Raw genomic sequence first — 288,358 nt, forward strand, 5'->3', positions numbered from 1 at the left:
GCCTGACATACAAAGTCATGTCAAAGCCCGACTTAATGGACATGCTCCACCTCAAAAATCCAAGTCCCTTAGAGATACACGCTCCAGGGACTTAAACCTCAGCACAGGAATAAAAAGGACATGTTGGAGGGACAAATTCATTTCCCAGAGGCTCCCCTCACTCTGGAATAGAATCCCAATTCATATTAGACATAGCCCCTCGCTGACCCTCTTCAAGCCAAATCTGGACACATGGATGGGAAATCGCAAATTCACCCCTGGGATCTCTTCTGTGTCCCTGCTAGACAGAGGCACAGTAGCCTAAACGTACATGGGCTATCTTGTGTGACCTACTATTCACTGGCACAGTGTAGTACTCTGACAGGGCTGCAAAAGCCAAATACACTCTTGCTAGGCTTGTACATACCCTAGGGCAGATAGCCTACTATCGACCTCTGAACCTATGCTTCTGCTCAGGATGCACAATATTTACTGCTGATACTGTTTGCAGGTCTTTATCGTCTTTGCTTTCCCAGTTTCTATGAACAACTTAGGTATCTGTGGAACATGTTTGATCATGACAGGGTTCCACTGTATTATATAAGTATCTGTTGTCATGTAATTGTGTGCTCAGGGTGGATTACTGGATAGTGAGAGGTTCCTGGGTTAACACATGCAACTGCCAGATGTGTGGCCCACTGCTGTAGTCAGACATGGCCTAAGTGTGTGAGCATGCCCAGTTCAGGCTTTCCATGTTTTGTTGCCTGACATATATCTCATTTATCCAAGTGTGTGAGCATGCCCAGTGTGACCTTTCAGTATGTTGCAATCTGAAGTCCACTACATTTGTGGATGTGTGTGAACATGACCGATATTAACATTTATACTGTGTGTGTTGGAAGTCAAGTTCTGTTCTTACTGCAGAACTCACTTTTGTGTCATAACTCAACAGGGATTATGCTGTGCCTGCAGGGTTTCCATGAGATACTTTGCATAGACTTATCAACATTCCTTCATACTGGCTGAACAGTGCAATGCTGTCATGGTTTAGTGGTTCAGTACTTTAACTATGGTGCACAGTATTCTTGGTTCAAGGCCCATCACTGCTTTATATTTCCATACTGAGCAGACCAGACTGCTTAAGGGGCAGTTAAGCAAATATGAGCATGTTGGCTTTTATTCTGCTATGCCCTACTTAGACCAGGCTTGCCCAACATTGCTGTATATTCACCAACTTTGCTGGACATTGTCCAGTATTACTCGACACTGACCACAGTTGTACTAGTTGGCGTGTGTATTCTGTTTGCATATACTACATGGTGGTAAATGCTGTTTAGCACTACCTTAAATTGCTTGACACATGGCAATCATGTCTCAGGTGGTGCTGCAGGGCTGCCTATGTCGGATGCACATACTACACTCCCTGTACATGTTTGAAGCAAGTAGTGTCAACTTAGGCATCCCTTTTACTATATGTGCGGGTCAGAGAGAGGTATCATTTTCAGGGTTCCTACTGAGCCAGTGTATGTGCTATGCGTTGCCTCTTTGCCAAGGCCAAAGTATACTGGGCACACCTCCTTCTGCCTACTGGGGCAGGCTCAGGTTGTTCATCCTCTGAGTCACGCTCTGCCTGTGATGACCTTGGCAATGGTGGGGGGCTGTTTGGGCCAGGCCTATGCTGCTCCTGCTGCAGCTGTTTTTGCAGGATCATATTATGTAGCATAGCACATACCATGACAATTTGGGTACATGTAGTTGGAGTGTACTGCAAGGCTCCACCAGATGTGTCCAGGCACCGGAACCGTGACTTGAGCAGCCCAAACACACGCTCAATTACATTTTGTGTTTGTGCATGTGCCTCATTATGGCATTCCTGTTCAGCTGTGTGTGCATTTCTGATGGGTGTCATCAGCCACGGCTCCAATGCATAGCCAGCATCCCCCACTAGGTGACCATGTGGGATGTCCCCATTGGCAAATGTCTGGTACAGCTGCGTCAGATGCCAGATATGGGAATCATGGTAGCTTCCAGGGCAGCCAGCACACACATTCAGTATTATGCCCTGGGCATCACACATGACCTGGCAGTTGATGGAGGGGAAGCCTTTGCCATTGAAGTAGACTCTACCCCGCTCACCGGCTGGTGCTTTGATGCATATGTGCGTGCAGTCTATTGCACCCACTACCTCAGGGTATTCCACTATTTGCTGGAAGAGATGCATATTGCTGGCCAATACCTCACGGGAATTGGGGAAATATACATGATCAGCGACATGTGCTGAAATGGCATCCAGAAACTGGTGTAGTACCCTGGATGCTGATGCCTGTGATATCCCCATCATATCACCAGTTGGTCTCTGGAAGGTACCTGTTGCTAGTATTCGTAGGCCAACACATACCTTGGTTTCCACTGGAATGGGTTCCCCTCTGTTGGTTCTGTGTGTGAGGCATGGCTTGCACAGCTCAACAATTTGCTGCATGAGGTCTCTGTCCACTCTATAGCGCTCCACTATCTCCAGCTCATGTAGCCCCTGGTAGGTTACCCTGGGCCTGTACACTCTTCTACGTATCCTCACTGGGGGTTGGTTGGCAGCATTCCCATTGTCACCACCCTCAGCATGTTACATATGTCGATTTATGACAGCAATGGCAGCCCCTAACATTTCTTTGTCTCAGTTAAGCCTTTTCAGTATTCACTTCTCTTAGCTTACTGCAGTGCTGCAGTGTCTCTGAGCAATACATGGTGAAAAGTTGTTTGCAGAGTTTTAAGTGCTGGGCTGGGCTGGGCTTGTTTACTGCCTGTGTAATTGCCTAATTCTGATTATTTCCACCTGCTAGCTCTGCTGACTCTCCTTGGTTAACTTCCTACTGTTTGTTGTGCTTCCTTTTCCCTTTCCATTTCCTCAGGGGGCAGCGCCGTGCACACTAGCGCAGACGCGCGTACACGTGCTAACATGCCCGCACACAGGCTTAGACGGACTTACACTAGCTAATTCCTGCCTAAACGCATGCACATGAGTGCAGAGGTGCTTACAAGACTTTAAACTGCCTTATACATGTTTACTCCGGCTTAAACGCGTGCACTGATGCTTCCATGCGCACACACTGTCTTACTTGGGTTTACAGGAGCGCACACACACACGTACACATTGCAAGCATTTTTCAAGAAACTTTGGTGATACCCACAGTGTGCACCTTCTATTTCTTGACTTTAGCTAAGATACCTGATGACACACCTCTTCCAGTGATGAGCAACTGACAGCTACCACATGACACTCTGTTACAATGAGATTATCTTCTTTCATACATGCCCCCTCCTGATGCCACCTATATCCTACTCTGTTACTCCCCTTATCCTAGTCTTACACTCCACTGACTATGCTCATTTGCTATGTAGACTTGGGATTCACAATCCTTACCCTCATTTGCATAGGATTGCCTACTAATGCTTGGTTACATCTCTTAGACTGGGTTCCCCCCTTAGCAACCCCTACTCGGTAGCCATGTTGTCTTCAGCCTGCAATTGCCTTGCATTGTACAATACAAATCCCCATAAAATCCACATTTGTGGGTTTTAATTTTTATTTTTCTGTTTTTTTGAGTGCAGCCCGTTTGCGCAATGCTGCGCAACGCTTAAACATGGAAAATCGGGGAAAAAAAATTAAATTACTTTTTTTTCATTTTGCATCGGGTAACATTGCCAATGGCCATATATTTGTCCATTGGCATGCTTCCTCTACTGGATGCAACCTTTATTTGGAGCTGTCACAGCTCTGTTTTGCTATTTGCAGAATGGTACTCAGTTGTCAACTGAGTACATTTCTGCAGATAACACTACTCTTACTAGGACAGGTTTGGGTTTCCTGGATCGCAAATCTACCTCATTTGCATGCCTTTCAGCTGCAATTGAGGTAATTTGCATGTCCTGGCCCTGTCCGTGTAAGAGCCATTTTAGGAGCTCTCTTACACGCCTCTACAGGCTGTTCCTGGATCGCTCGTCAGACATGATGGCTGCATGGAGTCTTACTCTACTCTTAGACTCCATGCAAGCCATCGTGAATCCGGCCCTAAGTCATTCATTTGCCAGCTATTTTGCTGGAAATAAGGGCAACACCCAATGTCAAATCAATAATCTCACCTTTTGAGTTAATGTCAGGAAGAAAAATGCCATTGCATTTTCCTTTTGACCCATTTTTAGGAACACAACCTTCTTATTTCACTGTACTGGATCACCAGGCTTAGTTGCAGACATTACAGAAATCCATCAACAACACGAGTCGATTCCATGCAAACAGGATGTAGAAGATGCTCGGAGACCCATCTGACATTGTATCATTAAAACAGGGTCAACAGGCCTTGCTGAAGCGATTTGTGTTTGGGGGCTATTTTGCCTCAAACTGGGAAGGACCGTACACTATAGTCAAACATGTAGGGCCGCTGGTATATCAAATCAAGAGAAGTGATAAGAATCACAGAGACAGGAAATTTACAATTGTGCATATTGAGCAATTAAAGCTTGTTAAAAATACACATGTAAATTCCAGAAAATTATACTGCATTTTGTACTTTGTAGGTTGTGACAAAGAATACATTGCCAACTGTGGATTTGTGAATATTTTGACAGCAAGTTTTTATTTGAAATGCATACTTTTCGACAGCAGTCATCCAGCCTTACACAGGAGATGTGGAGGGGGAGGTTGGAAGGCCTAATTGTACAAGGTGCACAGCAAAGGATGTTGGAACTTTAGGGAGGCCTTTCCAATACCTCAGCAGTGACCTGGGACGATGGAGTATAGGGCTCACTCTGGTGTTATTGTGCATTTTGCAAGGTCTGGAATGCTCCATTCATCCATTATGACAACTGGATTACAAGCAGAATTATGACTGAAGATGGCAAATGATTGTGAAACAGTTTAGGTGCCAACAAATGAAACCTTTACAGCTTACTGTTTCTAATATTCCTTTAAATATAGTAAAGTATTAATGGTATAGACATAATAATACATTGTTTGCATGAGATGTTATTAATGTTACAGACTTTTTAATAGGCAAACAGCTTGCAAGTCAAATGTATGTTGATTTGACTCAAACATCTAAAGAGAAATTTTTGTTAGGACTGACACACGTACATAAGGTAGATGCAGGTATATATTCATGTAGAGTAGTGACATCACAATATCCAGTTTTACAAGATAAGTTTCAAGTTCAGGTTTTATTTACAGAGCGTCACCTGGTAAAAAGAGAAGTGCTAAAATGGAACAAACTACCAGTAAGTTTCAGAAACCACAGAATTAACAATGACTTTCATAATACTGTGCGGGTTTTAAATACATCACACATATACCAGAACTTGGACTTACAGACACTAAAAGTTATGGATCTAGGTGATGGAGTAATCACTGGAGCAGCTATTTCAAAATTGCATAAATTAGCCAAGTTAGTGAAGCTTAATAGTACTTTTAAAAGAATAAAAGACATCACTTTAAAAATTACCATGACCAGATAAAGGTAAATCTATTAAGACACATTTGCATATTATAAGTGAGGTAATGACCAAGACGAAAAATATTGGTAACATCTCAAGGACAGATTAAATTGCAAACCAATCCCAGGTCTAAGTAAAACAGTTTTAAAATACTTTCTAGTACAAAAAATTTAGTAAAAGGTGATTTAAAGGCCATATATTCAAACCAGATTACAGTAGTTAGTAATACAAATATAATACATTTGTAAGGTAGCTACAAAAGAAGGCCCCTGTAAACTTTCATCAGGGACCTCAGAGGAAGCTGTTAGACTGAAGGCTTTCACTTTAAAATATTGGTTGTGACTCAAACATCTAAAGGCAGTAATCAATGAGAGTAAGGTAGAATAAAAGGTAGAATACGCCTAAAAATAGAGTGTTAGACTTGTGTTTCATTTATGCATACATTTTAGGAAAAGACAGTTCAGCAGAAGAGAAAGATAATCTTAATGGCTAAGCATGAGATGTGCAGAAATATTAGTTCTCAAGAGAATGCTACAGAATGTTCTTTTCTCAAGAGAAAGTATATGTACTTGCAAGATAATGAGACAGGCCATGCTGGGTACCTGCAATACAGAAAAACATGACAACGCCTGAGAACCAAAGTTAGGAGGAATGGATACGGTTTCCAGAGGAAAAAATAATGGACTGAAGTAATATAATATGTATGTTCAGGACAGGAAAGTCAGTTGAAGTCTGATACAAGACTTATTCAGATGTAGTTCTTATACTACTTCCGTGCTTTCGGTTATTTGATATATTATGCTGCTATATACCATTTAATTATGCTGATGTGACATTTATCCATCCATTCATCCACAACCTCTTTTCCCATTTTTGCACATAGGTTCAGGATGTCACTTCAACAGTAACAATCATCTAGAACTATTATGTTACTTACTACAATAAACTATTATTCTTAAGCAATCAGTGGCAGCAAAACTTGATTTCTTGCAATATGTCAAGCCTTTTATTTCAATTCTATCATATATCATTGCACAAAATAAATAAAGCATTTAAAAGACATGTATGCCATGACATACATAGTCTGTTCATTATCTGCGTTCTTTAATTTAACAGTGTAAATTTTACTGCACTGATGTTGCAGTGACCTCACAACAGCAACAGTCTGACTGGTGTTATGCACTAATGATCACTTCTTTTGTCACAGAAATAATCACATGACAGTAATCAATGAGAATGAATAAAAACTGCAATATCAGCCCTTAGTGTGCAGATATGTTCCTTGACTTCATTTCAGGTATCACTAAGTTGATGGCTATGCTGTTTTTTACTTTCAGTATTGACTGCTTTAGTTATTTTTTAATACCTTAGCTGTTCTTTCTTTCATAACTGTGAGCAACACATCATATCTTAATTTATGGTATTTGGCAGTTTTGGCAGTTTTGGCCATTGTCAACTTTCTCCAATCTCTGCCTAGCCAGCAATATATGTGAAAAGTTGCCATTTGGAACATTAATATCTACCCTATCTACAAAATTACCCCGGCTATCACTTCTGTGTCACTGTTAGACAGAGGCACAGTATACTAACCTCAAAAAAAGGCATAGCAAAATTAATTTAAAATGGGTGGCAAAAGCCAAACACACTCTGGCTAGGCTTATAAATGCCCTAGGGCAGATAGCCTAGTATGAACCTATGAACCCTGTTGTAAAATAAATAAATACTATTTAGTAGTTTGGGCACCAGCTATACAACATATTGTCTAATGTACAGACTATAATGTATTGTATATTGTTAATATGTATCCAAGTGACAGCCTCAACTCAGTCAGAAGCAGACATCTTCTGTTCCTAATAATTGGTCTACATGCATAATGCAAGACAGATATGTGTATATGCAGCATGCAGACTAAGGAGTCCTGTGATGTGCACAAGTACCTGTGACACCTAACACTACCCATGTTGCTACTGTGCATAAATAGTTATCCCACAAAGTGAGCGATATCAAGTGATGGTAATCCCAGCTGGGTTCACAGGCCTTATGTTATGCTATATGAGTGTCCCCCAGGGGGCACCCCTTGTAAACCCTATCACAAGTAGTGAGATATATGTAGTATGGGACTATCATGACAGTAATGCAGACGATGTGCTTTACATTTTCATTACTGCTAAAACAAACGTATTGTTTTGAGGGATCATCCATGTAGGAAGAAGCATTTACTGTTAACCTGATAAGTTCCTAAGTAGTTACTGAACATGTAGTCCAGGAAACCCTTGAAGTGCCTAGCCTAGTTTTCCAGTTGCCCTAAAACACTCTCTGATTAAGTGACTTGCTCGCAGTCATACAGTAGGCAAACAAAGGCTGTGAGAATTAAATCTTGGACTGTAGAAAACAGCTCATGAACAGCTCATAATCTTAATCCTCTGCACTTAGTATTGGACATACTGTATATATGTATACCATTTTCTACTGTCTTAATATTGCCAAATTCCTGTAGTACTGAAAAGGACTAACACAATGATGCATAAACAAATACATGTCTCTGTTATGCTACATTGATTGACATCTTTGAATCAATACTGGAACCTAGAAATGTAAAGCTGTAAAATATAGTGTACAAACCATGACAAATGCAAACTAAATCATTTTGGCTTACAGGTGCTGCTGAATTCAACCCCCACATGTCATTTCTTAGTAGTGACATAGAAACTATGCCTTGGTGTCTTATGAAACTTGAAACTGTTAAATGCAGACACCTAAGGACACAAGACCTTGTTAACAGGACTATTCAGATTCAGCATTCGTATGCAGTTTCACTTCCATAGATGAAGGCTGAAGTGAAGGAATACTTGACTACCGCATATATACATACATATATGTATGCGTGTGTGTGTGTGTGTGTGTGTGTGTGTGTGTGTGTGTGTGTGTGTGTGTGTGTGTGTGTGTGTGTGTGTGTGTGTGTGTGTGTGTGTTTGTATCCTACAACAACTTATAAAAACTAAACTGATAAGAAAAAAAAATGTGCTATACAAATGATACTAAAAGTAAAACAAATCACTCATCAATTATGAAAAAACACACAAAATTACCTGAAACACTAAATAAATAAGAGACTAGCTCCACCTCCACACAGGTTTCTTCAAGGTCACTACAATGTGGAGGAAAGAATAATCTCCCCGATACACAAACTACCCTAATTTAAATACCACAGTCTAGAACTGAAGTCACATCATTAACATGCAGTATTATTGAACACCAATTACATTTGGGCATTTACAGCTCAGTTATCTATTCAATACATCATGGAAGTCAGTTGCAACTAAAGTCTACCCATTCCAGTGAACCCTCAGATATTGGACAAGTGGAGGGCGAGACAATTGATCAGTGAAGTGTGGTTACTGTGGCTTCGGTACTTGTTGACTCTAGCTCACAATGAATCTTCCTTTTGGATGATAAGTAAATAAATACCATCACAGCATGATTACACACAGTACAACTCATATGATGTGCCATGACATTGTAGATCAATGCCCTGTTTACCTACTCCCATGTATGAGGCAGACAGACAATGCTGAGCGATGCTGTCTGAATATCACTTCAGTTTTTCACAAATGGTCTCATGTTACTTTTTAATCACAGAAATAAAATTCCACATTTTATGTGTTGTTTATAGGCAAAAGGCTGATGTGGCCCTTTTTTCCTTTTAAATTAATTACTTATACTTTTTAACAAAAGTAAGAAAGAACATTTTGAAATTGGTAACAACACCCTTACCATATTGATTGCCAAACTGTACTCCTAGTGCAGACAGCTCTTAGTAAGTTCTAAAATTTGTTTCTTGGATATTCAAAACCCAATTTCTTGTCAGGTTCATCTTCCAGAAGATGAAATATCTGTTGAAAAATAATCAGACAGATTCAATAAACCCCTACACAGTCCGTTTACACCATGTGTGCATCGCTGTTTGATGCGCACACAGTAGCGGACTGTTCTGGATTTAATAAGCAGCTCTACACAGTGTGTGGAGCTGTGCAAAGCTGTGCAAACAAGGTAAACATCATGGCATGCAAATTACGGCATAAGCAGCTGAATTTTATGCTAATCAACCTCTCCAAGATGGAGAAGCTATTCAACAACCTATAAAGCAACCTTGTAGACTCAGTGCTGGTTTTCCCTGTAAATTCCAAAACCTATTGGAATACAGCCACAGAAAGGAGTCTACATTGAAACAATGTTAGGGGCTGCTGTCGCTTTAATTCATGTGTATGTGCAACAGACTGAAGTCTATGCTGCTGCTGCCACAGCCAAGAAGGAGAAGAGTTTTTAGACCCCATTTAACTTATCACAACTACTTGACATGAAAATTGTAAAGTGCTACAGGATGGATAGAGACACAATAGAGGAACTCTGCAATCTCTGTCGTCCTCAACTCAGAGCCAGGACAAACCAAGGGGAGCCCATCCCAGTAGAGACAAAGGTATGCATAGCACTTAGAATTTTAGCTACAGGTACCTTTCATAGACCAAAAGGGGACATGCTGGAGGTGTCACAGGCATCAGCATTAAGGATCCTCCATCAGTTCCTGAATGTTATGTTACAACATGCCAGTGATCACATATATTTTCCCCTACACCTGAGGAAAGGGCCACAAATATGTTGGGGTTCTACACTGTAGCATATTACCCTAAAGTACTGGGTGCCATAGATTGCACACATAGAATTTAAGGCACCACCCAGGAAAAAGGGAAGGCTCTACATAAATAGAAAAAGCTTCCACTTTATTAACTGCCAGCTCATGTGTAATGCCAAAGGAATTATCTTGAATGTGTGTGCTGACAACCCAAGCAGTTGCCACAACTCACATAACTGCCACACCACCCAACTGCATCAGATGTTCACTAGGAGGGATATCCCACAGGGTCATTTACTGGGGGATGCAGGTTATGCACTTGAACCATGGCTGATGGCACCCATCAGAAATCCACATGCACCTGCTGATGAATGCCATAATGAGGCACATGATCAAATGAGAAATATCATAGACCGTGTGTTTGGGGCTGCTGAACTCATGGTTCTAGTGTCTAGAGACATCTGGGGGAGCCCTGCAGTGCAATCCATGTACATGTACTGAAATATTTATAGTATGTTCCATGCTACACAACATTATCCTGAGAAAACAGCTTCAGCAGAAATAGTAAGGGGAAGGAGCACACATCCCACCACCATTGGCAAGGTCACCATAGCCACACACAGGTGAGGAGTCAGATCCAGAACCAGCAGCTGCTGTGGGTGTATGCAGATGTAGGCATGCTCAATATGCCCTCACATTGGCTAACAGACAACACATAGCACACTCACTCACCACCTAAAGGCCGAAAACCTTCCTCCTACACACATACATATAGTAACATTGATGCCAGTTAACTCTCACAACCTTTACCTCCCCATGTATTGGCTGTGTACTGTTTGCATCAGACAGAGTCAGCCATGAACTAAAACTGTTGCAACCGGTGGATTTACAAGGTAAGTGTTGAACCTGGAATGTATTGTATAATAATATGAATGACTACCATATCCTTGCATGGTGTTACTTGGTAGTGTAAGCAAGTAAAATGTGGGTGATTCGTACAGAAATTACCTTACCATGTAACAGCATAGACTTATTTGACTTATATTTGTCCATTATTAAGTAGTAGGCCTCAGGCATCAAAGTCTCACACAGCCATACCTCTCAAAAGTAGTGATGGTCACTACATGCCCTCAATTTAACACCATACACATGTAATGGAAAATCACTAAAGAGAGAAGTCAGAAAGCAATGATACACATTTGTTTCAGACTCCACAATCCTCACAAGATCATTAACAATAATGATGGAAAAAAGTTTGATGTTATCAACTGTCTAACTTTCTAAGACCAATATAAGTCAAAGGTACAATTACCAATTCAACTACACATGCAGATATGCTAAGCACTAAGTCAGCTATGCACCCTGACCATCAGACAAAAAGCTTATTTATCCCTGAATCCAAAATACAGAAAACAGGGATATTGCACAGTTATCATCACTTGCACAGGGTGTTGTGGGGTGGAGGCAGGAAGGTTGGAGGGTGTGTGTGAGTAAGAAAGAGAAGCAGACAGACATTTGAATAAAGTAACAAATAGCTAGAGTGAGAAAATGAGTTTTAAGCTTCACAGCTGAACTGTGTAACTGTTGTGTGTGTGTCTGTATGGGTCCTCCAGGTGAAGCTGGTGTGTGAGTGTCTGCATGAACACAGCCAAGCTCTATGCTAGCTCTACATCTTGGTAGGTTGGACAGGTGTGAGCCATGCATGGCAGAGGTGACAATTCATTGCTCTAATACCCGACCATGAGAACTGGCTCTGCCAGGAGTTGTACTGACACATCCATGACCATGGTCAGATGCATTGTTGCTACCTGAACGTGACTGATGTCTGTTGGACAAGTTCCTCTCACAAGGATGCTCAGGGCCATGACCACATGGCCTACCATGTCTGGGTGTGGACAGCTCAACCATTGATGCAGCAGTGGAAGTACTGCCACTATGAGAACATGATCAGGCATGGCCACATTGGCTAACAGCAGATGATGTGGCTGATCTACACCCATGATGATGCTGTCTCCCTCCCAGCAAATGTTTTATCACAGACATCGTCCATTCCAATGTGTCATTCATCTGATCCATTGGACTGGCAACATGGTGAAGGCAGTTGCATTTACAAACCTAAGCATTTTTCTGGAGGACCTATGGGACCATTCCTGTGTCTCCACGATGGCCCTAAACATTCATTGAGTGACACAGGAAGAGACACCTTGATCAGGTAGAGGAAGGACAGCGGGCCTCCTCCATGCACCCTTAACAACTCTTCCATGTGGCACCTTGCCCACATTTTGGCTCCAGCCAGAGTCAACAAGCACTGAAGCCACAGTAACCACACTTCCCTGATCAATTGTCTTACCTTCCACCTGTCCAGTATCTGAAGGTTCACTGGAATGGGTAGGTGTAAGCCTACTGGCTGTGTCTAATGGAATTTCAGGTGATAGCTGTATGTCAACTTCAGTGTCAGATTCAACCTCTCCACCCCCCCCCCCAGTTTGGCCACCATCATCATTAGTCTGCTGATACTCTGACATCAAGTGGTAGAAGTCCCACACTTCTACTGTCAGGATCACCTGTGATAATAAGGAACAAACACAGGAAAAAAAAATAATACCTACACTACTATAGTCCAATATACGCTAACAGACTAACAGTGGTGCCACTATTACAGACAGTGTAGCAATACACAACAGTCTTGAAATCAACATCACACACTAAAATATTTCTTTGAACTGCTTATCAGTACTGACATAAAAATGTTTGGCTTACCATGTGCAGATGATGGTATGCTCCCTATGGCAGATGGTCCTGGAAGAAGTTAAGCAGAAGGTAATGACAACATCATCACAATTAACAGTAACATGGGGTAAAATGTTTTGCCCTTTATATGTCCATTAACTATATTTTCAACAAGATCTTAGATAACAAGCCCAACCTAAGCCCTATGTGTAATCAATCAGAATGTGTTGTTAATTGTAGCAATCTTCAACCTCCCCAACCAATTTATGTTAAACAAAACTAACATATCAATGTAAATATTTTACTATACAACAGTATTTAATAATTGAGATACAAAAGCCTACCTGGAAGTTCCTCCTGGGGCATACTTGCTGTCCCTGAAATGGTAGCACCAATGTCAAGGACATGTTGTTCTGTACTTTCCTGGGAGCTGTCTGGATCCCTGACAGTGGACAGGAACTTTTCATTTGCTGTTAGTAGTGGCTATGTAGCAGGCCCCCCTTGGTAACCATCCAATCACAGGCCACTGTAGCTGCAGTCCTCCATGCAGCTGAGATAATGTCAGTGGTCCTGTGGCACACCTGATCATATGTCCTGCTGTGGCTACTTACTACATTCACATCTGCAAATATCTGCTGCCAAATTTGTATTCTGTCTGCCATATTTCCACATCCTCACTCAAGCAGAAAAGCACCATGTCGCCTAGGGGCTTCCACAATGACAAGATTCTCAAGGTCACTGAAGGGTGGTTTTTGGGGGTTGAGATGCCTGGGTGCCATAGTCCTAGGTGCCCTAAAAGACAACAGAAGGATAATACACACAAGTATTGCATACCTACAAAATAACTGTTCCCAGATAAAACAGTAAAGGTAGCATTTCAGTATTACCCACTGGAGAAACATAAAAGTCTAGAGATTTGAAATATGAACAACAGGATGGGTACAAAAAAAGGGCATTAGCAATAGCAACATATCCTTGTCTGTGCCATAACAGAAATGCAGCTTTGCTCCCCCACCCCCCAAAAGAACAGGCAAATGACACATTTTGCTAACAAACCAAATGCTAAAAGTGCTATCAAATGAAATGTCCCTGAAACATGTCTACAGGTTTAACACAGACCATTCCATTTTAAGGTATTGCCAATCATGTATACCTGTGAAATGCCATGGCAAACATGCCCATGCCATCAGTACATTTCAAACTAATGCATACAGATAAAAATGTAGCATTTGCTAATATATATATATATATATATATATATATATATATATATATATATATATATATATATAAACAGATTTTTCTTAACAACATTTCAGCATATACAATATATACCTGAAAAATGCAAGCATACCTTCTCAAGTTCAGTAATCTTCTGTGTAGATATATCCCAAAGTAATAGCCTCTTTCTGTGTTCTCCACATAAACAAGTCTCCTTTAGGTTCCCTAGCTACACAGGTTCCTTTTTATGGTGCAGATTCAGGGCTGTCAGCACAGTGAAGATAAAATTCAGGTGTGAACTGCTAAAACCCAAATACTTGGCTCCATGTATCTGATCTAAACATAGTGCCAGCACTCACTCAGTGTTTGTTTTTAATAGATTGTGACTGTGAATGATTACTGGTAGGGAGAAGAAAAACATGGCAGCAGTGCAGACTGCCCTACATCCAGTGAGTGTGTCAGGATAGATTTACAAAGTGTTAGTGTAAGATTATACTCAACAGGGTTTTAAGGATGAAAGTAACTTGGCTACAAATATAAAAAAAAACTTGAAAAGACACAAAATCACTTGAAAACTAAAAAACTGCTCCAAACCAAGACCAAAAGACACGGACACCAAAGGTTAGCACTTTAATTCACTTTAATATGCTGTGACCTTCATCAGAAAAGCACTCTAACCACCCTAAAACAGCATTTAAATACTTAATTAGCAGTCACATGACTAAATAATCCGAGTTAGAATGCAAAGAATCCTTATGACAAATTTACTTGGGTGCATATGTTGCACCAGGTCTAAATGACACCATTAGCATAAAATGTTTTTTTGCAAACTAAGCTATAAAGTTTTTTAAAACTTCATTTTATGACATCTATTAGAATGTACAAAAAACTTTTTAATTACGTTTTTTACTTCTACTATTTCCACTATATGGATTTTTGTATGGATTTTTTTACATTTATAAAAATGAGCTTTATTTTTAAACTATGATTATTCAGTCAAGTGACTGCTAATTAAGTATTTAAATGCTGTTTTAGGGTGGTTAGAGTGTTTTTCTGATGAAGTTCACAGCATATTAAAGTGAATGAAAGCGCTAACCTTTGGTGTCCGTGTCTTTTGGTCTTGGTTTGGAGCAGTTTTTTAGTTTGCTACAAATATGCAACATAAATAAGGAATAAGATAAAGCTTGCTTAAATGCAGAAACAGAGTTTAGTAATATGTGATTAGCATCCATACTAAATGACTGTGGCTTAAAAATAAGGAACTTGCTTATGAATGTATTACACACACATCAAGAAAGCTGTCTTCTTACAGACATGACAAGAATGTAATTTTCTTTCTTTAAAGAACTGACAACAGGACATGTTTTTCTAAGAAAGTTTAAAAATATGCTTTTCTAATCCACAAGACGTTTCCTTGAAGACAGTTTACTTATCAGCATTTGCACAAGAACAGATGTGTCAGCATTTGCGTCATCAAGGCAGCATCTTTTCAAAACCAAGAGGGAGTGCTTAACTAAAAAATATATCTAAATTCTGTATTAAATCCAGTTATGTCAGCAGTATTGGTAGGGACACATTTGTCCTGAGGTAAATGTTATATCTCTCACATCATCTGTACTATATGAGAAGTAAAGTAGAGCATTTTCTGAAGCTGTTACAGAAGTACGTGTGGTTTATTATAAAAGTTATTGGTTATTGCTCTTAAAGATAGGTGCTGCAAAGTATATTCTCCCATCAGTGTATATTGTGCAAGTTTCTGTATGCAACAGACTGTGAATGCAACTATAACCAGACTTTGATTTCAGCAGAATCCAGCCAGCAAGACTGAGTGTCTTAAGAAGACTTCAAATCCATCACAGTAAGCATCAGAGTAACAGCACAGTGCTTTGACACCGTAAAACTAATTTTTCGAAGCCTACCTGCATTCAAACACAGAGAGAAGAGTAAGCCCTGCAGAGGGTTACTTCAGTCAAATTGCAGTAACTAACATTTGTACGTATGTCTGAATCTTAAACAGAAATACTCCAGTTTATGCAGCTTGCAGCAGTAAAGTTTTTTCAGACGTCTAAATCCAGTGAGACTAGTTCAGGAAAGTCGCAGTGCCATAAATTCTCCAAGAAAAGGTGGATATTTACGTTCACAGCAGTCCGCTGCCTGTTGTGCTTCACCATCTTCTCGAGTGACTCTGAAAAATTTCCAGCCATCTGCAACAACAGCCTGATCACCTGTTTTCTTGCTACATGGCAAGACTTTTTTCTGTGTCACATTTTTCGTATGGATGCTATAAGACAGTTTGGATGTTATTAGACAGTTTGGATGTTATTAGACAGTATGAATATTTTCAGACATAATTCAAGCAAATGTAAACCAAGCTTTAGTAATTTGCAATGTTGGTATACACAGCACATTAGGAGATGTAAATGGTTGGGAGGGTGGCCTAATGGTTAAGGTGTTTACCTTATAAACACAAGGTGCAGGGTTTGAGTCTCAAAAGGTATAATTGGCTAGGCTTAAACTGGCTTGCAAGGGCAGTTAGCTTAGTACTAACCTATGAGTGCTATGTAAAACCTTATTAGGTCAGTCTGATAGTAAGACATTATGCAAATGTATTACAATATTTGACTGGTATCAAAGAAAACCATGTGGGGTATGACAAATGTTTACTATGTCAATCAACAAAAACTGCATTTTGTGTATTATGCCATAAAAACGTATTGCATGATATTGCTAAAACAATAGACTGTGAAGACAAATCTGTTCATGATAAAGAATTAACTAAGATTAAAGTGTTTTCATTATATTCAGATGTTGAACAGTTATGTCCTGTCACCACATGTGAGTCAAATCAGTTACTGACAGGACCTCTAGTATATTTTGTTACAAAAGAATGTAATAAACTTCTAAGAGACAGACACAATGAGTTCAGGAAGTTTAGACAAGTTATACAAACATTTTTTTTCAAAAGTGCATTGGAGTTTTAAATTCAGCAGAACAGCTCACTAAAGAATGTCAGAAAGACCACACAACATTACAGGAAACTCTTAAACAGCAGTTGCAAGATGAAGAAAATAGATTCGCTGAACTGACAAGGACTGACTTCCTACATACATTGGAAAAGAGCAGGAAACTACAGCTGATCTGTACAAAAGAGATATATTTTATAATATGTTTGTGTTTTGAAAATGGTTAAGCATACATGGTAGGATGATAAAATACAAATCATTCTCAAATGTTTAAAACTTCCATTCAATTAAGGCAAGATATTAATTAATACTATAGTAAAGTAGAGCATATGACTGCCATTCTCATAGCAAAGTCAAAAGGTAAACAAAACAGTTCTAGTGTATAAAAATTAAATAAAAATAGTTAATAAGAGTAAAGATTTAAAGTCACATCACTGACATACTTGTATAAATATTTAAAGTCACAACACTGACATGCATATATTTTCTTTTCATACAATGCACAAGAATAACAGGCAGACAACAGCAAATATAAATAATGTAAATATAAACATGTGTTAGTTAAGGTAATATATTTTTATTTTTTAATTTTTTTTATAATTGTATAGTAACACCATACCAAACAGTTAAAGTTCTGAATTTTAAAAAGAAATAAAATCACAGATGGAATTATTCAAACAGTCTTTGTAAAATGAATGGCAGAGCAGTTAAATAAATAAAAAAAATACTGAAATCAAAAGTTTAAAAATATGTAAGCTAATTGTAAAATAATGTTTAGTTTGCATAGTTATGCAAATCACAATTATAATACTAACCCCGGATTCACAAATCCTCTGTGTAAGACTAAATAAGTCTTACTCGGAGGCTGCAGTTGAACGGTATGACATCAGCGTGCCATGAATATTCATGAGGGCATGCTGACTCAACTGCAAGTCTAACACGGACTGTGCAGGAAAGCAGGGGGCGTGTCCAACTTCTGAGCAGTCTAAAGGTTCACTCCCCTGCAAGTGTCCGAAATGCCAAATGTCAACACACAAGAGCAAGTCCGCTCAAATGTCCATGTACACAACACCACACTCCCTGACATTGTAAACCCCCAGCACAGTTCTGAAAAGTAAAACATTTAATTTTTTTTTTTCTAATTCCCGATATAGCTGTCCGCATTTGCGCGTGTGTGCGCGGGTGTGCCCATTGCTAAGCTGCAGTTAGCAATCCCAACATGGAAGAGCATAAGAAGGAATGTTTATGTAAATTATGCCAAATAGCAATAACGCAATGGTAGAGCGTTCGCACAAAGAGGAGGCATTCACGGTTCGAGTCCCACCACTCCTCTTCCTATTTATGTTCTAAATTAGTATATGAAATAATTCCTGACATATATGATTAAAATTTTACTAAAAAGCATTGAAATGGCCTATGTATCAGTGAACAAAATATATATTTATAAAGGATCCTGACATATAATTGCCCGCAGTTAAGCAGCGCTTTACCCAGCTCAATAGAGTTGCCCATAGCTAAATAGCGATTTACCCAGTGCAGTATAGTTGCCCATAGTTAAGCAGCACTTTACACAGAGCAATAGAGTTGCCCATAGCTAAATCACGCTTTACCCAGTGCAATCGGTTTGCGCAGAGGTGCGCACCATGCCAACCAGCGCACCGTTGGGCAAAGTGGAGCAACGTTGAGCAAAGTTGCTTAAACACAGCCACACCCCCCTAGCCTGTCTGGACAGTAGTAAAATAAAATGCAATGACAAGGCTTGAACCCAGGATTCTGTGCACCATAATCAAAGTACTGAACCACTAAGCTATGACAGCTTAGGGTAAACAGCCACTGTTAACATACATATACTTATAAATGGGAGAATAACCATTACTTAGCAGGTCTGCAGTCAGCCGAGAATTTTCAAAAATGGTCAATCACAAAAAAGTGCGAGAAATGCAGCATATTTAAGCCCCATAGGCGAGAATACTCACCATAACTGATTGTAGCTCCCATCTGCAGTTAGAACGGCTGGTGCTGGAGAGGGTACACGCTTCCGAGCACAAAGTTGGGGTATCAAGGAGTTGAAATACATGGTTTGGCTCCTTGTCCATCATCATGAGTCAAGACACCTGCAGGGCCAGTTCCAAGGGATGGAGTACAAGGTAGAGGCTTGGAACCAGTTAGCTCATGACCTCACCAGTGTCACAGGCATTCCTCGGACTGGTGAGCAGGTCCATCACCACCATGCAGACCTGAAGAGATGGAAGCAGGATCTACTGAACCAATGGATACAGGTGGCCCGTGGGATGCAAGATGCCCCACAACTGAGTAGGTAGCCATGGAATGCAGTATGTAAGAAATGATAATTGATTCTGTATAATGGATAGGTATGTCTCAATATCCCTTCATTTACTTCACAGCTGTAGGTGTCTGTGCTGTGAATCAGCAAGCCTATGCATATAGGCTGCTAAGGCTGCACCACCAGGCAGGTTAGTGATTATTCTGCATGTATTGTTATATAAAATAGGTGAGAGAGCCTGAAAGAAAGTGTTGTAGTCCAATAATACAGTCATAAAATGCCCTGAATAAGTCCGCTGCATGTACTGTTATATAAAATAAGTCAGAGAGCCAGAAAAAGAGTGTAGTAACCCATTAAGAAAGGTAACATATGTCCAGAATAATATCTCTGCAGGTACTGTCATATAAAAAAAGTGAGTGAGCCTGAAAAAGAGTGCTCTAACCTATTAATAAAGGTATAATATGTCTGTATTATCAAATAAAGGAGAGAGCCTGTGGAAAAGTGTGTAATGTAATTAATAAAGGTATAAAACCTGGAGTGTGTCTGTGTCACTTACTTTAAGATGTTGTTGTACCATTGCATTATACAAATAGTACTGTTTTAATAAGTGCTGGCAACCCACAGTTGGGCAGTCCCATCTAAAGTGGGTGATGGAAGTGCTAGTAGCTGTGAAGCATATATACAGTCCTCAACAGTCAGTTACTGGCTGGCATGCATAAGTAAATCTTGCACACAAGTAGCTTGTTAATTTGCTCCCCAGAAATGTGAGTGTGCTACACGAAATGCAATGTTCTGTACAAATTGAACTGAAAATGTCATGTGAACACATCCAGATATGTAGATAAAGAAATATAAATAAAATCAATAAATATGTAGCAGTAACATCTGCATCTTGGACAGCTAGTATGTCAGATATAGGTCAGGTATATAATGAACTAGCCAAACCCATTACACAACCTACGACATGTTGGCAAGTGTAATAATACATGTAGGGTATATACACCAGCAGTCACTAGGAATGTAGTGTAGACTAAAAGTACTTATAAGATGTTAATTGAGGTTTCTTTCTACAGCCTACTGTATGTGCATAAACCATGCAATTCCACACCTCAATGGGTATGTGTAATCTCAAACATTTGTTGGGATATATGTCCTATTGTTCTATAAATATCTGCATTCACTTTGATGCATGTGCCCTGTTCAAACACCACAATCATGGTGGCCTGTTGCTACTAATCATCCCTGCATGCTGTTGGAATGTCCACTATCATTCAATATATGCATGTGTTATGCCTGCTGTTCAACTGTTGGAACCTTGGTGTGGTATTACTGCATGCTGTTACAACTAATTTGGAATGTTGTTGTTTATGTTGTAATTAAACACGCCTAATCACAGAACGTATGGGAAGGCCGGTCCCAGTGGACCCATCTGTCCCTCCTCAGCTGGTGAGTGCACCTGGCACCAGCAGGTCTGGTACCCAGCCCGGGCTCCCCTCCTCCATTGGTCCTGTGCCACCTTCGGGTGGAAGCACTGCAGGGGATGGGGCTCACCCCCCCCCGTGCAAGGATGGGCAGAGAAGGGCCACCTGTCACCCTTCGAAGGGTCCAGGTTGTGGTGCATAGGGAGATCCAGTGTTCAGGCACTGATCCCCTACGCCAGCTCGAGGCGAGAGTGGCACATCTCATGGGTGAGCCTGTCTGTCCTATGCAGCCCCCAGCACAGCCACCCCTCATGGCTGTGAAGGTGCAGTGGCAACTGCCCATGGGTGGGGATCTCAGTTCCACTGTTACCATCTGTGGGCTCTTGGGCTTGTGATTTCCAAACATCCGTCCCCGTCAATTGTGTTCACTCACTCCATGTGTCATACACTGCCCCTGTATGCACCTTGTTTGTCTTGTCTGTTTACCTCCCCAACCAACCTCTCCAAACATACCTACTTCCTCTACCTCACTTTCCACTCTCACCTGAAAAAAAGGGGGGGGCAATCTGTACCCACAAAAAAATTATGCCCCATACATAGCTTCACAGTTCACACACATGTCTGCTGGACATGTAAACTGATAATTATAATTGGCAGTACAACATACTTTGTTGTCCTCACCCCTCTCCCAGGGGTGGAAGGTTTCAAATTTCACTCCAAATTTATTGCATATGCACAGCTGTTGCTGGTAAAGAAATGGGCAGCTATGGAACTTCCCTACACCCGTCCTGCACATCCCAAGCTTGTTTTCCTACTGTCTTTCCCTCTTTGTGCCCCCTTTTTCACCACTTTCCTATCTCCCCATTTTCTTTTCTTTCAAAGAAATTAGCATGAGGGTTAGCGGGAGTAAGCACTTTTAAGCAGTAGTAAGCAGGTTTAAGTGAGTGTGCGCATGTGTGCGCTTAGCTAAGTATTGCTAAGCATCACGCAAACCCACGCAAACCCGCTTACAACTGCTTAAAAGTGTCTTAGTCACTCTATGTCAGGGCCCTTGTTCTGCTCAGCAGCAAAATAAAACACCTCTGTCAGTCTTGAACCCCAGAACCTGGACACACTAGACTGCATGAAGTACCACTAAGCCACAGCAGATATACAATAACTTGGTGCTGAAATAAATATATCATGCATTACAATGAGGGAATGTAAAGGGAAAATAGGAATGCCATAACACAAATCTTGTTCTGTGGGTCTTTACCAGCAGTTGTTGTGGAATTGCATGACATGACTGTGAAAAGAGAACCAGCCACTCTAGCAGGGAATAATGTTACTAGCACCTTACAAATCCCACACAGTATCAGACCAGGATAAACACTGGCATAGTTGAATAGGGCAGAGGCCAGACTTTCCAACTGTGACTGCTTTACAGGGATGTCCCTGATTCATAAACAAATGTTAGCTGTGCCCCTCTGAATCACTCTGAAAAGTACTAACATTAGGCACAAAAGTGGGGGATCACACTTAATGAATAATGTCAATAAGTGAGTAGACACTGCTTGCACATCAGAAAAGGTGTAGTAATACATATGCTCCAATTCCCAAGAAAGTCTCAACTGAAATATGTCTGTAATATATTACAGGTGTATCTCACTTATATGTACCTTTCCTTGAGGCTGTTCAAATATATACCTGAGAGTATCTGAGGCCTGGCAGAGGCAGAAACACACCGGCATATCAGCATTTCTGCTGTTACACACTCTGCAAATAGCTTTGGAAGGAGTTTCACAAGCATGCCCTTATGTAGGAGTACAACACAGAAATATCACAGGATGTAGCCATGTACTGCTAGCAAACAACTGTGACAATGCCATTGTTCCAGTGCTGAAAGGACTGGTGTGGTACACAGACAAAGAATAATAGGCTAACCTCTGGCTACCATCTGGATATGTCCACAGGTGGGAGCTACGCAGACTACTTGCCTTGACAGACTAACAGATACACAGCAACCCTGTATGTTCAGCAAGGTAAACATCACACGATAATAAATAATATTATTTGCAGTTCTGCACCCCTACCCAAAAGTACGACATACTTGTGTATTCAGGCAAAACCAAGGGTGTAGGTAGGCATAGTCATTACTGAAATATGTCCAGTTGTCTTGACCAGCCTGTGCTAATGTCAACACAAACAAACCACAAGCTGTTCAGAAGTGAGTAACTTAAAAATTACAGTATAGCAGTTCACAAACAGTGCATGTGCCAGAGGAATACATTGCAATAACTACTTTTGTATGGCAATTAATTGTCTAATTCGAAAAAAAAGTACATACTCCCATGTATCTTGTGTTAGCATTTGGAGGGGTGAGTAAAAGTCTACACTGAGAAGTGAGTACTGGAAGCAGCAACATTCAGGTTTGAGTACAACATGCATATCACTGGCTACAACCCTAGCTTCAGATATGAGACATATATCAACCTTCTGACTGACACAATGGTGTCCAGAGCAAACAAGCATGGGCCCCACCTTGGAAAGCTGAAAGGGCTACACCTACCTAACCTAGCATTTTATAGCAGTGGGCTGCAATCACAGTGAGTACTGCAATTACCACACAGCAGGCTGCATGCAATTACTAAATGGTGGGCACCAATTGGTGCAGAGGCTGTCACATGCACATGTGCAGATACCTAGAAAAGCACACATGCAATAATATCATATCATTGCAGGAACAGAGAGATAAAGAGTGAGAGCGAGAGAGAGACAGAGACAGAGACACAGACAGAGACATAGACACAGACAAAAGAGACAGAAACAGAAACAGACATAGAACCCCCCTCCCAAAAAAAAAAAGTAACAACAGACTGAGCATAGAGATACAAAGGTAAGGTATGTAACTCATATGTATTTGCCGGCATGTAGTAGATGTTCTTGAAGAGTACTCTACACACTGTGAATCCTCCATATGTGGCAGCAGTACGTATCTATGTATCTGCACATGTGCATAGGGCAAGGGACATACTGCAACTGTTAGTGAAGGGTGGACATATATATGTTGTTGAAGGTTGTTATGTGCATATATCTATGTAGGTTGTAGTGTGTGGCATAGAAAACAGCATGCAGTGCTGGTATATGTCATGTGGTGGTTAAATGCTGTGGGACTGATCTGTCAGATCTGCTGTGTTACAGCCAGTGAAGCCTGCTAAAGCTACATGGGCTGAGGACACCAAAATGCATTCTGCACAACACTGTGCAATATTATTACATAACTGTATATCTCACAACTGTTGCATAATTGATATCCCCACCATGAAAGGTGGACTGTACATGTGCCTATATGTACATCTATATGTACAGCAATGGATGTTTAGATGTATGTGTGTGTATATATATATATATATATATATATATATATATATATATATATATATATATATATATATATATATATATATATATATATATATATATATATATATATATATATATGTATATATATATATATATATAGAGAGAGAGAGAGAGAGAGAGACACGGTGTCATATGTACCGCAACAGGTGTGTGGTGAGCAATGCATGGACTGAAGACCAGTGTCAATACTGCAGTACCATCCCTCCTTTCCAAAACACTGTACCCATTAACTACCACATAGGTGGAAATCTACCTAACACTGAAGGTGTGATAAGGGAACATGGGACACAGGTGGACAGTAGCCTCCCCTTTGATAATCACAGTGCCACACTAGTCTTGTTCATAGGTTCATAGGTTCATAGGTTTATACTAGGCTATCTGCCCTAAGGCATTTATAAGCCTAGCCCAAATTTTTGTGGCTTACGCCACCCCTTATATGAAAAAATACTGTGCCCATTAGTTTGTTGTGCCTCTGTCCAGCAGTGACACAGAGATGATTCCCGGGATAAACCTACGATCTCCCATCCACAGGTCAAGATTTCTCTTGAACAGAGCCAGCGAGGTGCTCCGCCTCACATGGATCGGGATTTTATTCCACAGCATAGGGAGTCTCTGAGTGATAAATCTATCCCTCCAGCACGTCCTATTTATATCCGTGCTAAGGTTTAAGTCACTTGCTCTAGTGGTTTTGGTGGATTTGGATTTTTTGAGGTGGAGCATGTCCATTAATTCCAGGTTGGACATGGCCTTGTATGTCAGGCACATGTCACCTCTGAGCAGACAGTATGCAACTGAATAGAGCTGGAGTTTCTTCAATCTGGCAGCATATGACAGATTTTGGAGTCCCTTTATCCTTTTGGTGAGGAACTTTTGGGGTCTCTCCAATTGCTGCAGATGTCGGGTGAGATACATCCCAAATGGGGCATTGTACTCGATCATTGGTCTGATAAGTGAAGAGTACAGGGAACAATGACCTCACTAGATCTGGATGTGAACCCTTCATGATCAGGTGGGCAATGTAGAAGGTCTTTCTAACCACTTTAGCAATGTGAGTGTCAAAAGAAAGGCCACTGTCAACCTGGGTCCCCAGGTCCCTGATAACCTCTTCTGTGCTTAGTGGATTGCCACCTATATGGTAGCTTGGGGTTACCTTGTTTTTCCCGAAGGGTATGACTATACATTTTTTGGCGTTTAACTTCAGGCCATGGCTCTGGCACCAGCTATCTGTTTCCATGAGTCCCTTCTGAAGGATATCCGTGTCCGATGCACTTTCCACTATGGCGCCCAGTTTGCAGTCGTCTGCAAACTTTGTCAGCCAAAGTCTTCCCATGTTGGCCTGTACTTCTGAGAAGTAGATGCCGAACAATAGGGGGCCAAGGACCGAGCCCTGTGGGATACCGCTTGTGACTGGCTTGGAGTCTGACATAGCGCCAGCAACTCTAACCCTGTGGGTTCTGTCCTTAAACCAGTTTGCAACCCATCTTGTGACATATGGGTTTACATTTAAGCTGGTAAGTTTTTCTACAATACCCAAGTGGGGTATCCATCTATGTGGTACGTGTCATCACAAAAGGTGTGTCATCTAGGGAAATATAGGTCAGTGTTCCTCTCTACTCATCCCAATGCCCCGTGTGGTATGTACCTCACATGACAACTACAGCAAGTGGAAAGGCCACAGACATACCTCACAAAGAGTAATACTGGCCTCAAATAGATGCCTATGCAGACTGACTCACAAAACCACAGCTAGACTCTGTTGCATACCACCCACACAGAGGTGACCTCTGCCAGACATGCAGAGCTATGTCACACCCATAGCTGTTTGACAACCACCATGTCAACATATCACAATCCCTCCCGGCTACATGCTCTAAGGCCTTAAACCTCGTCAGCTCACTAAACAGCACATCCTGGAGGGATAGGTTCCTATCTCAGAGATATGCCATACTCTGGAATAAACCACCTAGCAATAGCAAACAAGGCTCCTCATTAGCAGTTGTCATAAATATCCCTGATGATTGTTTGGGAGATAGGTAATACACCCTGGGAGTCACCTCTGTGGTTCTGGTTGACAGGGGCAAGTGAAATCAAATTACATGTGTGTCAAAGGCCAGGGTAGCATATGTCTAGGCTGCTCTAGGCCCTAGGGCCAATAGCGTATTACCTACCTATGACATGATGCACACACACATGTACTCAATGCAATACCTGCTATGTGAGGTTGAATGATTGTAACGCTGAATGTGTGCAAGGTCTGTAAAGGTGTGATAGCTTAGTGTGAATTTGTTTCCGACATGGTAGTTTGTGTCCTAGCTGTGAGGCCAGCAAAAGATGTGTATGTTATTGCTAGGCAGACATAGTAGTATGGCATACGTTGTGACGTAGTTCCTTGTTGACGACTGTGGTGTCCCATTGTAGCCTAAAGCAATATATGTATGCTTAGTGAGTGGTACTGCTGGTGAATCCAACTCCCATATGAACTGTAGTACTACCTGAAGCTGTAGTCCTAAACAGCACAGTATGGTGTATGTTCACATTGCTTGGAAACACTGTCTTGTGTGTTTCCTGTAGTCTGCACAGATTACATACCTCAGGCATAAGGTTTTGTAAGTAGTGGCACACAGTACTGTATGGTACACAGGTAAAGCTCATCTGGGTTGGCATACATTGGTGTATTGTATGTTTGTCTGATGTGTGTGTAATTATGCCTGTACCATGCCCGCAATCATATGTGTGTTACAGGGTATACGTGTGTATCTAGCAACATATATACTCTGTTACAGCAGTATGCCACCTATATTAACAACTGTGCACATATGTTAGACAGGGGTATGGCATCAACGACTAGGGTGGTTTACTGGTACTACTGTAACTGTACTTTACATTCATTACAATGGATGACATCTTTCTTCGTGCATTAGCGTGATATATACCCCTGTGGCAAGGTTGTGCATTGTGTCACAAACAGTGTGTCGGGTACTGGTGTATAGTGGTTTGATATATAGAGTGTGCCAGGCACTGTCAGTCAGTAGTGGCCTGAGCACCAATATGTGGTATTGAATGTGTGTATCCTCTGACAGACAAACGGATGCTATATATGGCAGTTAAGTGATATCTGTAGTTAAGGGTGTAAAGTGTACCACAGGACATATTGTTCATTTCTCTTTCAGGCTGATGGCCCACCAATGTAATCCCTGTTACACAGCAGCTGAGGAACAGGAAATCCACCACAGCCTGGTGCAGCACTACTCCCTGCTGTTTTCCAGAAGCAGCCAGCACCAGCATGAGCGGACTGTACTGTGGCCAAATCTTGTTTGTCGGGTAAATGACATAGGCATGCATAACTGGACATATGAGCAGGTATGCCATTACTGCAGTGATTTAATTAGACATGTCCGGCAGCGTGCGTCTGATATCCATAGACAACAGCTTGCCACAGGTAGTGGGGTGGCCATTCATTCCCCCCCTCACCAGAGTGGAGGAGCTGCTCCTAAGCGTGGTGGCTCCTGCCCAACATCAGCAACTGCCACAGACATGTGTCGTCATGGAGGCAGGAGACACACAGCATGCTGACATGGAGCGAGCAGGTAACATGCCCTATCTGTAGACTACTGTTACCTGTATTAAACCAAAACCAAACCCAGAAGCAGGTGTTGGTAAAACAAAACAAGAACAGCCAAACCAACACCGGGTAGAGACAAATGCCAATAAATATCCGAAAAAGTACAAAAGTACAAGTAAAAACTCAGATTTATTGTATCCATACAATAAATCTGAGTTTTTACTTGTACTTTTGTACTTTTTTGGATATTTATTGGCATTTGTCTCTACCCGGTGTTGATTTGGCTGTTCTTACTGTTACCTGTATTGTTAGATTATGCAGATGTGAGATGTGTACTGTGTGTTTAGCAGTTGTGCTGCCTAGTGTTGTGCAATACTGATATTTGGAATATTATCTGTACACCTGTGACTGTCGACTGTTGTTCTACTGTAGTTTAGCAAACCCAGAGTAGCAATGCCAAAGTTGTGGCCACTGAGGAACTGTCTCATATTCCTGTAGGTCCCTCTGGTGTGACAGCAGGGCAGACGATCTATGCTGATGAGTGTGTTATAACTTCAATATTGGTAATGAAATGTGCATGTCATAGGTGAGGTGTAGGCCATGTACATGTAACACACCTACGTATAATGCATGCTGTGCATGTTTGCTGTAAGACGTTGCATATCTCAGTAATGTCAGTAGCTGCCTCAATCAAATGCAATACACAGAGCATCAGACACACCTGTGGCAACACCATACTGCACATTGGATAGGCATAGTTGATACAGCTGTACACAACATAACATGTTTGTCATACGCAGTACACCTCAACATGCTACACATGGCATAACCACACACCCGCTGTAAGGTCAAACTTCAGTATCCCACATGTCATCCACATAGCACACATGATATACCTGAGGGGTAGAGGCCTATCATGGGGCTGTGCAACACTCTTCAACACATAACACAGTCATGTTAGGCAATGCTCCCTATTGGGCACCTCACACACCCATGTACAAAGTGGCTGTGTAATTGTGAACGTAGCCATGGCACTGCAGTTCAGGTACAGCATGCTAGGCAGTGGTCTGTCACACATTAGTAGCCTTGAGTGACCACATGATGCATGATGATGATGGCTCATGGTACTACACCCCATCCAGTTACAGTGACCACAGTACTACACATAGCAGTCATTACTTTGCACCTCAATGTTGTGTGTGTGTGCAAACATATACACCTATACACAATATGCATAGCACTCGCCATCTGCACAAAGTGACACATATATGTCCTGGAATGTTATTGGGTGTATAGGTCACATGACACACATTGGGTATGTGTGTTGTTTAATGTTGCAGTCATGTAACATGCCATGTCATGGCTGGCACTGACATATCTGCAATATGTCCCACACTCACCATAACCACTGTACAATGGCCATGTCGAGCATTGGTATTCCATCATGTATACATGCACCACTCATCCCGTGTTTGTACATAGCATGCATGTGCTACACCTGTGCCCACTATTATCTTCTACAGACACATACACTGTAATCAGACATGGAAATCTATGTGACACACAGATAATACATGCAGCCATAGTATGTATACCTGTGAGTGATGGCGCACAGGACATTGCAGAGCTGATATTACTTGCACAGCAATGTTGTGTTCTTGTACACATTGTGTTCCAGGGTGTAGCCAATCGCTGAACAACTACACACATGCATCAAAGCCATGTATACTGTTATTAACTAGGGCTGTCTACACTCGCACTGCATGGTCTTGAGCAACACATATTCTGCATGCTGACATGTGTGAGGTGACTGTTTGCCTTGTGATACTGTCACCCACCTTCAACCACTATTGAGTATGTGTTGGATTGCTGGTGTGTGTGTGTATCTGCTGTAGTGAGGAGTGTATATGTGTGCATGTGTGCATGTGTGCATGTGACCATGTGTGCATGTGTTCATGTGTGATAACATCATGTACAGATTGTAAAGTGTGTTTCCTGTCTTCCTCTCACAGGTGCTGAGGTTGGGTTGGCCGAATGCAGCAGGGAACCTGAAGTCATTGCTACAAATAGTGGAGATGATGATACATGTTTGACAGTCTGTCATTGGTCTGCCAATCGACAGTGCACAGCTTTCCACCCCATCTATGCACATACTCATACTGCCAATACATCCCTCATCACCAATGGCCTTAGCCGAGGGACAGCATACAGTTGGCATTGACCAGGATAGTGTGGTATCCATGGCACATGCATCCCCTCACAGCAGCCATACCCAGATTCCTGGAACAGTACCACATAGGCGGATGTCCAGGGGTTCTCGTGGGAGCACCGCTGGTCATAATGCCCCTGGCAGATGTGCCCCCACAGGTCTTACAACCTCAAGCATGTTCCAGGCTGTAATGCAGGCACAGGCACATATGGAATGGTACACCAGACAGGGACTAAGGGCGCAGAGGGCCCATTACATTGCTATCTATGACAGTATCTGTGACCTTGCCAGTGCCATCCATAATTACACCGAGGTCATTGATAGACGTTGGGGGGAGACATTAGATGCCCTCCACAATGTGTTTTCCATGAGCCAGGACCATGCAGGATGGTTGAGATGTCGACGTGGACGTATGCTAGCAACATCAATGGCTGGCAGTCATTGCGGATGACCCACAGATCACAGTCACTCCTGTAGTGGCACTACCAGCCCCAGCAATGCTGGGGCTCGCCTGTCGATTGACCATCCTAGTAGACCACATGCACGTGGCTCTGGCCAGTCCCAGCAGGAACATGGGTCCAGTCGACATACCTCTGCCTCTGATAATAGTACTCAGTCAGGCTTGGTACCCAATACTGTTCGTAGCACCCCTGCCAGGCACATGTACCGTGTCCGTGTCCAGAGACAATGATCTGTACAGCCTGGCAGGTACAGTCTGTGGCTGTCCCACAACCTCCCGTATATGGCAGCCACATGGTGGAGCTGTGTGCATGCAGACACACACACACATAAACTAAACACGTAGGGCTCACACATACACACACACATTACATCAACATTGGCCCATGCTTTACTGTTGTCCCTCACACACACACACACACACACACACACACATACATGTCGATTGGATGGGTCAATGTCGGGCTCTGGCAAACCAACATCACACCCTGTGCATATGATGAAACCTGTGCCACCTTCTGTCATCTGTAACATTGATGCAGGAAGAGGCTAACATGATGCTGATGCACAGGGTGACATTATAGCAGTGTAGCAATGTTAGCATGTTGTCAACAGGAAAGTGTAATGATATCCTTGTAGATATATCTGAGCAGGCATGATGCATCAAAGCTATGATTGTCAATGTAGTATTGTTTACACCAGCATTAAGTCTGAGTATGTATTGTCCACCCATGTGCCACTTGGCTGAAGTGTATAGTGTTGCCAGCTTGTGTTAGTGAGTGGACAGTAAGTGTGTTATGTGTGCAGTACAGATTAGCAGGTGTACATCTGTGAACATGGTGGGGGTGCACTGTCTGCATGTATGTGCATAGTGGACACATGGGATGTGTGACATACCTTGTATTACACAGTGTTAACATCTCATAGTATCTCTCGGTGGCCAGTATGCATTTTACTACAGATATGTTCTAGCATTGATATACATGTGTGTATGACATGGTTTGACACTATGCTGTGGGTGATACTGTTACTGTCTGTCAATGTTCTGCATTCTGGTAGTTTACACAACCTCAACAGCCTGACTATAACCAATCATTAGATGATGTCCTGACAACTGACACACAGATGTAGGGAACTCAGTAACAGTTGGATCCTTCCAGTACTATACTATAACAGTAACCAGTGGTATTGACCGCCACCCATTCCTGGGACCACACCTGTTTGGCATATAGTCCTCTTAGGTACATGCAAATACACTAGGGATATGTCCATCCACATCTGGAAATGCATGCATTGGTCTACAATGCATTCTCTGGATGGGCCACATATCCTACACAAGGGTAACATACAGACAGATACCTGTTGTCCAACACATGCTGTATAGCTCTAAGCCAACTATAGCATAGTCATCCACATTTACTATACATACTATCCTGACAGTACCACATAGGTGGTAGCCCCCAACATGTATGTCGGGTACCAATGTGTACATACAGCCAAGTGTTATGTCATCTGTCCTTTGGTATCCACATATCCAAAGGTATTGTGAAGTCCCTCGGTGTATCACATAAGAAATTAGGGGCCTGTATGCATATCCACAAGGCTGTTGTACACCTATAATGACTGTCCATTATTGCCAGACTTTGCTGTGTATGAACATGTCTGACATATACCCCAGGCATGTACCCTCACTCACACTAGTCTATAGAAACTGTCATGGGTGTGTGTGACACAGATAACCTTGGCCACAGATTACTACAGTGGCTGGCCTTGTCACATACATACATATGTGACCTACAATCTGAGAAGCAGTGGCACAATCTGTCAAAGGTAACAAATGTATTCATGTAGTATGCAGGCTTCACACCTATGTACTAATTGAGGTCACATGTACATATATTTATTTGCCACACAGATACCTGATGTGTGCAATGCACATACTGTTTTAATCCTGATATGTCATACCTTAGTAAAAGCAAAACCCACACCACATTGACCAACAGTATCACCCACACACACACTCAACAATTGTAGCATTCAAACCCTACCTAGTTATGTTTTGACATTAGAGACATACACATTAACATGACATGCTATATGCTTTACTGGGGTTTTCATTTCCACTGCTATACTTGTAGGATGCTGACCTCATCAAACTTTCCAAAGAGGAATGTACCTCTTTTAATGTGTTTTCCCAGTCTCCAAAAAGGCCACTCCTCTCAAAGAAAATTACACACATCCCCAGCAATTGCAGGATTCAAACCCCTACCTCACTATGTTATGATACTAGAGAGATATGCATTAATACGATGTGCTATATGCTTTACTGGGAGTTTTTATTTCCACTGCTGTATTTGTGGGGTGCTGACATCATCATCATCAGACTTTCCAAAGAGGAATGTACCTCTTTTAATGTGTTTTCCCAGTCTCCAAAAAGGCCACTCCTCTCAAAGGAAATCGCACACATACACACACCCCCGAACTCAGCAATTGCAGGATTCAAACCCCTACCTAGCTATGTTATGCTACTAGAGAGAAACACATTAACACAACCCGCTATATTCTTTACTAAGAGCTTGTATTTCCACTGCTGTATTTGTGGGGTGCTGACATCATCAGACTTTCCAAAGAGGAATGTACCTCTTTTAATGTGTTTTCCCAGTCTCCAAAAAGGCCACTTCTCTCAAAGGAAATTACACACATGCACACAGTCAGCAATTGCAGGATTCAAACTCCAACTTAACTATGTTATGATATTACAGAGATACGCATTAACACAACACACTATATGCTTTATTGGGTGGCTTCTTTTCTCCTGCTATATTTGTAGGATGCTGACATCATCAGACTGGACATGGTAATGTGTGTACACTTTGTTTTATGCAATCCCAGGAATGAACCATGTGGGTCAGCAGATGTTAACAGCTTGAACAGGACCCCACAATTCTTAGTTTGTGTGATCTATCTGCGGACAAATTGCCATTCCTTCATATGACAATACATATTTATGCACAGATTGTTGGTTTCTGGATACGACATGTGTCTGCGATGTTAATAAAGGGCTACTCAAAGTCTATGTGGGACATGTGTAGCTCCGTTCAGTGATGTATGTCCTGGGTGGCTGCCTTGCAAACAGTCTAGCAAGTTTGGGAACCATGATCTGCCCATGAACATACCACAGTTGGTAAGGTTGTGTGTTTGTCGGCTTCCAATAGCTCTGTTTATGACTTCAATCATGATGGACTCCATGGCCTTGCAAATCAGACTTCATAGGCTTATTGGACTATGCATCCCATGGACTGTTGTGCACAAACACTTGTGGGGAGTGCCATATGTTGCTGTAACACATTCAATGGTTTCAGATCCTGTAGAGAGGGTGAGGGTCAACAGACTGTTCAGGTGCAGGGTCTGTTTGTTCTGTAGTTCACTCATGATACATATAGAGAAACAATGTAATCCAATTGATGCCATGCTTTGGGGGGAGCTGTTTGCCCATTCTACATGTGATATCTCCTGGTATGATGATAGGGCCTTTTGTCAGTGAGTGGTGGGTATGTATATATGGGCCTGTCTGACAGGATGTCGGCATTATCAGTCAGGTACAGTTGGCCCTAACTCAGGACATATATGAGTGTACATTGCTATTTATGACATAGCTGAAGGAGGTGTCATGGTTCAGTCTGGACTGCTTTGCCGATAATCTTTCCAAAACACCGACAAACCTGAGCACTAAACACCTGTTATACTCTTTTACACACTTAACACTCAACTGATCCTTTGTGATCAGTCAACAGAGTATGTCATTATAATATCCTGGCATGTCCAAAGGTCGGTTTCCTGTGTACTCTCCAGTCCAGCTGGTGAATATTGGAATTTTTACACAATGTTACAACTGCCTTATGTACACAGACAACCCTCTCCTCCTCCCAACAAACTCAGATATATGTGGGAGATGCAACTATATAGACATACAGGAGGCTGAGATCTCTCGACCCATGACTGGCACAGTCTATCAGGTGGTGAAGGTAACCACACACACCACAAATCCAGTCTCACTTAGACCTATAGCGATGGCAATCAAACTACATTACCACACAAAAACATACTTAAAGGCTCTAAATAAACTCTGCCTAAGCAGCAGATGCCTCCAAAGCAGACACACAAACAAATACTACCCCACAACAATACCCACATATCACATAGTTCACAAAGTCAGTGTGCCACACAGCCACTGCCCTTAGGACTAAACAACACACCTAATACACTTGTAATAGATGACACTTATTGTCAGACACACTGACATCCCACTCACCAGGCTGAACAAGGAGATGGTCACTTTGAGCTGTCTGTCAGGTGCCAGGTCCGCCACATAACACATGCACTCGGGTCACTCCAAAGCAAGTACAGAAATGGCTCCATCATTGTCCATGCTGGTGCGAATAACATCAGACGTTTCTCCCTGGACTACATGACAACAGACATAGAGGAGCTCTCTGATCATGTAGCCCAGGCCAGTATGACCCTGACCTTGTGTAGCATCTTACCTTCACCAAGAATGATGTCACAGTATACAGACAAACTGATCACTTTTAACAGTTGGCTAACATATTGGTGTCATTCAGAGGGGATCCAGTGTCTGTCAGCCTGGGATGACATGCTCGACATGCCATGTAGCTTCACTATGGACAGCTTGCACCTGTCACCCATGGACTTTCGAATACTGGCTAAGGCTCTTGCCACCCCCATAGTGCCTTTTTTAAATGAGGCTCAAAAGACAAACCCACCTCCATATATGTTACAAGGTAAAAGAAACTAAGGGTAATGCTGCTCAACATCAGATGTCTTACCCTCAAAATGCACGCACTCAGGACTCTCCTCAGTATGGAGAATGTTGATATCTGTGCAGTAACAGACACCTGGTTCAGGCTCCCGAAAGCACACCAGCACTACCGGGTTATACTTCATACCATGCTTTTTGGCCATAAGACTCAGACCAGCCAACAAAAATAGGGGGAGTATCCATATACATCACAGATACACACACCTCCAAGTTAGTAGCACTGCACAAAGCATCGGAGACAATACATGTGCAACTAACAGTGGGCAAAACTGCCTTTCAGTCATTGGCCTGCTACAGACCACCCTCTCAAACTCAGGAACCCCACTCGACTTTCCTGGGAACACTGGAGAATATGAAGGTCTCCCCAAACACCATTATATTGGGTGACTTCAAATACCCAAACATTGACTGGGAATACTACTCAAGCTCCAACACCCTCACCCAACAGTTGCTAGTATTTCTAAACTCAAATGCTATGGCACAACTGGTCAACACACCCATAAGAGGGGAAAACATATTGGACCTGATCATCACCAACATGGGGACTCTGTGTTCCACACCAGAGGTATACCCCTCATTGGTAAGGTCAGACCATACATTTATCTCACTGGACATCCATATCCCATCCCCCACCCCCATCCTAGGTAATCTCGGTGAAGAACTTCTCCAAAGCAAACGTCACACTTCTCCAAACCAAGGTGGTATCCTTCAAAGACCCTGGGACAGTGGTAAATATGGCTCAGACCGCTGAATCCTTTACAAACGCATTCTATGGACACCTAGTGGAATGCATGGATCGTGCTATCCCAAATAACAAGACTCACTCCACCAAAGGCAGGGGACCTGTCTGGTGGACCCTGGTCATTAATAAGCTTTACAACGAAAGGAGGATGCTACTACATGATAGAGCACAATCCCAAAAAGGGACGGCATCTCTGATCAGTACTAGCAAAAAGATACGATCACTCATGAATTCATCTAAGGCCCACTTCTAATGGAAAATTGCACCAGACACTAAGGACAATCACAAGGCCTTCTTTAGTTATGTCAGGAACCTGGATGGAAACTCACAGATATGCTGTGAGTTACTGCATACTGACTAAACATACCCTGTACCCACAGACATTGCCAACATCCTGGCAAACAGGTTCAGTGCAAATGTCTCCCCCCATCCCCCCCTAAAGAGCAACCATCCATCCCAACTGAGTGTAGCCTCCCTGACATCACAAATGAACAGGTGAGTGCTGCCCTCTCCAAAGCAGACAACACAGCATCAATGGGACCAGTCGGTGTCCCAGCCTGTGTCTTACATGAGCTTCATGACGAATGTAACCCTCACATTAAGTCACTGTTCAATATCAGAGTTACTACAGGATATGTACCCAAGGAATGGCATACAGCAACAGTGGTCCCGCTCCACAGAGGTGGTGCCACAATGGACCCTGGACAATATTGCCCTATAAGCCTAACTAGCCTGTTCTGCAAAGCTATGGAGCGTATTGTCATGGAACTCATACACATAGACATCGGGAACCTACAGACACTGGATCATATACATTTTGGCTTTGTTGTGGGCAGATCTTGCCTCTTGAACCTGTTTGACTTCTTTAAACAGTTACCAGGTCCATAGACATAGGGAAGGTTGTCCACACAGCCTACCTGGACCTCGCAAAACTCTTCAACACAATACCCCACTCTGCCATTATACATAGGCTCACCAGCTTCGATATCGACACATATGTCACAAGATGGATTGCTAACTGGATCAGGGATATCACCCACATGGTCAGTATTGCAGGCCATGTCTGACTATACACCAGTTACACATGGTGTCCCACAAGGCTCAGTCCTGGGACCTCTCTTGTTCAGTATATATTTCTCTGATGTACAGGCTAACACATGAGGAATATGGCTGACAATGTTCGCAGCTGACTGCAAACTAGGTGCCATAATCAACTCTCCAGCTGGCACAAGCATCCTCAAACAGGGTCTCACAGAGATGGATGACTGGTGCCAGAGCCATGGCCTGCAGCTAAATGCCATTAGATGCATAGTCATCCCCTTTGGGAATAACAATGTGCCCACACATTTACCACATAGGTGGTAATCCATTATGTACGGTAGGAGTTGTTAGGGATTTGGGGACACGAGTTGTTAGTACTCTTGCCTTTGACAATCATGTTGCCAAAGTGGTTAGACAGACCTTCTATATAGCCCACCTTATCCCATAAGGTTTCACATCTAGATCACATGAGGTCATTGTGCCCCTATACTCATCAAGACCATGCTTGGATACAATGCCCCATTTGGGATGTAGCTTACCCAACACCTGCAGCAACTGTAATGGCCACAAAACTACCTCAACAAATAGATCTAGGGACTCACACAGATGCCCTGTGCAGTTTGTCTAAAGTAACTTCAGCTCTACTCAGTCGCTTACCGCCTACTCGGGTGCGATCTGTGCTTGTTGTTTAAAGCCATGTCCAACCCAGAATTAATGGACATTCTCCACCTCAGGATATCCAAATCCCTTAGAGCTACATGCTCCAGGGATGTAAACCTCAGCACAGATGTTAATAGGACATGCTGGAGGGACAGATTCTTATCCCAGAGGCTCCACTCACTCCGGGATGAAATCCCAGTCCCGCATAGGCAGAGCCCCCTCTGACCACCTACAGGAGACATCTTGACAAGTGGATGGGTGATCATATATTTACCCCTGGGATATCTTCTGGGTCCCTGCTAGACAGAGGCACAATAGACTACATGTAAATGGGATATCTTGTGTGACCTACTATTCACAGGCACAGTGTACTAATCTAACAGGGTTGCGAAAGCCAAACACACTCTGGCTAGGCTTATACATACCCTAGGGCAGATAGCCTAGTATCAACCTCTGAACCTATGATAATGTTCGGGATGCACATTGTTTATTGATGATACTGATTGCAGGTTTTTTTATCTTCTTTGCTTTCCCACTTTCTATGAACAACCTAAGTATCTGCAGAACATATTTGATTATGACAGGGTTCCACTATATTATAGATGTGTCTGTTGTCATATAACTGTGTGCACAGGGTGGATTGCTGAATAGTGAGAGGTTCCTATGTTAACACATGCAACTGCCGGATATGTGTAGCTCACGGCTGTACTCAGACATGCCTAAGTGTGTGAGCATGCCCAGTTCAGCCTTTCAGTGTTTTGTTGCCTGACATTTGTCTCATTTATTCAAGTGTGTGAGCATGCCCACTGTGACCTTTCAGTATGTTGCTGAGGTCCAAGACATTTGTTGATGTGTGTGAACATGACCAATATTAACATTTATACTATATGTGTGCTGAAAATCAGGTTCTATTCTTACTGCAGGCTCACCTTTGTGTCACAACTCGACAGGGATTATGCTGTGCCTGCAGGGTTTCTATGAGATACTTTGCATAGACTTATCAGCATTTCTTCATACAAACTTACCACTGAAGTAGTGTCTTGGTTTAGTGGTTCAGTACTATGACTATAGTACACAGTATCCTGGGTTTGAAACCTGTCACAGCTTTATATTTTTATACTGAGCAGACCAGACTGCTTAAGGGCCAGTAGAGCAAATATGAGCATGTTGGCTTTTGTTCAGCTATGCCCAACTTAGACCAAGCTTGTCCAACATTGCTCAACATTAACCAACATTGCTGAACGTTGCACAATATTGCTCAACATTGACCACAGTTGTGCTACTTAGTGTGTGCAACTTTGTTTACATATACTGAATGGTGGTAAAAGCTGTTTAGCACTGCTTTATATTGCTTAACACATGGCAATCATGCCTCAGGTGGTGCTGCAGGGCTGCCTATGTCGGATGCACATACTACACTCCCTATACATGTTTGAAAACAGGTAGTGTCAAGTTAGGCATCCCTTTTACTATATGTGCATGTCAGAGAGAGGTATAATTTCCAGGGTTCCTACTGAGCCAGTGTATGTGCTATGCATTGACTCTTTGCCAAGGCCAAAGCATACTGGGCACGCCTCCTTCTGCCTACTGGGGCAGGCTCAGGTTGTTCCTCCTCTGAGTCATGCTCTGCCTGTGATGTCCTTGGCAATGGTGGGAGGCTGCTTGGCCCGGGCCTATGCTGGTCCTGCTGCAGCTGTTTTTGCAGGATCATATTATGTAGTATAGCACATACCATGACAATTTGGGTACATGTAGTTGGTGAGTACTGCAAGGCTCCTCCAGATGTGTCCAGGCACTGGAACCGTGACTTGAGCAGCCCAAACACTCGCACACGCACAAACACGAAATGTAATCGTGCCTCATTGTGGCTTTCCTGTTCAGGTGTGTGTGCGTTTCTGAAGGGTGTCATCAGCCACGGCTCCAGTGCATAGCCAGCATCCCCCACTAGGTGACCATGAGGGATGTCCCCATTGGCAAATATCTGGTACAGCTGTGTCAGATGCCAGATATGGGAATCATGGTAGCTTCTAGGGCAGCCAGCACACACATTCAGTATTATGCCCTGGGCATCACACGCGACCTGGCAGTTGATGGAGGGGAAGTCCTTGTGGTTAAAGTAGACCCTACCCCGCTCACTGGCTGGTACTTTGATGCGTATGTGCATACAGTCTATTGCACCCACTACCTCAGGGTATTCTGCTATTTGCTGGAAGAGATGCATATTGCTGGCCAATACCTCACAGGAATTGGGGAAATATACATGATCACCAACATGTGCTGACATGGCATCCAGGAACTGGTGCAGTACCCTGGATGCTGATGCCTGTGATATCCCCATTATATCACCAGGTGGTCTCTGGAAGGTATCTGTTGCTAATATTCTTAGGCCAACACATACCTTGGTTTCCACTGGGATGGGTTCCCCTCTGTTGGTTCTGTGTGTGAAGCATGGCCTGCACAGCTCAACAATTTGCTGCATGAGGTCTCTATCCACTCTATAGCGCTCCACTATCTCCAGCTCATGTGGCCCCTGATAGGTTACCCTGGGCCTGTACACTCTTCTCCGTCTCCTCACTGTGGGTTGTCCAGCAGCATTCGCATTGTCACCACCCTCAGCTTGTTGCATATGTCACCTTATAACAGCAATGGCAGCCCCTAACATTTCTTTGTCTCAGTAAAGCTTTTTCAGTTTTCACTTCTATTGGCTTACTGCAGTGTTGCAGTGTCTCTGAGAGAAACATACTGGAATGTTGCTTGCAGACTTTTAAGTGCTGGGCTGGGCTAGTGTACTGCCTGTGTAATTGCCTGATTCTGATTGTTTTCACCTGCTAGCTCTGCTAGTACTCCCTGGTTAACTTCCTACTATTTGTTGTGCTTCCTTTTCCCTTTCTCTTTCCTCAGGGGGGCAGTGCCATTCACACAAGCGCAAAGATACTCACACCAGCTCACACACACACACACACATGCTTACACGGACTAAAACTTGCTTATTCTTGCTAAAACGCACACCAGAGCATACGCACTTACACAACTTTAAACAACCTTAGACATGCTTACTCCGGCTTAAACGCGCTCACACAGGCAAACATGCACACACACAGTCTTACTCGGATATACAGGTGCGCACCCGCACGCAAACACGTTGCAAGCACTTCTACAAGAAACTTTAGTGTTATCCACGGCATACACCTTCACTTTCTTGCCTTTAGCTAGGGTACCTGTTGACACACCTCTTCCAGTGATGAGTAACTGACAGCAAACACATGCCACTCTGCTCCAATGAGCTTCACTTCTTTCATACATACCCCCCTCGTGATGTCACCTATCTTCTACTCTGATACTCCCCTTATCCTACTCCTACACTCCACTGACTGTGCTCATTTGCTATGTAAACTTGGGATTCACTATCCTTACCCTCATTTGCATAGGATTGCCTACTAATGCTTGGTTACATCTCTTAGACTGAGCTTCCCCCCTTAGCAACCTCTACTCAGAAGCCATGTTGTCTTGGCCTGCCATTCCCTTGCATTGTAAATTAGGAATTGCAATATAATCCACATTTGTGGATTTTAATTATTGGTTTTCTGTTTTTTAGAACGCAGCGCGTTTGCGTGGCACTGCGCTACACTTAAACACCGGCGATCAGGATAAAAAAAAAATACTTTTATTTTTATTTTGCATCAGTGAACATTGCCAATGGCCGTATAGTTGGCCATTGGCATGCTTCCTCAACTGGATGCAACCTTTATTTGGTGCTGTCACGGCTCTGTTTTGCTATTTGCAGAACGGTACTCAGTTGTCAACTGAATACATTTCTGCAGATAACACTACTCTTACTCAGACAGGTTCGGGTTTCCTGGATCACAAATTTACCTCATTTGCATAGCTTTTGCCTGCGATTGAGGTAATTTGCATATCCAAGCCCTGTCCGTGTAAGACTCATTTTAGGAGCTCTCTTGCATGCCCCTGCAAGCTGTTCCTGGATTGCTCGGCAGACATGTTGGCTGCATGGAGTCTTACTCTACTCTTAGACTCCATGCAAGCATTCGTGAATCCGGCCCTAAGTGTTTCATAACAGATGATTAAAGGAATAAAAGCTAAAAGGGTTAACTGAAATATGAGCTCAGACCTTCCTAGACTGGATAAATAGTTGCAGGAAATGTTGAGCAGATAAGATAAGAAACAAGACTGATTGCCAGACAAGTGGCTTGAGTTTTTCTAAACATATTGTTATTAAAACATAATTGTTAAAATGTTCACATGCAACATTATTTGGTAAACATAATAAAATATCACAATTGTGCATAAATGTTAAAAGTAAAAAACCTCAGTTACATCAAGTATAGCCAACAGATGGGTTATAGTATACATACAGTTCAAATAAAGTATACAGGAGGGTACAAATAACTGCTACTAGTAGAAGTAGACAGCAAAGGCAACAGAAAAGAAAACAACCAAAAATGATCAAATCAGACAAAGGTCTATAGTTTAATAACCTAATAAAGCAAATGTATAACAAAAGTGTTGGGCTGACATACATTATAAAGCAAATAAACAATATTGCAGTACTACAGGGGGAGGGGTACTTTCTCAGTTTTACACTGACTTTGTGAGCAGTATTGCAAAAGGGTATAAAATAAAGCTACAGGAAGAAATATCTCATTCCTTTTTGACAATACTCTTTCAGGGGGGAGGGAAAAAGAGGTATTAGTGCATTAGAAATATTGGTAAACAGATTAAACATGACAGGATAAGATATTTTACAAGTTGCTAATAGCTATCATTCTAGTTATTATTGTATTGTTTACTGTAAAGCTATACAAGAGGTAACTTAAAATTGCTTTATTAAAGCTATACAAGAGAGAGCAATGTAAAAACTGAGCAAGAATGGTCAATATTTTTAATATGTTTTTGGCAAGACAATGTTGGTATGCAAAAAGCATAAATGTTTCTAATTCCTGGGTATGTGGTTGCCTCTGGTGGCAATTTCACTACATACTTCTAAAAAAACATAAGAATTTTCCAAGATTTTGCTTGATGTTAATGTTACTAAATTTGTAGATTGGACTATGTACAAATACAAAATAATTCAGTACAAATAAAATTAATGTCTAGTAACAAATATGTGTGAAAAAAACATGTTTAAAAACAAATTGGGTCCAGGATAGCTGCTAGATTGAAATAGCAACCAGTCTGTGTAAATACATACTGTACAGGATACACTGTAATAAGTTCAAAAGTAATTTGTCAAGTTGTAATATTATCAGTGAATTTAAGTTGGAATCGTATTGGTTACCCCAGTTAAAGGAACATTAAATATTGTATTCATACATCTAATGGACTAATATGTACATGACATTCTTTAGTATATACATCATGTTTTTTTTTTAAATCCTCAAGTATTAAATATACTGAAATAATTGCATTCAAATATTTATTATCTAAGCCCAGTTCAGTACTTTATGTTCAGTTCACTGTCAACCAAGATGTTAATGGGCAGTTCAGATGACCACAATGTTATGGTTAAAATGACATTGAAACTGTATATTTTCAGCAATGTATAAATGCTTGGAGTAGCACATAGTTTTGTCTCTTATAGATATTAGTCTATCTCTAATCTTTTGATATAATATAATCAATAAAAGTAAATAGTTAATTCAACAGGTGCAAAGAATTAATAAAAGAGTACTAAGTCATAAATTAAATTCTGTGATTGCAAAAGAATAAATTAATCAAGTTAAAAAATAAAACTAAAGCAGACACAGTCCATAACTGATAAAATATTTTTACAGAATGGTATATAAAAGAAAAAGTTGTTAAATACATTCAGTTTTAGTAGTAATACTTGATATCATTGTATTAACTATGTACAATTGTATTTTGACTTGTGTATCAAAAGAAGACTAAAGGTTTTGTTTCTTGATGTGTTTTGTATATAATGTGATCAAAAATACATATCAGTATAAAGTGTTTTGAGTATGTTTTAAAATAAAAAGAAGGAAGTGTAAGATTATGCTCAACAGGGTTTTAAGGTTGAAAGTAACTTTGCTACAAATATGCAACATAACTAAGGAATAGGATAAAGCTTGCTTAAATGCAGAAACAGAGTTTAGTAATATGTGATTAGCATCCATACTAAATGACTGTGGCTTAAAAAAATAAGGAACTTGCTTATGAGTGTATTACACACACATCAAGAAAGCTGACTTCTTACAGACGTGACAAGAATGTAATTTGCTTTCTTTAAAAAACTGACAACAGGACATGTTTTTCTAAGAAAGTTTAAAAATATGCTTTTCTAATCCACAAGGTGTTTCCTTGAAGGCAGTTTACTTATCAGCATTTGCACAAGAACAGATGTGTCAGCCTTTGCGTCATCAAGGCAGTATCTTTCCAAAACCAAGAGGGAGTGCTTAACTAAAAAAATATATAAATTCTGTAATAAATCCAGTTATGTTAGGGGTATTGGTAGAGACATATTTGTCCTGAGGTAAATGTTATATCTCTCACATCATCTGTACTATATGAGAAGTAAAATAGAACATTTTCTGAAGCTGTAACAGAAGTATGTGTAGTTTATTATAAAAGTTATTGGTTACTGCTATTAAAGATAGGTGCTGTAAAGTATATTCTCCCATCAGTGTATATTCTACAAGTTTCTGTATGCAACAGACTGTGAATGCAACTATAACCAGACTTTGAGTTCAGCAGAATCCAGCCAGCAAGACTGAGTGTCTTAAGAAAACTTCCAATCCATCACAGTAAGCATCAGAGTAACAGCACAGTGCTTTGGCACCTTAAAAATAAGTTTTCAGTTAGAAGCAATTTTGTCAAGATTGAAAATGTAAGTCTACACAATTCACAGGTTCTGTTCATTAACATCCACCCCCCCCCTTCATTTGTTGGCAACTACATATTCTATTCTATTCTATTCTACCAAACCAGACTAGAGGTCTACCCAGGAAGCAAACAGAACACCTGCAGGACACCTGCAAACAGGACGTCTGTTAAAGGGCAAAGGTAAAAAATAATACATTGTTGCAATCCATCATGCAACTTCGCTTAGTGGCATTGCACAATGGTTAGCAAGGTTCCCCAATGCATGCAGCCATTGAACACCTGCAGGCAGGACTCAGACAGACAATAATTGAAAACAGATACATTCAATTAATTCTTTTGGGAACCATGCAAACACACTAAGTAGGGTTTCATGGTAGTTAACAATGGCAACTTAAAAATGAGTAAGAAATTCTGGAAATGTCATGTAACTAGTCCTATGGCAGCAGGTGTGAGTGTAGGGCTGCTGTAAAGATGTTCATGGGTTGCATTACAGGTTTGCAACATATTTGTACTGCTGTGACAGTGTAGTTAATAGCAAGGAAATGAAAACGAGACAAGCGTTATTTCAACATTCTTGTGGCAACATGTGTAAGTGTAGGACTGCCATACACGTTTCTGAGTACCAATACTGGATATTCCAGACATTTTACTGTTGCTCCACTTCCTATTATATTCACCCTCACATATAACACTTTAGATAGTGGAGATGATATGATTTATATGTACAGTATGAGAGATAATACACCCTTATTGCATTTTCAGATGTATGACTGATGACATGCTGTCAACTATAGATATGTAAGTATAATTCTGCTATCTGAACTTGCATGTCCTTCACAATTACGTAAGACACATACACAACTATATATATATATATATATATATATATATATATATATATATATATATATAAAACCTTGTCAGGTCACACACATACATGTGTAACATCTCAGACTGTCAGTTATATTTTGAATGATTCCTTACTATGTCTGAGCAGCACTTTTTTCTGTGGCAAAAATGAAAAATTAATGCTGTAGAAGAAAATGTTTTGTTCCTTATGCCTAAATTTTTATCCCACACTTTAAAGATCAATTTTATCAGTGCATAAAGCCAAAAACAAATGTTTCAGGTCATGACATTTATTACCCCAGTGCATCTCTGTAAACTTATCTCACCTAAGAGTTACCTTCCAATTTTCAATATATATTTTCAAGCTACAGCAGCAGACACCCCTCAAACTAAGGTCAAGTGTCAGATTAACCTTCCTATTTCAAGTAGTTATGTCATCTCTGCTTGGCACTACTGCTCTCCACTTAAAACATCATGCAAATGTGGTTGGCATTGTTGCTTGGTTTTGCTCAGTACCAGTAAATGTGATAACTGGAATTGCAGAAAAGCACCATTTTCCATTGCTCTAGGTCAGGTTTTAGACATGGCTGCAGTTAGTGGGAAGCTGCCATGTTTAGGATGCAGAGGTGAGGTGCCCTGGAATCCAAGATATTTATGGAACACCTGGTAAAGCACCACAGCAAAGGCTTCTGCAGGGGGACTATTCTGGCTCCCAGTACAAGTATGAGGCATAGAGTAGGTTAGCTCAGGCTGTATCCAGTGCTAGTGGCATCCTGCGCACTGGAGAACACTGTAGGTATGATTTTAATTACCTATGTAGGTGCAAAAGGGATACCCGTAACTGCTGGTTGAATGAATTTGAGACTGCAGACATCCCACAGCTATGTAAGCACCCTAATAAGAGAGAATTTGTAATGCTTAGAAAGCTAAATATAGGCAGGACTGGTATGCATAACGCTCTTCTGTTCTTTTCTGTTCTTTCCCCATCTTAATCCCAACATAGAGTTCAACAGATGGGCTCATGCAGCTCAGTTGGAGAGACTGAGGGGAAGCATGTGGTATGTATGCAGCACAAGAAAAATCTTATTGTAGCTTTAAAAGTTAAAGATAAATTTAGTTTTTTTATACAGCTGTAGCAAATTGAGCATGCATATCCTAACTGTAGTAGCAAGTATGCATGCATTAGACTGTAGCACAAACCGATGTTAGGAGTCAAATATAAGACTGTAGACAGACGTTTTGGGTTCAAATACCACAAGTAAGAAATATACAGTATTGGATTTCTTTAATAATATTTACATTAAATTAAATTCTATACAAGTGGCATAAATGCTCTGCTGTTAACTGTAATCTGTATAACTGGAATACACATATGTGCAATATATGCACATTTCAAAGATTACTTTCAACAATCTATAGTTATAGTGTGTATTTGTTAGGATGTGTAGTTAAATGTAATACTTCAGATAAAATAGTTTTATACTAGTGTTAATCCATTGTATGTCACATATGATGACACTAATGTTTCTCTCTTTTTTTTTCCTCTCACCCCAACCCTTATCTCTCTTTTTTATTTTATATTATGTGCCATCAAAATGTCTCTATGTCATCCATCTTCACCATATCACTAAATGCTACACAGCACAGCAAAGTAGGCCAGCCTCCGTGGATCAGCCTGCCCCTACTCCATAGGCTCCAGCAGCAAAGCCCAGCACATCTGGGAGTCAACCTAGCAGCATTGCCCCTGCTGCCCCTGCACTACTTGGGCCCTCTAATAGTACTGCCTCAGCAGCTGGTGCTGTGATACCCTCCAGGAGCAGTGGTGGAGATGGTGATTTCATCACCCTCCGGGAGATGCCAGAGTTGGTGCATAAGATCATGCACTGAATCATTAGTGTAGGCCTACAATAGATGGAGAGACTGCTTTCCCTCATGGTCCATAGGAAGGGAAGACATCAAGCACTCCAGCTACCAGTGGAGTAAGTGGACAGTGATGACAGTCAAGTGGGTGAGTACTGAATTCTCACTATGTCCATGTTTAATAGGCATGAGCCTGTGTTGTCCCCTCCCAAACATTAATCTTGGTGTCCCCTAACCTTTTGTGTCCCTTGCCATCCCTGTTTCTTGTCTTGTTTGCTTGCATTTGCTTCCTCACTTACCCAGAACTACCTATGTCCCTTACCCAGCATTTCTCTTACTGAATTAAAAAAAAGTGGACACCTGTCCCACAAAAAAAAAAAAAATATATATATATATATATATATATATATATATATATATATATATATCATCTCTGGAGGTGACAGTCTAAATTCAACTAATGTTTGCCACATATTATCAGTTTTTACTGTTGAAGAAATGGATAACTTTGGTTCTTACCTCCCTCCGTCCTGCACATTCTTGTATTGCTTTCCCTTTGTAATTCTCCCTGCTTGCTCCCCATTTCACCACTTTCCTATCTACCCCATTTTAGCACCCATAATCTGGTCAGAAGCTAGAACCACACACAACACATATAAGTAGCAGAAAAAGCAATGGATCCCTTCACTTTTTGGCCTCTAGATTTGCACGGAGTGTGGCATTGAGCACCTCTGTGCAATGCCACTTAACCCCACTACACATATGCTGACAGTAAAGAATGCTGTCATTGTATTATCACTGTTTATTTAAAAGTATTAGATATACCTGGTTTGAAACCAGCATCATTTGGTCTTAAAAAGAAATGTGTCAATGCATTTACACCTGCTGCCACAGAGTCAGCTAAGCAGCGGGTGTGTTTCATACACTCAGTACTAACTCTCAGACTTTTAGCAATGTGGCTCATGTTTGCACACGTGTGCAAACAGGGAAAATAATGGAAATGTGTATCTTGCATGTGCAAATACTTTGCCAAACATTGCTCAAAATCCACTGCTCCCTGTTGCATTATGGAAAGCTAAATTTAGCATGTATTAGTGCTGTTTACTGTTTGTTTTACTTTTTATGCCATGAAATTACATGTGGAAACTGACAATATGTCACATATTTACAATGCAGTCATGTGTTGCCTCCTACTGTGTACTCCAACCCTGATTTCTCCAGGACTTTTTCACAAATATATCAACTAGACTACATAAATTAATATTAAATGTTGTGTGATATGCAATGCATGTTAAACTGGTAACATGCAGAACTAGAACTATCTTCACAGCTGAACATGCCTACACATCCATTAACTGACTCTAGGAACTATTGGTTCAACATGCCTAACCAGCTTTACTTGCAAGGTTATAGAAAGATTTATCATGGACCATATCCACAGGGGCAAACCTGACCTTCAACACTCTTGACCCAACCCATACTGGTTTTGTCAAGGGTAGATCTTGCTTATTAAACCTAGTGTACTTCTTTGACAATGCCCCCAAAGCCCTGAATGAGGATAAACAGGACATACTGCCAGTCTTGATTTAGCCAAGGCCCTTGACATAATCCCCCATTCAGGTATCATAGAGAAACTCTTCTCTCTGGGGATTAACCCAAACATTACTAGATGGGTAGCCAACTGGCTCACTGACAGAATACACACTGTCAAAGTTAGAGAGTCCACCTCCACTAGTAGACCAGTTATCAGTGGGGTAGCACAAGGATCTGTGCTGGGACTTCTACTGTTTGAAAAATATTTCTCTGAAGTCCATTTGAAGATAGATGGCCTGTGGTTTACCAAGTTGGCAGATGACTGTTAACTGGGGCACAATCATATTGAGTCCCCCAATGATGTTAATATATTACAAAAAGGCCTAATGCAGACAAATGCTTGGTACTAAACTCACAGACTGAAACTTAATGCAAGAAAATGCCTCATTGTCCCCTTTGACAAAAAAGTAGTCCTGTTAATTATGTTATACACAGCACCCCTCTAAGCTCAAACTTAGTGGTGCGAGACTTGGGAACACAGTTTGATAGCAATGTAAACTTTAATCACTATGTGTCCATAGTGGTAAGATTCATTCTACATTGTCCACCTTATAACTAAGGGCATCACATCCAAGATCAGGGAGGTCATAGCTCCACTGTACTCGACCCTTATCAGACCATTAATTGAGTATAATGCTCTCTTCTCCATGTACCTCACCAGACACCTGCAGCAACTAGAGAGACCATAGAGGCTTCTGACCAAGAGAATTCAGGATCTCTAAAACATGACATACATGGAAAGACTGAAAGCCCTGTCACTGTACTCAGTATCATACAGGCTACTGAGTGGCGACCTGGGCTTGGCCTGCAGAGCAGTCTCAGACCAGGCCCTAATGTAAATGCTGGACATCTGCAAATTAAATTGGACAAGAATAACTTGCTCCAGGGATTTCAACCTACCCTGTTACATAAACAGAACATGGTAGAGAGACAGGCATATCTCCCAGCAATTGCTGCTCCTCTGTATTAGCTCCCACTTAATGTGAATCAGTGCTCCTCAATAACCCTATTTAAGTGCAAATTTGACAACTGGATGGGTGAATATCAATTCACCCCAAGGGTGGCACCTATGTCCCTCATCAACATGGCCAGTCAGTGCTGATTACAAAATCACTCTACTAATAACAAACATCTAACTATGCTCAATAAGAGTACTTGGCCTATAAAGCTATGGACCTATGCAGGCCTCCCATCATCTTCTCTCCTACATCCAGTGCTGATCTCATGCACTATAAGTTGTCCTGCAGCCTTGGGAAAATCAGCTGTGTGTGTGTGTGTGTGTGTGTGTGCATGTGTGCGTGTGTGCGTGTGTGCGTGTGTGCGTGTGTGTGTGTGTGTGTGTGTGTGTGTGTGTGTGTGTGTGTGTGTGTGTGTGTGTGTGTGCGTGTGTGTGTCTAGCCAGAAGAGCAGAAGTGTGTATCCTACAGTTACCACTGCAATCCCATGGATTGACAGTATTTTGATACTCGTGCATGCCTACACATCCATTTCATGCAGGCCTCCCAATATCTCAACATCTTTTCTCCTCCATCCAGTGCTGATGTCACACACTATAAGTTGTCCTGCAGCCTTGCAAAAGTCAGATGCATGGCACTTGTGTAAATTACTGAGTTCCAAAGTGTGCAGTTAGGTAGTGGGTCCATTTTCACTGCAGTCAACTGTGTGTGTGTGTGTGTGTGTGTGTGTGTGTGTGTGTGTGTGTGTGTGTGTGTGTGTGTGTGTGTGTGTGTGTGTGTGTGTGTGTGCGTGTGTGTCTAGCCAGAATATCAGAAGCATGTATCCTATAGTTACTACTCCAATCCCATGAATTGACAGTACCTTGATATTTGCATATGCATACACATCCATTTCATGCAGGCCTCCTAACATCTTCTCTCCAACATGCACTGCTGATGTCATCCACTAGAAATTTTTCTGCAGCCTTGTAAAAGTCAAACTTGTGCCATGGCATTTGAGTACATTACTGACCTCTGTAGTCTGTGTACTTAGGTAGGGGTTCGGGTCTTACAATGGTCTTCTGGAGTGTGTGTGTGTGTGTGTGTGTGTGTGTGTGTGTGTGTGTGTGTGTGTGTGTGTGTGTGTGTGTGTGTGTGTGTGTGCACTTACTTGACATTATAGAGAGCCTTTTACACCAGCATGTGTGAAACTGTTAATGCAATATTCTCCTCACCAGACACTGCTGATGTCATCAGCTATCAAGTGCTGTCTGAGACACTGCAAGTCAGACTTGAGCTATCACACTTGTCTTAAATGCAGTTCTGTAGTCTGTGTATTTAGATAGGTAGGGGTTCTAGTCTCATGTCAGTTAACTGGGATGTGTGTGTGTGTGTGTGTGTGTGTGTGTGTGTGTGTGTGTGTGTGTGTGTGTGTGTGTGTGTGTGTGTGTGTGTGTGTGTGTGTGTGTGTGTGTGTGTGTCTACCTGCTTGCCATTACAAAGAGCCTTTTACACCAACATGTGGGGCACTGCTATTACCATATTCTCTTCACCAGACACTGCTGATGTTATCAGCTATACCTGATTTGTGGATGTGCTCTATTTCCACCATGGCAGGGCCAGAAACTTATCTGGATTACAGGCAGAAGTCATTTCATCCTATATGATACAGATTACAGTGACATGGTTTCAGTCTATCCACATACATCATGACATGGTTTGTAGGCCCTGTGTTTTCTTGGTTTGAAATCCCTATGGTCTCTCCAGCTGCTGCGTGTGTCTGGTAAGATATATGCAAAAGAGAGCATTATACTTTTTTAAATTTCTGCAAGTTTTGGGGGTTTCTAATACCATGACAGGAATGGACCCCATTGCTAAGTCAAAGTATGATTAAAGTTCATGAAATTAGTATTGTTTCAATCTTTGATATCAGGCAGTAGTGCTCTACACAACACCCACAATGTGTCCAGTAATGACTCCTTCTGCAGTTCATATGGAGTTACATGTATTGGTAACATATCTAAATATGATTATAAATTATTTTTTATTTATAAAACTCATTGCTCCTACTACTATTGGGACTGTCTGGGTATCTTTCTTCAACATTGCTCTTGTTTCTGCCTGCAGATCCTGATATTTTATGACTTTGTGTTTGCATGCAAGACACTGTAGCCACTGGGTGTGGCAATTTCAAAATCAATGCTACTCTTGTCTTCTTTTCTTGGACCACTATATCCAGTTTTCTAGCATCTGTCTTTTGAACTGTTTGTAATGGATGATCCCATGTGATATAGACAACTTCATTTTCTGTGATGCTTTGTGGCTCATGTTTCCAGTGTTTTTCAACCACTTCAGTACCATAATGTTTGCACAATTCCCAGTGCAACAGTCTTGCCACATTATTATGCCTTTCAGTATAGAGTCCTTCTGCCATTAGTATGTCGCAACCAGCAACGAGGTGTGCAACTGCTTTCAATTCGGTTTTACAAAACCTACATTTGTCTGTTTCTCCACATGTTCAATGGACTTTATAAAGCAACATGTATGCAGCTCACTATCTTGGACCACCAATATTAACCTTTCATCTCTTGGTTTGAATTCACCTCTCCTTAACCATTCCTGTGTTTGCTCCTGATCAACACGAGGTTCTTCCAGAAGTTTTCCATACTTGCAAGTATATTTATGATTTTTCCACATTTCTTGCCTTCTCATCTGATCCTTCATCTCATATTTTTTGTTTTGTTTTTTGGCACATTCAGTTGCTGCCTCATTTTTATCTACTTTTGGTTTGATTTCCATTCCTGCTTGATGCCGATAAGCTTTGGCTAGATTAAGCAGAGAAGTCATCTTAGATTTATTCTCCTCATGTTTCAAAACTTTCACTACATTTGGGTCTTGTGAGGTCAGCAGATATTTGTGGAGTCCCACAATTGCATATCTGTACATATAATCAATTTCAAAGAGGCCCATCCCTCCTTCGGAATGGGGAATATATAATCTTGGTATGCACTGATTTTTATAAATCATTTGGTGAGCATGAAGCATCCTTCTTGTTTTCCTATCTAATCTTTCCAACACATTTTGGGGCCAGTCAATCACTCCAAAACTGTAAGTTAGGACAGGAAGAGCAAACTGGTTTATAGCTTGGATTTTGTACCTAGATGTCAGTGCTGTTTTCAGGATTAATTTAAGTCTTCTGAAGTATTCCTTACTAAGTTTTATTCGCAATTGTTCATGTTTTATTATTGATCCTTCATCAATTCCCAAATATTTATATACTCCTTCTTGCTCAAGTTCTTTTATATCACATTCTTGTCTTAAACTGATATTTTCCCGGTGTTGCAGTTTTCCTGCTTTAAAGGTTGCTTTTGCACATTTACCAAGACCATATGGCATTCTTATATTGTCTGAAAAGTTTTGACAACTTGCAGTTGGGGTTTCAGTTCCTCGTCTGATGAGCTATACAGTTTTAAATCACCGACAAAGAGAAGGTGAGAAGTCTTTACACTTTGTTGTTTTCTCGGAGCCAGATTATAGCCATGGACTAAGCTGTTGAGTAAACAGTTTAATGGATTAAGGGCAAGGCAGAATAGTAACAGTGACAGAGAGTCACCCTGGAATATCCCCCTTTGAATTTTTATCCCTGGGATAACAATTTGTCCTTTATCCTGACTTAATCACAAAGTGGTTTGACACTGGGCCAGATTCATGAAGGCTTGCACGGAGTCTAAGAGTAGAGTAAGACTCCATGCAGCCAACATATCCACCGAGTGATAAACGAACAGCCAGTAGGGGCATGCCACAGAGCTCTCAAAACTAGTCCTACACCGACAGGGCTTGGATATGCAAATTACCTCAATTGCAGGCAAAAGCTATGCAAATGAGGTAAATTTGCAATCCAGGAAACCAGAACCTGTCTGAGTAGGAGTAGTGTTATTTGCAGAAATGTACTCAGTTGACAACTGAGTACGGTTCTGCAAATAGCAAAACGGAGGCGTGACAGCTCCAAAAAAGGATGCATTTACAGGAGGAAGCATGCCAATGGCCAAAAATACGGCCATTGGCAATGTGAAGTGATGCAAAATAAAAATAAAATAACTTTTTTTTTTTATCCTGATCTCTGGGATTTAAGCGTAGAGCAGCACCGCGCAAATGCGCTGCACCCTAAAAGCCAGATAAATCAATAATTAAGATCCACAAATGTAGATTTTATTGCTGATATGAATTTACAATGCACGTGAATGGCAGGCTGAAGACAACATGGCCACCGAGTAGAGGTTGCTAAGGGGGTAGCTCAGTCTAAAAGATGTAACCAACCAAGCATTAGTAGGCAATCCTATGCAAATGAGGATTAGGATAGTGAATCGCAAGTTTACATAGCAAATGAGCACAGTCAGTGGAGTGTAGGAGTAGGATAAGGGGAGTAACAGAGTAGAAGATAGGTGACATCACGAGGGGGGTATGTATGAAAGAAGTGAAGCTCACTGGAGCAGAGTGGCATGTGTCAGCTGACATTTACATATCATTGAAAGAGGTGTGTCAACAGGTAGGCTAGGTAAAGTAAAGAAATTGAAGGTGTATGCCGTGGATAACACCAACATTTCTTGCTGAGTGTGCATGCGCGTGTGTGCGCACTAGTAAACCCGAGTAAGACAGTGTGCACGCGTGTTAACGTGTGTGTGCGCGTGTAAGCCGGAGTAAGCATATGTAAGGCTGTGTAAACAGTTGTAAGCATATTTGCACTGGTTTGAGTGTGTTTTAACAAGAATAAGCAAGTTTTAGTCCATGTAAGCATGTGTGCATGCATATTAGCTGCTGTGCACGTGTTTGCGCTTGTGTGGGTGAAGCTCCCCCCGAGGAAACAGAAAGGAAAAAGGAAGCACACCAAATAGTAGGAAGTTACCAGAAGTACTAGCAGAGCTAGTAGGTGAAAACAATCAGAATCAGGCAATTACACAGGCAGTACACTAACCCAGCCCAGCCCAGCACTTAAAACTCTGCAAACAACAGTCCATTATGTTTCTCTCAAGAGACACTGTAACATTGCAGTAAGCTAATAGAAGTGAAAACTGAAAAAGCTTTACTGAGACAAAAAAATGTTAGGGGCTGCCATTGCTGTTATAAGACAACATATGCAACATGCTGAGGGTGGTGATAATGCAAATGCTGCTGGATAACCTACAGTGAGGAGACGGAGAAGAGTGTACAGGCCCAGGGTAACCTACCAGGGGCTACATGAGCTGGAGATAGTGGAGCGCTACAGAGTGGACAGAGCCCTCTTCCAGCAAATTGTTGAGCTGTGCAGGCCCTCCTCACACACAGAACCAACAGAGGGGAACCCATCCCAGTGGAAACCAAGGTATGTGCTGGCCTAAGAATATTAGCAACAGGTACCTTCCAGAGACCAACTGGTGATATGATGGGGATATCACAGGCATCAGCATCCAGAGTACTGCACCAGTTCCTGGATGCCATGTCAGCACATGTCGGTGATCATGTATATTTCCCAATTCCTGTGAGATATTGGCCAGCAATATGTGTCTTTTCCAGCAAATAACGGAATACCCTGAGGTAGTTAGTGGGTGCAATAGACTGCACGCACATATGCATCAAAGCACCAGTCGGTGAGTGGGGTAGGATCTACTTCAACAGCAAGGGCTTCCCCTCCAACTGTCAGGTCATGTGTGATGCCCAGGGCATAATACTGAATGTGTGTGCTGGCTGCCCTGGAAGCTACCATGATTCCCATATCTGGCATCTGATGCAGCTGTACCAGACATTTCCCAATGGGGACATCCCACATGGTCACCTAGTGGGGGATGCTTTATGCACTGGAGCTGTGGCTGATGACACCCATCAGAAACACACACACACCTGAACAGGAACGCCATAATGAGGCACACGCATAAACATGAAATGTAATCGAGCGTGTGTTTGGGCTGCTCAAGTCATGGTTCCGGTGCCTGGACACATCTGGTTGAGCCTTGCAGTACTCACCAACTACATGTACCCAAATTGTCATGGTATGTGCTATGCTACATAATATGATCCTGTGAAAACAGCTGCAGCAGGACCAGCACAGGCCTGGGCCAAACAGCCCCCCACCATTGCCAAGGCCATCACAGGCAAAGCGTGACTCGGAGGAGGAACTACCTGAGCCTGCCCCAATAGGCAGAAGGAGGCGTGCCCAGTATGCTTTGGCCTTGGAAAAGAGGCAACGCATAGCACATACACTGGCTCAGTAGGAACTCTGGAAATTATACCTGTCTCTGACTCGCACATATAGTAAAATGGATGCCTAAGTTGACACTACCGGCTTTCAAACATATATAGGGAGTGCAGTATGTGCATCCGACATAGCCAGCCCTGCAGCACCACCTGAGGCATGATTGCCATGTGTTAAGCAATATATAAAGCAGTGCTAAACAGCATTTACCACCATGTAGTATATGTAAAGAAAATCGCACACACCAACTAACACAACTGTGGTCAATGTTGAGTAATATTGGCCAATGTCCAGCAATGTTGGTTAATATTGAGCAATGTTGGACAAGCTGGGTCTAAGTATATGAAGGTCTCTCCAAACACCATTATACTGAGTTTCTTCAACTACCAAACATTGACTGGGAGCATTACTCAAGCCCCAACACCCTAGCCCAAAAGTTCCTAGAATTTATAAACTCAAATGCTATGGAACAACTAGTCACCCCCCCCCCCGCAAGAGGGGATAACATACTGGACCTGGTCATCACCAACATGGGGAGTCTATGCTCCATACCAGAGGTATTCCCCTCATTGGTAAGATTGGACCATAAATAAATCTCACTGGATATCCACATCCTGATCCCACCCACAGCCCAGAAAGCCACAGTGAAAAACTTCTCAAAAGCTAACTTCACACTTCTCAAACCCGAAGTGGATTCCTTCAAGGCCACCGGGCCAGTGGAAACTATGGCTCAAACTGCCAAATCCTTTATAAACGCATTCTATGGACACCGTCAGGAATGCATGGATCATGCTATCCCAAACAAAACCAAGACCCAATCTTCCAAAGGCAGACATCCTGCCTGGTGGACTCCAGCCATAAATACGCTGTACAACAGAAGGAGGAAGCTACTACATGATAGAGAAAAATCCCTAAAAGGGAAGGCATCTCTGATCAATAGTAGCAAAAAACTACGATCCCACATAAAATCATCCAAGGCCAGCTTCGAGAGAAAAATTGCACAGGGCACGAAAGATAATCACAAGGCTTTCATTAGTTATGTTAGGAACCTGGGTGGCAACTCCCAGATATGCTCAGAGTTGGTCCAAAATGACAAAAATACACTGAACCCACAGACATTGCCAACATCCTGGCAGACAGGTTCAGTGCAAACTTCCCCCCCCCTTCCGCCCCTAAAGATCATATATCTATCCCAGCAGAGTGCTGCCTCCCTGACATCTCAGATGCTCAGGTGAGAGCCGCCCTCTCCAAAGCAAAAAACACAGCATCAATGGGACCAGACAGTGTCCTGGGCTGCATCCTACATGAACTCCAAGAAGAGCTAAACCCCCACATAAAGCTGCTGTTCAATCTCAGCCTTACTACAGGATATGTACCCAAAGAATGGCGTACAGCAACAGTGGTTCCACTCCACAAAGGTGGTGCCTCTACAGACCCTGGAAACTATCGCCCCATAAGTCTGACTAGCCTAGTCTGCAAAGCTATGGAGAGGATCATCATGAAACTCATAAACAAAGACATTGGGGACATACAGACACTGGATCTTACCCAATTCAGCTTTGTTAAGGGCAGATCCTGCCTCTTAAACCTGGTTGATTTCTTTGAAACAGTCACCAAGGCCATTGATGAGGGGAAGGTAGTCCACACAGCCTACCTGGACCTCGCAAAAGCCTTCGATACAATACCCCACTCGGGCATTATAGATAAGCTCACCAGCTTAAATATAAACCCCTATGTCACTAGATGGGTTGCAAACTGGCTCAAGGACAGAACTCACATAGTCAGAATTGCTGGAGCCATGTCAGACTCTAAACCAGTTACAAGTGCATCCCACAAGGCTCAGTCCTGGGACATCTCCTGTTCGGTATATATTTTTCAGAGGTTCAGGCTAACACGGGAGGACTGTGGCTGACCAAGTTCGCAGATGACTGCAAACTGGGCGCCATAATTGACTCTCCAGCTAACACAAGCATCCTCTAAAAGGGTCTCTTAGAGATGGATAACTGGTGCCAGAGCCATGGCCTAAACCTAAACGCTAAAAAGTGTATAGTCATACCCTTTGGCAAAAACAAAGTGCCCACAAATTTCCACATAGGTGGGAATCCTTTAAGTATGGAAGAAGTAATTAGGGACCTGGGGACCCAAGTAGACAGTAATCTCTCCTTTGACAACCACATTGCCAAAGTGGTTAGAAAGACCTTCTATATAGCCCACCTTATCATGAAAGGATTCACATCTAGATCGAGGGAGGTCATTGTGCCCCTTTATTCATCCCTCATCAGGCCCATAATTGAATACAATGCCCCATTTGGGATGTACCTTACCCGACACCTGCAGCAACTAGAAAGACCCCAAAAATACCTCACAAAGAGGATCATGGGACTCAAACAGATGCCATATGATGCTCGGTTAAAGAAACTCCAGCTCTACTCAGTTGCATACCGCCTAATTAGAGGCGATCTATGCCTGACGTATAAAGCCATGTCCAACCCGGAATTAATGAGCATGCTCCACCTCAGAAAATCCAAATCCCTTAGAGCTACGTGCTCGAGGGACTTGAACCTCAGCACAGAAATAAATAGGACATGCTGGAGGGACAGCTTCATAACCCAGAGGCTCCCTTCACTCTGGAATAGAATCCCAGTCCATGTTAGGCAGATCCCCTCACTGACTCTCTTCAAGAGGAATTTTGACAAGTGGATGGGAGATCATAGGTTTACCCTGGGGATTACTTCGGTGTCACTACTAGACAGAGGCACAGTAAACTAACCTTAAAAAGGGCACAGTAAAATCAGTTCAGAGGGTGGTGAAAGCCAAACACACTCTGGCTAGGCTTGTAAATGCCTTAGGGCAGATAGCCTAGTATGAACCTATGAACCTAAGTAGGGCATAGCTGAACAAAAGCCAAGATGCTTATATATCCTCTACTGGCCCTTAAGCAGTCTGGTCTGCTCAGTATGAAAATATAAAGCATTGATGGGCCTCAAACCCAGGACACCGTGCACTATAGTCATAGCACTGAACCACTAAACCATGACAGCATTGCAGTGATCAGCTTGTATGAAGAAATGTTGATAAGTCTATGCAAAGTATTCCATGGAAACCCTGCAGGCACAGCATAATCCCTGTCAAGTTATGACACAAAGGTGAGTCCCGCAGTAAGAATAGAACCTGACTTTCAACACACACAGTAGAAATGTTAATACTGGACGTGTACACATACATCAAAAAATGTAGTGGACCTCAGACAGCAACATACTGAAAGGTCACACTGAGCATGCTCACACACTTAGGCCATATCGGAGTACAGCAGTGGGCCACACATATCAGGCAGTTGCATGTGTTAACCCAGGATCCTCTCACTATCCAGCAATCTGCCCTGTGCACACAGTTATATGATAACAGACACATATATAATATAGTGGACCCCTGTCATAATCAAATATGTTCTGCAGATACTAAGTTGTTCATAGAAAGTGGGAAAGCAAAGACGATAAAACCTGCAAACAGTATCAGCAATAAACATTGTACATCCTGAACATTATCATAGGTTCAGAGGTTGATACTAGGCTATCTGCCCTTGGGCATGTACAAGCCTAGCCAGAGTGTGTTTGGCTTTCGCAACCCTGTCAAAGTAGAACACTGTGCCTGTGAATAGTAAGTCACTCAAGATAGCACATTTACGTTTAGTGTATTGTGCCTCTGTCTAGCAGGGACCCAGAAGATATCCCATGGGTAAACATATGATCACCCATCCACTTGTTAAGATGTCTCCTGTAGGTGGTTAGTGGGTGGCTCTGCCTATGCGAAACCGGGATTACAATCCGGAGTGAGTGGAGCCTCTGGGATAAGAATCTGTCCCTCCAGCATGTCCTATTAACATCTGCGCTGAGGTATATGTCCCTGGAGTGTGTATCTCCAAGGGAGTCAGATATCCTAAGGTGGAGCATGTCCATTAAATCTGGGTTGGATATTTCCTTAAACTACAGGTACACAACACATCCGAGTAGGTGGTAAGCGACTGAGTAGAGCTTGAGTTACTGTATCTGAACTGTGCAGGGCATCTGTGTGAGCCCCTACATCTGCTTGTTGAGGAACATTTGTGGCCATTACAGTTGCTGCAGGTGTCGGGTAAGGTACATCCCAAAGGTGGCATTGTAACCAAGCATGGCCGTGATGAGTATAGGGGCACAATAACCACACTTGATCAACATGTGAAACTATATGGGATAAGGAGGGCTATATAAAAGTTCTGTCTAACCACTTTGGCAACGTGATTGTCAAAGGCAAGAGTACGAACAAGTCATGTCCCCAAACCCCTAACAACTACTACCGTATGTAATGGATTACTACCTATGTGGTAATGTGTGGGCATGTTGTTATTCCCAAAGGGGATGACTATGCAACTAATGGCATTTAGCTGTAGGCCATGGCTCAGGCACCAGTCATTCTATCTCTGTGAGACTCTGTTTGAGTATGCATGCGCCAGCTGGAGAGTTGATTATGGCACCCAGTTTGCAGTCATCTGCGAACATGGTCAGCCATATTCCTCCTGTGTTAGCCTGTACATCACACAAATATATACTGACCAAGAGAGGTCCCAGGACTGAGCCTTGTGAGATGCCATGTGTAACTGGTGTATAGTCAGACATGACACCTACAATACTGAGCATGTGGGTTCTATCCCTGATCCAGGTAGCAATCTATCGTGTGAGATATGTGTTGATATCAATGCCAGTGAGCCTATGCATAATGGCTGAGTGGGGTATTGTGTTGAAGGGTTGTGCAAGGTCCAGGCAGGCTGTGTGGACAACCGTCCCTACACCGATGGACCTGGTAACTGTTTAAAGAATACAAACAGGTCCAAGAGGCAAGATCTGCCCACAACAATGCTGAAATGTGTAGGACCCAGTATATGTAGGTTCCCGATGTCTATGTGCATGAGTCCCATTACAATACGCTCCATAGCATTGCAGAACAGGCTAGTTAGCCTTATAGGCCGATATTGTCTGTGGTCCATTGTGGCAGCAACTCTGTGGAGCGGGACCACTATCGCTGTATGCCATTCCATGGGTACATATCCTGCAGTAACTCTGATATTGAACAGTGACGTAATGTGAGGGTTACGTCTGTCATGAAGCCCATGTAAGACGCAGGCCGGGACACCGTCTGGTCCCATTGATGCTGTGTTGTCCACTGTGGGGAGGGCAGTACTTACCTGTTTATTTGTGATGTCAGGGAGGTTACACTCTGTTGGGATGGACAGTAGCTCCTTAGGGGGGTGGGGGAGAGACATCTGCACTGAACCTGTTTGCCAGGATGTTGGCAATGTCTGTAGGTTCAGGGTATGTTTAGTCAATATGCAGTAACTCACAGCATATCAGTGAGTGTCCACCCAGGTACCTGAATTAACTGAAGAAGGCCTTGTGAGTGTCCTACATGTCTGGTGCAATTGTCTGTTAGAACAGGGCCTGACATAAATACATGAGTGATTGCTAGTACAGATCACAGATGCCTTCCCTGTCTGGGATTGTGCTCTATCATGTAGTAGCGCCCTCCTTCCATTGTATAGCTTATTAATGGCCAGGGCTACCAGACAGGTCTCCTGCCATTGGAGGAGTGAGTCCAGTTGTTATTTGGGATAGCATGATCCATGCAGTCCACTAGGTGTCCATAGAATGTGTATGTAAAGGATTCAGCAGTCTGAGCCATACTTACCACTGTCCCAGGGTCTCTGAAGGATACCAACTTGGTTTGAAGAAGTGTGACGTTTGCTTTTGAGAAGTTCACCAAGATTACCCAGGATGGGTGTGGGGATGGGATATAGATGTCCAGTGAGATAAATGTATGTTCTGACCTTACCAATGAGGGGTATATCTCAGGTGTGGAACATAGAGTCCCCATGTTGGTGATGATCAGGTCCAATATGTTTTCCCCTCTTGTGGGTGTGGTGACCAGTTGTGCCATAGCATTTGAGTTTAGAAATACTAGCAACTGTTGGGTGAGGGTGTTGGACCTTGAGTAGTATTCCCAGTCAATGTGTGGGTATTTGAAGTCACCCAATATAATGGTGTTTGGGGAGGCATTCATATTGTCCAGTGTTCCCAGGAAAGTCGAGTGTGGTTCCTGAGTTTGGGAGGGTGGTCTGTAGCAGGCAACAAACCAAAAGGCAGATTTGCACAATGTTAGGTGCATATGTATGGTCTGTGATGCTTTGTGCAGTGCTACCAACCCGGGGGTATGTGTATCTGTGATGCATATGGATACTCCCCTATTTGTGTTGGCCATTCCGAGTTATGTGGTTTGAAAGCATGGTACAAAATACAACCTGGTAGTGCTGGTGTGCATGTGGGAGCCTGAACCAGGTGTCTGTTAGTGCATAGATATCACTATTGTCCATACTGAGGAGATTCTTTAGTGAGCGCAATTTGAGGGTAACACATCTGGTGTTGAGCAGCATTACCCTCAGTGTCATGTACTTTGCAATGTATATGGAGGTGGGTTTGTCTTTTGAGCCCCGCTTAAAAAAGGCAGTATGGTGATAGCAAGTGCCTTAGCCAGTATTCGAAAGTCCAAGGGTGACAGGTGCAAGCTGTCCATAGTGAAGGTACATGGCATGTCGAGCATGTCACCCCAGGCTGACAGACACTGTATCCCCTGTGAATGACACCAATATGTTAGCCAACTGTTAAACGTGATCAGTTTGTTGGTATACTGTGACATCATACTTGGTGAGTGTAAGATGCTAGACAAGGTCAGGGTCATACTGGCCTGGGATACATGATCAGAGAGTTCCTCTATGTATCATGTCATGTGGTCCAGGGAGGAACGTCTGAGGTTGTACGCACCAGCATGGACAATGATGGATCCAGTCCTGTACTTGTTTTGGAGTGACCTGAGTGCATGTGTTATGTTGCGGATCCTGGCACCCGACAGACAGCTCAAAGTGACTATTCCCTTGTTTGGCCTGGTGAGTGGGATGTCAGTGTGTCTGACAATTAGTGTCACCTATTACAAGTGTATTAGGTGTGTTGTTTAGCCCAAAGGGAAGTGACTGTGTGGCACACTGACATTGTGAACTATGTGATATGTGGGTATTGTAGTGGGGTAGCAGTTGTTTGCGTGTCTGCTTTGGAGGTCTCTGCTGCTTAGGCAGAGTTCATGTAGATCCTCAGAGTATGTTTATGTGTGATAATGTCATTTGGTTGCTGTCGCTATAGGTTTATGTGAGACTGATATGTAGTGTGTGTGGGTACCTTCACCACCTGATAGACTATGTCAGTCATGGGTCGAGAGAGCTCAGCCTCCTGTATGTCGATATTGTTGCATCTCAAACATATATCTGAGTTTGTTGGGAGGAGGAGAGGGTTGTCTGTGTACATGAGGCAGATGTGACATTGTGTCAAAACCACAATATTCACTAGCTGGACTGGAGAGTACACACGAAACCGACCCCTGGACATGCCAGGATATTATGATGACATACTCCATAGCCTGATCACAAAGGATCAGTAGGGTGTTAAGTGTGTAAAAGAGTATAACAGGGATTAGTGCTCAGGTTTTTTGGTGTTTTGTAAAGAGTAGCTGAGAAGCAGTTCAGACTGAATCATGACACCTCCTGCAGCTATATCATAAATAGCAATGTACACTCATAAATGTCCTGAGTCTGGGCCAACTGTACCAGACTGACAATGCAGACATCCTGTCAGACAGGCCCATATATACATACCCACCTCCCACTGACGATAGTCCCTGTCATCATACCAGGAGATATCACATGTAGAATGGCTGAACAGCTCCCCCCAAAGCCAAAAGCATGGCAGCAATTGGATTACATTGTTTCCCAATATGTGTCATGCATGAACTACAGAACAAACAGACCCTGAACCTGAACAGTCTGTTGAGCCTCACCCTCTCCACAGGATCTGGAACCGTTGAATGTGTTACAGCAACATATGGCATTCCCCACAAGTGTTGGTGCACAACACACAATGGGAAGTATAGTCCAGTAAGCCTATGAAGTCTGATCTGCAAGGCCATGGAGTCCATCATGGTTGAAGTCATAAACAGAGCTACTGGAAGCTGACAAACACACAACCCTACCAACTGTGATATGTTCATGTGCAGATCATGGTTCCCAAACATGCTAGACTGTTTGCAATGTAGCCACCCAGGACATACATCACTGAACAGAGCTACACATGTCCCACATAGACTTTGAATAGCCCTTTATCTACATCCCAGACATGTCATATCCACAAAACCAACAATCTGTGCATAAATATGTGTTGACATATGAAGGAATGTCAATGTGTCCACAGATAAATCACACAAGGTAAGAATTATGGGGTCCTGTTCAAGCTGTTGTCACCTGACGACCCACATGGCTCATTCCTGGGATTGCATAAAACAAAGTGTACACACATTACCATGTCCAGTCTGATGATGTCAGTATCCTACAAATATAGCAGGAGAAAAGGAATCACTCAATAAAGCATATGGTGTGCTGTGTTAATGCATGTTTCTCTTGTATCATAACATAGTTAGGTAGGGGTTTGAATCCTGCAAACGCTGACTGTGTGTAATTGCCTTTGAGAAGAGTGCCCTTTTTGGAGACTGGGAAAACACATTAAAAGAGGTACAGTCCTCTTTGGAAAGTCTGATGATGTCAGCATCCTACAAATATAGCAGGAGAAGTGCAACCACCCAGTAAAGCGTATAGCATGCCGTGTTAATGTGTATCTCTCTAGTATCATAACATAGTTAGATAGGAGTTCGAATGCTGCCAACGCTGACAGTGTGTGTTTGAGTATGTGTATGATTTCCTGTGAGAAGAGTTCCCTTTTTGGAGACTGGGAAAACACATTAAAAGAGGTACCTTCCTCGTTGGAAAGTCTGATGATGATAGCATCCTACAAATATAGCAGGAGAACAAAACCCACCCAATAAAGCATATAGTGCGCCATGTTAATGCGCATCTCTCTAGTATCATAAGATAGTTGGGTAGGGATTTGAATCCTGCAAACGCTGACAGTGTGTGTTTGGGTGTGTGTGATTTCCTATGAGAGGAATGCCCTTTTTGGAGACTGGGAAAACACATTAAAAGAGGTACATTCCTCTTTGGAAAGTCTGATGATGACAGCATCCTACAAATATAGCAGGAGAACAAAAGCCACGTAATAAAACATATAGCGCGCCGTGTTAATGCGTATGTCTCTAGTATCATCAGGTAGTTAAGGAGGGGTTTGAATCCTGCAAACGCTGACAGTGTGGGGGGATGTGTGTGATTTCCTTTGAGAGGCGTTCCCTTTTTGGAGACTGGGAAAACACATTAAAAGAGATACATTCTTCTTTGGAAAGTCTGATGATGACAGCATCCTACAAATATAGCAGGAGAAAAGAAACTACCTAGCAAAGCATATAGCGCACTGTGTTAGTGTGTATTGCTTTGGTATCATAACCTAGTTAGATAGGGGTTTGAATCCTGCAATTGCTGCGTGTGTGTGACACAGTTGGTCAATGCAGTGTGGGTTTTGCTTTTACTATGGTATGACATATCATGATTAAAACAGTATATGCATTGCACACATCAGGTATCTGCGTGGCAAATAAATATGTGTACATGTGACCTCAATCAGTACATAGGTGTGAAGCCTGCATACTACATGAATGCATTTGTTTCTTCTGACAGACTGTGCCGCTGCTTCTCAGATCATAGGTCACATATGCATGTATGTGACAAGCCCGGTCACTGTAGTGATCTGTGGCCAACATCATCTGTGCCACACACACCCATAGGTTCATAGGTTCATAGGTTCATACTAGGCTATCTGCCCTAGGGCATTTATAAGCCTAGCCAGAGTGTGTTTGGCTTTCGCCACCCATTTTAAATTAATTTTGCTATGCCTTTTTTTGAGGTTAGTATACTGTGCCTCTGTCTAACAGTAACACAGAAGTGATAGCCAGGGTAAACCTATGATCTCCCATCCACTCATCAAGATTCCTCTTGAAGAGAGTCAATGTGGGACTCTGCCTAACCCGGACTGGGATTTTATTCCAGAGTGAAGGGAGCCTCTGGGTTATGAATCTGTCCCTCCAGCATGTCCTATTTATTTCAGTGCTGAGGTTCAAGTCTCTCGAGCATGTAGCTCGATGGGATTTGGATTTTCTGAGGTGCAGCATGTCCATTAATTCTGGGTTGGACATGGCTTTATACGTCAGGCACAGATCGCCTCTGAGCAGGCGGTATGCCACTGAGTAGAGCTGGAATTTCTTTAACCGGGCAGCATATGGCATTTGTTTGAGCCCTTTGATCCTCTTGGTGAGGTACTTTTGGGGTCTTTCCAGTTGCTGCAGGTGTCTGATAAGGTACATCCCAAAAGGGGCATTGTACTCAATTATGGGCCTGATGAGGGATGAGTAAAGAGGCACGATGACCTCCCCTGATCTAGATGTGAATCCTTTCATGATTAGGTGGGCTATATAAAATGTTTTTCTAACCACTTTGGCCACGTGGTTGTCAAATGAAATATTGCTATCAACTTGGGTCCCCAGGTCCCTAATGACTTCTTCTGTACTTAATGGATTACCACCTATGTGGTAATTTGTGGGCACTGTTTTTGCCAAAGGGATGACTATACACTTTTGGTTTAGCTTGAGGCCATGGCTCTGGCACCAGTTGTCTGTTTCTATGAGGCCCTTTTGGAGGATGCTTGTGTCTGGAGAGTTGATTATGGCGCCCAGTTTGCAGTCATCTGCGAACTTGGTCAGCCACAGTCCTTCCGTGTTGGCCTGTACCACTGAGAAATATATACCGAACAAGAGAGGTCCCAGGACTGAGCCTTGTGGGATGCCACTTGTAACTGGTTTAGAGTCTGACATGGCTCCAGCAATTCTAACCATGTGGGTTCTGTCCTTGAGCCAGTTTGCAACCCATCTAGTGACATAGGGTTTATATTTAAGCTGGTGAGCTTATCTATAATGCCGAGTGGTATTGTATCAAAGGATTTTGCGAGGTCCAGGTAGGCTGTGTGGACCACCTTCCCTCGTTAATGGCCTTGGTGACTGTTTCAAAGAAATCAACCAGGTTTAAGAGGCAGGATCTGCCCTTAACAAAGCCAAACTGGGTAGGATCCAGTGTCTGTAGGTCCCCAATATCTTTATTTATGAGGTCCATGATGATCCTTTCCATAGCTTTGCAGACCAAGCTAGTCAGGCTTATGGGGCGATAGTTTCCAGGATCCGTTGAGGCACCACCTTTGTGGAGAGGGACCACTGTTGCTGTACGCCACTCTTTGGGTACATATCCTGTAGTAAGGCTAAGATTGAACAGTAGTTTTATGTTTGGGTTTAGCTCTTCTTGGAGTCCATGTAGGATGCAGCCCGGGACACCATCTGGTCCCATTGATGCTGTGTTTTTTGCATTGGAGAGGGCGGCTCTTACCTGAGCATCTGAGATGTCAGGGGGGCAGCACTCTGTTGGGATAGATATTTGCCCTTTTGGTGGGGAGGGGGGAGAAGTTTGCACTGAACCTGTCAGCTAGGATGTTGGCAATGTCTGTGGGCTCGGTGGATTTTTTGTCATTTTGGACTAATTCTGAGCATATCTGGGAATTCCCACCCAGGTTCCTAACATAACTAAAGAAAGCCTTGTGATTATCCTTAGTGTCCTGTGCAATTTGTTTCTCGAAGCTGGCCTTAGACGATTTTATGAGTGCCTGTAGTTTTTTGCTAATACTGATCAGAGATGCCTTCCCTTTTTGGGATCTTGCTCTATCATGTAGTAGCTTCCTTCTTCTATTGTATAGTTTGTTTATGGCTGGGGTCCACCAGACAGGACGTCTGCCTTTGGAGGATTGGGTCTTGGTTTTATTTGGGATTGCATCATCCATGCATTCCTGAAGGTGTTCATAGAATGCGTTTATAAAGGATTCTGCAGTCTGGGCCATATTTTCCACAGGCCCGGGGGCTTTGAAGGATTTCGCCTCAGTTTTGAGGTGTGTGAAATTTGCTTTAGAGAAGTTTTTCACTGTGGTTTTCTGGGCAGGGGGTGGGTTCGGGATGTGAATATCCAGTGAGATTAGTTTATGGTCTGATCTTACCAGTGAGGGATACACTTCTGGTCTGGAGCATAGTGTCCCCATGTTGGTGATGATCAGGTCCAGTATGTTTTCCCCTCTTGTGGGAGTGGTAACAAGTTGTTCCATAGCATTTGAGTTTATAAATTCTTGGAACCTTTGGGCTAGGGTGTTGGAGCTAGAGTAATGCTCCCAGTCTATGTTTGGGTAGTTGAAGTCGCCCATTATAATGGTGTTTGGAGAGACCTTCATATTTTCCAGTATTCTCAGGAAGGCCGAGTGGGGTTCTTGTGTTTGGGAGGGTGGTCTGTAGCAGGCTATAAACTGGAAGGCAGTTTTACCCACAGTTAGTTGCACATGGATAGTCTCTGATGCTTCGTGCTGTGCCACCAACCTGGAGGTGTGGGTATCTTTTACAAATATTGATACTCCCCCTCCTTTTGTGGTTCCATCCAAGTTTTGGGGCCGAAAAGCATGGTATGAGGTATAACCTGGTAGTGCTGGGGTGCTCTCGGGATCCTTGAACCAGGTTTCTGTTACTGCACAGATATCGATGTTCTCCATGCTAAGGAGAGTTTCGAGTGCGTGCATCTTGAGGTTTAGACTTCTGGAATTGAGTAGCATTACTCTTAGTTTCTTATCCCTTGTGATACCTATGGAGGTGGGTTTGTCTTTTGAGCCTTGCCTAAAAAGGCACTATGGGGTAGCAAGAGCCTTTGCCAATATCCAAAAGCCCAGGGTGACAGGTGCAAGCCGCCTCCCTAAGCATCGTGGCTTGTCGAGCATGTCATCCCAGGCTGACAGGCATTGATCCCCTTTGAATGACACCAACACTTAAGCCAATTGTTGAAATTGATCATCTTGTCTTCATATTGTGGCATCATTCTTGGTGAGGGTAAGATGCTACTCAAGGTCAGGGTCATACCGGCCTGGGCTACATGCTCAGAGAGCTCCTCTATGTCTCTTTTAATGTAGTCCAGGAGGTATGCCTCAGGTCATTCACACCAGCATGGACAATGACTGAGTCATATTTGTACTTGCCTTGGAGTGACCTGAGTGCTTGTGTTATGTGGCAGATCCTAGTGCCCGACAGGCAGCTCACCATGACCTTCTCCTTGTTCAGCCTGGTGAGCGGGACATCAGTGTGCCTGACGATAGAGTCACCTATTACAAGTGTATCAGGTGTGTTGTTTAGCCTTAAAGGCTGTGACTGTTCAGCACACTGGCTTTGTGAGCTATGTGTTGCACGTGTTTTGTTTTGGGGTAGCGGTTGCTTGGGTGTCTGCTTTGGAGGTCTCTGCTGCTTAGGCAGATTTTTATTTAGAGCCTCCGAGTATGTTTTTGTGTGTTTATGTGTTTGGTTTGTTGTCGTGGTAGGTCTATGTGAGACTAGAATTGTAGTGAGTGTGGTTTCCTTCTCCTCCTGACTGGTTACACCAGTACTGAGTTGAGAGAGCTTAGCCTCCATTTTGGCTATATGGTTGCATCTCTCACATGTGTTGGAATTTGTTGGGAGGAGGAGAGGGTTGTCTGTATACATGAGGCAGTTGTAACATTGCCTCAAGATTCCCAGATTCACCAGCTGGACCGGAGAGGAGATTGACAACTGACCTTTGGACATGCTAGAATAGTATTGGGAATTCCTTTATAATTGAAAAAAGGGCCAATGGGAACAAGGTACTCAAGGGAGTTTGTGAGGGTGTAGTGCTTTTAATTTTTTAGAGCTGACTTATATAATTGCTTTAGTGAGCAAGTGCCAGGTAACTTAAATGCAATGTGTTACAGGTAACTTAAATGCAAAAACGACAAACAGTAACTTTCTTTCAAGTGAAACAAGGAAATAAGTACAGTAAGCAATGCAGATATCACTAGGGATCTACAGAAGTGCTAAAGGCGTTTAGGTGGAATTAGCGTTTCAGGGAAATGAACAAGCAACAAGCATACAAGCAAAGCTAGATTCAGCAGGCCTGGATCTAGTTTATGCTACAGCAAACAAGGTGTACCAATTTCAGTAAAAAACAGTTAGAATATGCAGGCACTATAAGCCTTTAACCAGAAATTCCCTGCTCAGAAGGGCAGAGTCCAGCCTCTCCTCCCACAAGAGTGCAGACCACAATCCTTCTTAACGTAAAATAACTGGCCTGAAGCCCAAGTGCTTAAACCAGAACTAATACACTTTTAGAATAACAGACACTGAGCTCTCAATCAGCAGTTCCCAACTTAGAAGGATGTAAGCTACTTGTCCTGCCACCACAGTGCAGGCCACAAACCTTCCTAATGTAAAACAACTGGTCTGAAGCCCAAGTGCTTAATCCAAAAGACTTAGAAATTATAGCTACACTTTAATCAAGTTACTACCAGCAGTAATAAATACAACTGAATACTTTAAAGAATGCCTGGATTAGTGCTCAAGTTATACAAACAAAGCTAGATTCAGCAGGCCTGGATCTAGTCTATGCTACAGCAAACAAGGTGTACCAATTTCAGTAAGAAGCAGTTCAAATATGCAGGCACTATAAGCCTTTAACCAGAAATTCCCAGCTCAGAAGGACAGAGTCCAGCCTCTCCTCCCACAAGAGTGCAGAACACAAACCCTCTTAATGTAAAATAACTGGCCTCAAGCCCAAGTGCTTAAACCAGAATTAATACACTTTTAGAATAACAGACACTGAGCCCTCAATCAGCAGTTCCCAACTTAGAAGGATGTAAGCTACCTGTTCTGCCACTACAGTGCAGACCACAAACCTTCTTAATGTAAAACTGGTCTGAAGCCCAGGTGCTTAAACCAAAAGGCTTAGAATGAGTTACACCAAGCAGTAATAAATACAATTGAGTACTTTTAAGATGACGCAAAAGCAAAATAAAGTAGGAAAAAACACAAATACAGTAAAAGCAGATAATTTTTTCTTTTTTTTTTTTTTTTTGTGGAAAGAGAGAAAGGAAAGAGAGAAAGGAGTAGCAGAAACTAAGCTTATTGGCCTTCTCAAATGTTCTCCCTGTACTGGGTAGAATGAGGTAATGACACTAGACTGGGAGGAGGGTCCCAGATCAAATTTACACTAGGGGCGGGCATCTGCAAAGCCACCAACTATAAAAACACTATACCAACAGAGAGGGAGGGTGGGAAACAAACTGCAGAAATGCAGTTACCTGTTGTCCAATACATGCTGTATAGCAGTAAGCCGACTATGGCCGACCATGACAGTTACTATAGAGTACTGTGAGTGAGGGTAGCTGCCTGGGGTATATGTCAGACATGTTCATACACAACGATGACTGGCAATAATGGACAGTCATTATAGGTGTACAACAGCCATGTGGATATGCATTCAGGCCCCTAATGTCTTATGTGATGCACCGAGGGACTCCACAATACCTATGGATATGTGGCTACCAAGGGACAGATGACATAACACGTGGCTGTATGTACACATTGGTACCCAACATACATGTTGAGGGCTACCACCTATGTGGTACTGTCGGGATAGTATGTATAGTAAATGTGGATGACTATGCCATAGTCGGCTTACTGCTATACAGCATGTATTGGACAACAGGTATCTGTCTGCATGATACCCTTGTGTAGGATATGCGTCCCATCCAGGGAGTGCATTGTAGGCCAATGCATGCATTTCCAGATATGGATGGACATATCCCTAGTGTGTTTGCATGTACCTAAGAGGGCTATATGTCAAACAGGTGTGGTCCCAGGAACGGGTGGCGGTCAATACCACTGGTTACTGTTTAGTATATAGTACCGGAAGGATCCTACTGTTACTGAGTTCCCTACAACTGTGTGTCATCTGTCAGGACATCATCTAATGATTGGTTATAGTCATGCTGTTGAGGTTGTGTATACTACCAGACTGCAAATCATTGACAGATATTAACAGTATTATCCACAGCATAGTGTCAACCCATGTCATACACACATATATACCCATGTTAGTACATATCTGTAGTAGAATGCATACTGGCCATCGAAAGATACTATGAGATGTTAACAATGTGTACAACAGGGTATGTCACACATCCCATGTGTCCACTATGCATGTACATGCAGACAGTGCGCACCCAGCATGTTCACAGATGTACATCTGATAATCTGTAATGCACACATCACACACGTACTGTCCACTCACTAACACATGCTGGCAACACTCTATACTTCAGCCAAGTGGCACATGGGCGGACAATACATACTCAGACCTAACACTGGTGTAAACAATGCTACATTGACAATCAGAGCTGTGATGCATAATGCCTGCTCAGATATACCTACAAGGATATCATTACACTTTCCTGTTGACAACTTGCTAATATTGCTACACTGCTGTAATGTCACCCTGTGCATCAGAACCATGTTAGCCTGTTTCTCCATCAATGTTACAGATGACAGGAGGTGGCACAGGTGTCATCATATGCACAGGGTGTGTTGTTGGTTTGCCAGAGCCCGACATTGACCCATCCAATTGACATGTGTGTGTGTGTGTGTGTGTGTGTGTGTGTGTGTGTGTGTGTGTGTGTGTGTGTGTGTGTGTGTGTGTGTGTGTGAGGGACAACAGTACAGCATGGGCCAATGTTGGTGTATGTGTGAGCCCTAGTTGTTTGGTTAATGTGTGTGTGTCTGCATGCACACAGCTCCACCATGTGACTGCCATATACGGGAGGTTGTGGGACAGCCACAGACTGTACCTGCTAGGCTGTACAGATCACTGTCTCTGGGCATGGACATGGTACCTGTGCCTGGCAGGGGTGCTACGGGCAGTATCGGGTACCAACCCTGATTGGGTACTATCATCAGAGGCAGAGGTATGATGACTGGACCCATGTCCCTGCTGGGACTGGCCAGAGCCATGTGCACGTGGTCTACTAGGATGGTCAATGGACAGGCCAGCCCTAGCATTGCTGGGGCTGGTACTGCCACTACGTGAGTGGCTGTGATCTGTGTACCATCTGCAATGACTGCCAGCTGTTGCTGCTGCTGGCATGCATCCGCGTCGACGTCTCAACCATCGCGCATGGTCCTGGCTCATGGAAAACACATTGTGGAGGGCATCTAATGTCTCCCCCCAATGTCTATCAATGACCTCTGTGTAATTCCGGATGGCACTGGCAAGGTCATGGATACAGTCATTGATAGCAGTGTAATGGGCCCTTTGCGCCCCCTTAGTCCCTGTCTGATGTATCGTTCCATATGTGCCTGTGCCTGCATTACAGCCTGGAACATAATGGAGGTTGTAATACCTCTGGGGGCACGTCTGCCAGGGGCAATATGACCAGTGGTGCTCCCCCAAGAACCCCTGGATATCCACCTATGTGGTACCGTTCCAAGAATCCGGCTATGGTTGCTGTGAGGGGATGCAAGTGCCATGGGTACCACACTCTCCTGGTCAATGCCAACTGTATGCTGTCCCTCGGCTAAGGCCATTGGTGAGGAGGGATGTATTGGCAGTATGAATGTGCGCATAGATGGGGTTGAACGCTGTGTACTGTCGATTGGTGGACCAATGACAGACCCTGTCAAACCTTCCTGTGCCAGAATACATGTCTCACCATCTCCACTATTAGTGGTAGTGACTTCAGGATCCCTGCTGCTTTCAGCCACCCCAAACTCAGCATCTGTGAGAGGAAGACAGGAAACACACTTTACAATCTGTACATGATGTTAGCACACATGCACACATGCACACATGAACACATGCACACATGAACACATGCACACATGCACACATGAACATATGTACACATGCACACATGCACACAAATACACTCCTCACTACAGCACATACACCCACACACACCAGCAATCCAACACATACTTAATAGTGGGTGAAGGTGGGTGACAGTATCACAAGGTAAACAGTCACCTCACACGTGTCAGCATGCAGAATATGTGCTGCACAAGACAATGCAGTGCAAGTGTAGACAGCCCTATTTAATGACATTATACATGGTTTTGATGCATGTGTGTAGTTGTTCAGTGATTGGCTACACCCTGGAACACAATGTGTACATGGACACAACATTGCTGTGCATGTATTATCAGCTCTGCAATGTCCTGTGCACCATCACTCACATGTATACATACCATGGCTGCATGTGTTATCTGTGTGACACATAGATTGTCATGTGTGATTACAGTGTCTGTGTCCATAGCAGATAATAGTGGGCACAGGTGTAGCACATGCATGCTATGTACACACACGGGATGAGTGGTGCATGTAGACGTGAAGGAATCCCAATGCTCAACATGGCCTATGTACAGTGGTTATAGTGAGTGTGGGACATATTTCAGATATGTCGGTGCCAGCCATGACATGGCATGCTACATGACTGCAACATTAAACACCACACATACCCAATGTGTGTCATGTGACCTATACACCCAATAGCATTCCAGGACATATATGTGACACTTTGTACAGATGGCGACTGCTGTGCATATTGTGTATACTGGCATAAGTAAGCACACACACAACATGCTATGCATATTGTGTATAGGTGCATATGTTTCCACACACACAACATTGAGGTGCAAAGCAATGACTGCTATGTGTAGTACTGTGGTCACTGTAACTGGATGGGTTGTAGTACCATGTGCCATCATCATCATGCATCTTGTGGTCACTCACGGCTACTAATGTGTGACAGACCACTGCCTAGCATGCTGTACCTGAACTGCAGTGTCGTGGCTACATTCAGAATTACACAGCCACTTTGTACATGGGTGTGTGAGGTGCCCAATAGGGAGCATTGCCTAACATGACTTTGTTATGTGTTGAAGAGTGTTGCACAGCCCCATGATAGGCCTCTATCCCTGAGGTACATCATGTGTGTGGATGACATGTGGGATACTGAAGTGTGACCTTACAGCGGGTGTGTGGTAACGCCATATGTAGCATGTTTTTGTATACTGTGCATGATAAACATGTTATGTTGTGTACAGCTGTAGCAACTATGCCTATCCAATGTGCAGTACAGTTTTGCCACAACTGTGTCTGATGCTCAGTGTATTGCATGTCATTGAGGCAACTACTGACATTACTGAGCTGTGCAATGTCTTACAGCAAACATGCATGGCATGCATTATGTGTAGGTGTGTTACGTGTACATGGCCTACACCTCACCTATGACATGCACATTTCATTACCAACATTGCAGTTATACCACACTCACCAGCATGGATCGTCTACCCTGCTGTCACACCAGAGGGACCTACGAGAATATGAGAGAGTTCATCAGTGGCCACAACTGTGGCATTGCTACAGTGGGTATGCTAAACTACAGTAGAACAACAGTCAACATTCACAGCTGTAGAGATAATATTCCAAATATCAGTATTGCACAATACTAGGCAGCACAACTGCTAAACACACAGTACACATCTCACGTAGACATAATCTAACAATACAGTTAACTGCTCACTCCATGTGAACATGCTGGGTGGCTCCAGCCTCCATGACAACACATGTCAGAGGTTGTTGCTGCTGTTGTCCAGGAGCCACCATGCTTAGGAGCAGCTCCTCCACTCTGGTGAGGGGGGGGGTGACTGGCCAACCCACCACCTGTGGCAAGCTGTTGTCTTTGGATATCAGACACATGCCACCGGACATGTCTAATTAAATCACTGCAGTGATAGCGTACCTGCTCATATGTCTGGTTATGCATGCCTATGTAATTAACCCGACGAACAAGATCCTGCCACAGTGCAGTCCGCTCCTACTGGTGATGGCTGCTTCGGGAAAACAGCATTGTGCACTGCTGAACCAGGCTTTGCAAAATCTCATCTTCCTCTGCTGCTGTGTACGACGGGTTGCATTGGTGGGCCATCTGGCTGAAAAAGATATGAACAATATGTGTGAGCGAGTCCTGTGGTACACTTTAAACCTTTAACCAAAGATATCACTTTACTGACATATATACCATCCATTTGTCTGTCAGAGGTTACACACATTCAATACCACTTATTGGTTCTCAGGCCACAACTGACTAACAGTGCCTGGCACAGTCTATATATCACACCACTATACAACAGTACCCGGCACACTGTTTGTGACACAATGCACAACCTCGACACAGGGGTATATATCACGCCAATGCATGAACAGAGATGTCATCCATTGCAATGAATTTAAAGTACAGTTACAGTAGTACCAGTTAACCACCCTATCATTGATGCCATACCCCTGCCTAACATATGTGTACAGTTGTTACTATAGGTGGCATACTGCTGTAACAGAGTATATATGTTGCTGGATACACACGTATACTCTGTAACACACATATGAATGCAGCCATGGCACAGGCATAATTACACACACATCAGACAAACATACAATGCAACACTGTATGCCAACACAGATGAGCATTACCTGTGTACCATACAGTACTGTGTGCCACTACTTACAAACCCTTATGCCTGAGTTTTGTCCTCTGTTCAGACTACAGGAAACACACAAGACAGTGTTTCCAAGCAATGTGAACACACACCATACTGTGCTGTTTAGGCCTACAGCTTCAGGTAGTACTACAGTTCATATGGGAGTTGGATTCACCAGCAGTACCACTCACTAAGCATACATGTATTGCTTTAGCCTACAATGAGACACCACAGTCATCAACAAGGAACTACGTCAAATCGTATGCCATACTACTGTGTCTGCCTAGCTGTGACACCATCTTTTGCTGGTGTCACAGCTAGGATAGACACTACCATGTCAGATACAACTTCACACTAACCTATCACACCTTTACAGACTTTGCACACATTCAGCGTTACACTTATTCAACCTCACATAGCAGGTATTGCATTGAGTACATGTGTGAGTGCATAGTGTCATAGGTAGGTAATATGCTATTGGCCTAGGGCCTACAACAGCCTAATCATATGCTACCCTGGCCTTTGACACACATGTACTTTGATTTCACTTGCCCCTGCCAACCAGAACCACAGAGGGGATTCCTGGGGTGTATTACCAATCTCCCAAACAAACATCAGGGGTATTTATGACAACTGCTAATGAGGAGCCTTGTTTGCTATTGCTAGGTGGTCTATTCCAGTGTATAGCATATCTCTGAGATAGGAACCTATCCCTCCAGCATGTGCTGTTTAGTGAGCTGATGAGGTTTAGGGCCCTAGAGCGTGTATCCCAGAGGGATTGTGATACGTTGCCATGGTGGTTGTCACCCAGCTATGGGTGTGACATACCTCTATATGTCCGGCAGAAGTCACCTCTGAGTGGCCGGTATGCAATACAGTCTAGATGTGGTTTTGTGAGTCAGTCTGCATAGGGCATCTGTTTGCGGCCAGTGTTACCCTTTGTGAGGTATGTCTGTGGCCTTTCCACCTGCTGCAGTTGTCAAGTGAGGTACATACCACACAGGGCATTGTGATGAGTAGAGGGGAACACTGACCTATAGTTCCCTAGATGACACACCTGTTGTCATGACACATTCCACACAGACAGATTACAGGTCTAGTGTGGCACTGTCTTTATCAAAGAGGTGGCTACTGTATACCTGTGTCCCATGTTCCCTTATCACACCTTCGGTGTTGGGTAGATCTCTACCTATGTGGTAGTTAATGCGTACAATGTTTTGGAAAGGAGGAATGGCACTGCAGTATCAACACCTATCTACAGTCCATGTCTTGGTCACCACACACCTGTTGCAGTACATATGGCCCCATGTCTCTCTCTCTCTCTATATGTACATACATGTACACATCCAGTGCTGTACACATAGATGTACATATAGGCACATGTACAGTCCACCTTTCATGGTGGAGATATCACTTATGCGACAGTTGTGGGATGTGCAGTTATGTGATTATATTGCATGGTGTTGTACAGAATGCATGTGGGTGTCCTCGGCCCATGTAGCTTTAGCAGGCCTCACTGGCTGTAACACAGCAGATCTGACAAATCAGTCCCACAGCGTTTAACCAGCACATGACATATATCAGCACTGCATGCTGTTTTCTATGCCACACACTATGACCTACATAGATATATGCACATAACAACCTTCAACAACAGATATCTGTCCACCCTTCACTAACAGTTGCAGTATGTCCCTTGCCCTATGCACATGTGCAGATACAGATAGATACATACTGCTGCCACACATGGATGATTTGCAGTGTGTAGAGTACTCTTCAGAAACATCGACTACATGCCAACACATACATATGAGTTACATACCTTACCTTTGTATTTCCCTGCTCCGTCTGTTACAGTTTTGTAGGTTTTTTTTTTTTTGGTTGTTTGTTTTGGGTGTTCTCCCTCTGTTTCTGTCTCTGTTTCTCTCTCTGTTGTCTGTGTCTCTGTCTGTGTGTCTCTCTCACTCTCTATCTTCCTGTACCTGCAATGATATTATTGCATGTGTGGACAGCAGGTGCAGCCTGCTTTTCTAGGTATCTGCACTTGTGCATGTGACAGCCTCTGCACCAATTGCTGCCCACCATTCAGTAATTGCATGCAGCCTGCTGTGTGGTGATTGCATTACTCACTGTGATTTCAGCCCACTGCTATAAAATGCTAGGTTAGGTAGGCGTAGCCCTTTCAGCTTTCCAAGGTGGGGCCCATGCTTGTTTGCTCTGGACACCGTTGTGTCAGTTAGAACGCTGGTATATGTCTCTTATCTGAAGCTAGGGTTGTAGCCAGTGATATGCATGTTGTACTCAAACCTGAATGTTGCTGCTTCCAGTACACACTTCTCAGTGTAGACATGTTCTCACCCCTCCAAATGCTAACACAGGATACATGAACGTATGTACTTTCTTTCTGAATTAGACATTTAACTGCCATACAAATGTGGTAAGTGCACTGTATTTCTGTGGCACATGCAGTGTTTGTGAACTGCTATACTGTAATTATTACATTACTCACTTCTGAACAGTTTGTGGTTTGTTTGTGTTGACATTAGCATAGGCTGCTAAACACAACTGGACATATTTCAGTACTGAGTATGCCTACCTACACCCTGGTTTTTGCCTGGATACACAGGTGTGTTGTACCTTTGGGTAGGGGTGCAGAACTGCAAAGGGCATTTTTTATTATCATGTGAGGTTTATCTTGCTGAACATACAGGGTTGCTGTGTACCTGTTAGTCTATCAAGGCAAGTAGTCTGTCTGCATAGCTACCACCTGTGGACATATCCACATGGTAGCTAAAGATTAGCCTATTATACTTTGTCTGTGCACCACACCAGTCTTTTCAGCACTGGCACATTGGCATTGTCACAGTTGGTTGCTAGCAGTACATGGTTACATGCTGTGATATTTCTGTGTTGTACTCCTACATAAGGGCATGCTTGTGGAACTCCTTCCAAAGCTATTTGCAGAGTGTGTAACAGCAGTAATGCTGATATTCCTGTGTGTTTCTGCCTCTGCCAGGCCTCAGATACTCTCAGGTATATATTTGAACGGCGTCAGTGAAAGGTACATATACGTGAGATACACCTGCAATATATTACAGACATATTGCAGTTGAGACTTTCTTGGGAATCAGAGCATATGTATACCTACACCTTTTCTGACGTGCAGTGTCTACTCTCACCTGTTGACATTATTCATTACGTGTGATTCCACACTTGTCTGCCTAAAGTTAGTACTTTCCAGAGTGATTAAGTGGGGCACAGCTAACATTTGTTTACAAATCAGGGACATCCCTGTAAAGCAGTCACAGTTGGGGTGTCTGGCTTCACCCCTATTCAACTATGCCAATATTTATCCTGGCCTGATACTGTGCGGTGTTTGTAAGGTGCTACTGTAACATTATTCCCTGCTTGGATGGCTGGTTCTCTTTTCACAGTCATGTCATGCAATTCCACAACAACTGCTGGTAAAGACCCACAGAACAGGATTTGTGTTATACCATTCCTAATTTCCATTTACATTCCCTGATTGTAATGCATGATATATTTATTTCAGCACCAAGTGATTTGTATATCTGCTGTGGCATAGTGGTAATTTATGCAGTCTATTGTGTCAATGGTCTGGGGTTCAAGACTGGTAGAGGTCTTTTCTTTTGCTGCTGAGCAGAACAAGGGCCCTTCCATAGAGTGACTAAGGCACTTTTAAGCAGTTGTAAGCAGGTTTGCATGGGTTTGTGCAACACTTAGTGACGCTTAGCTAAGCACACACATGCGCACATTCACTTAAACCCACTTCCTACTGCTTAAAAGTGCTTACTCCTGCTAACCCCACGCTTTCTTTTAAAGAAAAGAAAATGGGGAGATAGGAAAGTGGTGAAAAAGGGGGCACAAAGAGGGACAGACAGTAGGTAAACAAGCTTGGGATGTGCAGGATGGGTGTAGGGAAGGTCCATAGCTGCCCATTTCTTTACCAGCAACAGCTGTGCATATGCAATAAATTTGGAGTGAAATCTGAAACCATCCACCCCTGGGAGAGGGGTGAGGACAACAAAGTATGTTGTACTCCCAATTATAATTATCAGTTTACATGTCCAATGGACAGGTGTGCGAAATGGGCAGCTATGTATGGGGTGTAATTTTTTTGTGGGTACAGATTGCCCTTTTTATTTATTTATTTATTTTTTTCAGGTGAGAGTGGAAAGTGAGGTAGAGGAAGTAGGTATGCTCGGGGAGGTAGGCTGGGGAGGTAAAAAGACAAGACAGACAAGATGCATACAGGGCGGTGTATGACACATGGGGTGGGTGAACACAATTGACGGGGTCGGATGTTTGGAAATTACAAGTCCCTGAGCCCACAGATGGTAACAGTGGAACTGAGATCCCTACCCATGGGCAGTCACCACTGCACCTTCACAGCCCCAAGGGTGGCTGTGCTGAGGGCTGCGTAGGACGGGCAGGCTCACCCGTGAGATGCGCCACTCTCACCTCGAGCTGGCATAGGGGATCAGCGACTGAACGCTGGATCTCCCTACGCACCACAGCCCGGACCCTTTGAAGAGTGACAGGTGGCCCTTCTCCACCCACGCTTGCATGGGGGGATGAGCCCCATTCCCCTGCAGCACTTCCACCTGAAGGTGGCACAGGAGCAATGGAAGAGGGGAGCTCAGGCTGGGCACTGGACATTCTGGTGCCAGGTGCACTCGCCAACTGAGGAGGGACAGGTGGGTCCGCTGGGACCGGCCTTCCCATACGTTCTGTGATTAGGTGTGTTTAATTACAACATAAACAACAGCATTCCAGATTAGTTGTAACAGCATGCAGTAATATTCCCATTAAGCCAACACACCAAGGTTCCAACAGTTGAACAGCAAGCATAACACATGCATATATTGAACGACAGTGAATATATGCATGTGTTATGCTTCCTGTTCAACAGTTGAACAGCAAGCATAACGCATGCATATATTGAACGACAGTGGCTATTCCAACACCATGCAGGGATGTTTGGTAGCAACAGGCCACCATGATTGTGGTGTTTGAACAGGGCACATGCATCAACGTGAATGCAAGTATTTATAGAACAATAGGACAATGTCCCAACAAATATTTAAGATTACACATACCCATTGAGGTGTGAAATTGCATGGTTTATGCACATACAGTAGGGTGTAGAAAAAAAAACTCGATTAACATCTTATAATTACTTTTAGTCTACACTACATTCCTAGTGACTGCAAGTGTATATCCCCTACATGTATTATTACCCTTGCCACCATGCATTAGGTTGTGTAATGGGTTTGGCTAGTTCAATATATGCCTGACCTATACCTGACATACTAACTGTCCAAGATGCAGATGTTACTGTTACATATTCCCTGATTGCATTTATATTTCTTTATCTACATATCTGGATGTTTTCACATGACATTTTCACTTCTATTTGTACAGAACCCTACATTTCTTGACACACACTCACATTTCTGGGGAACAAATTAACATGCTGCTCGTGTGCCAGATTTACTTATGCATGCCAGCCAGTAACTGACTGTTGAAGAATGTATATATGCTTCACAGCTACTAGCACTTCCATCACCCACTTTATATGGGACTGCACAGCTCTGGGTTGCCAGCACTTTGTAAAACAATACTATTTGTATAATGCAAGGGTACAACAACATTTCAAACTAAGTGACACAGACACACTCCGGGTTTTAGACCTTTATTAATGACATTACACACTTTTCCACAGGCTCACTCCTTTATTTGTTATAACAGTGCATATGGAAGATATATTCATGACATATTATACCTTTATTAATAGGTTAGAACACTCTTTTTCAGGCTCACTCACTTATTTTATATGACAGTACCTGCAGAGATATTATTCCGGACATATGTTACCTTTCTTAATGGGTTACTACACTCTTTTTCTGGCTCTCTGACTTCTTTATCTGACAGTACATGCAGAAGACTTATTCAGGCCATTTTATGGCTGTATTATTGGACTGCAACACTTTATTTCATGCTCTCTCCCCTATTTTATATAACAATACATGCAGAATAATCACTAACATGCCTGGTGGCACAGCCTTAGCAGCCTATCTGCATAGGCTTGCTGATTTGCAGCATGGTCACCTGCAGCTGTAAAGTAAATAAAGGGATATTGAGACATAACTATCCGTTATATAGAATCAGTTATCAATTCTTACATACTGCATTCCATGGCTACCTACTCAGTTGTGGGGCATCCTGCATCCCACGGGCCTTCTGTATCCATTGGTTCAGGCGGTCCTGTTTCCGTCTCTTCAAGTCTGCATGGTGGTGACGGACCTGCTCACCAGTCCGAGGAATGCCTGTGACACTGGTGAGGTCATGAGCTAACCGGTCCCAAGTCTCTGCCTTGTACTCCACCCCTTGAAACTGGCCCTGCAGGAGTCTTGACTCATAATGGTGGACAAGGAGCCAAACCATGTATTTCGACTCCTCGATGCCCCCAACGTTGCACTTGGAAGCATGTACCCTGTCCAGCATCAGCCATTCTAACTGCAGATGTGAGCTACAATCATTTATGGTGAGTATTCCTATGGGACTTAAATATGCCGCATTTCCCACACTTTTTTGTAATTGGCCATTTTTGAAAATTCTCAGCTGACTGCAGACCTGCTTAGTAATGGTTAATCTACCATTACTAAGTATATGTATGTTAACAGTGGCAGTTTCTCCTAAGTTGTCATGGCTTAGTGGTTCTATACTTTGATTATGATGCACGGAGTCCTGGGTTCAAACCTTGTCATTCATTTTATTTTCATACTGTTCAGACAGGCTAGGGGGTGTAGCTGTGTTTAAGCAACTTTGTTCTACATTGCTCCACGGTGCCCTGGTTGGCATGGTGCACACGTCAGCGCAAACACATTGCACTGTTTAAAGCATTATTTCGCTATGGGCACCTCTATTGCGCTGGATAAAGTGCTCTTACACTTTGGGCAACTCTATTGCACTGGGTAAAGTGCTCTTACACTTTGGGCAACTCTATTGCACTGGGTAAAGTGTTCTTAAACTTTGGGCACCTCTATTGCACTGGGTAAAGCGCTATTAAACTATGGGAAACTCTATTGCGCTGGGTAAAGTGCTGCTTAACTACAAGCAATTATATATCAGGATGCTTTAAAAATATATATTTTGTTCACTGATACATTGGCCATTTCACTGCTTTTTACTAATATTTTAATCATATTTGTCAGGTATTATTCCATATACTGATTTAAAACATAAATAAGAAGGGGAGTGGTGAGATTCAAATCGTGAATGCCTCTTCTTTGTTCAAATGCTCTACCATTATGCTATTGCTAGTTGGTGTGATTGGCATAAACATTCTTTCTTATGCTCTTCCATGTCGGAATTGCCAACTACAGCTAAGCAATGAGCACACCCGTGCACACACATGCAAATACGGGCATCTATTTCGGGAATTTAAAACAAATAAAATTAATGTTTTACTTTTTATAATCGTGATGGGGGGGTTACAAGGTAGGGAGTATGGTGTTGGGTGCAAGGACATTTGAGCGGACTCGCTCTTGTGTAATTTCATTTTACTTTTCCAAACCTTGCAGGGGCATGGATATTTAGACTGCTCAGCAGTCAGACATGCCCCCTGCTTTCCTACATGGTCCGTGTAAGACTTACGGTTGAGTCAGCATGCCCTCATGAATATTCATGGCACACTGACGTCATACCGTTCAACTGCAGCCTCCGAGTAAGACTTATTAAGTCTTACATGGAGGATTCACGAATCAAGGGGACTGTTTCATGGTCACTGTAATGTAGTTGATCATTGTGGGGTGTATCTCGTACATTTTTAAACACACTTTTATCCATGAATGAGAGATACTATCAAATGATTTTTTGTAGTCAATCCATGCCATACTTAGATTCTTCCCCTTTTTACAGTTCTCCACTACGACTTTATTTAACAACAAATGATCCTTTGTTCCATATGACTTTCTTTTAAAACCCTTTTGTTCTACTGACATATTTGAGTTTTCTTTTAAATGGCTATAAACTCTGTGGGCATCAATTCCCATATATAGTTTATACATTGTTGGAAGGCAAGTTATTGGTCTATAATTTTTAAGCTAGCTTGCAGGTTCACTCTTAAGTAAGAGCATTGTTTTTCCTGTTGTTAGCCAGGTTGGTGTATGTTCTGGGTGCGCATATAAATAATTCTTACTCATGGCTAAATCTTCGTGCAAAGATGCTAATACTTTTAACCAGAAGTTAGGTACTGCATCTGGGCCTGGGGTTTTCCAATTGGAGGCTTTTCTTTACTTTGTTTTAATCTCTCTAGCTGTTACTTCATCCCATTTAATAGGCTGCACCTTTAAACTTCTTATTATTTCTTTTACTTCTTCTATCCATTTTGCATCTTTGTTATGTTCCACAGGATCTTCATAGAGACTTCTCCAAAATGTAACTATTTTTTCTTTTTTGGCGGTCTTTCAATTCCTTTTACCTTATTTCCCAGTTCTCTATAAAATCTTTTTGAGTCATCAATAAATTGCTTATTTTGCACATTTCTGTTATATTTACCTTAAGTTTTTTCCGCCTGTGCTGAAATTTTTAGTTTATTTGCGATAGTGCATGATAGATCCTGATCTGTTCTAATATTGTGCATTGCTTTTATCACATCTATCTTTCTTAGTATTTTTGTTGATCTGTTCCCTCTTCTATAGTCTTCTAACAGTGATGCTTCTTGTCTTAATTGCTTTATAATTTTCTCTATTCGATATTTTATAGGTTCATTGGTTGGTACTAGGCAATCGGCCCTAGGGCCTATGCAAGCCTAGCCATAACAATTCCCTGGATATTTCTTCCCCACAATATTTACTTCTCCAGGCCCCTGTCTAGCAGGGCGACTGACATGATCCCCGGGGTGAATTTCCTATCTCCCATCCAATCATCAAGGTTCCTTTTGAAGAGGGCCAAAGAGGCGCTCTGCTTGATATGTATGGGCAGTCTATTCCAGAGTATGGGGAGTCTCTGGGTCAGGAACCTATCCCTCCAGCATGTTTTGTTCATTGTGATGACAAGGTTTAGATCCCTGGCGCATGTGGCTCTGAGAGACTGGGATTTCTTTAAGTGGAGCATGTCCAACAGCTCAGGGTTTGACATGGCCTTGTATGTTAAACAGAGATCGCCTCTGAGTAGACGATATGCCACAGAGTATAGCTGGAGTTTTTTTAGACGGTCAGTATATGGCATCTGCTTTAGGCCTGTGATTCTTTTCGTGAGGTATTTCTGTGGCCTTTCAAGCTGTTGCAGATGTCTTGTGAGGTACATACCAAACGGGGCATTATACTCTATAATGGGTCTAATGAGGGATGAGTACAGTGGGACAATGACCTCCTTTTTTTCTGGATGAAAAGCCCTTAGTGATGAGGTGTGCCACATAGAAGGATTTCCATCATGGTATTCGATTTTTCCCCTTCCTTTCCCTCACTACCCTGTGTTCTTATGGTAGAACTTTATCAGTTATTAATTTAGCTGCACATAATATATCCTGTTTACTTCTGTTATATTGCATGGATCTCTATGCACAGTCCTAATTACTGTGTTCATTTGTTTTATCAGACTTCTGATTTTTTGGGTTTTATTAACCTTCTGCAGTCTATTTCTTTCATTGATCTTGATATATCTGTCTATGTCTATTAAATTAAGCAATTCTTCTCTTCGCTCATTTCCTTCCAAACTGAGGGCATATCCCTTGTTTTACGATTTCTGTGGGCATTCTATAGAAGGTTCTATAGCATCTTCCTGTGGCACATTCTCTTTAATTTCATCCAGTTTCATCCGTTGCCCTGTCATACAAGAAATTGCTGGCCTATCACTCCTTAACATTGACTGCATCAGAGTTTTCACAGTTTCTTGCTCCTTCCCTTGCTGTCCAGCTTCAAGTGAACATTTATAATGGTTATCTGTGGAAGGCTCCAAATTATCTTCATATGGCACCTGACCAATTGCTTTCTGTTCCACTGGTTTCCCCTTAATTTGGATATCCATTACTGCATCCTTTTGTGCTGCTTTCTGAATTAGATTTTCTACACTAAATCCTTCACTTCACGGATTACTCCATAACCTCAGTTTTTATTTCTTTAACTTCTCCATTACTGATCTCCTTTACTACTTTATCTCTTTGTCTTCTTATTTTTTGTATTGTAAAGTTTTCCATGTCTGGATTCCTTTGTCTGTATTTCTCTTCAAATATCTTTGGTGCTGCTCTTTTTGTATTGGTTAGTTTTGCTTTCTCCTTTGCATAAATATTACACCATATTAAATCTCTTTTTTCTTTCCAATGTCCATATTTCTTCTTCAGATGTTTCCTGATGTTCCTGTTTCTCCCTGCTTTGGGTACTCACTCCATCCTGTTATGATGTAACCTGTATTAGACCTTCTACATCAAATCCTTCACTTTGCAGGCACTCCATAACTTCAAATTCTGTTCTTTTAACTTCTAGTTTACTGATCTTTTGTACGTTCCATCTTTGTGATATTTTTTTTTTATTGTGAAATTTTGCAAATCTGGATGCCTTTGCCTATATTTCTCTTCAAATATCTTTGGGACTACTTTCTTTACAATGATTAATTTGGCTTTCTCATTTGCATAAATATTGCACCATATCAAATCTCCCTTTCTTTCCTATGTCCATATTTCTTTTTTATACTTTTCAAATATCTCTTGGTTTTGTTGTTTATATTTTTGCACTTCCTCAGATGATTCTTTGTCCAAACCATATCAAGGTTTCTTGATCTATATACTGTTTTTCACAAATCTGTTGTATTAATGAACACAAATTATCATTTGAAGCTTCTGACAATTTTTCTTGTGAAAGTATTTTTCTTTCCTCTAATTTCTCTCTTTAGACATTTTGTATATCTTGTGTCTGGGAAATTCTGGGATTTTTACATAGTAGTGACAATACATAATGTCTTTCTTATCCTGAATATTCCACTTTATTGTCTTAAGGGCTCTTCTTTGTCTTATCAGTTTTTGTGATTTTTGTGGCCTACTACTTCCTTCTACAACAGGGGGGCCATCCTCCCCCCTGGGCCTGGCCTGACCCCATTGTAGTCCTGTTTTTGTGTTTTGAGGATTCTAACCTGTCATCTTTTCTAGTCCTGGCACCAGTGCACCTACCAGGATTGAGCACTTTTTTATCCTGGGTCTTGTGCACCCAGCTATCTTTTTTTTTTGTGTTTGACTTGCTTCTAGCCATGATATATGCTATATAAATATTCTATATATCAGTGTTGCCTTGGTGAGGGTTTGTGAAAATGGGGTCCACCTCATGAAGATACTCATCAAGACTTGAGGATGAATTCAATTTCAGCACTACTACTCTCCTTTGCTTGCTGACTTTTCATGTCTCCATTCAGAGCCCTCTATACTATACTCAATATCAGTGTTCTGGTCAGGTTCGAGTACAGTGCTGTAATAAAATCCTCAGATCTGAATATGATGGTGTGACTTATGATGTGCACAACATAGGCTTTCGATACCAGTGTGGATACTTGATGATCGAAGTTCAGATTGCTATGTACGTGTATTCCCAGTGCTTGCATCACTGGGTTTCTGCATAGCGGGAGTGTTGTCAATGCTGTAATTAGCAAGGAATTCCACTTTGCAGAAGGACAAAATAAAGACACATTTTTGCATTTATTTGTACACCATGTTGCTTTGTCTCCAATCATTTGTCTGTGTTAGTCCCACCTGTAGTATATCATCATAGGTAGACTCAGTGATTGCATCCAATATGCCAGAATCAGCAAACATAATAAGCCAAAGGCAGTGTACTTTAGCCTGGTCTCTTAATCCAAACAGTAAAGGGCCAAGCACAGATCCCTGGGGTATGCCAGTGGTACAGGTTGATTCACCAACTTTCACAGTATGTGTTCTGTCAGTGATCCAACTGGTTACCCATCTAGTGATGTAAGGTTTAATCCCCAGCTGGGAGTGTTTCTCAATGATACCTGCATGGGAGATTGTGTCCAATCCCTAGGCCAGATCAGGATAGGCAGTATGCACTATCTTACCTTCATCCAGGCCTATCAAACAGAATCAATGGGCTGTGACAACATCACAAATCACCTATCACATGACACATCACAGAAACCTTCCTGACATGGTTGAATACACACTTCAACACACCCTCCACACAGACTATGTTCCCATAGAAGGATGTACATCAACATGCATCCATCTGAGTTGGGGGAGGACAGAACCCAATGCATGCATGTAAAGACACATCCTGACTCTCCTCATCTGTGAGGTAGACCAACATGTCATCATGGAACTTTTTTAAATGGACACTAGTAATATACTGGCTGTATGCAACAGACCTGTGTGCGTTGTTAATGCTATATCATGTTTGTTACAACTGTTAGATGTTCTCAAAGAGGCTATCAAGGTCATGCATGATGACAACACTATCATCCTTTTGAACTTGACAAGCCCAAGGCTTTTGACACAAATACACACTGAACTCAACACTGGCAAATGTGGCCATAAACACCTATATCACCAAGTGGGGAGACCACTGGATCACATACATGGCATCTAAATATGTTGAAATGTTTGAAGTGAACTATCTCTTGGGTCTAGTGATCAGGTCTGCAAATCAGGGCTGTCTGCTAGACCCTTTCCTGTCCATTATTTAAATGAAAGACATCACACATGACATACCCATGCTGTGTCCAAACAGCTGACTGAAGGACTACGGATTGTGGGCAATCATTGACTCCAACTGTGATATTAGTATAATACAGATAGTATCAACACACACCAAAGATTGCTGCCACAGCCATGACAACACCTGCAATGACAAGAAACATGGGGGGAGGATTATTATGTCAGTGTAATGTAGACATCACACCCTATAATCAGATGAATAGGTATGTGACCTGTGTCCTGGGGTAGATGGTAAGTGGATCGTCCACCAGCATGTGGTAATAGTGCAGACTACTCCCTTCTATGTAACACAACTACTGAGTATGTTACACCAGATGCATGTGTGCTACCTGTTTCGGTGATGCACACAGTACATACATAGCTATGTGATAACATTACTGGCATGGGTAACATACATGACAGTATGGATTGTGCCACATATATCTGCCATGCACACCAGTCAACTAGCCTGTATTAATCATAATGTCACATACAGGTATAGCAGTGCCCCTCATAACCACCTCCAACAGATATTACAGGGCCAGGCAGTGAGCATAATCACTCTCATAGAGTGCGGGTATGTCATAATAGTTGTACAAGTGTGTTTGTGCAGAATAATCTCTGATCATATTCTTTGTCCATGATTCTGCTTCCTCCTTTTACTGTTGTCCATGAGCCTTTACCTGTACCCACCTTGCTGGAGACCTCTGCTGAGAGTACATTAATATTCAGGCATGTCAGTTTGCACAGCTTCATAATATCCACCCTACCCCAATTGTATGTAACATCCCTGATAGATGTGCTCTGCATTGTTCATGTAAGGATGCTTATCTCACACAGACATCTTATTCTTTGTTATGTCACCTTGTGAGACAGTCACATAATGCACATTTTCCCTGTGCAGTCCGTACTGTACCATATTGACATGTGACTGGTGTTGTTGTTACAACTGCTATACATTTTCCCTGTGTTCATTTCTACAATTTGTCTGTGTCCCTATTCAATTCACACACTTTCTCTGAGTATTTATTTTACATGGCAGTCCATGTACCATTACAGATCATTTACACAACTTCAGTACAGAATGCCAGGAATGGGATATCACAATAATCTGCACTGTATACACCATCCTGTACTGTGTTTGGACCATATACATACGTATCATGTCTCTCCACTGTCCAGATTTTCACAGAATTTCTGGATTTTTGCCTTATATATTTTTTGGTGTGTTCCTAATAGAACCTGTGGTTTTCTGCCATATCACTGGGATGATCTCAGTACTGGTGTCACACAAAAATTACATACATTTGAGTTTCAGATTTCAAATCCTTCAGAAAATGTATATTCACACAAACCCCTTATTATTCTAGCACATTTATAAGTTTAAAAGAGCAAATATGTAAAATCTGTCCCTATTTCTGAGTCATTGTCCCCCATTATGTTGTGATTTGTCCAGATTTCTTGCACAAAGAGATTGAGAGCTATGAGAAATATTATATGTTCAGCTCTGGTGATCATTGTGCCATTCCACACAAACTCACTAACATACTGCCCTTTGAGTTAAACAGGTTTTCTGTACATGTTGTGTTACACAGTTTCCTGACTGGCAACACTGTTGCCAGCCACAAAACCATGCTTATTTATGTTTAGATTCAGTGTGCTGCATGAATATGCAATTAGCGCTACTGCTAACCATGCATCACCAAGCACATATGTTGCGAAGCCTACACAGAGTTTACTGAATCCTAGGGTATGCGTTTACATTCTTTGGGAAAATGTCATAAGATGGTCCCTAGGATTCATGAAGCTTGGCGCAAGTCCGGCATAAGGCTTGCACCGGCCGTGCGGCGTATATATGGAGTAGTCATGCCATATGCATATTAATGAAGGCGCGCAGCCACCACAGCCACGTGCATAGGAAACGTGCGTGAGTGCAAGGGGCATATCGAAGTTGCGCAGGGAGGCGTGTCAATGTCGGCTGTCGAGGAGCAACCTAAACTGCTGAATATTATATTCCGCCAGCAATAGTAATCATACCTATCAGTGTCCGTGGAGACTGAAACGTATGCAAAGCAGAGTCCCTGCTATCAGAAAATGAAGAATCAACCACAAATGCATGGTAGGGAATAACGGGTCCCTACCCATGAACAAATGACATGAAAACCATGTGCCTGTAGTCCAACGTAGTGTTGATAGCTATACCATGTGGAAGTGAAACGTATCATATGTTAGCGCGCCACCAGTAGGTACGTCCAGTCCAACAGAGAGGGTCACCAGTCGACCCATAATGTGAGGGAGGGAACATAGCTGTGCAGGTGTGTCCATAACAAAATACATGAGGAGAAATGTAGATATATGTAGTGACCGTATGTCTGAATCATATCCCACAAGCCATGTAATATTCACATACAAAAGGTATGTCCGTATTTCACATACCAGATGTGATAGGAAATAGCATACGCATGTAAACGAAACAGAAGGAGCATATAAACAGCCATAACAATACGGACACATGTAGGCCAAAAGGAACAGTATGATCCATACCGTCGACCAAGATTACCACCTGTCCCACTTTGCGAGTGAAAGTCCCTCTGTGGGCAGATGTATCCTGGCACAAACATGTAAAACTGGCAAATGCCCAGAAAATATAGGACATAATTCTTCCGTAGACGTCATGCAATAGTTGCATTAAACATATTTCACTGGACGTATATTATATAAATGTCATAACAAACAGAATAAGATACGGAAATGCTACAAGAATAAGCTTAGATATAGGCAAGAATTGTAAGTTCTATCTGCCGAACTGACCATGGGTATGTGTCAGCCTGTAAAATATGCTGTGTTCACCACAACTGTCACAGTAGGGTTGCCACCTTTACAAATGGCCAAAGTGGGACATGTTTGGTACAGACATCAGATTGTACAGGCCGACACATACCCACAGCCAGTACAAAGGACAGAACATAACTGTTTTGCCTACAGAAAAGCGTATTCTTGTAGCATTTTAGTTGATTATTCTGTTTCTCATAACAGTCAGGTATTTCAGATACAGAATTAACTGTTTATGCAACTATCACATAAAATATAAGAGATAAGTTTGTCCTAAAATCTCAGGACATTTGCCATGTTTACAATTACATGTCAGGACACAACTGCCCAAAGAGGGACTGTCCCTCGCAAAGTAGGACAGGTGGTAACCCTATGTCACACTGTGGCCAATTGAAAAGGTGGAAACACAACCGTCGAGTGTGGGGAGGCATTGTCCACAACAGTCGGACATGTGTAAGGAATAGCTTGGACATAAGAAAAGGTGCCATCCTACCAATGAGTAGAACAGGCTGGCAAAATCTGGAAGGCAGCTGTATAATCTGAACGTGTATGTGACACAGTCAAACGGGTAGTACCCGGATACACCAACCAAGTAATGAAAGTGAAGTAAGGGTGTGTACCTATGTGCGTGAGGTATAGCATGTGGAAAGCAAACATGGCAGGGTAGTCCACACAACCATAAAGGTACCCAACACATGTAGGGTAGTCAATGTGTAACCCTGGCTGTGTCATGGGCCAACAACCAAAGTAGTGCTCTATGGGGTGTGAGGAATTCGCGTGTGAGGGGTGGGTGTTTAATGGTAAATTCCTCAAAGGCGATACTTGTGTCATATGCAGAAAAGGTGAACCGGAGGTGTATGAGGGGGCAGTGGGTGAAGTGGAAAGAAACACAACCTCATGTAGAAACAGCTGCAAGACAAGCAGACAGGCCATAGTGTAGAACACAATCCCACAAACATATGAATATGGAAATGTGCGAGACAAATGTATAGATATGGCGCCATCACATACCCACAGATGGGTCCTGATGGAACTGGCCATAACAAATGTAACACACCTGGATGCATAATAGCCTACCCAGCATACCCTCCACAACACACAACCTGCCACCATACCAGAACGTCCACTAAATCCAGCCGTACTTGGTCCACTGGTTTGTTGCAGAAACAGCTACAAACAGTGACCCTTACGCATATGTAGTTGGTATTGTCACCCTAGGCAGTGTCAGGATTGCAAACCATGTATCCCCTGCAGGTAAAACCCCCTGCACATTTTCGTGAAGCCACAAAAATCTTCGGTATCTAACTTGTTTTGGTCTTGTCCAATTTTTGGGATATCCCTCATGCAATGACCAACTTGTGTAAATAGTAGAATGGGTATGACGACATGATGTCCAATCCAGTAGATATCTGGATACAAGTCAGAACGTGCAGTGGAGGTCCATGACACTGTCCAGCCCTAAGTGGGCATGCATAACCTACCACCCAGGATAAAATACCTTCCCGTGGCCTTGCGTGTCCAGACACGAATAGGAGGGAGAATATAATGCACACATTTGCAAAGTGGAAAATGGCATGAGGGTGAGGAAGACACTGACGTAAACAGGTCAACCCTGATCAAGTGTGAGGGACACTGAATGTGTGCAGCCGTGACTGACCATACCTGTCAACCTGTGTGAGCAAGATATCTGAACAGAGCCGTGAATATAAGTGAGACAAAGGTCCAAAAACAGGGACAATCTGTAAAGATAGCTCTTAGAAACATAGAATTTGATAGAATAACAGTTTTCACATTGGCATTAATGTCTGGAGTATGAAGTCTGAAACCCAACTGTCTGTCAGCACATTCCGACTGCAGTCTTTAATGCTGAGCTACTGCTGTGCCAGAACACAACAGCGTATTACAAAGGTCCGTGTCATACCACTCAACTCTCCGGATATTCACAGAATGACTAGGGTCAACACCTGTCCCACTTTGCGAGTAACAGTCCCTCTGTAGGCAGTTGTGTCCTGTGAAAACAATCAAGACATAGCAAATGTCCTGAGAGTTTAGGACAATGTTATTTCCTAATTTACTTTAATAGTCGCATAAAACAGTTATTTTAGATATGAATCCTCAAGATGTTATGTGAAGTAGCATAAGCAATTCAAATGTTACTAGAATAAGCTATTATATGTACAAAAAAGGTTAAAGTTCTGTACTATGCACGGCTGTAGGTATGTTTTGTCCTGGAAAATCTGACATCTCTACAGAACATGTCCCACTTTGGACAGTCGAAAAGGTGGCAACCCTAAGAATGACCACAGGTTTGCCCCATAGTGTTGGTGTGTGCCTCCAACAATCTGCACCAGTATGGTAAATAGCTGAGGATTGACGTCACTAAATAATGAGAAATATCCTGAGTATAAGACTCCACAACCTGCAGAAAAGTCATGCTAATGCAAAACCTAGCATTCTATCAATGTTCTAAGCTTGTAAGAACAATCGTTAAAATGTGTCCCTAATCGTGTAGGTTTTGCACAGGTTCAGTGCTCTAAGAGGTTGAGAGGTATGGTCTGTACATATTTACAGGAACAGCCTGTCATACTTGTGTAATGTACAACTGCATACCTGTAGTCACTTCATGTCCAAAAATAATAATCCCCGTATGACTGTATACAGGTAATAGTCAAATGTGAATGGGAACAACCCTCACCGTGGAGTATGGACTGTAACAACCCCACCCATAATATGTAATGTCAACAGAATAAGCTGCTGACAGGTGCCCAAACACCTGTGTCTATAAACACATGTAAAACTTCAAAATAGGGAGATAATCCCTGTCCATATGCTTCGTCTGACGTTTGACCTCGGCCAGGGAATTTCCATTCAACAGGTGAACAAGCCTAAACCCAGATCACTACATGAACACCCTGACAATCAAAGACCTGTGTGTGGCTGGACTATATGCCTTGGTGTTCTGCATATCCTCGGAGTGATTAACAATGCAGCCAGAGTCCACAGCAGTAGGCAATAGGGAATGTGTAATATGTAGTACTGCCTTTTTCCCAGCAGGAGAATGGATGCCTGTGTTGTAGGTGAAGCGGTGAGGCGTATGTTGATGTAGCTAAGTACTATGGGTATGCATATCAATGAGGGAGAACACCAATAGAATAGTGGTTCCGGTATCCGGACAACGTGAATGCAGTCCCGGTTGACATATGACCACTGCACATATAACTTGAAAGTGTAATGAAAGCGTTCGTGCTGTACACACATTTAAATATGTAAAGGTGAACATGTGTTTCGCAGTAGTCCATAAACTGGAATAACAATATGTAACTGTTATGGTCAGAATTATGAAAGTTCACGGAAGCACAATTATCTATGAAACATATGTAACCCACAATAAGGATATGCAAGTGCGGCTGCGCGTGTGTAATCCGCTCACAGAATAGAAAATGAATGGTGTTTTCCCCACGTTCTATGTACATGGCTCATACCTGTTAACCCCGTAAAACACAAAAAAAAAGTAAACTCAAAAGACGCTGTGAAAACCAACAGGTGATTCAAACTGGCAGGAGACCAAAGGCAGAGACAAATCCACTAAACGCAAGTTTATTAAAAAAGCACATCGAGCATTTTCACTACTGTAATACAGTAGCTTCTTTAGAATTTATACAGATTTAGCGCCAAAATTCAAACTTTTAAAATAGAAAGATATCATTCAAAGACGTCACTTCCAGGTTTTTTTAAAAAAACAACATATAAAAAGAACATCAGTTAACTGTTAACTACTTTCCAAAATACAAATGGCAAGAATTTCAGACTAATACTGTAGTCTAAACAAAAATAAGACTACCATTTAAAAAACCACTAAACAATCTACCAACCTAGTAATTCATACAAATTTCATAACAAGTCCGCTGACACATCATAGCCAACTAAATAGAAAAGTGTCAGAATGTCCACAAGTTTATTATGGCAAAAATATTGTAATATACAGTAACATTACATGTGCTTACTCAATGCGGACTGATCGCAAAAAGACTAAAGATACTAAAGTGTGTTTTTATATAAAGAATAAGAACACAAATAAAAATTAAAAGTTGAAAAATTGAAAATTAAGTCTTTTCTCTGCCATCCAAGGTTATTAAAGAAGTAGGCAAGAGGATAACAATACTGAAAGGCGTATGTATTACCTCTGCCTAATGTTGTAAATTCCAACTAGGTTCCTCACTTTGTATATTATGTCGCTGTAAGCTTATCCAGAATAATCATTAACAACACATATACGAAAATTAGGGGACTAGAGATAGAAAAAATATATATTTTATCAGTCCTTAGTTCTTGGTCATGTCGCTAACCTGATGAATAGGTATTAGATAACAAAAATAGTGTTATCAAGGTAAAGCCTCATATAGTTAGGTATAAATAAACCTAAAAAATCCTTGTTATTAAATTATAATACAACAGGTCACCTCAAGAAACTTTTGAGTTTCAAAATACAGGCGATATTACAATTTTCGTTTAATCCAGGGACGCCAAATGTGTCCAGTTTTATTTGCCATTCTAGTTCTCGGGTTTCTAGGACTAAAGAAACTGGACCACCCCTGATGTTGTAGGGGACATGGTCAATTGCCATAAAATAAAAACTGTGCCCTGGATTGTTGTTAATGTGCTTCGCTAAGGCGTTCTCAGTTTTGTTTTTCCTAATGGCGTAAACATGTTGGTATATTCTCTCCTTGAATTTGCGGTCTGTTTTGCCCACATAAAAAGCCAAGCAGCAGTCGCAGTTGGCTAGATAAATAATGGATTTAGTTTCACAATTTATTCTGTGGTTTATGAGATATTTTTTATCCCTGATGGTAAATGTATTACCTGTTTTCAGGTACTTACACCAATTACAAAAACCACACATAAATGAACCTTTCTGCCTTGAAAATGATTCATTGTCCTTATGTCTTTCAAGAAGTCCTTTAAGGTTGCTGCCTCTCCTGTAAACTACTGAAGGGTTGTTACCTAGTTTATCAAGTAATTGAGCGTTACTTCTGATAAAGTACCAGTTCTTACATATGACAGACCATATCTGATACGAACTAGTACTGAATGTGGTGATAAAACTGGTAGGAAACCTGTGAGGTAACTCAACCGTTGATGGGTCAGAAGAAGTCCCGGGGAGAGTAGTAGGACTAAATTGTGTAGGACTAGAGCCATCAACAGTGGTAGACATCAAGTCATTATGAAGCAAAAGTTTGTAGAATCCTACAAGCCTTTTAGATTGGACCTCTTGTATGAGTTCTTCCAATAAGGGCAGTGGGTAGTCACGGTTGGTAAACATGTCACTCAATAAGTGACATTCTTGCTCAAAGTATGAGTCTGTACTACACATCCTAGCTGCCCTTATGAGCTGGCCTTTCACAATGGATCGCTTCTGTTTATATGGATGAAAGCTAGAAAAATGAAGGAATGAGTTACAGTATGTTGGCTTCCTATAGATGGACGAAACAAAGGAGCCATTAACTGTGTCCTTTTCTAGCTTTACATCAAGGTAGTCGGTCTCAACAGTGGAGAATTGGTATGTGAACTTAAAAAAACTTGTAGTGTTATTAAGATATTCAATCAGTTCTAGGGCTGCTTTTTCGTCACCCTTGAAGAGAATAAAATATCATCCAAATATCTAGTGTAGTAAGTAAGCTGTTGCTGAAATTTTGTGTTATTTAAGACAAAGTATTTTTCCCAGTATGCAGCAAACAAATTGGCTACACTAGCTCCACAGGGGGACCCCATAGCAATACCATGGAAGTGACGTCTTTGAATGACATCTTTCTATTTTAAAAGTTTGAATTTTGATGCTAAATTTGTATAAACTCTGAAGAAGCTACTGTATCACAGTAGCGAAAACGCTTGATGTGCTTTTTTAATAAACTTGCGTTTAGTGGATTTGTCTCTGCCTTTGGTCTCCTACCAGTTTGGATCACCTGTTGGTTTTCACAGCATCTTTTGAGTTTACTTTTTTTTGTGTTTTGCTAGTTTGTCTGTCGACATGGCCACAGGTGTGCCCAGCAGCCCCAGGAGCCCTAATCTCTTTGGATCGAACCATCCTATTTTACCTTCGGAGAATTTCGATATGCCAGCGCTTTTTGTATCTATCTCTCAACGACTTGAAGCTCTTAATACACGCTTGGACTCATTAGACCAGAGACTTTTACATGGTTCTAACTCTCCCAATAATAGAGCTGTCTTAGGATTGAATGGTAACCAACCCAGTGGATCTACCCTACCTTTGATTCCAGCAGGGCAACTCATTACATCTTGCGAACCACCTACTAGCCTAGTGCCTAACCCTTCTGATGGCAAACCAGCGACTGCAGGTGCTGCTGTTAATCCAACAGCTCAAGAGACACCAGGCGACCTCAACCCGGTGCTTATAGGAGTTCCTGTGTTAAATGAATGGATCGGGAATCTGGAAACACTATTTTTTTCTCAACACCGACTCCAGGAACCACCGGCAGCGGGTACAGGCGCACCAACAACAAACTTGGACTCCATGGCTGACAAATTAAAGGTATTTGACAACAAACTAGTAAAATTGAAAAAATTGCAGTTGGAAGTAGCTTACTTCCAACAATGTCTATATGAGAATATTATACCTAAAGGCCTTCGTAGTGACTTTGCCCCTACTGGGTTATTTTAGATGCAACTTTTTTGTCAGAATTGAAAGTCTTATTTGAGAAACAAGGGGCGCAACTTTTAGAACTTATGGTGAAACACTATTCTGCCCATATTATTACTCTTACTACTGAGATCAACGATTTAGACAACTTGATCAAATTGGACTTGGATTTCATTAGGTATAAATATGATTATACCCGAATTTTCAGTAGCATTGATGCATTGCTGGCTAAGCTTAAAGCCAACAAGTCTAAGAAACTGACTAGGGATAGACTAATTTACCAACAGGACAAAGCTTATCCTAAATTGCAACTTATTAACAACCGCACTGACCCTACGACTACTGCTCCTTCACTTCACAACAATGTAGGACAACTTGGGCACTTGAGTGGTCCTAATCTCGATACTTTTGACGAAAGCACTGAGGAAATCTTTGTTCAGGTTCCTCGACGTAGTAACAGGATCAGAGCGAATAACTACAATAAACCTAGTCAGACCCCCCCCACCATTTGAGAGAAGGGAACTCTACTATTTATAACAACAACAACACCAATAGAGGAGATTTTTTAGGACCTCACAACAATCGACGCCCTGGACACAACAACAAGAACTGGAACAATTACCAGAATTAAGTTTTAATGACAACTTAGAAAATTTGGGTAACAACCATCTAAATATTGTATCTAATAGTAAAGGCGACTTTAAAATGTATAATTTTTCAAGTATTAACTTAGACTCTGAGTTGATTGACTTACTCACCTTTGGCAACACATTTGTGCCTAGTCAACACTGCAATTTAGTCAAAACTATAATAGATCTTAAATGTTTTGTGCGTAAATTGAATTTAGATCTTATGTTTTCTAATACTGTTTCACATGTGCTTTCTAATTTAAAACTTTCCAGTATTTTTAACCCACCCTTACACCCTGACCTTCACTTATTTGAAAGTATTTGTGAACTTGATTTCAGACACTTGGATGAAACCCATAGTCACTCATTCAGACAAAAGAAAGCTAACATTTCTAAAGAACAAATTATTGCATTGAACAACCTATGTAGACTACCAGTCAGAGTGCTTAAGCCTGACAAAGGGGGTGGCCTAGTAATCTTCGACAACTATGAATATAAAGAAAAATTGCTGTCAGTATTGGATAGCCCAGCATACTCTCTTTCATCACTAAACGAAATGAATAGGTCCTATTCTAGAATTAGGGGATACTTTAGAGACCTTTTTTTTAACTGGGAAGATCGACCTAGATACTTACAACTTCATTGACATAACTTCACCTAAGGTCCCTGTGATTTTTGGGATTCCCAAAATTCATACAAACTTACACAACCCCCCTATGAGGGCCTTGGTCGATGGCAGGTCGTCGATGACACATCCACGTGCATTCCTAGTTGATAATATTCTTTCCAAATACATAAAAAATATCTCTGTAATTTGTAAAGATTCCTGGTCCTTTCTTAGTAACATTAACAGTATAGCTTTTGACCATTCTTGTAATTTCCTTACAATAGATATTGTTGACCTCTATACCTCAATTCCACACACTGAGGCAATCGAATGGATAGCTCTTATGATGGTCGATCTAGGGGCCACCAAAAAAGAAGTTGACACTGTCTCTGAAATTTTGGAGATCGTTTTATCATCCAACTTCTTTATTTTTGACCAACATTATTATTTACAAAAACAAGGTATTGCTATGGGGTCCCCCTGTGGAGCTAGTGTAGTCAATTTGTTTGTTGCATACTGGAAAAACACTTTGTCTTAAATAACACAAAATTTCAGCAACAGCTTACTTACTACACTAGATATTTGGATGATATTTTTATTCTCTTCAAGGGTGACGAAAAAGCAGCCCTAGAACTGATTGAATATCTTAATAACACTACAAGTTTTTTTAAGTTCACATACCAATTCTCCACTGTAGAGACCGACTACCTTGATGTAAAGCTAGAAAAGGACACAGTTAATGGCTCCTTTGTTTCATCCATCTATAGGAAGCCAACATACTGTAACTCGTTCCTTCATTTTTCTAGTTTTCATCCATATAAACAGAAGCGATCCATTGTGAAAGGCCAGCTCATAAGGGCAGCTAGGATGTGTAGTACAGACTCATACTTTGAGCAAGAATGTCACTTATTGAGTGACATGTTTACCAACCGTGACTACCCACTGCCCTTATTGGAAGAACTCATACAAGAGGTCCAATCTAAAAGGCTTGTAGGATTCTACAAACCTTTGCTTCATAATGACTTGATGTCTACCACTGTTGATGGCTCTAGTCCTACACAATTTAGTCCTACTACTCTCCCCGGGACTTCTTCTGACCCATCAACGGTTGAGTTACCTCACAGGTTTCCTACCAGTTTTATCACCACATTCAGTACTAGTTCGTATCAGATATGGTCCGTCATATGCAAGAACTGGTACTTTATTAGAAGTAACGCTCAACTACTTGATAAACTGGGTAATAACCCTTCAGTAGTTTATAGGAGAGGTAACAACCTTAAAAGATTTCTTGAAAGACATAAGGACAATGAATCATTTTCTAGGCAGAAAGGCTCATTTATGTGTGGTTTTTGTAATTGGTGTAAGTGCCTGAGAACAGGCAACACATTTAGCATCAGGGATAAAAAATATTTCATAAACCACAGAATAAATTGTGAAACTAAATCCATTATTTATTTAGCCAACTGCGACTGTTGCCCGGCTTTTTATGTGGGCAAAACAGACCGCAAATTCAAGGAGAGAATATACCAACATGTTTACGCCATTAGGAAAAACAAAACTGAGAACGCCTTAGCGAAGCACATTAACAACAATCCAGGGCACAGTTTTTATTTTATGGCAATTGACCATGTCCCCTACAACATCAGGGGTGGTCCAGTTTCTTTAGTCCTAGAAACCCAAGAACTAGAATGGCAAATAAAACTGGACGCATTTAGCATCCCTGGATTAAACGAAAATTGTAATATCGCCTGTATTTTGAAACTCAAAAGTTTCTTGAGGTGACCTCTTGCATTATAATTTAATAACAAGCATTTTTTTAGGTTTATTTATACCTAACTATATGAGGCTTTACCTTGATAACACTATTTTTGTTATCTAATACCTATTCATCAGGTTAGCGACATGACCAAGAACTAAGGACTGATAAAATATATATTTTTTCTATCTCTAGTCCCCTAATCTTCGTATATGTGTTGTTAATGATTATTCTGGGTAAGCTTACAGCGACATAATATACAAAGTGAGGAACCTAGTTGGAATTTACAACATTAGGCAGAGGTAATACACACGCATTTCAGTATTGTTATCCTCTTGCCTACTTCTTTAATAGCCTTGGATGGCAGAGAAAAGACTTAATTTTCAATTTTTCAACTTTTAATTTTTATTTGTGTTCTTATTCTTTGTATAAAAACACACTTTAGTATCTTTAGTCTTTTTGCGATCAGTCCGCATTGAGTAAGCACATGTAATGTTACTGTATATTACAATATTTTTGCCATAATAAACTTGTGGACATTCTGACACTTTTCTATTTAGTTGGCTATGATGTGTCAGCGGACTTGTTATGAAATTTGTATGAATTACTAGGTTGGTAGATTGTTTCATGTTTTTTTTAAATGACAAAATTTTTAAATGACAAATTTCTTGTAGTCTTATTTTTGTTTAGACTACAGTATTAGTCTGAAATTCTTGCCATTTTTATTTTGGGAAGTAGTTAACAGTTAACTGATGTTCTTTTTATATGTTGTTTTTTTACAAAAACCTGGAAGTGATGTCTTTGAATGACATCTTTCTATTTTAAAAGTTTGAATTTTGGCGCTAAATTTGTATAAACTCTGAAGAAGCTACTGTATCACAGTAGCGAAAACGTTTGTTAACCCCGTAAAGTCCAAAACCAGACAAAGCCATGACAACAACTGGTACAAATAGGGACAATCCCTAGATATTGCCCTAACAAACATAGAAAGTGGACAGAATAACAGGTGTGTGACTAGCATGGATTCTCTGAAGGGTATGAAGTCGTAACCTGAAATGTTTGTCATTATTTACCAAAGTCAGTCTTTAATGATATGCCACTAACTTGCCAGATAGACACAAGGTTATGAAAAACGGATCAAAGATAAGAGGCAAACAGCTGTACATGCAGCAGAAATCTGTACAGTTGAAAGGTATGATATGGAGATATATATATATATATATATATATATATATATATATATATATATATATATATATATATATATATATACACACACATATATCCACAGACATAATCCAAAGCAAATTACGAGATGAGGAATGTACAGACATATGTATATATGTACATATATGTATCTATACACACACGATACATGAATAGATATATACACAACAAACATATGTCCCTGTACATATAACACATGTACATAAATAGGTCACGGTATAGCTAATATGGATAGACAGACAGACATGCATGAAAGGAGAATACACCGATGGTTTCCAAACCATTGCCCGGAAAGTACCAGTGTGACAGGGCCTGCAAGTTCTACACGTTAAACATGAATATAGGTGTCCTTTGCAGGACCCCAAAAATTGATCCTGTATGAAGTGCGAACCGTCATTGATGCAAAAGAAGTCACACCTGCAACTACAATATAGGTGTACATGCAACAGTAGCAGGTGCAAGGGTAATAACACATGGGTCGATTGACTGTATGATGTACGAGCTGATATCCGCAGAGTGGGGAGTGCTCGGAAGTGTCCTCAAACTTTATTATCGCAAACATTAAACATGTCTAATGGGTACTGTGGAGGTGTGTCAGGTATGGGAATCATGAGTATGCAGAATTGGGCCAAGGTGTTGGTTGGCACAGATCTATTAGGTACGCCCAATGGGAGTGATCAATATACCTATGTGGGTATAGCACATGCCTATATTCTCTAAAAAGGCGCAACCCATCTATTGGATATTGTGTAAACCATTGGGGGAAGACGTAGGGACCTATATCAGTGTCATGTATGCGATTATCATGGATGGACATGCGTACGACCAAGATGGTAACCATACCTGCCAGAATGTCAGAATAAGACAGCTGGACTAAGGCATAGTACACGACAGACAAATAGGGACTATATTAAATATACCTCAGACAAAGTCAGACCGTTGATAGAATAATTGCATAGTCAGGAATACGAATGTTATGAGAGTTAGTAATCATGAAATAGAAATGTCAGTCATGATTACCTAACCGCACAGTCCGTCATGGCTTGCCAGCAATCTACCAGAAAGGCACATTATCATGACAAATGTAACATAATCATAGGTCAAACCCCCAGGGTGTATACCCATAATGTGTACAGGTGAGAGGTATGAAGGTAACCCATCCTAATGAAATGTACAAAACTAGTGATACTAGGTGGACAGGTAAGAAGAAAGACGTCAGGACAAATGACAAAACATGTACAAGTCATAAGCATGTTTGTCCACAAATGTGAATTACAACCTATGGCCTGTGAAAGTCAATGTGGAAGGTTAATAGACTCGAAAGACATGTGTCCCTCAGGGTGTCATGCAGTATCACCGATACAGTGTCCAGTCTCCCATACTCGTACGTGAGCTCTGCCACGGAAAGCGCAAATACCGGCGTACACATAAGGTACATGATGGAATAATTAGTGTGGATAAGCACCTGTTGGCCTGTGTGAGGAATATAACCCAGTGGGTGGGTGTGTCCTGCAATAGGAATGTAATGGTAACTGGCCTGTGATGGCGCCATGTATTGTGTGTATTGGCATAAGGAAATTGATGTCCAGTATCAGAAACATACCTCGCAACTGTACGAATGTGCAGATGTATGCCTCATATGTGTGGTCTGTTCCTCTCACAATCTGTACCTGTCTGCCAAATACCTGAGAACTGACGTCATTAAATAATGATAAACATATGTGTTTAAGACCCCAAATACCCCAGAAATGTCATACTAATGCAAAGCCTATAATACTGTCAACTATCTACGTTTGTAAGAGCAATATGTCGAATCTGCCCCTATCTGTCCCCCCCATCATGTTAGGCTATGTACAGATGTTTTGCACTAGGAGATTGATAAGTATGATCAGAAACAGATACATGTCTGAGGAAACAGCATTATCGACCGCAAGATAACTCAGAAGGTATGAAAAGCGCTGCAGTAGGAAGTTCATCCGCAGGTATGTGCTGACATGTCAAATGACACAGCAGTCTACAGGAAGTACCTATAGGGTGTCACCTTTACCAATGATGACAGTGGGACATACCCACAGCCATGCATACACTACAAATAGACATAGCACACAGCAAAGCCTAGGCCATGATACATGAAGCCTCTAGCGTGTACGGCTTGAGTGAGAGTACAGCAAGGAAAGATGACTGCCAGGCTATTCAGCAAACACCCATAGGAGCGTGCAAGACCGCCCGTAACATGAACATTGCATGGACAATATTGGGATTTGCAACATACCCCATTTGTATGTGTAAGCTATGCAAATAATGTAATTACGCGATACATGGAACAGTAAGCTGTCTGTGCAAGAGCAGAGTTATGTGCAGAAATGTACCTGGATATTATGCGACTAACGTTTTGCACATTGCTAAATGGAGCAATGACAGCTGCAAATACAGTATGAATACAGTCAAAGAAGCATGCCAATGTCCAAGTCCAAGGCCAGTGGCGGCTTTGTCCATTGGATATCAATGAACCAGTAGTGGTCCTCCCCCGATCCCAGGTGTGGAAGCGTAGCGCAGCACCAAGAGAACGCGCTGCGCTTCAAAACAAGACATATGGATAATATACATACAAAATGTAGGTTTAGTTAGATGTTAGTACGCCATGCAGATGAATGGAAAGCTGGAGACAACATGGCTACTGCGTACTGGTACTTATGTGTGGAAGCGCTCTGTCAGAGATGTAACAAAGCATTTGTAGGCAATGTGAGGCAAGTGAGGCTGAGGATAGTGAATCACAACATGTCATGCCATATGGGCCAAGCCTCTACAGTGTAGTGTAGGTTAAGGGGACTATTAGAGAATGAAGATAGGTGACAACATGAGTGTGTATTTACAAAACACTGTAACCTCACTAGAGCAGTGTCGCATGTGTGCTGTCAGTACTCAGTGGAAGAGGCGTGTCATGAGCTATCCTAAGGAACATCAGGAGACTGACGGCGTACGCCATGGATACCACCGATGTGACCTGCAAACCTGCCCAAAGTGTGTCTGCGCCCGTGCGCGCCAGTAAGCCCGAGTAAGCATGTGTGCACGCGTGTTAGCCCGTGTGCGCGTGTGGAGTGTGGAAGAACGAGTAAGCTAGTGTACGAATGGTGAAGCCCGTGTAATGTCGTGTATGCGTTTGTAAGCATGTATACATGTGTACTACACACATCACACATGTACTGCACACACAGACACACATGCTGCCAATACTACACACATCTGTGAAATGGCACATGGATGGAGACTACATCATCAGAAGTAACAGTGCTGTAAACTATGCTACAGTGATGGTCATAGCTGCAATGCATCATGCCTGCTGAAGTACACCTGGAAGTAACACACTGTATGTTAACAGCATGCTAACATCAATACAGTGGAATAAAGCCACCACGTGCAGTAGCACCAGGTTAGTCAGATCTTGCATCAATGTTACACATCACAGGTGGTGGCACAGCTGACATCATATGCACAGGGTGTGGTGTTAACATGTCCAGAGCTGTCATAGAGCCATCCAATGTACACATATGTGTGTGTGTGTGAGGGACAACGGTTATTGCATGGCCCAATGGTAGTGCAATGGGTGTGTGTATGTGATAGCCATAGCTGTTTGTGGTAAGTGTGTGTGTCTGCATATACACAGGTACAGCATGTGTCAGCCATATACAGGAGGTTGTGGGACAGTCACAGACCATACCTGCAGGCTGTAGAGATCCCCATTACTGGCCATGGACACCCCTCCATACATCCAACACAACCCAGTCCTGCACCTGTCAATGTCTACACATACAGTCCGAGGATCTGTACCACAACCAGTAGATAAAGGTGCATCTGTAATGTTAACCTGAGGTGCATAGAATTGACAGTTGCTACAGAAGGATATGAGCCATACTCACACTCCAATGTAATAACCACTGCTGACTGTTGCTGAGATCTGCATACGACCAGTCAAAGCTGCTGCACTAACATTGTTTCCAATGCCCGTGTAATACCCAGCAACACAATAACCGGTCACTACACATGTATAACCCACGATCACTACAGCACACAGTGTGTGCACTATCACAGAGCCATAGCAGATGTACATACATCCAAGGTGCTCACGTACAGACAATGCAGCACAGTCAAGAGTGATAATCCCAACATACATATCTATATACAATATACATTATATATATATATATATATATATATATATATATATATATATATATATATGTATATGTATATATACCTATATATAGATATCTATATATATATGTGTATATATATATATATATATATATATATATATATATATATATATATATATATATATATATATATATACATACATACATACATACATACATATATATATATATATATATATATATAGATATATATATATATGTAGATAGATACATACACACGCGCGCGCACACACACACACACACACATACACGTGGCAGGGTTGGGAGCAGAACATAAACGTAAGCACTGTACCACACGACAGCATTACACAGTTACAAAACGCGCTACCGTGATCAGTGGATTACATGATTCACACAGGCACACGTCTAGCCTGCAGACAGCAGCATCAAAGGCAAAGATGCCGCACGGATGTTATGGAGAGTGAATACTGTAAAAGCAATGTACTGTTGTCATGCAGCTGGAAACACACACACACACACACACTTGCAGGGCTGGGAGTCGAACATGCACTGAACTACTCTAACACACTACAGCATGACGCATTTACAGAACGCGCTACTGAGATTACTAAGCACAACAGCCCCAGAGGCAGACATCTAGGTGTGTGTCATCATCCGCAAAGGCAAAGATGTCAGTAGGAAACTGCTGTGGTGTGCGGCGTCTAAAAGCAAGACTGCGTCCCCAGGCGGAAGGGAGCATGCGCGCAAACACACACACACACACACACACACACACACACACACACACACACTTGGCAGGGCTGGGAGTTGAACATACACCTAACTACCCTAACACACTACAGCATGACACATTTACAGAACGCACTACCGAGATTACTAAACACAGCAGTCCCAGAGGCAGACATCTAGGTGCATGTCATCATCTGCAAAGGCAAAGACGTCGGTAGGAAACTGCTGTGGTGTGCGGCATCTAAAAGCAAGACTGAGTCCCCAGGCAGACGGGAGCATGCGCGCAAACACACACACATACTTGGCAGGGCTAGGAGTCGAACATACACCTAACTACCCTAACACACTACAGCATGACACATTTACAGAATGCGATACCAAGACTACTAAGCACAGCAGTCCCAGAGGCAAACATCTAGGTGCGTTTCATCATCCGCAAAGACGTTGGTAGGAAACTGCTGTGGTGTGCGGCGTCTAAAAGCAAGACTGCGTCCCCAGGTGGATGGGAGCATGCGTGCAAACACACACACACACACACACACACACACACACACACACACTTGGCAGGGCTGGGAGTCGAACATACACCTAACCACCCTAGCACACTACAGCATGATGCATTTACAGAACACGCTACCGAGATTACTAAGCACAGCAGTCCCAGAGGCAGACATCTAGGTGCGTGTCATCATCCGCAAAGGCAAAGACGTCGGTAGGTAACTGCTGTGGTGTGCGGCATCTAAAAGCAAGACTGCGTCCCCAGGCGGACTGGAGCATACTCGCAAACACACACACACACACACACTTGGCAGGGTTGGGAGTCGAACATACACCTAACTACCCTAACACACTAGAGCATGACGCATTTACAGAATGCACTACCAAGATTACTAAGCACAGCAGTTCCAGAGGCAGACATCTAGGTGCATGTCATCAAACGCAAAGGCAGAGACATCGGTAGGTAACTGCTGTGGTGTGTGGTGTCTAAAAGCAAGACTGCGTCCCCAGGCAGATGGGAGCATGCGCACAAACACACACACACACATACACTTGGCAGGGCTGGGAGTTGAACATACACCTAACTACCCTAACATACTACAGCATGACGCATTTGCAGAATGCGCTACCGAGATTACTAAGCACAGCAGTCCCAGAGGCAGACATCTAGGTGCATGTCATCATCCGCAAAGGCAAAGATGTTGGTAGGAAACTACTGTGGTGTGCAGTGTCTAAAAGCAAGACTGAGTCCCCAGGCAGATGGGAGCATGCGCGCAAACACACACACACACACTTGGCAGGGCGTCGAACATACACCTAACTACCCTAACACACTACAGCATGATTCATTTACAGAACGCGCTACCGAGATTACTAAGCACAGCAGTCCCAGAGGCAGACATCTAGGTGCGTGTCATCATCCACAAAGGCAAAGACATCGGTAGGTAACTGCTGTGGTGTGCAGTGTCTAAAAGCAAGACTGCATCCCCAGGCGGACGGGAGCATGCATGCAAACACACACACACACACACACACACGCACACACTTGGCAGGGCTGGCAGTCGAACATACACCTAACTACCCTAACACACTACAGCATGACGCATTTATAGAATGCGTTACCAAGATTACTAAGCACAGCAGTCCCAGAGGCAGACATCTAGGTGCGTGTCATCATCTGCAAAGGCAAAGACGTCAGTAGGTAACTGCTGTGGTGTGCAGCATCTAAAAGCAAGACTGCATCCCCTGGCAGACTGGAGCATGCACGCAAACACACACACACACTTGGCAGGGCTGGGAGTCGAACATACACCTAACTACCCTAACACACTACAGCATGTTGCATTTACAGAATGCGCTACTGAGATTACTAAGCACAGCAGTCCCAGAGGCAGACATCTAGGAGTGTGTCATCATCCGCATTGACAAGGACGCCAACAGGGATTGTATAGAGACTGATCAGTCTGAAAGCATACAGACATATTACTCTCCCACGGTAAACATAGACAAACACATGGCAGTGGTGTGATCGTGGCAACATAAGATGTACGGTGCACCACGACAAAATGACATAGTCACAGGACGCCCCACAGGCAGTACACCCTTCAAGATAGTCGACCAGTGTGCACTCCGTAGGCATCCATCGTGGCATTGAAAATGGACATCTGTTGGCTGGATGACCACCATGGCTATACAGTATGTTAACGGCCATGCACAGAAGGACATCACCGACACAAGGTGTCACTGGGCATGGCCACACGCTTAGTAATACACGTCCGTTTGAACTGTACTGTGTGTCGATCTACACAACTGTGTACTGGGCATGCTCACACACTTAGCAGTTGCAAAGGGCCATCTTGCATGCGGACAGAGTCTCAACTTGCAAGGGTTTAGTTGGGACTGTCATGTGTGTCCATCTACACAACAGGGTACTGGGCATGCTCACACACTTAGCAGTTGCAAAGGGCCATCCTGCATGCAGACGGAGTCTCAACTCGCAAGGGTTCAGTTGGGACTGTCATGTGTGTCCATCTACACAACAGCATACTGGGCATGCTCACACACTTAGCATTTGCAAAGGGCCGTCTTGCATGCGGACGGAGTCTCAACTCGCAAGGGCTCAGTTGGGACTGTCATGTGTGTCCATCTACACAACAACATACTGGGCATGCTCACACACTTAGCAGTTGCAAAGGACCGTCTTGCATGCAGATGGAGTCTAGACACAGAAGGCCACAGTAAGGCATAACTGTCCCCACATACAGAGCGATCACACACATGCAGTGACCAGCACATGCTCAGCTGCCATCAAAGCTGTCACAGGTGCAGATCCCAGATGTACACACTGCAGTCTACAGTGTAGCCCCGAGACATCACCATGTCATTGCTGCAGCAGTGCACAGCCATACATTACCACAACACCATGTGACACATGACCAGTGGACTGTACAGAGGTCTACAGCAACTGTGCAGGGTACACATGTACTGACAGGGTTCCAACAGGTGTTATGCATTGCAAGTATACCACTATACATGACCAGGTCAGCTTGAGACATACCAGGGGCCCCAGGTTTGTCACAGCTGTGACACATGAGGGTTGCTGTACACCAATGTACACGCATGTTTGGATATGTCAAACATGTGATTGTAGTGGATGTGTGCATGGACCACACACAACACATATTTACATAGCTAAGCCTTTGCTGCCCCCCATGCAGAACAGTGGCCTAAGCAATCATACGCACACAAATGGAAGGTGGGTCCATGTCTGTTGAATGCTCACAGTACAGCAGGTAGCAATGTCGGAGGACACTTTCCCCTGTAGTAGTCACCCATGACACCCGTGATATCATACCACAGTCCATGTGTCATGTATGTCAACACACATGTCCACCAATAGCAATGCATACAAACATGGCTACAGGAGACACATGTAGGACCAACAAACATGTACAATCTGTACTGTGCCTGAAGCAACCATGCATGTGCAGTGGCCGATGTCCGTACAACAGCTGTGCCCAACTACAACATGCAGTCACAATGCAGCCCCATCATTGACACCTGTATATGGTGACATACAGACAGTACAGTTGGTTGTACATCCAGTATGGAGGGATCTGTGTACATAACTTGGTGATCCACCGTTGTAGATGTATGTATGCCAGGGATGGCTCACAGGTGTGTCACACGCCACCCTACCATGCCATGTGCAAACAGTACACTATGTCACTGTTACTTGATGGTGATGACTTAATGCATACACAGTGGTCAGGTGTAGCCAACTGTATGTCACGTGACACCTGTATCACTGACATCCACCCGTGTGCACATAGCCACACAATTGCCAGACATAGCATTGGTACACATACTGAGGACAGTACCACTGCATGTCTATCAAACAAATCATCTTATGTGAGGTGTATCATTCCCAGCACTGTCATGTGTGTCCGCTTGTGTGACCACACATGCCACATATGGTGGGGACTACATCCCAGATGTAACACATCCCTGTACACTGTTGTACAGATCTGTACATACTGCAGTGTGGAAAGCATGAGGTCAGCAGGTGTGGTGCATCACACACATCGGCTATCCATACACACATATCTGGTCACCACAGTGTGTCTGTGTATGTATGTATGTATGGCTGTCTGGTGCTTGGTGTAAGGGTGTATGCTACCATACTGTGGAAACAGGATCATTAACCCCTCATGGTGATGCAGTCTTCTACCCTGTTGATACCATTGGTCCCAGCCATACTGGCTACCTGTGCATGTCCCTTCTCTGTGCCATGTTGTGTGGGTGCAAAATACTGTGATGGTGATGGCAATATAGGCACAGGTCCACACATGAACACTATGGGGTGTGTTATAGAGCTGTAGACCCCGTGAATGTGGCCATGTACCTGTACTGTTACAGGGTATTACTGCTACACAGTGTGGCCTCATGCTATCAGGTGGCTTCTAACATCATCATTGGACTGACCGCTGTGTACAACCCCTGCACCATGTCAGCATACCTGTAATGTTTCCTCAAGGTTACCCGTGTACTTCGCATTCTTGTTTTTTTCTTTTCGGTTTTAGTTTGTAATGTTTCCTGATATGTATGTCACATCTCTGTCCGCTGTAGCCTGTTCAACTGACCACATGCTTCAGGTGCAGTATATGTGTGGACATCTGTGTCATGTTCGGACATCTGTGTCATGTCCAACTGTCCAACAGTCGGGTTAAGGGTGCGTTTAGCATGCTGATATTGCCATACATGCCTGTGAGTACTCCACAGTTACACATGGAGGACTGCAAACACTGCTACCTGTAGGCACATGCCAGTACACCATAGGAGGGAACCAGGGCATTACCAACATGCTGTTACTGTTGTAACCGAGACACATACTGTGAACATATCACAATGAATGCTGCACCTGGACTACATGGTATGACTGGTGCATGTTGACAGTACACCACTGATGTCACATACATATCTCTCAGTATTCACACACGTCCAATGCAACATACACATCCCTCAATATGCATACACAAGTAATGTGAGATACACCTCTCACATCTCAGTATTCACACATGACCAATACAACATACACATCCCGCAATATGCATACACAAGTAATGTTAGATACACCTCTCTAGTCTGTTCACCCTGTGCATCAGACCATATGAGCATATCCCTGCAACGATGGTGTGGATGACAGGGATGTGGCACAGGCTTCATCATATGCACAGGGTGATACTGTTTGCCAGGGGCCTAGGCTGCACCAATGGATGACATCATGTGTGCGGGTAAGGACCAGTGATTTGAATGGACATGTCTGTTCTGTATGTATGTGGGTGTTGTGGAGCCCTACAGTTGTGTTTGCTGTGTGCGTGTATGTGTGCACACAGTTCTGTCATTTGTGAGGCGTACACAAGGGTATTATGGACAGCTCCAGAATGTACAGACCAGGTTGTACAGCTCACGTGTCCTGTGCCTGCCAGGGGTTGCACGGGCACTACCAGGCAGAGGTACAGAATGGCTACTGTCCAATGACACATGGCCACTGGAACCGTGTCCCCGCCGAGAACATCCAGGGCCATGTCCACGTGGCCTGCTGTGACCTGGTGTGGACATCGCAGCACCAGCTGCACTGCTACTGCTACCGGCACTATGGGAGCGGCCATGTGAGGTGGCACGCTCGCGTTGACCTGCACTAGGTGGTGTAGCTGGCCTACATCCATATGTCCTATGCCTCACCCCTACCAGATGTTCCAGCACAGACAGCTCACGCTCATGGTTTGCCATGCCACAGTCAAGGATTCTGACCATGTCACCCAATCGCCTCTCCAGAACATCAGCAAGTTGCTGTTGAGCACCTGCCAGTGCCTGGATGTTGTTGTTTAGGGTACTGATAGCAGCCCTCTGCAGCCTCTGCCCTTCTCTGTTCTGTCGTTCGGCACGTGCCTGTGCCACCATTACAGTCTGGAACATGCGTCTGGTGATCCCAGCTGCTGCGCTATGTCCTGAAGGTGCATGTCTGCCAGAGGTCCTCCTATGAGCAGCACCAGCCACATGCCTGTGTGGCACATCTGCAGTCAATATACTGCCACCATGGTGTGGAGATACACCTTTTGTAGCCACTACACATTCCTGTTCAACGCTAACAAACAATGACTGTCCTTCCTCTATGGCCACTGTAGATGCGGTATCTGTTGGCATCTGAACTGTGTGTGGGGAAGAGAGGGACATAGCTGGGATGGCACCCGTTGGCACAGATTCCGCCCCTGACATCCCTGCCTGTACCTCGTGCATATGTTCATCACTGCTCGCATCTGTGGGGACACTATCAGATGGACCACAGGAGGGTAACGCACCTACATCACCTGTGAATTACAATAGACACACCGACACACACACACACACACACACGCACACACACACACACACACACACTGACACACACACACACACACACACACACACACACACACACACACACACACACACACACACACACACACACACACACACACACACACACACACACACCGACACACAGACACACACACCGACACACACACTGACACACCATGCATGTGAGATGACAGATGGCATGCAGCATGCTTGTGATACAGCTGACAGCATGCAGCTCAGACATCAATAGTGTTTGTAAGCATACCCCCTGAAATGCACACTACAGCAGGCAGGTGTCATATCATTATCCATGCAATTCACATGATCATGGTAGTATGCATGCATCCCCATGATACACCATGTGGACCAGAACAGGATAACAGTACACTTGGCTGACATGACCTTGACATGTAATCTGCTGACATGTTCATTAACATGCATGCATGCCTGACACAATTGTGTTGTGACACATGTACAGCATCGTACTGGGAATCACATTGCGGTGTTGTCCATATGCCCTACAGATAGAATGCATGATGAGCAAATGTGCATGGGCATGGTAGGGGACTGGGCCGTCTATATTGCTGTACAGTGTGATGTACAGACACTGTGCCATTGCATGGCATCATGAGGCATCTATATTGCTAAACAGTGCATGTTATGTACACATTGCATATCCAGAACTGCATGCATACCCATGACATACCTGTGGATTGTGACCTATGATGCTGAGGTGTATACACACTCAACCATGCTGTGTCATGTGTCAGGTCACTGGAGGACAAACAGATGACACCCCTGCACGATGACTACAGAGTGTTAGCTGCCTGGCAACCATGTCCACACATAGCGGACCTGTCACATCACCATTTCACACATGACATTGATGTACCACGCACACATGGTGCACAGCTAACAGTGATGTCCTACAGCAGGGGGGAAAAGTACTGTTTCTGTGGCTTGGTGTCACTGTAATCTGTGAAGGTGACTACAGTGATGCTATGACACAGAGAGCATGTTCAAAACATCTTATGAGGTACATGTCACTGACACCTCTGCTACCTGTGCACAAGCAGTTATGATGTGCACCGTACCACATCACCTGTACAATCGGTCTAGTACAGCTGTACTTGGACCATGTGTGTACAAAGTGGGACAGGGTGTATCCACATCCCATCTTCTGTGTGGTTATGTGTCTCTGGCCATCCCCCATGGCCATGTGTGCACATGTGTTGGTCATGTATGTGATGGCCGCCTATCACACATGTCTGTATTGTCCCATATGACATACACCCATAGATGTTGGTTATGTCACCATCCACAGGGCTATGCAGACAACAGGTGTATGTGGGGTATGGGTTATGGGGAATTGTGACAATATTGCAACCAAAATGCTACGTGTCTCGGACATGTTGGATGGAACACCACCATGTGTGAAACCTTTGCAGGGGCATATAACACAATGGTGACACCTGTGGTCTGCCCATATCACAGCTCACTGTGCGGTACTGGTTTGTGTACCACACATTCTGTTCCACTGTATAGTACATATGCCTCCATTGTAGAACACCTCCACCATTGTATGCACAGCTGGACACACATGTAGCAATGACAAATACTGTAGTTTAATGTCTGTGTATCATTTCAGTTGTATATATTGCACATGAATGGCCTGTGTGGATGATGGGCGATGCAACCTGTATATCCATGTATTAACTGGCCACATGGTAAATAGATCTATGCTTTGCCATGCCTGATACTGATGATAGACTCATCTATAATGGACTCTTGTCTGTTTTGCATGCCAGAGGTACCTGTATAGGGTGACACAGCAGTATGAACATTATCCATGACTGTATGACAGCCACAGGGCATAGAGTGCAGGTTAACACATTCGCCTGTGCAATAGAATATAGTCAGCACATCTGTGCATACCATACCTCTCAACCTCTTAGAACAATAAATGTGGACAAAGCCTACTATGATGGTGGACATATAGGGACAACAGTGACATATTGCTCTTACTAACCTGGATATTTGATAGACCAATAGGTTTGCATGCACATGGGTTTGCAATGGAATGTGCAGTCATAAACACAACTGTATGTCATCATTTAATGACTCCATTACTCAGCTATTTGCCAGAAAGGGACAGATATTAAGAGGAACACACCGACAATATGAGGCAGACATCTGGACATCCTGCAATTAACTGTACAGTTCGGATGTATGTTGCATACACAGGGTAGCATAAGGCATGTGTGTCCACATACCTTGCATATGTTGTTACATTACATGATGTACACTGACACATGCACATACGTGGGATATACAGGCCATATGTTCAGTACTGACTTACCAGGCAACTCCAGGCTCATTGCTTGGGAGACATCCACCTCCACGATGGCAGTTACTGTTTGTGGGGGCTGTTCCGAGGGTGTTCACAGACTGGCCAGTAGCTCCTCCGTGTGTGTGAGTGGAGGCTGGGTTGGTGGCCCACCACCCGTACCACCTTGTTCTCTGGCGATTGCAGTGGCACGCTGTTTTGCATGACGTATGAGGTCTGTGCAGTGTCTTCGCACCTGCTGGTAGGTGCGGTTGTGGCTGCTCACTTCGTTGACCCTCCTGTGAAGATCCTGCCACAGGTCATCCTGCTGCTGTGCATGCTGTGGCACGTGGCTAAATAATGCCTCGTAGTTCTCATGGAGGTAGGGTATTATGACATCATCCTCCTGTTGGCTATATGCTGGTAGGCATGTATGTGGCATTATCTGTAAGACATGATGAAGGTGACAGGTCACATTTACAGACATGTACAGTGATACTGCTGCACATACATTCTGGTACATTCACACAGTTATCTTTGCAAATCAACATGACACTAACACGACTGACATGCATGTGTCCCACACATATAACACCCAGTATGCATTAGATATCATCCCCATATATGTATGTCACTTCATTAGTGTTCCTACTGCATGTGATATCAGTCTCCATGTGGACATGTCTGTTTGCATGAACTGGTGTTCTTACCTATCTACCCATACCTGATGTATCCATGGTAATGCTGTTGACCTAGATGCTGTGGATATGTCACATATCAACACAGACACAGCCTTACTGGACTTGAGCAGTGGCAATGCACCAAGTATGCATGGAAACCTGTATGTGCATCTGTTTTTCCATAGACATCTGCAATGCACAGCTGTTCAACATCCTGCCACGGATCACCTGTGTTGCACATGTGATAGACATGGGACAGTGGCTAGTCGGACGTCATTCGCAGGTAAGGTTATCGGCTATAGCTTGTACGGGTTGGGTTTCCTAGCTGTATCCGACACCCATTACGCCACCATGAGGGGCATCAGTGACACATTACTGATCCAGATAGATGATACTACATCTACCATATGGCCATCACACCATGTATGGCAGGGATGATATGTGCAGCTATGTGGACAGGGCTGCATGGTATGGCGAGAGTATGTCACAGGTATGGCACAGGGATCTGTCCAGCATGTGGCCATCCTAGTCGTAGGATGGTGGTTGTCCATGACGTATATCTTTCAGATCAGGCTATGGACATGTAGCATGTCTAACAGCATAGTGTTGCATATGTCTGTATGCAAGGTGGATAGCATGCTGCATACTGGAGGTGAGTATTGTGGAGGCTGGTATTGGCCATCCACGCATGGGACCTACCCCTGGAGGGTGATGTGTATTCCAATATTGGTCACACGGGTGCTGTGTATGCCTGTCCAATGATCTCCGTGCACATGGATACCACCCTGTCATGTCATGGGTACCTCGGATGACTACCTAAAGAGCCAGGGAGATGTCTCCAGCTCAGGGAGGTGTACTACACGACACCATCCCTAACACAGTGTCCATACTGTTGACCACAGCCTAGGTGTTTCCTAATGGGTACGGGGTTATTCCCCTACTGGTGTCATTGCTGATGTCATCCACCAGGATGTGCACATATGTCACACACATCACACACACAGCCCATTCTGTATGTTGTTCACAACACTGTGACAACAATTGCCCATAGGTCATGGCCATTCACATCATCACATACACAGATGGCTGACATTTGTCTGTGTGGTATGGGCTACAATGCGGGTGGGGTACAACACATTAACCCTGGTTTACTGTAGCTGACACTGTGTGATATGCACATGTCACTGTCGCACCTTTGGTAGTTGTGAGTCTGTCAACAGGCCACTAGTAGAACACTCCTGTGACATACACAGGCATCTGTAGCCGAACATCTGTACTGTCTTGTACATCTGTACTGCTAACATCTACATTGATAATGGTTCATGATCCTGCAGACCATACCCGGCAGTGTTCTGATGCGGTGCCACCAATCATGACTGTTGTCAACACATGTGGGTTGATAGTATACAACACCATATCTGTAATGTGTGGGCATGCAAAGCACTTGTTCAGAGCTTCTTGGCACATTATGAGCTACTGCTTAGTTTAGCACCCATTTCACACCAGTCCTCACAGGTACACTGTCTGTCCATACATTTCCAGCTTGATAACTGTACAACAGCTATCATACACACATCACTCACATACCTCGTGAGACATGGTGGTTTCTACGGCCTGTCTACCTGTCACATACCACTTATATACAGGCATGTCCAACTGGCACGTACTAGTGCTATTGCCTGTCACTATGATGACTATGTTGTACATGTGGCAATAGAGCTATTCTCATGTCCACAGTCAATGCACACCTCCCAACATACAACAGTACAGCCTGTGGGGGATGCACATATGCAGCCCTGCTGGGGGTTATACTGTCACCAATCCTGACTGCACCTGACAGTCATGTGGGGTTGTGCAACATTGGCAACGCACCCCACACATCACATGGTCCCACATGATCCCCACCACAGGCCACACATATGGAGACACCTTGTACAGTACCCCTCCATACTCTGTGTGGGCACCGACAACAGCCCACATTGCCAAACACAACCACACCAACCTGTAGTCCACAGACACATGTGCCCATCACATACAGCCAATAGGGTGTCAGAATATACTCAACACACCTGTCTTAGGTGACTGTCGGCAGTCACACTGCTGTTCCACTCAGCAGGCTACACAAGGTGATAGTCACTTACATCCTGCTGTCCAGTAACTGGTTCTGCAACATAACCTATGCACACATGCCACAAGTCAGCAGGTACGGTGTGACTCCCCTTCCATGTTTGTGTGACAGACGTTGTCACTCAGGGCACAGACTATGTGTGCAGGGACATGTAATAGCCCACCAGTGTTGTCGCCCTGCTGGTGTGGTCCACGCCCTGGGAAGAACAACTGTGTCACTCCCAACAGTTGTCCCTGCTTCTGCTGTCATTCCACAGGCATCTAGTATACATCCACGTTGACAGACCTATCCAAACAACATGATGCTGTGGCACAGTTGACCTGCACCTGTCAGCTCTGGGAGTACAGATCACATGTTGGTCTCTTGCTGCTTTTATACTGCCTGTCTTGCACAGTGCCCAATAACAGTCACCACCAAAACGGAAACAGGCTAGCGAAGCATGTGGTCATGTCACACAATGCTTGACATCATCCTCTGTGACACACACAGGCAAGGCAACCTGATACTGCACCACTGCAATATCTCTGCAGTGACTGGGACCTACGTCTTGGCTCTGCAGAGCACACCTGCAATGACTGGGTATAGACAGACCGTACCTCTCAGGCACGTACCTGGACTGGCACACCCACAGCTGAGTTGTCCCCATATTCCACTATGTTGTACACACATCCCAGCTGGTTACTTTGCACAATGCATCACAGGTGCTCCACGTGCATATGACTGTGTCCGGAACTACTGCTGCTACTAATGTGAGACTGACAGTAACCCACACCTAACTGTGATAGCCGCACATGTACTGACACATTAGGTGTACACTGTGCGTGAGTCATAACCTCCGCTCAACTGGTTCGACCCATACACCACCTCCAAGACCAACAGTATCCTTGACATGGACACTACCAACATGTGACTGCTGTTCGAAACCTGCAGTTGTCCCCTCATTGGTGGAATCCAAACATCTGCTACCCACCCTTGTTAGCCACATACTGACACCACACACTTCACGGCATACACAGTAGATGAGTACTACAACACCAACTACAGATGTCGTATGACAGTGGTAGTTGTTGTCGTGACACACATGCAGGTGGGCAATGCACATGCAAATGCTGAGACTTACCCCAGTGCACTTCAATAGCACATACACGACAATGTGGTTCATGCTATTCCACACAGAGCCATGCAGGTACACACCAGAATACAGACGACACTCTGGGGGTGCAGTCCCATGGACATACTTTACAACAACAGATGGGGGCTGTTACACAGTGGTGTACATTCCTATGGGTGGGGTGACTCACTGGTCAGCTTTGGTATGGCCACAGGATCCCATATCACATACACCATAACTAGCTACATACACATTACTGTGACACATTCCGAGATGTACCACAGGGCATTTTGGTGGTATGTCAGTAGTTGTATGCAATACCCACATCTGCTCACACATACAACTGTCACTCTGGAACATGACAGTAACATGTGATGTTGGCAACATCCTGTCTGATGGCTTCATTGCTACATTACACCCTCTCACTCCCTGCAGGGCCACATTCTTTGCAGGTACATTGCGGTGTACCTGCAGTCACACCTACACAGTACGGACCTGCACTCTATATGTCCTAGGACACAGGCCCCTTGTCACCCTGCAATATCCCAGACTGTGATGTCCACAGAACTCTGAACAGCATTTCTCCCCACTGGGACACCATATTCAGTAATAGCCTTGTACCAGACATTGTGGCCCCTGACTGGCACACAGCGACTGTAACACTCCTCACAGGTGGCACCACACTGCACGACTGGGACTATTGCCCTACATACCTCACTGGTCTGTTATGCATGGCTATAGGGTACATAATCATGGACATCATTCATCGAGTCTCTGTTGTGCCCCAGTCCTTTGATGCCAGCTGGGTTGTTCTTGTTGGGGCCACAGCATGCCTCCTACACCTGTTGAACACCTTTCCTACAGTCGCCAGAGTTGTTGATGATGACACGGGTGTCCATACAGCCTGCATTATCCTCTCGCTGCCATTCAGCACCGTTCTCCATTCTGGTATTGACTACATACACATACACCTGCACATCACAACATATGTCTCCGGATGTTATGCAATGTGGCTAATGGATGGGACACACACACTGAGGGTGGCATACCAAATCACATACTGCAATCCAGTTACACTTGGCTTACCACAGTCCTCAGTCATGGGGCCCACATGTTCGGTATAGGCTTCCCTGAGGTACAGGCTACCAGTGAGGGGACTTCCCTGCCCAGCTTTACAGACCACTGCATACCCAGCACCATTGTTGCTCCACCAGCTGATACAGACCCCATCCATATGGGTGTCACTGTGACAGATACCAATATGAACATCATGGCCGCTACCTGCATGACACTTGGTGTGTACATCATCTTTGCAGTACACCATCCTCCCACTGGTTATCACATAGGTGTTATTCCCCTACATACATGTTACATTGTACATGTGTGTAAGACACATGTATGTTGCACACACTCCTGTGATTACCACATTGCCACTGTGGCATGGATATCCTTCTACATGTTTACACATGTCTGTCCTGGGTGTGTAGCTGGTACATAGGCACCCATTGTACCTCTGAACACCGGACGTATGCACACATCCATGGGTACAACACCCCGCGTAGGGTGTACCTTACACAACAGCTTTACATACCCCAACATTAAAACGCCATGATGTTTATTGAGCTACACCTGGTGACGTATGCGGCTTATGTACAGACACCACATCTGTACACATTTGCAGACTACATACTCAGGGGTGACATCTGCTGCAAAGACAGGACCCATGTCTGCAAATATGTTTATGGATATACTCCGCATACACGACATACACAATAGCCACTATGACCATGATGCTCATGGATATGTGCACACACGCAACTGTGTGTGGCATGTGCTTGGGGGTTGCATTTCCAGACCTGACACTCACCATGCTTTGGGACATGTTTCCTATGTACATCACACATGGACAGTCAGTAGCAGTGTTCATGTGATACCTCGCTTGCTGGATGGTGGACACATGTACGCCAGGGATCACTGCAGTGGCTGTACTGTGCAGTGATGCAGGTTACACATGGCTCTTCTGTTCACAGGACACTACCCTGGAGTGATGCCACTGGTGAGCACACTGTAGTTGTTGTTACACATTGACTTGCCAGACTGCATGGTACACCACTATGAACCTGTGCAGCTATTACATGTCCTTTGTGCATGGTTACTGGTATAGCCCTTCCAGTTAGATTGGCTGTCACGCTATTACAATGTCCCATGACTACGGGCCTTATGTCTACTGTTATTGTACATGCCAATCATGTTCATGTTTGTCTGTCACATCTCTTCCGCTATTCTAGTATGAGAGTAATGTTTGTGTCCTTTGCAAATGCACAGAGTGGAGTACATAGTTATTTTATCATAACTGTTTATACATATCTTAATTACATAGTACTCACATCACTATATGATACCTTTGTTATGCATCATATGCCTGTTCTCCTGTGTAACATATCGGACGTATCAATCTACTGTACTATACATTACACATGTTTTACATGGTATCCCATAATTCAACCATTACTTGCACAGAGGGTCCACCTTAGACATGTCATTGACGTTATATGCCCATACACATGCGTACTGTTACAGTATATCTACATATACTATCCCCTGCTATGGCATGTACTTATTGGACATACCTTGCCACTGACGGCGGGTCATATGACATTGTTCTGTTTAATTCCGTCATGTTGCATCCCTTGTGGTATCTGTGCTGTTTACTGTGTGGCCCACTGCTGGACGCACATCTTCTACAAGCATTGGTATGATCAGCGAGACATCACTACATAAATACCATCCCCCACTTTATGCATGGCAGACACTGTTAATTACTGCAAACCAGACTATGCATACACTGACATTACGTAATTCAGAACATACTATACATACAGTTACTGTTATACATACCTTGATATCGTTCTGGTGTTTCGTCTCTATCTCGCTCCTCTGTATCACTCTTTCAACTGTTATACGGTATGAGCATACAGTTTGCATATCTGGCAAGTCATCCTTATATACGTCTATACCTGCAACATGTGGTTTACTGCCACCAATTGGTGGTCTGGTGTGACTAATTACATGCACTTCAGCTGTGCAGCTACTCCATTCGCCAATTATGTGGCAGCAGTGGGGTATAATTGAATTCTCCACCTGAGCGTTGGCCATTTGCCCTGCCTTCAGGGAGACGGCCTGTATTGTGTTTTGTTGTGTGTAATTGTAACTGCTTTGTGTAGAGCCAAGTCTATTTTGGGGTCATGTCCCCCCGTGGATTGTGTGTAATTCTACCTGTGACTGTACCTGTCATCCCACCCGTCTGATAAAGGACTATTGCAAACACCTGTAACATCGCCGTTTGTTCCGTTATACGACAGATACAATTTTGCATGGCGCCTTTAAATGTCTCTCACAAGGTATGTCAATGGTTCAGCAGATCTAATTGACTAACTAGATGTTTTGGCTGTGGTTACTGTCTGTATTGCTATTATTTACAGTGTGGGGGATGTAGGCGGGTGTACGTAGCATATACGGTTTTGTGGGGCTTGCATTTCTACGTAGTCCATATATATGTGTGTGTGGGCCCCTTCCCTAATGACAGTGCTATCACTTAATAGACTTCTATTATGGGAATTTACTGTGGGCCATTATTAATTGGTTTCAATATGGTATGCAGGTGCAGTTGATACTTCCATACCTCCGGATGTACGGCAATATGTGCAGAGATATTTGTAAATGAACACTATACCATGTATGTCTGCCCCAGATATTTGCTGTCATTGCAGTGGTGTTGGTGTTAGACCCTCTGTCACATGGCTTTCCACCTTTTCATATGGCCATAGTTGGACACTTGTGGGTCACACAATGGTGTTTACAGGCTGACATATGGCCACGGTCAGTACACAGGATAGCACATACTTTTATCCTCATTACAAACCTATTGTTCTTGGTCCTTCACTACTTATCGGTTTGCATGTAACATTTCCGTTTCTTACATACAGGCATGAGTATTTCCTGCAGCTATTGCATATTATGCGGGACATACTAATGTCCTGCACTCACGGATGGTTGCCCTTTCTAATGTTTCATGTCAGGACACACCTGCCCAGGAGGGGGCCGTTCCTCCCAATGTGGGACAGGTGTTTACCGCATGCCTATGGATAGCTATACCCGCACCTACCATAGTCATCTGCCTCCGAGTTGCCACCTACAGACACACTATGCAGACACACATGACACACTTTAGTCACGCGGGAACACACATGGCACCCTCATCACACACATACACAGGCTACATCACACACTACCACAGTTGTACACGGTACCTACGTGGTCCGCACCGCCGACAGCGGTGACTACATGTCCTTACTATCATCCTATTGCTCGCGGTTCTACTGTTCCAGTACTGTGTTCTTTCTGTCTTTCCTCCTCCTGGTTACACGTGTCGATGTGTGACACGTTCCACAGTTGGTGGTATCCTGTTTATTTGTACCTCAAAGGTGTTTAGAATGTCGTCGACCTATCTATATATTTGCAGATGCCTGTGACCCCTTGTATATCGACATATATTACACTATCGCCCTTTCTATCTGTATTATATATGTGTAGATATATATTTATATATCTGTATGTATATATATATACATATCTCGGACAGGGGTGGTGACAGGCATGCTACACCTTTCATTGTGTGTTTGTCAGTCTGTACTGTGTTTTCTAGACTCCGCATGTTTGTGTCTGTACCTGTCACATTACACACCTGCCATAGGATAAGATTACCTCCCATCCCACTTTGCGAGGGACAATATCTCTTTGTGCAGTTGTGTCCTGCAAAATATTTGTGAACATAGCAAATGTCCTGCGACTTTGGGACAAACATATTCCCTATAGTTTATGTCATTGTTGCATGTCACACTTATTCTGTATCTGACCCAGCTACATGTTACAGGACACAGAACACGTACCTGCGACCATTACTAAACTATAAGCTTTTTATCTATGCAAAACACTGTTGTTCTGGTTTTCATCCTGGCCGGGTGTGTGTTGTCCTGCTGACATCTGGCGTATGTCCCACATTGGTCATTTGAACTGTGGCAACCCTACTGTACGTACATCTTGCCTAGCAATAGTGTTGGGTGATTGTGTACATGACTGCCTGTTCCACTCCTGGCAGTGGTCGTTTTATTCCACTCCTGGCAGTGATCGTTTTACCCTTCAGAGCAGGCGCTATTTGTTCAGGGGTGACTAATGCTGGTGTCACCTGGTTCTGTACATCACTGACCATGATCTGCGCAGTGGTCGGTGACACTTAGCCCTGTTTTGCTCATATCCGTATAGTCGTATTTAAACATCGCTTACCAGCTGTGGGCAACGCTTATTCCTGCTAACATGTGCTACACATATTCTGATGACCTGCATCCGGACTGCATTACCCGTGCCATCGGGATTATGTTACATCCCTTGCAGGACGTGGGACCGTAAACATGCACAACAGTCGCTGCATGTACCACTTGGACATCTGGGGGTTGTACACGACTTATGTAAATTTGTATGTGCAGTACACTACAGCAGTTACTCCAAACTACACTCACATGGATGACTCCGTTAGTTTACAACTCGATGGGTCCAGTTAATGGTATGTCCATGTGATGTTTACTGGCTGTACTCCAGCACTGGGTATGTATATCACAATTAGGTACACCCGATAATTTGCTACACTTTCATACGACCATGGATGCAGCATGCCGGGGTGACTAATGCCTGTCATGGGTACATCTCCTGCCTTGACACTACATCCATGATTACATTTTGTGGAGCCCCTCAGTAACACGGTGGGTAATCCGTGATGACTGTGTGTAGGACAGTGCTTACACACATGTGCTCCCACAATTGCCTCTGCTCCAGTACGTGACAGTTGCTTACTCGATGTTGTGGGGACGGGTGTCACTGTTTGCCCCGTTTGGTGTTTTGCCCTGACAATCGGGTATGTACCTACTGATGTACCTGGGAACCTATACACACAGCACCGAAAGATGCTGATGGGCACATCTACTGTTCAGGTGTTGACAGTTCTGTGTTCCCATGGCTGTTGCGTGTACAATGTTTGAGGGCTGCCTATGTAGGAGTCTACAGTGGGCCACCTATACATCACAATTTACAGGTAGTCATGTTTGTGTGCCATCCATGTTACTGTGTGCAGGTGGGGAGGGATGTCAGTCCGTGGGAGCCTACACTGTCAAGGTATGTGCTATATGTTCCCTATTTGCCAAGGCATAGGCATATTGGGCATGCCTCCGTCTGCCTACTGGGGCTGGCACAGTGTGTCCATAGTCTGGAACCCTCTGTGCCTGTGTTGGCCTTGGCACTTGCGGTGGGCTGTGAGGCCCTCCCCCATTATGACCCTGCTGCAGCTGTTTCCGCAGGATCATATTATGTAGCATGGCACATACTATGAAGATGTGGGCACACGTGCCTGGAGAGTACTGCAAGGCTCCACCAGATGTGTCCAAGCACTGGAACCATGATTTCAGCATCCCAAACACATGCTCTATGATGATTCTGGTTTGTGCGTGTGCCTCATTATGGCATTCTTGCATTGGTGTGTGTGCATTTCTGATGGGGGTCATCATCCATGGCTCCAGTGCATAGCCAGCATCCCCCACAAGGTGACCTTGTGGGATGTCCTCCCTGACAAATACCTGATACAGCTATGAGGCATGCCAGATATGGGAGTCGTGGTAGTTTCCAGGGCTGCCAGCACACACATCCATGATAATGCCCTGGGAATTGCACACAACCTAGCAGTTGATGGAGTGGAATCCCTTGCAGTTTATGTAGCACCTACCATACTCACCGGATGGTGACTTAATTTGTATGTGCGTGCAGTCTATCGCACCCAGTACCTTCGGGTAGTTTGCCACATGGTGGAAGTGATGCATATTGCTGGCCCACTCCTCCTGAGTTCGGGGGAAATGTATATGCTCATTGGCATGTGGTAACATGGCATCCAGGAAGTGGAGTAGTACCCTGGATGCCGATGCCTGTGAGATCCCCATTATATCTCCAGTTGGTCTTTGAAAGGTACATGTGGCTAGTATTCGCAAGCTTACACATACCTTCATGTCCACTGGGATGGGTTCCCCTCTGTTGTTTCTGGTTCTCAGGCGTGGCCAGCACAGCTCTACTATTTGTTGTAAGATGTCCCTGTCCACCCTGTAATGCTCTAATATCTTCAGATCATGTAGCGCCTGGTAGGTTACCCTTGGTCTGAACACTTTTCTCCTCCTCTGAGGCCTACAGTGGTTGTCGGCATCATCCTCCAAAACACCGTCGGTCTTTAACACATGCTGATGAATCACAGCTATGGCAGCTCCCAACATGTACATTTTAAAAGTTCCCCGTCTGTTTACACCTATGGTGCGGTGTTTGGGAATACACAGGTGTGTGTTGGGTGCTTTCACACTTTATACTGTTCTGCTGTGAACACTGATGATGTCATAGGGTGTGTATGTACGATCGTGGCTACAGGGTATCTTCTGTGTTTTATTTACGAAACTGCTATTGTGCTGCCTTTGGTGTTGCATTACATTTGGATGCCGTGATTACCTCCTGCCCTTCCGTTTACATTTGTGCACGTTACACCTACCATTTGCTGGCATGCATCCAGCTGCCTGCTTTCATTTGTACTTTCCTAGACCTGGCTTATCTTGCATAGTGTGTGCTATTGCCGATCTACTGTGGGTTTGCTTTGCTCTGCTATGACAGTTCTCCTATCTTTGCATTCCAGGTCCTCCACACCTTTCTTTGCAATCCTATGCCTCCCCTATCCTGTTTTGCAGGTTTCTGCATGCAGGCTTGTCTACTGCCATTGATTGGCCGCCGTGTGTTGATTGGTGTTAATTGCTCATTACTACTCCAATTACCCTGCTTCGGCATTTCCTTCTTTTCTTCCCATGACCTTCCTGTTTGTACTATTGTTCGCGGCTCGTGCATCCGCTTACCGGGTTTCGGGCATGAGTTCATCCCCGTACACATGTGCTTTCGGGCACCATGTGTGCTCTCAGCTAAATGGTTCTATACCCTCCTCCCCACCCTGTCCTTCAGCTTTGCTTAGCAATGGCCAGGCCAGATTTATATTGCTCCAATGTGCTTACTGATACGGTGGCACACCCCTCTGCTGATGTCATGTATCACCTTTGATACACTCCTCAGTGTTATAGCGCTGCACCGTCAGGTACATCCTTAATCCGGCGGGACGTTTGCGATTCAGTATTACCTGCCTCATTTGTATGACATTGACTACTAATTCACAGTTACAGCACCAAACACTGTCATGGCCCCCTGGCAACCCTTGCGCCTTGCTTGTGGTGTGCCATGCCTACCATTGCATATTATGGTGCAATCCTGATTTGTCTTTCATTGCGATTTTCTGCCATTTTTATATATTTCCTTTATATTCCTGTTTGCACACACATGCCCTGCAGTTGTACTGTGCGTTACTGTGGATATGACAATAAATGTTGTTTTTTAGGTGTTGTGCATCTTTTCTTGTGCCATTGGCTGTGTATTTCTCCATTGGCATATGTTAACTTTGTAATACATGTGTGTTGTCCGCTTCCATAACTCCGATGTTCTGTTTGGGAAAATGTAAACCGTGTTTTTCGGTTTACATTTCCATGGGCTTGCGCTACGCCTGCACCACTTCGTGAATTGCTGTATGCCTTCATTAGCATGGTGCGACACTGCGCATGGGGTGATTTTCATACCTATGATGAGGGCTGTGTAGCTCTGGCGTACGCCGGTAGTGCACGTGGGATCGGTTCGTACCTGAATCGCTCGGCGGACATATTTGGCATTATGCCGCCTACGCTACGCCTGCGCCTGGTGCAAGCTTCATGAATCCGGGGTGGGGGGGGTGTCTTTTTCCATTTATATATATATATATATATATATATATATATATATATATATATATATGTGTATATATATATATGTATATATACACTACCAAAACCAAGGTTCAGCACTCGCCTTCATTCCGAACTGGAACAAAAATAAAGAAAGAAAGAAAACCAAGTGGAATACTTAAGGCTCTATTCTGCCTTTTAGTCTGCCCACAGACGGTTTAAGCTTTCTCTGCGTCATCAGTGTGATGATGCTTAGAAAGCGACCGTCTGTGAGACTAAAAGGCAGAATAAAGCCTTAAATTCCACTTTCTTTCTTTCTTTATTTTGTTCAGTTCAGAATGAAGTGCTGAACCTTGTTTTGGTAATGTTAGCTGAATAGCTGGAATTGGTTCGCGCACAGCAGCATATACGTGCACCAATTTATCTTGGAGCTTATATGTATATATATATATATATATATATATATATATATGTGTGTGTGTGTGTGTGTGTGTGTGTGTGTGTGTATGTGTACATATATATATATATATATATATATATATATATATATATATATATATATATAGATAGATAGATATATATAGATAGATGTGTGTGTTTACATATGTGTATGTGTATTTATATATGTGTGTGTGTGCATGTGTCTGCATGTGTCAGTAATAGGTCACCAGCATATGACTAAGCATTCATTTATTAAAATGTGAGCAGTGTGGGCTGGGAAGTCTGAATGTGCATTTCATGAAATGTACAAGAGTTTGGAGGTAGGTGTTGGCTTCAACACAGAGGAAGTGGGATTGTGTGGGGGTGTTAAGGTTAAGGTAAGGGTTAGGTAAGGGGAAAGGCTATATGAATGTTCTGTCTGAATGTTTATGTTTCAGAGTAAGAGTAGGGATTAGGAGAGGTGATACAAGTGTTTTGTGTTACTGAATGTGTTCTGTGTCTGAGATGTCATGTTTAGTGGTAGTGCTACTGGAAGGGCTGTTGTAAGTGAAGGCTTAGGGTTGGGATTATGGGCAGGGCAATGGTTAGGCTAAGGCTTAGCACATATTGGTAAGGTGAAGCTATGTGCTAACCATACCTTTAACCCTGCCTCTACCCTAACTCCAACTCTATACTTTACTTTAAAAAGCTTTCATGTAACACAACTGCTACTCTGACAACTTATGGCTGAAGTTAGTTAATGGTAGGGTTAACGATTTGCAAAAGGGAGCCATGCTCCATTTGTGATCTGTTAATTTTCAGTATTATGGGTGTTCAGTGTACTATGTTCAACCTTTTGTGGTTCAGACTTTGAAAACTTGCCAAAACTATCTATCTATCTATCTATCTATCTATCTATCTATCTATCTATCTATCTATCTATCTATCTATCTATCTATCTCCTCTTGTATGAAGCCCAGAAGGATGACTGAGGGAGAGAAAAGGGCATACATAATTCTGAGCTCAGAAAGTAGACTGATCAGCAGGAAATCAGTCAGACAATGGAGAAGGACAAGGATTTAATACAGCAAAGGTAGGCATAAGCAGCTGCTAGACAGACAGAGAGGTAAGTGCAGATTAGGATAAAGTCATGATTAATTATTCAACATAAATGGTAAGCAAATAGTAAAAATGCAAAGCTAAAACAGAAAAGGCAATAGAAAATGAAAAGAATTAAAATAGGTTGGAGATAAGATGAGGGACTGATTAGGTTAGGTGGTCTAGGAGTGACATGGCAGTGTAGTTGAGAGATCTGTGAAGTGAAAGTGTGTGCAGAATCTGCAGGAGGGTTGCCATGTTGGAACAGGATGCCACTCAGCTGAAGAGGATGATTGCGAAGCTCAGATCATGTATCAGACTGAGGCAGACAAACAGAGATAACACAATCTGGGAGGGTGTAACATGAGGAAGTAAAAGATAGAAATGTACACTAGACAGACAAGTAGGGCTGGAACAAAGAACAGAGAGGAAAGAGGTGTAAGAAAGGGGAGGGGGCACACTTAAATAGGAATATCTCAACAGTGAAGGTGGAGAAGTGGAGAAAATAAACAGAACAGGCCAGAAAATAGGAACTGTGCCTGATGCAAAGTGAAGGAAGAGACTAACATGAATATGCCAAGGATGGAGTAGATGGTAGCAGGTAGTCCAAGATGAAAGAGCAGGGAACTTAGGGGCAGGAGGTAGGTGAGCATAGGCTGGAAAAGATGGAGTTTCAGAAGTGGTATAAGCAGGAGGAATAACTTGGGAGAAGTAGGAGAGCTAGAACAGGAAGCACAGAAAGGACAAAGGCAGAGAAAGTAAATAAAAAGAGAGAGAGAAGCTTTCTTGTGACTAAAGAGTCAGTAACACAGGATGGCAGGTGAGCTGAAAAGTCAGAATGAAATGGACAGAGAGCAGTGAGAACTGTCCTGGGACTGAGATTAAACAAGACAAGCTATAAAGTGAGAAAGGTTCTCATAAAAGAGAGGAATAATACATATGTCATAGTGTATGTGGTTGCCAATGACTTAGCAGGAGAAAGTACTAAAGAGTTACCAGAAATTATACAGGAAATGAGCAGGACACGCAAAGAGATGTGGTCTACATTGGCCTTTTCAGAAGTGGTACCAGTGTTGAGATCAGGCACAGAACAGAAGAATAAGATCCAGATGGTAGTTATGAGCTCTGAAAGTAAACTGATAAGCAGGGTATCAAACCAATAGGTGAGTGTTGGGAGTCACAGAAAACCAGGAACCTCTATGCTGGGAGTCACAGAAAACCAGGAACCTCTATGCCGGGAGTCCGGCAGTCACAGAAAACCAGGAACCTCTATGCCGGGAGTCACAGAAAACGAGGAACCTCTATGCCACTGATTCATTTCACTTGTGTCTGACTGAAGCAGTTTGCTGACAGCAGAATATAGAAGTATAGAAGGAAAGTCATACTATTAAATTGAGGTGGAAGGAGATGGAGAATAAATTGAAAGAAAGATAAAAAGTGTCAGCAGAAGGACTTGGGTAGCCAAACAGATACAGCAGCAAGTAGAAAGGTGCAGTAATCATCACTGAAAATATATAATTTACTAAGTAGGAAGTGATGTAAAATAGACTATGATGCACAGTAGGAGCTAAACATTAACAGAAGACCATAGAAGAGGAAAGGCACAATTAGCAGCTAAGGGTAGCTCACACCACATAATGCCAGAAGTTTAGAAAAGTGGGAGAGCTTTGAACATTGATGCAAGAGGATGGAAGTAGACATAGAAGGTGTGACAGAAATTGCTCAGATAATAACATGGACTAAGATATCAGTTGTTCAGACAAAACAGAAAGGGCAAGATAAAAAGAGGGATCACAGTCTAGCTTAGGCAGAGCATAAACTGTGAGCTAATTGAAGACAGAGGAACAGAGTAAGACAAATACATCAAAGACTATAAACAATTAGAAGTTTAAGAGAGACTAAAGCTGGCTTGGGGGTGGGGGGTGGAGAGATGTAGCTCAACAGCTTTCATCTGTTTTGATTGGCTGGTATGGGAAACATCTGTGGGAGCTCATGCCCATGCAAACTCACAGGTGGAGATTGGAGAGGCATGTAGGAGCACTAGCTTCTAGTATGGGCAGATTCACCATATGGGATTATGTCACAAGCAGAAGCAGGAGACAAAGCCTTCACCGAACATGCTAATTGCAAACTGAACCCTGGAGTGAACTGGGACATGGGTGTGGGGGGGGGGGGTGTTAGGGCAGTGCATACATTGATTCACACTTGATGGCTGTACAAATGATGAAGCCACCCAGGTGACTCCTGCAATCTGATGATAGGAAGAACAAATAGGCAGTTTGGTCAGGAGCAGGGGTAGCATGATGATCGACAGGCAGCTGATGAAAGCATGAGGAAAAATAAATAAATAAAACAGAAGGGCACTCAACAAATAGAATACACATGGTTTAAAATATGCACACTTATATTGTTTTCATCTATCTGTCAATAAGCCTTTTTTCAGAGTAAAGCCATATCAGAGACACAAATCCATTTAAAACAGAAATAGCATCACATGACACAAAAACAGCAAATAAAATGCAAAAGGTTCAAGGTAAACATCTACATAAAACCAAGTATTCATATCATGTGCTTAAGAAACAGCTAATAAAATGTACAGAACCAAAACCACAATTTACATGTAGTGCTACAATGAAAAATTGAAAATTCATGACAAAAAATTAAAAAGAAAGCCATTGCAATACACAGAACATAAGCCACATTTACATATGGGAGGATACTAGGAAAATTTCTCATACCAAGGGATTAAAAATCAGTCAATAAAAATGAAATAGGTAGAACCAATATAATATTTGCATAGAGTGGTAGTAGGGAAAACTAAAATGCCCATTTCAAGGCTCTGAATTGACTGTTTTTAAGTTTATCTACATATTCAGTGTTTATATTATTAATTGTACGATGAGAGACAAGCTCCAACCTTAAATCCAGTTCTATTTTTTCAGTAAAGTGCTTAAATCACAATTTTGGGATTGTCTTGCAGCAAATCTATAAAAAAATAATTTTGTAAAGCTGTTGTAGACCTCAGCATTTCTATGTAAAACATTAGCTTCGGTCTTACATTTCAAGGTGTATACATGCCCAGAAATCTGTGTTGAGAGCTTTCTATTGGTCGTGCTTAAATAGAAAGTTTGTCAGTAGGAAAAAACTTGCAATATTTACTACTATTGTGGAGTTACACTCATACTGTTAACTAAAACCAACATTTTTGTATAAATGTAGCAACATCAAGGACTGACCTTCATTAATCAATCTATACAATTTTCAAAATCCCTGAGGAAAAGTTCTGGTCTGCTTGTTCATAATAATCATAGTATAATTTCTGAATTCAAATTTTAATAGATATGTAAGTTTAGGCCTTCTTTTTGCACAATAGAGGAGCTACCACCCAAAAGTCTAAGCAAACTACTGCTATAAGTGATTTTTCAGTTGACTCATAAAATACCCTTAACAGAGTTAAAATGAGCACCATATGTTAGTGTACTCTGTGTTACCATTATGAACACAATTATGATTGGGCTCTACATGTGATAAGTTAACAACTTTTCTTACATTTTGCAAATATTGTGGACAATCTCCTTATTATACCTGGTCAATAAACATGTTCAAGTTTACTTAATTTAAGATGAAAACTATAAGTCTGATTAGCCTTGAAAGGCATGTGGCCTGCACTATTCTGACATTCTTTTTGACAAAGTCTGGATGTCCACAGCCTGTTTTTTTTTTTTTTTTAGTTTTTTTCACCTCATATGTCTACAATGAGCAATATGAAACACACATTTCAAATATGCATAGCAGCAAGGTCAGAAACATGAGAGGAAGAAAACAAGATCGAAACCAAAAGAGGAAAGACAAAAACAAGACAGACAGAGAGAAGGTGAAGAATTACTTAAGGGTTACAACAGTAATTATAATGAAAGCACCAGAGCAGTGTATTGGGATGCTATACCCAGGGAAAACTGGGAAAGCTTTACATGTGACATAAGTATAGCAGAATGGTAGAAGTAAACCTGTGGGAATGTTGAAGTAGAGCCTCACCAATCCCTGTGCTAGGAAAACAGCTGCTAGATGTCAGCAGTAATAGGACAAAAAAGAGTCACTGGAGCTAATGCTTCCAGGGAAAATAAAAGGGGAAGGGAATCAGTAGTGTTAGTGCAAACGAATTTGTGGTTGGATCTAGAAAAGAAGGTTGAAGACTGTTTGTAGGGATAACAGGGAAAATTGAAGAAGAAAAAATATCCATAATCTAAGTATACTTCCCACCAAGAGTAGGATTAAAGGTAATATAATAGGTCAGTGGCGGGTTTAGGCCTGAGCGCAGGGGCACGCGCCACCCGCTTTCAAAAGCCGATGTACATAGGTTCATAGGTGTGTACTAGGCTAATGGCCCTGGGACTTTTACAAGCCTAGCCATAGGATTACCCTGGTATAGTGCCACCCGATCTTAGTTCCCAGTGTCTCTGTCGAGTTGACCCACTGGAGTTATCCCTGGGGTGAATTTTCTGTTTCCCATCCATTCATCAAGATTTCTCTTGAAGAGGGTCAGAAAGGTGCTATGCTTGACATGTATGGGAAGTCTATTCCATAGCATGGGCAGTCTCTGGGTTATGAACCTGTCCCTCCAGCATGTTCTGTTAATTGTGGTAATGAGGTTGAGGTCTCTGGAGCATGTGGTGCTGAGGGATTGAGATTTCTTTAGATGTAGCATTTCTAACAGAGCCAAGTCAGACATGGCTTTGTAAGTCAAGCAGAGATCCCCTCTAAGTAGGAGATATGAGACAGAGAATAGTTGGAGATTTTTGAGTCTGTCCATATAGGACAAGTGTTTAAGGATCCTCTTTGTGAGGTACTTTTGCAGCCTCTCCAGTTGTTGCAGGTGTCTAGAGAGGTACATGCCAAATGGGCCATTGTTCTCAATGATTGGCCTAATGAGGGTAGAGTAGAGAGAGACAATGACCTCTTTCCTCCTGGATGCAAAACCCTTAGTAATGAGATGTGCCACATACAAGGACTTTCTGACCACAGTGGCAATGTGGTGATCAGAAGAGAGGTTGCTGTCAACCCGTGTTTCCAAATCTCTTATAATGCCTTCTGCATTCAGTGGACTACCATCAATGTGCTAATTAGGGAACCAGGCTTTTCCCAAAAGGGATGACGACACATTTTTTGGCATTAAGCTTAAGGCCATGGTTCTGATACCAGTCGTTTGTCTCAATGAGGCCTTTCTGTAGGATGTCAGCATCACTTGGGGAGTTAATAATAGCTCCCAACTTGCAATTGTCTGCGAACTTTGTCATCCAGAGTCCCTTCGTGTTGGCCTGGTCTTCAGAGAAGTAGATACCAAACAGGAGAGGACCCAGGACTGAACCCTGTGGGACTCCACTCATGACTAGTTGGCAGTCTGACTTGGAGTCAGCTATGTTCACACTGTGGGTTCTATCTGTGAGCCAGTTTGCAACCCACCTAGTGATATAGGGGTTGATACCTAGTTTAGTGAGTTTTTCTATGATTCCTGAGTGGGGAATGGTATCAAAAGCCTTGGCCAGATCAAGGTAGGATGTATGAACCACCTTGCCTTCATCCACAGCTCTGGTGACTGACTCAAAGAAGTCAGCCAAGTTGAGCAGGCATGATCTACCTTTCACAAAACCAAACTGTGTGGGATCCAGAGTTTGGGGATTCTCTATATCCTTGTTTATTAGGTCCATGATGATGCGTTCCATAGTTTTGCATATCAGACTCATCAGGCTAATGGGGGCGATAGTTCCCTGAGTCTGTAGTCACTCCTTTGTGGAGAGGGATGACTGTAGCAGTGTGCCATTCAGTAGGGTCAAAGCCTGAGGTGAGGCTGTGATTGAACAGGGCACACAGGTGAGGTGTCAGTTCACTCTGTAGTTCATGTAGAACACAGCCAGGGATATTGTCAGGTCACATAGAAGCTGTATTCTTGTCCTTGGACAGTGCTGTTTTAGTGCCAAGGAGGTCATCAGGTATATGCTAGCTACATTATAGACTACACTATGGCCAGCCATGGAGTAGCAAAAGAAATAGAAACAGTCCTCCCTCATTGGCTCACTTGCTAATTAGCTTCTGGTGTTTAAGGTCATGTTATGGTTCTACTCATTTCTGCACTTGTGGGGAGGGGCGATGATCGATCCAGTCTAGTTATTATTGGTTGCAGGTGTATTTAGTGGGCTGCTTAATTCATGTTAAATACAGCTGCCGTCAAGTCCCTTTTATTTTTATTTTTCTTGGTGGAGCTGCTGAGTGACCGTTTTGCTTTTCAGCTTCTGCTGCCTTTTTAATTCAAGGGTCTTTCATCTGTAATGGGGTCAGACCAGTCCATTGTAACCTTTTGTGGTGTTGTACAATGTGCAGTAAACAAACACTGCCTGGATCAATTATTCCTGCTTGAAGTGTTCCTGTCCATTTTATTGGTACCCAGATTACCAAACTCCAACTCCAATGATGTTTTTTTTGTTTGTTTTTTTGGGGGGGCGGTGGAGATCTGCAGGAGCCAGAACTGAAGATGGAGAGATTCAGGAGTTAGTGACTGAATGGTTCGATGTCGAGGGCAAGCAACATTTTAAGCCTGCTGCTTCATTTCTGCATGCAAAACTTAACAGAATGTGTGTGTGTTATTACAGGGTCCCCATTCTCAGTTAGTGCAAGAAATAATTTTGTTCAAACCAAACATAATGGGGGGGGGGGCAAAAGCCAAGAAAATAGGGAAATATTTTTAAATATTGCCCTTGTAAACTTAGAAGGTTGTTAGGATAAGAGGATTTGTGTTTAGTATGTATTTTCTGAAGGATATAAATCCAAAAACTGGAATATATGTCATTTTTATTGACTTCAACCCTTAAGAAGTTAGTTGCCAGAAAACTATGACATTTATGAGAAACTGATGAAAAATATGAGGCAAAAATCTGAACATTCTGTTAAAAATCTGTGGGCAGTTGAGAGGTATGGATCCCTTTCTAATCAGATGCAAATGTTGATAAATACATTAAAAACTAACCCTGGGAAGCTTGCACCAGGCGCAGGTGTAGCGTAAGCGGAATAACACCAAATATGGCCGTCGAGCGATTCAGGTACAATCCAATACCATGTGCACTACTGGCGTACGCCAGAACTGCGCAGCCCTCGGCATAGGTATGCTAATCACCCCATGCACAGTGTCGCACCATGCAAATGAAGGCAGATAGTGATTCATGAAGTGGTGCAGGTGTAGCGTAAGCCCACGGAAATGTAAACCAAAAAACACGGTTTACATTTTACCAAACAGAACATCGGAGCTATGGAAGTGGACCAGACTCATGTATTACAAAGTTAACATATGCCAATGGCTAAATACACAGCCAATGGCATAAGAAAAGATGCACAACACCTAAAAACATCATTTAATGTCATGTCCACAGTAACGCACAGTACAATCGCAGGGCATGTGTGCGCAAACTGGAACATAAAGAAAATATATAAAAATGTCATAAAATTGCAATGTAATACAAATCAGGTTTACAAAATAATACACAATGGTAGGCATGGAACACCACAACCAAGGTGCAAGGGTTGCTAAGGGCCTGCGACAGTGTTCGGCGCAATAACTATGAATTAGTAGTCAATGCCATGCAAATGAGGCAGATAATACTGAATCGCAAATGTCCCGCCGGATGAAGGTTGAACCGTACGGTGCAGCGCTATAACACCGAGGAGTGGCTCAGAGGAGATACATGACATCAGCAGAGGGGTGTGCCACCATAGCAGCAAGCACATTGGAGCAATGCAAATCTGGCCTGGCCGTTGCTAAGCAAAGCTGCAGGACAGGGGTGGGGAGGAAGGTATAGAATCGTTCAGTTGAGAGCACACATGGTGTCCAAAAGCGCATGTGTACGGGGGATGAAAACGTGCCCGAAACCCAGTAAGCGGATGCACGCGGCGTGAACAATAGCACAAACAGGAAGGTCAGGGGAAGAAAAGAAGGAAATGCCGAAGTAGGGTAATTGGCGTACTAATGAGCAATCAACACCAATCAACTCACGGCGGCCAATCGATGGCACCTGTCGAGTCTGCTCGCAGAAACCTGCAAAACAGGATAGGGGAGGCATGAGAATGCAAAGAAAGGAGGAGAGGCATTGGATTGCAAAGATAGGAGATCTGTCATAGCAGAGCAAAGCAAACCGACAGTAGACCGGCAATAGCACACATTACGCAAGATACGCCAGGTCTAGGAAAGTACAAATGAAAGCAGGCTGCTGGATGCATGTCAGAAAATGGTAGGTGGAACGTGCAGAAATGTAAAGGGAAGGTCAAGAGGTAATCCACGGCAGCCAAATGTAATTCAACACCAAAGGCACCACAATAGTAGTTCCGGTAGTAAAACACATAAGATACCCTGTAGCTATGATCGTACATACACACCCTATGACATCATCGGTGTTCACAGCACAATAGTATAAAGTGTGAAAGCACCCTACACATACCTGTGAATTCCCAAACACTGCACAATAGGTGTAAACACATAGGGAACTTTTAAAATGTACATGTTGGGAGCTGCCATAGCTGTGATTCATCAGCATGTGTTAGAGACTGACGGTGTTGTGGAGGATGATGCCGACAGCCACCGCAGGCCTCGGAGGAGGAGAAGAGTGTTCAGACCAAGGGTAACTTACCAGGGGCTACATGATCTGGAGATAGTAGAGCATTACAGGGTGGACAGGGACATCTTACAGCAAATAGTGGAGCTGTGCCGGCCACGCCTGAGAACAAGAAATAACAGAGGGGAACCCATTCCAGTGGACACGAAGGTATGTGTAAGCATGCAAATACTAGCCACATGTACCTTTCAAAGGCCAACTGGAGATATAATGGGGATCTCACAGGCATCAGCATCCAGGGTACTACACCAGTTCCTGGATGCCATGTTACCACATGCCAATGAGCATATATACTTCCCCCGAACTCAGGAGGAGTTGGCCAGCAATATGCGCCACTTCCACCATGTGGCACACTACCCGGAGGTACTGGGTGCGATAGACTGCACGCACATACAAATCAAGTCACCACCCGGTGAGCATGGTAGGTGCCACATAAACCGCAAGGGATTCCACTCCATCAAATGCCAGGTCATGTGCAATGCCCAGGGCATTACCATGGATGTGTGTGCTGGCAGCCCTGGAAGCTACCATGACTCCCATATCTGGCATGCCTCACAGCTGTATCAGGTATTTGTCAGGGGGGACATCCCACATGGCCACCTTGTGGGGGATGCTGGCTATGCACTGGAGCCGTGGATGATGACTCCCATCAGAAATGCACACACACCCATGCAAGAATGCCATAATGAGGCACACGCACAAACCAGAATCATCATAGAGCGTGTGTTCGGGATTCTGAAATCACAGTTCCGGTGCATGGACACATCTGGTGGAGCCTTGTAGTACTCTCCAGGCACGTGTGCCCACATCGTCATAGTATGTGCCATGCTACATAATATGATCCTGCGGAAACAGCTGCAGCAGGGACAAAATGGTGAAGGCCCTCATAGCCCACCGCAATTGCCAAGGCCATCACAGGCACAGAGGGATTCAGACCATGAACACACTGTGCCAGCCCCAGTAGGCAGACGGAGGCATGCCCAATATGCCTACGCCTTGGCAAAGAGGGAACATATAGCACATACTCTGACAGTGTAGACCCCTATGGACTGACACACCTCTCCACCTGCACACACAGTAAAATGGATGGCACACAAGCATGACCACCTGTAAATTGTAATGTATAGGAGGCCCACTGTGTGAATCCTACATAGGCAGCCCTCAAACATTGTACACACAATAGCTATTGGAACAAGGAATGTCAACACCTGAACAGTACATGCGCCTATCAGCATATGGTGGTGCTGTGTGCATAGGTTCCCAGGTACATCGGTAGGTACACGGCCGATTGTCAGAGGCCATACACCAAATGGGGCCAACAGTGTCCGCTGTCGCCACAACATTGAGTAACCAACTGTCGCGTAGAGGAGCAGAGGCAATCGTGGGAGCACATGTGTGTAAGCACTGTTCTGCACACACTCAGCACAGAGTCCCTGCTGTGTTAATGAGGGGCTCCACATAATATAATCATGGATGTTGTGTCAAGGCATGGGGTGTACCCATGACAGGTATTCGTCACCCCAGCATGCTCCACCCACGGTCGTTTGAAGGTGTAGCACAGTATCGTGTGTGGCTCACTGAGATATACATACCCAATGTCGGAGCACATCCAGTAAATATCACATGGACATGCCATTAACTGGACTCATCAATATGTAAACTAACTGAGTTACCCATGTGAGTGTGGTATGGAGTAACAGCCGTAGTATACTCCACGTACAAAACGACATAACATGTGTACAAATCCCAGATGGCCATATGTTAAATTCAGTGACCGTTGTGCATGTTCCCGGTCCCACGTCCTGCAAGGGATGTAACGTAATCCCGAAGGCACGAGTAATGCATGTCGGATGCAGGTAAGCAGATCATGTTTAGCACACGTTACCGGGAATATGCATTGCCCACTGCTGGTAAGCGATGTTTAAATATGACTATATGGATATGCGTGAAACAGGGATAAGCTACTCTGAATATCGCGCAGATCACAGTCAATGATGTCCAGAAAAGGTGAAACCAGCATTATTCACCCCTGTACTAATAGCACCTGCTCTGAAGGGTAAAACGACCACTGCCAGGTGTAGAACACGCAATCATGTATCGAATCACCTAACACTATTGCTAGCCAAGATGTACCTATGGTAGGGTTGCCACCTCTTCAAATGACTAATGTGGGACATATGTCAGATGTCTGCAGGCCGACACATACACCCGGCCAGTATGAAAAGCAGAACTGCACTGTTTTGCATAGATAAAAGCTCATTCTTGTAATGTTGACTTACTTATTCTGTTTGTTGGTTCAGATACAGAATAACTGTTTTATGCAATTATTACATCAACTATAGGAAATAAGTATGTTCTAAAATCACAAGACATTTGCCATGTTTACAAATATTTTGCAGGACGCAACTGCCCAAAGAGGGACTGTCCCTCGCAGAGTGGGACAGCTGGCAACCCTAACCTATGGCAGGTGTGTAATGTGACAGGCACAGACACAAACGTGCAGAGTCCAGGAAACAGTATACACCAACAAGTACACAATGAAAGGTGTAGCTTGCCTGTCACTTTCCCCGTCAGATATATATATATATATATATATATATATATATATATATATATATATATATATATATGTACACATATATACATATATATAATACAGATAGAAAGGGCGATAGAGTGATATATGTTGATATATACGGATTCAACGATATCTGCAAATATATATAGATAGGTCAATGACATTCATAACACCTTGGAGGTACAAATAATTAGGATACCGCCAACTATGGAATGTGTAACATACCGACATGCGTAACCACGAGGCTGAAAGACCGAAAGAACACAGTACAGGAACAGTACAACCACGAGTAATAGTATGATGATATGAATGGATAATTAGTCACCGCTGCTGGTGTTGCGGTCCAGGTAGGTACTGTGTTCAACTGTGTTTGTGAGTGCCATAGTCTGTGTATGTGTGTGTTGAGGGTGCCGTGTGCGTCCCCGTGTGACTGTAATGTGTGTGTGTGTGTTCGGATCATGTGTCCCTTAGTGCCAACTCGGAGGTAGATCATTACGGTAGGTGTGGGTATAGCTAGCTGTAGGCATATGGTTACCACCTGTCCCACATTAGGAGGGACAGCCCCTCCCTGGGCAGGTGTGTCCTGACATAAAAAATTACAAAGGGCAAATGTCCGAGATCATAGGACATTAATATGTCCCATATATAATGTAATAGTAGCATTAAATAGTTATGCCTGTATGTAAGAAACGTGAATGTTACATGCAATATGATAAGTAGCCAAAGTCCCACAACAATAGGTATGTATTGAGGATAAAAGTATGTGCTATCCTGTGTACTGACCATGGCTATGTGTTGGACTGTAACACCGCTGTGTGTCCCGGAAGTGTCCAACAATGGCCATATGAAAAGGTGGCAACCCATGGCAAAGAGGTTCTGTTACCAACACAACCGCAATGACTGCAAATATCTGGGACAGAAATACACTGGATAGCTGTCATGTAGACATATCCCTTTACATATTGCTGCAATTCCGGAGGTATGGAAGTATCAACCTCACCTGCATACTATATAGAAACCAATTAACAATGGCCCAATGTATAATCCGTAACATAAGTCTACTAACTGATAGCTCTTTAATTAGGGATGGAGCCCACACACATATATATGGAATATGTAGAAATGCAAGCCCCACAAACCTGTATATGCTACATACACCCACCGACATCCCCCACACTAGAAACTATAGCAATACAGACTGTAATAACAACACAAACATCCAGTCAGTCAATTACAACTGCAGAACCGTCAACATACCTTGTGAGAGACACAATTAAAGGTGCCATGCAAAATTGCACCCGTTGTATAATGGAACAAATGGCGATGTTACAGGTTTTGTTTGCAATAGTCCGTTAACAGACATTGGGATGACAGGTACACCCACATGTTGAACCACATACTCTAGCTGTCACACACAATCCACGGGGGACATGAATCCAAAGTATATTTGTCTCTATGCATAGCAGTTGCAATTACACATAACAAAACACAATACAGGCCGTCTCCCCGAAGGAAGGGCAAATGGGCAACGCCCAAGTGCAGAAGTCAATTATACCCCACTGTTGCCACGTAATTGGTGAATGGAGTAGCTGCACAGCTGATATGCAAGTAATTAGTCACTCAGAAACACCAATAGGCGGCAGGAAACCACATGTTACAGGTATCGACGTATATAAGGAAGACTTGCCAGACATTCAAACCATATGCTCATACAAAATACCCATGTAAGCAGTGTGAGAGAGATAGAGATGAAATTCCATAATGATAACAAGGTATATAGAACACTCGATATGTAAGTTTATGTATAGCATGTTTTGTATTAATTATCTGCTGTATGTATAGCCTGGTTTGCATTAATTAAAAGTGTCCACAATGCATAATGTGGGAAAAGATATTTATGTAGTGATGTCTTGCTGAGCATACTTAAGCTTGTAGAAACTGTGCGTCCAGCAGTGGGCCACAAGTTACACATTACAGACACCACAAGGGATGCTACATGAGGGCTTTAAGCAGAACAATTACATACAACCCACCGTTAGTGGTAGGGTATGTCCAACAAGTATGTGCCATAGCCGGGGATAGTATATGTTGATATACTGTCACAGTAGGCATGTGTATGGGCATATAACGATAATGACATGTCTAAGGTGGTCCCGCTGTGCAAGTATGCTTTGCATTATGGGATACTATGTAAAATATGTGTAATGTATAGTATTGTAGGTAGATATGTCAGATATTCTACACAGCATAGCAGGCATATCATGCATACCAAAGGTATTGTCTACTGGCATGTACAATAACAGGATACATATGGCTTGTAGGCATGGGACATTGTAATAGCATGATAGCTAATATAAATGGAAGGGCTAGCAAGTAACCATGCACAAAGGACATGTAATAGCTTCTCAGGGTCATAGTGGGGTACTACGCAGTCTGGCAAGTCTATGTGTAAGCACAACTACACTTTCACACCAGTGGCACCTCTCTAGGGTAGTTTCCTGTGATCAGCACAGCCATGTGTTACCTGCACCTCTACACAGTACAGCCACTGCAGTGATCCCTGGCGTACATGTGTCTCCCAAACACCAAGGAAGGTATCACATGAACAGTGCTACTGAGTGTCCCTGCTTGATGTACACAGGAGTCATGTTCCAAAGCATGGTGAGTGTCCAGTTTGGGAATGTAACCCTCAAGCACATCCCACACATTGTTGCGTGTGTGCACATATCCATGAGCATGTTGCTCACAGTGGCATTTGCGTATGTCACGTATGTGGAGTATATCCATTAATATTGCTGTGGACATGGGCCCTGTCTGTTCAGCAGATGTCACCCCTGATTATGTAGTATGTGTACAGACGTGGTGTCCGTAGTTCAGCCGCATACCTTAGCTGTCGGAGCTCAATAAACGTCATGGCATGTTAATGTTATGGTATGTAAAGCTGTAGCTGTTGTGTAAGGTACACCCTAAATGGGGTGGTGTACCCTTGAATGTGTGTAGAAGTCTTGAGTTCAGAGGTACAATGGGTGCCTATGTACCAGCTACACCCCCAGTACAGATAAGTGTAGCCATGTAGAAGGATATCCATGCCACAGTGGCAATACGGTAATCAGAGGAGTGGGTGTGACATATGTGTGTATTACAAGCATGTACAATGTGACATGTATGTAGGGGACTACCACCTATGTGATAGTGTGTGAATGGTGTAAAGCAAAGGTGATGTCCATGGACCTTGTGTCATGCAGCTTGAGGCCATGATATTCATATCAGGTATCTGTCACAGTGACACCCATATGGATGGAGTCATTATCAGCTGGTGGATCAATCATGGTGCTTTGTATGCAGGGGTTTGTAAAGCTAGGCAGGGAAAGTCCCTCTGTGCTAGCCTGTACCTCAGGGAAGCATATACTGAACATGAGGGGCCCAATGACTGAGGACTGTGGTATGCCAAATGTAACTGAAATGCAGTAGGTACTATGGTATGCTACCCTCATTGTGTGTGTCCTGTCCATGAGCCACATTGCATAACATCCAGAGACATAGGGTACGATGTGCAGGTGGATGTGTATGTTGTCAATACCAGAATGGAGAATGGTGCTGAAAGGCAATGAGAGGACAATGTAGGATGTGTGGACTCCCGTACCATCATCAACTACCCTGGTAACTGTGTGAAAGGAGTCCACCAGGTGTAGGGGCCATGCTCTGGCCCTAACAAGTCCAACCCGGGTGGCATCAAAGGACCGGATCCCAACAATGTCTCTGTGAATGACGTCCTTGATGATGTGCCCCATAGCTGTGCAGAACAGTCCAGGCAGGTGTGTAGGACTATAGTCCCACTCATGCATTGTGGTGCCATCTGTGTGGAGTGTGATAAATGTTGCTGTGTGCCATTCAGGGGCCACAATGTCTGATACAAGGCTATTACTGAATATGGTGGCCTAGTGGGGAGACATGTCATTCAGAGGTTTGTGGACATCACAGCCTGGGACTTTGGAAGGTGGCATGGGGCCAGTGTCCCAGGACCTATAGAGTGCAGGTTAGTACTGTGTAGGTGTGACCGCAGGGACACCGCAATGTTCCTGCATGGATTGTGGCCTTGTAGTGAGTGAGAGGGTGTAATGTTACCATTGAATCCATCTGCCAGCATGTTGCCAACATCACCTGGGTCTGTAATGTTCCTGAGTGACTGTTGTATGTGAGAGCAGATGTGGGTGTTGCCATCGACTACTGACATACCACCATAATGCCTTGTGGTACACCCCAGAATGTGTCAGAGTAATGTTTACGTAGCTAGTCTTGGAGTATGTGATGAGGGATCCCGTGGCCCTACCGAGACTGACCAGTGAGTTACCCCACCCATGGGATTGTACACCACTGTGCAACAGCCTCCACCTGTTGTTGTACATTATGTCCATGGAACTTGACCACCAGGGTGGCGTCTGTTATCTGGTGTGTACCATCATGGCTCTGTGTGGAATAGCATGATCCATGCAGTCGTGTATGTGCTAATGAAGTGCACTCGGGTATGTTTCAGTATTTGTATGTGCATTGTCCATCTGCACGGGTGTCATGATGTTAACAACCGCTGTCATAAGACGTCTGTAGTAGGTGTTGTAGTACTCATGTACTGTGTATGCCGTGAAGGGTGTGGTGCCGGGATGTGGCTAATAAGGTTGATTAGCATATGTTCGGAAACCACCAATGAGGGGATAACCCCCAGGTGTGGAACACCAGTTACATGTTGGTAGTGTTCATGTCAAGGCTAATGTTGGTCTTGGAGGTGGTGTGTATGGGTTGATCCAGCCGAGGTTATGACTCATGGATGTGTCAGTACATGAGTGGCTATCCCAGTTAAGTGTGGGGTAGTGTCAGTCATACATCAGTAGTAGCTGTCTGAGCCCTACTGTCCAGTACACCAACAAATGAGGTCTGGTAACCGTGGGGTATGTTTTTGAATCTGTAGCTTATTACAATGTGTATAGCAGTTCCGGACACAGTAAGTTGCACATGGAGCACCTCTGATGCATTGTGCTAAGTAACTAGCCAGGATGTGTGTACAACATAGTGGGATATGGGAATACCTCAGCTGTGGGTGTGCCGGTCCAGGTATGTGCCTGAAAGGTATGGTCTGTCTATAACCTGTCATTGCAGGTGTGCTCTGCAAAGCCTCTAGGCAGGTCCCAGTCACTGCAGAGATATTGGAGTGGTGCATTATAAGGTGTGCCTTGCCTGTGTGTGTCACAGAGGAAGATGCAAGAATTGTGTCACATGACCCCATGTCTTGCTTGCCAGTTCCCGTTCTGCCGGTGACTGTTATTGGAAACTGTGCAAGACAGGAAGTATAGAAGCAGCAAGAGCCTTACATGTGATCTGTACTCCCAGGGCTGACAGGTGCAGGTCATCTGTGCCAAAGCATTGTGTTTGACCAGGTCAGTCAAAGCAGACATATACCAGATGCCTGTGGAATGACAGCAGAAGCATAGGCAACTGTTGAAGTGACACAGTCAGTCGGTGTACAGTGGTATCGGGTTCAGATGAATGCATAATGCTCCCCAGGGCTAGGCCCACACCTTCAGGGCTATAAGACTGGTGAGCTACTGCATGTCCCTGCACACATAGTCTGTGAAGTGGCATCTCAGGGCAGTCACACTAACATGGAGAATGACAGTCACATCGTACCTGGTGAGGTGTGGCATGGGTGCATAAGTTATGTTGCAGAACCAGTTACCTGACAGCAAGATGTAAGCGACTATCGCCTTGTGTAGCCTGCTGTGTGGAACTGCAGTGTGACCCCCTACAGAGTCACCTATGACTGGTGTGTTGTGTATGTTATAACATCCTATTGGCTGTATGTGATGGGCACACATGAGTCTGTGGGCTATAAGTTGGTGATGTTGTGTTCCGTGATGGGGCTGCCTCTGGTGCCTACACAGAGTATGGAGAGGTACTGCACAAGTCATCCTCGTATGTGTGGCCTGTGGTGGAGATCATGTGAGACTATGTGATGAGTGGGGTGTGTTGCGAATGTTACACATCCCCACATGACTGTCAGGTGCAGTCAGGGTTGGTGACAGCATTACCCCCAGCAGGGCGGCATAACTGCATCCCCCACAGGCTGTAGTGTCGTATGTTGGGGTGAGCATTGAATGTGTACATGAGACAATTGCTCTATTGCCACATGTACAACATATCCATCATATAGACAGGCAATAGCACTGGTACGTGACAGTTGGACATGCCTGTATATACAACCACGTCTCACAGGATATGTGCGTTACATGTGTACAACAGCTGTTGTACCATAAGCAAGCTGGAAATTTTAGGACAGCCAGTGTACCTGTGGGAAATGGTGTGGAATAGGTGCTATATTAATCAGTAGCTCATGACATGCTCACAAGTTCTGAACAAGTGCCTAGCATGACCATACTATACAGATAGGGTGTTGGATAATATCAACCCACAAGTGGTGACGACAGTCATAATGGGTGGCACCGCACTATAACCCTGCTGAGTATGGTGTGCATGTCCATGAACCATTATCACTGTAGATGTTAGCAGTACAGATGTACAAGACAGTACGGATGTTTGATTACAAATACCTTTATATGTCACAGGAGTGTTCTACCAGTGGCCTGTTGACAGACTCACAACTACAAAAGGTGCCAGAGTGACATGTGCATATCACACCAGTGCCAGCTACAGTAGAACAGGGTTAATGTGTTGTACTCCACCCTCATTGTAGCCCATACCACACAGACAAATGTTAGGCATTTGTGTATGTAGGGATGTGAATGGCCATGACCTATGAGGAATAGCTGTGTCAGTGTTGTGAACAACATACAGAATGGGCTGTGTGGGTGAGGTGTGTGACATATGTGCACATTCTGATGGATGATATCAGCATTGTCACTGCTAGGTGAACATCCCTGTACCCATTAACTACCACCTAGGCTGTGGTCAACATTATGGACCCTGTGTAAGGGATGGTGCTGTGCAGTACACCTCCCTGCCTTGGTGACATCTCCAGGCCCCTCGGGTAGTCATACGAGGTATCCATGTCATGACAGGGTGACATCCATGAGGATGGAGATCATTGGACAGGCATATACAGCACTGGGGTGACCAATATTGGATCACATATCACCTTTAAGGGGTAATGGCCATGCGTGCATGTGTGATACCAGTCTTTACAATCCTTACCTCCATTATGCAGCATGCTGTCTATCTTGCATAAAGACATTTGCTACACAATGATGATGGACATGCTACATGTCCATATCCTGATCTGTAAGACATGCGTCATGGACAGCCACCATCCTAATACTAGGATCACCACATGCTGGACAGATCCCTGTGCCATACATGTGACAAACTCCCGCCAAACCACGCAACCCTGTCCATCAAAGCTGCACATGTCATCCCAGTCATACATGGTGTGATGGCCGCATGGTAGATGTAGTATCAACTGTCCGGATCAGTAATGTGGCACTGATGCACCTCGCGGTGGCATAATGGCTGTCTGTTACAGCTAGGAAACCTTACCCGTACATGCTATGGTTGATAACCATCCCTGCAAATGACGTCTGACTAGCCATTGTCCCATGTCTATCACAAGTGCAACTCAGGCAATCTGTGGCAGGATGTTGAACAGCTGTACAGTGCTGTGTAGATGTATATGGCCAAACACATGCATGTACAGGTGTCCATGCGTATGTGTGCATTGTCACTGCTCAAGTCTGTTAAGGCTGTGTCTGTGTAGGTATGTGACATATACACAGCATCAAGGTCAACAGCATTACTGTGGACACATCCAGGCATGTGAAGATAGGTAAGAACACCAGTGCAGGCAAATAGACATGCCCACATCAAGACAGCATTCACATGGAGTATGAACACTGTAATGAGGTGACACACATATATGGTGATGATATCCAATGCATAACGGGTGTTACATGTGTGTGACACAAACACATCAGTCGTATCAGTGTCATGATGATTTGCAAAGATAAATGTACAGATGTACTAGATGTCATAGAAATGTATGTGCAGCAGTATCTCTGTACATCTCTGAAACTGTGACCTGTCACCATCATTATGTCTTACAGATAATGCCTCATACACGCCTTCCAGCGTACAGCCGCCTGGAGCATCATGTCCTCATTGCGTACCTCCATGAGAACTATGAGGTGTTGTTCAGCCATGTGCCACAGCATGCCCAGCAGCGGGATGACCTGTGACAGGATCTATGCAGGAGGGTGAACGATGAGGGTGGCCATAACCGCACCTACCAGCAGGTGCGCAGACACTGCACGGGCGTGATATGACATGCAAAACAGCATGCCACTGCAATTGTCAGGGAACAAGGTGGAACAGGTGGTGGGCCACCAACCCAGCCCCCACTCACACACACTGAGGAGCTACTGGCCAGTCTGGGGACACCCTCAGAACAGCATCCACGCACACTAGCTGCCATCGTGGAGGTGGGTGTCTCCCAACCAATGAGCCTGGAGTTGCCTGGTAAGTCAGTACTGCACATATGGCTATTATATCCCATTTAGTTGCATGTGTCACTGTACATTATGTAAAGTAACAACATATACAAGGTATGTGGACACACATGCTGCATACTACAGTATGCTACCCTGTGTATGCACACATGTGCATACTATATGCTATTATACAGATGAATGTGTTAACATGCACAGTGCACCCTGTGGCTGTCATACAGTCATGCATAATGTTCATACTGCTGTGTCACCCCTATACAGGTACCTCTGGCGTGCCGCACAGACATGAGTCTGTTGCAGGTGAGACTGTCATCAGTATCAGGCATGTTAAAGCATAGATCTATTTGCCATGTGACCAGTTAACAGTTGCACACTTGATGTTCGTTCCAGTCATGATATACAGGTCGCATCACCCATCAGTCACACAGGCCACCCATGTGCAATATATACAAACAAAATGATTCACCGACTTGAAACCACAGTAGTTGTCATTGCTACATGTGTGGTCAGCTGTGCATACAACAGTGGAGGTGTTCTACAATGGAGGCATATGTAGTATGCATTGGAACAACATGTGTGGTACGCAAACAGTACCACACAGTGAGCTGTGATATGGGCAGCCCACAGCTGTCACCATTGTGTTATATGCCCCTGCATTGGGTGCACACATTGTGATGTGCCATCTGACATGTCCCAGACACGTAGTGTTCTGGCTGCAATATTGTCACACTATCCCATGACCCATACCCAACATACCAAAGATATAACCCGTTGTCTGCATAGCCCTGTGGATGGTGACATATCTGATATCTATGGGTGTATGTCATATGGGATAACACAGATATGTGAGATAGATGGCCATCACACACATTTGGCCAACACTTGTGCACACATGGCCATGGGGATGGCCAGAGACATGTAGCCACACAGTAGATGTGATGGGTATACACCCGGTTGCACATTGTCCACACATGGTCCAATTACAGCCTTAGTTGACTGATTATACAGTTGATGTGATACACTGGACATCCTAAAAGCCTGTGCACAGCTAGTGGAGGTGTCACTGAAGTCTACCATATAAGATCTATTGAACATCACAACTGTGTCATAGCATGACAGTAGTCACCTGTACAACTTCCACAGACACTGACATCACATCAGGCCACAGATACTGTACATTTCCCTTGCTGCTGTAGGACATCACCGTTAGCTGTGCACTTTGTGTGTGTGGTACATCAATGTCATGTGGGAAATGGTGAATTGACATGTCCGCTATGTGTGGACATGGTTGCCAGGCAGCTAAGATCCTGTAGTTGTTGTGCAGGGGTGTCATCTGTAGGTCCTCCAGTGACCTGTCACTTGACACAGCATGGTTTGGTGTGTATACACCTCAGCAGTGTGAGTCACAATCCACAGTTATGTCATGGGTATGCATGCAGTTATGGCTATGCAATGTGTACATATTATGCATTGTACAGCAATATAGATGCCTCACGATGCCATGCAATGGCACAGTGTCTGTACTTCACACTGTATAGCAATGTAGACGGTTCACACTACCCTTCCATGCTCATGCACATTTGCTAAAAATGCATTCTATCTGTAAGGCATACAGACAACACCGCAATGTGATGCCCATTACGATGCTGTACATGTGTCAGGACACCATTGTGTCAGCCATGTATGCATGTTAATGCACACGTCAGCAGATTACATGTCAAGGTCACGTCAGCCATGTGTACTGTTATCCTGTTCTGGTCCACATGGTGTATCACAGGGATGCATGCATACTACCATGATTGTGTGAACTGCATGGCTACTGATATGACACCTGCTTGCTGTAGTGTGCACCCCAGGGAGGTATGCTTACTAACACTATTAATGTCTGAGCTGCATGCCCTCTGCTGTACCACAGGCATGCTGCATGCCATCTGTCAAATCACATGCATGGTGTGTCTGTGCATGTCTGTGTGTGTGTGTGTGTGTCTGTGTGTGTGTGTGTGTGTGTGTGTGTGTGTGTGTGTGTGTGTGTGTGTGTGTGTGTGTGTGTGTGTGTGTCTGTGTGTCTGTGTGTGTGTGTCTGTGTGAGTGTCTATTGTAATTTAGAGTCTTTCTTTGCATTCACAGGTGATGTAGGTGCGTTACCCTCCTGCGGTCCATCTGATGTTAGTGTCCCCACAGATACTAGCAGTGATGAACATATGCATGAGGTACAGGCAGGGTTGTCAGGGGCTGAATCTGTGCCAATGGTTGCCATCCCAGCTATGTCCCCCTCTTCCCTGCACACAGTTCGGCTGCCAACACATACCGCATCACCAGTAGCCATAGAGGAAGGACAGTCAGCATCTGGTAGAGTGGAACAGGAACATGTGGTGGCTACAGAAGGTGTGTCTACACACCATGGTGTCAGTGTAATGACTGCAGATGTGCCACACAGGCATGTGGCCAGTGCTGCTCGTAGGAGGACCTCTGGCAGACATGCAACTGCAGGACAGAGCGCAGCAGCAGCTGGTATCACCAGACGCATGTTCCAGACTGTAATGGTGGCACAGGCATGTGCTGAATGGCAGAACAGAGAAGGGCAGAGGCTGCAGAGGGCCGCTATCCGTACTCTAAATGACAACATCCAGGCATTGGCAAATGCTCAACAGCAGATTGCTGATGTTCTGGACAGGCGATTGGGTGACATGGTCAGAATCCTTGACCGTGGCATGGCAATCCGTGAGCGTGAGCTGTCTGTGCTGGAACATCTGGTAGGAGTGAGGCATAGGCCACATGGACGTAGGCCAGCTACACCACCTTGTGCAGGTCAACATGAGTGTGCCACCTCAAATGCCCGCTCCCATAGTGCTGGTAGCAGTAGCAGTGCAGCTGGTGCTGTGCTGTCCACACCAGGACACAGCAGGCCACATGGACGTGGCCCTGGACGTTCCCAGCTGGGACACAGTTCCAGTGGACATGTGTCATCAGACAGTAGCCAAGCTGTACCTCCGCCTGGTAGTGCATGTGCAACCCCTGGCAGGCACAGGTCACGTGGCCGTGACTGGACACAGTGAGCTGTACAACCTGGTCTGTACAATCTGGAGCTGTCAATAATACCCCGTGTAGGCCTCACAAAAGGCAGAACTGTGTGCACACATACACGCACACAGCAAAGACATCTGTAGGGCACTACAACACCCACATGCATACTGAACAGACATGTCCAATCATATCACTGGCCCTTACCCACATACAAGATGTCATCCATTGGTAAAGCCTATGCCCCTGGCAAACATTATCACCCTGTGGATATGATGAAGCCTGTGCCGCATCCCTGTCATCCACACCATTGGTTCAGGGATATGCTCAAATGGTCTGATGCACAGGGTGAACAGAATAGTGAGAAGTGTATATTACAATAGTTGTGTAAGAATAGTGAGAGAAGTGTATATTATATTAGTTGTGTGTGAATAGTGAGAGACGTGTATATTACATTAGTTGTGTACTGTTAACATGCACCAGACATACCATGTAGTACAGGTTTAGCATGCATTGTTATATGTTCACAGTATGTGTCTCGGTAACAACAGTAACAGCATGTTGGTAATGATGCCCTGGATCCCTCCTTATGGTCTACTTGAATGTGCCTACAGGTAGCACTGTTTGCAGTCGCCCATGTGTAACTGTGGAGTACTCACAGGCACATATGGCAATATCAGCATGCTATATGTAGCCTCAGCCTGACTGCTGGAAAGTCTAACATAACACAGATGTCCACACATATACTGACCCAGTAGCATGTGGGCAGTTTAATAGGCTACAGTGGCTAGAGACGTGACATCCATACCAGGTCACATCACAGGTATGGTGACATGGTGCAGGGGTTGTACACAGCGGTCTGGCCAATGATAATGTTAGAGGCCACTTGATAGCATGAGGCCTCACTGTGTAGCAGTAATACCCTGTCACATTACAGGAACATGCTCACACTCACGGGGTCAACAACACTATAAGGCACACCCCATAGTGTTGAGGTGAGGACCCTTGCCTATGTGGTCATCACCATCACAGTACTGTGAACCCACACAACGCGACACAGAGAAAGAACATGTACAGGTAGCCAGTGCGGCTGAGACCAATGGCATCAACAGGGTAGTGGACTGCATCACCATGAGGGATTAGGGATCCTGTGTGTTCTGTATGGTAGCATACACCCTCACTCCATGCACCAGACAGCCATACACACCTACATACACACACACACTGTGGAGACCACAAATATCATACACATATGGATAGCTGATGTGTGTGATACACACACCACACCTGCCTATGTCATGCTTTACACACTGCAGTATGTACAGATCTCTACAACAGTGTACAGGGGTGTGTAACAATTGGGATGTATTCCCCACCATATGTGGCATATATGGTCACACAAGCAAACACACATGGCAGGATTGTGAATGATACACCTGCTACATGATGATACGTCTGACAGACATGCAGCAGTATTGGCCGCATTATGTGCACCAACACTACCTTCGGCAATTGTGCTGCTATATGCACATGGGAGGATGTAAGTGTTACAGGTGTCAAGTGATGTACTGTCGGTAACACCTGACTGCAGTGTAGGTTTTATGTCTCCACCATCAAGTAACGGTAACATAGCGTACTGTTTGCACATGAAATGGTAGGATGGCGTGTGACACTCCTGTGAGCCGTCCTCGGCAAACATCCATCTACACAGGTGGATCACCACTTTATGTACACACATCCATCCATACCTGCTGTACATCCTACCGTACTGTCAGTATGTCACCATATACAGGTGTCAATCATGGGGCTGCATTGCAACAGCATGTTGTAGTTAGGCACAGATGAGTTACTTACATCAGCTACTGCACATGCATGATAGCTGCATACACACTACAGATTGTACATGTGTGTTGGTCCTACATGCCTGTCATGTAGCCATGTTTGTATGCACTGCAATTGGTGGACATGTGTGTTGACATACATAACACATGGACTGTTGTATGATATGATGGGTGTCATGGGTAACAAGTACAGAGGGAATGTGCCCTCAGTCAACATTGCTGCCTCATGTACTGTTAGCATTCAACAGCCATGGACCCACCTTCCATTTGCGTGCGTATGATTGTTGTAGCCACTTGTCTGCATGGAGGACAGCAAAAGCTATGCTATGTACATATGTGTTGTGTGAGTGGTCCATGCACATATCCACTGCAATTACATGTATGACATAGCCAAACATGTGTGTTCGTTGGTGTACAGCGACAGTCATCTGTCACAGCTGTGTAAGACCCAGGGCCCCTGGTATGTGTAGAGCCAACCTGGTTATGTACAGTGGTATCATTGCAATGCATAACACATGATGGCATCCTGTCGGTACATGTGTAGTCTGCACAGTTGCTGTAGACCTATGTACAGTCCACTGGTCATGAGTCACACGGTGTTGTGTTACTGTATGGCTGTGTATTGCTGGTCCAATGACATGGTGATGTCGGAGGGCTGCATTGTAGATTGTGGTGTGTACCTCTGTGATATGCACCTAAGACATCTGTGATAGCTCCTGAGTGTGTACTGGTCAATACATGTGAGTGGCCTTCATGTACATGGGGACAGTAATACCATACTGTGCCCTTCCATGTTTAGAATCCATATGCATGCAAGACGGCCCTTTGCAACTGCTAAGTGTGTGAGCATGCCCAGTACGCCGTTGTGTTGATGGACACACAGTACATTCCAAACTGCGCCCTTCCATGTTTAGAATCCGTGTGCATGCATGTAAGATGGCCCTTTGCAACTGCTAAGTGTGTGAGCATGTCCAGTATGCCGTTGTGTAGATGGACACACAGTACATTCCAAACTGCACCCTTCCGTATTTAGAATCCGTGTGCATGCATGCAAGATGGCCCTTTGCAACTGCTAAGTGTGTGAGCATGCCCAGTATGCCATTGTGTAGATGGACACACAGTACATTCCAAACTGCACCCTTCCATGTTTAGAATCCGTGTGCATGCAAGACGGCCCTTTGCAACTGCTAAGTGTGTGGGCATGCCCAGTATGCCATTGTGTAGATGGACACACAGTACATTCCAAACAGACGTGTGATACTAAGCGTGTGGGCATGGCCATTGACATCCTGTATAGCGATGGTGGTCATCCAGGCAACAGGTGCCCATTTTCAATGTCATGATGGATGCCTACATTGAACACACTGGTTGCTGTCTTGAAGCGTGTACTGTCTGTGGCGCTTCCCGTATCTATGTAGTGTTGTTGTAGTGCTCTGTAGATATTTGGTTGCCCTGATCACACCACTGCTGTGTGTTTGTCTACGTCTACCTTGGGACAGCAATATGCTTTCAGACTGCTCACTCTCTATACATTCCCTATTGGCATCCTTGCCTTTGTGGATGATGTCACCCACCTAGAAGTATGCCTCTGGGAGTGCTGTGTTCAGTAATCTCATTAGCGCATTCTGTAAATGCGTCATGCTGTAGTGTATTAGGGTAGTTAGGTGTATGTTCGACTCCCAGCCTTGCCAAGTGTGTGTGTGTGTGTTTGTGCACATGCTCCCGTCTACCTGGGGACTCAGTCATGCTTTTAGACACCGCACACCACAGCAGTTTGCTACTAACATCTTTGTCTTTGCGGATGATGACACGCACCTAGATGTCTGCCTCTGGGACTGCTGTGCTTAGTAATGTTGGTAGCGCGTTCTGTAAATGCGTCATGCTGTAGTGTGTTAGGGTAGTTAGGTATATGCTCGACTCCCAGCCCTGCCAAGTGTGTGTGTGTGCGTGTGTGTGTGTGTGTGTGTGTGTTTGCGTGCATGCTCCCATCCGCCTGGGGACTCAGTCTTGCTTTTAGACGCCGCACACCACAGCAGTTTGCTACCGACGTCTTTGCCTTTGTGGATGATGACACGCACCTAGATGTCTGCCTCTGGGACTGCTGTGCTTAGTAATGTCGGTAGCGTGTTCTGTAAATGCGTCATGCTGTAGTGTGTTAGGGTAGTTAGGTGTATGTTCAACTCCAAGCCCTGCCAAGTGTGTGTGTGTGTGTGTGTGTGTGTGTGTGTGTGTGTGTGTGTGTGTGTGCGTGTTTTTGTGTGCATGCTCCCGTCTACCTGGGGACTCAGTCTTGCTTTTAGATGTCGCACACCACAGCAGTTTGCTACCGACGTCTTTGCCTTTGTGGATGATGACACACACCTAGATGTCTGCCTCTGGGACTACTGTGCTTAGTAATGTCGGTAGCACGTTCTGTAAATGCGTCATGCTGTAGTGTGTTAGGGTAGTTAGGTGCATGTTCGACTCACAGCCCTGCCAAGTGTGTGTGTGTATGTTTGCGTGCATGCTCCCGTCTGCCTGGGGACTCAGTCTTGCTTTTAGATGCCGCACACCACAGCAGTTTGCTACCAATGTCTTTGCCTTTGCGGATGATGACACACACCTAGATGTCTGCCTGTGGCACTGCTGTGCTTAGTAATGTTGGTAGCATGTTTTGTAAATGCGTCATGCTGTAGTGTGTTAGGGTACTTAGGTGTATGTTCGACTCCCAGCCCTGCCAAGTGTGTGTATGTGTGTGTGTGTGTTTGCGCGCATGCTCCCGTCTGCCTGGGGACTCAGTCTTGCTTTTAGACACCACACACCACAGCAGTTTGCTACCAACATCTTTGCCTTTGCGGATGATGACACGTACCTAGATGTCTGCCACTGGGACTGCTCTGCTTAGTAATGTCGGTAGCGCGTTCTGTAAATGCATCATGCTGTAGTGTGTTAGGGTAGTTAGGTGTATGTTCGACTCCCAGCCCTGATATGTGTGTGTGTGTGTGTGTGTGTGTGTGTGTGTGTGTGTGTGTGTGTGTGTGTGTGTGTGTGTTTGCGTGCATGCTCCCGTCCGTCTGTGGACTCAGTCTTGCTTTTAGATGCCGCACACCACAGCAGTTTGCTACCGACATTTTTGCCTTTGCTGATGATGACACACACCTAGATGTCTGCCTCTGGGACTGCTGTGCTTAGTAATGTCGGTAGTGCATTCTGTAAATGCGTCATGCTGTAGTGTGTTAGGGTAGTTAGGTGTATGTTCGACTCCCAGCCCTGCCAAGTGTGTGTGTGTGTGTGTGTGTGTGTGTGTGTGTGTGTGTGTGTGTGCGCGCATGCTCCCGTCTGCCTGGGGAATCAGTCTTGCTTTTAGACACCGCACATCACAGCAGTTTGCTACCGATGTCTTTGCCTTTGTGGATGATGACACGCACCTAGATGTCTGCCTCTGGGAATGCTGTGCTTAGTAATGTCGGTAGTGCATTCTGTAAATGCGTCATGCTGTAGTGTGTTAGGGTAGTTAGGTGTATGTTCGACTCCCAGCCCTGCCAAGTGTGTGTGTGTGTGTGTGTGTGTGTGTGTGTGTTTGCGCGCATGCTCCCATCCGCCTGGGGACTCAGTCTTGCTTTTAGACACCGCACACCACAGCAGTTTGCTACCGACGTCTTTGCCTTTGTGGATGATGACACGCACCTAGATGTCTGCTTCTGGGACTGCTGTGCTTAGTAATGTCAGCAAGCACGTTTTGGAAATGCGTCATGCTGTAGTGTGTTAGGGTAGTTAGGTGTATGTTCGACTCCCAGCCCTGCCAAGAGTGTGTGTATGTGTTTCCAGCTGCATGACAACAGTACATTGCTTTGACAGTATTCACTCTCCATAACATCTGTGCGGTGTCTTTGCCTTTGATGCTGCTGTCTGCAGGCTAGACGTGTGCCTGTGTGAATCATGTGATCCACTGACCATGGTAGCGTGTTTTGTAACTACGTAATGCTGTCGTGTGGTACAGTGCTTAGGTTTATGTTCTGCTCCCAACCCTGCCACGTGTGTGTGTGTGTGTGTGTGTGTGTGTGTGTGTGTGTGTGTGTGTGTGTGTGTGTGTGTGTGTGTGTATCTATCTACATATATATATATGTATATATATATATATATATATATATATATATATATATATATATATATATATATATGTGTATGTATATAGCTATATATATATATATATATATATATATATATATATATATATATATATATATATATATATATATTTAATATTGTATATAGATATGTATGTTGGGATTATCACTCTTGACTGTGCTGCATTGTCTGTACATGAGCACCTTGGATGTATGTACATCTGCTATGGCTCTGTGATAGTGCACATACTGTGTGCTGTAGTGATCGTGGGTTATACATGTGTAGTGACTGGTTATTGTGTTGCTGGGTATTACACGGGCATTGGAAACAATGTTAGTGCAGCACCTTTGACTGGTCGTATGCAGATCTCGGAAACAGTCAGCAGTGGTTATTACATTGGAGTGTGAGTATGGCTCATATCCGTCTGTAGTAACTGTCAATTCTATGCACCCCAGGTGAACATTACAGATGCATGTTTATCCACAGGTTGTGGTACAGATCCCAGGACTGTATGTGTAGACATTGACAGGTGCAGGACTGGGTTGTGTTGGATGCATGGAGGGGTGTCCATGGCCAGTAATGGGGATCTCTACAGCCTGGCAGGTACAGTCTGTGTCTGTCCCACAACCTCCTGTATATGGCTGACACATGTTGTACCTGTGTATATGCAGACACACACACTTACCACAAACAGCTATGGCTATCACATACACACTCCCATTGCACCACCATTGGGCCATGCAATAACCGTTGTCCCTCACACACACACACACACACACACACACACACACACACACACACACACACACACCTACGTGTACAATGGATGGCTCTATGACAGCTCTGGACATGTTAACACCACACCCTGTGCATATGATGTCACCTGTGCCACCACCTGTGATGTGTAACATTGATGCAGGATCTGACTAATCTGGTGCTGCTGCAGACAGTGGCTTTATTCCACTGTATTGATGTTAGCATGCTGTTAACACAGTGTGTTACTTCCAGGTGTACTTCAGCAGGCATGATGCATTGCAGCTATGACCATCACTGTAGCATAGTTTACAGCACTGTTACCTCGGATGATGTAGTCTCCATCCATGTGCCATTTCACTGATGTGTGCAGTATTGGCAGCATGTGTGTCTGTGTGTGCAGTACGTGTGTGATGTGTGTAGTACACATGTATACCTGCTTACAAATGCATACACGACATTACATGGGCTTCACCATTCATACACTAGCTTACTCATTCTTCCACACATGCACACGGGCTAACACGCGTGCACACATACTTACTCGGGCTTACTGGTGTGCACGGGTGCAGACACACTGTAGGCAGGTTTGCAGGTCACATCGGTGGTATCCATGGCGTACGCCATCAGTCTCCTGATGTTCCCTGGGATAGCTCATGACACGCCTCTTCCACTGAGTACTGACAGCACACATGTGACACTGCTCCAGTGAGGTTACAGTGTTTTGTACATACACACTCCTGTTGTCACCTATCTTCTACTCTAATAGTCCCCTTAACCTACACTACACTGTAGAGGCTTGGCCCATATGGCATGACATGTTGTGATTCACTGTCCTCTGCCTCACTTGCCTCACATTGCCTACAAATGCTTCGTTACATCTCTGACAGAGTGCTTCCACACATAGGTACCAGTACGCAGTAGCCATGCTGTCTCCAGCTTGCCATTCATCTGCATGGCGTACTAACATCTAACTAAACCTACATTTTGTATGTATATTCTCCATATGTCTTGTTTTGAAGTGCAGCGCATTCTCGTGGCGCTGCGCTATGTTTCCACACCAGGGATCGGGGGAGGACAACTACTGGTTCATTGATATCCAATAGACAAAGCCACCACTGGCCTTGGACTTGGACATTGGCATGCTTCTTCGACTGTATTCATACTGTATTTGCAGCTGTCATTGCTCCGTTTAGCAACGTGCAAAACATTAGTCGCATAACATCTGGGTACATTTCTGCACATAACTCTGCTCTTGCACGGACAGCTTACTGTTTCATGTATCGCATAGTTACATAGGGTTACCACCTGTCCCACTTTGCGAGGGACAGTCCCTCTTTGGGAAGTTGCGTCCTGCAAAATATTGTGAGAAAATGGCAAATGTCCTGAGATTTTAGGACAAAATTATTTTCTATATTGTATGTAATAGTTGCATAAAACAGTTATTCTGTATATGAAACACCTAAATGTTATATGAAACAGAATAAGGAACAAAAATGCTACAAGAATAAACTTTTATTCAGGCAAACAACTGAAGTTCTGTCCTTTGTACTGGCCATGGGTATGTTTTGCCCTGCAAAATCTGATGTTTGTAGCACAAATGTCCCACTTTGGCCATTTGATAAGGTGGCAACCCTATAATTACATCATTTGCATAGCTTACAAATACAAATGGGGTATGTTGCAAATCCCAACATTGTCCTTGCAATGTTCGTGTTACGGGCGGTCTTGCACGCCCCTGCGGGTGTTTGCTGAATAGCCTGGCAGTCATCTTTCCTTGCTGTACTCTCACTCAATCCATAAACGCTGAAGGCATCGTGTATCATGGCCTAGGCTTTTCTGTGTGCTATGTCTATTTGTGGTGTATGCATGGCTGTGGGTATGTCCCACTGTCATCATTGGTAAAGGTAACACCCTATAGTTACTTCCTGTAGACTGCTGTGTCATTTGACATGTCAGCACATACCTGCGGATGAACTTCCTACTGCAGCGCTTTTCATACCTTCTGCGTTATCTTGCGGTCGATAATGCTGTTTCCTCAGACATGTATCTGTTTCTGATCATACCTATCAACCTCCTAGTGCAAAACATCTGTACAAAGCCTAACATGATGGGGGACAGATAGGGGCAGATTCTACATATTGCTCTTACAAACGTAGATAGTTGGCAGTATTATAGGTTTTGCATTAGTATGACCTTTCTGAGGGATTTGGGGTCTTAAACACATATGTTTATCATTATTTAATGATGTCAGTTCTCAGGTATTTGGCAGACAGGTACAGATTGTGAGAGGAACACACCACACATATGAGGCATATATCTGCACATTCGTACAGTTACGCCAATACACACAATACATGGCGCCTTCACAGGCCAGTTACCATTACATTCCTTTTGCAGGACACACCCACCCACTGGGTTATATTCCTCACACAGGCCAACAGGTGCTTATCCACACTACTTATTCCATCATGTACCTTATGTGTACTCCAGTATTTGCGCTTTCCGTCAGTGGCAGAGCTCACGTACGAGTATGTTGGAAAGGACACTGTATCGGTGACACTGCATGACACCCTGTGGGACACATGTCGTTTGAGTCTATTAACCTTCCACATTGACTTTCACAGTCCATACATTGTAATTCACATTTGTGGACAAACATGCTTATGACTTGTACATGTTTTGTCATTTGTCCTGACGTCTTTCTTCTCACCTGTCCACCTAGTACCACTAGTTCTGTACATTTCATTAGTACGGGTTACCTTTATACCTCTCACCTGGGGTTTGATCTATGATTCTGTTACATTTGTCATGATAATGTGCCTTTCTGATAGATTGCTGGCAAGCCATGATGGACTGTGCAGTTAGGTAATCATGACTGACATTTCTATTTCATGATTACTAACTCTCATAACATTCGTATTCCCGACTACGCAATTATTCTATCAACGGTCTGATTTTGTCCGAGGTATATTTAATATAGTCCCTATTTGTCTGTCGTGTATTATGCCTTAGTCCAGCTGTCTTATTCTGACATTTTGGCAAGTATGGTTACCATCTTGGTCGTATTTGTGTCCATCCATGATAATCACCTACATGACACTGATATAGGTCCCTACGTCTTCCCCCAATGGTTTACACAATATCCAGTGGATGGGTTGCACCTTTTTGGTGAATATAGGCATGTGCTATGCCCACATAGGTATATTGATCACTCCCATGGGGCGTACCTAATAGATCTGTGCCAACCAACACCTTGGTCCAATTCTGCATACCCATGATTCCCATACCTGACACACCTCCACAGTACCCATTAGACATGTTTAATGTGAGCGATAATAAAGTGTGAGGACACTTCCGAGCACTCCCCACTCTGCGGATATCAGCTCATACGTCATACATTCAATTGACCCATGTGTTGTTACCCTAGCACCTGCTACTGTTGCATGTACAGCTATATCGTAGTTGCAGCTGTGACATCTTTCGCATCAATGACGGTTTGCACATCGTACGGATCAATTTTTGGGGTCCTGCAAAGGACATCTATATTCATGTTTAACGTGTAGAACTTGCAGGCCCTGTCACACTGGTACTTTCCGGGAAATGGTTTGGAAACCATCGGTGTATTCTCCTTTCATGCATGTCTGTCTGTCTATCCATATTAGCTATACCGTGACCTATTTATGTACATGTGTTATATGTACAGGCACATATGTTTGTTGTGTATATATCTATTCATGTATCGTGTGTGTATAGATATATATTAGGGACACATTTTAACAATTGCTCTTACAAGCTTACAACGTTGATAGAATGCTAGGTTTTGCATTAGCATTAGGGACACATTTTAACAATTGCTCTTACAAGCTTACAACGTTGATAGAATGCAATGCAGGTTGTGGAGTCTTATACTCAGGATATTTCTCATTATTTAGTGACGTCAATCCTCAGCTATTTACCACACTGGTGCAGATTGTCTGAGGCACACACCAACACTATGGTGCGAACCAGTGGTCATTCTTAGGGATGCCACCTTTTCGACTGCCCAAAGTGGGACATGTTCTGTAGAGATGTCAGATTTTCCAGGACAAAACATACCTACAGCCATGCATAGTACTGAACTTTAACCTTTTTTGTACATATAATAACTTATTCTAGTAACATTTGAATTGCTTATGCTACTTCACATAACATATTGAGGATTCATATATAAAATAACCATTTTATGCGACTATTAAAGTAAATTAGGAAATAAACTCTCAGGACATTTGCTATGTCTTGATTTTTTTCACAGGACACAACTGCCTACAGAGGGATTGTTACTCACAAAGTGTGACAGGTGGTGACCCTAGTCATTCTACGAATATCCGGACAGTTGAGTGGTATGGCACAGACCTCTGTAATACACTGTTGTGTTCTGGCACAGCAGTAGCTCAGCATTAAAGACTGCAGTCGGAACGTGCTGACAGACAATTGGGTTTCAGACTTCATACTCCAGACATTAATGCCAATGTGCAAACTGTTATTCTATCAAATTCTATGTTTCTAAGCGATATGTTTACAGATTGTCCCTGATTTTGGACCTTTGTCTCACTTATATTCACAGCTCTGTCCAGATATCTTGCTCACACAGGTTGACAGGTATCGTCAGTCATGACTGCACGCAGTCAGTGTCCCTCACACTTGATCAGGGTTGACCTGTTTACGTAGTGTCTTCCTCGCCCTCAAGCAGTTTTCCACTTTACAAATGTGTGCATTATATTCTCCCTGCTATTCGTGTCTGGACACGTACGTCACAGGAAGGTATTTTATCCTGGGTGGTAAGTTATGCATGCCCACTTAGGGCTGGACAGTGTCATGGACCTCCACTGCATGTTCTGACTTGTGTCCAGATATCTACTGGATTGGACATCATGTCGTCATACCCATTCTACTATTTACACAAGTTGGTCATCCCGTGAGGGATATCCCAAAAATTGGTCAAGACCAAAACAAGTTAGATAACGAAGATTGTTGTGGCTTCACGAAAATGTGCAGGGGGTTTTACCTGCAGGGGATACATGGTTTGCAATCCTGACACTGCCTAGGGTGACAATACCTACTACATATGCATAGGGGTCACTGTGTGCAGCTGTTTCTGCAACAAACCAGTGGACCAAGTACGGCTGGATTTGGTGGACGTTCTGGTATGGTGGCAGGTTGTGTGTTGTGGAGGGTATGCTGGGTAGGCTATTATGCATCCAGGTTTGTTGCATTTGTTATGGCCATTTCCATCAGGACCCATCTGTGGGTATGTGATGGTGCCGTATCTATACATTTGTCTCGCATATTTCCATATTCATATGTTTGTGGGATTGTGTTCTACACTATGGCCTGTCTGCTTGTCTTGCAGCTGTTTCTACATGAGGTTGTGTTTCTTTCCACTTCACCCACTGCCCCCTCATACACCTCCGGTTTACCTTTTCTGCATACGACACAAGTATCGCCTTTGAGGAATTTACCATTAAACACACACCCCTCACACGCGAATTACTCACACCCCATAGAGCACTACTTTGGTTGTTGGCCCATGACACAGCCAGAGTTACACATTGACTACCCTACATGTGTCGGGTAACTTTATGGTTGTGTTGAATACCCTGCCATGTTTGCTTTCCACATGCTATACCTCACGCACATAGGTACACACCCTTACTTCACTTTCATTACTTGGTTGGTGTATCCGGGTACTACCCGTTCGACTGTGTCACATACACATTTGGATTATACAGCTGCCTTCCGGATTTTGCCATCCTGTTCTACTCATTGGTAGGATGGCACCTTTTCCTATGTCCAAGCTATTCCTTACACAAGTCCGACTGTTGTGGACATTGCCTCCCCACAGTCAACGGTTGTGTTTCCACCTTTTCAATTGGCCACAGTGTGACATAGGGTTACCACCTGCCCCACTTTGCGAGGGACAGTCCCTCTTTGGGCAGTTGTGTCCTGACATGTAATTGTCAACATGGCAAATGTCTTGAGATTTTAGGACAAACATATTTCTTATATTTTATGTGATAGTTGCATTAAACAGTTAATTCTGTATCTAAAATACCTGACTGTTATGAGAAACAGAATAAGCAACTAAAATGCTACAGGAATACGCTTTTCAGTAGGCAAAACAGTTATGTTCTGTCCTTTGTACTGGCAGTGGGTATGTGCCAGCCTGTACAGTCTGATGTCTGTACCAAACATGTCCCACTTTGGCCATTTGTAAGGGTGGCAACCCTACTGTGACAGTTGCGATGAACGCAGCATATTTTACAGGCCGACACATACCCACGGTCAGTTCGGCAGATAGAACTTACAATTCTTGCCTATATCTAAGCTTATTCTTGTAGCATTTTGGTATCTTATTCTGTTTGTTATGACATTTATGTATTATACGCCCAGTGAAATATGTTTAATGCAACTATTGCATGACGTCTACGGAGGAATTATGTCCTATATTCTCTGGACATTTGCCAGTTTTACATGTTTGTGTCAGGACACATCTGCCCACAGAGGGACTGTCGCTCGCAAAGTGGGACAGGTGGTAATCTTGGTCGACGGTACGGATCATACTGTTCCTTTCGGCCTATATGTGTCCGTGTTGTTATGGCTCGTTTATATGCTCCTTCTGTTTCGTTTACATGCGTATGCTATTTCCTATCACATTCGGTATGTGAAATACGGACATACCTTTTGTATGTGACTATTACATGACTTGTGGGATATGATTCAGACATACGGTCACTACCTATATCTACATTTCTCCTCGTGTATTTTGTTATGGACACATCTGCACAGCTATGTTCCCTCCCTCAAATTATGGGTCAGCTGGTGACTCTCTCCATTGGACTGGACGTACCTACTGGCAGCGTGCTAACATCTGATACTTTCACTTCCACATGGTATAGATATCAACACTACGTTGGACTACAGGCACACGGTTTTCCTGTCATTTGTTCATGGGTAGGGACCTGTTTTTCCCTACCGTGCATTTGTGTTTGAGTCTTCATTTTCTGTTCGCAGGGACTCTGCTTTACATACGTTTCAGTCTCCATGGACACTGATAGGTACGATTACTATTGCTGGTGGAATATAATATTCAGCAGTTTAGGTTGCTCCTCGAAAGCCGACGTTGACACGTCTCCCTGCACAACTTCGATACGCCCCTTGCACTCACACACATTTCCTATGCACGTGGCTGTGGCGGCTACGCGCCTTCATTAATATGCATATGGTGTAACTACTCCACATCTACACCGCACGGCCGGCGCAAGCCTTACGCCGGACTTGCACCGAGTTTCATGAATCCGGGGGTAAGTTTATGAGATTTGAGACACCTAAACTGAAAGATGAATATTTAACACAGCACATGGTGATTGAAAAATGTAGATTAATTTAGTAACCTGGCATTTTTTTGTTGCACTCTAGTTAGTTCCTTCATAGGTTTGCACTAGGCTATTTGAGAGCATTTTTTATCAGTATTGGCATTTACATGATGCATAGTCTACGTTTTTATGTGAACGTTTATGGTGGCTACTTTTTTAATTTGTGCATGAAATATATTATTTTTGAACATTTCTGACTATTTTGATAAGTTGTTTAATTTGTTAGATTTTTATGGCTTCTCTCTCCAAAGTAATGTTCTTCTGTGTTTTGCATGGGAGTTATTGTCTTAGATAAACAAGGAGTTAGAGAATGTGATTGAGAATGTGAGACAATATGAGATCATGCAGATGGATTGTTGATACTGTGTTTACTTTCCAGGGGTGTGGGAGTGCTGCAGTCATACGTGTGTCCTCCTTTAGATGAGATGCCTAGTAACTATGTTGGTTTGCAATCAGTTCCCCTTTGCAACATTATCACCTTACCAGTTTTTTGCAACATAGGCAATTTATTCTTCAAGGGCAGTAAGCACTGTATTTGAAGATGAAATATAAAGTTGTTTGGCAGTAACAACCTCTTCATTAATTACAGATCTCTTTAATGTGAAATTATTCAAATGACTTTTACATCTGCAAAGGTTGTGCACATGCACTGACATTGGTGGATTATAATAGATGTTTGAGTGGCCTTTTATGTTTGAAATGTACTGAAATGGACAGTTTTGTCATTATTGGGTTAATATGTTTTATTTCAATGCTTGCTGGAAAAATGTTTAAAGCTACAAAATTAAAATACACTCTAAAAAGCGGTGCTGTATTACGCAAGGAATATAATTTAATCCAATCAGGAGGGTGAATAAAAGAACACACATGCATATATGCATGGTCCTAAAAATCTGTGCAGGTGCCAATTGCTTGAAAACCACCCAAAGGTAAAGTTATTTGCCACTGGCCAGATACATTTTCAATGAATGTTTCAATGAATGTGGGTTTCAAGACTAGAGCAGTTTATTGTTTATGCTGTCTATTTTTATTGTGAGACTTATTGTATTATTTAGCAAATGGCTATCAATGTTTGTGCAATAAAATTTGAAATACAAGTTTTAAATTAAATCCAAATATATGTAATCATTGTAGATATAAAGAAAATGGGTCCCTATTAAATTATCGAACGTTTTAAAGTTCAAATGTCATATGGTCGACACCATATGATCGAACTTTGAAAAGTTCAAAGGTGAAAGGCAATGGCTCCATACATGCAGAATGGGAAACTTTCAATTTTCTGCACTGAAGTGTGGTCTCGGAGCTGGTATATTTAAGTAGGGGGGTGTGGGGGGTTCAGAGGGGCTTGCCCCCCTGGACAGAGTGTTAAGGTAAGTATTTTTTTTACATTTTTTTTATTATGTATTCAAAGATTTAAGTTTTGCTCATATGTTGTCGAACATATGAGGTTCGAAATTTTCAAGTTCATATGTTGTCGAACATATGAGGTTCGAAATTTTGAAGCTTCGAATATATAATATAGACCCAAAGAAAATAGTAAACATACTGAGTTTATAGTAACTAGGGAGAAATAGCCAAAGAATATTACAATGGAATGGCTTTGAGAGGGTGGTATTGGGGGAGGCCGATCCGTTACCCTGCCTAGGGCCCTATTTAACCATGATCCAGCTATGGATACCACAAAAAAGGTGGGTTATTTTCAAAAAATATTATGAGCATATGCCATTTGTTCATCAGAAATATCAGTCCCATCACCCAATACTGGTCTCCATTAAGTAAACTCCTCCCCTTTAAGGCATGGGTGAAAGTTTGTGGTCTTCCATTCAGTAGTTCAGAATGGTTTTAAAGGTTGCTATGGAATTTCTCTGCTTGATATATAAAGGTGTTCTATTCTGGAAATGGAGGTACACAGATTTATGTATCAATCATGCTTTTTGGTGTGTTCGATATTCTAGTGTAGGTTTAAGTCTCCAGAACAGGTGTTTGCTTTAAAATGTTTCTATTTAGGGTGAATAAGTTCGTAAAATACTGGGTTGTTCATAAGCAAATATCACCCTGAGGAGTCTATGTGAAATATGTGGACTTAGTGTTTAGTCTGTCTGGTGAGGAAATTTGGTTGCATTTTAAGAATGTTTAATTGCTTAGTGAGGTACATGCTGAATCCAGCATATTATATTCAACGATGACCCTAATAAGAAAGGAATAAAGTGGTACTACAGCATCATTAGACCACATGGTAGGATAATATGTTTAAAGGATTTTCTAACCACCACAGGGTCAAGGGGGTCAGTAAAGTCTGTCAGTACAGGCAGCCAAGTCTCTAATTGACCCAGATGTAAGTAAATTATTACATCTGGGTTTTCTGTATTGCCAATAGGGTCTGTGAAATACTTTAACAAAGCATCTTGTGTATTTAAAGCATACATTGCTAAACATTTTATTTGTGAAATCGTAATTAAAATAGGACATGGCTAGTCCCGTAGTAGCTAGATTAGTGGTTATTTGACTTGCAAACCTGAATATACTGAAAAGATGAAAAGGAAGACACTGAAGGTTTTTAGGTTTAACACTGAGACTAATTCAAGATTAAACTAAAACAACATTGTTAAGAAAATCTCAGGAAGTATGTAGTAGGAAGATATTTATATGGAAATATCCATTTTAGAAATGTAAGATTAATAAAATTACTAAACTGAGTATATGCTTTTTGGTATTTTTTCATAACATCTACTTAATTGCTGTGTTACTTTTACTTAACTGAACTGCATTATTTCCACATCGTTATTTATTTACAAAAAAATTACTTAAATTTACTATGGTGCTCATGGCTAATATCACCTTCAGTGAGATTGTTTCCTAGGTTACAACAATGCATATCCCAGCTATGTCATTGATAGGGACTGGCTTGGCATGGGCATCCAAGCATCTCTTTCATGCATATCTTGAAAAAACTTGGTACTGCTGTGTGCTGCATAGGAATTACCTGTTTCTACTACCACATCCACAGCAAAATAAAGTGTAACTGAATGTATAGTGCTATCTTTTCACACATGATATCAAAACATTTGGTGATCTTTCCACGTTCCCCAGACCCAGTGTCGCACTTTCCCGCTTCCACTCCAGTAGTCAACTGACCAGACTGCACCCCCCGTTTTGCAGATTTCTGGATCCGCCACCATAAGTTTTAACTATGATAGTATACTTTCAGGAGGGATTCTGTTTAGTAAGCAGAGACTGGAATATAGTCATTAGGAAAGCAGATATGGAGAGAGGCTCCTGAAGGAACAGAGTTCAGAAAGAGGGTAAATATGTAGGACACTACTTGAAAACAGTAGGATGGTTAGACACTTGGTTGATGGGGAGAGGGATGAAGACAGAGGATTCATGTACTATTCAGCCAGGCATAAAGCATGGTAAAAATTAGACCTTGGGTGCACAGAGGTTGAGAGTATAGGATGCAACCCACCCATTCCCCCACCCCCCACCATAGATATGGGACTGCACATTAGTTAGCATAACTATTAAAACACAAGAATAAAGCATATTACTACACTGTATATTCCCAGAGTAATGTCTGAAACAAAAAGAGAAAGTGGATTAGTTGATCAGAGAATTCGAGAGTTTATTGGGAAGTGTGAAGGTGTATACTATGTAAGGATGGGAAAAAACAAAGACGGAATTGCAAGACAGGATAGGAAATGGAGTAATGTAAAAGCAATGAATGATTTGTTAAGATAGCTGCAAAGCTGGAAAGAAAGTCTGGTAGAGTGAAAGAAAGAGAGAAAGAGGAAGATGAGAAGGATGCAAGAATGAGAAGATGAAAAACTATTAATGAAAAGAGCAGTGCTAGAAATCTGCACTTTTCTAATGCACCACAGACAACAAAAGCACTGGTGGTAATGAAGAGGCAGAAGGCTGTGGAAAGAGGGATTTTCAGACTTGAGGTTGGAGAAGAGGGAGAAGAGAAGTACCCACGAGCATATACAAAGGAATTTAGGAAGGACCTTGTAAATCTCTACAGAAAGGATGGAGAAGAGTTGGTAGGGGAGAAGAGGGGTGGAATAAGATGGAAAGAAGTAGAACTGCCCATACTGGAAGAACGGAGAAGGAGAGACTTAGTAAAAAAGATAATTGAATGGAAATGAAAGAAATGTTGAAGATGAAAATGGGGAAGTCATTGGAAACAGATGATATATCCCAGAGTAATTTGAAAAATTATTTTGAGCATCCAAGGAGGGGTGTTAGTGGGATTTGTGTCTGTTTTTGACAGTATAGGTTTATATGGGCAGGAGCAAATGTTATCCTAGAAAATAGCCCTAGGGTGTTTAACAAAGGTTGTGATTATTAATAAATATATATGAATTAAAGCTGACATTGTAACCAGTGGTTCTGGGCTGAGACGATCTGACTATGAATAAAAGGGAGAATTGGCAGTTGTAAGACGGATACAACTAGCCACCAATGGAGAAGACTCGCACCCTGCAGGAGGACTGCCAATAAAAAAAGTAATGTCAAGTGTTCATTTTCTTTGGTTTTCTTAGAGGTGGTAATAAAATGTATAATCACATTTTCATTAATAATCATAAGCAACCTAAAATAAGTATCTCATTTATACCTATCAACTTCCTTGCCAAAGAATTCTGCACAAAGCTAGAAATAATGGTGGTGTCAAGGGCCAAATTTATTGACAATTTTTAAATATTACTCTAATTCACTTAGAACAGATTAATAGAACAAGTTTTTAATCATTGTGCATTTTCTAAGAAATAATAACTTTGAAACTCTAATATCTGGCATTATTGACTGAATATAATCATTAATGATTTACCAGGAAATCAAACATATTATGAGGACCAGGCAAAAATCTGAGGCAATATTAGGGATGTTCTGCAAACTCAAGGGAATCTGAGGTATGCTATCATCATTGTGTGGCATGCACAGCGGGTCTAAACTCATATTTATGAATGGCATGGTTATTTATCTTATAGAAAGGTTTCTAGAACAGCGTAAGATAAATGCTTAAACATTTCAGTTTTAGATGTCTCCATACCCTCTACTACAATGATTGCATCTTTAGCCACCTTCATGAAATGCAAATTTATTGAACTTTGGATCTGCTTCAAGTTAATACTTTCTTGCTCTGAAACATTGTGGCATGTTTGTTTGGGATATTATTTCAATGCTTTGCTAGTGTCCAGTTTGCAGGCATTTTAAACTGTCACTAATGTTTGTTGTAATGGAAGTTTAATATACTTTAATGTGTTATTTTTTACAGAATTGAGTAATACTGTTTTTTTTTTAATCCTCTACTTAAATTGTACTTTGAGTCAAGATTTTGACTGTATATATTTGCATTAAATAAAGTTTCATTAACTCTGGTTATACATGTTAAAATAAAATAAAAAGCAGACAACTTTATTCAAAATGTCAACTTGTGCAGCAATCAGAACTGTACTACTTCAGATAGTTACCTTGGTTTTCATTTGTGATCCCAGTGTTGATTTTTCTGATCTCTTCCTTTGTAATTGGGATGCCCTTACTGGGATTGTCTGGAATTCTGTGCTGCTTTTCTCTGGAAAGAAGTTCCTGGTGTTTCTCACTGGCCCACTGAAACCCACATAGCTGTTTGAACACCTAGTACTTGCCTACTTGATAACTGCTTGCCCTGTCATTGGCTGAGAAACTGCTACCGGGCAGAGATGTTGGGTGGTATTCATAGTCATTGTGTAAATGTGCTGGGGCCATCCATTCTATCTGTGAATGAGCACACCTAGGCTTCATTTCATAGAGGTCACTTATGTTAACGTGTGATGGCCACAAATAAGTGAAGTTAATTAACTTATAATGAAATGGAAATGTACTGATAGAGCCTTGGTGAGTGGGAACCAGCAGCCCCCAGAGGTTCTGAAGGTCTGGGTATTTTGTGATGCATTTATCCCTAATTTTCTGAAAGATGACTGGTAAAATGAGCAAGTGACAACAGCGTCAGTTAATTTCATCTAGCCAACCCCCACCAAACAGTTATAGCCACTTCTATGTACAGTTCAGATATCTGAGTGTGATAAAAGAGGTTGACTGTATAATGTATTCACTTGCAGTGACAGCACAGAGGTTAAGGCATAAAATTACTGCCTGGAAGACCTGGGTTCAAAACCTGTCTGGGGAAGAACTAAGCACAAGCATTATCTGTGCAGAAGAAATACCTGGCAATCTACTTCCATAATATGCCAGGAAAATTCTATGGGATTGTCCCATACACTTGCTATGAGTTGATTTTGACTGAGAGAGAATTGCTTGCTTGCTTGCTTGTGTAATATATTTCACCTTTGTTCCAAATAGTTGGCACACATTAAAATATTGAACATTGCTTCACATAATCACAGTAGTCCTGCAAAGTCAGAATAATAAGCAAACAGCTGCAGGCAGCTAGTCATTTCCCTCTAAAGAAGACAGTCACAGCAATTATATCTAGTCTCTCTGGGCATATCAGCTGTCCAATTAAGTGGTCCATCTTACTTCACACAAATGCTCACTAGCCCTGCAAAGCCAGATATTGACTGTTTTAAACTGAGCAAATGAGCACATTAAACTATTCCAATTCCAATTGTCCCACATAAATCATAAAGCCAGAGAAATATTGCCCAAAATGTCTGGCTGATTGCTGCCAATAATATTGTAAAAGTTGCAACAGCACTTATTTTACTACCACATTGTAATAACAACTTATCTTACTACCAATTAGTAATAGAACTTATCTCACCACTATATACTAATAACAGTTATCTTACCACCATGTAGTAATTACACTTATCTTACCACTACATAGCAATAGTTCTTATCTTACCACCATGTAGTAATAGTACTTATCTTACCACTATATAGTAATAATACTTATCACCATGTAGTAATAACACTTATCTTACCACAACATAGCAGTAGTACTTATCTTATCACCATGTAGTAATAACACTTATCTTACCACTATATAGTAATAATACTTATCTTATCACCATGTAGTAATAATACTTATCTTACCACTGTATAGTAATAATACTTATCTTATCACCATGTAGTAATAACACTTATCTTACCACTGTATAGTAATAATACTTATCCTATCACCATGTAGTAATAACACTTATCGTACCACCATGCCACTCCTTTCATCTCATCTGTCTACACAATGCCAGACATACTGTCAAATCACTGCCAACATTATTTTAAAATACTACTAACAATAACTCACTGCACCATTCCTGAAACTTGGTCCATAAATAAACAGTACTGTGCTTGCTGTGCTTTCCCTGTTTATTTATTTTTAGAGCAATGTCTCTGTCTTCTAATACAAAGACAAACAAATAAGTAAATAAAGTGCCAGACATTGGATGATCCAGGGGTGGTGCTCTTGACCTGACATTCAAGTCAGGTGGCATAACTCATTTGAGTTTAAACATTGTGAGGTCATGGAAGTAGAGACCTCACACTGTTCAAATGTAGGTGCACTCCTGAAGGAAGAGGGTTTTTTTTGGTATTTATATACATGAAATAAAATAACACAACAGGTAAAAGGTGGGTTGGTCACAAACTTAGTCTTAGAACGGCAGAAAGCCAGTGGCACCTTCAAAATTATATTTCTAAGATCATCTGCTCTCCTAGTCTTAATCTCTTTGCAGTCAGAGCAGATGACATAAATATTTACTTTTAAAACTCCAAAATAAAAATAAATTTAACACAACAAATGTAGAGCAAAAGAAATTTAAGCTTAAACAGATTGCAATCAGGACTGGCCTTATGCGCAGGCAAACTAGGCGCATCTGCTCTGACTGCAAAGAGATTAAGACTAGGAGAGCCTTTTATCTGTTGTGTTATTCCACTCAGTGGCTCCTGAGTGGCTTAACCATTTTGGACATTTGACACTGAAAGATCTTCCCAGTCTCTACTTAAACTAATGAGCAGTAGAAGTTCCAACTAGAAACTTCTGTTTCTCTCCCTTTCAGTCTTCCCACTGTTTATTGCACATGGCAGTAAGTAGAGGACAAAGCCATTCTCTTCCATCTTACTTTTAAAATCACAACCATCTTGGCAAGCAATCCAGTCACTGGTGACCTACAAACCACATTGCAGAAATCAACCTGGGATTAATGCTTCTTTTTTGCTCCTGGTGAGAGAAGGAGCACAGGGTCATTATTTTCTAACTAGTCTTCCTAGAGGTTGCCAACCATTTGAAGACATGGAAACTACTTCTGAAGAGTCATCTAGGGATTAGTATTACTGTTTTGCTCCTGTTGAGACAAGAGACGTAGATACATTGATTCCTGACTGTCTCAACTTGGGTAGTATGTATGGAACTTCCCTGACTAGTCTGGTTTAAGGCCATTGTGCAGCTTAGCACTCTCTTCCACAGAGTTGATATATGTACGCATCTTCCAAGAGAAAGCTGTAACAAGCCTACAGACCCGTACAGCATTTGGGATGCTTCTGAAAAATCATCTTGGGGCTTGGGATAAGTGTGTTGTGTCTGGTGATAAAAAGCACATAGGGACATTGATTCCAAGATGAGTGTAGCTGAGGTGAGATCAGCATGAGTAGTAACAAGGTAACAGCCAATAAGCAAATTATCACTATTTATCATTCTTTGCTAACAACAGCATGGCACGTTGCACTGTAGAGACTCAGGGATTTATAGCCTTAACTTGCTCAGTACAGCTCACTCACCCTCTGTCTTTTGCACTGTAATTAGTCAGTAGTTGTGTAAAAGGGCCCTGTTTTGCACTAGGTGGTACACATTATTCTTACATTGTTTGTTTTGCCTTCTTAGCACATTATCCTGAGCTAATCCTTTAAATATGTGCAGGGCTGGTTTGCTGTTTGATTTACTGGGGACCGTATCTCTCATGCAAAATCTCATAAGTTGTTCAACAGATGGGGATTGTAAAATTCAGGAAGGAGATTTATAGGGAGACAAAGAATACAAAGACTGCATTTTAGATGCTAGCAATGTTAAGTGGTTCAGATACAGGTATGCACAATATGTAAATTCCTTTCAAAAAGGATGCTTTCAGATGCAAGTGCCTTAAGAATAGAAATATACTATTTAATTTCTCACAAGGTAGAAAGTATAGTCAGCCACTGGCTCCTAGATATACAATAGCAATCCTTTGTTGGTGTTATATTAAGTGTATTACACAGTTGTGTTATGCAATAAACAATATTAATGAACTGAGACTAAGATCTGTGAGATGCAGCAGCTCTATAAACAAACACTTGCCATATACACACACACACACACACACACACACACACACACACACACACACATATATATATATATATATATATATATATATATATATATATATATATATACATACACAAAGTAATATAACTACATAAAATCATGTATTAATATACTATAAGTCAGAAGGTTTTATACCCACCTACCTGTACTTTATTCACAAAAAAAGCACTGATTAAGTACAAAAGATCTGCAGCTAAGCAAATGCCTATTGAAAGTTGTGAATTAATTATAATAAAGTAATTAATTGTAATGAAGTAGTACATAAATAAAGTACACAGAATATGTTTGCTTCTAATAAGACAGGAAATAAATAATATAGCAAATCCAGTCTTACAACAATGTAAGAAATGTAGACATCTAGTGGTTGCTAATTAATTATTAAATGTATCAACAAGAAAGGTGTATACAGACTGCATGCTTTCTGTAGGCAATAAATAAAAAATAGTTCAAATCCAGTCTTACTTCCAGCAGACAATAGAAAAGTAATAAATAAAATTCAGTCTTACAATAATGAACGAACTTGTGTACCTTGAGTGCAAAAGAAACTGGACGAACACAAATGTCTGTTAAACTAAAAGCAGTTGTTTGCAGGGTAGAAAGGGATTCTAAAAGTGGTTCCCAAACAACAGGAAGTCAAACCACTGTCCGAGAGAGTCTCCCACTCCTGGGCTAAGGTAGCCTTTATCTTCAAAAAAAGTATTACGGTGAAAAATATAAGTCACTGGAAGTAAGGAGAGCTTTTTCAGTGTAGCTGTTTATCTATCGAACTGCCCATTTTTTGTTTTAACATCTCCACGAAAAAAGAGGAAGTAAATTATTCAGTATACTTAGTGTTATATGAGTTTAGTTAGGGTATTTCCACCAGGCAGATTTATTCAGGGTATTTTCATGAAGTGATGGGCAGGAGGGGAAACTAGAATACTCCAAAGAGAGAATTAGCTGATTCTAATTCTGGCTTATTTAATTAGTGAGTGGGGGTCTCAATCCAGCACTAGCTCTGTTTTCGAGCACCATTTGCTTGAAGTCTCCTATAAAGCAGAAATGGCATACCTATGGAACAGAAGTACAGGTGCACTAAACATGGTTCCTGCAGTTCATTACATGGCAGGGAAGAAGTAAACTTTACGCAGCAAACTAGACCTTAATGACTGCATTATATATAATGTTAGGTACAAGGACACTGCATTTTAGGGCATCCATATAAACTGGTACAGTACTCAGTATTTCCCCAGTATAGCACTGGCTACCTTTCTCCACATGTCACTCTATGGTGGATTCCTTCTAGTCAAGAGATATTATCTCATCACAGCCTCATCTGGTTCAGTACTGGAGATAAAAATCAGTAGCCCTGCTGATCTGGAATTATCACTGTACTGGCATCATTTTATTGATTTGCTTTTCTAACATCCCTTCTGAGTTCTGTGTATAATGGAAGCCAAGTGTACACAACTCCATGTTCGATCAGCACCTTGTGTGCAGCAGGTCCCCAACAGATGACTAAAATGCAGTTCATTAAAATACACTTCACCAAATTTGTTTCATACATTCATAGGCTCTTAGGCACTTACTAGGCTATTGATCCACGAGGATCTTTTTGAAGTTTAGCCATGCATTCCCAAGACGTTTTTAGTTCTCATACTGTAAGCATGAATAACCTAGAGCTCTTCTATTTTTAGTACAAACTGCCCAGAGCCCAGATATTTACATGTTATCCATAAGATACAAAAGTGTTAAAAAAGGGGCAAAGTTGTGGTTGCACATCCATTCATCCAGATTACACTTGAATAGAGTAAGAGATGTACTTTGGTTTAAGTGGAGAAGAGAATTATTCCAGAGAATGGATACATATACATCCCTCTGATATATTATATTTATATTGCAAAACATATTATGATTGTTGAGTATATGTTTACACATCAGCACTGGACATCTGGATGTACAGTAAGTCTGAAAGGATGAGGCCAACTGAGGCTCTTTAAGAAGCAGAGATTGGCTCTCAGTAACCTGTAAGATACCAAGAAGAGGGGCAGGGCTTTGAGATGGTCATTTCTTGGTACAAAAAAAAAATTAGCATTCAAGCTTTGTCAAGTGTTTGGACAAATACATAGCAAAGGGAGCACTATATTAAATGATTGCCCTAATAAGTGCAGAATACAGAGGAATGAACAGATCCCTAGATATGGACTCTACACCCATACTAATGAGCTCTGCAATGAAATAGGACTTTGTTCTGGTGATCAAAGGACAGTTCATTCTCTGCATAGGTTCCCAGGTCCCTAACTACTGGATCAGTTTTCACAGGTGTTTTGTCGATGTGATAGTTACAGTGAATGTCATGCTTGCTGAAGGTTACTATACATTTTAGGCATTTAGTTTTTTTAGGCCATGGTTTTTACTTCTATTTGTTTGGAAGAGGCCCTCTTAGATGATGTTTGTTGGCTTCTGGAGAGTGTATGATGGCACCAAGTTTACAGTTATCTGCAGACTTGGTCAGACATAAATCCTTAATATTAACATTGACCTCTGAGAAGTAAATTCCAAAGAGGAGTGGCCCAAAGACTGATCTCTTGGGTATACCATGACTGACAGCTCTTTGGAGGAGTTAGAGCAGCCCACCCTAACTTCTTGGTTTCTATTGGTGAGACAGTTTGCTTTCCAGTGAGGTATGTAAGGATTCATATTTAGCTGGGTGGGTTTGTCAACTATACCTGTCTGTAGAATGATGGTGAATGCCTTTGCAAGGTCCAGATATACAGTGTGTACTGCTTTTCCATTATCCATTGCTTCTGTAACCCTCTGAAAGAAGTCAACCAAATTAAGTAAGCAGGATCTGCCTTTCACAAAACCAAACTGGCTAGGTTAAAAGGTTTGTAGGCTGCCTACATCCTTATTTATTAGCGCCATAATAATCCTTCCATAGTCTTACAGATGAGGCTGATCAGACTTATTGATCTATAATTACCTGGTTCTAAGCAAAACCACAGCTAGTAACAGACAGAAAGACTGGTTTTAGGGGGTACATGGTCATTCAGACCCATTCCCCTATGCGCTCATAACCTTAAAATCCACTTTAATTCTGCATTTTCTGTCAAGTTTGCTAAGCCCCCCCCCCCCCGAAACTGAAAAAGAGAGTGCGGGATAATTTATTGTACGAGAAGAGGGAATGACTGTAGTGCTTTAGCAAAACATACACTAACAAATGGCAACACACATACATTTCTATTCCAAGTTTTACAAGTTGTGAATGTGAGTATTGGGGGATTAGTAAATATGACTGAAAATGCAGAATTACAGTGGATTTTAAGGTTAGGAGTGCATAGGGGAATGGGTCTGAATGACCATGTACCCCTAAAACCAGTATTAAAAGCAAAGAAAAGTAGATAAATGTACTATTCTGCATCTTGGTATTTTTACTGTTATTTTTATGTATAGTTTTTAGACACTGGTGCTTTAAAAGCAGATGCCATGTGGATCAATTAGGATTCTGCATTGTTGGGTGAATTGTTACTAAAATTTAATATAAAAGAAATTTGTTTGCTCTACTTTTTTTGACTGATGAAGTGGTGGTGAACACTGCGAAAGTGCTAACTTTTAATAAAACCTGGGGATTTTACAACTGCTGAGCCTTGCCTTTCTGCCTGTTACTAGCTGTGGTTTTGCTTGGAATTCTGTTTGGATCTGCTGCTGGAATACACTCACTGCCTTTGGGTTTTCTTGCTGCTTTAACAATTACCTGTTCGGTTAATACCCCACCTTTGTGCAGAGGTTGACTGTTGCTGTGCTCCATTAATCTGTTTTGAGGCTGGTATTGAATAGTGTCTGCAAGGAATTTAAAAAGTCCTATATCGGTCTTGCTAGAAGGCAGTCTGTTATGTTATCTGGCTCTATAAAAGCAGTGTTCATAGTCTTGGATAGAGCTTTGAGGACGTATTCTTGTTTCATCAAACTTTGTTTGGTCAAAATAGTATAAGGTACTCTGTCAAACCCTTATGTAGAATGGAGAACACTCCCTCCACATCCACTAATCTAAATATAACATTATAACTTATTTCACCATCAAAGCACATCATTTTAAATTATATTTATTCAGGGAGGAGTATTTGTGTTTGATCAGCTCAGTCAAAATGAACTGGGTGTCACATGCAGACTTGTTATCCCACCAGACCAACCATAAAACAATTTTTAATATTAAACATTAACTCAGACATACCATATTATTAATTTAGCTCATTTGATTTTCAGATGTCAAATTTATAAATTCAGTGCTTCTGTCATTGTGTAGCTTATTTAGTCCCATGATGCATTATGTAATGGCATTAGCTCTTCTGAATGTCAATTTAGTCTACTTAGAGGACTCGAAGAAGAGGTTCTACATTAACATAGACCTTACTACAATAAATCCTTACTCAGATAGTTCTAGTTTATGTGTTTGTTTCTTTGTTTTACTTCTTATGTTTTTTTTAATGTTCTAAGCTAAAATGTACTTTTTGGAAAGTCTGTTCAGTTTATTGCATTTTGCCATCTGATTCGCATCCTGATTATTTTATTATCTCTTTTAACAAGTGTACTTGCAAGACTGCAACAAATTGCAAATAAGTACTCTACAGGTAAATAAAAATCTGCAATTTAAGCAATAATTAAGTAAAAAAAAATTGTGATTCGATGAGTCAGCACTTGACATGTGAGTGAAACAAAAGTAATATGTTTTTATTTTAGTAATGAAAATGAACTGAAAAAAATGACAGTGAGAGCCATGGCCTTTGCCACAGAAGAGTACACTGTGGTGCTGGCCTTATATTCAAGCAGCCAGATTCCTTAAAGATCACAGAAGCTATTGCAGATAGCGCAGTATGCCGAAGGACAACTTCAGCACACCTGGTACTGACACAGTTCCAGAAGGTACACTGAAGGTAGACCAAATACTTAAGTATTTACCATTGGATAATTAGGGATTCCAAAACACACAGTGAAACTCAAATGCAACAAACAGCCACACCAACTCCATTTCTGAAATCCTCTGTGCATACTTTACAGACCCCAAGAAATTCAAGCAAATGCTACTGATTAAAACAAAATCCATAGCAAAACATCAAAAATGCATAAAATGCAACCTGCTGGTAATAAAATGCAAGTGATGCAAGACATAAATGAGGCTGTGGCTGTGCATCCTAGAAGGCAGCCAGCGGGAGTCAGAGGATGGCTGCAACTAAACCACTGGTCAAACCAGCAAATAATCAACAGATACCATCTAGACAGATAACTGGTGCAGGCTGTCTGCAACATGTATGCCCCACACATGTCTGTACAGATGCAGACCCTGGAAGGAAATCACATCCCCTTTGAAACCAAAGTGTGTCTCAGCCTGTATGCTTGCATTTGGGACATTCCAGAGACACATTGGGGATGCTGTGGGAATATCACAGACAGCTGCCAGTCATATCTTGGCAAAATTCCTTGAAGAAAAATGCAGCAAGGTGGATGATTACCTGTACTTTCCATTTACCCCATAGAGTGGTGAACTGTAATACAGAAAATCTAAAGGAGTTACTATTCAATGCTAAGGGTCTAATTAAAATAACTCCACTCCCTAGAAGCTCTCTTCACCCTACAGAATGCTGATGTCTATGTGGTCACTGAGACATGGCTTAAAGCTGAGGAGAGCACACTGAGCTGCAAGGTTATAAGGCCTTCTACACAGACAGGGATTAAAGGTGGATGTGTCTCAAGTTACATCAAAAATAAATATACCTCAAGGTTGGTCAAACAGGTTAATGCACTTGAACTTCTCCATGTTGAAACCACCATAGACAAAATCTAATACCCCTTCATTGCAAGCTATAGGTCCCCCTCTATGACCCAGGAAACCCATACCATGTATTTAAACTTATTGGAAACACTCACCATCCAACTTAATACCATATTCATGGGCGACTTTAATCACCCCACTATTAGTTGAGAGCATATATGACACCAAACGTACTAGCACAGAGATTCCTAGATTTTGTAAATACCAGCTTGTCAATACACCAGCAAGGGGTGGAACCATACTGGATCTAGTCCTCACCAATATGAGAGAGTGCTGTGCACACCCTGGTATAATGTCTTCTCTGGTAATGTCAGACCACAAAATGGTCTTCTTAGAAGTAAAAAATAAAATCTGGAACCCCAGTTAACCCTTGAATATTCCGGAACTACTCTAAGGCTTACTTCCTACTATTAAGTGATAACCTGGCAAATTTTCAAGTCCCTATAAACCCTGACAACACTGCTGCCTATGCAAAATTGTTCACAGCAACCCAATGCAAGCATGTCACTAGCTGCATAGAAGCAGCTGTACCCATCAGGAAGAAGTACAGAACTAACTCAAAAAACAAGCCACCCTGGTGGAATCACACCATCAATAGGCTGTATGACAGAATGAAGAAAATCATGGCAAAAATTAGGAGGTGCAGCACCCAGCAGGATAAAAGCACTTTCATCAAACTAAACAAGCAACTCAGAGGACAAATAAAGTCTAACAAAGACAAATTTGAGGTAAATTTGGCCTCCTGGGCCAAGGACAACCACAAGGCATTCTTTAGCTATGTCTGCAACCTCAAAGACAATACACAACTGTGTGCAGAGCTCATTGTAAATGGAGCCACCTGTACTGAGCCGGAAGATCTAGCAAACCTCCTGGCTGATAAATTCAGCTCCAACTTTATCTCTCTCTCTCTCTCCCCATCAAGGTTCCTCTCTGGAAATATCATCAAGTATAATTCTCCCTGCTATCCCTAGGGAAAAGGTCCTTAATGCTGTCTCAAGGCCAAGAACATAGCATCAATGGGTGCAGACAATATCACAGGATGCCTTCTAAGCAGCATGAAGCATGATCTATCAGACCCTCTGGAGTTGCTATTTAACTGTAGCCTCCAAACAGGCTTTGTACCTCGTGAATGGCAAACAGCAACAGTCATCCCTCTGCACAAAATGGGGCCATTTACATAACCTGGAAACTACAGACCCATAAGTCTCACTAATCTCATATGTAAATCCATGGAAAGAATTATCATGGAAATGATCAGTAATGACATAGGAAACTTCCAGACACTGGACCCAACCCAGTTTGGTTTCATTAGGGGCAGGGCATGCCTACTCAGCCTGGTAGACTTCTTTGAGAAGGCCACCAAAGTAATGGATGAGGGCAAAATGGTTTACACTGCCTACCTTAACCTGGCCAAGACATTTGACACAATCGTCCACTCAGGCATTGTTGACAAACTTAAAAGGTTAGGTACAAACCCCTATGTAACCCAGTGGATAGCCAGCTGGCTCACAGACAAGACCCAGGAAGTTAGAACTGGGGAGTCCATCTCTACAAATAGGCCAGTCACAACTGGAATCCCTTAGAGATCAGTGCTTCTTTTTGACATTTACTTATCTGAAGTTAAGGCCAACAACAATGGCCTCTGGCTGACTAAATTTGTAGATGATTGCAAATTAAGAACTATCATTGAATTGCACACCAGCTCAAATGTTCTCCAGGAAGAGCTGACACCGACAAACAACTGGTGCCAGAGCCATGGACTAAAACTAAATGCCAAGAAATGTATAATAGTATCCATTGGGAAGTTATCTACCCCTGGTAACTATCATATTGACAACACACCCCTAAATGCTGCCCTAGTAGTCAGGGATTTGGGGACCACATTTAGACAGTAATCTACCCTTTGACCATCATGTATCTACAGTAGTGATGAAATCATTCTACATTGTGCAACTTATAAACAAAGGTATCGCATCTAGGTCCAAGGAAGTTATTGTTCCACTGTATTTGGAATTCATCAGACCTATCATTGAGTACAGTGCCCCCTTTGGTATTTACCTAACTAGGTTTATCCAACAGCTGGAATGCTCACAGAGGTTCCTCACGTAAAGAATATAGGGCATAAGTAACATGTCCTTTGCAGACCACCTCAAGGCCCCATCCCTGTATTCTGTCTCCTACAGGCTGTTGAGGGGAGATCTACACCTAGCATACAAGGCATTGTCAGACCCCACTCTGATTGACCTCCTGCATATCTGAAAAACAAACACCACCAGAATTATCCCTTCTACAGACTTAAACATTGTCTGTGATATAAATAGGACCTTTTGGAGAGAGAGGTATGTATCCCAGGGACTACCCCTTCTCTGAAACAGGCTCCCCAACCATGTGAAGCATATTTCCTCCCTGACCCAATTCAAGTGTAACTTGGACAATTAGATGGGGAATAGGAAATTCATACCTGGCTAGACACTATGTGTCTAGTGGATACAGGCAGCCTGTAAATGGTTCCTCTCCCAGGCCCCTGCTTATAAATGTTTCACCTCCCAAGCCCCTGCTTACACTTATCAAGGGTACCAGAACTTGTCAGAGATTTGGGATGCATGGCTAGGTTTAAAAAGACCCTTGTGGTCATTAGCCTAGTAAACACCTATAAACCTATGAACCTATAACACTGCAAACTTCCCACATGTACTCGGTGCAATAGATTACACACACATACCTGTCAAGACACCAGTGCATTCTGAAGCAGACCAATACATACACAGAAATGGATGGCCATCCATTAACTGCCATGTTGTGTGTGCAGCAGATGACAACATAAGAAATGTCATAGCAACACACCCTGGAAGTGTCCATGATGCAGCCATTTAGTGGAAAAGTGACTGAGGGTTGCATTCCAGGAAAGTGAAATACCTGAGGGACTGTTACTGGGTAAGTACAGGAACACAGTTAGGATGCAAGTTAAGGATACCCCTAATAACAATATCCATTATCACCAAAAGTGTTTTTATTCCCCACAACAGGTGACTGTGGTTATCCACTTGAGCCATGGCTAATGATCCTGTACCATGAACCATCAAACCCTGCACAGGAGGCCTACAATAAAGAATATACAACAACCAGAAACACCACAGAGCATGTGTTTGATATACTGAAAGCTAGGTTCAGATGTCTGGACACATCCAGGGGTGGTCTACAATACACACCTGAGAAGGCAGCAAAGATGATAAAAGTATGTGCCCTATGCCACGACATGCTAACGATAACACATGGCAGTCTTCCAGCTGCAGGTGTGGGTGAACTATCCCAAGAATCCCAAATGTCTGAAGAGGACATCCCAGAGATATTGAAGGAGGAGCAGGAGGCCATATTGGATAGAAGTCACAGGTGTAGGCAATATAGGGTCCGACCACAAGTGCAAGCCCAGGCAAAATGGCAGCATCTGACCCAATTCTTTGAGTCACTGCAAGCCACATACATGAGTTCACAGACTGAACATTGATGATCAGGTGTTGCCCCACCAGAGCAGCAGATTGCATCTAATGGCAAGTACCCACTAGATGTACACACTGAGCATCAAACATAACATAATCATGACATATTCCAACATGAATATATGCAGATGTGTCACAACAGGGATTATCATCTCAGTGCACAACTGACACAGGTATACATACACACTCAGATTGTTGTATCACTGTATGGTAAGCAATAAGGGGCACACATCAGTGCTACACATACATATCTGTACAGTATAATAACATGAAAAAGAAATCATGCAGGACACAATGCAGAATTTTTAATTTCAGAAGACACAAATCACAGTACAGCGAGTATTTCAATAATATGAACCAGCAAACCTCACTGATGTCTCACACCATGGTCCACTATGTCCCAACCACATACAGATACATCTTGCCCTGGTTGATCCACAAAGGAGATGGATGGGATTACAACACTATGTTGAGATGAAGGAGCATGGGACCACAGCAGATGGGACAGCAGTTGAACTCTGTGCAGGTTGGACCACAGACAGTCATTTTTGATGGCCAGTGGTGGTTCTGTGGGCAGGTGGCCTGCCTCTCCTAGGTTGCAATCTGCTGAGCACAGTCAAAGAACATAGAATCCTGCTGGCAGTACAACACTGATGCAGTACTGTACAGGCCAAGGTTTCGACTAACCATGCCACAACAAACAGACTCTCATTCTGAGTGGCCAATGCATCTATAATCTTACCATGGTTGTGCTCTTGTTCTTCATGCATGACAAGTAGTTGGTGTGTCACACAATCTGTAGCATAGGCAAGTGTATGGACATCTGAACCATGCTGCCTCTGTGACCCTTCATTTGCCTACAGCATGAGGCAGACACCTTCTGACACCTGGCCATGCACAACATCTGCTCACCTACGTCCACCATGATGCCCTCTTCCTGGGTTGTTGTGTGGAACTGGCAGCAGCAGTGCTCTCAATTGTGGTGTGTTGGTCAATGTCCTCACCCTGTTCTACACCCACTGTGGCAGCAGCCTCTGAATGTCTAGAGAAGTGGACTTCCACATCTAAGGTTACATCTGCTGCAACATCACTGTCAACCTCATGGATGGACTTCCCAAATGACTCAAGGTCCTCTGTGTCAGGGGCCATACTACCATGCTGAGACACATCTTGAACACAATCATGATCACTGGATGGGCTGCTGGATGATACAGATCATTGATGTGCTACAAGATAAAAAGAAAGAGATGTGCCTACATCACATGATGGATATCTTCAAAGACATATGGAATATATAGCTCATTGTAATGCAATGACTATACATGTTGACTGTATGTTTCACAGAATCTACATAAATGAAGTATATGATCTGTTTACATGGCCAACATGCATGACATATGTGATCTGTTTACATGGCCAACATGCATGACATATGTGATGAATAAGTAGCTACAAACATACCTTGCAGTGTCTATTCTCCACTAGGCTAATGGCCCTGGAGCCTTTACAAGTCTAGCCCATAAGATTACCCTGGCATTGTGCCACCCAACCTTAGTTCCCAGTGCCTCTGTCAAGTAAAGCCACTGGAGTGATCCCTGGGGTGAATTTTGTATTTCCCAGCCACTCATCAAGATTTCTCTTGAAGAGGGCCAGTGAGATGCTCTGCTTGACATGTATGGGAAGTCTATTCCATAGCATGGGCAGTCTCTAGGTTATGAACCTGTCCCTCCAGCATGTTTTGTTGATTGTGGTAATGAGGTTGAGGTCTCTGAAACATGTGGTCCAGATGGATTGGGATTTCTTTAGATTTAGCATTTCTAACAGAGCTGGGTCAGACATGGCTTTGTAAGTCAAGCAGAGATCGCCCCTAAGTAGGCGATATGAGACAGAGAATAGTTGGAGTTTTTTGAGTCTGTCCATACAGGACAAATGTTTAAGGCCTAGGATCCTCTTTGTGAGGTACATTTGTGGCCTCTCCAGTTGTTGCAGGTGTTTAGTGAGGTACATGCCAAATGGCGCATTGTACTCAGTGACTGGCCTAATGAGGAAAGAGTAGAGGGAGACAATAACCTCTTTCTTCCTGGATGCAAAACCCTTAGAAATGAGATGTAACACATAGAAGGACTTTCTGACCACAGTGGCAATGTGGTATTCAAAAGAGAAGTTGCTGTCAACCTGTGTTCCCAGATCTCTTATAACGCCTTCTGTGTTCAGTGGACTACCATTGAAGTGGTAATTCAAGGGGATCACGACACATTTTTTGGCATTGAGCTTAAGGCCATGGATCTGACACCAGTCGTTGGTCTCAGTGAGGCCTTTCTGTAGGATGTCAGCATCAATTGGGGAGTTAATAATAGCTCCCAAATTGCAATCGTCTGCAAACTTTGTCAGTCAGAGTCCCTTCATGTTGGTCTGGACTTCAGAGAAGTAGATACCAAACAGGAGAGTACCCAGGACCGAACCCTGTGGGACTCCTCTCATGACTGGTCAGCAGTGTGACTTGGAAACAGCTACCTTCTCACTGTGGGTTCTGTCTGTGAGCCAGTTTGCAACCCACCTAGTGATATAGGGATTGATGCCTAACTTAGTGAATTTTTCTATGATTTCTGAGTGAGGAATAGTATCAAAGACCTTGGACAGATCAAGGTAGGCTGTTTGAGCCACCTTGCCTTCATCCACAGCTCTGGTGTCTGACTCAAAGAAGTTGACCAAGTTGAGCAGGCATGATCTACCCTTCAAAAACCATATTGTGTGGGATCCAGAGTTTGGAGATTCCCTATATCCTTGTTTATTAGGTCCATGATGATGTGTTCCATAGCTTTGCATATCAGACTCATCAGGCTAATGGGACGATAGTTCCCCACGGTCTGTAGTCACTCTTCCTTTGTGGAGAAGGATCACTGTAGCAGTGTGCCATTCGGTAGGGACAAAGCCTGGGGTGGGGCTGTGGTTAAACAGGGCACACAGGTGAGGTTCCAGTTCACTCTGTAGTTCATGTAGGACACAGCCAAGGATCTTATCAAGTCCCATAGAAGCTATATTCTTAGCCTTGGACAGTGCTGTTTTAACCTGTGCAGCAGTAATACTGGGTGCCTGACAATCTACTGGTATTGTGATTGTTCCTTTGGGGGCGTAAAGTTGGCACTGAATCTGTCAGCCAGTATATTGGCAATATCTGTTGGCTTGGTATAGGAGGTACCATTGTGCAGTAGCTCAGAGCAAATCTGGGTACTGCCGTAGAGATTCTTTACATAACTACAGAAGGCCTTGTGGTAGTCTTTACTATCTGCTGCAATTCTGTTTTAATAGCTAGCTTTAGAGGATTTGATGAGGGATCTCAACCTTTTGTTGAGGCTGATAAGGGAGTTTTTCCAGTCTTGGGACTTCACCTTATTCTGCATCAGTTTCCTCCTTCTGTTGTAGAGTTTGTTTATGGCAGGGGACTACCAGATTGGCTTCCATTTTTTGGAGGAGAGCGTCTTGATTCTATTGGGTATGGTGAGATTCATGCATTTGTGTACGTGTTCGTACAGTGCATTGGTATATGATTCAGTGGTCATGCAACCATTATCCATTTGCATGGGTGCTGTGAAGTTAGCCACCTCTGTTTTTAGGAGCCCAAAGTTAGCTTTGGAGAAGTTTTTCATGGTGGTTACCTTTGTGTGTGTGTGTGGGGGGGGGGGGGTTTGGGGGTGGAATTCCAAGGTGATTAGTTTGTGGTCAGATCTAACCAGGGAGGTATGAATGAACTGGTCCAGGGTATTGAAATTAATGAATTCCATGAAACGTTGGGCTGTTTAGCAGCATATCGATATAACCAAGTTGTAATCCTTGGAGATGCTAAAAACTTTTTTTTCCCTACTGAAACATGAGATTTGGAAGAACAAAGTACATCTTCTAAGTAATACAAACCATTGATTTTCATGTTATTAGTTGTATCACATTGTTTCTGTTTTATATCATGTTATCAGCTCATAGGCAAATACTAGGCTATCAGTCTGCAGACTATCACAAGTCTAGCCAATAACCAGAGGTCAGAATCAAACCCTATATTTTGTATTTTGCAGTAAAGACCTTAACTATTATGTCATCCCTTACCCCCTGAAAATTATAGTTGAGATGCCATATTGTTTTCCCCAGCTTTTGGTGGAATTCGTCAGTTTATATAATGGTAAACAATAGTTGCTTACAGTGAATTTACATTTTCTGAAAACCTGAGAAATTGTGGATTACCCAGACAAAAGATGATTAGATTAGAAACAGAGTATTGATTAGTCTGGCTGATACCAAAGTATCTCAAAAGTTACATATGAAGTAAATTTAACTTCAGAAAAGGTGATTAAGATTGCTAGAGAGGATCAACTATGATACAAAATTCTAATTTAATTACAGGAAATGATTTGTGTGAGGCAAAATACCTAAATAGTGGCAGACTTAGTAACAGCATGATAATGGCCACAAATAAGCATTTGTACAAGAAAACAGATTGCACGCAAGCTTGTCAAATGCATACAACGCAACCCTATTTTGGGTCAGAGCAGTGAGCTGCACAATGTGTATAAATGTAAAAAATGAACATTGTACTGTTGTGTGTGAAACTAAGCTGGAAAACAAATAACCACTGAGAATAAAAACTGAAGGAGTCAAGAAAACATTTTTCTTGGTCCAGTGACTTCTATGTCAGTGAAATATGTCTGGCAGTTCAAAGTGGCAATACATGGAACCCCAGAAAGCTTTAAAATAGATACAGGAGTTGATATTAACTGACAAGTTAAAGTTGGATAGTCTCATATGCCTCGACTATACCTAGAAGAGTATCATTTTGATACTCTGCAGAGGCACAACTCAAATGTATGCAAGCACTTGTCGTAACCAGAAGTGCAACTGAATATACACAGAGGTGTGCAGCAATCATAATGGTTATAAAAAAGAATGACAATGTGAGATTATGTGTTGATTAAAAGAAATTATGAGGATATTGCACTTAAACTGGAGGATGCCAAAGTGTTTTCCAGATGAGATATTTCAAGAAGGTTTATGTAGATACCCATGAGAAAAACATAGTCCATAGTTTCAAAAGACTGCCATCTGGTATAATTTCAGCACCAGAAATATTTCAATATGAAATTAGCAATCTTTTTAAAGGGTATGAAGATGTTATTTTTGCCATATATAATGTGTTGGTATTTCATCCTGATAATGCTCCAAAAAATTAAAAGCTCAGGTTTGAATTTGAATACAAACAAATACATGGTTGAAAAGCCAAAAGTCCAGTATTTCAGTCACAGCATACATGCAAGTAGAAACAGATCAGATTCAGGCAAGGTCAAAACCAGAACAGAGATAAAAGGTTCAACTTGTGTAATTGAGGTATGTCAGGCTCCATGATAAATTTGTTGAGCAAGTCGGCACCAATTCTGTTACAACAACTGACAGATTTACTAACAAAAAAAAGATGTAGCATGCTGGGGGGTGCTCAGTCCCAAGCCTTCAGCAATGTTAAACAAATGCTGATGCCTGCTCCAATACAGGTCTACTATGGTTTCACCAACAGCCATGACTACTGGTGTCAGTAGCCACTGTACAGGTACTTTTTTTTAATATAGATGGACGGACAAGTGTCTATGCAGAGAATAGCTGCATTTTTATGTAAGTTTAAAGGAAAAAGTTACCTCGTAGTAGTGGACTATTAACTCTCAATATAAAGAAATACTACATGTAACAATGATTATCCAACAAACTGTTGCCAGATTTAAATACCTGCATACCAGATATGACATGCCAGTCAAGCTGACCAAAGATAATAGCACACAGTTTGTATCCAAAGTTTTCTAGAAAATTTGCTAATAATTACAGCTTCATATATACTACATTCCACAATCCATGAGTAGTTTTCCCAGTTAATGGAGGGGTAGTTGAAGTTGCCCAGTATGAGAGTGTTAGGTTGGACTCTAATATTCTCCTGGGTGCTTAGGAATGTGGAGTGTGAGTCTTGGGACATGGTTGGGTATCTATAGCAGGCTACGACCTGAATCGCAGTCTTACCCAATGTTAGTTGCACCTGACGTATTTCTGATGCGCTATGTTGGGCTACCAGTTTGGGAGGTGTGCGCATCCTTTATGAATATGGAAACACCACTGCCTTTGGAGCTATAGTCCAAGTTCTGGGGCCGAAAGGTGTGGAATGAGTTATAGTCTGCTAATGCAGGGGCACTTTCTGTTGCCTTGAATTTAGTCTCTGTTACAGTACAAATGTTGATGTTCTCCATTTTAAGGAGTGCTTCGAGCAAGTGCATTTTGAGATTTAGACTTCTAGCATTGAGCAGCATGACCCTCAGATTGCATTTGTTTGTAGCTGTTATGGTGGTAATTTGATCTTTGGAACACCGCCTAAAATGTACTACATGACACTGTCACACTGCCTGATGAATGGATGGTCTCCATTACTGTTAATGTTTCAGAACACAGTGCTAACATGAAGGTAATTTTCCAGCTGTTTAGCTACATGAGCAGCACATGTTTATACTTTGCAATGCTAAGCCAAGATCCTTATTAGTGGACCATTTCCCATCCAAATGATGTCATAACATAAACCCAAGGATTCAATAAACTCCGTGTAGGTTTAGCACAAAGCCTGCATTGAGTTTATGTGTTTACTTGATGAGCAGAAGCAATAATGGCATTCCATGCATTGCGCTTACATGTATCCAAGCAATGTTTTGTGGCCAGCAACAGTGTTGCTGGCCAGGAAATCATGTAAGCAGCATGAATGCATATAGAATATCTAGGCAAGTTTACCTACGGGCAAACTTGCTCTGCGAGATTGCAGGGATAGCCACAATGACTACCAGGGCTAAAATGAATGCAATTACTGCAGTAGTAACACATTACAGAAAAGTGTACTCAGTGCAATGTACACTACATGTTTTTTTTTGGCTTACTGAAATAAAGGGATGTTGTGATCATCAAGGGTTAATAGAATGTACTAGAAATACACAAGTCTGGGAAAGTGTGTGGATGAAAATGGCCAGAGACATGAATAATAGGAATGAAGAAAGAGGAACAGGATATGTAAAACATGGTAACGTACAGAAGATAAGGGTATGTCAATTTACATAAACTCCAAAGACAAGTCAGTAACATAAAATTAAGCACATATGTACACAGCACAGTATGTACTGCTGTTTACACCTCCTGTGTGAGTTTATTTATATCATCACACATGATAGTATATATGTGAGTACCACTCAAGGTTACATACCAATGGAGATGAATGGTTGTGATGGCGAACGCTTGACTGGAGCTGTTGGAACTGTTGCTGACAAAAATGACGAAAATGGATCTACTAAAGCTAAGGAAAATGATTTGTTCAATATTTATTTAGCTATAACAACATAGCCAGATTTGCCACAGGCAACCCTTTTAGAACCCACCACTGTCACAACCTTAAACAACTCGGATGGTCAGAACTACAAAACCTTCTACTGTATAATCAACTGGTGATCATACAAAAAATTCTTCATCACCCAAATAATACCCCAATCCTCACTAACCTGATCTCCCCATATAAAAATCTTGCAACACTTCGCTCTGCAAATAAGTTACTAATTTCCAATATTAAATCTAATAATAAAGCTGGAGACTCACTTTTTACTAACGTTGTTGGCAAAATCTGGAACAAGATTTGTATGACACTCACATCTCTCTCATCTACGTCTCTTTTCAAGAAGCACCTCAAAGAACATCAGAAATTCCTCTGGCTTTGTCCCTGTTCTAAACCAGACTGAACCTTACTTCTTCCTCCTATTTTTCTCTTCTTACTATATCCCTTCCTTCTGTGCTATGTCCTCTCGGAAACAAGATTCTATAGAAGCCATCTGTATACTAACCAGTGCTTTTTTTTTTCCCTCTACAGCCTTCTTTTTCTTTTTCTCCTTTTTGTCTTATAAATGAAAACATTAAACCCTTGAGTTTACCTATACTTGTGTGTATCTTAAACTATGCATTGACTCTATACTACTATTCTTAAACATAATTTTTATTTTTTTTCTTTCCAAATATTGTTAATTCTCCTATGTATAGCAATTTAGAAATGTTTTAAGTATTGTATTTTTTAAGTATTGTAATTTTTTCTGAAGTATTGCATTTTTTAACTATTGTTTTCTGTAATTTTACTTTGCTTGGAGCTTATCTCCCTGGGCCTCTACTGAAAAGGGACATGTATCCAGCTAGACTAGCCCAGTCAACAAATGTAAAATAAATAAATAAATAAATAAAAATATTTTAGACACTCCTCACTTATTCTCTTCTAAAGAGAATAGCGCCAGCAGGATTGATACAAACGGTAGTAATGGTACTGGCAGAAAGGTTTCTAATTCAAGAAACAAAGGTGACTTTAATTATTTAAAAGTGGCATCTGGGACTCAACAGAGAAGAAATTTCTCTGAGTGGCTTAACACTAATTTTAACATTAATTTTGAGTCTGGTGCAAATAATAGTGTTAATAATGTTAAAGCAAATAATGATACATATAGAGATAACATTAATAAACTAGCCGATGTGTTGGGGAAATTTAAGGCTCTCAAAATTGATAATGAATACCTAGGGGAGTGTTTGAGAAGGGAAATTGTCCCCAAAGGTTTGAGAGTGTTTAAATTCCCCAACAACATTGATGATAGTTTTGTTTTCTACAATGACCTTGTGGAAATTTTCAACAGATGTGGGCTTGATGTAGTCAAAATTGTTATTAAATGTAATGAAACTAGAATGGATGAACTCCCCACTGTCATAGAACATTTAAATAATTGTATTACTAATGATCTGTTACATACTGTTGAAGCGGAGAGAAATAAATATTTTGCTATGATGGATAAAATAGATGAATCATGTTCAGTTAACATTAATAGGAAGATTAAGAACCCGAACAGGGATATTTTGGAGTATAAAGAAAGGCAATGCTATCCTGCTCCTAGGAAAATTAGTAAAAATATTAAGGGTTGGGAGTGGAATGAAGTAAATTGTTGAGTTGTTAGATATTGTTGATGAAGAAGAGGTGGTTGACACCGCCAGTCAATTAGACCCTTAAGAGTATCCCCCTCCCCGGCGTTCAGAAAGATTAATGAACCAGAGGGCCCCTCAATATTATTATCAACCTCAGAGGGGAGGAAGGGGAGGGGGACACCGTGGGATGATGAAACAGCAATATTTCCATTAACATCAGAGTTATCAACTCAGGACCAAGTGGTAGATATACCATTGGAAAACGATTATTATGTGAGGGGGTTTTGATGAAATTACTAGTGAAAACAATATATTTACTTATAGGAACTACAACATTTTTAACTACACTGGTATTCAACTAACTGTTGATCATTTTAGTTTACTTTCCAGGGGTTTTAAATTTGTGCCATATAAAAATGTGACATTACTAGGCTGTTACTGGATTTTAAAATGTTCATCAGACAACTTAATTTGGAAGTTATGTTTCAGGAACAAACCAAAATGGACACACAGGCCTGCTTAAAACGTAAAAGTGAATATAATCCACCTATACACCCTCAATTGAAGAATTTTGAGGTTATAGTGGAGAATGAATTAAGAAAGGTAGTAGGTAAATCTAAAAAATACAACCTAAATGCAAATGAAAGAAACATTCTAAGTGAGCTACAGGAAAATTCACAGATTAGGGTTATGAAACCTGATAAGGGAGGAGGTACGGTACTTACGGACCAGGTAATTTATGAAGGGAAGATGAATGAAATTTTGGTAGACCATTCTACTTACATTAGGGTTTCTAAGAATAAGATCCATGTGGCATACAAGAAAATAGAGGTAGCCCTAAATGATATGTTGTTGGAAGGATTAATTAATATAGAAACCTTTAGATTTTTACATATTTCCCAACCCAGGATACCTACTATGTTTGGGATTCCCAAGGTCCATAAAATAACAGTTAAACCCCCCTCTTAGACCCATAGTGTCGGCTGAGGGCTCTAAAACTATGCCATTAGCAAAATTCTTAGATGTAAAATTGAAAAAAACTTTGGAATATGGAGAAAACAATCCTGAAGGATTCATGGGAATTCCTTCGGGGTATAGATATGAATATAATTTATGACAATATAATTTTCGTAACAGTGGATATTAAAGATCTATTCACCGTTATTCCCCAAGAAGAGGGTTTAGCTTGGCTTGAAGCTGCTTTGGTGGATAAAACCAGAATTTCCAGTGATGACTTGCAGGTTATTTTAAACCTGATGGACATGGTTTTGAAAAACAATTTCATTTACTATTGTGGTGAATATTTTCACCAGGTAAGGGGGGTAGCCATGGGCAATAATTGTGCACCAACCTATGCTAATATCATTTTAGCCTGGTGGGAGAAACAACACATCTTTAATTCTAGATTCTGTGATTGTTGGGTTTTATACAGGGGCTTTTTGGATGATATTTGTATTTTGTGGAATAATTCCAAGGAAAAATTAGTAGAATTTGTGGAGTATCTTAATACCACCACATCTTTTTTACATTTTACTAGCAGTGTTTCTTTTGACAAGGTTGATTTTTTGGACATGAGTATTATTAAAATTAATGGTGGTATTAAGTCTAAAGGTTTCCGAAAGGAGACATTCTGCAATTCATATCTCCATTTTGAGAGCACCCATCCATTTTCACAGAGAAAAAGCATTTTTAAAGGGCAATTGGTTAGGGCTAGTAGGCTCACCTTTCTAGATGAAGACTTTGATAAAGAATATCTTTTTCTAAGAAAACTTTTTCTAGAAAGGGGCTACCCTGATGAATTATTGAAGGATTCTATTTTATATATTAAAAGTCAACGGGCAACAAGATTTAGGCCCTTGTTGGGTAAAAGTATTGAGTCTAACTCTAACAATGTCAAAACTAAGGATGATAAGTTTCTTAGGGTATTTACCTTGGAATATAATAGTGATTCTCATCGGGTAATAGAGTTGATTAAATAGGAATGGGACAGATTTACCTCTCTCACTGATTTAAAGGACATGCAACACAAGCCTTTAAATATTGTTTTTAAAAAAGGAATTAATTTAAATGAACTAATGGAAAAAAGAAAGTCTGTTCAGAAGGCTAGGAGGCCGGGTACTTAGAAAAGTGGGGCATGTGCACAGTGTATACACATAACAAATACTGACAAGGTGTGCATTAAAAGTAGGAATAAATATGTTCATAGTACCTGTCATAGTAATTGTAACTCCAGTGGTTTAGTCTAGTTGGTATCCTGTGAGGCATGTTGCGCCTTTTATATAGGGAAGACTGAAAGACGCCTGAAACGAAGGATTTATGAACACTTTTATGATATAAGTAAAAGTAATGATAAAAATGCCCTATATAAACATACACAGGAGTGTGCCAAAGCAACTTTTTTGTTTTTTGTACTGGAGGTTATTCCCAAATATATTGGGGGGGGGGTTGTGGGAAACCCGTCTTGAATATAGGGAGCTATATTAGCAGGAATTTTTGGATGCAGGAAGGCACCCTGGTTTGAATGAAAGTATTTCACTTGCACCATTATTAAAACTAAGAGCAGCTAAATTATAAAAGTTTTCCTGTTATCAGCCACTAGAAGGTAGCATTGCACACGTTTTTACATATTTATTCTTTTAACTGTTATAAGGTGATTTTTTTTATAAATACATTTATATATTACATTTTTATATACATTTGTTATATATTTATATATATATATATATATATATATATATATATATATATATATATATACACATATTTATTAACTTGATATTTATTGTTAAATAGTTATGAAATGTGTGCTTTTATATCATGTTTTTAAATTTATTGTTCTTTGTCCTTACATATATATATTCATTCATTCCATTAATTGATGCAAAGGATTTATTGGTTAATTGGTTAATTATTTAATGTGAGGAGTTATATAAGGATGTGTATTTTTGTGGACTGAGTTATCTGATGAAGTCTGAGGATGAAAACACATTGTGTGATGTCAGCATTAATAAAACTTTTGTGATTTCTACTTCGTGGTTGGCGACTGCTTTTTCCAAACTCCTGGTTTGGTTATATGTAAAACATGGTAATGTACAGAAGATAAAGGTATGTCAATTTACATAAACTCCAAAGACAAGTCAGTAACATAAAATTAAGCACATATGTACACAGCACAGTTATGTACTGCTGTTTACACCTCCTGTGTGAGTTTATTTATATCATCACACATTATACTGTATATGTGACTGCCACACAAGGTTACATGTCAATAGAGACAAATGGTTGTGATATAAACATCATTGACATGATCACTGGAAAGGACATTTAACAACGACTGTATATACAATGGGGGTATATGTATATTGTGAAGGTCTGCAAAATGACTTGCTTGAATATGACTGAAATTCTGCATACCTCTCAACCAATCATGGACACATAGCAACAGAAGGCACACTTTCTGTTTCATTCAATAATTCGTGATTTTTTTCTTGTGATGGTGAGGTTTTTTTTTTGCCTGTCAAGTTCCAGTATGTTGCAGCAGGATGTTCACAGTGCCCTTTGTTTTCCTCGTTGGAAATTATTGCGGAAACATTCAGAGTGGGGGAAGTTTGGGCCTGCAGTGGTGATCCAAGCTGATGAAGAATCTGGGAAGCAGAATACATGGATTTAATGGACCGTATTTGCTTTCAATGGGATGTGGCGGAAAATGGCAATGGTGATGGTCTGGATGGTGGTTTGTGAGGGTTGGAGGTGTCAGAAGGAGAAACTTTGGACTTGGTTGCCGCTGGTGATGGTTGTGGACATTTTGGCCTGCAGGTAATGGCGGCTGCAAGGTATGTGGTCGGAAAGAAGGACTTAGGCTTGGATGTTGCTGGTGATAGAGTGGCCATACAGGCCTGCAGGTAGCAGTGGCTGTAATGTTCGTGGTGCCGAGAGGAAAGTCAGAGGAAAAGACTGGGATGTATTGTTGATGGTGATGCACAGGAGATTAATCATGTTTGGTTTTCAAAGCTTCTCGGTCTTCGGTTGGCTTTTTTCACTGTTGAGGTATATGTTGTTTTTTGTTACGTCTTGTTATTTGTTGTTGTGTTTCTGCTTTTTTGTGCATGAGCTTAGAGGAATGAAATTTTGTTCAGCTGCATACTATGTATGGTTGAATGACAATAAAGTTACTTTGACTCTGACTTTGACAACAGATTGATGAACAACTTTAGACAGAAGCAGGTACAATTAAGGTCAATTTTCAAATAATACCACTATTAATCTGTGACACTGACAGAATATGTGACTTTGTTGTTATACATTTAATGCAGTAACAGACGTGTACAACTGTAATGCTTGTTGCTATTCTATAAGAGGAATTCACCACCCCTTCCTCCAAAATGACCACTTTTTGGAGGGGTTAAGTGGGTCAATGTTAAACCTGGAGTTGAAATTAGGAGTAATCCTGGCCAGTTGAGGGGTTTGCATGACACACATACCACAATCCTCACCTGCAAGAATCAAACCCATGCCATCAATGTTATCAATGATCTGTGTATTTACTGGGTGCAACACAAAAAGATGTATCAACCCATGCCATCAATGTTATCAATGATCTGTGTATTTACTGGGTGCAACACAAAAAGATGTATCACACATGCAGCTTACAGAACACATTGAAGGGAAGTCTGAATCCCGAAGAATAGTTTTTACGGCTGACAGGATGTCACTGTGCCACATGTGATACACTCAACTAAAACATATCTGGATGTCATAGTTATCGGCCATATGGCTAACAGCACTTACAAACAGCACACTATTATGAGTAAATTCCCTGCACAAGCTGTGTATTACACACATCTGCCACATGTAATAGCAATGGATATTATCTGAAGCATCCATAACTGATGAGTGAATTAAGAAGTTAGCCATTATAATGAATGGTACAGCAGTATGCACAGAAACTACAGCACTACAAAGTCTAGTGTCAATGAGCGAGGAAGCCTGTACATGATATTGTTCATATACCAAACAATATATGGAGCACACTCTATCAGCACAGGTCAAACCTCATGACATGTGCCACATGATCAGTGTCCCCCCTTACATTGCTATTGAAATGTTATACTACCATGAAATCCTGACATGCATGCATGTGTGTTCATGCAAACTATCAAGTGGTAATACTAATATGGTGTACTGGTACGTCCGTGATGCTGTACAGTCACACTATAGCTGTACTTAGGCTACAGTTGTACATCATAGGTTTATAGGTGCATTGGAGAATGCTAGGCTAAAGTCCCAAGATCATATAAGAGCCTAGCCATGTGTAATATATGTTTCATAATTATACATAGCTACGTGAATGATTTTCACACATATATGAACCTATGCTATGTTATCTAATACCAACTGCCTCTATCCATGAAGGACATGACCACAACACCAAGAGTACAATTATGAGTAGCCATCTATTGATCAAGGTTGCACTTAATGAGGATCAGGCAAGGTCTTTCCTTTACATGAATGGGAAGCTTGTTCCAGAGAAGAGGTAGTGTGCCTGAGAGATATATTTATGTCTGCAACATGATTTATTATGTCAGAGGCTAGGTTAACATCCTTGGAACAAGTCACCCTTGTGCAGTTTGCATTAATAATGTATAACATTTCCATCAGGGACAGATTGGAGACTGGCCTGTAAATCAAGCACAGATTTACCCTTAGTAGTTTGTAGGAGATATAATACAGTGATAGGGCTTTTGGTCTTTCCACAAAGGACTTGTTGCTTATACCATGTACCTTGTTTGTGTGAAAATGCAATCTCAAAGGAAACACTCAGATCTGCTCAGAACTAGTGATCAAGGGCACCACATACACAAATGCTGTAGTTATAGCCAACTTGCTGGCAGACAGGTTCAGTAAAACTTCATCCTTCTGTCCCCCATCAGTAAATCTAGACATCCCCAGCACCTGACCTCCTCTCCTTATCTCTAGGGAGCACATCATCACTGCCATCTCAAAGGCAAAATATACAGTCTCCATGGGACCCAATAACATCCCAGGCTGCATCCTACATGAATTCAGGCAGGAACTTGCAGCACCATTAGACCCTCTTTTCAACCAAAGCCTGAGTACCTACCTCGTCCCAGCTGAGTGGAGGACAGCCACTGTCATCCCTTTGCACAAAGGGTGCTGTCATCAATTCCCCTAGTGATGTGGATATCCTCCAAGAGGGTCTCACCCAAACAAATGACTGGTGCCAGAAACATGACCTCAAACTGAATGCCAAAAAATACATCATCATCCCATTTGGGGAGACTGATGTCCCCACAAATTATGTAACAAGGTCCAAAGCATGCAATCAATCATGAGGAACTTTGGCATAAAGGTTGATAGCAAACTGACTTTTGATCACCTATGTTGTACAGAAAGCTTTCTACATGGCCCACCTCATTAGTAAGGGTATCTCATCCAGGGACAAAGAGGTCATAACATCCCTGTATTCTTCTTTTATAAGACCCATTATTGAGTACAATGCCCCTTTCAGCCTGTACCTCACGAAGCACATGCAACAGCTAGACAGACCACAGAGGTTCCTCACCAGGAGAATCCAGGACCTCAAACACCTACCCTACACTCATAGGCTAAAAGCCGTGTCCTTCTCAGTCTCATACAGACTCCTCAGAGATGACTTCTGTCTGGCATACAAAGCAATCTCAGGCCCCACCTTGATAGGACTGATGCATATCCACAAGTCAAGCTCCAATTGAGTAACCCATATGCGTGACCTCAACCTGGTCTGCAACATCAATAGGACTTGGTGGGACAGGTTTGTGTCCCAGAGACACCCCCTTCTGTGCAATAGACTCTCTCTCCATGTCAAGCAGAGTACCTCATTAACCTTTTTTAAGCGCAATCTGGATAAGTGGATTGGTCACAGAAAATACAACCCTGGGATTCCACCTGTGTCCCTGCTGGACAGGGGCATAGGGTGCTGACTTGTTGGAACATGGGCTAAATTCTTGACTAGGCTTGTAAGGGCCTTAGGGCCAATAGCCTAGTAACTTCCTATGATCCTATGATCCTATGAAACTCAGTGGTTGCTCCAGCTGTTGCAGATTTGTGGTGAGGTACTTGCAAATGTGTAAATTGTACTCAATTATTGTGATGATGGCCAAGTACAGTGGAATTAAAATCACCTTTGATGTGGATGGCCTGCCCACACTTACAATTTGTGCTACATACAAAGGAGTTGTCACCACTCTGGATACATAATGGTGGAAGTTTCAATTACTATCTACCTGAGTACCCAGATCACATACCACTGGATCTACTCATAGTGTTGTGCTATCTATATTGTACTTAGCTTGGGTATTTGCTTTCCAAAAGGGAATAATTATGCTTGTTCATTTAGTGTTGTCTCCATGACTCTGGCACCAATCATTTATGTACATAAATACTTTCTGCTGTATGTCAATAGTGTTCTTGGATTCAGTGATTGTCCACATTATGCATTCATCAATAAAGCTGGTTAGACAAAGGCTGTCTTAAGTTTGTCTTGGCTTCTTAAAATCAAATATAGAACAGGAAAGGGCCTAGCACAGAACCCTGTGGTACGGTCCTTGTCACTGGCCTGTTGCTGGAGGTGAAGTGACGCACTTTGACAGCACATATCTTGTAAGTGATCCCCATTTGGCTACCCACTTGATGACATAGGTGTTTATGCCCAGTTGAGACAGTTTCTCTGTAATACCTGAGTGTGGATTTGTGTCAAATGCCTTGGCCATCTCAAGTTAGGTGGGATGCACAGTCTTTTCTTCATCCATGCTTTTGGTGATTTTCATGAAGTCAACCTGTTTTAATAAACATGATATAGCTGTAACAAATCAAAAATAGGTTAGGTACACAATTGGGAGATTACTTGTGTCCTTTCTGATAAGGTCCATGATGATTCTTTGGTTTGCCTTACATATGAGGCGAGTCAGGCTTATGGGTCTATAATTCCCTGAGTCAGGTGATGGTTCCCCCTTGTTCAGATGGATGACTGTTCCTGTACCCCCTTCTGACAGAACATAGCCTGTCTGGAGGCTGTGTTTAAGTAGGGATCCAACTGTCTACTAGGTCAGGTTTTAATTTATTGAAAAGGCAACTTGGGATGTTGTCAGAGTCCATCGTTGTCATGTTTTTAACCTTGGAGAGCACACAGATGAACTGTTCTCCTGAGAAAATAAGCTGGGTAATGTTTGCCTGTACACTTTGGCTGATGGCCAGTGGGGACAGGGGGGTGAAGTATGATCCAAATCTGTCTGATAGCAGATTGTCTATTTTTATGGTTATGTCTGGTGACATACACAAACAACTCTGTGCTTAGTTGTGTATTCCCCTTGACATTTCATACTTATTTAAAGACTTATTTCTGACAACACCCCCAAATACAACCTTGCATATGCATTGCACATCACACAGTCAAACCATTCACACAGTCATACAGTTCTACCTATGTCACATAATTGCATCAATTACCCATTATATGTATTTCATTGGAAAGCTGTGTGTGAGTGTGCTTTTACCATATATGGACACACTACAAATGAGGCGAATGTGGTTCATGCAGAACAGTTACTGATACAAATACTGACAGTCAGAAAATGCTGCTGGGGACCACCTCAATAATCCCTGGGAATAGCAACACAATTGTGCATGCAATGAATTCCCCATGGTTGCAACTGAATATGAACTTGTAAAATGTCTGTGTATATAACAGCATTACAACATGTGGATGAAACAAGATATATGTGCCCATGTAATCAGTATAAAGCTATTTTGATGTATGTCATAGAACAGTTAATGATGGTAGGTATACACATGCACACCTGTGCCATACTGCAAGTGTCACTGTGTTGGTTGAATGAGAACTGCGTAGAATGTTGACATACTCCACTACAAAAACACATGCCTTTGTAAGGCAACAATATACATAGTTATCATCCCATGTCAACAGTTCTCAGGAGGCACATTACTATGGAAGGAACATGTGATAAAATGGCAGCAGAAGCCATTGATGCATTACCTCAAGTCACAGATTGTACTACATTCTTGTAGGGATACCTTACATCCACACCTCAGCATAGCACATGTGGATGACAGTAATATTGACATCTACAATGTTCATAGGACATTACTAGGCTAATGGCCAATATCACATAAAATCCTACCCATTATTATACCATTTAAACAAAAATGCTGTATCTATATAATGAATATAGTGAGGTTATGTGCAAACATGTGTATGTGTTTGATTTATTACATACTGGCTCTGTTAATATGTGATATGTGTACCACTCCATGACAAAATTAGCAATCATATATCTAGTGGTGTCTCTGTTTCAAGATATGTGTTTATGCATCTTTGAGATAATAACATCCTCCAGTCATCTGCAGGAAGGATGTTATGTGGACCGAGGGAAAAAGGGGATGCTGAATTCATGGGGCTATGTTAAAGGGTCTCCTGAGTGGAAGTCAAATGAAAAGAGATTAAATTAGCACATAATGACTGTACTGTACCACCAACCACACACACACACACACACACACACACACACACACACACACACACACACACACACACACACACACACAGCAGTTGACTGAGGTCAGATTTTAACATTAAACCTGTGTAGGTATATAAGCTGGATTCTATAGAGTGTAAGACTAGCACCACCACATATAAGTGCCTGACATAGATGTAAAGTCAAATCTCAGTGTAAAATTGTCTCAAAACTTTCTGTTGAATGAACACACACTCAAGTTGACTGCTGTGAGATTAGAACCCCTAAACATCTAGTTACAGAAGCTGGAGAACACAGCACTTAAGTTTAGCACCACAGCAGAAGTTTGATTTAAACAGTGTCAGAGTGCACTTTATAGAAGATTACATTATCAGTGTTTGATAACAAGAAGATATTTGCAGGAGTGTCTGACATAGCTGTGGACTCACATGCTGTTCTAAAATTGTCATCAGACTGATGATTGAATGAACACACATGGAAACAAGTTGACTATAGTGAGATCAGAACCCCTACCTACTAGTCTGCAGAACACAGTACTTAACGCAAGTGGCATGGCACAAATCTGCAATCTATACTGTCACACAGCACTTTATTTCAGAGTACATCATAAGTGTGTGTTGAGAATAACATGTTAGTAGGAGTGTCTCTCACACACTGCTTGAAAATGGTCTGTACAATGACAGCTAACTGAACACAAACTCATGACTGGCATAAGGTTAGAACTCCTTTGTACATCTCTGCAGAGCATACTACTTAACACAAGCACCATGGTACAAGTCTGGCTTTCATAGTATCAAACAACACTTTAAAACAGATTATATCAGCAGTGTGTTTTGAGAAGAAGATGTTAGTAGGAGTGTCTGACATGCTTCTCTAAAACAGGCTCTGCAATGACAGGTAACCGAACACAAATGAGTTGACTACATGAAAAGAGACATAGAGGAGCTCTCTGATTATGTAGCCCAGGCAGGTATGACCCTGACCTTGAGCAGTATCCTACCTTCACCAAGAATGATGCCACAATACAGAGATAAGATGATCAGTTTTAACAATTGGCTTAAACTCTGGTGTCATTCAAAGGGGATCCGATGTCTGTCTGCCTGGGATGACATGCTGGACTAGCCACGCTGCTTCGCAAGGGACGGCTTGCACTTGTCACCCCTGGGATTCCGGATTTTGGCAAAGGCTCTTGCCACCCCCATAGTGCCTTTTTTAGGCAAGGCTCAAATTCTAAACCTACCACCCTAGAACAAAACAAATAAAAAAAACTAAGGGTAATGCTGCTCAATGCCAGAAGTCTCAACCTCAAGATGCACACACTCGAGGCCCTTCTCAGTATGGAGAACATCGATGTCTGTGCTGTGACAGAAACCTGATTCAAGGCTCCTGAGAGCACCCCAGCACTATCAGGTTTTACCTCATATCATGCGTTCCGGCCACAAAACCCGGACAATACCAAGAAAGGAGGAGGGGTATCCATATTCATCAAGGACACCCACACCTCAAGATTGGTGGCATCGCACGATGCATCGGAAACCATCCAGGTGCAATTAACCATAGGCAAGACTGCTATGCAAATTGTAGCATGTTACAGGCCACCCTCGCAAACTCAGGAACCTCACATGGCCTTCCTGAAAACACTGGAGGGGATAAATGTATCTCCGAACACCATAATACTAGGTGACTTCAACTACCCTAATATAGACTGGGAACACTACTCAAGCCCAAACACTCTAGCCCAAAAGTTCCTGGAATTCATAAACTCAAATGCCATGGAACAACTAGTCACCATCCCCACAAGAGGAGAGAACATACTTGATCTCATCATCACGAACATGGGAGCACAATGTTCAACACCAGAAGTATACCCCTCACTGGTGAGATCTGATCACAAACTAATCTCGCTGGAGGTCCTCATCCCGCCCCCACCCAAAATGAAAAAGACCACAGTAAAGAACTTCTCGAAAGCCGACTTCACACTTCTAAAGACTAGTGTGGTCTCCTTTAAGGCCCCTGAGCCAGCGGTTAACATTACTCAAACCGCTGAATCACTTACAAATGCCTTCTACCAGCACCTGCAGGGCTGCATGGATCAGGCAATCCCAAGCAAAACAAAGACTCTTTGTACCAAAGGCAAGTGTCCAGTCTGGTGGACCCCAGCCATAAACAAACTCTACAATAAAAGGAGAAAGCTACTACAAGATAGAGCAAAATCCTTAAAAGGTAAGACACCGCTGATCACTATAAGTAAAAGCTAAGAGCTCTCATAAAATCATCCAAAGCTAATTTTGAGAAAAAAATAGCTAAGGACTCTAAAGACAACCATAAAGCATTCTTTAGCTATGTCAGAAACCTAGGAGGAAACTCCCAGATATGCTCAGAATTAGTTCAAAATGATGTGAAGATTACTGATCCTACAGACATTGCCAACATACTGGCTGACAGGTTCAGTGCAAACGTCTCCCCACCCTCCCCGCCTAAAGAAGAGATATCTATACCAAATGATTGTAGCCCCCCAAACATCTCCAACGCTCAGGTGAGAACTGCTCTCTCCAAGGCAAAGAACACAGCATCCATGGGACCTGATGGTGTCCCCAGCTGTGTGCTCCATGAATTCAACGAGGAATTAAACCCACAGTTAGGACAGCTGTTTAATCTTAGTCTCACCTCCGGATACGTACCCAGGGAGTGGCGCACAGCGACTGTGGTCCCACTCCACAAAGGCGGTGCCTCCACCGACCCTGGAAACTACCGACCCATTAGCTTGACAAGCCTGATCTGCAAAGCCATGGAAAGGATCATAATGGATCTCATAAATAAAGACATAGGGAATTTGCAGACTTTGGATCCGACCCAGTTTGGCTTTGTCAAAGGCAGATCATGCCTTTTAAACTTGGTTGACTTTTTTGAAACAGTCACCAAGGCCATTGACGAGGGAAAGGCAGTCCATACAGCCTACCTAGACCTGGTGAAGGCTTTCGATACAATACCCCACTCGGGTATCATTGAAAAACTCATCAACTTAAATGTAAACCCATACATTACAAGATGGGTTGCAAACTGGCTGAGTGACAGAACCCACAGGGTCAGAGTTGCTGGCGCCATGTCAGACTCTAAGCCTGTCACAAGTGGTGTCCCACAGGGCTCAGTCTTGGGCCCACTCTTGTTTGGCATCTACTTTTCTGAAGTACAAGCAAACACAGGAGGGTTATGGCTGACAAAGTTCGCAGATGACTGCAAACTGGGCGCCATAGTTGAGAACACATCCGACACAGATATCCTTCAGAAGGGTCTCACAGAAACGGATAACTGGTGCCAGAGCCATGGCCTTAAGTTAAATGCCAAGAAATGCATAGTCATACCCTTCGGGAAAAATAAGGTTACCCTAGCTACCATATAGGTGGCAATCCCCTGAACACAGAAGAAGTTATTAGGGACCTGGGAACCCAGGTTGACAATAGCCTTTCATTCGACACTCATATTGCTAAAGTAGTTAGGAAGACCTTCTACATTGCCCACCTTATCATGAAGGGATTCACATCTAGATCAAGGGAAGTCATAGTCCTCCTATACTCATCACTCATCAGACCAATGATCGAGTACAATGCCCCATTCAGAATGTATCTGACCCGACACTTGCAGCAGCTGGAGAGGCCACAAAAGTTCCTCACCAAAAGGATAAAGGGTCTCAAAAATCTGTCTTATGCTGCACGACTGAAAGAACTCCAGTTATATTCAGTTGCGTACCGCTTACTCAGAGGTGACCTATGCCTGACATACAAGGCCATGTCAAACCCAGATTTGATGAATATGCTTCATCTCAAAAAATCTAGATCCCTCAGAGCCACAAGGGCGGGTGACTTAAACCTCGACATGGTTATTAATAGGACGTGCTGGAGGGATAGATTCATCACCCAAAGACTCCCTATGCTGTGGAACAAAATCCCGGTTTATGTGAGGCAGAGCACCTCGCTGGCCTTGTTCAAGAGGAATCTTGACCAATGGATGGGAGATCGCAGATACACCCCAGGGGTTACCTCAGTGTCACTGCTCAACAGAGGCACAGCTAAATAATGGGCATAGTTTCTCCAAACTATGGGGTGGCGTAAGCCACAAAACTATGGCTAGGCTTATAAATGCCCTCGGGCAGATAGCCTAGTATGAACCTATGAACCTATGAACCTATGACTGCAGTGAAATTAGAACCCCATCTAACTCATTACACAAGCTAGAGAACACAGCACTAAATGCAAGCACCACAGCACAAGTCTGACTTTTACACTATTGCAGAATGCTTTAGAGCAGATGACATTATCAGTGTATGTTTGGATGAAGATGCTGGGAGGCCTGTAGGAAATGGCTATATATTCATGTACGACTGTAAAACATTTTGTTCTCCATGAGACTTTTGATGACAGTAGGACACAGACTCAGGCTATTCTGACTATATACACACAGTTACACCCATATGCTGACTGCATTAAGATTAACCCCCCTACCTAATTAGTTATACAAGCTAGAGAACACAGTACGTACCACCAGCACCACAGCATAAGTCTGACTTTTGCACTGTTGCAAAGCACTTTATAGCAGACGACATCTTCAGTGTATGTTTAGAAGAAGATGTTGGGAGGCCAGTAAGAAATGGCTGTGAAGTCATGTACAACTGTAAAACTTTTTGTTCTCTGTAAGACTTGAGTGATGACAGTAGGACACAGACCCATGCTCTTCTGACTATGTACACACATAGTTACACATACAGACACACATATACAATTTGGCTGTTGTGCTAATTGAACCCCTTTCTATCTATTTTTCCCATCTGCAGAACACAGTAGTTATTATATGTGCCATCACCAAAGTCTGTTTTTTCCTTGTCATAGTTGTCTTTATACAGGATGACATCATCATTATACATTGCAGGTAACATACTGTTATGAGACTGGTGTGCAAAGTGTGGACATTGGATTTTCTGTTTTGCTTGCAATGTGCATCTAAACTTTAAAAGACAACTTCTTAAATTAGATGTACACGTTGCAGAAGTGTGACATACATGCACCTGTTTCTCAATATGTTGTGTACATTACACAATTTCAGTCACACATATATACATATTTTGTGAACAGCATGGAAGCAAGTGCTGATGTGTGTGCATTCATATTGTGATGAAATGATGCCTGCAATAAGGCATGTATAAGACAATTTCAATTGTCTATTGTCAGTAAAAAGGTGTAACTAATATACAAATTCAGTTGTGCTATTTATTTATTTATTTTTGAAGTTGACATTAGAACCTATTACTGACATATCCCATTTTCAAGTGCACTGGGGCAGGGCATGCATGAGTTATGATTAAATATGTGTTCAATCAATAACAAGTCCCTTCCCTTAGGTTGTGTTTTTAAATGGCTTTTGATGGTATGAAGAATACGTGGACAATAAACATAGTAACACATGCCAAACACCTCTTTCCATAGCTTACTGCCAAGAAACTAGTTTGCGCAAATGATGCCAAGATATTTGCACATGTGGGATTCACATTTAGTAAATACAACTTGAATTTGAGAGTTAGTTATGCATATGTGCTATGGCTGAAATAGCTGACAGATATAATTGTGTTCATAATAAGTTCATATTAGAAATTTTGTGGCATAAATGTTAGGACATTAAAAACGGTTGCTATTGCCTTCCCCATTTGCACAGCATTAAGCAGCAATCTAACATGGTTCTCTGCTTAAATGGGAAACTAGTCATATTTCCATTAGTGCACTTCCATTGTACAAACACACTGACAAGCTGTGGCCATCAGCACTCTGGACAGTACTGAGTGTAAAAAATATACAGGCTGCCTAACCTTCCCTGTGGCAGCAGCTATAAGAGCCATGAGCTCATCTTCAAAGAACATATAAGACAGGGTTAAATCCACCTCATTCTCTCATTACAGATGGTGTCTGGTTGGCATTATACAAGTAAATGTGATAATTCCTATAAATGTGACAAGCGGTGACTACAGTGAAGCATGTGCATGTCTTCCAGAGCTTTTATCATTAATACCTACCTGTATACAGTGGTACAACTATTAGCTATTTTGCAGGCTTCACTTTAAAACACAATGTAATAGTGTGTCCAGCTTTCTAAAAATGACAAGTTGTGGTACATGTTTTGAAATTATTATTTCAGACTCAGCGGATATGCTAACTATTTGTGTCTAGCCATATATCCTGAAAAAGTGTGTGCTGTATGCATTGTCACAGTAAGGACAGTTTACACATGATATCAGATGAAGGTTTCATCCATCATCACCTGAACATGTCACTGACAGAATTCTACAGGTTGTTGTTGTCTTTCGGCTTTTCCCAATTAGGGGTCGCCACAGCGTAACTCCGGTCCGCTAATGATTGGCAGTAAATTTTCACGAATGACGAGGTGCCAGCTCAACGTTCAACCAAGGCACACCCATTTTCGCATGTCTTTCGAACACCCACCCAACCACGGGGAGGATATGCAGACTCCACATAGAAGGCACTCCCCACACTCCAGCCGAGAATCGAACGGGAGAACCTCTTGCTGTGAGGCAACAACACTACCGCTGCACCACCGTGGAAGTACAGAATCCTACAGGTGATTTTACAAATTTCTACAGAACATGAATAATGATAAACTATTGCATTAAGGTAACATGTTAGCATTATGCATCAGCACAGTCAGGACAGTCTGCAGACACCATCCATCAGCCTAATAAATCCACATGCATAAAGAGTATTTGACTGGATGGAATGAATACAAGAAGAGATGAACATACACCTAGCAGTGTTTGTTTTAATGGAACATTAATGGCCATGTTTTTTGTCTGTTGGCATTATTACCGTTACATACTGGGTAGCATGAAGTTAGTGACATAGTGTTAGAGAAGGCTTAGGAGAAGGACAACAGGCTTATGACAAGAAGAACAAGGTTAGCTAAATATGTGAGAGCAGTGGGAATTGATATCACTTCAAATATTCATTTGTGTGCAGTAATCAATATAGCTCCATGAGAAATCATGAGCTTTGTAATTTTTAATATGTTTCTGATGAAATATTTACAATACATATAGATCCATAGGAGTTTATAGGTTCATAGTTGTTCACTAGGTTAGCGACTACAAGGGCCTTTTTAAGCCTAGCCATGCATCCCACATCTCTGACAATTTCTGATGTCCTTGATAAGTGTAAGCATGGGCCTGAAAGATGAACCATTTACAGGTTACCTGTTTGCATTAGAGACATAGGTGCTAAACCAGGGATGAATTTCCTGTTTCCCATCCAGTTGTCCAACTTGTACTTGAATTGGGTTAGGAAGGAACTCTGCTTCATATGGATGGGGAGCCTGTTCCATAGATGGGGTAGTCTCTGGGATACATACCTATCTCTCCAGCAGGTCCTATTAATATCACAGGCAAGGTTTAAGTCTTTAGAATGGGTAATTATGGTGCTGTTTGTTTTGGGGATATGCAGGAGGACCATCAGAGTGAGGTCTGACCATGCTCTGTATGCCAAGCATAGATCTCCCCTCCAAAGCCTGTAGGAGACAGAATACATGGATAGGGCCTTGAGGCAGTCTGCATAGGACATTTTACTTATGCCCTGTATTCCTTTAGTTAGGAACCTCTGTAGATGTTCCAGTTGTTGGTTAGGTACATATCAAAGGGGGCATTGTACTGCATGACAGGTCTGATGAATGCCGAATACAGTGGACTTAGATGCCATTCTTTTGTTTATAAGTTGCACAACATAGAATGATTTCCTCACTACTGTAGACACATGATGGTCAAAGGCTAGATTACTATGTGTGTCCCTATGTCCCTGACTACTAGGTCAACACTGAGGGGAGTATTGTCATTAAGATAGTTACCAGGGATGGATAACTTCCCAAAATATATTATTATGTATTTCTTGGCATTTAGTTTTAGTCCATGGCTCTGACACCAGTTATTTGTCTGTGTCAGCCCCTCCTGGAGAACATTTGTGTCAGTGTGAGATTCAATGACAGCTCCTAATTTGCAATCATCTGCAAATTTCGTCAGCCAGAGACCACTGACATTGGCTTTGACATCTGAGAAGTAAATGCCAAAAGGAGTGGTCCAAGGACTGATCCCTGAGGGACTCCACTTATGACCGGCCTCTTTGTAGAGTTCTGTCACATATTCATGTCATTACTGTAAAACTTACATACTTTCTACCTAGGTACATTTGCAAGTAACAGTAGGCTAGGTTCTGCCATTCATTTGTGTTCTTACCCATTTATTTTCCTCTTCTAGGTTCAAAACATACATTGTTAGTACTGCAGTTACAACTGTTTTAATTCTGGATTGACTCTGTGTGATGCTAGCAGTACACAGCCATTACATGGTAAGTAAAGGTCGTGGCATCAATTTTACTGTATAGATGCCCATGGGATGAAATTTGCACCCCTTAGGTAGTCATCATGTGTGCTATCTGTTGTCTCTTGGCCAGGGTGTGGGCATATTGTGCGTACCTACATCTAACTGCACCCACAGCAGCTGGTGGTTCCCCTTCTGAGTCCTCATCTGCATGTGGCTGTAGTGACCTTGCCAGTGGTGGTAGAATATGTGCCCCTTCACCTTGGTGTTCCTATTGAAGTGGTTTCCTTAAGATAATAATGCATAGGATAGCACAGACAGTGAACATTTCAGCATAAGTACTAGGATCATACGGCAGGATCCTAGCTGATGTGTCTAGGCACTGGACCGTGACTTCAGCAGCCCAAACACACTCTCTATGATGTTTCTTGTTTGAGCATGTGCCTCATTATAGCATTCCTCCATATGTGTGCATTTCTGATGGGTGTCATCAGCAATAGTTTGAGTCCATAACCTGCATCCCCCAGTACACTAGCTTTTGGGATATCCCCCCTGAGAAATATCTGGTAGAGCTGAGAGTTGTGTCAGAACTGCATCCCCCAGTAAATTACGTTTTGGGATATCCCCCTTGAAAACCTCTGGTAGAGCTGAGAGTCGTGTCAGATATGGGAGTTGTAGTAACTGCTGGGATTGCCAGCACATGCATTCAGGATGATTCAGTTAGCATTACACTTGACCTGGCAGTTAATGGAATGGAAGCACTTTCTGTTTATGTAGACCTTTCCCTATTTCCCGACTGATGCTTTACTCTCAATATGCATGCAGTCTATCACACCCGAGACTTCAGGGAAGTGTGCTATATGTATAGGAATCCTGCATAATTGTACCACTATCCTTAGGGGTACAGGAAAATATATGTAGTCACTGGCATGCTGTAGCATAGCATTCAGAAACTGTTGTAGGATCCTGGATGATGATTCCTGTAACAGCCTAGCATGTCCCCTGTTGGTCTCTGGAAGGTTCCTGTAGCTAAACTTCTAAGTGCTACATATACCTTGATCTCCACTGGTATTGATTCTCCTCAGTTGAGAATGGCAGAGGTTGCAGAGGTCCTGTAGTGTATCTCTATCCACCCTGTAGTACTCTAATATTTCTACTCATGCAGACTATGAAAAGTTAAAACATGGTCTCAACACCCTTCTCCTTCTTGCCTGAGGTCTATCAGCAGCCGCAGCATAGACTTGAGCCTGTTGCACATACACATGCAGAAGAGCAAAGCAGCCCCTGACATTCTTTCCACCTAGAGTAGGTTCTGTGGTATATTACAATAGGTTTTGAAATTCGAGGCCAAATCCTGCCCTAAGTGCACATGGTTGCTTTATACCTTGTTGAATAACGCCTTCATCGTGGATTGGTTGTTTAGCATACAGTTCAGCTGCTTATGCTGTAATAAGCTTACCACAATGTTTACCATGTTTGCACATCTCTACATGGTGTATAGACCCACTTCCTGAATGCTATGCACACACAGTTTTAGCTTGCAGGGTAGGGTTTATTTAATCCAGCCCAAAGTGTTTTCACTGCATGCAAAACATTTTTTTTCAATTAAGATGTGTTAGGTAAGCAGGTAGCTCTCAAGGTTAAAATTTGGATGTAGATTGCAGTTGCAGGTTTGAACCTCATGTTGTCCAGCCTGTGGTCAAAGACATTAACATCTGAATGCAAAAATGTGTATTGTGATCATCTAATGTACTTCAGAAATAAATGTCTATAAACTGCTGAGGAATGTATACCAGTATTATTTGAGGAATACGTTATCTTTTTGATTTCAGGTGAGGAGGATTGCAGCCAGAACAGAGCCATGTGCATTGGGTGGATGCACGGGCTTGAGGATCAGTGGAAGGAAAGAGGTACAGTGGATATAAAAAGTCTACACACTCCTGTTAAAATGCCAGGCTTTTATGATATAAAAAAATGAGACCACAATAAATCATTTCAAAACTTTTCCCACCTTTAATGTGACCTATAACCTGTACAATTTAATTGAAAAACAAACAAATCTGTTAGGGGAAAATATAAAAAATAAAAAGTGTACAATAAGCTGGAAACTAATACTTTGCTGAAGCACCTTTTGCTTTAATTACAGCATTCAGTCTTCTTGGGTAGCAGTCTATCAGCATGGCACATCTTGACTTGGCAATATTTGCTCACTCTTCCTTGCAAAAGTGCTCCAAATCTGTCAGATTGCGAGGGCATATCTTGTGCATAGCCCTCTTTAGGTCACCCCACAGATTTTCTATTGGATTTAGTTCTGGCCACTAGCTCAGCCAATCCAAAACTTTAATTTTCTTTTGGTGAAGCCATTCTTTTTTTGATTTGGATGTATGCTTGAGGTCATTGTCATGTTGAAAGGTGAAATTCCTCTTCATCTTCAGCTTTCTAGCAGATTCCTGAAGGTTTTGGGCCAGAAGTGACTGGCATATGGAACTGTTCATAATTCCCTCCACCTTGATTGAAACCCCAGTTCCAGCTGAAGAAAAGCAACCCCAAAGCATGATGCTGCCACCACCATGCTTCACCATGGGGATGGTGTTCTTTTGGTGATGTGAAGTGTTTTTGTGCCAAACGTACCTTTTGGAATTGTGGCCATAAAGTTCAACCGTGGTCTCATCAAACCATAACACATTTTCCCACATGCTTTTGGGTGACGTGATGTATTATTTTGCAAATTGTAGCCGGGCTTGGATGCTTTTCTGTGTAAGAAAAGGCTTCCATCTTACAACCCTACCCCATAGGCTAGACCTATGGAGAATATGGGAGATTGTTGTCACATGTAAGTACTTGCCAGGAATTCCTGCAGCTCCTTCAGTGTTGCTGTAGTTCTCTTGGCAGCCTCCCGGACCAGTTTTTGTCTTGTTTTTTCATCAATTTTGGAGGGACATCCATTGCAACATCACTGTTTTCCCATATTTTCTCCACTTTTTGATGACTGTCTTCACTGTGTTCCATGGTATATCCAATGATGTGGAAAGTTTTTTGTACCTTTCTCCTGACTGATACCTTTCAACAATGAGATCCCTTTGATGCTTTGTAAGCTCTCTGCGAACCATGGCTTTTGCTGTAGCAGGCAACTGAGTAAATGTCAGGAAACTACTACTAGGACAGCTGAAATTTATTTGGGGTTAATCAGAGTTTCTTTAATTGATGGCAGGTGTGTACCCAAAAAGACTTAATGCTGTAATTAAAGCAAAAGGTGCTTCAACAAAGTATTAGTTTAAGGGTGTTCACACTTGTGCAACCAGCTTGTTGTACATTTTTTTATTTTTTATATTTTTCTCCTAACATATTTGTTTGTTTTTCAATTGAATTGTACAGGGCATAGGTCACATTAAAGGTGGGAAAAGTTTTGAAATTATTTATTGTGGTCTCATATTTTTATATCACATTTTAACAGGTGTGTGTATACTTTTTATATCCACTGTATGTCGGTTATTGTACATGTTTTATGAACTGAAATGCATATTCCTCTGTTTACATGCCTGTATTTTTCACAATAATATGTAAATTTATTAGAATGCAGGATGAAATGATGATTGATCTGTTGTGGATAGCCTGACTGTTTGTTCACAGACTGAATGGGAATCTGGTGTGTCAGTGTTTTCAGACTGTGTGCCATGCCCTTCACTTCAACATTGATGTTGCATCTGTTTCAGACACCTTGGTTGTTTTTGTAGAAACACTAGGTTTACTGACACTTGAGCATATACCCATTTGATTGTTGCAGGTCAACATTGGTATTGCAGCTCTCTCCAACCCCTTGGGCATTTTTGATTTTTGTACAAATGCAGTTACAGCCTTGGTTTACTGACACTTGAGCAGATACACAGTTGACTGCAGCAGTTCATATTCAGCACACTCTGCAGTTTAGCATTGGTATTGCATCTGTCTCCAACCCCTTGAGTGCTGTTGTAGAAACACAGTTATAGCCTAGGTTTACTGACACCTGAGCAGATACCCATTGATTGCAGCAGTTCATTATCAGCAAGCATATTCACAAATGCATTGATTTTTCAGGCTACTGATTGCTAATTGTTTTGCTAAATAATGCATACAGTTGCACAGCTACAATACTGTTAGTAACATACATATTAGATTATGATACATCACCAGTTGTGTTGATTGAACATATCACATTGTTTTACTTTTGTACTCATTATATTGATGTGTGTTCAGATAACTATCATACTGCCTGTCTCAAATGTTTGTCATATGCCTTACCTATTGTCCAGAATAGTGTCATATCACTTTCTCCTCATTTTAACAATGACACTTTGTGGCTGCTCATTTAAATCATTGACTGCAGACAGCACAATCTCTTAATTTTAGCATTCATACTTTCAAAGCTAATGACCATGTGGGTGTTTCTAAGCATATAGAATTGTTCAGAATTGAATACTGATGTCCTTTTTATGAATAGGACATATAGGGACATAAATAACTCTGTCCATAATGGACGTGTCTCAGTCCCTGTGTAAATTGTCATCATAATCATATTCTTTTGTACTATGATATTCATGGGACTGTTCTGCATGATAGATATTTGCTTTTCTTTTCTGTTGTGTTTTGCAATTAATCTTTACAGAGCATAGAACCCGTGGATGTTCTCCAATCTGAAGATGACACGCACACGTGAGGCCACTGCCACAGTCTTTCAAGGATGATGGTGACCAATGATGCCAAGGAATCTGTACTCACCCTGCCTGAGCCATTCTACCTGCACCCCAGAGGAGACATTGACATGACCATGATCAAGATGATTATCAGGAGGACATCCAGGAGGTCATGACTTCAAACACAGATGAGGGACATGATGGGGGTTCTTTGAGATCATTTGAGAGTCTGAACCCCATCAGCCTGGTTCCTATGGTCCATAGGTATTGTCTTTGTACTCCATTTGTATTATGCTGCCAACATGGTGATTTTCACTTTATTGACTTGACTGTATATGCACTCTTGTGCATCTGTGCCATATATCTGTCATGCTTATGTGTTATTGTCATGTGACATTTACTTTGGATTCAATGTGACCATGACACACATTAACACATTACACTTTCCCCACACATTCAACTGTCCATGCATTGCAGCAGTTAACCTGCAGATACTGCTTCAAGAGGTAGCCCGTAAACATGTGTGGTACTGGTGCAACTGACAGACAACATATGTTTTCCATACTCCATCATTAACAGTGTGATACCCCTTGGAATTCTGTTTTGTCATATCAGGTATGTGCAACATACAGACATGTCATTCCATATGTTTTTTTCATAACAGTTGTCAAGATGAGGTGTTGTGTATCATGGGTTGGCAATACTGATGCCATGTCTGATCATATACAGGTATATCCTGTCTATGTGAAGTCCTCCTTTTCTGACTGCATCAAACAGCAATGTAATATTAATCTGTGCACAATGTTACAGGTAACACATTCTTTAACAGTACATTGTGCCATGTTTGTTGTAAGTAGCATTTCCATACCCATTACGTATTGACATCAGTGTACACCTTTCAGAAATAGTTTTGCACATTAAATGACTATAAGTGTGTGTGTGTGTGTGTGTGTGTGTGTGTGTGTGTGTGTGTGTGTGTGTGTGTGTGTGCGCGCGCACATAGTTGAATACATACTGACACATATATGCACCTTTGACATGTCAGCATTCACTGAGTTACTGCTGATGTGCTGTAATGATGCTGACAGGAGTGGTCTCTGCTCCATAATGAACAGGGTGTTTGACATTCACCTACATTTCTTTATTAGGCATTTTCATGACTGTATATGTGTATATGCTTGTAATTTTTAGCTTGCTTACCTATGCACGTTGATGTGACATAATTTTCATATTACTGTGTATGTGTGTTTTATACATGTCTGGTTCTGTGGACATCAGCAATCAATCTGGTCATTTGACATAAATTTTCCATTTTGTTAAATGCATTTCTGTGTAGCTTCTACAGCACCCTGTGTGTTGTAAACATGGATTTGCACTGTGTCAACCTACCTTGTCCTGCTTTACCCTGATGTGGGCCCAGGTTGTCCACCTCCCTCACCCATTATTTTTTGCAGGTATGTTTGCCTTTGATAAAACTACTGCCCATTGCCATTTATTACTCTGACACAGTGAGCATGTGACACGTATGACCATTGTACAATGCAGGACATGTACACACAAGTTGCTGGCTAATGCTTGCAATGTGTCATTGTTCTCATTATATTTGTGTGTTACCCAGTGTAGTTTTTTCACATCCATGTGCACAACCTGCTATATTTATTATGTTATACTGTTACATTTTTGAACATATTCTTATATGCCATTGGTGTATGTATGTGTATCGACCTGGATTTCATGTACATTCCATTTATGCCACTGACAGACATACATACACATCTACACCTGTGGGTTGCCTTTGAGATGGCAAATGTGTGTAACATATACACATTCCATTTCATATTTGTTTGCATTGTGTACACTACTTGTGTATGTAGCAGCCTTTGTTGCTCTTCTGCAGTACTTCTGTTTGGTGCTATGCTTGGCTGTTTGCATTTTATATGCATGGATGTAGGTTTGGTTATGTCCTCTGGTGGAGTTATCTACCACTGTTAGACCTGCATTTGCTCATCTGTGATATTGCTTGGCTTACACCTGCATTGCTGATGGACTAATGGGATACGTGTGTGTATATATATATATATATATATATATATATATATATATATATATATATATATATATATATACAATGTGTACTGTGATCCTACTTTATTACCTTGAACACATGTTAACTATTGATCAAACACATCTAGGTATGAGTGCCACATGTTGTAATGTAATAGTGCATAGGTAGATATGCTTTTCTGCATTTCACCATGGCTGGTATACATTTGCACCCTGTTTGACACCTTTCCATTGCACATGTTGTGCATTGTGCTGTCTGTATAACTTACCTGTCCTTACTGTATATTTCCAACCTTTGTCTGTTGTGTGTTTTGATATTTGTTCTATGGGTATACATGCTGTGATGTCTTTGTCCTCCTCTTTCCCTATGTTCACCTTTCTTTGTATTCTTAAAAAAATGGGACCTATTCCCATCAAAATATAAAAAACAATTGTTTATGCCCTCTCTCTTTCCCTCAGATTTTCCTATTGCATCACCCCTCATGTATACCTGTTGTCACCCGTACCCTATATCTTCCTTTCTACCTCCCACTTTCCTTGGGTGTGTACATTTCCTGTGTTCCCCACACAAGTCCTGCACCCATTGTTAGCTAATGTTAGCTGTTGTGATGTGGCTATGATTGCCCTTTACCTTTATTTTATTAAAAAATGTATGGATTCTATCAGAATCTGTAAGTCCAAGCTGATATATTTTACTAATACATGTATTACGGAGATATCCGTAGTTGTCTGAACTTACTGTAAAGAGTGATGTCAATATATGTATATTACAAAGAGGACTGCAGCTTTGAAGCATGTATTATAAGTTAGTGGATGAAATACAGAAATAGCCATAATTGTCTGAGACTTTTCTGATACATTTCTGAAAATGTATGTTATGAATTCCATTCAGCTTACATTGGGATAGTTGGAATTTTTTAGTCTTTCTTTTTTTTTGGGGGGGGGGGGGGTTATCATAATGGAGTCAGTTACATTACGTAGTTGCCTTTTTAACCTTACTGTACAGATTCTGTTATATATATTTCTATAAAATTATCAGGATACTTGAATTGTAATCATCTTATCGTAACTTTGGAACTGTACAATGTGATTGAACAACCATTTCTTATTACTTACTGATTAATTGTGCATTTCTATAGTGCACTGTTGACACTGCAATACTCCATAGTGCACTGAGCTATTCTGAGTTTCTTGTCGTACATTTACATATTAAAACATTATCCGCAGGTTTTACACTGATGTCAGTGTAATGTGCTGGATTCCACAAGCTTTATAGAATCTGGCCGAAGGAGTACACATACAAGTGATCCAAAAACCACAAGTTACAGTATGGTCATTGAATATAAATAAATATGTAATAAATATTATAAATGCACTAAATATTATAAATATGTATATAAACAGTTTATGCCACTACATGCAGATTGAAACTTATAACAAGCATAAAATGTTTAGAAATAAGTATGTACTTTTATTTAGTTTCCCCTTAAGCTTCATGTGATTCAGAAAAATGGATACATCTCCATGCATGTAAGCCCATGTTTCTGTGATGCACTTACATCTAAGTCGACATATGCTTTCTTTTGGTACAGCTGGAATCAGTAAGTTGAAATGCAGCCAAATGTCAGCAGCAAAAGTAAAAATTCATTTTAATTAAAGTAAAGCAGGCATATGTTGTACAACAGCATCACTTAGTGAAATTCTTTATTATTGCAGTATTCAGTATGCACACGTAAAATATTGCATAACGTTCATTGTGTAATTTTCACTTGATGTTTACTGGCACATACAGGATGCAGTTGTCTTTGATGCATTAATGGCAAAGAAATCAGCATAAGATGAAACAACTGATATTTAGGGAACTTTCTATTTATCTATTTGCTTTTAAACAAGTACAGAAAATGGAGTCCAAAGTCCCTTTTCAGTAGTAACCGCATCTGTCTATCCATTTTCAATTCCAGCTTTATCCAGTGTAGGTTGCAGTCAGATGAGAACCTATCCTAGTGTCAGACATGTAAGGCAAGAACCAATCCTAGACCTGACACTAGTCTTTGAAAGGACGTGCACACAAACACGCATAAACAAACTCATACACATGTGCACATGTGGATCATGAACTATAATCAAAGACTGCAAGCAGAATTATGTTCTTGATACAGTAGCAGAAATAACATTACTTACACAATATAAACATTTGACAGCATTTGAGGAAGTTATATATTATATGATTATTCTTGTTATAAAACAAAATATGTGATATTAGGGATTTAAGGCCATTGCACTTAGGTTCATAGGTATGTACTAGGCTAATGGCCCTGGAGCCTTTACAAGCCTAGCCCATACGATTACCCTGGCATCATGCCACCCGACCTTAGTTCCCAGTGCCTCTGTCAAGTAGAGCCACTGGAGTTATCCCCGGGGTGAATTTTCTATTTCCCATCCACTCATCAAGATTTCTCTTGAAGAAGGCCAGTGAGGTGCTCTGCTTGACATGTATGGAAAGTCTTTTCCATAGCATGGGCAGTCTCTGGGTTATGAACTTGTCCCTCCAGCATGTTCTCTCGATTGTGGTAATGAGGTTGAGGTCTCTGGAGCATGTGGTGCGGAGAGATTGGGATTTATTTAGATGTAGCATTTCTAACAGAGCTGGGTCAGACATGGCTTTGTAAGTCAAGCAGAGATTACCTCTAAGTAGGCGATATGAGACAGAGAATAGTTGGAGTTTTTTGAGTCTGTCTATATAGGACAAGTGTTTAAGGTCTAAGATCCTCTTTGTGAGATACTTTTGAAGCCTCTCCAGTTGTTGTAGATGTCTAGTGAGGTACATGCCAAATGCAGACAGTGACAGTGCCCCCCCCCCCAAAGGCTATTTGGTCACTTATAATACTACTAGCTTGGGAATGGTGAGACCTAAAATTGCAGCTCAAGGAAATTTATATTATTTATTTATTTTATTTTACATTTGTTAACCGGGATGGTCCGACTGGACACAAGCCCATTTTCAGCGGAGGCCCAGGGAGAAAAGCTCCACAGTAAGTAAAATTTTACAATATGTTAAAATGCAGTATACAGAGAATTTTCAAACAATATGTTAAAATACAGTATACAGCAGAAGACATAACATATATATATATATATATATATATATATATATATATATATATATATATATATATATATATATATACAGGAAAATTAGTTACACGTGGTTAATAACAGAATAAGTATGCAAATTCAACCAGCAGTAGGAGAAGTCCTAGACTGCAATATATATTACAGTACGTATATTAGGAAGTGAGGTATATAAGTGGAATAATTTGAGGATTCATGTAATACATGGGCATAGCCACTTATTCTTTTAGTGTGTTCTAAGTGAATTTTTAAAGTCAGAAGAGGTAGGGGCAGAAATCAGAGCAGGAAGGAGATTATTCCAGGTTCTAGCTATGGAGTGGGAGAACAGTGCTTTTCCTGCAGTATTGTTAGCCCTAGAGATACAAAGGAGGGGTTTGTCGGAAGATTGGAGAGGACGATTTGTATTATAGTGGGTGAGAAGTTGGCCTAGTGCAGGTTTTTTTTCTGGATGTGTTACCACATTGTAGGCAATGACTAACTGGTGATAGGTTAGTAGCTGGGGTAGTTCCAGCCATTGCAGTAATACATGCATTTACCATCTGGAAGATGTGAGGGAAGTCTTTCTGATTCACCAGTGACACTTGCAGATGGGAAATGTTTACCTTGATAAGAAAGAACTTAGATGTTTGCCTGAAGCATGGCATACAATTCTTTAAACTCAGAGAGTTTAATTACTTTAAAATGACTTCCAAAACATGAGATATCTCTTAACTCCATGACACATATGAAAAATTAATGCAGCTACATTCCTTCCACAAAATAACATTTTTATTAAGACAGCTGCATAAAAATTAACATTTTTTACTTTGCGTTACATTCCTCAGATAAACTAGCCAGTGAACTGAGGCCAACAGTAGCATTAATAAGATTCTTCAATGGCTCACAAAGGTTCTTACATACAAAACATCAGAGGGAAATACGTGTCATCAATAGATATCACAAGGAATGAGCCTACAACTAGACTAGCAACACTGTTCTGGAAGGGTCTGCAAAGAACTGATAAAAAGATGGACATAAGCTATGGAACGAAGAGAAAGCTCCAGAGGCTGTGTATAATGACTATAATGGGATATCAAAAAACTTACTAAAAGAAAGGGAAGGGAAGGAGCAAAGTGTCCTTATGAGGTCCATGTTATAGGGCACTGTGTGACTGCGGAAGTACATAAGTGTCTTGTTACAGCTACTTATTCCAAAAAGACAGTTAAACAAAATTGCAAGAATCACCTAAACCAGTGAAGCCAGACATAGTGCATCAAAAGTAAGCCAACAGCTGACAGAGGGAAGTGACAAGCAGAAAAAAATATGTTGATAGAATTTCAAAAGAAATGTTGGAACTTAAACAATATCTAGTCATTTAAATATAACACGTTCAAATCAGCATTGTGTTATTGGTGAACTGCAGAACAGTCCAGACCATACACATTTGAGCTAAAGATGCCTGGTAGTAGTTAAAGAAACATGAATGCCTTACCAAAGTACAGAAGCAGAGACAAAAGATAGTCCTAACATAATGTTCCAGTGATGATTAAACAGAACATGACAAAAGTTTCTCACACCAGCTAATTGCTTAGTACAGTGTCAAGAAAGTGAACAGCTGACAGCCACTGCTTTGAAAATGGTTCAGACAATGTGATATTTGAGATTCATCACATACTTATGTAACTAAGGTGGATGAGACGTGGGAAGACCTCTGACCTACTCATGTTTTTGAAATGTTAGAACATAGAATGTGCTGAAAAAACATTGCACAGTATTGTTGTAGGCTACAATGTTTAAGTAATCCCTGGGGATGTCAGAAGATTACATGCACAGAAGCACCTGCACAGTAATGATTACATGCACAGAAACACCTGCATAGTAATGATTACATGCACAGAAACACCTGCACAGTAATGATTACATGCACAGAAGCATCTGATCAGTAATAATTACATGCACAGAAGCACCTGCATGGTAATGATTACATGCACAGAAGCACCTGCACAGTTACGTTCCTGTACTCTGCAAGGAAGCAGTCAAGTTAATAGCTGACCATCAAATACAGACAGCCAAAGGCACCAGCTCAGGCATTAACCCCTCAGCAAGAAGCATGTGACATGATGGACATTTCAAACCCCCACCCACCACCTACCAAAATGTGCTCATATCACTGCACAGAAGTGTAATTCCAGTTTCCTTTAATTCCTTTAATTACATCTTCCATGCACATCTGTATCTCTCTCTCTCTGTCATCATTTATTATGTCACATATGCCCATGTACTTAATAGTTTCATCACCTACACTCTACTCCAATAACATAGCCTCATTACACTCATCTTTCTCATCTCTAATGTCACCGCTCACATTTCACATGCACACACCTCATAAAATTATATTTCTTACACTGTGCTGGTTTGGTTTTCATGTGTTCAGAATGATTACATTTCCATCTTCTGAAGCCACATTCAACAATTGCTGTCTTAGTGCACCTAATTAGCCAGGCTGGTAGTCAAATACCTCAAAATATGTTTTAACATTTTTTCTGTGGTGGACTTCATCCCCAAAATCCTCATTTAGAGGGATACTCTGTGCTCTCCGTGTATCTATTAATCTAACTTCATCTTTGCACATCCCAGCAAAAAGATGAACTTCTTCAATGCACAGATTCAGTCTTAAGTAGTGGGGTGTGCCAATTTTGGCTTTGTTACATCTGGATGCAACCAATGCAAAGCATGCTATTTAAAAATTCACAAGGCAGAATATAGCAACTTGACTTCAAATCTAAAATGAGTATACCTTGCAATATTTAATTGACTTCACCTACCCTATTTAGGATTGCTTCAGAATTATAAAATGCTAAGACAAGATATAGTGTGACTTGCCTACATGTCTTATCTTCACCCCAAGACGCTGCATTCAGCAGCCATATATCCTGACGATGTTGATTCATCACAAATCACTTCATAATTATCACCTACGTAGCAGTAGTTATGCCAGAAGTATTTTGTCAGTTTCACCTCTCATTCATGCCTGTTGTGTTCCAAGTGGCAATAGCCTACAAAAATGAATTTGGTAACCAGACTGAAATATCGCTCAGTAAGAGTACTGAAAGAGCAGAAATTATACCCAACCATTTTTCTCAACACTTAGAGGTGAATGCCATTTAACACTATTTCACAAAACATTTCACCTACATACAATGCATAAAGATTGGGATTCCCAGAAGACTGAGCAGTATGGGCAGTGGCCATGCATAGGCTGTGGGTCATGTAAGACATAGATAGTCAGTTAGCACAAGGGTCAATATAGCATATAGTATGCAGTGCATGCAAATAACTGCGTAATTACATGTATATGAGGAACTCCATGCAAACAAGCCAAAGATTGTACAAATGTCAACACCCAAAATGGTAGTCTGCTTCAGCAGGGTATAAACTGAGCATGCTGCACTATGGCAGATGTCATTTTGAGTGCCAGGATTCATGGTGTACATGATGTTAGCAATGCTAGTATTAACAGCTGAAGTAGCACAGCACCATGTTTTAGGAGTAACTGTTGTACCAGTGGCTGCAGTGTTGCCTGCCACAGACAGTAGCCCCAATGGGGGAGTTATAGACATATCTGACATACTATCAGCTCAAAGAGTAGCAAAATATGGACCATTTCTGAGTAGAAGGGCAGAGGACCTAGTCAGACTGCGTTGCACAAAAGTAGAATCAAGGGTGGAAGCATGAACAACCTTAACTGGCTTAGCTAAAAGGACTTTTCAGTGACCACCAGCAGACACATGAGGGATATTGCAAGTATCAGCCTTCCAAACCCCAAACAGGTTCCTGCATATTATGATGCAGCATGTAAATGTGCATATCTGGTTCACTGGATACAACAACCTGCAAGTATTTTATGACATAGCCCATTTTTATGAGGTTTTAGGAGCCACAGACTACTGATTGCCATCAAGGATTCACCTGATCCAGGAAGCTTATGATACATCGACAAGAAGGCATTCCATTTCTTGAACTATCAAGTGGTCTGTAATCCCCAGGGCATTATTTATAATGTGTCAAGTACCACTCCAATAGATCATATGATTCACATATTTTCCAGGCCTTCAATCTATTCCAAAGGTTTCTTTGAGGGGAATTCCCACAGGGTCATCTGGTTGGTAGGTTCATACACATGCTAGATAGACAGGTCTATACACACAGATATCATGCAAGCATGGATCAGGCTACATATAATATCTTGTTTGTTGTGTGTTTCAGGTGATGGTGGATATACCTCAGAGCCTTAATTAATGACTCCCATATGCAAACCACAAGCCATGCAAGAAATGGCTTATAATGCAGCTTGGGCATAAATATAAAATATAGTGGACTACTGAAAATATGTTTTCAATATGTAGACACCTCAGGAGAGACACTGCAATACAGATCAGCAAAAGTTTTGTTGCGTGTATCATGCTCCCCAACATGGTATTGCATAAACAAATGGAGCAGCAGTTAAACATTGACAGGGCCTGTCACACTAATCATAATGGCTAAAGTGCCCCAGGTTGTAGTGTCAAGAGAGGAACATGCAGCAGCAGTGGCACTGATAGACACAATACATTGCAAGACTAAGTAACTAAAAGGTGGCATCTGGTCCACAACTATTGGCCATGACATAGACACCATAGGATGCAATGATGCATGCAGTGTCATATCCAGGCTAAGCAGGACAGTGCCTGGACTGGTACTCTGTAAATCAGACATCATCATATCCCAGGGCATAATCCTCATTATTTGAATAGGTGAGGGGAAACAGTGATAGACAACTAAAAAACTGTAGTGTGTGTTATGGTCATGAGAGGTAAACATGGCAGCCATGTCATGTTATGGACAGTGATCGCTTGTAGATGTCTGGACCTCAGTGTTTTATTTGGATACAGGGCATCATTAATCTTTCTGGAAAACCTGACTAGTCTTTGAAAGGCCCCCTATGTCATTAGCCTAGTAACAATCTATGAATCTATGAATCTACCATATTTCTCCATAAATACGACCTGACTAGAGAATGGTTTTCCAGGGTGGTCATGATATAAGCCCTACCCCAAAAATAAGCCCCAGTTAAGATTGTCAGCAACACACAATGGACATTTTGAATTATAAAATAGTAATATTATTGACACCTGTTCACTGAGGTTATCATACTCTGCACGCCAAACTTCTTCTCTTTGCAGAAAGTTGTAAGATTCTTTCCCTGGGAGTCCTCCACGATTCTTACTGTAACCCTAATCCTCACTCACACTTAATGGTTGAGATTTTTGGCTCATATACACTGACAAGTGTACTTTGATTAGTCAAAGTACAGACAACACACGTAAAATGTGTGCACTTGATAATGAACGGGTGTGGGTGTGCCTTCTTAACCATCACCATTTTGTGTTGCCACTCCTGTCTCATAAGTCTTCAATTAACTCCCCCCCCCCCCAAACAAGAGGAGTGCAAAAAGAAAGAGCTATTCCATCAAGTGCAAGAAAGAAATCATGGAGGACTCCTGGGGAAAGAATCTGATGGCTTTCTGCAAAGAGAAGAAGTTGGATCTCTGAATGGTCCAAAAATGGCGAGCAGCGTATGATAACCTCAGTCAACAGGCCGACGAGAGAAATGCTAAGAAGTGCAAGTGTGGATCAGGTCAGCAACCATTATTTCCTGAGCTCTAAGACATCATCTGTGAATGGATTGCTAATAGGAGAGCAAAGGCTTTGGTTGTGCACAGGGCTGATATTCAAGAATTTGCCCTTGCAATGGCACCACAGTTAGAAATATCCCCAGAAAAATTCAAAGTATCACAACATTGGCTTGATGGCTTCCTTCAGCAATATGAACCATCTCTATGAAGATCAACAACTCTGTTCAAGCTGGAAGATACTGAAGTTATTAAATGTGCACTTGCATTCAAGTCATTTATTGATGGCATAGACTTTTCTAAATGCCAACTCTCTAACATGATTGCTATGGATGAAACTGCAGTGTTTATGGGCCAAGGACCTCAAACAACAATTGACCAGAGGGGTGCCTCGTCAATCTACATTCCCTCCACTGGTTACGAAAGTGCACGCGTTACCTGTATTTTGGCAATTCATCTACATGGAAAGAAAACCCCACCTCTAATCATTACTAAGGGCAAGAAAGGTAAGATTGAATGTGTTTCAGGCATTTACATTATTGAAACCGAAAAAGCCTGGTGCACACAAGCAGTTATAAGGAAGTGGGTCGATGTAATGCTGCCACTTGTTTTGCAAGGTGGTGAAAGAGGTCTGCTAGTCTGGGATTCCGCCAGTACTCACCACGCTAAAGTCATGAAGAACTTCCTTACAAAGAGAAGAATAAATTAAATAATGATTCCTGCTTGAATGACTGCCTATCTCCAGACTCTTGATATTGCAATAAATAAGCCACTGAAGGACCATTTGCACATGGAACTCAATGACTACACTGAAAATAGAATGAAGAGATATCAGCATGGAAATTTTGTGAAGCCTAGCCTGCAAGAGGTTGTGACTTGGATGAAGCATTCATGGGATAACATCACTGACAGCTGTATTGCCAATGCACTACGAGCAGGCTACATGGACAAGCAGTACTCATTTAAGGAGAGCTCTATTGCTAGGCATGGCAGATTGAGGCGAATGGTTCTACAGGAAATGGAGTCTCAAGAAATTCAGGCCAGAATTCAGGGGTTGGAGACTTATGACAATGTTCCAGAAGAAGACGACATGACTGTATTTGAATAACTTTTCCATTATCGGGGCAACATAATGGATTGGTTTCGCTTTCAGCTGCCAGCAAGCTCGTCAGTTTTTTGACTTTATTGTATTAAGGTAACATTTCATTATCAAGGGGTAATTACAAAGTAAGGCCACTAGTTCCCAGACTTCATTTTTATGATTTTCCATCATTCTTCTCATACATTTGGGTAAGGAACAAATAAAGCATCACCACTCAAAATGTGGCAGTTATTCACCTGTTTTATTCACCTCCTCCAATACACATGTATTGAGATTTTTCTGCACTTTCTGTTAAGCATGAAACATTGCACTGTAAAAGCCAAGGTGTAGATATTCTGAATTTGAAATGTTTGTTGCACTGTTTATGTAGAATTCTCACACAACTGTTGATGCGTTACCTAGAACTGTTGCCCAATAACAGAAAAGAGACGGCTTGCACCTGTCACCCTTAGGCTTTTGAATACTGGCCAAGGCTCTTGCCAACCCCATAGTGCCTTTTTTAGGCAAGGCTCAAAAGACAAACCCACCACCGTAAATAGCAGAAGTAACAAAAAACTGAGGGTAATGCTACTCAATGTCAGAAGTCTAAACCTAAAAATGCACGCACTTGAGGCACTCCTCAGTATGGAGAAAATCGATATATGTGCAGTAACAGAAACCTGGTTTAAGGCTCCAGAGAGCACCCCAGGACTACCAGGCTACAACTCATATGACACATTTTGGCCACAGAACCCAAACCGAAATACAAAGGGGGGTGTATCCATATTCATCAAGGATACCCACACCTCCAGGTAAGTGGCACAGCACGATGCTTCAGAGATCATCCACGTGCAACTAACAACGGGCAAAACTGCAATTCAAATTGTAGCTTGTTACAGATCACCCACCATGTCCCAGGACCCTCATTCCGCATTTCTGGAAACACTGGGAAACATAAAGGTCCTACCAAACATCCTAATATTGGATGATTTCAATTACCCAAACATTAACTGGGAGTGCTACTCGAGTACTAACTCCCTTGCCCAACATTTCCTAGAATTTATAAATTCAAACACCCTGGTTCAACTGGTCAACACTCCCACCAGAGGTGAAAACATATTCGAACTGGTCATCACCAACATGGGCGACCGGTGTTCCACACTGGAGGTCAACTCCTCACTGGTTAGATTTGACCATAAACAAATCACTTTGGATATCCACATTCTGCCCCCACCCCTGGACAAGAAAACCACTGTGAAAAACGTTTCAAAAGCAAACTTCACATTACTTAAGAAGGAGGTGAAAAGTTTCAAAGCCCCCATGCTGAAAGATAACGCTGTCCAAGCTGCAAAATCCTTTACTAATGCATTCTACGGGCACCTACAAGAATGCATGGATCATGCCATCCCAAGCAAAACCAAGACTCACTCCTCCAAGAAAAGGAAACCAGTCTGATGGACCCCTACCATAGACAAACTATACAATAGAAGGAGGAAACTAGTACAGAAAAGAGTAAAATCCCAAGAAGGGAAGACATCCCTGATCAGTTTCAGCAAGAAACTACGATCCCTCATAAAATCATCCAAGGCGAAATTTGAAAGAAAAATTGCCAAGAACTCCAAAGATAACCACAAGGCATTCTTCAGCTATGTCAAGAATCTAAGTGGCAATGCTCAGATCTGCTCAGAGTTAGTGCAGAATGGCACAAAATACATTAAACCGACCGATATCGCCAACATGCTGGCAGACAGGTTCAGTGCAAACTTCACCCCCCTCTCACCCCCAAAAGGGCCCATAACCATACCAGAAGAATGTAGAGTCCCTGAAATCACAGTCAGTCAGGTTAAAGCAGCCCTCTCCAAAGCCAAAAACACAGCATCAATGGGACTGGACGGTGTCCCAGGCTGCGTCCTACATGAGCTCAAAGATGAACTAACCCCTCACCTAAATACACTGTTCAAACTCAGCCTCTCCACCAGCTATGTACCCATAGAGTGGCGCACAGCAACAGTTATTCTGCTCCACAAAGGTGGAGCCACAACAGACCCCGGGAACTATCGCCCTATAAGCCTGACTAGCTTGGTCTGCAAGGCTATGGAGCGCATCATCATGGAACTCATTAACAGAGACATTGGGAACCTCCAAATACTGGACCATACCCAGTTCAGCTTTGTTAAGGGCAGATCATGCCTCCTAAACCTGGTGGACTTCTTTGAGACAGTTACCAAGGCTATAGATGAGGGAAAGGTGGTACACACAGCGTACCTAGACCTCGCTAAGGCCTTCAACACCATTCCCCATTCTAGTATTATAGACAAGCTCACCAGCCTGAACATAAACCCCTACATCACAGGATGGGTTGCCAGCTGGCTCATGGACAGAACCCACATGGTGAGAGTTGTGGGAGCTAGGTCCAACTCTATACCAGTTACAAGTGGCGTTCCCCAGGGCTTCAATCCTAGGACCCCTCCTGTTCAGCATATACTTCTCAGAGGTACAGGCAAGCACAGGAGGGCTATGGCTGACCAAGTTCACAAATGACTGCAAACTAAAGGCTATAACTGACTTTCCGGCTGGCACAGACATCCTTCAAAAGGGTCTCACTGAGATGGTACCTGGTGTCAAAATCATGGCCTCAAGCTAAATGCCAAAACGTGCATAGTCATCCCCTTTGGAAAAAACAAAGTACCCACAAACTACCACATATGTGGTAGTCCCCTAAATATGGAAGACGTAATAAGGGATTTGGGGACCCAAGTAGATAGTAATCTCACCTTTAATAATCACATTGCCAAAGTGGTTAGAAAATCCTTCTACGTGTCCCACCTAATCACAAAAGGGTTCACATCCAGATCAAAAGAGGTCATTGTGCCCCTCTACTCATCACTCATCAGATCCATCATAGAGTACAACGCCCCATTTGGGATGTACCTTACAAGACACCTGCAACAGCTGGAAAGACCACAGAAGTACCTCACCAAGAGGATCACTAACCTCAAACAGATGCCCTATGCAGCTCAACTGAAGAAACTACAGCTGTACTCGGTTGCATACCGCCTACTCAGAGGTGATCTCTGCCTGACATACAAGGCCATGTCCAACCCAGAATTGATGGACATGCTCCACCTAAAGAAAAGCTTATCCCCTCGAGCCACATGCTCTAGGGATCTAAGCCTCACCACAACAATAAATAGGACGTTCTGGAGGGATAGATTCCTGTCCCAGAGACTTCCCATGCTTTGGAACAAGATCCCAATCTACATTAGGCAGAGCTCCTCGCTAACACTCTTCAAAAGAAACCTTGACGAGTAGATGGGAAACAGAAAGTTTACCTCAGGGATCACTTCAGTGTATCTGCTGGACAGAGGCACAGGGAACTAATCTAAGGGGGCAGCAAAAGCCAACACATTCTCGCTATGCTTATAAATGCCTTCAGGCCGATAGCCTAGTTCCTACCTATGAACCTATGAACCTAAAACTACCAAATAAATGTCAATTTGTGTACATGAACAAATGTTGATTTTTGTACATGAATAAATGAATAAATGTAGATTGTTGTATGGGGGGGTAAATAAGGCATCCCCTGATAATAAGCCCTAATGCGTATTTCGGCAGGGGAAAAAGTATAAGACCCAGTCTTATTTTCGAGGAAATACGCTATGTATTCCGAGAGGTTGTGTTCAAAGTCTGGGATCACATCCTTCAATGTTGATGTTTATCTACCAGCATCAACTGTGTTGGCTTGCAGTGTCAGAGCTTGATGCAGTTCATGACCTATGAACCTATTACAGGGAAAGGGCAGCACTATGGAACCATGTGTAGTCACTCTGATGGGCGATCCCATTTGTAGCTTGATGAACAGTGTTATCCATAACTCGAGTGATTCCCATGAACAAGAGTTTGAAGCCACATAGCCACAAGTGACAGAAAAGGAATAGAATTGTTAGACCATGCATGAGCATCCTGATGAGTTTTCTTAGCTGTTGAGTCAGAGAACCAATGCTGCCCACAGTCTGCAATATAACTACAAACAGAGGTGGCAGGCCATGTGACCATAGGTGGCAGTGATGCTGTCTGGGCAATGGACTGTGTAATTTGATTTGGGATGTCCTGTGTGAGATAATCTCACAACAAGTCCCTGCAATAACCACAGACTGTATGACCTGTAGAGCCAGACTAGAGACCAGTTGCAAAGCATCTTAAGGAGGCATCTATAGAAGTAATATTTGCCACCAGTGACCTCAGCAGCACAGTGTGTTCCCTGTCTATGGCACTGTGCAGTTGGTGCATATCATCCCACAAGCCATGGGGGTACAATCAACATCTCCATAATTCTGTAGTTAGCAGCCATTTCTACCAGAATCACTGACCTGCACATAAGCTGCTTAATGCTGAGTCATGTAGCTGTATCATGGTGACAGTAAAGCCCCCTGCTTCTCTCCCTTTGTGGTGGGTATAAGCACCTCAAATGCAGTTCACACATTAGATGCTAATATATTCTGGGAACACAGATGGCACCCATGAGGGACTGTCAGGTATAGGACAGCTGTTATTTAGTGGTGCTCAGCCTGTACAGTGCCAGGCCAGTATCATGTGTTTCCAGTTAGATGTAAATCATTACACCTGCCTTACATCTACCACAGGGTTTGTTGTTCTTGATGAGGTGCTTTACCAGGTATGGCTCCTCCCATTACTCTATGAAGCTCTAAGTGTACAGAATCTGCACGGAAATTCCTCTATTTCACAACTAAACAAATTAAGTGTTTTTGCTCAAAATAATACCATGTCTTAACATTACACTAAAAAATGCCATTTGGCATTGTGTTTATGCTAACAAAGTCATTTAGTAACAGTGTGTGTGAATCACTAGTGGTACACAATGCACTGCCCAAGCACTTAGAGACTAGCTGTGTGCACCATAAAGCATGTGACAATTATACTTATGCATATGGCATGTAAATTCCCATAGCACCATGGTGCACTGTTATGGCTCTGTCTTAGTGCTGCAGTGTAAAGCTATGTTTTGTGCAAGACTGGTGTTAACACTTAGGGTGCCCCCAGCAAGTGTCAAGTTGCCCCTCCCCAACATTTCCAGTCTAAGTATCACCCTGTTACTGCCATCCCTTCTAAGCAACCTTTTAGTTCATGCTGCAGTTTTAGGAGTAGTACTCTGAGACTGAAATGTAGCTACAATATTCTTACATTATGTTAGAACTGTGTACAACACCATGTTGGCCCATCCCAAAGAGGGACATTTACAGTGACTGGCATTTAGCTGCATCAATGATACATTACAACAGCTCTGTGTACAGGACTGGACTAGTGTTTCAGTCACACATACACACACACACACACACACACACACACACACACACACACACACACACACACACACACACACTGCATGTTCACCTTCAGGGAAACTGAAAGAATTCCACCCAACTGCAGTATGTTTTTGAGGTACTGGGGTTAACCAGAGTGCAAGGATAACCAATAAATTAACCAGAGCAAAGCATTCTGAAATGGTAATGCTACTCACTGAACCACAGTGGCAATGAACAGTTGTTTTCACACACGTCCTTCCTGCCAAACCAGCAAAGATAGCCACCTATCATGTGTGAGATCTATGTTTGTGGTGGTAAGTGAAAGAAAACATGGCCAACCTGTTACCCATTACATACAGTGTAACCATGTCCTCCTAACACACACACACAAGCATAACTGCAACACTGAAGATGTTTGTACATAAATTATCGCCAGTTTATTACTATTACACTACAACGCACACACACACGTGCGCACGCACACACACACGCACACACACACACACACAGACACACACACAGACACAGACACACACACACACACACACACACACACACACACACACACACACACACACATATATACAAGCAAAAGCCATATCAATAGTAGTTTTACACTGATTTCAGAAAATAGCAATACACTGTGGAAACCTGGTACTGCCATGCAAGATCAGTGACTGTTGTTAAGCAGTTGTCAAACAACAGACTGGATAAATCAGTTTTATTTACTTCCTTAAGGAGTAATGCATACCTGTCACTGTCCCTTATTTCACAGAATGTCCCTGATTTTGCCACATAATTGTGCTCTGTCCTGCATAAAAAGTTTGATTTGCTGACAAATCATTCAAGATTGCAGTCATTAAATCCACCCATCAGAGTTTCATACTTCTTATTGTCCAGAAAATGTGTGTTGACACAAAATGTGTTATTCCGTTAACATTTTAAGTAAATTAAAGTAATAATTAAAAAGTGCTCCTGATTTTGAGCCTTTATTCTGCCATTAATTTTTACTTTGCCCAGAACTGTTGAAGAAAGAAGTTGAGAGTTATAGTATCTTGTGCTCTGCCACTAGTTATAAAACTCCCTGAAAGAGAAAACCATTCCTGAAGATCTGGAGAATCACCTCTTCTTAAAATCCAAGGTATGCACTAAGATCAGTTACTCTAAGCTGCTGATCTCTAGCACTTACCTTTCATATTCATTCTCTGATTATCAGTGTTATCTTAGCAGGATCATATCAGAACCCTGTTTCAGGTAAAGCATGTGATCAGAAAATTAATAATCTTTTTTCTCTCTTCTTATTTTCCTTCAAGAGCAACAGCTTTTGTGGGGCCCCTACATAGTCAAGGATGATTGAGGGGCCACCTGCAGCCACAGTTACTGGAGGTATCTAAAACTGGCTATGATTTTAGTTTTAATGGAGAGAATGCCAACCAACATGATTTAATTAAATCAAGGGCGCTATGTCAGTGGTAAAACATTTAATGAACAGTGAAGTGTTTTACTTGAAAAAAACACTGTTATTATAACCAGCAATATCTTTGAATTGTAAAGGAGATATAAATAAAAGTTATTATTACCCAACTGGTTTATTATTTACACAAGATTCCTGTACTAGCATTTTGTTGGTTTAACAAACATAACAAAATATCAAAATAGGATAACTTGCTGTGGTTGGGGGCCCCCAAGGTCCACAGGATTCGCAGGTTCCTAAAGTCAGCTATGGTTTTGTATTGTGATTCACAAACATGCATCTTTTTGCAATAGGCCACAATTTTGCCCTTTGAGCAGACCTGAGTGAGTGACCATTGCTGCTTCAGACACTGTGAAATGAAGGGCTGCAGCATGGTGTGCCAAGGAAGAGACGACCCTTTATTAAGGAGTTTTGGAACCACCTTCTCTACAATCACAATGGCTCATTGGGGATAGAAGATGCTTGGCACGAGCTTGCAGGAATTTGGCGAGTGATGCTAGTAGCTTCACCCATTCTGGAGACAATGACCTGAAGTGGTACCACCTGACCACTTTCATCAGTAGAAGATAGAAGTTCAGGAAAGTGAAACTGAAATGTAGTAAGTATTGGTTTTAGTACCATTGTCTTCTGCCATTTTAACCACTGTACATATATACCTAAGGATACATACATGTTGTTTTTTATGTAGTGTCAGAATGACAGGAAAGTACAGTTTGATACTGCAAAAGTTGGGCACTCATCACCAAAGAGTGATAGAGTATAAAGGATCAGTCCAGATAAAATCATTTAAGCTAGCAGATCTAGAAGACTCTCTCTCTCTCTGATACCCTCCCTGTGGCAGGAATAAAGACACCTTGTTAAAGTTTCCAATAGTTTATTCAGTTAAGCAGGTAGATGGACAAGTGTTCTTGTTCAAATACATTACATTCAACAGTCAGTTATTTAAAGGCAGTTACAGACAATGGTAGGAGAGTCCATGGGAGCTGACTGGAGGAAAATCTGGGAGATGAAAGTACAAGGAGCCAATCCAAAAGCTTAGAGGTTAGTCCCTTATTTGAATATTCCTGAAAGACCTGTGGGGGCTTACCAGCTCAGCAGCCTGTGGAACCTCATTATTAATTAAAAGGCTTTATTTTTATTTTTAGCTTCTAACAAACAAAACATGATAGCACATTATGAGCTACAACTATAGAACAATATTTAAGAAAACACTTTCATCTGAGCTTCATCAGGTCCATCTAATAGAATGGTTTACACTTTGATCATTAAAAATGCCTGCTTATACAAGGCTATCACCAAACTTTATTAGTCTGTTTTGTAACACATGTAAAATGAGAGGCTGTGTCTGCATCAGTGGTGCTCATAGTCCTTAGAGCCAAGTATGAAAGTTTTATTAAGGAACTTTTTTCCAGTCTATCACATGTAATATAGGGGTTGTGCCCACTTTTATGAGGCTCATTGTCTCCTGATATATAATATAAAAGGCTAATATTCTCCTGTATAACAAAAAGGTTTACAGTGTCTGCTTATAAGAGGCTCATATACATGATTAATGTGACCAGTCCCCATTCTTCTTCCTCCTGATGAAGACAGACCTTTTTATATGCAGGGGAGGTAGTCACTTAAAGCTACACTAGGTGATTCCCATTTTAGAACAGTACATACATCCAGAGAAATAACATACAGCAGAAAACAAGTCAGAGTGCTTATTTTTTTACAGAACTCATGGATGTGCATAAGTGCGAGGAAAAAAAGTAAAATGTAAGTAAAGTTTGAGATCTCAGGACCTTTTGTGTATGCTTTCTGTGCCGTGGAATAACAATCCAACAAGTAGTGAACTACAGAGTATACAAACACTTTTAATAAACTTAAGAATCTCAGATCTTCTTTGAGCATAGGCAAATTGTGCATATGCTGTAAAAAATGTAGCAGTGTGGAGTGGTGCCCTGGAACAACAATTTTGTTTCTACTACAGATCATAGAAATGTTGTTAAATGCAGATGCAGTGGCTACAATATCTATACCTGCTTGCTGTTGGTAGCTGCAGTGAGAGGTGGAATGCTTTTGGTCCCAGAGCATGGTTTTATGGTACTCCAGTCTGGGGTCTTCACTGTCAAGCTTCTTCCTGAGTCTAGGAGTTACTGAAGGCTCTTCTCTTCAGATTTTTCTTCTCTCTGGGGTCCAGGTGGTAAAGTTAGTGCATAGGAAGGCTAGATGGCCTGTACCTGGCTTGATAATGGGCTGAAAACTGGGAGGGATCAGGTGTAAGGGCAGTTAAGAAATTTTCTGTGCGAGGGGATGGTGCCATGAAATCCATGGTGGGGTTAGATGATGTAAGATCATAATCGGTATGGGAGTGGACTGTCAATCAAACTGGGAGGCTAGAGTTTGGCCACCTTTTCTCACTCTTAGCACAACAAGGAAAGCCCAAATCCCAAATAAATAGTGGAAAAAAATTCAAATAACTGAAATTTGCTGTTTAAATTTGTGCACATCATGAGGTAGAAAAACATTTTCAAACCCATGCCAGTTACTTTTAAATATGTACACATCTAGAGATCTCTCACACATATACATACATACACACACACACACACACACACACACACACACACACACACACAAACACACACACACACACACACACACACACACACACACACACACACACACAGACACACACACACACACACACACACACACACACACACACACACACACATACACACACACACACACACACACACACACACACACACACACACACACACACACACACACACACAAATATATAATACTAATAATGTGGCTTGTTTTCTATGTCACTAGTTCTCTAGTTCACCAGTTAAACCATAATAATATAGATGCAGTGATTTACAAATGTAATTACTTGACTGAATTTTTCATATTAACATGAGCAATTGGGGTTAATTAACAGTTTATGTCCAAATCCTGGGTTAGGTGTTTTGGCTGTATGATTTATAGTTTAGGTTCCTGAGTATAAGCACACTTTCAGTGGAAATGCCTGAGTTTAGACCAGGGTGTTGGTGGGCATCCAGCCTGATCTGTCAGCTTAACTCCATTTTTTTTCAAGGAGCACATTTTTGTTTCTTTGAGTGGACTCATAGTGAGCTTGTCCAGGAGGTGGAAGTGGAAACCTCCATAATAAATGGGAAATCATAACAGTGCTTTGCTAGTTAATTTTTGGGGATCTGGAGTCTGATGTCCGACAGGTGGTGTGCTAACCTGATTTTGAATTTGTTTTATAACTTTCCCAATGTAAAGACAACTGCAGCCATTACACTGTGAATGGTATATCAAAAATCAGTGTTGCAATTACCAAAACAAGTGCTGTTGATTTTTCTCCTGAGTACTGGACAAAAGAAGTAGTCCTTGTTGTTCATGCATTTGCAGTAAGTGCAAAAAGAGGGGCCACAGGGGTAAGTTTCTCTGTTGTCCTCCTACAGTCTGAATTTGCACTCTACCCAGTCCCTAATGCGTCTGGCTCTCTTAAATAGGAAACAAGGATGAGGTCCTTGAAGTTTTTCCAGTTTATTGTCTGTAATCATTACCCAGCTGTCAGTCATGATCTTTCTGATTGGCTTATAGTTTACTGTAAAAGTGAGAGCCATGTTTCTTTTTCTGTTGTCCTCCTGTGGATCCCAGTGTTGGTTTCTGTTGAGCCCTAGGAGTCTCCCAGGGGGTCAATCAGGCAGAAGGTGCCAAACCAGGGATGAATTTCTGGTTTCCCATCCAATTGTCCAAGCTGCACTTGAATTGGGTTAGGGAGGAACTCTGCTTCACATGGATGTAGAGCCTGTTCCATAGACAGGGTAGTCTCTAGGATACATATCTATCTCTCCAGCAGGTACTATTTCTATCACAGACAAGGTTTAAGTCTTTAGAATGGGTAATTCTGGTGCTGTTTGTTTTGTGGATATGCAAGAGGTCCGTCAGAGTGGGGTCTGACAATGCCCTGTATGCCAGGCAAAGATCTCCCCTCAAAAGCCTGTAGGAAACATAATGCATGGATAGGGCCTTGAGGCCATCTGCATAGGACATTTTACTTACACCCTGTATTCCTTTACTGAGAAACCTCTGTGGATGCTCCAGTTGTTGGATATGCCTGGTTAGGTACATACCGAAGGGGGCATTGTACTCAATGATAGGTCTGATGAATGCCGAATACAGTGGAACAATGACTTCCTTGGACTTAGATGCCATACTTTTGTTTATAAGTTGCACAACATAGAATGATTTCTTCACCACTGTAGACAATTGATGATCAAAGGCTAGATTACTATCTATGTGTATCCCTAAGTCCATGACTACTGGGTCAACTCTAAGGGGTGTGTTGTCAATACAATAGTTAACAGGGATGGATGACTTCCCAAAGGATGCTATTATGCATTTCTTGGCATTTAGTTTTAGTCCATGGCTCTGACACCAGTTGTTTGTCTGTGTCAGCTCCTCCTGGAGAACATTTGCATCAGTGTGAGATTCAGTGACAGTTCCTAATTTGCAATCATCTGCAAATTTAGTCAGCCAGAGACCACTGACATTGGCCTTGAAGTCTGAGAAGTAAATGCCAGAAAGGAGTGGTCCAAGGACTGATCCCTAAGGGAGTCCACTTGTGACTAGCCTCTTTGTAGAGCCCAATTCTAACCTCCTGGTTATCCTCCAGTTGGCTATCCACCGTGTGGCATACGGGTTTGTACCTAACCTCTTGAGTTTGTCAACAATGCCCGAGTGGGGGAATTGTGTAAAATGCTTTGGCCAGGTCAAGATAGGCAGTGTGAATAACTTTCCCCTCATCCATTGCTTTGGTGACCTTCTCAAAGAAGTCCATCAGGTTGAGTAGGCATGATCTGCCTTGACAAAATCAAACTGGGTTTGATCCAGTATCTGGAGGTTTGCTATATCTCTCCTGATTATCTCCACGATAAGTCTTTCCATGGCTTTACATATAAGACTAGGGAGACTTATGGGTCTGTAGTTTCCAGGGTCTGTAGATTTGTGCAGAGGGATGACTGTTGCCTTTCTCCATTCATGAGGCACAAAGCCTGTTTGAAGGATACAGTTAAACAGTAATTCCAGAGGCCCTTATAATATTTCTCTTTGTGATCTGGGGATGCATGCTTTTACTGTGCAGCAGCATATTAACCCTGGTTGATGTTCTGAAAAGGTACACTGCCTCCTCCTCCCATTTTCCCAGAGCCACATTGGTCAGGCTTGAGTAGTCTGCTTATAAAACTTGTTGTTAGAGATGAAGTAGTTATTCTTAAGGGTTAGGTCCAATAATCTTCCTAAATCTTCTGTCTGTCTTAGTAATACATTGCTGTTCTTTTCATATGCCTCTGTTGCAGCTTGAATATGGTAGCTGTGTGGAAGTACTTTTTAAAGTGTTTCCACATCTGTTGTGGCTAGGATAGTGGAATTGTTCCAGAGAGTCTAAAATAAAATATTTGATTATAGGAGATTACTAGGCTAATGGCCCTGGGGGCCTTACAAGCCTAGCCAAGAGGTTATCCCCCAAAAAAGAAACCTCAGTCAGTACCTGTTGCCCTTGTCAGTGAGGGACAAATGTGGAACCCCTGGGACAAATTTATGGTTTCTCATCCACTCATCAAGGTTGAGCTCGAAGAGGGTCATTGAGGTACTCTGTTTGACATGTATGGGAAGTCTATTCCAGAGACAGGGCAGCCTCTGGGAGACAAAACTGTCTGTCCAGCAGGTTTTGTTGATGTCGCATATTAGATTTAGGCCTATTGAGCGGGTAATGTGTGAGGAGTTAGACTTACCGATATGGAGCATCTCTAGTAGGGCAGGGTCTTATATTGCCTTGTAGGCAAGACACAGATCTCCTCTGAGTAATCTGTATGATACCGAGTAGAGTGATAGTAATTTAAGCCTGTCCACATAGGATAGGTGTTGGAAGCCATGTATTCTCTTTGTGAGGGATTTCCGTGGCTTTCCAGTTGGTGCAAGTGTTTGGAAACGAACATACCAAACGTGGCATTTTACTCAATTATAGGTCTAATAAGGGAGGAGTACAAAGAGGTAATAACCTCCTTTTTTCTGGATGCAATCCTTTTACTTGTGAGATGAACCAAGTAAAAGGCTTTTCTGACCACCGCTGCCACATAATGGTCAAATGTGAGACTGTTGTCAACCTGAGTACCCAGGTCTCTCTCTACAGGTTGTGTACTTAGGGGTTTCCATTGATGTGGTAATCAGTAGAGGCCATGTTTTTGCTGAATGGTACAATAATACATTTTTTTGTGCTTAACTTAAGACCATGACTTTGGCACCAGTTATTTGTGGCTGTGAGACCCTCTTGCAGTATGTTAACATCAATTGGGGAGTCAATGACAGCACATAACTTACAGTCATCCACACACTTGGTCAGCCACAGGCCCTTTGTCTTTGCCTGGACCTCTGAGAAGTTTATGCCAAACAGTAGGAGTCCCAGGACAGACCCTGGGGAAGACCACTAATGACAGGTCTGCTATTGGAGGTGGTGGTGCCTATTTTGACTTTGTGGGTCCTATCTGGGAGCCAGATGATGGCCTCTGTCATTGTTTTTTTCAGGGCATCAAGGTAGATGGATATTGTCTCAGTTATGGAACCACCACTTGCCACTACTAGTCTGCAGGCAGGATCACAGACATTATTATGGGGTTTTGGGATTCCAAAGAGACTGTATTTTTGGTGGAGAGTGAACAAAAAGTCAAACAATTTGGCATCTAGTAAATCATTCTCATGTATTATTTTTAAATGCTCTCTTAAATTATTATAAGCAACATTCACAGTGTTAAAATCACACTTACTATAAAACCTGTTATTGTCAAGCATAACCTCAATCTTGAAGTTATAATTAGCTGTATCTGTGACTAAGATGCCCCCACCTTATCTGTCTTCATGATCCTGCAAATCTTATCTCTGCTCAGATTTTTTTAGAGCAGCCAGTTCCTCTTTGCTAATGTTGTATAACTTCTTCTTAAGTGGTATACTGAGGGATCTGCAGATATCAACCTTACATTTGCGTTCATATGCACTCAGTGTGGGGTGCACAGGGGGCAAACGTCACTGGACTTTTTCCATTTTATATCATTGTCATTACTATCAGTATTGCTTCCATCCTTATCTTTTGTCATTGAAGAGTGGGGTCTGTATGACATCAGTGTCAGTCCAGTGTACAAATATAATTGTATTTGCAGACAGTTTTCCCATCATGGCATCCTTTTGCAGGTCCAGTTGTAGAAAAGGAGGAGGTTAGACCATGATCACCTCTGGTTGTGCTGGCTGATGATTCTTGCACTGAGTCATCAATGGCTATTAGGTCTGCCTCTCAACAGGGGGTGGTAGTCCACCCCCCAGCAGAAGGTAACCTAGAGGGTGCCAGTGGTGCCCTCTGCACCTGCTTTTCAGGAGAGGGATGCAGGCTGTACATCTGAAAATGGACTGGAAAGATCGCTCCTAGTCTCCCACAGTAGGTTTTGATGTTACTGTCTGCCAAGGTAAACTGGCAAGAGAATGACCACCTTAGAAAGGTGGGGCAACTTCTGGCATAGCTAGTGGAGTCATGTAGCTCATGGCTTCTGTCCATTAGGCCACCTGTGGAGCAAATGTCCCATAATATCCAACAACCCAGGTAACTGCTACCTGGGTTTGTTGGGTTGGTTTTCCTCACGTATGTGTCATTGCTCATTCTTCTTCATTTAATAACCATGATCATAACCACTTATCCGAGCTCTGTATGCGTGTGCTTATCCACTGCATTCCCCACTTTTGCAGTGCATATCACACTTGTTTACATGAGTGTCTGTTTTGTTTGCCTTTCTGCCTCTGCTACATACCCATCTACCTCTGTCCCATCCAAATCATTCTCTCACTACCTACACCACCTATCCAACTTCAGTAAATCTTACAAAAGAGGCTTTTTCCATACAAAAATTATTATTTCCTCCCCTCCACACTTTCATACCTTATAGTTGCCCTTGTATGTTTCTCCCTGTTTCTCTCTCTGCTTGCTGCTCTCCCCTTTCCTACTTTCCTATCTTCCTGATTCTTCCTCATTAATATAATAAACAAGGTTGTCGTTTTGCTGTGCACACCCACATCCATCTATCTGGTGGCCACTATGATGTCTTTCTGGTGCTAGAGAAATGCAAAATGCAGCTGTGCAGCACTACATTTTGTGCATGAGTGCACCTTAACTGAGTTACACTAGTAGTGTGCCATAGATGTGACATCAAACACTTTGGTTTCGCACCGAGTTGTAGCACTGCAAATGCCACAGAGCCCCACAGCACTTTAGGTTTTGTTATTGCTGCACTCCTATTTTCTTTTGTGGTCCTTAGTTCTGTATGCTGGAACTGTTCAAGGTATAATACATGTCTGATTACCTATGAGCCTCCTCACATAGTGATCTCCACAAAAAAAGTGCTAGGCAGGCTTTTGGTGCTTTTCCATGAATCTCAGTCATAGTCTTTAAAACTGATATACTTGCATCCTTTCTTTACCAAACATCCCCTGTTATGTGGATGAATTGTTTGTTTGTGTTTGCTGATATAGAAACCTGATCTTCATTGTCAAGTGGTACAAACCTATAAAACATATAATAATGTAATACCACAATACAGAACACGTCAGAACAATAAAATAAAATAAAATAGACTACAGTGCTGGAGTATTAAATAGTATCTGAAATGTGATATGTGCAATATATATAATGTAAAGGTGCATTTGCAATGTAACGTATAATATTCCTCATTATAAACTGCCTTAAGATATACTTTTAATTACTAAATTTACAGTGGCAGAAAGCACACTGGTGATGGATCGCTAATAAGAAAATCCATACATGACTGAGTACATCAGTGGTATTTCTCTGTCATTCCAATGACACACATCAGTGAAGAGAGATGTAGTGAAATTACATCATACCTTATAAACTGGCAATATTTTAAAAATGTAAGACTCATTTATTAAAATAATGCCCCTGCCTAAAGCAATAGGCAATGGCAGGGTATCAGATTATGCATGGTGTGCTGTGGGTTCTAGTCTGGTTACTTAGGGTGCATCCTAATTACCAAACAGCACCGACAAACCTAGAAATGATATGAACTTCCCACTCTCAGCAGTGGTTTATTGCCATGTTGCATGATGATGGGAGTTGCTAAAATATAGTCATCAAGCACATCCTCAAAAAAGAGTGAGTGAGCTTTGAAACTATTATACTTAACTCATAGCTCACCCATTTTCTTTTGAGCACACTCATTCCTTTAAGAGACATCTAGAAAGAAAAATAAATGTTCATTATTTTTTTCTTGTTGAATATGAATTTAAAAATGTAGTATAAATCATGCCATCACTAATAGCAATGTTTGCTTACTATGCAAACCAGTTTGTACCAGTACCACCACACAATTCATTATATATATATATATATATATATATATATATATATATATATATATATATATATATATCTTCAGCATTTACTTACATGAAGACAAATTATTTACATTATTGACCACCACAAGAAGTAATTTCAGAAAGTGTATTATCATATAGTTATCTTGTTGCAGTGTGAACAGTGTAAATTCTGTGTAGTCTTTATGCGGAATAACTTTGAACGCTTGAGCATTACTTGAATGAGGTTCAAACCATCAAGGGGTGTAGTTCCTCCATAGGAAATTACTGTTGGAAAGTTGTGCTGGCAGTAATTCCCTTTTTGGAGATAATCCCCCCCCCCCACTTGAGTTGGTGCTACCATGGAGTTGGTATATATAAGTTTGGAGATCCATGGGGCTTGCCCTTCCCTTGCAAAAAAAAAAAAAAAAAAAAACTTAAAAAGCATTTTTTTTTACCTTTTTGTTTGGGGGTTGGATTTCAGGAATTCTAATCCTGGGTGGGTTGAATTTCGTCCACTCATAAGTTGAACCACTGACAATCCTAACTTCATTCTTGTGACCAACCCCCAGCAGCATGGATTATATCACAGAATAATTCTCACTCTAATCACGTTATTGTTACATCATACCATGATATGAGTTATGCAGATAAGAGATGTCAGTCACAGAGTTGAAATGGATGTGTTAGTACTGAAATTAATTATGCATAACTCATGGTTAACTTGTCCTCAACAACTGTGTAACTCATGGTTGTGTCAGCCATGAGTTAACTAAAACATGTCCTAAATCCTAAATCAGTCCTAAATTGTGTATTTTCATAAATAAGCAGTGTAGCATTTAAAGTCTAATAAAGCTCAAGTGAAATACAACAGAATTAAACAAATACATGTACTGCTTACAATCACTTTATCCTTAAAATGCCAACAGCAAATGTTACAACATATAGCAGGTTTCATTCCAGACATCAAAGTTCACAAGTAAAGCTTTTTAAAGATTAACAATGACAATAACAACTTACGATATAACAGCTATAATACATAACCTGAGTGTTGACTGAGATACGTGTGGGCCTGCTGTTAAATAAATGGGACACATGTGGAACTGCTGTTAGATAAATGAAGTATAATACACACTGATTTAGGGAACAAGTTTAATATCTGATGACTGGCAAAGTCATAGGTAAGTGCCAGACTAACTACCCTGGCAGGACATTTAAGCATAGCCTATTTCCCCTTGAAGGTGAAGATCAAACCCTGTACCTTGTGTCCTTAAGGTAAGTACCTTAACTATTATGCCAACTTGCCAAGAGCAGTTACTAAATATTTCTTTAACTTTACTGTACAATATATTTCATTTACCTAGCAACAGATCTGCACCTATTCCATTATGCATATTTTTTTTGTATTTCCTTAATGTTGTTGCTGTTTCTCATTCATTTCAATGAGATATTGTAATTATATAGCATGCTTGCTGAAATGGATTCTATATAGCTTACATAAGCTTTTGTTATGAGGCTGTCTCATTGTTGGGTTTGTATTCTAGTTTACAGGGAAATGTCTTTTTAAATATTTTGTTAATTCTGTGATAATATTTTAGTAGTAGATAAGGGTAATGATATTTTATAAATAGTTGTACTGATTAGTTATCTGTCTGAATGTCTGGCTATTCTTATTTTCTTTTATATTTATTTGATGTTTTAATTAAATTAGACTTTACACGTTTATGATGCATGTGTGGAATTTCTGTTTGCATTTCTGACATATGCAGTATTTGTGGGGTGGATTTGTCTCTGCTAGTGTAAATAGGGCTGAATTACAATATCTTACTTCCCACAACTTATTTTTCTGAAAAATAAACCCCCATATTATCATAAATTGCAGCAGAACAAATACCTATATTTTAGCTGTACGTAACTCATACAAGCCACTACATGTTCATGTAATGATTTTCAGCAGAGGACTCTAAACCACATATGACTTTAACAGATACAAAACAAATACAACACGATATGTGCACATCTCTGCACATAACCACAAATTTTATAGCCACAGACAATCAGTTTAAAACAACTCAGAGTAACTGGCAAACGTTATTAAAATATTTACAGAATCTGCATAAATTATTTGTAAGACATAAGCTCGAAACTGCCACAGCTTATAAATAAACAGCTTGCAATTGGCCTGACCAAAGATAGAGGGGAGGGTTTGGTGAATGCCAATAACAACCAATATCATTACACCATAATACAGCATATTTAATTATAATTCAAAGGGCCGGATTCACGATAGCTTGCACGGAGTCCACGAGTAGAGTAAGACTCCATGCAGCCATCATGTCCGACGAGCGATCCAGGAACAGCCTGTAGGGGCGTGTAAGAGAGCTCCTAAAACGTCTCCTACACGGACAGGGCTGGGATATGCAAATTATCTCACTTGCAGCTGAAAGACATGCAAATGAGGTAAAGTTGCGATCCAGGAAGCACAAACCTGTCCGAGTAGGAGACATGTTAGCTGCAGAAATGTACTCAGTTGACAACTGAGTACCGTTCTGCAAATAGCACAACGGAGCCTTGTCAGCTCCAAATAAAGGTTGCATATGGTTGAGAAAGCATGCCAATGGCCAAATATACGGCCATTGGAAAGTTTCCCAGATGCAAAATAAAAATAAAAAGAATTTTTTTTTTTCTGTGATTTCCAATGTTTAAGCGTAGCGCAGCACCACGAAAACGGGGTGGGCTATACAAATCATAAAATAACACAATAAAAGCCACAAACGTGGAATTTATGAAAATTGTTAAGTGACAATGTAAGGGAATAGCAGGCCAAAGACAACATGGCCACCAAGTAGGGGTTGCTAAGGGGAGAAGCCCAGTCTAAGACATGTAACCAAGCATTAGTAGGCAATCCTATGTAAATGAGTGTTAGGATAGTGAATCACACTTTTACATAGCAAATGAGCACAGTCAGTGGAGTGTAGGAGTAGGATATGGGGAGGATCAGAGTAGGAGATAGGTGACATCACAAGGGGGGGTATGTATGAAAATAGTGAAGCTCATTGGAGCACAGTGGCATGTGTTAGCTGTCAGTTAGACATCATGGAAAGAGATGTGTCAACAGGTAGGCCAGGGAAAGCCAAGAAATGGAAGGTGTATACTGTGGATAACACCAAAGTTTCTTGCTGAGTGGGTATGCACATGCGTGTGCGCCTGTAAACTCGAGTAAGACAGAGTGCACGCGTGGAAGCGTGAGTACGCGCGTTTAACCTGGAGTAAGCATGTATAAGGCTGTTGGAAGACCTGTAAGCGTGTTTGCGCTGGTGTGCACGCGTTTCAACCTGAATAAGCAAGTTTTAGTCCATCTAAGCATGTGTGCACGCGTGTGAGCTGCTGTGAGTGTGTTTCCGCTTGTATGTGCGTCGCTCCCCTGAGGAAACTGAAAGGAAAAAGGAAGCACAACAAATAGTAGGAAGCTACCAGGGAATACTAGTAGAGCTAGCAGGTGCAAACAATCAAATTCAGGCAATTACACAGGCAGAACACTAGCCCAGCCCAGCACTTAAAACTCTGCAAACAACAGTGCAGTTTGTTTCTCTCAAGAGACACTGCAACACTGGAGTAAGCTACTAGAAGTGAAAACTGAAAAAACTACACTCAGACAAAAAATGCTAGGGGCTGCCATTGCTGTTATAAGGCGACATATGCAACATGCTGAGGATGGTGACAATGCAAATGCTGCCGGACAACCCACAGTGAGGAGACGGAGAAGAGTGTACAGGCCCAGGGTCACCTACCAGGGGTTACATGAGCTGGAGATAGTGGAGCGCTATAGAGTGGACAGAGACCTCCTGCAGCAAATTGTTGAGCTGTGCAGACCACACCTCACACACAGAACCAACAGAGGGGAACCCATCCCAGTGGAAACCAAGGTATGTGTTGGCCTAAGAATACTAGCAACAGGTACCTTTCTGAGACCAACTGGTGACATGACGGGGATATCACAGGCATCAGCATCCAGGGTACTGCACCAGTTCCTGGATGTCATGTCAGCACATGTCGGTGATCATGTATATTCCCCCAATTCCCGTGAGGTATTGGCCAGCAATATGCGTCTCTTCCAGCAAATAGCAGAATACCCTGAGGTAGTGGGTGCAATAGACTGCACGCATATACGCATCAAAGCACCAGCCGGTGAGCGGGGTAGGGCCTACATTAACCGCAAGGGCTTCCCCTCCATCAACTGCCAGGTCATGTGTGATGCCCAGGGCATAATAATGAATGTGTGTGCTGGCTGCCCTGGAGGCTACCATGATTCCCATATCTAGCATCTGATGCAGCTGTACCAGACATTTGCCAATGGAGACATCCCACATGGTCACTTAGTGGGGGATGCTGGCTATGCACTGGAGCCGTGGCTGATGACACCCATCAGAAATGCACACACACCTGAACAGGAACGCCATAATGAGGCACACACACAAGCATGAAATGTAATCGAGCATGTGTTTGAGTTGCTCAAGTCACAGTTCCAGTGCCTGGACACATCTGGTGGAGCCTTGCAATACTCACCAACTACATGTACCCAAATTGTCATGGTATGTGCTATGCTACATAATATGATTCTGCAAAAACAGCTGCAGCAGGACCAGCATAGACCTGGACCAAACAGCCCCCCCCCCACCAGTGTCAAGTCAATCACAGGCAGAGCGTGACTCGGAGGAGGAACAACCTGAGCCTGCCCCAATAGGCAGAAGGAGGCATGCCCAGTATGCCTTAGCCTTGGCAAAGAGGCAACACATAGCACATACACTGGCTCAGTAGAAACCCTGGAAATGATACCTCTCTCTGACTCGCACATATAGTAAAAGGGATGCCTAACTTGATACTACCTGTTTTCAAACATGTATAGGGAGTGCAGTATGTGCATCTGACATAGGCAGCCCTGCAGCACCACCTGAGGCATGATTGCCATGTGTTAAGCAATGCAAGGTAGTGTTAAACAGCATTTGCCACCATGTAGTATATGCAAACTTGATGACCTTGAGTATCATCCTACCCTTACCAAACATGAGGCCACAATATGAAGACAAGATGATCAGTTACAACTATTGGCTTAAGTACTGGTGTCAGTGAAAGGGGATACAATGCCTGTCAGCCTGGGATGACATGCTCGACAAGACATGATGCTTTGCTAGGGATGGATTTCACCTATCACCTGTGGCCTTTTGGATATTGCTAAAGGCTCTTGTCACCCCCATAGTGCCTTTTTTAGGTAATGCTCAAAACACAAACCCATCTCCATAGGTATCAAAAGGGATAAGAAACCATAAGCAATGCTACTCAATGCCGGAAGTCTAAACTGCAGGATGCATGCACTCCAAACTCTCCTCAGCATGGAGAATGTTGATATCTGTGCAGTAACAGAAACCTGGTTCAAGGCTCCCAAGAGCACCCTAGCATTAACAGGATACACCTCATACCATGCTTTACAGCTGCAAAACATGGAACAAACTACAAAAGGAGGGTGAGTATCAATATTTTTCAAAGATGCCCACACCCCCAGGTTGGTGGCACAGCATGAAGCATCGGAGACTATCCATGGGCAACTAACAGTGGCTAAAACCACCTTCCAGTTCATAGCCTGCTACAGACCACCCTCCTAAACCCAGGAACCACACTTGGCCAACTGGAGAACACATGAAAATATGAAGGTCTCCCCAAACATCATTATATTGGGCGACTTCAACTACCCAAGCATAGACTGGGAGCATTACCCTAGCCCCAACACCCTAGCCCAAAGGTTCCCAGAATTTATAAACCAAAATGCTATGGAACAACTTGCTACCACTCCCACAACAGGGGAAAACATACTGGACCTGATCATCACCAACATGGGGACTCTATGCCCAAGACAAGAAGTGTATCCCTCACTGGTAAGATCAGACCAGAGTGTAATCTCACTGGATATTCACATCCCGATCCCAGCTCATGGCCAGAAAAACACAGTGAAAATTATTCACTAAAGCAAATGTCACACTCCTCAAAACTGAGGTGGAATCCTTCACAGCCCCTGTGCCTGTGGAAAATATGGCCCAGACCTCATAACCCTTTATAAACGCATTCTATGAACACCTTCAGGAATGCATGGATCATGCAATCCCAAATAAAACCAAGACCCAATCCTCCAAAGCCAGGCATCCTGTCCGGTGGACTCCAGCCATAAACAAACCATACAATACAAGGAGGAAGCTACTATTTGATACATCAAAATCCCAAAAAGGGAAGGCATCTCTGATCAGTATTATTGAAAAACTATGGCCACACATAAGATCGTCTAAGGCCATCTTTGAGATAAAAATTGTACAGGACACCAAAGATAATCACAAGACATTCTTTACTTATGGTAGAAACCTGTGTGGGAATCCCGATATGTTCAGAAGTAGTCCAAAATGACAAACAATACACCAAACCCACAGACATTGCCAACATCTGAGCTGACAGGTTCAGTGCAAACTCCCCCCCACTCCCCACTAAAAGGGCAAATATCTATCCCAGCAGAGTGCTGGTCCCCTGATATTGCAGATGCTCAGGTAACAGCCAGCCTCTCCAAAGCAAAACACACAGCATCAATGGGACCAGACGGTGTCCTGGGCTGTGTCCAACATGAACCCCAAGAAGAATTGAACACAAACATAAAACCATTGTTCACTCTCAGCCTTTCCACAGGATATGTACCCAAAGAGCAGTGTACAGCAACAGTGGTCCCTCTCCACAAAGGTGGTGCCTCAATGGATACTGCAAACTATCACCCCAGAAGCCTGACTAGCTTGGTCTGCAAAGCTATTGGAAAGGATCATCATGGACCTCAGAAATAAACATATTGGGGACCTACAGACACTGGATCCTACCCAGTTTGGCTTTGTTAGGGCAGATCCTGCCTCTTAAACCTGGTTGAGTCATTTGAAACAGTCAGCAAGGCCATTGACGAGGGGAAGGTGGTCCACACAGCCTACCTGGACCTCGCAAAAGCCTTCCATACAGTACCCCACTTGGTCATCATAGATAAGATCACTAGCTTCAATATAAACCCCTATGTCACTAGATGGGTTGCAAACTGGCTCAAGGACAGAACCCACATGGTCAGAAATGCTGGAGCCATGTCAGACCCCAAACCAGCTACAAGTGGCATCCCACAAGGCTCAGTCCTGGGACCTCCCTTGTTTGGTATATATTTCTTGGAGGTACAGGCCAACACAGAAGGACTGTGGCTGAACAAGTTTGCAGATGACTGCAAACTGGGTGCCATAATCAACCCTCCAGCTGACACAAGCATCCTACAAAAGGGCCTCATAGAAACAGACAACTGGTGCCAGAGCTATGTCCTCAAGCTAAATGCAAAAAAGTGTATAGTCATCCCCTTTGGCAAAAACTAAGTGCCCACAAATTACCACATAGGTGGTAACCCATTAAGTATGGAAGAAGTGATAAGGGACCTGGGGACCCAAGTTGATAGCAATCTCTCATTTGACAACCACATGGCCAAAGTGTTTAGAAAAACATTTCACATAGCCCACCTAATCATGAAGGTATTCACATCTAGATCAGGGGAGGTCATCGTGCCTCTTTACTCATCCCTCATCAGGCCCATAATTGAGTACAATGCCCCTTGTGGGATGTACCTTATCAGACACCTGCAGCAGATGGAAAGACCACAAATGTACCTCACCAGGAGGATCAATGGGCTCAAACACATGCCATTTGCTGCCCGGTTAAAGAAACTGCAGCTCCACTCAGTGGCATACTGCCTGCCCAGAGGTGATCTGTGCCTGATGTATAAAGCCATGTCCAACCTGGAATCAATGGACATGCTGCACCTTGGAAAAACAGAATCCCATCAAGCTATGTGCTCAAGAGACCTGAACCTCAGAACTGAAATAAATAGGACATGCTGGAGTGACAGAGTCATAACCCAGAGGCTCCCTCCACTCTTGAGTAAACTCCCATTCCAGGTTAGCCAGAGTCCCTCATTGACTTTCTTCAAGAGGAATCTTGATGAGTGGATGGGAGATTGTAGGTTTACCCTGGGTATCACTTCTATGTCACTATAAGACAGAGGCACAATATACTAACCTTGAAAAATGTCATGGCAAACTCCACTTAAAATGTGTGTTGAAAGCCAAACACACTCTGGCTAGGATTATAAATGCTCTATGGCAGATAGCCTAGTATGAACCTATGAACAGAATCACACACACCAACTAGTACAACTGTGGTCAATGTGGAGTAATGTTTGGCAATGTCCACCCAAGTTGGTGAATACACAGCAATGTTGGACAAGCCTGGTTTATATGGCTATAGCTGAACAAAATGCAACATGCTCATAGTTGCCCAAATGGCCCTTAACCAGTCTGGTCTGCTCAGTATGAGAATTTAAAGCAGTGATGGAACTCAAACCCATGATACTGTGCACCATAGTGAAAGTACTGAACCACTACACCATGACAGTATTGAAGCATTCAGCCAGTATGAGAGAATGTTGCCAAGTCTTTGCAAACTATCACATGGAAACCCTACAGGCACAGCATAATCCCTGTTGAGTTATGACACAAAGGAGTCTGGCAGTAAGAACACAACATGACTTCCAACACACACAGTATAAATGTCAATATTGGTCATGATCAGACACAGCCAGAAATGTAGTGGACTCCAGATCACAACATATGGAAAGATCTCACTGGGCATGCTCACACACTTGGATAAATGAGACATATGTCAGGCAACAAACCATGGAAAGCCTGAACTGGGCATGCTCACACACTTAGGCCATGTCTGAGTATAGCAGTCAGTCACACATATCTGGCAGTTGTATGTGTTATGCCAGGAACCTCCCACGATCCAGCAATCCACCCTGTGCACACAGTTAAATGACAACAGACACATATATTAATATACTGGAACCCTGTCATGATCAAACATGTTACGCAGATACACAAGTTGTTCATAGAAACTAGGAAAGCTATGGCAATAAAGACCTGCAAACAGTAGCAGCAATAAATATTGTGCATCCCGAACATAAACATAGGTGCAGAGGTCAATACTAGGCTGTCTGCCCTAGGGAATTCATAAGCCTAGGCAGAGTGTATTTGGCATCCACCTCCTCAGTATTGTAGCCTACAGTGCCTCTGTAGAGTAGCCTACTGTGCCTCTGTAAAGTAGGTCACAGAAGGCACCCTTTAAGGCTAGTTTGCTGTGCCTCTGTCAAGCAGGGACACAGTGGAGATCCCAGGGGTGAATTTGCAATTTCCCATCCATGCAGCTGTATTTCGCTGGAAGAGGGTTGGCGAGGGGTTATGTCTAACTTTAATTGGGATCAGGGACGTCGGGAGGCATATGCACTGTACTGATTTCAGTACAACTTATTAGAAGGGGGGGGTAGCTTTTTAATTTTTCACTTGTTTTTTTTTTCGCGCTTTACTGCACGATGATGTCAGCCAGTTGGAATGGAGCTCACCGCGCATGTATGTCCGGCCGGTTCAAATGCTTTTCGAGCAGGAGGATTTAAGCGTTATGTTGGTCGAGCAGGAGGATTTAAGCGTTATGTTGGTTGAACAGGAGGATTTATGCGTTATGTTGGTCTTGCTTCAACTAAGGATGCAACCGAGGGTTGGTGAGTAAGCTGAAGTGTGTGTGTGTGTGTGTGTGTGTGTGTGTGTGTGTGTGTGTGTGTGTGTGTGTGTGTGTAAATGACCCAGGTGGGATGTACTGGTGATTACTCATGGTGGTGTGGTAGGGAATACCTCAGGCTTGAACCCTGTACCTTGTATGCAGGTGTTAAAGACCTGAATTCCCTACCCACCACCATTTGTAAAAAAATTGCAGATTTTTGCCTCATATTTGATCTGATCTATTCCTCATATCTGTGGTTTTAAATATTGCAATGCTTGAAATTTGATGGTGCAGTGGTAGCAATGTAGCATTGATGCCTCACAGCTGTAAGTTCTTGGGTGTGGTTCTTGGCTGGTGTGCCTTCTTTGTGGGGGGGGGGGGCTGTATCTTCTCCCTGTGTTTGTGTGGGTTTGCTTTTGTGTCCTCCCATGTTACAAAGACATGTCTGCATTATTTTTTCCTGGGCCTCTGCTGAGAATTGTTTTTTTTTTGTTCCAAGTCAGACTGTCCTGATTAACAAATTGACAGGCATTTAAATTTCAGACTTCAGGTTTCTGAGTGTTTACTTCCTTACATATTTGATGGTGCAGTGGCAGTATTGTTGCCTCACAGCTATAGGTTTTCTGGTTTGATTCTTGGCTGGGGTGCCTTCTGTGTGGAGTTTGCATCTTATCCCTGTGTTTGTGTGGATTTGCTCTGGTGTCCTGCCATTTTACAAAGACATGTGTCTACAGTATTTCTCCCTGGGCCTCTGCTGAAAATTGTTTTTGTTTCGTCAGAAGTAAAATTGACAGGCATTTGAATTTCAGACTTCATATTCTTCAGAAAATACATAGTAAAACAACTTTTTTATTCTAGCAATAAATATATAGTAACACAACCTTTTTTATAGCAATTTTTTTAAGTTTATGACTATTTGAAATTTGTCCTTATTTTTGGGACTGTAATACCCTGTTATTGGCTTTGTCCAGTTTTTTTGTGCTAAGGTTGACAGCTATGGCAAGAACTAAATTCACTGAATATGTTTGAGGGCTGTATTCCCTCATTACTGGGTTTGTCCAGGTGTTTTGTGCTAAGAGGTTGACAGCTATGGTGAGAACTGAATTCATTAAATGATAGCCATTTAAGTTTCAGTCTTCCTCTCTTTCACAAAGCAGGTGATTTGGCATAGTGGTATGTTGTTCTGACTATTTTGCACAGGGACCTTGGCAGTAAAATGTATGATGGTAACTTTTAGTTATGTACTTACCATAACTTTAGATGTATGGGATCCATCTCGCCTACATTCTGTACTCCGACTCAGCACGCTCTACTATAGAACGAAGTCTCTTATTGGCTGAGCTATCCCACATCCCAGGATGCACCACCACTGCTTCCCCAGATCTTGTTTGTCCGCACACATGCACACACACATAGACTGTTGATATAATATTGCCAGGTGTTTCAAGATGAAACAGCTGAACTCGAACTGTCCAGTCTCTTCTTATCTCCAAGGCAGGGGGAAGGAGGGTGGGTTATTAGGAATGTAGGTGAGATGGATCCCATACATCTAAAGTTATGGTAAGTACATAACTAAAAGATGTAATGTGATCCTATCTCGCCTACATTCTGTACTGATGGGACAGCGTCCCTAGCACCTGATTCCTGGGTGGCTCACTGGAAAACACTCCTGAGAACTGTGGAACCGAAGGAAGCTCGCCCCCGAGATGCCACGTCCAATTTGTAATGAGAAATGAAGGTGTGAGGAGAAGACCACGTAGCCGCAGCACAAATGTCACTAATGGCAAGCTTAGAATGAAAGGCTGTCGAAGTAGCCATAGCCCTTGTAGAATGAGCTTTCACTGAGGTTGTAAGCTCTTTATTAGAAAGGAAGTAAGTATGGCTGATACAGTCCCTGATCCACTTGGCAATAGTGACCTTCGTGACGGCTTTGCCCAATTTATTGTCCGAAAAGGACACAAACAACTGATCTGTTTTCCGTGCTTGGTGCATCCTATCCAAATAGAAGCGTAATTGTCTGTGAACATCCAAGGTGTGAAAGATGTATTCCGCTCTGTTTGAGTACTTTGGGAAGAAAAGTGGAAGTTCCAATGATTGTTGCAGACAAAAACTAGAACAAACCTTAGGAACAAAGGATGGGTTCGGTCTGAGGGATACTCTATCCTTGTGAAAAACCAGGTATGGTGGTTTGACACATAGGGCTTGAAGTTCCGAAACTCTCCTGGCTGATGTAATTGCAACTAATAAAGCAGTCTTCCAAGAAAGAAATTTTAAGTCACAAGTTGCTGCCAGTTCAAAGGGGGAAGAGGTCAAAGCACCTAACACCACATTAAGGTCCCACGGTGGAGCGGGATGAGATATCGGGGGCCGTAGCAGCCCGCCACCTTTCATGAAGGCTTTACACAACTTGTTGCTCATCAAAGGTGGATCTATGCTCTCATGAAAATTGGAAATAGCTGCCAATTGAACCTTGATGGTAGAGACCGAACAACCTTGATTGAACAGAGAAGCTAAAAACTTCAGAACCTCTGACACCGGGACTGTTATAGGGTCTAATCCCCGGAGTTGGGCCCAAATAGCAAATCTTTTCCATTTGCTGCTATACATTTTCTTAGTAGAAGTCTTGTGGGCCGAGGACAAGATACGTATGACTTCGGGGTCCAAAGCATGGTTCCTGACTATGGTCGGAAGAGGAGGAGCCAAGCTGTTAACTTCAACGAGTGGAGGGACTGATGAAGCTGTCCCGACTGATGGGTCAAGAGATCCGGAACTTGGTCCAGGAACAATGGACCGTCCAGTGCATATTTCCGAAGAAAAGGAAACCAGACTTGACGAGGCCAGTATGGGGCAACTAGAATCATTTTGTCCTCCAAGCGAATCGCCTTCTGGATCACCTTGGGAAGAAGGGGAACCGGTGGAAAGGCGTATAGCAGACCGGTGGGCCAAGCTTGGACTAGGGCATCCTTGGGAATCTCCCCCGGAACTGGGGTGAGAGAGAGAAGAACTGTTGGCATTTCGTGTTGAGGGGGATTGCGAAAAGGTTGCAACAAGGAGTTCCCCATCTTCTGAAAATCTGAGTTGCCACTCTGTCGTTCAGAGACCACTCGTGAGGGGAGAGAATAGTTCTGCTCAGTCTGTCGACTATCACATTGGATCTCCCTGGAATGTGTGTTGCTACCAGAAAACGTTTGGTTGCAATCGCCCAATCTCATACCTTCATGGCCTCTCTGCAAAGGGGGTAGGATCTGGTCCCTCCCTGCTTGTTCAGGTACCAGACTACTGACATGTTGTCGGACTGAATGGCAATCATGCCCTGGGGGAGGTAACTGTGTAGTGCTTGCAGCGATAGAAGCACCGCCCTCATTTCTAGTATGTTGATGTGGAGGAGACTCTCGTCGGAGTGCCACTTGCCTTGGACTGACCTGCCCAGGTAATGTCCCCCCCACCCCGTCTGGGAGGCGTCCGTAGTCAATGTGGCCACTGGAGGTGGTGGAACGAAGGGTCACCCCTGATCCAGGTTGGAGGAAAGAAGCCACCAATGAAGGTCCTGTTTGCACGTCTCTGTGATCAGAATGTGGTGACTGAGAGAGAGATCCTGATAAGACCACTGGACTGACAGGAGCCACTGGAGAATCCTCATATGTAACCTTGCCAAGGGGACTAGGAGAACGGTGGCCGACATGGAACCTAACAGTTGTAGGACCATCCTGGCTGGGGCTCGACGTTTGAGGAGCAAGGCTTGAACTTGAGACTGTAGTGTTTCTATCCTCTCTGTAGGAAGGTAGACCCGCATTTGCTTTGAGTCTATCTCTACTCCGATAAACTGAATGCGCTGAGATGGCAGCAACACGGACTTTGCCCAATTGAAGGTGATTCCTAGGGAGTTGCCTAGAGATATTGTGGCTGCTAGGTTTTGCAAGAGTAGATGCCTGGAGGTGGCAGTTAGGAGCCAGTCGTCTAGGTATGGAAACACCTGGAATCTTAGACTTCTCAGGTGAGCAGTCACCACTGCCAAACATTTGGTGAACACCCTGGGGGCTGTGGTGAGACCAAAGGGCAGTGCACAGAACTGGAAATGACTGTCTCCCAGGCTGAAGCGCAAGTGTCTCCTGGACGCCTGATCTATCAGGATGTGATAATAGGCATCCTTGAGATCTATGGAGCACATCCAAACACCTTTCTCCAGCAGTGGGAGAATGGATTGCAAGGTGACCATCCAGAACTTGGACTTCTTCACTGATCGATTTAGCTTGCTGAGATCCAAAATGGGCCTCAAGTCCCCGGTCTTTTTTGGCACCAAAAAGAATCTTGAGTAAGTCCCTAATCCAGTCTGGCCTGCGGGGACAGGTTGGATGACTCCTTTTTGAAGCAGCTTTGAGATTTCGTTGGCTGCCAGATCCCGTTGACTGGGTGGCGCGTCCGGGATTTTTTGGGATGGTGGGGGGGGTTGAGAAAAAGGGATGGCGTAACCTCCGGCAATGATTTGGAGCACCCATCGGTTCTGAGTGATACTCTCCCAGGCCTTTAGGTGCTTCAAAAAACAACCCCCGACTGGCTCCGGAGCTGCACAGTCGGGCAATCCTTCGGGGATGCTGGAAGGTTGAGGAGCCACGAAAGGACTCGCGGTCTCCAGTGTCGCGGGGGCCTCCGCCGCCTCTGGGACGGCATCTTCCTGAAAAATTTCCCCCTCCTCTGCCTCTAGAAGGGGGATCGCTCTGCTGTGAAGAGTAAGGCTTTTGAGATTTACGGAACCACATTTTCCCCCCTCTTCTAGCCTTGGGATAAGGCCTGAAGGGAGTGGAAAACCGTGCCCCTACGGCAGTTAAAGTCTTACCCTCTTGTTCACAGCAAGTCAAGGTGTCCTTTACCTTGGGTCCAAACAGAGAGGACCCATCAAAGGGAGCATCGGCAAAGGAAGACTTGAAGGCTTCCGCAAAATGACACAGGCGAAGCCAGGCTTGTCTCCATAGAGCAACACCTGTTCCCGCCGCTCTGCTTGCCCCCTCGGCTGCATATGAAATGAGCCTCATGGACGAGTTCGACAACGATGATAGGGTAGCCAGCTGAGAGCTAACCATCTGGGCCAGCTGCTCAGGTAAGTTACCGGAGAGTGTATCTGAAAGTTCCTTGACCAGATCCCTCTGAAGTCTGGTGAAGTGCATCAGATAATTCAGAGACCTTAAAGTAAAAGTTGCTGAAGTAAGGGTGTGCTTCCCGTACAGATCCATGCTCCTGGACTCTTTATTAAGAGGATGGATGGACGTTGAAGCCTCTGCCACATCTTGTTGGGTAGCAGATGCCACCACCAGGGCATCTACAGCCTTTGGAGAGAAAATCCTTCTCGGGGGGTGCTGAAAGAAATTTATTGAGGCGAGCTGGCACCGGTTCCACAGATTCCGGGTGTTCCCATGCCCTTCGAGAGATCAAATCCAGAAGCTTGTCGAAGGGCGGAGACACCCAGGAGGCGGAGGGCTGAGCCCCGAAGGCCTTGAGGAATACCGACTCCTCAGCGGAAGGGGGTTTGGACTGCCAGTCGCCTCATTGCTTCAGGATTTCCAAAATGTCTGCAAAAGAGACATCATCCGAGGATGACTTGGGGGACCCTTCCGCATCATCGAGGTCGGTGTCCGAGGTGAGAGACTCGTCAGGGGAGTCGTCGTGCTTCCTCTTGCACTGTCTCTTCCTCAGAGGTTCCTCCGAAGATGCTTCAGGGGAACCTTCAGGAAGGAGGCAACCCCCGATGGGGGTGGCCTCAGGCCCCAGGGCTGCACTGTCTTGAGACAGGGGGACTACAAAGGAACCAGTCTCCGTGCCAAGGGAAGGTGACAGTGAGGCTGTGGAGGTGGCCAAAGAAGATTTGGCCAAAGCACTCCTCATGGCCCTGAAGGTGGGACCCCCAGAGTCCTGGGAAGGTCCAACCCCCGAGGCCACAACAGTAGACGGCACTCCCATAGCCAACGCACCGAGAGGGAGGCTCGGAACCGAAAACATCAGTCCCGAAGCATCACCCCCGGGGCCGACAGAGGAGGTCCGTGTACCGAACTCCGACCTGAAGGTTGGGGTTGGAGTAAGGGTCAGAGACGACCCGAAAACCTCCACTGGCTCCACCAGCACCGACTCCAATGGTGCCGAGGCTGTTGGAGGAGGAACCAAGACAACAGGGTGGGCAACCGGCTCCGGAGCCGACTGGGCCGGAGCCGAAACCAACTTTTGAAAGACCGGAGACTGAAACAGCCTTTGAAGCACCCTGTCTATGTCCGAATCTGACATTCTCGAAGACCGAGAAGAGATCGAACGAGTTTGAGTCGACTTCTCCACCGGTTCTGAAGGACTGGGGGACCGGCTCCGAATAGTCTCAATAAATATCGGTGCCGAGGGAGACTCCACAACCATAGCAATTTCTCTCGGAGCCGAAGTGGACTTCGGCGCCGAAGGGGAAGAGTCTGAGCGGGCAACTCTCATCGGCTCTGAAGACAGTGGAGCCGATGAAGGTGACCCGCCTCTCGAAGCTCTAGCCGTCGGCTCTGAAGCCAGAGGAGTCGAGGCTGGAGGCATCGAGGCAGACCGTTCCACCCTCGGCTCCGAAGTCCGTGGAGCCGATGGAGAAGCCTGCCGAGATTTCTTTGAAGCCGGTTCTGACGGGCTGGTCGGGGCCAATGATTTCTTCTTCTTTGAAGGTGAAGAGGAAGAAGATAAAGCCTCCTCAAAAGAAGGGGTGATAAGCCCTTTTAAAATCAATTTGTTTTTCCTCTCTTGGAGGACACGGGAAGAAAAAGCGTGACAAACGCTACATGACTCCTGAAGATGCTTAGGGCCTAAACAATAAACGCACAAAGAGTGATCGTCCGTGATGGACATTTTGTAACTGCATTTAGAGCATTTTTTGAATCCTGAAGGTCTGTGCTCTTTCGACATATTGAAACACAAATAATCACCACAGAAAAAATTTTCAAAGTACACTAACAATAACGAATCACTTGAAGAAAGACTCACACACAAAAAGCTTTCCACAAAGCGCGAGGGCAAGGCCCCTCTAACTTAAACGGGATCCTTCCCTCAAACTAGACAATTTTACCACAAAAAACACAATCTCTCAGTCACACAACAACGAATAGCTGTTAAAACAGCTTTTGGGTAGGTTAGCAAAAAATTTCTGACAGAAACTTTTTAAAATAACAAGCACTTAGCTCAGCCAAGTCCGAGACCACGTCTTTGCTGTAGAAGCGGCAAACGAGATCTGGGGAAGCAGTGGTGGTGCATCCTGGGATGTGGGATAGCTCAGCCAATAACAGACTTCGTTCTATAGTAGAGCGTGCCGAGTCGGAGCCGAGGATCGGCTCCGAACCCATCAGTACAGAATGTAGGCGAGATAGGATCACATTACATCACAGCATTTTATTCTAGCAGCTTTCCAAGATTATACAAGCAATGTTTAATGTGTTCCTGTTTTTTGCCCTTTTGACCCACCCCAATAAATTTGGCTTTTTCCAGACTTCTTGTGCTGCGAAGTTGAGATGTAGTTGAGTATTGCGTAGATTTTACAAGGAGCTGAGAGCTGCAGGGGAAGAGAAGTTTAGTGCTGATTATGCTAAGTCAGCTCACACTGCTAGTAACACAACATGTTGTGTACTTGCTTTTAATGCAGAAGGTTGTTGGTTCTACTCCCATAAGGGGTGGATGCTGCTGTACTGAAAGTTAAGACACTGACTATGAGCCTGTTATCAGTTTGCCATCCATTTCCTATTGCAATATTACTAGCTTATTTTTAATGTAATTTAGGCAATTTATTCCTCAGGGGCATCAGACACTTTATTTTTCGGTGAAGCCATGAAATATAAAGGTGATTGCTAGCAGCAACCTCTTCATTAGTTAGATTTATTTAACTTGGAATTATTTAGATGACTTTTTTTACTACTTCATAGATTGTGCATATTATTTACTGATAATGGTGGACTGTAGAAGTTTGAGTAGACTTTTATGATGGAAATGTTCTGAATTGGGCAGTTTTGTTTCATTGTTTACTGGAAAAATGTTCAAAGCAATAGGAAGGTGTATCAAAGAGCACATGTATGTTTCATATGCAAGGGGCCTATGATTTAAAAGCAGCCCAGAATTAATTTTTATCTGCCATGGGTAAAATGTATTTTTCTTTGAATGTGGGTTTTAATGTTGTTTCAATGAATGTGAGTTTCAAGGGCAGTGAAGTTTTAATGCCAAGTTTGTTTAGCAGATGTCTTAGTGTTTGTGCTGTAAAATGCAAAATAAAACTTTCAAATGAAGTTCAAATCATCATAGAAGTAAATCAGTATGCACATTAGTGTTTATGGTAAATGGAGTGAAATAGCAAAGTAATGGATCATTGGAATGGCTGCAGGGGGAGGCTCCATTCGACCATGGTTTTGTGAGGGGAAGGGCGGCAAACTTAGACAGCCCCAGCTGAACTATACCTCCCAACTGTCCAGATTTTCAAAGAATGAATAGATTTTTTTGCTTCTTATTTTTGGTTTGTTCCTCAAAATTTGTGGTTTTCTGGCAAATGATTTAGGAATTAAGTCACTAAATAATGACACACTAGTTTCAGACTTTATAACCTTCAGAAAAATGCATGCTAAAATAAGACCTGTTCTATCAACTGTCCCAGTTTATACAAGAGCAATTTTTAGTACTGTTTATATGTTCCCTCAATGTATTTGGCCTTGTCCATATTTATTGCATTAACAGGTTGAGAGGTACATGCAAATAAATTGCTTTATATAATTAGGCATAGCCAAACCTCAACTGTCCCTGATTTTGGCTCAAAATGTTGCTCTTCCCCTAATGATCCCTCCACAAAATAGCAATTTTGGAATAAAACATGGAGGGTTTACTTTACTTTTATAAATAACTGTAATGATCAGAGTTATACATTACTTTTATTTCAGAAATGCATGTAGATTCTCTAATTTTGTCAGCTGCTCTAAGTTAAGTGTGCTCATATTAAAATGGTGTCCCTCCTTTGACAGGTTCCCAGCTGTATTGTCTGGCAATTTTATATTTTTGCATCACATTTTTGGTCCGTTTTTTTCATAAAATTGCAGTTTTCTGGCAAATTAGTGGCAAATTGTTAAAGACTGAAGTTAGAAAATAATGCAGACATTTCAGTTTCAGATTTCATACCTTTCAGAAAATTCGTACTGATGCAAGACCTACTACTATTCTATTATCTTTCTAAGTTTATAAGAGCAATATTTAAAAAAAAATGTCCTTATTTTTGGACCTTTGCCTCAGTTTTATTTATGAGTTTGTTGCTGTAAGAGGTTGAGAGGTGTGTGTGTGTGTGTGTGTGTGTGTGTGTGTGTGTGTGTGTGTGTGTGTGTGTGTGTGTGTGTGTGTGTGTGTGTGTGTGTGTGTGTGTGTGTGTGGTAGGTAGCATACCTCTCAAATGTCCACATTTTGCAGAATGTCCAGATTTTTGCCCCATATTTTTTGTCTGTTCCTCATAAATTTTGTGATTTTCTAGAAAATCGTTGAAGGCTGAAGTTGCTAAATAATGACAGACATTTGAGCTTCAGACTTCATGTCCTTTAGAAAAATTCATACTAGCACAAATCCTGTTATTCTAGCAACTTTCTCATACTAGCACAAATCCTGTTATTCTAGCAACTTTCTAAGTTCACGAGAACATTATTTAATATCTGTCCCTGTTTATTTTAGGCTTTGTCCATATTTCTTGCACTAAGAGGTAGGTAGGGGTGTGTGTGTGAATGAAACATCCTAGTTAGTGGTAGCAGGTGGTTAGTAATTTACTCAAGCTCAAAACCTGTACCTTAGTTACAGAAAACAAAAGCATAAAGTCTCTACCCCAACTACCATGCTGCATTTTTCAAAGAACTGACATTTCAGGTTAATTTTCAATTCAAGGAACCGAGTTTGAGTGAATTTATATTATATTACTGAAGAGGCATTACAGCGAATGCCTCTTCATCGACACTAAAAGAGCAAACCGTGAATTATGGGAATGGCCGTAGCTTGGCTGGGGAGGGGGGTAGCAGTTTGAGAGCTGTCAGTACAAATTTAAAAATCCTAGCTACACCCCTGATTGGTATTCAATTCCAGAGTGAGGGGAGCCTCTGGGTAATGAATCAGTCCCTGCAGCATGTCCTATTTATTTTTGTGCTGAGGTTTAAGTCCCTCGAGTGTGTAGCTCTAAGGGTCTTGGATGTTATGAGGTGGAGCATGTCCATTATTTCTGTGTTTGAAATGACTGCATACGTCAGGCATAGATCACCTCTGAGTAGGTGTTAAGCAACTGAGTAGAGCTGGAGATCCTTTAGTTGAGCTGCATAGGATATCTGTGTGTAGCCCATGATCCTCTTCGGGAGGTACTGTTGTGTTCACTGTAGTTGCTGCAGGTATTGGGTAAGGTACACCCCAAAAGGGGCATTGTAGTCAAACATGGGCCTGATGAGTGACTAGTAGAGGGCCACAATGATCTCCCATGATCTACATGCAAACACCCATGTGATAAGGAGGGCTATATAAAGGAATTTGCAATGACTCTGTCAATGTGATTAGCAAAGGAGAGGTTATTATTTATGTGGGTCTGTGGGATATTGCTCTGTTATGTAGTAGCTTCCTCCTTCTGTTGTACAGCTTATATATGGCTGGGGTCAACCAGACAAGTCTCCTGTTTTGGAGGAGTCATGGTTTTATTTGGGATAACATGATCAATGCATACCTGCAGGTGCTCATACAATGCGTTTGTAAAGGATTCTGCAGATTGGGCTGTATTATCCTCCAGCACGGGGCCTTTGAAGTATTCCACCCCAGTCTTCACAAGTGCAAAGTCTGGTTTTGAGAAATTCTTTACAGTGATTTCCTTGGCTGGGGGTGGGGATGGGATATGGATGTCCAGGGAAAGTTGTTTATGGTCTGATCTTAACAATGACGGTTCTACCTCTGGTGTGGAACATAGAGTCCCCATGTTGGTGATGATCAGGTCCAATATATATTCCCCCTTGTGGGTGTGGTGACTGGTTGTGCCATAGCACATGGATTCACAAATTGTAGTAGCTGTAGGGTGATGTTATTGAGGGCCTGAGTAGTATCCCCAGTCAATATTTGTGTACCTGAGGTCAACCACTATAATGGTGTGTGTGAAGACCTGCATATCCTACACTGTTCCCAGGAAAGCCAAGTGTGGTTACTGGGTATGGGGGGTGGTCTGAACTACACACCAAACCAAAAGGCAGTTTTGCACAATGGTAGTTGTATATGTATGGCCAGTCATGCTTAGTGCAGTGGTACCAACCCAGAGGTGTGTGTATCTGTGATGTATATGGATCCCCCCCCCTACTTGTGCTGTGTGTTACAAGTCCTGTGGTCACGAAGCATGCTATAGAACATAACCTGGCAGTGCCAGTGTGCATATGTGACCCTGAACTAGGCGTCTGTTAATGCACAGATATTGTTATCCCCCATACTGAGGGATAGTTAAAGATGTACCTTCCTCTTTGGAAAGACTGATGATGTCAGCATCCTATAAATACAGCAGGAGAAGAGAACTCATCCAGTAATGTGAATAGCGTGCTGCGCTAATGCGTCTCTCTCAAGTATCATAACATAGTTAGGTAGGGGTTTGAATTCTACAAATGCCATGTGTGCGTTTGTCAATGTGTTGTGTGTTTTGCTTTTATTATTGTATGACATATTATTATAACAGTAATTTCAATGCACACATCAGGTATGTGTGTGCCACATACAGATATGTACCTGTGACCTTTAATAGTTCCTATGTGTGAAGCCTGCCCCATGTGAATACAGTTGTTACCTTTGCCAGCATGTGCTGCAGGGGGGTGTGTATGTATGCAATTCTCTGTGAAAGGAATGGCCTTTTTGAAGACTGGGATAACACACTAAAAGATGTACATTCCTCTTTGGAAAGATTGATGATGTCAGCACCCTATAAATACAGCAGGAGAAGGAAAATCATCCAGTAATGCGAATAGTGCGCTATGCTAATGCGTCTCTCTCAAGTATCATAACATAGGTAAGTAGGGGTTTGACTCCTACAAATGCCATGTGTGCGTTGGTCAATGTGCTGTGTGTTTTGCTTTTATTATTGTATGACATATTATTATAACAGTAATTTCAATGCACACATCAGGTATGTGTGCCACATACAGATATGTACCTGTGACCTTTAATAGTTCCTATGTATGAAGCCTGCCCCATATGAATACAGTTGTTACCTTTGCCAGCATGTGCCGCAGGGGGGTGTGTATGTATGCAATTCTCTGTAAAAGGAATGGCCTTTTTGAAGACTGGGATAACACACTAAAAGATGTACATTCCTCTTTGGAAAGACTGATGATGTCAGCACCCTATAAATACAGCAGGAGAAGGGAAATCATCCAGTAATGTGAATAGCACGCTGCGCTAATGCGTCTCTCTCAAGTATCATAACATAGTTAGATAGGAGTTTGAATTTTACAAATGCCATGGGTGCGTTTGTCAGTGTGTTGTGTGTTTTGCTTTTATTATTGTATGACATATTATTATAACAGTAATTTCAATGCACACATCAGGTATGTGTGTGCCACATACAGATATGTACCTGTGACCTTTAATAGTTCCTATGTGTGAAGCCTGCCCCATATGAATTCAGTTGTTGCCTTTGCCAGCATGTGCCACAGCTTACCAGACCTTAGGCCATACATGTATGTTGGTGACAATGCAGGCTACTGCAGTAATCTGTGTCCTAGGCCAACTATGTGACACACACCCATGAAAGCTTTGATAGATTAATGTGGGTGAGGGTTCATGTCTGGAGTATATGTCAGACATGTTAAAACACAGCAAAGTCTGTGAGTGATGGACACCCAGTGTAGGTGTATGGCAACTGTCGCCGATATGCATAGAGACACCTTCTTGCTTAGGTGATACACCGAGGGACTGCAGAATACCTTTGGAAATGTGAATATCACAGGAAAGACAAGATAACACTTGTCCACATGTACACACCATTACCCGTTCTACATGATGGGTGCTACCACCTACATGGTACTGTTGGAATACTATGTTAACTACATGCCGATGCCAATGCCACAGTTGCATTACAGCAATACAGCATGGCTTGGACAACAGGTATCTGTCCGTATGATACCCTTGTGGTGGTTAGGTTTGTCATGTGTAGAATGCATTGTAGGCCACTGTATGTATTTGCAGTCATGGATGGACATATCCATAGTGTGTTGGAATGCACGTGAGACTGCTATATGCCAAAGAGTATTGTTCCCAGATGTGTGGGGCTCAGTAAGAATGGCTACTGGTATAGTGTAGTACTGCAGGGATATCACTGATACCAGGTTCCTACATCTGTGTATCATTTGAGGAGACACCATGTAATGACCACTGAATGTCAGGCTATGTAAGATGTGTATACTACCAGAATGCAGACCATTGACATTTGGAAACAGTATCACCCACAGCATACTGTCAAACCATGTCATGTTCCATGCTAACCATGTTCACAAATGTACACCTGCAACTCAGTGCTGTAAACATCACACATGTACTGTCCACACCCCAACACATGCAGGCACAGGTATACACAACAGCCATGTGGCACATGTGCAGACAGTACACTTTGGGAATTAACACTGGTGTATACAAAACTGCAATGACAAACATAGGTAATGCATCATGCATGCTCGAATATACCCACATCATCATTACACTGTACTGTTAACAACATGATAATATTACTACAGTGCTATGTAGTCACCCTGTGCATCAGCACCATGCTACCCTGTTCCTGCACCAATGTTACAGATGGCAGGAGGTGGCACAGTTTCATCATATGCACAGGGCGTGTACTTGGTTTGCCAGAGTCTGCCATTGACACATCCAAACAGTACAACATGGGGCAACATTGCTGCAATGTGTGGTGTATGTTAGCCCTAGGTGTTAGCATTATGTGTGTGTGTATGCATGCACACAGTTCCATCACGTGGTTGCCATATATGGGTGTTTGTGGATAGCCACAGACTGTACCTGCCAGGTCATACAGATCACTGTCTTTGGCCATGGACATGGTACCTGTGCATGGCAGGGGTGCTACGGACAGTATCAGGTACTAAGCCAGACTGGGTACTGTCACCAGAAGCAGTGGGTTGTTGACTGGACACATGTCCCTGCTGGGACTGTCCAGAGCCATGTGCACGTGGTCTTCTCGGATGGTCTAATGACAGCACAGGCCCAGCATTGCTGGGGCTGGTACTGGCACTATGGGTGCGGCTGCGGGTTTGTTGTCGTCCGCGACGACTGCCAGCTGATAATGTTGCTGGCATACATCCACGTCAACGTCTCAACCGTCCTGCACCGTCCTGGCTCCTGGACATGTAGTTGTGGAAGAGATCTAATGTGTCCCCCCAATGTCTATCAATGACCTAGTTGATGTTACGGATGGCAGACGCAACGTCGCGCATAGTGTCATTCATAGCGGTGCGATGTGCTCTAAGCTCCCTCAGACCCTGTCTGGAGTACCGTTCCATACGTGCCTGTGCATGCATTACAGCCCGAAACATAGCTGAGGTTGAAAGACGTCTGTGGGCACGTCTGACGGGGCAGTATGACCACGGATGCTCCCACGAGAACCCCTGGACATCTGCATGTGTGGTACCATGTCAGGAATCAGGCCATGGCTGCTGTGAGGGGATGCATGCACCAATGATACCACACTACCCTGGTCAATGCCCACTGTATGCTGTCCCTCAGCTAAGGACATTGGTGAAAATGGATGTATCGGTAGGATGACTGTGCGCATTGATGGGGTTGACTGCTGTATAGTGTCAATTGGCTGACAAACGACAGACCCTGTCACACCTCCCTGTGCCATTACACATGTATCATCATAATCACTATCCACAGCAGTGGCTTCAGGTTCCCTGCTGCACTCCACCAGAGCAACATCAGAACCTGTGAGAGGAAGATAGGAAACACAGTTTACAAATGTGTAGATGATATTAGCACACAGGCACACATGCACACATGCACACATGCACACATGCACACAGGCGCACAGGCACACATGCACACAGGCGCACATGCACACAGGCACACATGCACACAGGCGCACCTGCACACATGCACACATGCACACAGGTGCACATGCACACATGCACACAGGCGCACAGGCACACATGCACACAGGCGCACATGCACACAGGCACACATGCACACATGCACACAGGCACACATGCACACAGGCGCACCTGCACACATGCACACATGCACACAGGTGCACATGCACACATGCACACATGCGCACATAGACACATGCACACATGCACACAGGCGCACATGCACACAGGCGCACATGTGCACATGCACACATGCGCGCATGCACACATGCACACATGCGCACATAGACACATGCACACATGCACACAGGCGCACATGCACACAGGCGCACATACACACAGGCACACAGGCGCACAGGCGCACATGCACACAGGCACACAGGCACACAAGCACACAGGCACACAGGCACACATGCACACAGGCGCACATGTACACAGGCACACATGCACACACGCACACATGCACACAGGTGCACATGCACACATGCACACATGTGCACATGCACACATGCGCACATGGACACATGCACACATGCACACAGGTGCACATGCACACAGGCGCACATGCACACGTGCGCACATGCACACAGGCGCACATGCACACAGGCACACAGGCGCACAGGCGCACATGCACACAGGCACACAGGCACACAAGCACATAGGCACACAAGCACACAGGCACACTCCTCAGTACAGCAGATACAAACACAGACACACCTGCAATCCAACACATACACAATACTGTTTTAGGGTGGGTGACAGTATCACAAGAAAAAACATCACTGCACACATGTCAGCATGCAGATTATGTGTTGCACAGGAACATGCAGTGCAAGTGTAGACAGCCCTTGTTAATAACAGTATACATGTACTTGATGCTTGTGTGTAGTTGTTCAGTGATTGTCTCCACTCTGGGACACAATGTGTACAAGGACATAACAATGTTGTGCAAGTGTTACAAGCTGTGGGTGCATATATTTTCACACACACACACACACACACACACACACACACACACACACACACACACATACACAAAATACATGACGGTGCTACACAATGACTGTTATGTGTACTTTTGTGGTCAGCGGAACTGGATGTGGTGTAGTAACGTGAGCCATGATCAACATGCTTCTTGTGGTCAGTCAACAATAATAATGTGTGCCAGACAGGCAGCTAGCATGCTGTACCTTATGTGCAGTAACATGACTACATCCACAATTACACAGTCGCTTGTTACATGGGTTTGTAAGGTGGCCAATAGTGAGCATTGCCTAACATGAATGTATTATTTGTTCAAGACTGTTGCACAAAGACATGATAGGCCTCTACCCCTCAGGTATATTATGTGTGCTGTGTAGATGATAAGTGGGATACTGAAGAGTGGCCATACAGCAGGTGTCATAATTGGACATGTGTAGCAGGCTAAGGTGTAGTGTGTATGCCAAACATGTGTGTGTTGTGTACATGTGTATCAGGTATGCCTATACAATGTCCAGTACTGTGTTGCCACACATGTGTGTCATGCTCTGTGTATTGCATGTGAGTGAGGCAGCTATTGAGAATAATGGGATATGCATAGTCTCACAGCAAACATGCACAGCATGCATTATGCATAGGTGTATTACATGTGCACAGACTACACCTCCATATGACATGCACGTCATTAGCAATAGTATTGTTATTACACATTCATCAGCATGGATTGGCTGCCTTGCTGTCACTCCAGAGGGACCTGCAAAAATATTAGAGTGATTGCCAGTGGCCACAACTGTGCCATTGATACTGTGAGTATGATAAAGTACAGTAGTACAACAGGTGGCTTTCACAGATGTACAGATTATGCTCAGAATATCAATCTTGCAGAAGAATAGGCAGGTTAACAGCTACACAAACAGTACACATCTCACACACAAATAAACTACCAGTACAGAGAACAGTCAACTACAGATATGGCATGTTACCTGCACGCTCCATTTCAACATGATGGGTGGCTCCAGCCTCCATGATGACACACGTTTGTGGATGTTGCTGTTGTTGGCCTGGAGCCACAACACTTAGGAGGTGCTTCTCCACACTGGTGAGGGGGGGTGGATAGGTACCCCACCACCTGTGGCAAGCTGTTGTCTGTGGATATCAGACGCATGCTGCCAGACATGTCTAATTAAATCTCTGCAGTGATGGCATGCCTGCTCATATGTCCGGTTATGCATGCCTATGTCATTTACCCGATGGACAAGATCTTGCCACAGTGCAGCCCTCTCATGCTGGTTCTGGCTGGTCCTGGAAAACAGCACACAGTAATTCTGCGCCAGGCTCTGGTGGATCTCCTGATCCTCTGCTGCTGTATAAGGTGGGTTTCGCTGATGCACCATCACCCTGGAAGGAAAAGAAAAATATGTGAGCAAGTCATGTGGCACACTTAATATTCTAATGTACTGATATCACTTAACTGCCATATATAGCATCTATCTGTCTATCAGGGGATACACATGTTCGATACCACATATCAGTGCTCAGCCCACAACTGTCTGACAGTGCCTGCCATACTCCATACAACAAACTAGTATACACAAGCACTCAGCACACTGTGTGGGATACAATGCACAACCTCACACTGGGGGTATGTATCAAGCTAAAGAATATTGTCATCCCATGCAATGAATGCAATGCACATTTACAGTTTCAACAGTAATCCACCCTAGTCTTTGATTCCATACCCCTACCTGACATATGTGCACAGTTGTTACTATAGCCAGCATACTGCTGTCACAGAGTATACATGCTGCCAGGTACACACACATACCCTGTAACACACATGTGATTTCGGCCATGGTACAGGCATCATTACACATACATTACACATACATAAAACACACAAATGTATGACAACACAGATGAGCATTAATTGTGTACCTTATAGTACTGTGTGCCCCTACTTCCAGATACTTATGCATGAGGTATGTAATCTGTGCAGACTACAGGAAACACACCAGACAGTGTTACCAGGGAATGTGAACATACACCATACTGTAGTGTTTAGGCCTACAACATCAGGTAGTACAATAGTTCATATGTGAGCTGGATTCAACAGCAGTACCACTTACTGAGCATACATGTATTGCTTCTGCCTATGATGGGACACCGCAGTCATACACAGGGAAGTACGACACAACATATGCCAATCTACTATGTTTGCATCCCGATAACTGACACATCTTTCTCTGGCCTCACACCAAGGACACCAACTACCATCACAGACACAAACTCACACTAAGCTATCACACCTTTACAGACCTTGCACACAATCAGTGTCACACTCATCCAACATCACATAGCTGGTATTGCACTGAGTACATGTGTGTGTGTGCATTGTGTCATAGGTAGGTACTATGCTATTGGCCCTGGGCCTAGGGCAGCCTAGCCATATGCTACCCTGTCCTTTGGGACACATGTAATGTGATTTTACTTGCTCCTGTGAAATGGTTACACAGAGGTGACTCACAGGGCATATTACCTATCTCCATAACATTCATCAGGGGTATGTATGACATCTACTAATAAGGAGCCTTGTTTGTTAATGCTGGGTGGTTTACTCCAGGGTATGGCATATTTGTGTATAGAAACCTGTACCTCCAGCATGTGTTGTTTAGTGCGGTGACAAGGATTAGGGCCCTAGGTCATGTAGGCTGGATGGATTGTGAGGTGTTGCCATGATGGTTGGCCAACTGGTATGGGTGTGACATAACTGTGTATGTCCAGCAGTGGTAACCTCTGTGCAAGAAGTATGCAAGGCACTCTAGCTGTGGTTTTGAGAGTCAGTCTGCATAGGGAATATGTTTGAGGGCATTATCAGTCTTTGTTAGGTATGTCTGTGGCCTTTCCACTAGTTGTATTTCTCATGGGAGGTACATACTGCATAGGACATTGTAAGGTGTAGAGGGGTACACTGACTTACATTTCCCTAGCTGACACACCTTTTGTGATGACACGTACCATGTACAGGGATTACAAGACTAGTGTGCCACTGTAGATATCAAAGGGGAGGCTATTGTACACCTGTGTCCCATGTTCCCTTCTGACACCTCCAGTGGTAGGTGGGTGAGCAACCACCTATGTGGTAGTTAGTGGGTAACATGTTTTGGAATGGGGTATGGTACTGCAGTATCAACAATGGTGTTCAGTCCATGCCGTGGTCACCAGGCACCTGTTGCAGTACATCTGCCCCCTTGTCCCCCTCTGTCACTCTCTCTTCTATATATATCTATATATATATATATATATATATATATACACACACACACTTCTAAACATCCATTGCTGTACATATACATGCACATACATGCACATGTAGGCACATAGACTGCCCACCTTTCATGGCGGGAATATCACTTCTGAAACAGTTGTGAGATATACCATTCTGTAATGATATTGCACAGTGTTGTGCATAATGCATTATGCTGTCCTCAGGCCGTATAGCTGTAGCAGGCCTCACTGGCTCAGTCCCACAGAAGTTCACCACCACATGACATATACCTGCACTGCATGCTGTTTTCAATGCCACACACTACAACCTACATTGATATGTGCACATAGCAACCTTCAACTACATATGTATGTCCAGCCTTCACTAACAGTTGCAGTATGTCCCTTGCCCTATGCACATCTGCATATACATATAGATACAGACTGCTAACACATATGGAGATTCACAGTATGTAGTTTATTAGATTATGTAGTTTACATTACCTTTGTCAGGATGTAGATTATTAGATTATGTAGTTTACATTACCTTTGTCTCTGACAGCTTTTTTCTGCTGGCTTGCTTTCTCTCTCTCTCTCTCTCTCTCTCTCTCTCTCTCTCTCCGCCCCCCCTCCAGTTGCTGCAATTATATTATTGCATGTGTGGACTGGCAGTACAGGCAGCTTTTGTAGGTATCTGCACATGCGCATGTGATGGCCTCTGCACCAATTGGTGGCCAGCATTTAGTAATTGCATGCAGCCTGCTGTGTGTTAATTGCAGTTCTCACTGTCATTTCAGGACACTGCTATAAAATGATAGGTTAGGTAGGCATAGGCCTTTCAGTTTTGCAAGGTGGGGACCATGCTGGTTTGCTGTGGACACTGTTGTGTGAGTCAGAAGGCTGCTATATCTCTCATATCTAACGCTGTGTTGTAGCCACTGAAATTCATGTTGTACTGAAACCTGACTGTTGCTTCTTCCAGTTCACTCTTCTCAGTGTGTATAACTCACACCTGCTAATGCTAACACTGTTTACATGGGAGTATGTACTTACCTGTGGGATTTGTGGATTAACTGGCATACAACAGTAGTTCTTGCAATGTGTTGCTATGGCTTTTGTATTTTCCCTTTACATTCACTCCTTGAATGCCTGATATTTGTCTTTACTGGAATGTGTTGCTATGGCTTTCCTATTTTCCATTTACATTCACTCCTTGTAAAGCATGATATATTTCTTTCAGCACTAAGTTCTTATATGTTTGTTGTGGCTTGGTGGCACTTTATGCAGTCTGCTGAGCCCAAGGTCTGGGGTTTGACACTTACAGGGGTATTTTATTTTGCTGCTGAGCAGTACTAGGGCCTTGTCATACAGAGTGAATAAGGCACTTTTAAACAGTTGTAAGCAGGAAGCAGGAAGTCAGTGGGGACACCAGCTAGGGATGTGCAGGCTGGGTGTAGGGAAGGTCCTTAGCTGCACATTTCTTTAACTGCAATAGCTGTACATATGTTTGACATTTGCTGTGACATTTGAAACCTTCCACCCCTGAGAGAGGTGTGAGGACAACTAAGTATATTGTACTAACAATTATGAATATCAGGCACATGCAGTGCTTGTGAACTGCTATACTGTCATTAATATGTTAGATGGCTACATCCTTTGATATTTCCGTGTTGTACTCCTACATAAGGGCATGCTTGTGGAAGTAATTCTACAGCTATTCGCAGAGTATGTAACAGCAGACAGGCCTGTGTGTTTCTGACACTTGCAGGCCTCAGATACTTTCAGGTATATATTTGACCAGCCTCAGGGAAAGGTACATATCAGTGGGATACACCCGTGATATATTTCAGATATTCTGCAGTTGTGACTGTGGGGTATTTTGAGCATATGTATTACTACACCATTTCTGACATGCAAGTAGTGTCTACTTAACTTATTGACTGTTACCATTACGTGGGATTCCCCACCTTTCTGCCTACTGTTAGTACATTTCACAGGGAGTCAGTGGGGCACAGGTAACAGTTGTTTGCAAATCAGGGACATCCCTGTAAATCAGTCACAGTTGGGAGGTCTGGCCTCTTACCTATTCAAATATGGCGGTGTTTATCCTGCTCTGATACTTTGTGGGGTTTGTAAGGTGCTACTGTAACATTATTACCTACTAGCATGGCTGTTTCTCTTCTCACACTAATGTAATGCAATTCCACAAGAATTGCCAGTAAAGATACACAGAACAAGCTTTGTGTAATGGCCTTCCTATTTTCCCTTTACATTCACTCCTTGTATTTCATGATATATTTTTTTCAGCACCAAGCTCTTGTATATCTTCTGTGGCTCAGTGGTAATTCATGCAGACTAGTGTTTCCAAGGTCTGGGGTTTGAGACTGACAGGGGTATTTTATTTTGCTGATGAGCAGACTACAGGCCTTGTCATACAGCTTGACTAAGGCACTTTTAAGCAGTTGTAAGCGGGTTTGCGCAAGTTTGTGTGACGCTTAGCATTGCTTATCTATGCTTAGCTAAGCGCACACAAGCGCACACCCGCTGACTATTGCTTAAAAGTGCTTACTCCCACTAACACCCGCGCTATTTTCTTTTAAAGAAAAGAAAATGGGGAAATAGGAAAGTGGTGAAAAAGGGGGCACAAAGAGGGTAGGACAGTAGGAAAACAAGCTTGGGACATGCAGGAAGGATGTAGGGAAGGTCCATAGCTGCCCATTTCTTTATCAGCAACAGCTGTGCATATGTTTGAAATTTGGTGTGAAATTTGAAACATTCCACCCCTGAGAGAGGGGTGAGGACAACAAAATATGTTGTACTGCCAATTAGAATTATCACTTTACATGTCCAGCGGACATGTGTGCGAATTGGGCAGCTATGTATGGGGTGTAATTTTTTGTGGGAACAGAGTGCCCTTTTTTTATTTTTTTTTCAGGTGAGAGTGGAATGTGAGGTACAGGAAGTAGGTATATTTGGGGAGGTAGGTTGTGGAGGTTAACAGACAAGACAGACAAGACGCATACAGGGGCAGAGTATGACACATGTGGGGGGGAAACACAATTGACGGGGATGGATGTTTGGATATCGCAAGTCCATGAGCCCACAGATGGCAACAGTGGAACTGAGATCCCCACCCATGGGCAGTTACCACTGCGCCTTCACAGCCCAGGCTGGGGATGTGCTGGGGGCTGGATGGGCAGGCACACCCGTGAGTTGCACCACTCTCACCTCGAGCTGGCATAGGGGATCAGTCACAGAACGCCTGATCTCACTACGCACCACAGACCGGACCCAATGGAGGGTGAGTGGAGGCTCTCCTCTGGCCATGCTTGCAGAGGGGGGACGAGCCCCATCCCCTGCAGCACTTCCACCCGAAGGTGACACAGGGCCATTGGAGGAGGAGGTCCCGGCCTGGGCACTGGTGCCAGGTGCACTCGCCAGCTGAGGTGGGAGAGGTGGGTCCGCTGGAACCCGCCTTCCTTGTTGTCCTATGTTTAGCAGTATTTTATGGCATTTTTGGGTTAGTAACAAACAACACCATTCAAAATTAGTTGTAACAGCATGCATCAGTATTCCCATTAACCAAACACCCATGAACTCCAAACAGTGAGCAGCAAGCATGACACATGCATATTTAGAACAACAGTGCACATTCCAACAGCATGCAGGGTTGATTGGTGGCAACAGGCCATTAGGTTTGGATATGTGAACAGGGCACATGCATCAACGTACAGATATGTATGAACCAACAGGACAAATGTCCATGGGAATTAATTGTGAATACACATACCCAGTTTGGTGTGGAATGGCATAATTTGTGAAAATAGGGTAGGGTGGAGAAATATTACATTAACAACTTACACTACCTATACATATACTGTACATTCCTAATAGATGCAGATATATATCCCCTGCATGTATTAGTACAGTTTCCTGTATGTAACCTTAGGAATGTTGGTGATGGAGATGTTACTGCTGCATTAATATACATTCCATTTTTATTCATATATGTTCATATCTGGCTGTGTTCAGGTACAGCATCCTGCTACATTTGATTTATATGGGTCTAGACAACTGTGGATGTTCAGCATTTCATACAACCATACTATCTCCATAATGCAAGGGTACAGCAACATATCCAAATTGTGGGACGGACACAGTCCAGGTTCTGTACTTTATTTAAGACATTACACTCTTTGGTTGTGGCTGTCTCATTCATTTCATTATGTACTGACTGCAGTATACCTTTATTTTATTACAGCTTTCTTGGTAGCTTCAAACTGTCTTTATCACATTCTCTCACTTATTTTATATTTACATTTCAGAATGGTACTTAATTCTAGGCTTTATTAACATTTATTACTGGATTACAACAATCCTTTCCAGCTGACTCACTTATTTCATATGGCAGAATTTACAAGGATGTATTCGACACTTGTCTATCCTTTGTTGATTGATTACCACTCATTTTCAGGCTGAAGCAGTTATCTGATATTACAATACAGGTGGAAACTCTATTTGAGACTTGTTTAATCTTTATTACTGGATTGAAATACACTCTTTTCCAGGCTGCATCACTTATCTAATCTTACAATACTAGCGGAATCTTTATTCTAGGCTTATTTCACCTTTATTACTGGGTTACAACACTGAACTCTTTTACAATCTGTCTCACTTATATTCTATAACAATACCAGCTAAATAATTACTAACCTGCGTGGTGGCGCAACCTCAGCAGCCTATCAGCATAGGCTCGCCGATTCGCGGAACAAACACCTGCAGCTGTAATATAAATGAAGGAATATTGGAACATACCTCTCCATACTATAGGCTAGGATAGCATTTCTTACATATGTAATTACATGGATACTTACTCAGTAGTGGGGCATTGGGCATTTGGCGGGCCTCCTGGATCCAACGGTTCAGTTGGTCCTCCTTATGTCACTTCAGGTCCGCATGGTGGTGACGGACCTGTTCACCAGTCTTTGGAATGCCTGTGGCACTGGTGAGACCATGTGCCAACCGGTTCCATGCCTCTGCCTTGTACGCTCCCCATTGAACCTGGCCCTGTATGAGTTGTGCTTCATGATCATGGACTAGGAGCCAAACCATATATTTTGACTCCTCAACACCCCACCTTTGTGCTCTAAAGCGATTTCCCTCTCCTGCACCTGCCATCCTTACTGAAAATGGGTACCACAATCAGTTATGGTGTGTATTCCCGCCTATGGGGCTTATATATGCCGGTTTTCCCGCACTTACCTGTGATTGGCCATTTTGGATATTTATCAGCTTAAAGCAAACCTGCTTTGTCATGGTTCTATTTTCATTCATTCCTATATATATGCTAATACTGTATTTCTCAGTACAACTGTCATGGCATAATGGTTCAGTACTTTGACTATGGTGCACAATATCCCAGGTTCGATCTTTGGCATTGCTTTTTTTATTTTACTACTGTCTAGACAGGCTAGGAGGTGTGTCTGTGTAAAGGCGGCTTTGATACAGCTTGCCCAATGTTGCCCGCCGGTAAGCTGGTTGGCGTGCTGCGCAGCTCCGCGCAAACGGCTTATACTGGGTAACGCATTATTTAGCTATGAGCACTCATATTACACTGGGTGAAGTGCTGCTGAGCTACGGGCACTCATATTAAGCTTGTTAAAGTGCTGCTCACCTCCGGGCACTCATATTAAGCTTGTTAAAGCACTGCTCACCTCTGGGCACTCATATTAAGCTTGTTAAAGCACTGCTCACCTCCGGGCACTCATATGCAGCTTGTTAAAGTGCTGCTCACCTACGGGCACTCATATTCAGCTTCCTAAAGCATTGCTCAGCTATGGGCAATTATAATCCTTTTTTTATAAATTATTCTGTCAGATTTCTTCACAAATACATGGCCCATTTCATTACATTTTACTTAAATTATAGTTTTATTTATATATATATATATATATATATATATATATATATATATATATATATGTATATCGGGATTGTTTCATACTTATTTAAATAAAAATGGTGAATGATGTTGTGGGGGCTCAAACCGTGACTACCTCCTCTTTGGCCAACGTCTCTACCGCTACGCTATTGTTACTTGGCTTAATTTGCATATGTAGACCTTATATGCTTTTCAATGTCTGCTAACTGTGGCTGAGTGAAGGGCATACCCACGCAAATGAGCGCAAATGCGGGCAAACATTTTTGAAATTATAAAAAAAAAAAATGAATCTGCTATTTTTACGTTTTACACATTTTCAGTAGGGTTTAGTCTGTGGGATGTGTGGTGTTGTGTTTCCTTGACATTTCTAAGGACTCGCTCATGGGTGTTTACTTTCAGGCCTCTAACTCTTCTGGGGGTGTGTCCCTTTGCAGTACTCGGCATTCAGACACGCCCCCTACTTTCCTACATGGACCATGTTTGCCTAGGGTATGATTCAGCATGCCTTCATGAATATGCATGGCATGCTGATGTCATACCGTTCAACTGCAGCCTCCGAGTAAGATATATTAAGTCTTACACGGAGGTTTCGTGAATCCGGCCTAATGTATTTAATGAAATTAAGCACTTTCACGTTGTATTCCACAACACTTCTTCAGATATCTAAATAGATTAAAACCATAGTGCTTTGTTTAAATATATGTAAGGCACCAATCAACTGCCTGGGTCAAAAACATCACAAATGATGTAAATTTGCAATAAGGAAGCATCTAAAACACTGCAAATTATTATAAAAAATTTTTCACATCATTAATGTTCATTTGCAACTTGATGACACTGATGCAGTCAGCTAGACTTCAATAAAATATCATTGCTCATCAACGCTGCTCTGACACAATAAAGGCTGTCCAAATACCCAAAGAATACGAACCATCTGTAACACAAGATACGACAACCGAATGTAAAAGGAATAAATATTTATTGTCTTACTTAGATACAAAATAAAAACGAACAATGTTAAAATAAAATTAGTAACTGATTTAGCGCTTTCATCTCCGTTCGGAGACTTCTTCAGAATCCAGTTACCTTATGAAAACCATCCTTTTATAACCAATGAATATCGCTCATTTAAATAATTGAACAAAATTAACATAATTGATTATGTAATTATTTTACACTAATCACATTCTTAAAAGGCCTAGCTAATGCTGAAAATACCAAAAAATGACTCTGGTAATAAACAATGCTGCATGAATTTTACTATAAAATATTTATATATATACATATATATATATATATATATATATATATATATATATATATATATATATATATATATAAAACTGGGCTACCTGAAACAACACAATTCCTAAAATACCTAAAATACACGAAGTGGTATCTATTAAAAATACCCTGAACAAGAATTAGAAAATAATCAACAATTTTAATGTACACATATATATATATATTATGTGAATCCTATAAATCCTATAAATCTTATAAATAACCTAATGGTATAAAATTCTAAAAATGCTAAAAATATCTTGAGATACCCCATATATAAAATGCTGAAAAAATATACATAATAGATACATAATGAAAAAATGAGAAAATATGGTGAAAGGATGATAAAATTCCTAAAATTCTAAATATTGAACAATAAATACTCCATGAATTTGTATACTGTTATAAGAAATTCAATTCATCAAAATTCATAAAATTATTTAAACAGAATAAATTTCAGTTTTAGAAGAAACAAGAATATTAAGAATATTATTGAGAGGGACAAAATTATTTGGAGTGGAGGCACTAAAAAACATGGGACTTTTGCTTGCGGTAGATGTGCACAATGCTGTTATATTGCTGGACTGAAGGAGGTTAGAATTTCTAGTTTACAGGCCACACTCAGAGCTAAGAAATATTACAGCTGTTATTCAAAAGGGGTGGTGTATTTAGCATTCTGCAAAGTTTGCGGATGCTACTATATTGGGAAAACTGAACGCCACCTCAGATCTAGGATATATGAGCATATTAGGGACATCAATATACACAATGATAATAATGCATTATTCAAACATGCTTTGACATGTAAACAAGCTGATTTTAAGTTCTGGGTGTTGGATGAAGTTGCATACCCAGAGAGGGGAGGGGATTGGGAGACATATTTAGAATACAGGGAAATGATTTGGCAACTAAGACTAGATGCATGTGGTAGAAAGGGACTTAACGACCACATTTCCATTAGTCCAGCATTGAAATTATTGGCAATGGACCCCAAGAGGCACAAAATGACAGCAACAACAGAAAATAGGAAAAAATAAGGAAACATATTTATACATATATATTTTTTACAATTAATCTTTTAATGAATTTTACAATTTATTTTATAAATAATTTTATGAATTTTGATGAATTGAATTTCTTATAACAGTATACAAATTCATGGAGTATTTATTGTTCAATATTTAGAATTTTAGGACTTTTATCATCCTTTCACCATATTTTCTCATTTTTTCATTATGTTTCTATTATGTATATTTTTTTCAACATTTTATATATGGGGTATCTCAAGATATTTTTAGCATTTTTAGTATTTTATACCATTAGGCTATTTATAAGAGTTATAGGATTTATAGGATTCACATAATATATATATGTGTGTACATTAAAATTGTTGATTATTTTCTAATTCTTGTTTAGGGTATTTTTAATAGATACCACTTTGTGTATTTTAGGTATTTTAGGAATTGTGTTGTTTCAGGTAGCCCAGTTTTTTCATTTTTTGGTATTTTCAGCATTAGCTAGGCCTTTTAAGAATGTGATTAGTGTAAAATAATTACATAATCAATTATGTTAATTTTGTTCAATTAATTAAATGAGCGATATTCATTGGTTATAAAAGGATGGTTTTCATAAGGTAACTGGATTATGAAGAAGTCTCTGAACGGAAATGAAAGCGCTAAATCAGTTACTAATTTTATTTTAACATCGTTCGTTTTTATTTTGTATCTAAGTAAGACAATAAATATTTATTCCTTTTACATTCGGTTGTCATATCTTGTGTTACAGATGGTTCGTATTCTTTGGGTATTTGGACAGCCTTTATTGTGTCAGAGCAGCATTGATGGACTTTGGTTTGGTGGTGGATATTGCATTTTTTGCTTTTTGGTTAAAATATCATATCTTATATTTTCATATAAGTGTATCTTGTCCTTAATGGACATATTATACATTTGCAACATCAATCTCTCAAGCCATGGTGGTGCAGCAGTAGTGTTTTTTCCTCACAGCAAGAGGTTCTCCATTTTGATTCGCGGCTGGAGTGCCTTATGTGTGGAGTCTGCATGTCCTCCCCGCGGTCGAGTGGCATTCGAAAGACATGCATAGAATGGGCGTGCCTTTGTTGAAGGTTGGGCATCATGCTGGCATCTCAGCACCCATAAAAAATCTACTGCCAGTCATTAGCGGACCGCAGTTCTGCTGTGGCAACCCCTAACCGGGAAAAGACGAAAGAAGAAGAAGAACCTCAATCTCTCATATTAAAAATGGTTTAGAACAAAGTGCAATTATCATTTCACTGAATATACCTCCAAGTAAACTGGCAAAATTACCAAGGTTTTTGTTTGTCCATTTATAAAGCCTAATCCAATTCATACTGCTAGACTGAGCACCAACAGATACCTATATATTGAGTTATAGTATAAACAATAACATCCATGGTAGACCACTATAAAATGCACAAATACAGGCAGGATCATAAACAGCTTATTTATCTGATAAATGACCTTAACTAAAAAGATTAATAAAACATCCGAAGCAATCATGTTGATCCTTACTGAAGCAAAAATACAGTTAAAATAATGTGACTTTCCTTTTATGTTAAATTAAACTGTTCAGCAGAATACTTTATGGAGTAGCCCCCTCTATTTATATAAACTTAAAGTGCAACTCTTTGAATGAACAGACATTACACCTGTTGAATATTCACTGTGTGCCCCTCCAAAAAAACACAACTACTATAACTCTGTACTAATCCATTGTAGACCTGATCTTATTTATATTTCTAGGCTAAAACGCCTACAAATTCCATTAATGGCTTGCAATGTAAATATTGGCAACCTAGATGAAAAACTGTAGGCATAAAGAATGGAGTGAAAGAGAACTTCTACCTTTTAAAATATACAAGCATTATGTTAATCTTTGTTAAAACAAAAGTATGATTAAAATTACATAAACTTATCTTCTGTATGAAACTAACCTACCAAAAAATTACATTATGAAATACATAAACTTAAAAAAGATTAAGATAAAAATTAAAATTAAAATAATAAGAGTAGAATAAACAATGAAATATGCAATATTACAGAGTACAAAAATAACACTTGATGCTAAAAGGTTATGAAATCATTATGATTATAAGAGTATTTACCTATAAATGCTATCTATATGCTTCTATTTACTGATAAATGTAATGGAGAGTCAACCAAAAATGCAAAGCCATTACATGCAATAATTGTAAGCTGACAAATGTTTTCAAGCAATGTATGTTAACATGACAATGGTCTATCTATTAAAAAATATTTTAAACAGACACTTTCCAATACTGAGACCCTGTAACCTATCAGTTTGAAGTCGGATAATACATCGTTGTTCTTCTTGCTCTATTTTATTGATAATATTGCCAAGTCTAATATCTGCATGAATATATTGTAATACAAAAAATGTAAATTAATATGTAGGATCATTTTCCATTACATGTTTGACTGTGGCTATTGTTATATCTTGTTTCTTAAATGTATATATGTGTTCTCTCACCCACTCTCTCTTAATGTCATTTTGTTTTTTCCTGTGTAAAAATGCAAACATTTTACACAAATAGCTAAATAGACTAAATTTTGTGTTGAACAATCAGCATAGAAGGACATCTCATATTTCTTATGAGTGTCTGGGTGTACAAATGTGCCATCATTGGCTATATAGGGGCATATGTTACATTATCTGCAACTATAAGAACCCTTCCTCTTAGATACCACTCGCTGCTGTTTAAGCAAATTATGATGACACAGTTTATGTTTCAGGACTTTGCAATTCCTATAACTTACACATGGTTGATCTCCCACTAACTTCTGTATTTAATTGGCTGACAAAATATGCCTATTCTTCCTGATTATATTGATAATACTTCTGTTGTCAGACGTGTATGTTAATAAAAATCTGTTCACATTTTTACTATCAGTCATTTGTATCTCCAATGGCTGTCTCTCTGAAAAATAAGGTCTAGCTTTTCCTTTTCTTTCTTAAAATACCATAGAGGCATTCCTATGACACAAATTCTGAGAATATCCCCTTTTTGTAAATTGTTTGTCAGAGTACTAACCAAACTTGTTAATTTATTACCTCCACTTGTTAGATGAGAGATCCTTCAGTATTGGTCCTTTGCTATATTTTCAAATACATGATTAGAGTGTATACTAGATCTATCTATTAAGCAATTAGTCCAACATTTTTTCTTATGAATATTAGTGTGAATAGTCCCTTCACTATAATATAGATGAACATTTAAGAAGCTTATTTCTTCACTTGACCCTTCAATAGTAAATTAAAAAAAAACTTGTAGTTGACTCAATTTAATTTAAGAATTCTTGCAACATAGTACTATTCCCCTTCTATATCATAAATATGTCATCCATGAATTGTTTATAATAATAGATTAGTGGGGAGAATGTGTCATTATGCAATACATAAGTGTCTTCCCAATGTGCCATTACTATGTTGGCATATGAATTGGCACATGGCGTCCCCATGCCACTCCCTGTTTTTGAAGGAAGTACTGATTATTGAACATAAATGCATTATTCTCTAAAATATGTTCTAATAATAAATATATATTGTCAAAACAAAATTAGATGTATACACGGAGTGCGCCTGAAGATATTCTTTTACATATTGTATACCAATATAATTTGGTATGACCATAAACAAGGAACAAACGTCTAAGGTTACAAATAAAAATGTTGATAGTAATGGTTCTTCTTTCATGTGTACAAATAGAGAAGTCAGAAATGTTTGTGTATCTTTCAATATACTCGATGAATTATTCAACAATAATTTAAAATTTTCTCTATGTATATAGACATAAGGTCAGTTAACCATCTTCTACCTGAGACTATAGGTCTCGGGGGGGGGGGGGTCTTTAGCTGACTTGTGGATTTTGGGAATGCCTTTTATTATGGGTATGAGTGGATTCTTCACTAGTAAATATTCATGTAACTCTTTGGTGCTACATAAACAAGAAACACTATCAAACAAACATTATGCACCCTATTAATTATAGCTCATATTCTGTTTATGTCTATTCTTTCATATGTTTCATTGTCAGATAATATAGCAGTCATTTTTCTAATATATAGTTGGCATTCTAAAATGACCACAGCACTTACTTTGTCTGCTGGACATATAATTATATTTTCATTACTAGATACCATTTCTAAGGCTTCGCATTCAGATCTAGACAGGGTAAAAAAAACTTTTTCCTTTCCTACTCTTTCCATTGTACAGTTTATATTGATCTGACTTGCATGTTTTCATAAATGCTTCTAACAAATGATTTAGTACTGGTACAAAATTACTGGGCCTCTTTAACACAGATATATTTGATTCATTTTGTGGAAACATTGATTTCATCATAATTTTTCTACAAAACAACTTCACATCCAGTATGAGATCACATATATTGCTACTAGTAGCTAGAACAAAAGTTAGTCATTTTTGTAGGACTCTGTTCTGTTCATCTGTTAAGGATAGTCCAGATAAATTATAAATTAATTTGTTGGATTCTGTACCCAGCACCTCTTCACTGAAGGGGTACCTGTCAACTCTTTGGAAGGATTACATCTTTTCCTGGTTCTGCTTCTCAATCTGTCTGGTTTCATTGGTATTCTTATTGGTAAAGGTAGAGTTGAAAAAACCTGATGGTCGACTTGTATATGAGAGGACCCAGTTTTTGGTCTTACATCTTCCTCTCTATGTATTATCATAATAACATCACTACTATTGGTGGATGGTAATGAATCTTGATTAACCTGAATTGCATTGATATTCATATTGATTTCAGATTGAATTACTGCAGAGGAATTTGTGGACATGTTAGACGCAGTCTAAGTGGAAACTCTGTATCCATTTGGTTCTTAACCAGGCTGATTGCTATTGCCTTATCATGTGGCCATGAAAACACTTGATCTGTCTTGAAGTCTGAAAGATCTCTAATTAATTTCTTTTGTTTTTGTGTCTGTAACTTCATTTCAAACAGATGCATGGTGTAAAATATTCTGTCAATAGCTTCTGAGGTGGCTTCAACTGGAAAAGTATTTTGAAGTTGTGTTAATTGACACTGTAATTCCTCTACTAAGTTATC

Source organism: Protopterus annectens, chromosome 3.part0 (genome assembly GCF_019279795.1).
Source record: "Protopterus annectens isolate FY-2018-M chromosome 3.part0, PAN1.0, whole genome shotgun sequence".
NCBI classification, from domain to species: Eukaryota; Metazoa; Chordata; order Ceratodontiformes; family Protopteridae; genus Protopterus; species Protopterus annectens.